Genomic DNA, 288,358 nt, shown 5'->3' on the forward strand with positions numbered 1-288,358 from the left:
GACATGATAGCTGAGTGGAATATGAGTGGCGTCAAGATGAAGTCCACAACCAGAAGTGATGATGGAAACTTCAGCTGGATTGATGCTAAGGTGATTTCATTAAACAAGATGGACACGGGTTGAGGGCGGGATTCCCAAATCGTATTCCTTGGAATGTCATTCCTTCAAAGATACTTTATACAAAAAAGGGAATTGAAATACATTTGAGAAATGCTGATCTTTTCCTCTAATGTAGATCCACAATGCAGAATATATTGAATGCCCCCATGAAACCGGTTCAACTTCGTTTACAAAAACAGCAAAATGATGTGAAGAAACTGTTCAATTTTTAATGCGTCTATTGTTTCTGTTTTTAATTACATCTTTTTTGCCCAACAATGAGTTCTTGCATGCCTACCGTAAGGTAGCAACTGACTGTTGAATTAACAGTGATTTGGGAGAAGGTTTTGGAGAAGGAAATGGCAACCCACTCCAGCATTCTTGTCTGGAAAATCCCATGGACGGAGAAGCGTGGTGGGCTACAGTCCATGGGGTCTCAAGAGTCGGACACAACTTAGCGACTAAACCAACACCACCAAAATCATTTTTAGATAAAAAAGGGCATAACTTGTTTTACTGTGCTTTTCAGATATTGCATTGTTTACAAATTGAAGTTTTGTAGCAACTCTGCATCAAACAAATCTATTGGCACCATTTTTCCAACAGCATTTGCTCACTTTGTGTCTGTGTGTTACATGTTGGAAATTCTTGGAATATTTCAAAATTTTCATTATTATCATGTTTGTTATTAAACAGATTATTAAGAAGCAGAGACATCACTTTGCTGACCAAGTTCCATACAGTCAAAGCTATAATTTTTCCAGTAGTCACGTGCAGATATGAGAGTTGGACCATAAAGATGGCTGACTGCCAAAGAATTGATGCTTTTGAATTGCACTGGAGAAGACTCTTAAGAGTCCCTGGACTGCAAGGACATCATACCAATCAATCCTAAAGGAAATCAACCCTGAATATTCACTGGAAAGACTGATGCAGAAGCTCCAATACTTTGGCCACTTGATGTGAAGAGCTGATTTACTGGAAAAGACCTTGATGCTGGGGAAGATTGAGGGCAGGAGGAGAAGGGGACAGAAGAGGACGAGATGGTTAGATAGCCTCTATAACTCAGTGGACATGAATTTGAGCAAACTCTGGGAGACAGTGGAGGACAGAGAAGCCTGGCATGATGCGGTGCATGGGGTTGCGAAGAGTCAGACGTGACTTAGTGACTGAACAACAACAAATGTTTGTTATGGTGATCTGTGATCAGAGATTTCTGAAGTTACTATTGTAATTGTTTTGGGGGCACCACAAACTGTGCCCATATGAGATGGCAAACTTAACAGATAAATGTTGTGTGTTTTGACTGGCCACTCTCCCACCTCTCTTCCTCTTTTCTGGTCTTGCTATTCCTTGAGACAACAGTATTGAAATTAGGCCAATTAATAACCCTATAATAGCCTATAAGTGTTCCAGTGAAAGGAAGTTGCATTTTTCTAACTTTAAATCAAAACCAAGAAATGACTATGCTTACTGAAGAAGGAATATCAAACGCTGAGACAAGTTGAAAACTAAGATTTTGTGTCAAACAGTTAGCCAAGTTGTGAATACAAAGGACAAATTCTTGAAGGAAATTAAAAGTGCTTCTCCAGTGAACCCGCGAATGATAAGAAAGTGAAAGAGCCTTATTGCGGATATGGTGACAGTTTTAATGGTCTGAACAGAAGATCAAACCAGTCAAAACTTTCCTTTAAGCCAAAGCCTAATCCAGAGTAAGGCCCTCACTGTCTTCAGTTCTATGAAGGCTGGAAGAGGTGAGGAAGATGCAGAAGGAAAGGCTGAAGTTAGCAGAGGCTGGTCCATGAGGTTTAAATAAAGAAACCATCTGTGAAACATAAAAGCGCAGGGTGAAGCAGCAGGTGCTGACATAGAAGCAAGTTATCCAGAAGATTTAGCTAAGATCATTAATGAAAGTGGCTATACTGAATAGCAGATTTTTAACTTTGTCTAGTTTCTATTTCATCTAATAGCCTTTTACTGGAAGGAGATGGCATGGAGGACTTTCATAACTAGAGGAGAAGTCAATGCTTACATTCAAGCTTCCAAAGGATGGCCTAGCTCTCTTGATATGGGCTAATGCAGGTGATGATCTGAAGTTGAAGCCAATGCTCAATTATCATTTTGAAAATCCTAGAGTCCTTAAGGATTATGCTAACTTTGTTCTGCCTGTGCTCTACAAATGCAAGCAGCAAAGCCTGGATGCCAGGACATCTGTTTACAATGTGGTTTATGAATATTTTAAGCCCACTGTTGAGATCTACTTTTCAGCAAAAACATTCCTTTCAAAGTATTACTGCTCATTGACAATGCACCTGATCACTGACAATCGCTGATGAAGATGTGCAACAGTATTAAGGCAGTTTTCATGCCTGCTAACACAACATCTATTCTGCAACACATGGATCAAGGAGGAATTTCAAGGGAACTAGACATGGAACCTGAAGATATGACTAAATTACTGCAATCTCATGATACTATTCAAATGGATGAGGAGGTGCTTGTTATGGATGAGCAAAGAAAGTGGTTTCTTGAGATGGAATCTGATCCTGATGAAGATGCTGTGAAGGTTGTTGATGTGACAGCAAAGAATTTAGAATATTGCATAAACTAATTTGATAAAGCAGCAACAGGATTTGAGAGGATTAACTCTAGTTTTGAAAGAAGTTCTACTGTGGGTAACATGCCATCCAATATAGCATTGCATACTACAGAAAAATCGCTCATGAAAGGAAAAGTCAACCAGTGCAGCAAACCTCATTTTAAGAAATTGTTGCAGCCACCCCATCCTTCAGCAACCACCACCCTGATCAATCAGCAGCCATCAACATCAAAGCAGGACTCTCCATCAGCAAAAAGATTATGACTCACTGAAGGTTCAAATGACAGTTAACTATTTTAGGAATAAAGTAATTTTTACTTAAAGTCTTTTTTTTTTTAGACATAATGCTTTTGCACACTTAATGGACTACTACAGTATAAACATAACTTTTCAAGAATTAAAAAATTAAAAAATTTTTTTTGTTATTGTGCCATGTAGCATGTGGAATCTTAGTTCCCCAACTAGGGATTGAACCCATGCCCCCTGCATTGGCAGTGTGAAGTCTTAAACCACTGGACCACCCGGGAAGTCCCCATACATTTTTTTTGTTCACTGGGAAATAAAAAAATTCTCATGACTTGCTTTATTGCATTGGTTTGGAACCAAACTCACAGTATCTCTGAGGTATGGCTATATGGGACTGGATTTTTGTTTTTGAATGAAAGCACAAAGTGTGTATGGCAAACAAATTAAAATGTCTTGAATATCTGCTAGAGAAACAGTGTACCACCTAGTGACAATTCCTAAAAGTGCAGGCCTATCCCATAGCTGGTTTTCCATCTGTTAGCTGAATAGAGTTAGTGACCCTCCTCACACAGAGATCCTTGAAAAGTAAATAAAGTTTGAGTGGGTCATGAATTTAAAAAGTTTTATTGCAAAAGTCATACATGCTTGTTGTAGAAGAAATAGAAGATCAAAATATGGAAAAAGAAAATAAAATCTATTTATGTATATATAGTATAAACAGGCATATTATAAATGTTTTATACTATGAATTGTATTATAATTGATAATTACCATACGTGTTCTCTTCTATCCATATTTTGCATAATAATAATTCACGTGTATCTATTTATGTCATCTAATATAACTCTAGATTATATTTTTGAATTATTGCATAATATTTCATGAGTACACCATAATAATTTATTTTCCCTATTGATGAACATTTAGGTTGTTTAAAATTTTTCATGCAATAAATGTCTTTTGTATTCATGACATTTATTTCTTCAAAATAATTTTTTAGAGAATGGAAATGCTGGCCCTAAAGATATGGACATTTAAATTTAAAAATTTTTTCTCAAAGAAGTCTATACCAATTTACATTCCCACCTGCAGTGGTTACAAATGTCTTTCTCCCCGTATCTTCACACACTGAATTGTATGCAATAAAACACTGAATTTCATATGTAAAACCAATGTGTCAGTTTGAAGTCAAAGATATTTTAACTTGCATTTCTTTATCTATGAAGTTAGAATCTTGTTTCTCCTTGTTTAATGCTGGCCATTTGGTTCCTTTTCTTTTGCACCTTGCTTTGCTCCTCTTTGTTTATTTTAACTATTGGGGTTTGGCTGCATTCCTGCTCATTTGCAGTCAGATTGCTTTGCAAATGTTTCATGTATTTGTTGTTTTTAACTTTTTATTTTGAACTAATTTTGTTTGGACTTATAAATTTATAAAAATAGTACAAAGAGTTCTTGTATACAGTTTACCTAACTTCCTCTAATGTGTTAATCTTATATAACCATAGCACAATCAACAAAACCAGGATATTGACGTTAGCACAATACTACTAAATTAACTGGGCTTCCCAAGTGGCAGAGTGGGAAAGAATCCACTTGCCAATGCAGGAGATGCAAGTTTGATCTCTGGGTCAGGAAGATCCCCTGCAGAAGGAAATGGCAATTCACTCCTACATTCATGCCTGAAAAATACCATAGACAGAGGAACCTGGCGGACTACAGTCCATGGGGTCACGAAGAGTCGGCCACGGTTGTTTGAGGAGGCCTTACAAATAACTGAGAAAAGAAGAGACCGGAAGGCAAAGGAGAAAAAGAAATGCATACCCATCTGAGTGCAGAGTTCCAAAGAACGGCAAGGAGAGATGAGAAAGCTTTCCTCAGTGATTGATGCAAAGAAATAGAGGAAAAACAATATAATGGGAAAGACTAGAGATCTCTTCAAGAAAATTAGAGATACCAAGGGAACATTTCATGCAAAGATGGGCACAATAAAGGACATGAATGGTATGGACCTAATAAAACAGATGATATTAAGAAGAGGTGGCAAGAACACACAGAAGAACTATACAAAAAAAGATCTTAATGACTCAGATAACCACGATGGTGTGATCACTCACCTAGAACCAGACATCCTGGAATGTGAAGTCAAGTGGGCCTTAGAAGGCATCACTATGAACAAAGCTAGTGGAGGTGATGGAATTCCAGCTAAGCTATTTCAAGTCCTAAAAGATGATGCTGTGAAAGTGCTACACTCAATATGCCAGCAAATTTGGAAAACTGAGCAGTGGCTACAGGACTGGAAAAGGTCAGTTTTCATTCCAGTCCCAAAGAAAGGCAATGCCAAAGAAGGTTCAAACTACCCTACAGTTGCACTCATCTCACACGCTAGCAAAGTATAATGCTCAAAATTCTCCAAGCGAGGCTCCAACAGCATGTGAACTGAGAACTTCCAGATGTTCAAGCTGGAAAAGGCAGAGGAACCAGAGATGAAATTGCAAATGTCCATTGGATCATCAAAAAAACAAGTGACCTCCAGAAAAATATCTACCTTTGTTTAATTGACTATGCCAAAGACTTTGACTGTGTGGATCACAACAAACTGTGGAAAATTCTTCAAGAGATGGGAATACCAGATCACCTGACCTGCCTCCTGAGAAATCTGTGTGCAGGTCAAGAAACAACTGTTAGAACCGGACATGAAACAACAGACTGGTTCCAAATTGGGAAAGGAATATGTCAAGGCTATATATTATCACCCTGCTTATTTAACTTATATGCAGAGTACATCATGCAAAATGCTGGGCTGGAGGAAGCACAAGCTGGAATCAAGATTGCCGGGAGAAATATCAATAACCTCAGATACGCAGATGCAGATACCCTTATGGCAGAAAGTGAAGAAGAACTAAAGAGCCTCTTGATGAAAGTGAAAGAGGAGAGTGAAAAAGCTGGCTTAAAACTCAACATTCAGAAAACTAAGATCATGGCATCCAGTCCCATTACTTCACGGGAAATAGATGGGAAACAATGGAAAAAAGACTTTATTTTTTTGGGCTCCAAAATCACTGCAGACGGTGACTGCAGCCATGAAATTAAAAAGTGCTTGCTCTTTGGAAGAAAAGCTATGACCAACCTAGACAGCACATTAAAAAACAGAGATATTACTTTGCCAACAAGTGTCTGCTAGTCAAAGCTATGGTTTTTCCAGTAGTCATGTATGGATGTGAGAGTTGGACTATAAAGAAAGCTGAGTGTCAAAAAATTGATGTTTTTGAACTGTTGTGTTGAAGAAGACTCTTGAGAGTCCCCTGGGCTGTGAGGAGATCCAACCAGTCCATCCTAAAGGAAATCAGTCGTGAATATTCATTGAAAGGACTGATGCTGAAGCTGAAACTCCAATAGTTTGGCCACCTGATGTGAAGAACTGGCTCATTGGAAAAGACTGTGATGCTGGGAAAGATTGAAGGCAGGAGGAGAAGGGGATGACAGATGATGAGATGGTTGGATGGCATCATTGACGTAATAGACATGAGTTTTAGTAAGCTCCGGGTGTTGGTGATGGACAGGGAAGCCTGGCGTGCTGCAGTCCATGGGGTCACAAAGAGTCGGGCACAACTGAGTGACTGACCTGAACTGAGCGTGCATGACTAACTACTAACAGATCTTGTTTGAATTTTATCAGTTTTCCCACTAATTTCCTTTTTTCTATTCCAGCATGCAATCCAGGATCCCACATTGCATTTAGCTGTTATTTCTCCTTAATCTTTTCCAATTTGTAACTGTTCCACAATCTTTTCTTGATTTTTGTGACCATGACACCTTTAAAGAGAATTGATCAATTATTTTGTAGAATACCCTTAGTTTGTGTTTGTTTCATGTTTCCTTATGATTGGAATAAGTGTATACATTTTGGGCAAAAATACTATAGAAGTGATATTCTGCCATTCTCAGTGCTTGATATCAAAGGGTTCATGATGTTGATACATTTCACTACTGGTGATGTTATCGCTTGGTTAAGGTAGTGACTGCATTTTTCCCTTTCTAGTCAATATATTTCATGGAGGAGATAGTTTGACATTAGGCAAATCCAGTTTCTACTCAAGTAATTAAGTTCTTGATTCAAACTGAATAAATTGAAATGGAAAATTGTACATGATAAGTTATATATGGGCCTGCTGTAAGGTAGACATTTAGGATGACAATCACTGGGCCCATTCCCAAATAAAAATCTTTGCACCTGTAAAAAATTGGTAAATAAATATTTTATATAACATCTAATATAAAATATTTAAACATTTATATGTTTTAACAAAATTAAATATTTTAAGTATTTATTATCTTTCAATGATTTCATGCTTCCACTGATTTCTTCAGTTAGCACCCTAATACTGGCTCTGATTACATTTGATAAGAAGGTTTCTACTATATAAGAAATTCTGTGTAGTATTGCTTGATTAAAATTTTAAATCTTGGAAGATATTTAAAGAAATATTAAATGCTGAAAGAATTTTGGATTTCTGTTTTTTATAATAGATCAAATAAAATTTTATGAGTGTTGACATTGCAATATTTTATTTTTTCCTATGTTCTATCCCTGACCAAACACAGTAACTTTAGAGAAATAGTTGCAAACAAAAATTAGATTGTGTTTGAATTCCAAGTTTCCTCTTATTAGCCATATGACCTTGGGCAGATCAAGTCCCCTCTCTAAGACAAGCCTTACCGGTCTTATAGGACTCTTGTAAAGATCAAGTGATAGAATATTGGCAAAAGAGGTTTGTAAACCATAAAGCAATAAACGCATGCAAGGGGTTATTAATACTATTATTATATTTTATTAGTGCTTACGGCCTTTCTCTGAGGTATAAATGTTGGTTATTGTAATGTCAATTTTGTTTCTGGGGAGAAAAGATTATTATGAAGTATATGGCATGTTCTATCATATATTTTGTTTCTGTAATATACAGTATTACATTTGATTCATTTCTATATTATTTTCCTGGTACAACTTCCTACCATAGTTTGACAAACAAGGAATGAGCTGCTTATCTATAAAGATTTATAGCAAAGGGATTCTATAGTCTTGGGAAGATGTCATTGGCAGTGCAAATATCAAGGTTAACATGGTTGTTTACGAAATAAATACAAACTTCAGTTAGTATTTCATCTTGAAAACCAGTTTAAGTGCTCCTTAGATAACCTCTTATAATTGAAGGACTTTTGTAAGCTTGGTCTTTATATTGAATTTTGTCAAATTCAAGGTCAGGCAGAAATTCTAACATTAATCGGTTCAAAATTGCAGCCATTGTCTTTTCATGAAACATACCAGTTGTTGCCTGCCTTTCTATCCTCCCTTTTTTTCTTATGTCTCATATGTGTAGTTTTTATTTTTTTAAATAATTTCATTAAGTTGAATTAGTCATGGTGGAACAGAAGTTCTTGCTTTTTGGTTTAGTGAATGCCTTCTGACTTATTGCACCCATAGTCAAAAGCAGTTCATTCTGATTTGATAAATGCATTGAAAGCATCTGAAATTGTTTCATCCTTTTTCTTTCTTGCCTTTTCATCTTTAGAGCAATCAAATGAAATATCCTCTAGGTTTCCTAATCGAAGTTGTCTGCTCTGCCCTGGTGTTAAAAATGTGTGTTTCATTAAGTGTTCCTGTGTGACAGTAAGTTTCCCAGTCTTAAAAGGATGTTATTTTAAAGTTTTAAAACAGAACACTCTAAATGAATTTTCAGAATGCTTTCGAGTTGTGCATCTATTATTAAATCAGTATAATATGTATATATTAAGCACATATATTTATAATACATTATATTTATTGCTACATATTTGTTAGAATGAGAGAGAAATATTATTTATTAGTTGTTTTGGTAGCTATGGAATAGATCATCCCTGATCACTTCTAATCTTGCATTTTTCTGTCTGTGATTTTAATGCTAGTACACAGTCATAGAATTATGGCTTAGGACATTATTATATTTAAAAAATGTATTGATTGATATATTTTTGGCTGTGCTGGGTCTTCATTGCCGTGCAGGCTTTTCTGTGGTTGTGGAGAGTGGTGGGGGCTGCTCTTCCTTGTAATGCACGGGCTCCAGGGCTCTCGGCTTCAGTAGTTGCGGCACATGGACTCAGCAGTTGTGTTCCTGGGCCCTAGAGCACAGGCTCAATAGTTATGGCCCACACGTTTACTTGCTTCCTGGTATGCGGGAGCTTTCCGGATCAGGGATCAAACCCATGTTTCTGCTTTGGCAAGCAGACTCTGCCACTGAGCCACCAGAGAAGCCCTGTGTGTGTGTGTTCGCCTCTCAGTCACGTCCGACTCTTTGCGACCCCATGGACTGTGGCCCACCAGGCTCCCCTGTCTATGGGCATTCTGCAGGCCAGAATACTGGAGTGAGCTGCCATGCCCTCCTCCAAGGGGATCTTCCCAACCCAGGGATCGAACTCTGGTCTCCCGCATTGCAGGCGGATTATTTACGGTCTAAGCCACCAGGGCTGCCCCTAGACATTATTTTTAAGATGTTTCACAGTCTATCAGTAATAGAATAAGAGCAATAACTTGACATTTCTTGCTTGCTATATAGATTTGTAGTTAATAATTAACTTGAAGGAGATGGATATTTAGAGTTTATACTTGACATAGAATTTTTACTTTGTGAAGCTGTACCGCCTGATGTAATCTTCAATGTACAATGCTGTCATTGTCATAATTACTTTTTTGTTTTGTTCTCAAGGAAATTTGCCTTCACATTTGCAATGATTTTTCTCTTTTTTCTTAAAATAAAAACTTCTTTTATCAAAATGTCATAGTGATCTCTTCTGTGATAACTTTTTTATATTGCAAGGAGAATCACACTTTGCCAAAATATATATAGAAGTACAAAATGCCACTTGGGCCCCCAAATAACTTGCTGAGAATGTGATGATGAGACGATGGTTGAAGTCATGTAGCAATTGATTCCATACTTTAACAAACATGAGAAAGAGCTGGCATAGAGGTGTGGTGGCACTTTGAGAAGACAAGCACCTGTCATCTTATGGTGGAGTGATGGACAGGCAGTGAGGAGCAGAAGTATCACCCAGGTACGCTGAGCCTCCCCTTGCATCACTTGATGCTGAAATTATATGAATTATGAATGTTAGTCAGGAGATCTTTACTAAAATCTTTGCTAAGGAATCAATAGGATGCACTACTGTAGCTTGGATTCATTTCAGGAGATTAATTCCAGAAGAAAGCATTGGCTGTTTGCTTATACTTTCTACTTGTACTCTCAGGTAATACTTATTCACAAATGATTGCATGGAAGATTTTTAAAAATTGTAAATTAAGCTTGACTTTAAAAAAATGTTTCAAAGTTTCTTTAAATTTTAAACTTGATAAATCTTGTCCTGTTATTCTATCACTGTTATTATCTGAATGTATGATTCAGTACAAATGATTATTAAAGTTTGATTTAAATGTAGCATCTGCTATGTATCAGATACTGTGCTGAATGCTGAAAATGCAGGGCTGGGTAAGACCTGGTTCTTGTATGATTCTTGTCCTTAAGAAATATAGTGTGTATAGGAGGTGGGAGAAAATTTTCTCCTGAAGTGGAGAAGCAAATGTGAGGGAACATCTCTATATGTATAATGTTGTTTTGCTTTCAAACTACTAGAATATAGACAATGGATTCTTCTCTTAAGCAATTAAAGCCTGTGCTTGCAAAAATGTAGCGTGGTTAAAATGGGTCTGTGGCAGTGATATTCTAAAACCCAACAAGATGGGAACATTTCCTGTGTTTCAAAAGGAAATAATGACTCATGCCATTTTGCTCATGAGACCAAAGAGTACTCTTTCACTACTTTTATGAGGCTCCTAAAACTGAATGTTCAGTATTTTGAAACATCCTGTGAACGGCTAAGAAAGAAGTACCAAGGAAGATAGCCATCTCCTCCATCCATCTTGAAATTTTATCACATCTTATTTTCTTGCCTGCTCTACACATCCCTTTCTCCCTCTTCCATCTTGCTAATTTCATTCATTCTTTGGCTCTCAGCGTAAGTACCACAGCTTCTAGTAAGCCCAAGCACCCAAGGTCTTCTGTTGTATGAGCAAAGAACACACTGGCTTTTCCTTCAGATCACTTATCACAATTGTTATTCAAATGATCATTTATGTTATTATTTGTTTAATGTTTGCTTTCACCTTTAGGCTCTAGTAATTGGCAATATTGGCAACTAGAGTTTTAGGAATTTATAGTTATTTCTTAGTAGAAAGATTTAAAGTTTGAATGAAATAAAAGGCAATGATTTTATCTTTTTATGAAAGATGTATGAAAATGTAGCACTAATGTTAATTTCATAGAATGGGAAATATGTTTATAGAGTAATGAAACAACTGTTTCAATAAAGAGATATATGGCTTCTTAATTTTAACTTTAGTTTTTCAGAGGCAATTGGAAAGATTAAACGCTTGAATTGTGAGGACTTCCCTAGTAGTACAGTGGTTAAGAATTCATGCTTCCACGGGATTCCATGTCTTGTAGGAAGCATGGGTTCAATTCCAGTTCTGGGAACTAAGATCCCTCATATCCTGCAGTGTATACAAGAACAAAACCAAAAACACTGTTGAATTGTGGATGGATCATTAGTTCTGGTTTTCAAAACTCTTGGAAAAGCTTTTTTTGTGAAAGGGAGCATGTCAAGGGAAGGCTGCCCACTCTAGGTACAGCTATTACAGGTCAGATTCTCTGGGAAGAAAATTCTGAGAAGATAAGCATGCAGAAAGTTTACCATTCTGGCATTAATAACTATAGGTCAGTGAAGAATGCAGGATGGTGCAGAGGAAAGAACTGATGTCATTTCAATGAAGATCTCAGCTGAACCATCAGGAGCTCTGTAGCTAAAATGGCACTGCATCAAGGGAACTGAGCCTTTCTATTCTATACTGACCAGTCACTGGATGCAAGTTACCCTGGGAAGGGAACATGACATGCAAAGAGAAGGCTCTCGTTAGCTGATACTCTGGGCAGCTGGGGGAATGAGTGCTTCAGGACTGCAGTGAAAAGGATGAGCTGGACAGCATACTTAAATGTCTACCAAAATCGCCTCCTTGCGCCATTGAAATCCATTTGCCTTGTACCAGTTCTAGGGACCACTCCTTTGGGGTTTTGGTGAACCTCTTTTCCTGGGGGAAAATTTTCAAGAGGAAGGTTAATAGGATGAATCACAGCCCCCACTGTTGCAGCTGGTTTTGAGGCTGGACAGAATCCAGCCCGTGGTGGGCAGAACTGACAGCATGGTTACCACTGTCCTGTAGTTGGGTACTGCCGTTTTACTGAGGCCCAGTAGCATGTCAAGAGCTCTGTGTTTTTGATAGGTGTCTAATTTTCCACTGCTGGTGGTGAGGTTTTAGTACAGAATTCTGGGATTCTTCATTGTGATTTTCTTATTAGTACTGTGTGCTTAGTCAAGTCCGACTCTTTGCAACTCCATGAAGAAGCCCACCAGGCTCCCCTGTCCATGGAATTTTCCAGGCAAGAATACTGGAGAGGATTGCCATTTCCTTCTCCATTTCATATTAGAGTTTGCCATAAACTCCACACTGTCTTTCCCTTCCTCAGATACCTGAAAACCCATCAGATCTGCTGTGTTTTCTGGCCCAAGTGGCAAGACTACCTATACCATGACCTGGACTTTAACAGCTCTGGATGCATCCAAAGCTGGCCACCTTTCCTGTTTCCTGGTATACAGGTCAGAATAATAGTCCAAGTGTGGAATATCCTTTTTCTAGGCCTCTGAAAGGCCTGCCAGACATTCTGGTTTCTTCTTTGAGGTAGGAGGTAGGAGATACAATATTTTCTTCTTTATTTTGAGAGGTGGTCCTGGCATGCTTCCAGACCACTGGACCTCCAACATTTTACTGATGTTGCAGACCTCTTATCTCTACCCACCAGAGTGTTATGTTTATTACTAAACCTTCCGGCATACTTGTTGCTTCTTGATATTTTGGCCCAATTTACTTATCATTGATATGGCAGACCAAATGTGATATTCTGCAGTGTACACAGATGACCCAGCTCCCTTTAGATCATTTGATGATATAACATGAGAGTTAGCATAGCCTTGAGGCAAGACTGAATATACACAGTTGTGAGAACTGTTTCTGATAGAAATGGAAAGAAATGCATAAACCTGGTCAATGGCTGCATACCATATACCCGAGTCTGTGCTAATCTGCTCCAGCAAAGTTGCACACCTAGAACAGTAGCTATAATCAAGGATTCTGCTTGGTTGAGGCTGTGGTGCTCATGATCATGCTTAGTCACTAAGTTGTGTCTGCTCTGCAACCCCACGGACTGTAACCCTCCAGGCTTCTTTGTCTGTGGGATTTTCCAGGTAAGAATGCTGGAGTGGATTGCCATTTTCTCCTCCAGGGGATCTTCCTGACCCAGGGATCGAACCCCCATCTCCTGCACTGGCAGGTGGATTCTTTACCACTGAGCCATCTGGGAAGCCCCTAGTTTACTCTTAATCCTTCAGAACTTAACTGATTTTTCAGGGACCAGACTGGCAAATTAAATGAAGAAATTATGGTGACCGCCAGCCCTAAGTCTTTAGATCTTTAAGGACGGCACCAATTTCTGCCAGTTCCCACAGGTTCTAGTATTGTTTTTGATTTGCAGTCTCAGTTGGCCAAGCCCATTTTGGAGTTGTACCAGCTACCAAGAAAGTCTCTTCTGGTTAGAGGACCCACTGGATCATTTGTGAGCTGCACTTTTGAAAATTTCCTGGTCTCCACATACCCCTGTTCTAATAAGCAGTTATGGATGATACTTCAGTTCTTTTAGTATGTCAGTATGGACATTGGATTCAATAAATCTTACAAATATTTGGTATTACCCTGTCTAAAGTATATGGTTACCTAAGCAAATGGCTGTTGGTCCCTTTGAGAGGAACTGGGGAATCATTACCATGCATGCCTGCATTGTGTTTCAGGAGCCTTTCTCCTGCGGACACAGTGAATTTTTCAGTCAATTAGTTTGGGTCTGACAACCAGCTCAGGCCCAGAAACTGGGCAAGGGATTGCAACTCTTTTTGCTTTCAGCTTCTCGATTATCTATGTTTGATTTTTTTTTGATTGAACAGATTGAGCAGTACCCTTCCTAGTTGCCCATATATCTTGCTGCTGTGGGCACCACTTCCTATTAATCACCTCTATAGCTCTCTGTGGGTCAGACTCTACAGGCTGACATTCCAATCTTGCTGCTGTGTTCACTTTAATGGTTATCTTTTACTACCTGACTTCTATTATTTGGGGGGTCTTATCATCCCATCTGCTATCAAGTGGTCTGAAATCTCTTACTGTCTCAGCTTCTCAGTGATGCTGGTGTCTCTCAGACAGTATATCTCTTATTGCTTTGGTAACTGAATGTCCTCTGGGCCTTCTAGAAGGCTGTAATCAGCTGGTGGCTTTTCTAGTTAGAGTTCGTGCTCTAGCATTCTAAGCCTTTTGATTCCTCTTCTATGGTCTGCCAGGACAATTGTGGCATTTCTATTAGACTTAGTAGGTACCATTGTTTTCTCCAAACAAAGGGTCATTCTAGTAGATTTGTTAGCATGAGTTTTTAGGATACTTGCCTGAATATGTAATCCTGAGTTGGGCTCCCAAATCAGTAAATTCTTCTTAATCCAAGTTTTTATACTACCTTTTTGGTCCAGCACACTCAGAATCTATCCCAAGTGAATTTTCTTGCCTCCTAAAGGTACCTGCTTTCCAGATCCTGTAGCTCCTTCCAGATATAGTCTCTTTTTCTTAGCAGGCTGAACTCAACTTCAAGAAGGTTTTGTTGTGACTTAATATTAGATTATGGCTATGTAACCAGGAAGAGAGGTTGGGGAATATTCTGAGGGAATCCATGTTGTTTTGAAAGGCAGAGGCCTCTACAGCATCTTTAAGTACGGAGGAGGGGAAGTGTTGGATCCTACCTGGGAGAAGTGGGTCATTTCTGTGATTCCAGAGAGTCCAAAGAACATGGTAATTCATGGTGTTTGAAGATTTGCCATTTCATATTTTAAGGTCTCACTTCTTCCCAATCAGAGTCCTGTCCTTGACAAAGCAGACTTGCTGTGGCCAAGAATTCAGCCTTTTCTGGACTTCTACTGCTTAAATAGTAAATCCTGATTGTGGTCCTTGGCCTTACCTGTCTTTTGGCTGTGGGAGACGAGTCTCCTTCTATGCTGCAAAGAGGGGCTCTAGCTTTGATAGCTAATTGCTGATTAACTCAGTTAATTGAGGATCCTCAGTGTTTAATCTTTTTTCTAAAAGCCCTGATTGTTTCTCAGAAAGAGCCTAATTCTATTATCTTTATATATACTATTTCTCCAATGTTTCTCCAGCATAGGAGCTATTACACCTTCCAGGATATTCCCTTCCACTTGGTTATCATTTCAGTTTTCCAGTAGTGGAAGTTTTAACAATATCACAGTAACAAATGTCATGGGCTATTCATGCTCCATCTACTACCTGTGAGGAGACCCTCAATGCCAGTGAGCTAATGGATGAATTCAGTCTCTCAGTCTCATGTATAAGTCTTCTTTCTTGTATGATGAGACTAACATTCATGACAGGAGGAAGCAGGGATGGGCTGCCAGTCTGTGGCAGGGGGGTGGGATGCTGGGATCATCTGCACAATTGACCTGATGGTAACTATGGAGCATAGACCAGCTATTGGATGTAGGCTGCCACTGGGGGAGGGAGCATGGCTTTGGGTGAAGTGACTCTTCATTCAGCTGAAGGCAATGTCTGGAGAGGTACTCAGCTCCAAGCTATTTGCCACAACATTTCCAGCATGTGGATCAGTGAAGGGGCTGTAGCATCTGGGGGTGCATTAGGGCGTTCATTACTACCTTTCATTGCGCCTGCAGTGTTCTCCACTCTCTACCTTTTACAATCAGGGTGGTTACAGGCATGAAGCAGATGACTCCCTTTTGGGAATTCTCCTGAAAGGTTAAAGATGTATCAGTCTAAATTGTTTCCTTGTAATGTAAATGTCCTATGTGCTTAAGAACAATTGCATCTGCCAACTGATTTTATATGCTTGACAAATGTGAGGTGCTAAAGAATTGTTCTGTAAATAAATGAACAAATGATTAAATGCCTACTCTCTACCTGTGGTCAATTATGCCTTTAACTACAGTGATTAACAAAAAATCAAAATTAGATTCAGAAATCACCCAAATGTAATTATTTGATTTTTGACTCTTCCCTGGATAGAATGGAAACATGGAAAGAGAACTGAATTTAGACTCAGTAGGCCTGGGTATATGCTTTGACTATGTTGCTCAAGAACTTTGGAACTGGGGCAAACCACTTAACCTCCATGAACTTTGGTCCTTTTATTTGTATATTATTGTATTTTATTTGCATATTTGTATATACAAATATTTGTTTTTATTTGTATATGTGTATATTATTGTATAATAACTATTCTATCTTCCTCACATGTAATTTTGAGAGTTAAGTGGATAGCTAAAATATTAGCTGTTAAAAACATTATGCAGACATGGGGCATGGGGATATTTATTATTATTATCATTATTACTAACATCAGTGGTTCTGTTGTCAGTCACCATAAGAAGCAGGATTGTGTCAGGGAACACTGAAATGGCTAAAAGTGGAAGAAGAATAAGGAGCTTGCCCAAGTAACTAAAAATTATGAATTATAAAAAAGTCAGCATGCAGATGTTTATTCTTATAGATGGTTGGAGACCGTTTGTTGTATCTTAGGCTCTGTACTAGGGATAAAATCATAGAATGACAAAATTCCTGATTATTTGGTTAAATGTATAAAGAAGAAAGAGAAGTCACTCAGTCATGTCCGACTCTTTGTGACACCATGGACTGTAGCCCCCCAGGCTTCTCCGTCAATGGGATTTTCCAGGCAAGAGTACTGGAGTGGGTCACCATTTCCTTTCCCAGAGGATCTTCCTGAACCAGGGATAGAACCCAGGTATAGCTTGTAATGCTTATTTCTGTAATAAATTGGAAATGTATATAGTATTTGTTTTTGTATTTTCTTTATCATTCACAATTTCTGTTTTTCTCAAGCATCATATCATGAGGACCACTGTTAAAAGAGTGTTTATCTGGTGTTGAGTTTTATCAGTCTAGTTAATTGTTCACAAATGAGGGTCCTATGCCTATGTTATGGTATGTTATTTCTCTAAAGCACACTATATTAAGGTTATGGATTTAGATATCACTGAACATAAAACACCTTCATTGGGGAAGAACTGTTTTATATCCTCACACAAAGACGTTATGCCATGCAGTCGCAAGTAACAGTAAAAGTCACTGTTCCAAAAATACTTTTTTGACACTGAAACATAGATGGTCATTGAATGGTCAGTATTCCAAATGCTTTTTTATTATCTTGTGAATGTTCAAATTCAACTTGTTTTAACTGTTAGTTGTGATGGAGCTTCCCTGGAGGCTCAGTTGTAAAGAATTTTCCTGCAATGCAGGAGATCCAGAATCGATCCCTGGGTTGGGAAGATCCCCTGCAGAAGGAAATGGCAACCCACTCCAGTATTCTTGCCTGGGAAATCTCATAGACAGAGGAGCCTGGAGGGCTACAGTCCATGGGGTTACAAGAGTCAGACATACTTAACAACTAAACAAGCACTATAAAACCACGTGTGTGTGTGTGTGTGTGTGTATTTCAAATCATTCATTGCCATGTATCTGGATTCCTAAAGGAAAATTTCTAGAGTCACCTTTTCTGTCCTTGCTCATCTTTCCCTGTCTTCTTCTGAAATCAGGTAACAGGACAGAGCCTGTTTAGTTCAGGTTCAAGTAGGCAAGCTCACTTCAATCACAGAAATACGTCAGCACCATGTGTATTTTTTTGGTTTGAATTCCTTTAACCTAAAACATTAATTGAAATAGGAATATGTTTAGCACAAGTTAGGTTCATCACCTACCATAAACACAGACTCCATGATACTCAAAAACAGGAATTAAATATTCTTATCCTCAGGATCTCAAAACCTAGTAAATGACTAATAAATAACTACAAAGGATGGGAGGGTGATGAGTGCTTCAGAGGGAGTTTCAATGAGTTGATGAGTTCATAGTGGAAGGAAATATTAATTTAAACTGCATGGTGTAGTATGGAGACATCTGGGAAAACTTTTTAAAGAGGTAGCTTGGGATAAACTCCGAGAGGCATCCTTGATGTTTTTTGTACTTATTGACCCAGTCTCAGAACAATATTTTGAAATATATGAAATATATATTATATATAATATTATGTTTATTTTATTATATATAAAATCAAGCACAAAAGATAATAAAATCCAATTCAATTGAACCACAGCTATTGAAATATCAAAAAGTTGTGAAATAATAAAAAGTACACTTCTTTATTATGGAATTAATTTAAAAATTCCAGTTGCAAATCTAATAGCTCTTGTAATATCAAAGTAGTGATGAACTCAAGTGATAATTCATGGTATTTGCAGTGACTGTAATGGGATATGGCTATATCTGATTTCTATTTGTGACAAAGTCACATGTACTTCTAATATATCTATAGTTCGTTGCCTATAGATTCACAATAGAAGGAAAGGCTACCCTTCAGTCAGAAGTTAGTGAAAATCAAGATGCAATTTTCTTTAATCCAAGTTCACAAATCCCCTTAATTTTACCTCTGGGCCCTGTATATTTGAGGAGTAGATAGGTATGGCTAAGGCCTTTATGAGTGTGTGTTTGAGTGTGTGTGTGTGTAGAATGTGCAGTGTGTGGAGCAGAATGAGAAAGATGAATGCATGGGAAGAGAAGCAATTGTGAGGGGTTTGACGTGTTAGAAAAAGGGATTGTATCAGTGGGGCACCATCAGGGATGTCTTTGAGCAGAGAACTGACACAAATACATCTTTGTTTTAGGAAAGGAATGTGCAGCGTAGTGGGAGGTGGGTTACAAGGGCTGGACGCAGGAAGCCTTTTAGTAGTTTATTGCATTTGGTCAGGAGAAATATATTGAGAGCTTAAAATAATTCAGTAGAAGTGGAAAAGAGAAGACCTAAGCCAGGGACAGTGAATGGGCAGATTAAAGGGGCATAGTGACTGACTGAACATGGTAGATGATGGAGAAGAGGGGCAAAAGCTGACTAAATGTTCACCTTGTAACACAGGGAAGATGTCATACAAGGAAAGTGAATTGAAACAGAGAACACAGCGAGATGGGTAACTTTGTGGCAAAGGAATTATAAGTTCTTTTGAGGTATGTTGAAATTTTGAAGACTTCCTGGGCTATTCATGTGAAAATTTTCAGTGGAAGCTGGCAATGTGAGTCTAGAACTTGGACAAAAGTTCAGGGCTGGAGATGTAGATTTGGCAATCAAAAGAGAAACAACTGAAATCAAGGGAGTAAAAAAAAAAATTGCCAAAAAAAGAGCCGGGGTGCTAAAGATGGAATCTTGTGTGACTTCTCAGGCTTTGCAAAATATGCTCCAAGAACTGCTTAGCAATGTTGCACATTTAGTCTGTTTCCTCAGTGCCACAAGTTGAAAAATGTGCTTGCTCTGTTTCAGATATTTAACTTCCTCAAAGATCAATAAGACATTGGCCCACTTTCAAGGAATTAATATTTCTAGTAGGGAAGCCAATCTGCAAACAAACAAATGCAGTTTAGTGCAAATGCTGTATCAGAAGTATGCACACAGAGAAGGGAGTGATTAACTACAACTGGGGTGATGGACAAGGAAGGCTTCTGAGAAGGTGACATCTGATCTGGGTTTTGAGGAGTGAGTAGTAGTTTGCCAAGTGGGAAAGCCATTTTAGGTAGTGGGAATGGGATGTCCAGAAGCCTGGTGTGTTCAAGGAACTGCTTTCCTACCATTGATTCTTATGATCAATCTTCTACTCATGTCAGGCAACAAGATTTGAATGTTTACAAGACTTGAAGTCCTATCTCTCTGTGACTAGCCCCTCTCTTCATCTTGATCTTTAAGGAAGGACTCTCAGATTCTACCATGACACTCCGCTTTATGCTTAGCCCAAGTCTTTTCTGCTGAAATTTCACTCCACTTTCTCTGGTTTTGTTCTTTTAAAATTAGAGATGATTCAGCAATCATCCTTTGTTAAAAAAAAAAAAAATGGCTTACAAAGTAGCCAATAAGGGTAAAGTTAAAAGTAATGTCATGCTCATGGAACATAATTCATCCAAAATCCTCTGTGCTCCAGCCTTTTTTTTTTTTTTTGTCTGTAGATTATATTCCTAATAATTTGTGTCCTTTCATGGAAATTAAGGCCATGTCCAAGCTTATGTTTGCAACTGAAGCATGTCAGCACTGTTCATGATACATCCCAGCTGGTTAAGCTTAGTTTCATAGTAGAGCCATATTTGTTAAATATGTTGAGCAGTATTTGTTAAATAGTTGAGTAATTTTTAAACATGAAAAATCCCATCATGAAATCATGAAAATTGCTTATTTTGTTACTTTATATCTTTATAATATTGTATGCAGACAGAATTTTCTCCACTTCTTTCTTGGGCCAAGTAAGGTTCTACTCATATTTTCTGGAGCCCTGGATCATACCCCCCCCCCTTTTTTTTTTAAAGAATTTATTTATTTATTTTTGGCTGTGTTGGGTCTTTGTTGCTGTGCGTGGGTTTTCTCTACTTGTGGTGCATGGCTGCTACTCTCTTGTTCTGTGCAGCCTCCTCATGGGGGTGGCTCCTCTTGTTCCGGAGCACAGGCTCCAGAGTGAAGGCTCGGAAGCTGTGGTGCATGGGCTTAGCTGCTCAGTGGCATGTGGAATCTTCCTGGACCAGGGACTGAACCTCTGTCCCTTGCAATGGCAGGCAGATTCTCAATTACTGGACCACTAGGGAAGTCCTGGCTCATACCTTCTAAGGATGACAGAAGAGATTTGAAAAAAACAAGCAGATTAGAAAGACTATCAGCAAAACAACAGAGTTCTAATTCCATATATGATCAAACAAAACATCTTTTTTGCATATTTAATTCTGAGCTCGGACTAGGAAAGATTATTTTCCTTCATCTTCTCAGTTATCCTGGAATTTGAAGAGCCACATGTAGCTCCAGTGGGGAGAATGCTAGTGAGAACCACTGCCTGAAAGCCTGTGTCCAAGGTTAAGGGGAAAGAGCTGGTGCACTGCTGAGGGACCAGGAATAAATGAAAAGTGAAGACAGAGACACCAGAGAGGAGGGGCTCAGTTACTGAATGATAAGGAGACTCAGGAGGAAAATGAGTTTTTCAGCAACTTCTGGACTTCATATATAGGCCTATCTAAAAAGACACGTAATTCATATACATGAGCATATTCAGGCATTTACCCGTTTAGGAGAGACCAATTCATATAAATGCCAATACTCCATGCATAGAAAGTCTACAGGAATGGAAAAATATCTGTTCAGGAGCAAAGATTCTGTTGCACTTGGTAGTGACTTATATGTAAAAGATGGAGTCTTATACAGATCATGGGGTTGGGGGAGGAGGAAACAGCCTTCTGTTATGAATCCTCTTTTAAGAGATGCAGGGATTGTCTAGACATGGACTTCAACTCCTTATTGAGTCCCAACTCTTGTTTGAAATTCTAAGGAGATGGTTCCCACATAACTGGAACCAGCTGAAGTTGGGTTTAGACTCCTATGATCTCCTGCCTTGAAGTGATTGATTAAATATTAAATGTTTGCTGAGTTATGCAGCATCTTTTGTGTCCCATGTCCTGGGTAGGGGCTGGGGGAATAAGGATGAGAATAAATGGAACCTTCCCTTGAGGAGCATGAACCGGTAAACAATGCCTACCCTGCTATTTACTGCAGAAAGAGAAAAGAGGCTATGAGGTCTTTAAGGGATGATGCTTTGTTGGTGGCTTTTTATTAGTGTGATGTGTAGCTAAAAAAGGCCCATATATGTAAAAAAAAAAAATCAATACAAGTCTTCCAGAGACCTATGTTTGGTTCATATCTGCTCTCTGCTTCCTTTTATTTTATTTTATTTTTTTATTATTATTTTTTTTATTAGTTGGAGGCTAATTACTTCACAACATTTCAGTGGGTTTTGTCATACATTGATATGAATCAGCCATAGAGTTACACGTATCCCCCATCCCGGTTCCTTTTATTTTAAACAAGCTTTTATTTGCCTCTCGGATTTACAATAGGCCCCTTTAGATCCCAGGTTTGTGCTGTTAGGAGTCTGATTTTTCTGGAAGACAATGACAGACACAAATTTAGCTTGAATCATTTATTTCCCCCTCTGCAGACCAATACCCCTAGAAAGCACTATGTTTACCCCCATTCTTTGGCAAGGATAGCACTGAACGTGACATTGACCATTACTTCTAGGCTCAGAGCGGGGCTTCCTACTTCCAGTTAGTCCTTTCTCTGATCTGCCCTATCCACTGCTATGGTCTTCTTGAAACTTAGATCTGCGATACATCACACGACATCCCCTGTACTTGGAATCTGAAAAGAAATGATATAGATGAACTTACAAAACAGAAAGGGATTCACAGACTTAAGAGAAGGACTTTAGAGAAGGCTTAAGAGAAGACTTGAGAGAAGGCAACTTAGTGGTTGCCGGGGGGAAGGGACAGTTAGGGAGTTTGGGAAGGTCATGTACACACCGCTATAGTTAAAGTGGGTAACCAACAAGGACTTACTGTATAGCTCAGGGAACCCTACTCAGTGTTATGTGGCAGCCTGGATGGGAGCGGGGTTTGGGGGAGAATGGATACATGTATATGTATGGCTGAGTCCCTTCACTGTTCACCTGAATCTATCTCCACATTGTTAATTGAATTTACCCCAATACAAAATAAAAAATTTAAAAGAAAAAAAATGTAAAGAACAAGCAAACAAACTTAGATCTGATTGGGCAATTCACAAGTCCCCTGGTGGGGAACAAGCTGAAATCCTTAGTGTGGCCTCTACTCCAGGCTCCTTACAGTCAATCTTTCCAGCTTCATCTCCTTGTCCAGTGGCCACTCTGGGTTTTCTGGACACGCTGAGCACTCCCATGAGCGCTTTGTTTATACTTTTGCTGTTCCCTCCACCTGGAATAGTCTTATCCTCTTAGGCTGTTAAACATGTCAGCCCATTAACATTTATTCATCCTTCAGGACCTGATTTAAATATTGCAAGTATTTTGGAAGAACCTTTGTGATTTCGTTTCTTGGTATTAGTAATTTCTTTCTCTAAGCTTTTTGTGTGTGTGTGTGTATGTGTGTGTGAGTATGTGTGTGTGCTCAATCCCTTGATCATGTCCAACTCTTTGCGACCCTGATGGACTGTAGCCTGCCAGGCTTCTCTGTCCATGGAATTTTCCAGGCAAGAATACTGGAGTGAGTTGTATTTCCTCCCTCAGGATATTTTCCTGACCCAGGGATTGAACCCACATCCCTCGCACCTCCTGACCTAGCAGGTAGATTCTTTACCACTATGCCACCTGGTGGCACAGTTGGTAAAGAATCCACCTGCAATGGAGGAGATGCAGAGAAATGGGTTCAATCCCTGGGTCAGGAAGATCTCCTGGAAGAGGAAATGCCAACCTACTCCAGTAATCTTGCCCAGAAAATCCCAGAGTTGGACACAACTGAGCAACTAAACAACAAACTTTTATAGCACTTTACTTCTATCTCCTACAGCATAAAGATTGTAGAAATTAAGCAGTATAAAATGCAGTATATGGCACAATAAAAGTACTCATTAGATATTAGCCATTAGTTTTACTTATCACACAATATCTGAGAGAAGCATTTCTCTATATGTATAGGTAATATGTAAAAAACTCCTCCAATAGTTTTACTTATCACACAATGTCTGAGAGAAGCGTTTCTCTATATGTATAGGTAATATGTAAAAAACTCCTCCAATAGTCTACCAGCTCTTTAAGAATAAGAAAAGACAATGATTTATTTATTTTAGTGCTTAGAATCTTAGAATAGTACCTTGTTAGTTAGGCTAAGTGCAAAAAGCATTGGTTGAAACATTGACTGAGCAAATCTGTTACTAGAATCTAGAGAAGAAAATACAGACTGGAAAGGCTTTTGACCCTGCTATGTGCCAAGGCATTCTGTGGGATTTTATGGGCTTTACCTCATTCAATCCTTAAAATCACCCTGTGAAACATACATTGATCTCACTTTACACAGGAGGAAATTGAGACTCATGGAATTTAAATAATGTGCCCTATGTTAACAGCCAGTAAGAAGAGAAGCTAGAATTTGAAGCTGTTCTATATTTGACACCAGCTACCAGACTATGGTTCCCATGCTTCCCTGACACTTAGTGACATCACATTGTCCCCAAGGAAGCTGAAATGTAGGCACCAAAATGACTTTTAATGAAGGTTACTGATACAGTTCAAGTGGAAGTGAAAGTCACTCAGTTGTGTCTGACTCTTTGCAACCCCATGGACCACAGAATTCTCCAGGCCAGAATACTGGAGTGAGTAGCCTTTCCCTTCTCCAAAGGATCTTCCCAACCCAGGGATCTAACCTAGGTCTCCCACATTGCAGGCGGATTCTTTACAAGCTGAGCCACAAGGGAAGTCCAACACAGTTCACAGGTAATTACAAAAAATTCGTCATTTCAAAGCAAAATTAGATTTCTAGGTTTTTTCAAGATGTCTCAAACCTCTTTGAGACATGCCTTTGGAATAGACCATAAAATATCATTTAAATCATAAATTCCCATGGGAACAAATCAAAGTTTTAGATGGTAATGTGAATGAACATGTTGTCAGAGAACCCTAGGTGTGTAAAGTCCTTTAATTGCCATTCCAGTGCTAATGTATATACTTTAATTAGACATGTGTAGTACACTTTGTTTAAAAAAAAACCAAACTGAACCATATGGATGCTGCCTCATTTTTATCTGAGCCCTTCCAGGGGCTGTAAACCTTAAAGTGATGTTGGAACCCAGCACTTTTCCATCTGCTAAGAAAGGTGAGAACAATAAGTCTTGGGGCAAAGGCTGAATATACATGAGACGAGTGTAGCCTTACACTACTCTTTGCTTCCACGTGCCTTGGACTAATTTACTTTGACTAATTATATAATCTTCAAAGTAAGAAAGCCAAGTGATTTTTATCTATCTTGCTGATTACATGGTTTGGAGTAGGAATGCTTTTGGTTTGAGGTAGCTTTTCTTCATTTACCTTAAATATGAAACAATAAGCAATAGGATTTTCTTGAGAGAGAAAGCTATCAAGTAGACCAGAGAGAGAGAGAGAAGAGGAATGGATTCTAGCATGGGGAAGCGGAACAGCTCAGGCTCTGAGTTTGAGTTTTGGTCTGTGACTTAACAGCTCTGTGGTTGGCTGTCAGCAAGCTTTGAACCTCTCTGAAGCTCAGTTTCCTCATTTACAAAATGAGATAATACCTTCATCCTTGCAAGGTGATCATGAGATTTAAACTGTCAAGTGTCTGGTGTTTAGGAGGCATGTGAGAAATACCTGATACAATTTTGGTAGTTTTTATTCTGATTGAAAGAGCTTATTTTCCAGCAGGGAAGCAGGGAAGTAAGGGCTTCCCTGTTGGCTCAGGTGGTAAAGGATCCGTCTGCAATGTGGGAGACCCAGGTTTGATCCCTGGGTTGGAAAGATCCCCTGGAGAAGGAAATGGCAACATGGTCAAGTAGTCTTGCCTGGAAAATTCCACAGATAGAGGAGCCTGGCAGGCTATAGTCCATGGGGTTGCAGAGTCTGACATGACTAAATGACTAACACCCACTGTAACAGCAGTGAAAGGTTCTAAAAAATATCAGGATTCAGGACAAATCTGGTTCATGTTGATGATAACTCTCAGTGCATTTTTCTTATTTCTTTGCCCTTCTCATGTCCCTGGCTTTCCTTGGGTTAAATTAATGTCCCAGACTCACTCTTATCAGACCCTCTTTTTTGTTTTTTCCTTTCATCCATTTAGACAAAAGAAACTGGCAGTGCTAATCAGACCAACTAGTTACAGACAGGCTTTGTCTCGAAGTCAAAAATCACTTCTCTTTCCTTTGCTCTGTCCAACTTCCTCCTCTGGTTGTCTCAATCTCTACATGTAGGTAATAAAATAAATTGTGAGATAGATCAACAAATGCATCACCTTGACACTTTGGTGAGTGAAGATGTAGATTTGAATAACAGACTTGGCCAAAGTATCATCCTGGTGGCATCCAGTTCTGTTATTTACGAAACAGTTTCTATACCAGAAAACAACTGGTAGCTACCTGCCTCAAACTGAGTATAATTCTTATAGATGTGGACAAAGGAAGCTATTTTCCTGAGGGATTCATTAAATTTTGATTAGCCTCCAATACATTTGCTCTGAACTACGTGGAGGATTTCCCCCAGGCCAGGCTGGGGTTGCCAGCTGTGACAGAGATGGACATTTAATTTGTTTCTGATTGGGTTGTCATGGCTGGACATTTGTCATTTGAGAGTTCTTCTTTACTCCTTTCCCCCAAATCTACTTCTAACAAGGGAAATCTTTTAAAAATAAGGTAGATTAAAAATTGATGATGTGGAATATGTACTGGGTTGCTTTCTATTTTACTTAGTGAAAATTACAATTTTAGGGGCCAGCAATTAAAATTCCTGACTCTGCTACAGAAAAAGCTCAGATCACTCACAAAACACCCCAGTAATCTCATCCTATGTTCTAGGGAAGATTTACTAGCAGGCCTGTTCAGTGAGGCACATACAAGTTCATTACCTTTATAAAACACTCTACGGGAATTTTACTAGTATCCAAGGCAGTGTTGCTAGTGGTTTCCAGCTATACGTTTTTACAAAAGATCAAAAAGCAACCTGTCCTGTGTCAGCCTTGTGTATGGTCTTTTTTGCTTCCTTGATAATGTTCTGAATTCAATCATTTATGCTAAATCCTATAATCATGTGTATTAGCTAGCAACCTGCTGCTACTGTTGGATCACACTGTCCTTGTGATAGGAATTGCTTTAATAATGCACTGTCTAAGCTAGAGTTTGCTCCCTTGCACTTCAGCTCAAACAACATTTCAGCAGAGATACAGGCACATATTCTGACTTTTGAGTTGCTGGACAGGTCAACTGGGGTTTGCGTGACTCAATTTCTCAATGGAAAATTGGGCAGGAGTGATGCAGAATGTTTATTTTAATGTTCTCCCTGGCCTTCAGCATGAGTCTTTGGTAATCTCATGTCAGACACTTGCTGAAATATGGCAGTTTTAATACTCATATTCTTTTCAGAGATTAGACTTCAAAGAACTTTTAAACCCATGATTCAGTTTGGAGCTCTTTTCGTGACCATAGTTTGATGGGGGTTCACCCATGTGCTTTGGAAACTTGAAATGGTCCCTCCCTCATAGCCCTCACTGACCAGGTGTCTGTCTGCCCTGGTCTTGAGCTCTGAGTTGAGACATTCTGATCTGTGATACTTCTCTTTCAGCTTTCAGGTTAGTTTGGTCTAGTTAGGACAGAGGTACTATATTAAATAAATTTTGGTCTTGTCTGTTTGAAGTGGGTGCTGTGTGATTATCCACATAGAATATAAATGACCAATATTTGGCTCGATCACCAACATCTGCATGCCCACAGGATCCCTGGGTTTGTACTATGAAGAATGCAGTTTGGTTCCAGATACACTCTTTGAGAAGAGAGGAGGTTGACTGAGTTAGGTACAGTGTGATACAATGTGAGCATGTGTCCCAAAGGACATCCATGCACACACTGAAGTGAGCACATGAATGGTGAGCCCTTGCATTTTGTTTAATGAGAAGTTACTGCTAATGATGTAATTGAAGGAGCTTTGTACCTGGAGAAGAAAGTTTCTAGTCCTGACTTTTCTGCTAGCTAGGTGTGACCTTATTTAAGTCATTTAATCTTTCTTAAGCTCAGGTAGGATGTCTGTCAATGGGTAAGTTTTACTGGATGATTTCAAAGGTTTCTTTTAGCTCTAAAAAAAGCTTTTGATTCTCATAAAGGGATGTTTTATTTGATTGTGACATTTCATTTGGCACCTAGTTCTGTACAGATGTCTTAACTCAAGAGTATTTTGGTTCTTGTAGATTTAATATGTGGAATTTATCATTCTATTAATGTTCCTTGGAGTAAAATGCATGTCTGTGTATCTACCTGCTCTCACATTCATAATATATATTACACCTTTTTAATGTACATCGTGAGAAATGCCAGTGGAACTAAATGAAATATTATTATTGTTGCATTCATTCTTACCAACTCTGTCAGGCTAGATGAATTAAATAAGGAATGACGTGTGCTGTTGAAACTACATTTACCATATACTCAAGTGCCTACATGCTGCATAAATATGGATATTGAAAATACTTTGGGTTTTCTTTACTTAGAGCCAGAAAATTTTCTAACTTGAAAATAAACTGAAAATAAATGGATGATTTGATTTTTTTAAACATGAGTCTGAGCTATTGTTACACACCCATATCCCTGGGTGGATAGCACAGCTGGGGGCCCCTCAGTGCCTTTTGTCCTACACCTGGTGATGGAGCAGCTGAGAAGGGCTGAGGTAGACATGAGAAACTCAGGTTATAAGATTATGAATAGTGGTAGATGATGAACTGAGGATCAAGAAGGCTGTGGGGACTCTTGAGAACAGAAAAGCCAGGGATATTTGATCTATTGCTCTCTATACCCTTCAGAACATTTTGCTTTTCCCCTTCTTTCTGTCCTATATTCTCAGCCAAATGTTTGAGCAACTTCTCATCTTACTTCCTCTCTATAAAGACACTATATTCTAATTTTTTGAAATCTCACTTTAGCATGAATATTTTTAGAGTTGAATAGTAGCTCCACACCAGAAAGAATTTTACCTTGACATTTTTATATTTGAAGAATATAAGAAAAGACTTGGGAGGCATGGGCTGGAAAGCAGGACATGGATCTCCGTTTTGGGAAATGGTAGTTTCCCAAACTCCAATGGGAGTTTCCAGGTGGCTCATTGGTAAAGAATCCACTTGCCAATGCAGGAGACAGAGGAGATGAGGGTTCGATCCCTGGGTTGGGAATATCCCATGGTGGAGGAAATGGCAACACACTCCGGTATTCTTGCCTGGAGAATTCAATGGACAGAGGAGCCTGGTGGGCTACAGTCCCTAGGGTTGCAATGAGCAGAACATGACTGAGCAAGCATTCATGCACGCACATGTTCTTAGAGTTTGTGTTCAGTTCAGTTTGTTCAGCTCAGTCGTGTCTGACTCTTTGCGACCCCATGAATCGCAGCACGCCAGGCCTCCCTGTCCATCACCAACTCCCGGAGTTTACTCAAACTCATGCATGCCCATCGAGTCGGTGATGCCATCCAGCCATCTCGTTCTCCGTCGGCCCCTTCTCCTCCTGCCCCCAATCCCTCCCAGCATCAGGGTCTTTTCCAATGAGTCAACCCTTCGCATGAGGTGGCCAAAGTATTGGAGTTTCAGCTCCAGTATCAGTCCTTCCTATGAACACCCAGGACTGATCTCCTTTAGGATGGACTGGCTGGATCTCCTTGCAGTCCAAGGGACTCTCAATAATTTTCTCCAACACCACAGTTCAAAAGCATCAATTCTTCGGCGCTCAGCTTTCTTCACAGTCCAACTCTCACATCCACACATGACCACTGGAAAAACCATAGCCTTGACTAGACGGACCTTTGTTGACAAAGTAATGTCTCTGCTTTTTAATATGCTATCTAGGTTGGTCATAACTTTCCTTCCTAGGAGTAAGCGTCTTTTAATTTCATGGCTGCAATAACCATCTGCAGTGATTTTGGAGCCCCCAAAAATAAAGTCAGCCACTATTTCCACTGTCTCTCCATCTATTTCCCATGAGGTGATGGGACCAGATGCCATGATCTTAGTTTTCTGAATGTTGAGCCTTAAGCCAACTTTTTCACTCTCCTCTTTCACTTTCATCAAGAGGCTTTTTAGTTCCTCTTCCCTTTCTGCCATAAGGGTGGTGTCATCTGCATATCTGAGGTTATTGATATTTCTCCTGGCAATCTTGATCCTGGCTTGTGCTTCTTCCAGACTAGCGTTGCTCATTATGTACTCTGCATATAAGTTAAATAAGCAGGGTGACAATATACAGGCTTGATGTACTCCTTTTCCTCTTTGGAACCAGTCTGTTGTTCCATGTCCAATTCTAACTGTTGCTTCCTGACCTGCATACAGGTTTCTCAAGAGGCAGGTCAGGTGGTCTGGTAATCCCATCTCTTGAAGAATTTTCCACAGTTTATTGTGATCCACACAGTCGAAGGCTTTGGCATAGTTAATAAAGCAGAAATAGATGTTTTTCTGGAACTCTCTTGCTTTTTCGATGATCCAGCAGATTTTGGCAATTTGATCTCTGGTTCCTCTGCCTTTTCTAAAACCAGCTTGAACATCTGGAAGTTCATGGTTCACGTATTGCTGAAGCCTGGCTTGGAAAATTTTGAGCATTACTTTACTAGCATGTGAGATGAGTGCAATTGTGTGGTAGTTTGAGCATTCTTTGGCATTGCCTTTCTTAGGGATTGGAATGAAAATGGAACTTTTCCAGTCCTGTGGCCACTGCTGAGTTTTCCAAATTTGCTGGCATATTAAGTGCAGCACTTTCACAGCATCATCTTGTAGGATATGAAATAGCTCAACTGGAATTCCATCACATCCACTAGCTTTGTTTGTAGTAATGCTTTCTAAGGCCCACTTGCCTTCACATTCCAGGATGTCTGGCTCTAGGTGAGTGATCACACCATTGTGATTATCTGGGTTGTGAAGATCTTTTTTGTACAGTTCTGTGTATTCTTGCCATCTCTTCTTAATAACTTTTGCTTCTGTTAGGTCCATACCATTTCTGTCCTTTATTGAATCCATCTTTGCGTGAAATATTCACTTGGTATCTCTAATTTTCCTGAAGAGATCTCTAGTCTTTCCCATTCTGTTGTTTTCCTCTATTTCTTTGCATTGATGGCTGAGGAAGGCTTTCTTATCTGTCCTTGCTATTCTTTGGAACTCTGCATTCAAATGGGTATATCTTTCCTTTTCTCCTTTTCTTTTCGCTTCTCTTTGTTTCACAGCTATTTGTAAGGCCTCCTCAGACAACCATTTTGCCTTTTTCATTTCTTTTCCATGGGGATGGTCCGACGGACTGCGCAGAAGCGTGGCCGTGAGGAGCGTTCAAGGTCAGGAGGGGCGGCCGTGAGAAGACACCCCTCGTCCAATTTAAGGAGCAGCGGCTGTGCTTCGCTGGAGCAGCTGTGAAGAGATGCCCCACGTCCAAGGTAAGAGAAACCCAAGTAAGACAGTAGGTGCTGCGAGAGGGCATCAGAGGGCAGACACACTAAAACCATAATCACAGAAAACTAGCCAACTTGATCACAGGACCACAGTCTTGTCTAACTCAATGAAACTAAGCCATGCCATGTGGGGCCACCCAAGACGGTCGGGTCATGGTGGAGAGGTCTGACAGAATGAGGTCCACTGAAGAAGGGAATGGCAAATCACTTCAGTATTCTTGCCTTGAGAACCCCATGAACAGTATGACAGGGCAAAATGATAGGATACTGAAACAGGAACTCCCCAGGTCAGTAGGCGCCCAATATGCTACTGGAGATCAGTGGAGAAATAACTCCAGAAAGAATGAAGGGATGGAGCCAAAGCAAAAACAATACCCCGTTGTGGATGGGACTGGTGATAGAAGCAAGGTCCAATGCTGTAAAGAGCAATATTGCATAGGAACCTGGAATGTTAGGTCCAGGAATCAAGGCAAATTGGAAGTGGTCAAACAGGAGATGGCAAGGGTGAATGTCGACATTCTAGGAATCAGTGAACTAAAATGGACTGGAATGGGTGAATTTAACTCAGATGACCATTATATCTACTACTGTGGGCAAGAATCCCTTAGAAGAAATGGAGTAGCCATCATAGTCAACAAAAGAGTCTGAAATGCAGTACTTGGATGCAATCTCAAAAACGACAGAATGATCTCTGTTCGTTTCCAAGGCAAACCATTCAATATCACGGTAATCCAAGCCTATGCCCCAACTAGTAACACTGAAGAAGCTGAAATTGAACGGTTCTATGAAGACCTACAAGACCTTTTAGAACTAATACCCAAAAAAGATGTCCTTTTCATTATAGGGGACTGGAATGCAAAAGTAGGAAGTCAAGAAACACCTGGAGTAACAGGCAAATTTGGCCTTGGAGTACAGAATGAAGCAGGGCAAAGGCTAACAGAGTTTTGCCAAGAGAACGCACTGGTCATAGCAAACACCCTCTTCCAATAACACAAGAGAAGACTCTACACATGGACATCACCAGATGGTCAACACCGAAATCAGATTGATTATATTCTTCGCAGCCAAAGATGGAGAAGCTCTATACAGTCAGCAAAAACAAGACTGGAAGTGAACTGTGGCTCAGATCATGAACTCCTTATTGCCAAATTCAGACTTAAACTGAAGAAATTAGGGATAACCACTAGACCATTCAGGTATGACCTAAATCAAATCCCTTATGACTATACAGTGGAAGTGAGAAATAGATTTAAGGGACTAGATCTGATAGAGTTTGCATTAGCAATTTTCATTTTAGGCAATCCCTTAAAAATGACTTAGTGATGTTAGAATGTATTTTCCTTTGATTTTTAACTTTTTGAAAATTGTGAAATAATTTATATAAAATAAAGTGTACAAATCTGAAGGGTACAGCTCTACACACACACACACACTCCTTGTTATGATCATTATCTAAAGATTTAGAATATCCTTAACATCACAGAAGGCTACTTTGTGACCCCTCTCAGTGTATAAATTCATCAATTTGTATTTTTTAATCTCTTGCAACATGTTTAATTCAGAGATACTGCTCAGAAAAATATATTCCAATAGCTTCATTTTAAGAAGCAAAAGCCAAGCCCTAGAAAACCTGTTTGGATAACATTGTGAGTGTGTGGTACAAGGTACTCACTATTTCAAGATAATTCCAAGGGAAACTATTGCTGTGACTTACAGGTATCTTTTTACTGAGGGTCATTGTAAGCCACAGTAGAATTCCAGCGGTCTCATTTGCAATCACACTCATCCTCAATAGCCATATTTGTGGCTTCCTGAGTAATGAGGTGATTTATCATGGTATGTCAGCCATAGAGAGTTCAATATAAATGAATTTAGTTTCTTTAAAAAAGGTATTTATATCTAAACACTTTCACAATAATCTGACATTGCCCTTTAAAGGTAAGCACATATTATGTGATTTGCATATGAAGGAACCAGGCATTACTCTTGCTTGACTGACTGTCAGCTTCAGCCCCTGCACCTGGTAGTCCCCAGGTCTGTCATTGTTTTCATGATAGAGCTCATTTTTCAAGGGTTAATAACATAGACCTTAACATTCACATTGGGTTGAAACTTGGCAACCACTATGAGTATACAGCCTAAGGAGCTGATTTTAAACAAAAATGGTTTAAATTGATTTACCCTTTTCAAATTAGAGTATGTCAAAATAATGGTACTTTGCTTCAGTTCTAATGCTTTACAGTTACTTAATGTAAAAATTTGTAAGCTACTATTCCCAGGTAGTAATTCGGGGAATGCCAACTATGGGACAAGGTAAACAGAGATTGGTTTCCATTGAGAATTCCAAAAGGAATTTGCAAACTTTGACCATTTTTCTTTTGCAATATCGCTTTAAAAGCAGAAATGTGATTGCCTTTACCTCTAATAGAAGGAAGCAGCTGTGGAAATAAACATAATTTGAAAAGTGGAAATAAAATGTTGGCAATCATGTTCGGTTGTATAGCCTTCTGATTTCAGGATGGGTTCCTTTCAGCTCAACACCTCTGAATGGTATTTGAACTGGGCTAAGCCCAGGTTTGTGTAATTGTTCATGGTCTTTCACATTTCAGTTTTAAAAACTCCACATAGAAAAAAAGAAGGTAATATTTGCATTTCTACTATAGTACAATTTTTTTGCTGCTCTGTTCAAATGTGCATTTCTATTTTATATACATTTATTAAAAATATAAACTCTTCCATCCTCCTTAATGAGCCAACAGAAGTTAACTCTTGACACTCATTTTTCTCTTTTTAAAGAGACTTAGATGTGAGCATATTTGTATATTTAATGTACAGCCACATTCTAAAGAAAAATGCTACTGGGAAATTTCTACACTGAAGCCATCTTCTCAATGAGAGAAGAACTGGACTAATGAGGACATCATACTGTCAGTTTTCAACTTTGATCAATTTTTGATTGAGCGTGATACCAGACAGAATTTTGGAAAGGGAGTTCTTACATCCATTAGACAGTGAGACTGAGTTATCACGTGTCAAAAGATGCAACTTTATTCTCGTATTGTTCAAAGACGTGGCTGAGGAATAAGAACAGCTGTAAAGTGGTTAGTATTACAGTGTGATCTGTAATAAATTAGCTGCTGAGATCTAATAATAATATAGTATCTTCCCCAGCATCTGTAATAAAATATGATGGGAAAGATAGAAGGCAGGAGGAGAAAGGGATGACAGAAGATGAAATGGTTGGATGGCATACCGACTCAATGGACTTGAGTTTGAGCAAGGTCTGGGAGATGGTGAAGGGCAGGGAAGCCTGTCATGCTGCAGTCCATGGGGTCACAAAGGGTCAGACGTGATTGAGTGACTGAACAACAACAGTATTACAGAGTGATCTGTAATAAATTAGAATTGTGAGACTGGAGGAATACAGTCTAGATAAAGCCAGGTACAGAGGAAATGACATTAGCCTTGGAGTCATGCATTTTTGGATTCAAATTGTTTTTACCATATATTAGGTTATTTGTGCAAACTTGAACATGCTAATTATCTTTGCTGATTCTCAGCAAGGTGTTAGTGGTTACTGTATTTCAGTGTTTTGTTTTTTTTTTTGTAAGAATTAAAAACAGTGTATGTAAAGCATTTGGTGCATAGTAGTTGCTCAATAAATGGTGAGTGTTATTATGATGATGTATTTATAAGCATTTAGAAAGTGAACTTATAAGTCATGGAGAGTCTCTTCCAGTTGTACTGCCTCCTGTTGAGCGGTCTCAGGGTGCACTTACATTCTCAGTTTTCTTGGTGGTGAATTCTTCAGAAATCTTCACGAGTTTTCTTCATGACCCTCACACTCAGGAAAGGACATGTCACTCAAAATGGGCTGTCCAAAGAAGTATGTATGGCATCTATACAGATAGCATCTGGCCAACCAATCAGAAGTTTAAATTCTAGTCACATAGAAAATAGGACTTCCCTGGTGGTGCAATGGATAGGAATCTTCCTGCCAATGCTGGGGACATGGGTTCGATACCTGGTTTGCGAACTATGGTTTGGGAAGATTCTACATGTTGCAGAGCAACTAATCCCATGTGCTGCAACTATTGAAGCCCACTTGCCTAGAGCCTGTGCTCTGAAACAAGGGGATCTACCATAATGAGAAGCCCTCGTGCTGCAAGGAAGAGTAGCCCCTGCTTGCCACAGCTAGAGAAAGTCCACATGTAGCAATGAAGACCCAGCGCAACCAAAAAGTAATTAAATAATTGTTTATTTATTTATTTAAGAAAATAAGGCGAGAGGGTGGTAAAAGCAGAACAATGTACAGAGAAAAGGCAATGAACATCATGGGTTAGAAAGAAGAGCAGAAAGAAGCCATAATATGGTGACAGTAAACAAATCATTTGTGCCCAAAGTAGGAAAGCAGAACTTCTATGAATAGTTGGGCCATGATAATGTAGGCCAATTAAGTCACGAGCAATAGACACATCTTTTGGACAGGAGACTCTGAGTAGCCCTAAAGGATTCCCTGCTCCCTGTGTCTAGAATGATTTCCATTTCTCCTGCAGGCCTGGCTCTATGATGTCTTTATATGAGCCTGTCTCTTACTTTGCCATTTATGTTACAACAAATTCCCTTTAACTGAAGTAACTTTAGCGTGTCATCTGAAAAAGCCCCGTGAATAATGTTGTTTGATCTATAGATCAAGGTAACTTAGGGAAAGAACCCTAGATATTTCCTCTAGGGTCCGAGTCATGGATATGTGAAGCGGCGTGGTATTTGGAGAAACTGTGAAAGATTTGGTATTTCTAGACCATAAAATACGAGTCATGGAAAAGTGGGAGATGAGCTGGAGAGGTCAGTAAGACAAGCTCATGGAAGCAAATTGCAAAATGTGGAGGTGCTTGGACAATATCTTATGACTGCAGGAGCCCTTAGAGGGTTTTTAAGAAGGGAAAGATATGGGTGGATTTTTTTAGGCAGATTGTTTTAACTAAAGGGAGACAGACATAGAGACTGTTAAGTAGATTGACTTCTGATCACCAGGGCTTTAAATAAGTGAGTAGCTGGAGAAATGGAAAAGAGGCTATGGTGTTCAATACAATTTTAATTGGCTAAGCCTGAAATATCTGACTAATGTAGAAAGTGAAAGGGGCAGTCGACGATGATCCCCAAATTTCTAATCTGAGTGCCTCAAGGGATTGGGGCGATATCATTGTTGAAAGAGAATACAGCTGGAAGAGATGGATTTGGGAGAAGATGAGAAATTCCGTTTTGGATATGCAGTTTATGATGTTGACAGGATGTCCAAGTAGAGTTGTTCAGGAAGCAGTTATGTGTATTAAGTGAAGTCTAGGGGAGAAGTCAGGGTAGGGGTAGAGAACACACTCACCTTTATGTGATAGCTGAAGTCTGAAGGATGGAAGAGATTATGTAAGAGCTGAGGAGGACTAGCACTCAGCTGGTCAAGAAACACCACTGAAAGAGGAGGCAGAGGAAGAGGAGCCCATGTCAAAAGAGAGAAGGGCTAGTCAGAGTGAAATGAAGAAAATCAAGAGAAGATGGTAAAATTGAAGTCAAGGGAGGATAGAGTTTTGCTGAGAAGAAAGTAATTCTTCAACATAATTCAATATAGCAGTGAAACACAGAAATGTGACTATTGAACCCAGGGCAGTTTCAGTAGAAAAAGGGTTAAGGAGATGTTGTAGTGGAGCTGTGAGTGAAAATGAATGAATACTGCTTTTTTGAAAAGTTTTAAAGGAGATATGATGGGGGAAGAGAGAGGCTGGGACACAGTTGAGGGAGATTTAGGGACAAGGGAGGTATGGAATCAGGAGAGCTTTTTTATTTTTTTCATATGATGGGAACAGCTTGACATTGTTTATAGGCTGAAGAGGAAACAGTAAGGAGAGAGGACGTTAACTTGAGATTAACTTGAGATATAAGTGAGAGAGCATTCAACTGATTAATGAAGTCCCAGAAGAGGGAGAGGAGTCTTCAAGGAAAACTTGTTTCATTCTCTGAGTCCGGAGGAAAAGGGTCAATGTGGGCGGCCATAGACAACTCATATTAATAGACTGTGGTGGCTACAGTGGAATGGAAAGCTAGAGGATGAGGTCACAACTATGAATTCAGTTTTCCCAGTGAGGAGGGAGGCAGTGTCAACTGCTGTGAGGGAGAGGTGCAGGATTGAGCCCTTGAGGAGACTGGAGGAGTCTGGAATTAGCGGTTACTTTCAGGAGTGGGAGAGAGAGCTGATTATAAGCAGATAAATTGCTTAACAGAGCTAGAGGGCAGAGAAATTCAGAGACCGTGACCGTGTGGGATGCCCTTCTGCAAAGTTATATGAAATTTTTGAGGGGCAATATTTAGCTAGTATCTTCAATCCACAGTCAAGTTTTTCATGTGTGGTCACTCAAGTACACAGTTTCCTCTTTGGATTCATTCCAAAGGCAATTTTGAAAGAACTGGGAGGCCTTCACACTGAGATGGTGACGTTTGGGCTGGGCACTGTGGAGTGATCCTTATTCCTGTCTCATGTATTGCTTGGTTTTCCAATTCACGCCATATTCTCCTGTGGAGGACATGCATTTGGTTTTTAAATAAAGCAAATTCAAATTTGGCGGGATATTTTAAAGAATTTATCACCACTTCTTGGGCACTTTGGATTTTCCAAGAACCAAAATCATTACTGCAGGTATTGCCATTTGTTTCTGGCAGAAAATATATTCATGCATTAGCTCAGGCACAAACACCTAAAACAAGGGAATTTACAGTATTTAACACTTGGGTACTGCTGATTTGCTGGCTGCATCATCCTATAATCAGTGTCAACTCCTAAAAAGAGAGAAGTAGTTTCATAGAAAAAAAATAAGGGTTTATCTGAAGTTTGCTCCCAGCTCTAACTGAATGCCACATTGCTTTTGAGTATGAAAATGCTAGCAGAAATTTTTTTTTTTTGTAAAAATGTATCGCTTTTGCTCTCTTTTTGCTCCTCTGACTTCTAGCTGGACCTGTAAAGAAACGTCAAACTAGCTGTCGAGTTTTGTCGCGGGCAGTAATGGCTCTTTTAACGGCAGAGAATAGAAAGATCTCAAAGTGAAGCCTATTGTTGGGAGGCTTGAGCCTGCCCTGGCCAGCTTCCAAGTTTGAGTTAGTTTGGATTAGACTTGGCTTGGGTAACATTTAATTCTGAAGGGAAGATTTAAATCAAATTGCTCACCTCTCAAAATTTAACCACCCAGGGGTGATAACAGTGCTAAATGCCTGATTCTCAGTAATAATCATAATAATACAACTTTTACTCTTTTCAAATTTCCTGTCTTTAAGCCTTTGCCTTAAACACTACTCAAAATTTTCACATGTGGCTATTTGGAAATAGAACCCTTTTTTTGCTGTTATTGTGTAATAACATAATCACGTGCATTATTTTTGGATACGCAGTTAGTTTGGCTCAAAAACATTTACCAAATAATTTGCCTCTAGATTTCAATTAGCAGAAGACTTACCTATATTAACGTTGCAAATGGAGTGGCCAAACTATATTATCAGAGTGCAAGGAATTATCTATGACACAAAGGCCACACCAAAACAGATAAGTGGCTTGTCATATAAACATTTATGAGCCAGTGGAATGACAGTCCTCATTTGAAAGCATACAGTATAAATTTGGCCCATACCACAGTGGGTGTGAAAATTGCAAGGTAAAATAAAACAGATGAGACCATTTAAGTTTGAAATGGAAGAACAGATCACTGGCAACAGCTATTTACTTTCACAGTCACTAAAATAGGGTGTTTTGTTGTGAAAACTATCAATACAGGGTGATGGATACCCTGCTTAAAGTGCCAATATGATGCCATTCTGAACTGCAAAATGATTTCATTACAAGTGTATGGGGAACCTTTAAACATGACATTACGATGCGACTATAATGTAGGATAACAATGGAAAAACAATTTCAGAGTAAGTGTAAGGAGACTATAACCATGCAGTTAGAAGGCCACTGGAATGTGAGATTATAATAGCTCAACATTAAAATGGTGAAAAGGAGATGGTCAATTGCTTTTTTTTTTAAACTGGGAATAACCTAGACAGCATTTATACTCATGAATAGTACAACCAGAGGATGTATTTTAGGGAGGAGGGAAGCTCAGTACAATATATCCAGTTCTTATCCCTATTCTGAAGTGTATCCCCACCTTTTTTCCCTTTTCTGAGGTTAAATTGGAGACACTTTTGTTTGACCTTATCATTCTCCTTTAACTTTACCGCTTTGAGACTCTGTTCCAGGTTCATAAACATTCTCTTTCTCACTCTTGTCTAGCCCTGCGACTTGACTCTATTAACCACCTATAGGGTAAAATCTGAGTTCCCTGAGGATGGTTTCCTATTGCCCATCTTAACCTCTCTGACCTCTAGTTATCCCAGGACTTCAGCTGAAATCTCATCATTATTCTTTTTGTTCTAAATGGAATTTTCATTTTCAAGAGTATCTGATAAATTGAAGTTGAAGAAACACTGATAAATTTATAAAATGTTATCCATTTGAAGGGTAATATATTAAACTTGAACAGTCTAAGAAGCCTAGACTTTGTCCTCAGAAAGACCTGAGTTCATATCCTGGCTCTTAAACTGAGTTGTATGTGAATCCAAAGTAAGGCTTTTTCTAAGCCTTACTTTCCTCATCTTCATAGTGGGACTATATCAACTCTTAATTCCCAGGTTATTTGCAAATTGAAAATGATACCATGTGTAAAATGCCTTTCATAGTACCTGGCCTATATAAGCTCTCTGTACAGATGTAGAAGAAGAAAAAGGAATGATCAGGATCCCAGGGAGTGAAGAAAAGTAGAGAGAAAGGAGTTTCGTGATAGTGTGAGGGAGAGGGCTTCTCTATAATTTTACTAATTTACAGTTTCTTTTTTTTTTTAGTTAAACTTTTTTTTGGACCTTACTGTGTGACATAGGGGATCTTAGTGACATGAGGGATTGAACCCACACCCTCTGCATTCCAAGTGCAGAGTCTTAACCACTGGACTGCTCTGGAAGTCCCTAAAATTTCTTTTTGAGTCACTTCAGTTTTAATTACAGTCTCTTAGTTTTGATTATCTAAGGCACTTGTATTTTCATATCTCTTCCTGATGTTCGACCTTTTTAGGTGGCTGTGTTTGTCCATAATTACCATCCCACATAGTGCTGCTGTTTCTAGGATGGTGGAAAGTCTGTCCTCAGGACATGACTATGGCCACAGCTTGACATGTCTGTCACTGGGCCTCTTTTCTCTAAGCTTCTGTTTTGCTGGGTGCTACCTTACATAAAGTTATTTCATCTCAGATCACCTGGGGCTGTTATTTTCTAGCTTTTGAGGTTATACAAAAAATGCAAACATGTATTTTATTACACCCTTGAGCCAGTTTTAAATCTATTTATCCATCTTACACTTAAAGGCAAATCCACCAATAAGATCAAACATGATTTTGTTAGTATAGGATAAAATTTTTTCTCCCCAGAGTTTTCTTCTGCTAAGGACCTTGATTTTAACTGTGGTATTAGTTTTAGTCCAAGGCCCTTATAACATTAACAGAATGTTCTCGTGAAGGAGTTACCTGGCTCTAAAAATATGTTCTTGGATGACTCAGGTTTAATGGCTTCATTCAGCATACCATTGGCTTATTTCCTTAAAAGTCCTTCCATAAGGATGAGTCATCAAAGGAATAACTCACTAAACTTGAACTCCTTGAGACCAGGGCTCATTATGAACATACATTTATGGTCCTAGGCGTTAGCAGTGCCAGACATTGAAGGTGATTAATGAATGATTTTTGGAATAGAGTTTATATAGACTGCAAACCAAGCCAAATTGTCTGAAGCAGTATTATCTGGGGTGATCTAGAATGCAATGCAACTGCTTTGTACTTAGCTCATAATGAACCCATAACTGAACTATAGGAAAGACATGAAGATAAATATTAAGGATATAACATGGAGCTGGGATTAGAAAAGAAACATATTTGTTATGTGTCTATTGTATGTTAGACTTCATACGCCTTACTTAGTTCACTTACTCTTTAAGATAACCCTAAGATGTAGGCATTGCCATCCATATTTGATAAAGAACAGAAGTCTAAAAGAGGTTGGGAGACTTGTTTGAGGTCACATACATGGAAGTGCTGGGCTTCCCTAGTGACTTAGTGGTAAAGAATCCACCTGTCAATGCAGGAGATTCGAGTTCGATCCCTGAGTCGGGAAGAACCCCTGCAAAAGGAAATGGCAACCCACTCCAGTATTCTTGCCTAGAAAATCCCATGGACAGAGGAGCCTGGTGGGCCCTGTCCGTGGGATCGCAAAAGAGTCAGACACGACTTAGCGACTAAACAACAGCACAACATGGAAGTGCTAGTAATTGGATGTAACTAGTTGTTCGGCTACACATTTGCTATTTTTACTCTATCACATTGCTGCCCCGTTGTGTGAATTTAATTACAATCCAATAGAGCAGAAGAGACAAGGTAATCTCTGATAAGTATCACACATGTGGGATGAAGCACACCAAAGGGTGTGGATGAGGAAAAGATTACTTCTGCCATTTATCTCTTTTCTGCTTCCATCTGCTCCTTTGGGGATGTTTTTTCTTCCCAACTGACTTGCCCTCTCTCTCCAGAAGCAAGAGTCACCATTGACATCATAACTTGCTTAAGCCAATGACGTGGCTAATAAGAAACCCTAGTCTCTAGGCCACTTTTTGTGTTCCAGATCCTCTCTCATGCCATTTCTTTCATAGCCTGGATGATCCTTCTCACTTCCCCAAGTGTTCAAAGTCTACTTATTTTATCAGGTTCAGGCCAATTCACTTTCTGGGAATACTCCACGATCAGAATTAGTACCACTTTTTCACATTTCTGCCAGCACATTGATCATATATCTCTTTGGTACTTGTTAATTACTGTCAAGCATAGGGGAGTATCCTATTGGCAAATCAAAGTGTGTTTCCCTTTGGGATTTGGACATTTCTGAGCATATGGGTCATACTAGTGAGATGGTCTTTTAGGAGTCCATTTATCTAAGAGTTGGAGAAGTCTCAGGAACAAGGGATAAGGTTGGGTAAATAAAAAATCAGAAACATATCCTTTGTGCAAAATAACATTACTTTTGTGGTAGGAGGATAGGTTTCCTTTATGAGTTCAGCATTCCTCCAGCCCTCATCTAGTTGAGCCTGAGGCAGAAAGTGGTGGGATGTAGAAGCTATAACTAAAATATCTGAAAATGGTTTTCATATGAACTCTCCTTGAGATTTTTGGGATAAAAAAATAGTGTTACTTGGAACTGAGATACAGAGTAACACTGTGTAGACACAGTATTATTCTAATGCCATAATTCAGCAAGTATATCAGAACTGCAGAGATCACTGTCTGGCTTTATTTCATCACAGGCTTTAGCAGAGGTTCACCTCATGCAAAGAGTTGACTCCCTGGAAGAGACCCTGATGCTGGGAGGGATTGGGGGCAGGAGGAGAAGGGGACGACAGAGGATGAGATGGTTGGATGGCATCATCGACTCGATGGACATGGGTTTGAGTGAACTCCGGGAGTTGGTGATGGACAGGGAGGCCTGGCATGCTTCGATTCATGGGGTCGCAGAGTCAGACATGACTGAGCGACTGAACTGACTGAAATGACTTGGTACCTGAAACCTGTTGATTCCTGGAAAAGGGGTTAAACTCCAAGGCAAGAGAACCGCAATTCCATCTGTATAAAATGTACTGCTGATGGGCAAAATAGTATGTCTTCCAAATGGATGCAATATTTCCTTTCAAATGTATGTAAAGACTTTGATGAATACATACACACTTATTAAAAGAATTACTAAATGCATAGTAACTTGTATCATTTTATATACCTGCAATGAACAGACACTAAAATGTACTTATTTTTTAATAAGTGCAAGTGAATATGAAGCTTTTTAGTGTTAGACAGGCATTCCTATTCTCACAGATGCTGTGAGGGGTGGAATTAGTGACATCTGGTGGTGGTAGCTCCCACGAGATGGATTAACTCCATGAAGACTAGTACTGGCTAATCTTTACCATTAAGTGCACAAACATTGGTACCTGGAATTTAGTAGGTCAGTACTGATGAATGAATGAGTGAATGAATAATATTCAGGCTGACAAATGTCTATTATTCTACCACTGCTTCTGACATGATGTATAAAATTCCAGGTATAAATTAGTCTACATGAAAACAAGCAAAAAGAGAAAAGAGAGAAGTCTATCAATTTTCAGTAAATTGGTACATAAATAAAATCCTTCTTTATGTTTTTTTTCAGTGGTACAATCATGTGGACCAGCCCGTATGTGGCCCAGTGTTCCCACCCAATGAGTCAGCTGAGATGGGAATAATAATTTCATTTTGTGCACATCGCTTGTGACTGTCAGAATAAAGTGCTGATGGGTGTTAGTTGCAAGAAAAAGATGCTCCATGTAGTTTGAACTTTTTTTCATGAACCCTAAAATGTGACTTGTAAAGAGATTTTTTAAAAATGGAAAAAACTCTTTGGTGAACTTTTCAAAGGGAGTAAATGATGTACTTGGGATGATTTTAATCAAATCATGTTCCATAAAGAGGTGTCAGGTTGTGCGTGACATGAACCAGGTCTCCTAATTGGCTTTCATCCACAGGCCAGAGATTTTGCTCCAAACTCCACGGATGAGAGCAGGACAGTTTCCAAGTTTCACTTTTTCCTTACTTCGGGACTGTCAACTCTCAGAAAATTGTAGCAGGCCCTAATTTATACCATTCAATCTACACTCATGCCATTGAAGTACCATGGGAGAGATAACAAGAGGAAGTGGAATCATGAAATTCAAGCAATCCTAAGTGGGTTCAAACTAAAAGGGAGCTTAGAGATCATCACAGTCCAGCCTGTTCATTTTATCGATGTAGCCCAAAATGTGAAGTGATTGGTATAAGATCGCATATCTAGTTAGTCCTAAAGTTCTGCCTATAAGCTTTTTCCCGCCTAAAAATCTCTAGTTAGCTGTAGTTTTCATTAAAAAAAAAAACCTAAACTCATCCTGGCAACCCACTCCAGTACTCTTGCCTGGAAAATTCCATGGATGGAGGAAGCTGGTTGGCTATAGTCCATGGGGTCGCTAAGAGTTGGACACGACTGAATGACTTCGCTTTCTTTCTTTCTGTAGTTCATTTTGGAGAAGGAAGTGGTGACCCACTCCAGTGTTCCTGCCTGGAGAATCCCATGGACAGAGGGGCCTGGTGGGCTGCAGTCTATGGGGCTGCAAAGAGTCAGACACGACTGAGCAACTAACACACACACAAACTCATCCAGGTTTTAGCTCCGTTGGTGGTTTTATATTTTCTTTCTTTATCCTTTTATTCTATTCTGAAAAAAAAAGTGAAAATAGTAAATGTCATTTCTGAATCTCAATTTTCTGAGTGTTGGTCATGTTCAAAAGATAGTAAAATGTGTTCAAAACATGATAAAATCTGGTTATTCAAGAGTACTTTTTTAGAGCATCATGAAACTTGTCTGACACTGACTGTAGGAAAAAACAATTCAGAAAGAAAAACTTGTTATATTCCCCACCAGAGGGAGACAATTTTTTTCCTTTGCCTTTCAAAACCTAAATTCTGATTAGCACAGATTTGAAGAGTATAATACAAGGTTTACTAGGGCTGATTAATACACAAGGGAAAAAAACAAACTTACAATCTAATTTGTTTACTTTTGTCTTTTAATATCAAATTATTTTCAAGATCTAAGTTCTGTTCTGCCAGCACAGCAAATGCTACTTAACATGCATGGAACTTTAAGAGCTACTTGTTATTTCAGTGTCAACTTTGTCTCTAATTATATTAGTATGGATTCAGATAGGACACTGATAATATAACAACATGGAATAATTTAGCATAATTATTTCCTGTAGTAAGATGTTTACAAATCAACCCTAAACTAATAGAGACAAGGGGCATGGTAGTGGAGGAGAAGAAAAAACTGGTAACAATATGTTGCTTTCTCTTGGCAAGACTGTAGATGTTGGAATAAGCTGAATCCAGTTAGTCAGTTTTTAATATGCTGCAATGCTTCAAAAATTTCTGAAAAGAAATTTACTTACAGCAGTTGCTGATTTAGGAAAAATGATACATGAGCAATAGCTCCTATCTCTGGCATATCTGTGCTTACAGTTATTAAACATTTTATCAAAAATATAGGAAACTGTCCAGAGATTTATAGTGTAAAACCTACTGTACTTTTAAAAAGTCCAATTTCATGCCCAATTTAATAGAGCGTTAGATCTACATGTCCAGTGTAATTACTTGGATGTTTCATTCTTCTCTGTGGTTCTTTTTGGAAACCAGTTCATATCTGACCTTGGGCAAATGTTTTTTAAATTACTCTGAAACATTTTACAAATCCAATTAGTGCATGCACAGTCAAATCTTGACTAACCTCAGCTGACACAGGGCGCTGGTGAGGTGGCCTTGTTGTTTATTGTGATTCTTATTTACTTTCTTTTTGTCACTTTCAGAAAATGAATACACACAGCTAAAATATGGAATGATACTCAGAAGCTCACATGCTAACATGGGTTCCTGTGGAGGCATCAGGTGAAATATTTGTGTGCTTAGGGACATGAGTTTCTCATCATCATACAGTGGAGGTAAATGGATGCTTTGGAAAAGCACAGAGTGTCACTTAAGTTTCACTTGCCTCAGGAATCATTTAATCAGCAAGCACAGTTAATAATTCTGCTTTTCCATTTGTCAAGATCTCAATATTTTTTCAATATGAGGTCTGCTCCAGTGTACTTTACATGACACTTTATAATTAGTGGTACTTGAGAATTTGGCAGTTTTAAAAATTCATACAACATTCTTAGTTACAATTTATAAATGATTTTAAAGTATAATTAACATTCATCTTTACAAGTTATATGCAAACAAATATGCAAATTTAGAAATAAATATGCAAACATATAAAATGTTTCTGAATTAAGTAGTCCTTAACATTTTTAATGAAATCAATATTTTATTCATATTTTGCACACAATTTTGAGTACTTACTGATTTGAGGGCTAGAGCATATAGGTTTTTGCATATTGCAACCTCTAGTAGCAACAGGAGGGAAATGAGAATGTGTTCCTTTTTGGTGAAAACTGAAAGGATGATCCAGCAGACAAATCTAAAGATGCTGTCTAGTGGATTATTGATGCAATCAATGGCCATTTTACTCCTTGAACTTTTAACTTTACAAGGAACCTCAACTTCCTTAGATGGCACAAACCTGTTTGGATTTCAGAAAGAGAAAGTGGAGAATATCAACAAAGCTCCTCTAACTTCTTGAGTTGGTGGCTAATACAGGATAATAAACCGAGTTGTGAACTATGAATTTTTAATGTACTGCAGTCTAAAAGGAGAAGAATGTCAGGTTCAGTATGAGATGAACAGATTATTGAGAAAATGCAGCTTTGAAGGAGAAGTTACTAATCAAGAAAACAGATTCATTAAGTTTACTCATAATTTTTAAAAAGTCTCTCCAAATGGTTAACTGATTCAAAATCTGCCTGTATGCTAAGTTGTTTCAGTCGTGTCTGACTCTGTGCGACCATATGGACTGCAGCCTGCCAGGCTACTTTGTCTAGGGGATTCTCCAGGCAAGAATACTGGAGTGGGTTGATGTGCCCTCCTCCAGGGGATCTTCCTGGTCTACATTTCTTGTGGCTCCTGCATTGACAGGGAGGTTCTTTACCACTAGTGCCACCTGTGAAAGTGAAAGTTGCTTAGTCGTCTAACTCTTTGTGAACCCATGTACTATATAGTCCACAGAATTCTCCAGGCCAGAATACTGGAGTGAATGGCTGTTCTCTTCTCCAGGGATTGAACCCAGTTCTCCCACATTGCAGGTGGATTCTTTATCAGCTGAGCCACCAAGGAAGTCCTCAAAATCTGCATTCATTCATTTAACAAACATTCATCTTTCAAGGGTTTCCTTGGTGGCTCAGATGATAGCATGTCTGGCTGAAATGCAGGAGAAACCCGGTTTTGATTCCTGGGTCAGGAAGATCCCCTGGAGAAGGGAATGCCTACCCACTCCAGAGTTCTTGCTTGGGAAATCTCATGGACAGAGGGCTTGGCAGGCTATAGTCCATGCTCAGCTTCAATTCCTCCTCTTCAAGAAAAACTTCTCACTACCGTTCTCTTTCTTATCTGAATTCATATTGCACTATAAGTCAATCAAGCAAAGGTTTTTATGTGCTTATTATGGGCAAAGACTATACCTAGTACTATGGGGGATACAAAGAAGTATGAATTAATCAATTGGCACCATGTGGTTTAGCACTAAAATGTTCTTCCATTTTTATAGGTATACATGCTTTATTATTTTTAAATGACAGATTTCTTGAGGTGAAAGAACACCATTTATACAAGAGATCATGAAGATTTATTCTAAGTAGCATCTCTGATGAATTCATGGTTGTTTACTAGAATGCTATGTAAAGAAGGATTCTGAGGTTGTGTTATTAACAGTCCCAACACAGCCATGTTGTTGTTATCTTTGCTCAACTTAGAATCTTTTTTCAGGAGTAGCATTTCTTTCATTAGAGAATGAGAGCTTTATGATCCATTTAATTTCCCTTTTAGTTGCTAGACACTCAGGGGAATTTTGTTGTATAATTTTCTTCTTTTCCTTTATTACTTGATTTTTTCTTTTATTTTGTGGACTGTTACTGTACTGTAATTTGTTTTAAAGAGCTAGTTGCTTTAAATCTTTTTGAAGGAAACAGATAATTACATATGCTTCTTTCTATAAATTTTATGGCACTTAGTATAGTTCTGGGGCCCTAAGGAGGCATAGAATACATGTTCTTTGATTGCATGGAGAACATTGAACTTGATGCTATGGGGGGTCTCCTATGTTAGATAAACAATGATGCCTGAATGAGTGAGTGAATGAATGAATGAGTTCAGAGGGAATTTAAACCATGACAAAGATCATGATGGGGTATGATTTACTTAGGAAAGCATCAGATTAGAGATGAATCTTGGCTAATGCCTTTAAAAAAGACATAGACTAAAGATTGAAACAGGAGGAAATGACTTGGAGGAGAATAAAGGTATAGCAAGGAGAATTAAAAATAACAGAAACCATAATGCAACAGTGGGCTTCCCTGGTGGCTGTGGTAAAGATTCCACCTGCAATGCGGGAGATCTGGGTTCGATCCCTGGGTTGGGAAGATCTCCTGGAGGTGGGCGTGGCAACCTACTCGAGTATTCTTTCCTGGAGAATCCCCATGGACACAGGAGCCTGGCAGACTACAGTCCATTGTGTTGCAAAAAGTTGGACATGACTGAGTGACTTAGCACAGCACCTAATGCAATACTATTTGACTCTTCTATGTGGACCTTCTATTGGCTGGAGTGGAAGGTAAGATTTTAGAGAGCAAGAATTTAAAAAAAAAATCCATACAGATTACATTAGTACAGCCTTCTGCAAGGTTTTTCCAGGGTGTTCTGTTGAGGTTGTTTGATGATGAAGATGATCTGGCTGCCTACATTTATTTCAGATTCAAAAAATAAAAGACACAGGATGTGATGATTTGAGCTTGCTGATCTAGGGTAAAAGAATTCATTTAGATGCATCACAAATTAATCTTCCTTCATAAAATCAGAATAAACAGTTGAAATTCTGTTTTGCTGCAAGCTGCTCCAGAATGTCTGTGGGGACTGGTTTTGTTTATTTGCTGCTATACAACAGTCTTAGGTAAACAACATATAGCTCTATCCATGTGCATCTGGGTAGGCTTCAACATTTTTATTACGCAACCTAAATATGAAAAAGCCTGATCCGCTGCCTTAGCAAAATAGCTAAATCTCATTAAGTATAAAACAAACTCCTACCACCTTCTTGTCAAGTAACCTTGGTCTTTAAAGACTGTCCTGGTACAATCAGTCACTTCCATATGCCTTTCATTCTTCCCTTATTCTAGGGTTTTTTTTTCTCAACGTTTTGTTTCTCTGGGCTGAATTTCATCTCAGTTGATTGCCCAATTCACTTTTCATTCAGTCATAATTGTTTTTTGAATTGTCTTAAATTCTCAAATGGATTATGACAATTTGAAAATTAACAATGGCTCCTTAATTGCCTGGGGCTGTGTGATCCACAAAACCCTGTTAGTTGATGCTCTTCCCTCCACCTGTAATTTTTTTTTAACCAAATGTGAAAAGGTAGAAATACACACATGAAAGCAGAAAATACACAAGGTTGTGATTTATAAAAATGCTTGCCTTTCCAATATGTTATAATTCAATCACTGATATGTACAAAATCATTTTAATACTGGAATTAATAAAAAATTCAATCAGGCTTTTTTTTTCTTTCAAACTTAATTTTTTTCTCTTGTGGAAGTAGGAACATATGCAAGCAGGACAATATTTTCCATACATGTATAGACATTAAAATTCAGGAAAATATCATTATTCTTTAGTTATCCGACTTCAGTGGGGCTTTCAATGCAGCCTGGCGATCCTCTTACTTGTCCCCGTTTGTCTTCCTCTAGAGTTTCTCATGAAGCATCTGTTCCAAACATTTGCTCAGTAGTACAGTCATGTCCAACTCTCTGCAACCCCATGGACTGTAGCCCTCCAGGCTCCTCTGTCCCTGGGATTTTCCAGGCAAGAATACTGGAATGGGTGGACATTTCCTCCTCTAGGGGCTCTCCCCAATTCGGGGGTCTAATCCGTGTCTCCTGCAGTGCAGGTGGATTCTTTACTGCTCAGCCACCAGGGAAACCATGTTCCAAACCTTTAAACCCGTGTCACTCATCCCCCTCATTGTCGGCCTTTAGTCCTATTTTATAATTTACAGACAATATATAACAGTTTTTGAGAAGTTCCATTGGATTTTCCTTGCTTCTACCTTCAGGCTCATCTACAGAAGCACACAGATTTTAACTTCTCTCTCAGTCTTGAAGGGAGAAAGTTTTACCTTCATTCTAAGACTAGCCTTTTGCAAGCCTTGGATTCTGTCTCCTCTGTCCTCTCCTCTAGACACGTCTCTTTCTTTCCCTCTCCTTTGGCTCCCTCTCAGCCTGCAGGCATGAACAAGTCTGTCCTTCACCATCTGCTATAACCTTAAACCACCCTCCCGCCCCAACCTGCCTTCTTGTCTTATCTACTCTTGGCCCTCTGGGTACAGCCAACTCTCTTTTCTACCTGCAATCCCCAGTACCTCATTCACTGTGTATTGGGTGTTAGGACATGTAGACCATACCTATTCCAGGCAATCACCTGGAAGCTCTTGCCACTTACTCATTTTTCTACCTCATTGTCCTTGTTCCCTCTTTCCTTATTCCTAACCCCACCTTTAGAGAGCTGTTTCTGGGTCCTCAGCTTTTGGTCTTGTGTGTTTCTCTGGTTGTAACTTTCATGAACCTCCCTATTTATCCTAATCTGACCTGATGGGCCAAAATTTGGCCCTTTTCACCAGGGAAGGGGGTGTCAGATATTTTCCTGAACTATGAAGCACTTTGAAACTTTTTTTTTAACTTCCTCAGCTTCCAGTCACCTCTTATCCCATTGAACTACCTGGTCTTGCTAAGGTCACTGATGACTTTCTAACTGCTAGATCCAATGGTCCATTTCAAATTTTCAGCGTTTCTCAATTTTTAACATTGTTGACTTTTTTTGACTTTTTGATGCTTTTCCTCCATTGGCTTCCAGATACCAGTCAATATACACATCTTTTTTTTTTTTTTTTAATATATACATCTTTACTGAATACTGATTGCTTTGATATTTGAGATAAAAAATGAGCAATACATGTTTTCTGCCTCCAAGTATATCACAATGTAGGGGAGAAGAAAGACAAATAAGTAGGCAAGTACAAGTCAGGAAATAAAGTCTACGAATAAAAGGTTATTCGCTTTTGAGCCCATAGCGCCAAAGAGGACTTGACTTCTTTCTACTGGGTGGGGCCATGGGTGAGAGTTCCAGGAAGAAGGATTGTTACACACTAAGGTACAAAGGAGAGTGAACACGAATGTTCGGATAGCTTCAAGAGCTCAGTGTGGTTGGAACAGAGGGTTTAGAGTATGTATTATGATAAATGGAGTTGAAGAGAGCAAGGGTCAGACCTTGGAAGGCTACATGAGCCATTTTAAAGAGTTTGGAAATTATGTAAAGACAGTGAGAAGTTGCTGAAAAATATTATACAGTGGAGTGACATGATCAAAATATATTTTAGAAATATTGCCCTGGTTGCTGAGTAGGTGATGAATTGGGTGATGGTAAGAGTGGTGGCAGGGAGATTGGTTAAAAGACTGTGGCAAAAATCTAGGCCAGGGGGTCCTGGCTCAATATGGGGGAAAGGTAATGTGGACAGAAACATGTGAAAAGAAGTGATGGATTTTAGCGATACTAAGGAGGAATAATGGAAAAGACTTGGTAATTTATTGAACTATCCCCTGTAACTGTCTTCAGTTGCTTGCTATCTTATCATGGCATTCTTACCTATAGAAATTACAGCATTTCTCACATCTTAGTTTTCTCTTACTTACTGGCTCTATTACTAAGACTCTGTCTGATTAATCTCCATCTCCATTGCTCAGCATAAGGCCTTGTGGATAGAAGATAAACAATAAGTCCTGGTTGACTGAGTGACTCAACTTCCTTGGGTAATATTGACTGTTAATTTTCAGCATAGTCTCTGCCAGATTATCAACTCCACCCCTGTCACCTGCCCATATATTATAAAACCACAGAGGGCTGCTTCACCTGTTGAAAACAGGTGTTGAAAACAAAGTTGCAAAACAAACTTTTTGTGTGTTTAAACCTTTTATAAATATTTTAAAAATAATTTAATTAGTTTCTTATTTTTGGACGTGCTGGGTCTTTGATGCTGCCCAGGCTTTCTCTAGGTGTGGAGAGCAGGGGCTGTTCTCTAAGGGCCGGCTTCTCTTTGCAGTGACTTCTCTTGTTGAGGAGCACAGGCTCTAGGGCACGTGGGCTTCTAGTAGTTACAGAACGGGGGCTTGGGAGTTGCAGCTCCTGGGCTTTAGAGCACAGGCTCGATAGCTGTGGTGCACAGGCTTAGTCATTTCAAGGGATGTGGGATCTTCCCAGATCAAGGATTGAACCTGTCTCCTGCATTGGCAGGCAGAGTCTTTACCACTGAGTCACAAGGGAAGCCCGTAAATATTATTTTTAATAACATGAAGGCAAACGCTTTATTGTCTTTTTATTACCTTTCTATTGCTGCTGTAAAAATTGCCACAAACGCAGAGACTTAAACAATACAGAGGTATTATCTCACGATTTCTATAGATTGGTAGTCAGGCAGGCCTAATGGGATTCCATGCTCTTGGAAGGGCTTACATGTACACTCTGGGGAGAATCTGCTTTCAAACTCGTTTGGGTTGTTGGTCAGGTCAGTTCTTTGTAGCTGGAAGACTGAAAGCTTGATTTCCCTTTTGGATGTCAGCCAGCAGCTGCTATTGGCAGCTAAAGCCACCTGCATTCCTTTTCACGTGGCCCCTTCATCTTCAAACCAGCAATGTCAGCAAGGGTGAGTCAACCTCCCCCACCTTTTTTTTGGCTTTCTTGAGATATAATTGACAAAAATTGTAAGATATTTAAAGTGTACAATATGATGATTTGCTATAAATATATATTGTAAAGAGATTCCCCCCTTGAGTTAATTAACACATTTATCACCTCACCTTTTTGCTGGAGAGGGGGAGGGTGAGAACACTTAAGTTCTACTCTTTTAGCAAATTTCAATTATACTGGACAATGTTATCAGCTGTAATCACCATGTTTTACTTTAGATCATCAGGCTTTATTCATCTTTGGCTGAAAGTTTATGCCCAACCACTTTTCTATTTTCTGTTTCTATGAGTTCTGCTTTTTTTTTTTTTTTTAGATCTACATCTAAGTGATGCTGTATAGTATTTGTCTTTTTCCTGTCTGATTTATTTCAGTTAGCATAATGCCTGCTAGGTTCATCTATGCTGTTGTAAGTGACAGGATTTTGGTCTTTTTTAGAGGCTGAATGACATTCCATTGTATCTATATCCCACATTCTGTTCATTTATTCATCCATCAGTGGACATTGAGGTTTTTTCCATACCTAGTCAGGTCCTTTTCATGCCTTGAATTTCTCTGACTTCCTCTTCTAATCCTGCTGTCAGCTTTTTAGGACTCATGTGATTACAATGGGTCCACCTGAATAATTCAGGATAATCTCCTTATTTTAAATTCATCAGCTTAGTAACCTTAATTACATCTGCAGAGGCCCTTTTGTTATGTAATAATAACATTCATGGGTGTCATATTTCACCATATTCACAGTCTGGAAATTAGGGTGAGACATCTTTGGAATTCCATTTTAGAAATTCTGTCTACATCTTATTTTAAATTGGAAAAAATTATATAATAAATAAGGATCATTATAATATCATATTGTGAATTAATAAATAGTGTTGGGCATAATTTTTTCTGAGTAAGTGTCCCATTTATTTGGGCATCAGAGGATGAGATGGCTGGATGGCACCACCGATTCAATGAACATGAACTTGAGCAAACTTCGGGAGATGGTGAGGACCAGGGAGGCCTGGTGTGCTGCAGTCCATGGGGTTGCAAAGAGTTGGACACGACTGGGTGACTGAACAAAAACAATATATCTCACTGTAATTTACTGAAAAATTTAGATTTACTTGTTGTTTAACCTACCTACCTAGTAGTTTTAAGAAAAGAAAAAGAAAGAAAGAAAGTGAAGTCACTCAGCCGTGTTCAACTCTTTGCAACCCCATGGACTGTAGCCTACCAGGCTCCTCCATCTATGAAATTTTCCAGGCAAGAGTACTGGAGTGGGTTGCCATTTCCTTCTCCAGGGGATCTTCCCGACCCAGGGATCAAACCCAGGTTTCCCACATTGCAGCCAGACGCTTTACCATCTGAGCCACCGGGGAAGCTAGTAGTTTGTTTAAACTACTCTGCAAAATGGGAAAAGGATCAGGTCTTCAGTAGTCAAGTCCAGCTAAAGAATGTCACTTGCCACCTGGCTTTCCAAGGACTGAGTCATTAGCCACTGCAGTCACTAACCTTTAAAACACCCTGAAAGGAATTCAGGGTGGAGGGCAGGAATGAAGCACTTTGTGCTCTGGAAAAACTAGCAGAACCAGCTTTCAGATTGATATTTTCAGGAGAAAACTATATAAACCTAATTTCTTGCATCATCCCATACTTAGAGAAGCACTAAAATTATTAAGTAAGATATAACTGTGTGGATCACAACAAATTGTGGAAAATTCTTGAAGAGATGGGAATACCAGACCACCTTACTTGCCTCCTGAGAAATCTGTATACAGGTCAAGAAGCAACAGTTAGAACCAGACATGAAACAATGGACTTAGAAAGGAAGTACTTCAAGTATATTGTCACCCTGCTTATTTAACTTATACGCAGAGTACATCATGCAAAATGCTGGGCTGGATGAATCACAAGCTGGAATCACAATTGCTGGGAGAAATATCAACAACCTCAGATATGCAGATGATACCACTCTAATGGCAGAAAGTGAAGAGGAATTAAAGAGCCTCTTGATGAGGGTGAAAGAGGAGACTGAAAAAGTTGGTTTAAGGTTCAACATTCATTAAACTAAGATCATGGCTTCTGGCCCCATCATTTCATGGCAAATAGGTGGGGAAACAAAGGAAACAATGACAGACTTTATTTTCTTGGTCTTCAAAATCACTGCAGATGTTGACTCCAGCCATGAAATTAAAAGACACTTGCTCCTTGGAAGAAAAGCTATAACAGATCTAGACAGTGTACTAAAAAGCAGAGATATCACTTTGCTAACAAAGGTCCATATAGTCAAAGCTATGATTTTTCCAAAAGCCATGTATGGATGTGAGATTTGGACTATAAAGAAGGCTGGGCACCAAAGAATTGATGCTTTCTAGTTGTTGTGCTGGAGAAGACTCTTGAGAGTCCCTTGAACAGCAAGGAGATCAAATCAGTCAATTCTAAAGGAAATCAACCCTGAATATTCATTGGGAAGACTGATGCTGAAGCTGAAGCTCCAATATTTTGGCCACATAATGGGCAGAGCAGGCTCACTGGAAAAGACTCTGATACTGGGAAAGATTGAAGGCAGGAGGAGAAGGGGGCGACAGAGGATGAGATGATTGGATGGCATCATTGACTCAAAGGACATGAATCTGAGCAAACTCTGGGAGACAGTGAAGGACAAAGAAGCCAGGCTTACTGCAGTCCACAGAGTCACAAAGAGTGAACGAGGCAGGACTGAGCGACTGAGCAACAGCAGCAAAGTGTCTGTGCCTTGACTATCACTAACATTCTTTCAAGACGTATGTTCGATTGCACACATCCCTTCTCCAAAATCCCGTGCATGCTGACCTCTTCCTTCACTGTGTCAGAGCACTTCCTCAAAGCTACCCAAGAGGCTACCTCTCAGGCTATTGTCTTCAGTAAGTCCCCATATAAAACTGAAATTTACAGCTCTTACCTTGTACATTTTATATTTTAGTCAACACCAAGATGCCTGGATAGTAATAACTCAGTGTTACAGAAAATCTGATTTTGTGACCTGAAACATTTATAAGGATGATTTTAGCTATGGGTCAAGGGAAGGGAGACGGTGTCAGCCTGATGTAACCAGATTAATTAATGATATTGTTATCTTGAGGAACAGGAGTGACAACTTTTTGGATATCAAAATTTCCTGATAACCACCTATTCAGATATGACTTTTTACTTATTCAATAAGTATTCAAGAGCATTCACCAGGTTCTCAGGCACTATCCTATGCACCAGAAATAAGAAATTATATAAGGCATGCTATATTCCTGTCTTCTCAGACCTTCCTCTTGTTGCCCTGTACTTCAGTGAATAAAGGAAGACAGAGGAAAGACAGGATGTCATCATCTCTACTCATATGGACCAAAATGCTCAGAGAGATGTCCATATCCATTTTCCTTTCTTCCTGAAAAGCAGCCTTGAATTCTGGAGGGCTCAAGGAGACACTCAAAGGACTGATGGCCTTGACCAGTTTGACTCAGAAGGAATAAAGCCCCACAGATAGGGTTGGAAAATTATTCTGATTAAACACTGATGAATTTTTTTTCAGAAGGTTGACATAAAGAAAGGGAGACATTACAAACAATAAGTGTAAGGAGAAAGTTTCAAGGATGACTTTAAAAATTCAACTGGCAAAGCTCCAGTTTGTTGTGTGGCAAGATGGGGACATATCTAGTATCAAATAAGCCATTAATAGTTCTTTGCTTTTGTGTTATCACTCTGTTTGGTATAACTGAGGCCCCTGATGAGTTCCCAAAGAACATCAAGGCATGAATACAAATTGCCAATCTTGAAAAATCAGTTTGACAATCAAATAAAGCAAATTTCTGAATTTGTCTTTCTTTCACACAATGCAAAGAACACCAATGCCATTGAGCTTGTTTGAGAATAAAGATGAGGAAATTGTCAGTCATTAGGTGTAGCAATAACAAATGAAAACAGTGCTTGAGAGGCCATTTATTACCAACTCATTTCAGCTTTATTTGTAGATACAAACATGTTATGAGTATTTCTTGATTTCTTTTTTCCTTCTTATCTTGCCTTTCTTTTAAAAAAACACAGAAGCACAAAGAAATCTACAACACCTAATGTTACAGGGAACAGAAAACAGTTATATCCATGAAGATACTGAGAAAAAGAAATGGATAAGTTCATATTTCTGGAACCAGGAATCTTTCTGATTACTGTAAGAAAGAGTAGACATATAAGCAAAACTAGCATGCTTCTTGATGAGCATTTAACCTTGGGTGCATATTACTCCCACATCTTGTAAGCACAAATCTGGAGACTAGTTTTCATGCAGGAGGAGCAGCTCTGCCACTTTTGCCTTCAATCGCTTTTGTGTGCATTTGAGTAAGTTTTTTACCCTCTCTGAAACCTTAATTTCTTTTTAAAAAATTACATGACTACAGTAATAAACACACTTCCTTGAATTGTTGCAAATATAAAATAATGTATTAAATACCTAGTATATTGCATATGGTGCTTGCAAGTGGTAAAGAATCTGCCTGCCAATGCAGGAGATACAAGAGACATGGGTTTGGTCCTTGGTCAGGAAGATACCCTGGACTAGGGAATGGAAACCCACTCCAGTATTCTTGCCTGGAAAATTCCATGTTCAGATGAGCCTGACAAGCTACAGTCCACAGGGCCACCAAGAGTCAGACATGACTGAGCGAATAAGCACACACAAAAATATTATGTGGCCCGTGGTCTGTGTTCAAAGAATGAAAACTATTACTGCTATTATTATTTTTGTACAAAATAGCACTCCTATTAACTTCTCAAATGCTCCTCTGAAAGCTCAAGACACTTTAGTACATTTATTATTAATGTTGATGCACAGACTGAGAAATTGGCAAAAACATGCAACACTGATCCTAAGTCACAGGATTAAGAAAGAAAATCCCAGGTGTCCAAATCTCTTACTATGTGATTTGCCCATTGAGATCCAGTCTGTCTCCTATGTGATGATGACCTTGAGGGGACTGCCTCAGAGCTTTGAGACTGTTCAATTTATAGCATGGTGTCTGTGAAGCTTCCTGATAGAGTTAGCACATCTGTCTTTGTACCAAGCAGAAGAGTCCTTTTACTCACCAGGACTATCCATGTGAGTCCTGGACTCACATGTGGTTCCAAGACTGTCCCTGCTCAGCAAAGGGCAGAAGACAGCAGAGAAAAAACTACTCTTTGGGGGTGAGGCTAATATCTCACAGGAGCAAACACTTCACATCTTCATAGCCCAATTTCTTGGACTCCCAGCCTCCCTTGGTTTGACTTTGTATTGTTGACTCTTTGCTTCCTGAAGCTGTCTGATTCACTGTGCCTTTGAAATCTGAAGTTCTTGGTGTATAACCAGCACAGGTCTTGGTTCCTGTTTCACAAGATATGCATCCCACAGCCCGTTGTCTTCTACTTGCTCATGATCCAGATGTCCAATTTCAGCCTTAAATACTGGCAGCAGACTTTTTCAGCTAACTTGCAAATTCACGTGGAAGGGAAAATAAAAGAACCATGGAGGCTCTTGGATGTTACTTCTCTCAAGGGAATAGAAGGGTATAGGTTGATACTCTTATTGAACCTCTCCTTCTTCATTCTACCATCATTATTAATCCACTGTCAGCTGGTGTTTGACAGTTGAACTCTTTGTTATCTTCCGAAAAGACTAAGTATAGTGTGGATAACTGAAAACCACATTCAGTTGTGTTATTTCAGCTGAAAAATTCAACCTTTTAAAAAAGATCTTACTGAGCCAATTGCACCAAGTCCTGCTGTAAAATAAACCATACAGGTGTGAGCATGTAGTGTAGCTGTGACACATTCATGGTATTTGACTTTTTGTTTCCTTCAGAAACTGGTAGAACATTTGTAAATCATATCAACTCATGTTTTGTAAAACTTGACAAATTACTGAGAAATCTCTCCTTCTCTCTTAATATGTACTCAAAACATCCTGAGAAATTCTGATGACCTTAGTGATGGATCTTACATTCATGTCAAGCATTTCATTGACATCAGGAGTCATGTACGGATGTGAGAGTTGAACCATAAAGAAGACTGAGCACTGAAGAATTGATGCCTTCTAATTGTGGTGTTGGAGAAGACTCTTGAGAGTCCTTTTGACTGCAAGCAGATCAAACCAGTCCATCCAAAGGAAATCGACCTTGAATATTCATTGGAAGGACTGATGCTGAAGCTGAATCTCCAAAACTTTGGCCACCTGATGCAAAGAGATGACTTATTGGAAAAGAGCCGGAAGCTGGGAAAGATTGAGGGCAGAAGGAGAAGGGGTCGACAGAGGATGAGATGGTTGGATGGCATCACCAACTCAATGGACATGACTCTGAGCAAACTCTGGGAGATAGTGAAGGACAGGGAAGCCTGGGGCACTGCAGTCCATGGAGTTGCAAAGAGTCAGAAATGACTTAGTGACTCAACAAAAAAACAACAACAAAGGAATTTGACTCTTGGAAAAGGTCCTGGATCAGGACCCCAGACACGAAGAGCAGACAAGAAGCATTCTAAAAGTGCCAGGAAATGAAAGTGTCCAGTAAGTGTACCCTTTGAGAGCAAACACCCCTGGTTACTCTTCGGCTGCAATAAACAGAGTGCAGTCAGCAGTGTGGTCTTTGACATGGGTTTGCAAAATAGGTTGCCAAACTTTTCCTGTTTCTGTATAAAAATATCAATGAAAGAAAAAAAGGAGGGGGGGAGGCTGGTGGTCCCATTAATGGATAATTGTATAATCTCGTACAATAGGGATGGGCCTTCTGATATTCAAGATAAGTGTAGTGCCCAGAGGCAGCCATTTGGCAGGGAAATCACCCACCTACTCAGCACTGGCTTAGACAAAGCCAGTCCTGTGACTTGTGGCCCCGTTTTGGAGTAAATAACCATGTAGATTACCATGTATATAGGTACAAGCATTTCTGATGGAAATTTAATTTAGTAAACTATAAAAACTCTCCTTGGGATGTATCTTATAAACTAGGGCATTGAGACTGTCTAAAGCATATTAATTCAATATCTCTCAATTGGTATTAAAAAAAAAGACTGTTTAAAACCAATGTCCTTTTATTCTTGTCTCAGCATTTAATTTCATTTGCATATGACTAAGACTGTTTCTTCTCGGTAAATTTAATTTGCTAGAGTTTGGCACCCAGCACAGAAAGAATGGCATCCTCTGAGATAGGACTGCCAACTACGGCAAGTAGCATTGCAAATAAATTTGATCTATAGACTTTTCAAACTTCTCAGATGTGATCCCTGACGTCTGGCCTGATGAAGGATGCCCTGGGGACTGGAAGAACACAAAGCATGCTACTGTACTGACATGCAAAATGTCTCATAATCTGTCTTTATCTTTCATGGCTGTAGTGGTCTGGATAAATTAGACCAAATTGGGCTAAACACTGTCCTTGGCTACACTCACGTAGCTGTTTTCAAAAGCTAATAGGAACTGTGTGTGCACATCCAAGGACAAAATTTGGCCCCTTTTGTCTTTGCACAAACAATTGCTTTAGTTGAGATGATTATTCCTGACTGTTTTATAAGCAGCATTTTGCCCAGTTTAAATCTCTTTTCACTTTATTCTTCAGAGTCAAGACATTTATGAATATGGAAACATGTAACTCAGGATCTTCAGTTTCCCGAAAAATAAAAATCTCCCCCATAAAATCTGTGAGTATTGCAAATGAACTGGGAAAGAGGTAAAGAAAGTCATGTTAATGGTGGCAAAAACAAAAGTAACACTGATAAAAAGTGTTAACACTCATTAATGGTAGCAATCTGATTAAAATTTTTGTAGCACATTGATCCTTGATCTTTCAAAAGAGAAATGTGTTGTTAAATAATATTTTCTAGGAAAATATAGACTATCAATACATTTATTTATTCAGATGCAAAAAAAGAAGTTGAAATTAACCCTTAATGCAACTCTTTCCTTTTCCCTCAGCATCATATTACATAAATCTCACCTTTTCCCCAAAGGCCAAACCTTTTGAAATAGGAGAGAACCAGTCTAATAGAAAAGCTTTTATTTTTGGAAATTGGGTCAACTTTGGAATTTCCTACTAGAAAAGTCATACATACAACTAGGGCCTTAAGGTTTTGGAAGGTCTTGCATAAATCAGTATAAGATATAAATAATATGAAAGACAATCTAGAATTTCTTGACTCTTTGAGGCACTTACAAGTTAACTCATTTCTTTTGTGCTTGGAGCAAGTCTCTTTATTTTTATGGTTTCTTATTTTCCTTTTCCTTAAGATGATCAATTTCAGAATGTATCTAGTTATATATTGTAATAGGGACAAAATTCAAAATTATATCTATTACCATGCATTTATCAATAATTGCAAGATAAATATTTTTACTTTTTGCAAGGTTAATAATTTATGCAAGAATAATCCCACTGGATTCTTTGGGTGGATGATAATTTGTCTAAAATAGTGTATATATATTTTTTTACCCTATCTGCCAAAGTGATCAAATTCCATGTCTTTGAGAACCATCATATCTCTGCTTGAAGCATTTTGAATACCATCTCCAAAAACCTGACATTAATAAAACATTAAAGTTCCAGCTTAAGCCCATAAAAGTCAAGAAATCCAGAGTTAAGATCGGCCCAGCTCTCTTAACTCTGTTCTCCTGCATGTATGCATGGGTGATGGGACAGCAGTGCAGGCTGTTGCTTAAATCAGTCTCTCTGCATAATCTAAAAATGTAATTGAATTAGTGTATAAAGTATTTACATACCCTGCAGTGGAGAGCCCCACGCACTATATTATCCACATCCTCTCTCCAGGCCCTCATTTTAACTCCTCACTGCAGTGTTCCTGCGAGGCTTCCTCCAACGTTCAGACATTGGACTTGCAAATACAATTTCCCTTCTTTTACGAGGCTTCAAGATGAGTGATGCACACTCAGTTTTCCTAGATGCCTTTCAGCTCCTGGCCAGACAAAGTTTAGGTAACATTCTCCCTTTTGGTTAACATCTTCAGAGTTTGCTAGATATTAGACAATGCCATTCTGTGGTTAGGGATTATTTTATGCTCTAATTCAATTGGATGCAGGACTGTTTGCCATATTAATATGAAAGTTAGGAACATAAAATTGAGTTTAGGAACATACAGTGATATAGCACGGTTTTCAGAGCACGGACTTTGGTTTCTGATAGACATGCTCCAACAGAGTACCTATTTTGCCACTTAACTGTCACTTAAACTTTCCATGCCTCGGTTTTCTCCTCTGTAAAATGGGGATAATAACAGTCCTGATCTTTAAGATTCAGTAAGATTGTGAGGACTAAAAGAGATGATGTATATAAAATGATTGATATGTAGGAAGCACAGCGATTGGCTGCTGCAACTACTATTACCTTTTTGGTAGGAAATAATAGCATATTGCTTCAGTTCATTCTTAATAGAGAGTGAGACAGTGGTTTCAAATAGAATTTGAATGTTCAGAAATGCTAAAGTAAAATTTAATAATAAGCATAAAATGATGTTCATCTTCAGTCATGATTTAAGAAATGAACAGTGATATCAGTTTCCAGATATCAAGTCATATTGCCAAAGACTTTTTTGAACGATAATATCCAGTGTTGGGTATGAGGAAATAGGCTTTTTCCGACATTGCTTTACTGGTATAAACTGGTATATCATTTTGACAGGCAGCCTGAAGATGTTTATAAAAAATTTAAAACATATCTTGTTTGACTCAGCAATTCTACTCCTAGAAATTTATCTGTGTTTTCAAAAATATGCCTGAAAGTTCTCCTGAAAAATTAGAAAAAAGCTAAATGTTAATATGAGACTGTTAAAATATAGTGCAATCATACAGTAGAATACTACAAAACCATTAAAAATGAATGAATTGTGCATATGTAATAGGTTTGATTAAGGAGTCATATTGATAGATGGCAAGGCAGATGTTTGAAATGTTTCCTTTTTTTTTTTTTTCCTAATAACTGTTACTCTGTGAAACCTCTCTTTCTGAGCAGTGGGTTCCCTTAGGTACTTCTCACTCTTTTTGTAGAACTTTCAATCACTGTTGAGACCCAAGGCTAACTTCACGGGCCTGTGACCTGTGCCATTGCAAAAGCCTGCTCTTCGAAGGGCCCTGAACACAGTTTAATACTCGGCTGTTGCTTTCTTGGAATTTTTAAGAACTTGTTTTGTACTTGCTTTTTGTGAGTGAAATATGTGTCTGCATTCTTTGCTGCCCCATCTGCACATAGCATTCTTGATGTCCTGAGCACTGAATTCCAGTGAGCCCAACATATGTGGGAGTCAGTGAGACTCACAGTAAATGCAAGGGATGGAAGTTCCAACTACAGCTGGGCGAGAGGGTCCCTGACAGCCCTTCAAAGGCCATGCTTTCCATTTAGACCAGAACTTGCTCTGAATGCAGAAAGCAGGCAATGGCATTCCAAGAAACATGAATGACCAACATCCTGTCATATCCTTTCATACGTCTGTTACTTCCGTGTGCTTGCCAGCCACTTATATAGAAGTAAAGGGAGAGAAGAGTAACACATATTGACTGGTCCTTTCAGTCTTTCCTAGCACCTTGGTAAGCTGAAGGTAGATAATGTTGTACGGGGTGCACATTCAAGAGGGGAAATTAAAATGGTTGAGTTCATTTTCATTGTTCTGATAAGAATGAAATACATACTCAGGTGTGAGCTACAAAATATGAGCTAAAAGCTTTATATTTGTATTTGAAACTGATATAGAGAAAATATACCATTTTTTTTTTTTTTTTAAAAAACTACTTTTTGAAGAAGGAGCCTGATATTTTCACTTTAAACTGAGCCTCACAAATCCGGCCCTGATTCCAATGGTGAAAGAAGCAAATGTATTGGGGGCATCTGTTACTTTTGTTTATCAGCATTCATTGGCTCTTTTGTCAATAGTCCCTCATTTTCTGGAACCCTGTCCCCGCTCACACACACACAGTTCATGTGTTTAGGAAGCAATTGATTTCATAGGTGGTTTCAGAGGTACATGTGAGACTCAACTTGCTCAATCAGAATACTTCATCTTCTTGGTCACATTAAATGGTTTAGAGATGAACATTTGAATCATGTTGACCCATACAAAACATAGGACTTATGTAAGAAAAAGCAGGAGGAAATGATCTGCCTTTTGTTGATAGAATTTACCCTGAGGTCAGGTGAACCTGGAGCTACTGGTAGGTAGCATCTGGAGTTCGAGAGTTAATACTAACATGGAGAAGAGCAAGGGTAAGGGATGGTTAGAAACCAAGTCCTGCTGATGACATTTGAGTCCCTGGATCAAGTTTTGCCTGAAACTAGCTGGAGTTTTTAAACCTGGTAGACTTTTTATGCTCAAGCTAGCATTAATTTGATTTTGTCACTTACAACAAAGTTCTGACATAGTATGTACAAATTGCTTTCATTAGTATCTGTGTTTCTAAATAGATATCTCTAAAGATAAACACCAAACTGATAACAGTGGATATCCCAGTCAGGGAAGATTATGATAAGGTCTTTCATTTACAATTTTGTACTCTTATTTGGGGTAAAGATCTTGCAAAATAGGTATTAATTTACTTTAAAATCAGAAAAATCCATAAAAATGTTTCCGTCTTGGGAAAAAAAGTCAGTGATGTTTTATGTTAATGTAATAATTTCTCATACTGACAAAAAAAGCAGATGTCTTTTAGTAGATCTTACATGGATTATTCAGTTACAGGAGCTGGTATTCCCAAGTCAGCTTCTCTACAGGAAGACATGGGCATGCAGGGCAGCCACAGAATCATTGCACAAGCCTTTAACCAGAAATTTCTCTGGTTGGTGCCACTTAATTATATTGCAGAAGACAGCAAATAGAAGTTTATCTAGCTTGGCTTTGGTAACTACTTAAAGGTGAGATGTTTAATTCTCAAATAGGCAATCTTTTGTTTTACTGTGTTCTAACCTGCTTAAGTGAATAGAAGGAGAAACTTTGATTTGTTGTTTTTCATTCGCTAAGTTATGTCCAACTCTTTGAAACCCCATGAGTTACAGCACACAGAGAGACTTCCTTGTCCTTTACTATTTCCCAAAGTTTGCTCAAATTTATGTCCATTGAGTTAGTGATGCTATCTAACCATCTCATCCTCTGCCGCCCCCTTCTCCTCTTGCCCTCTAGTTTTCCTAGCATCAGGGTCTTTTCCAGTGAGTTGGCTCTTCACATCAGGTGGCCAAAGTATTGGAGCTTTAGTTTCAGCATCAGTCCTTCCAATGAATATTCAGGGTTGATTTCCTTTGGGATTGACTGGTTTGATCTCCTTGCTATCCAAAGGACTCTCAAGTACCTTCTCCAGTACCACAGTTTGAAAGTGTCAGTTCTTGGCTGCTCAGTTTTCTTTATGGTCCAACTCTCACATCCATACATGACTACTGGAAAAACCATAGCTTTTACTAGATGGACCTTTGTGGGCAAAGTGATGTCCCTGCTTTTTAATATGCTGTCTATGTTTGTCATAGTTTGTTATAGGTTTGCCATAGCTTGGATTTGGGGCAGTATCAAAGTGGGCACATGAAAGTGCCCATGAAAAGGCACATGAAAAGTGCCTTTTCAATGGAAAAGGCAGAAAGTAGCAAAGTCAGGCAGCTAAGGAAGGTTAGGGCCATCTCATGGAGAGCATTCAAAGAAGCCCATAGAACGTATTTTCACCATCCAGGGTCCTGCTAGATGGAAGTGCTGCACCACTTTGAAGACACCCACAGTGGTGTTTTATGAGTATCAATGTCCGAGGGCTCTGGTAGATTCCAGAAAGGCCGAGTGCAAGGATCCTGTTTTCTCAGCATTCTGCCCAGAGGTGTGGTCGGTCAGCCTGGCTGGAGGCTGTTCTCCAGCACAGCAGCCCATTCAGTTGCTAATCCTTCTGCTTATGATCTCAACCCCGATTCCCCGATTCTCTTCCCTGTGGAGATATCCCTCTTCATTCCAAACCAGAACACACACAGACATCTTCCCCAACAGCTGAATCTAGGGGAATTTGTTTCCAGTGTTATCAAAATAAAGATTTGAAAGGTTCCTTTCTGTCTAATTTGGCTCTCTTATGTATATGTTGGAAAGCAAAATTGTTATCATTCATTTGTATTCAATAAATCAGATGGTGTCTTGGATACTATCTTTGATGGGGTAAAAATCTAAGGACATGGTGGGTGGGGGCAGGAAGAGGAATCAGGAGGAAAAGGAGTGAGGGGCTGGGCCCCTGGAGGGCGACCCTGGCTACTGTGTTATTTCGCTAGTGTGGATTTTAGGGATCAGTGTGGGTTGTCGCAGTGCTTAGAGGGGGCAAATATTATTTAGTCATTTGCTAAATACTCTTTAATGTAATATGAAAAGTGAAAAAGTGAAAGTGAATTTGCTCAGTCATGTCTGACTCTTTGTGACCCCAGAGACTCTAGCCCACCAGGCTCCTCTGGCCGTGGGATTTTCCAGGCAAGAGTACTGGAGTGGGTTGCCATTCCCGACCCAGGGATCGAACCCGGGTCTCCCGCATTGTAGGCAGATGCTTTTACTGTCTGAGCCACCAGGGAAGTAATATGAGCACCAGGTAAAATGTTCCAATGGAACAAAAGAGAACGCAGTGAAGAGTAGTTCTCCCTGTCACTGCCACCCCTCCACTTCTGTCCCCAGAGGCCGCCACAACTGGCTTGTGCATTCTTGTGGGCAGCTGTGCCCGTTTAAGCATGCTTGTCTTCTTCCTCCCTGTGGCTTGACCTTGACTTGGACCTGTTAAGCCAGGGCCTAAATTGCAATTTGAAGATGACATTCAGCTCTTCACTTTCTCATTCTCTGCTTAAGCAAAGTAATGAATAAAGAAACATATGCGAGAGCTTGCAAGCCCTCACTCTGGGTACATTATTAACTCCTGTACCTGTTTTTCACACCTTTTGTTGCACAAAGCTGAGCAGGTGACTGGTACATTCTCTCTTTCCACAGCATGCGATATTTCCAATTCACTGCAAAACAAAGTTCAAACTGCTAAAAAAGCTGGTTTTTAATTACCTTGAGATACAAGTTGCAAGGAGGCAGCCTGACAGGTCTCACTGATGTTCTCAGTAAGCTGTGAAGACATGTGGCTAGATATGACTGGTCATTAATATATACAGTGTGATCAGATGCCATCATAATTGTCATTATTACAGGATCATAAAGCTTCAGAGTAACAGAAAAAGCAAGTACCTTTGTTTGAAAGGTCAGCAAAAAAACAAAAAACAAAAAACAGACAATACTCATCAATAAAACAGGGATGAAAAGAAACATGAGAATTTGTAAGGAATTCTTCTGAAAATCAAGTGAGCAAAGACTTTTATAATAATGTTCAACTTAAATGAGGAAGTGGGCAAATGAGGTCCTGGTAAATTACTCTGCATTGAATTAAATATTGACATAAATAATAACAGTGATTTTCTAATGTCTGTAATTAGCACTGGCTAGCTGCATAAATTGACTTTCTCAGAGAACTCTGTGTATTTGACTAAATTTTCAAGATTGATGTTTTATACATTTAAGCAATGGGATGTGTATAATTGCAAGGTAACTAAAGAAATGAGTTGTCTACATAAAGCAATAGTGATGCATTTCCTTAAAAAAAAATGTGTGTGTGTGTGTGTACACTCTGCAGGCTTTGCCCACAGATCATCACAGAGTGGTCTTTGGAGAGGATCTTTTTCTTGCTCTAGTGTCAGATCTTAAAATAAGATTTAAGGGCTGGGAAGTCTGATTGAGTGGGGCTGAGATGTGATTTCTAGTAATACCGCTCACCAGAGCATGAAAACCAGAAAATGCTATTTCTGTGTGTTGGAGGTGAGACATTTTTGGACAGATATATTTTCATTCAGCCTTTTCTTTTGAAATCAAATATATGCTGGGGCTACCATGAGATATGTGGTTGCTTATTATAGTTAATAGATTGTTTATCCTCTCTGTCCTTGAGATAATCCTAAGTATGTGCATAAAACTGTGATCAGGTTGCCCATAAAAACCAATCAGCCTGGAGGTGGTCCACAGGTGGTGAACATTCCCTAGAGCAGATGGGAAAGATAATGTATAATCAAGAGCTGGAGGATTAGGTGGTACAACACAAGCCAAGAGAAAGGGATAATTTCATTTTGGGTGACCCTCTGTAATATTTCTCATACCCGAAGGCAGATTAGAGCAATCCCAGAGCCATGACTTCTGGCTACTGTCTCCCCATAGCTGACCCTGTAGACATGGTCAACCTTGGACTCTGCCTACATCACTGCCTGAATCTGTGAACAAGTCAAATGGTTGTTTCTCAGGTTTATGAAGATGTATGAAGTGAGTCATTCAGAAATGAATATACATGTGAGGAAATGACAGAATTCTGCTAAACATGTTTATATTTGAACAACTGATACATCTGAGCATGATTTAGAAAAGGATGTGTGTGAGTTTATAGAAATGACAGTTAGAAAGATAACTGTCACAATGTTTACTGATGAGGTTTCTATTTATCTTAATGTTTAGAAGTTAAATGAAAAGATGGATTGTGGATTACAGCCCTAGCGTTTTTGAACCTGAAGCTGATGTAACAACTTGTGACAAATGAGGGGAGCAGGAGGGTGGGGCCAACTAGCTGAGAGTCCTCCGTAGAGGTAAGGTGGTGAGGCTGTTGACAGCTGAAGTACAACCTCATTTATCTCTCACTGTGTTTACTGAAACAATTGAGCACTGGATGGAGAGGTGGATGAAGTCCCTGTTTGTGGCCTGCTGGGCTGGGTTGTGGTGTTCACTCAGAAGCTGCTGCGGCTTCAAGTTACAGCCGTGGGGCCAGGAGAACATCACTGCTCCTGCTTTGTCGTTTGCTCTAGGCCCTGGGCAGTGCTCTTTGCTCTTTTGCTTAGTTTACTGCAAACGTCGAGAAACACTTTTTGTTTTAGCTTCTCGCAGGCTCCACTTTAGTAGCCTGGAGGAAGTTGCCAAACAAATGTAGCCTCTTCTGTCCGCCTGGTGTCTCTTTACCTGTGTTTGCTGGCTGTTCGGCAGTGCACTTACACCCTGGAAATGTGCTCTGGGAGGTGTTAAACAGAACTGGGGAATATTTCAAACTGTGCCTCAAATAATAGAATTGAAATGTTGTGCTGCGGAAGTGGCCTGGGTTGGAAACTTCTGAGTGAAAAGTTAGATCCTGGTTTTTCTTAAAGATGAAATGGAGCCCTGGGGTATGTGGTTTTCAGGCTATCTCTATTTGTTAATTTTGGAAATGGACTTTTCACAGTTTTACTTCTCTTTTGTCTTAAGCCTTTGGTTTTACCTCTAAATGCAACTGATAGAAAACTTGAGATTGTGCTTTTTACTTTGATTCTAGTTAATTGGCCCAGGCGAAGCAACAATGGATACAGCCATCAAGAACCATAAATAAATATATTTGCTTTATGATATAATCAGTGTTCCTTGATATAATAACAAACATAAAAGGGCAGGGTACTGGACAAAGGCTTCTGCAGATTGTCAGATAGTCACAAACCCAGATCTCAATTAACTGGCCTAGTAAGAAAAAGATCAAGCTTCTTCCTTTTTTTAATATCCTAAATGGATTTTCTTTAAAGCAAAGAAATATAACTTTTAGAGAAGGACAAGCACACACATTCCCTGAAAGGAAAGGTTATTCAGATCTACTATTCAGATCTTTCTTTAAGGTCTCAAGAGAGTTTGTCCTAGTTATGCTGGCAAATGTCTCACCAGAAGACACCATGGCTTGTGATCTTTGAATAGAGGTACGCAAAAGAGGTCAAGCTTTAGAGTTTGAAGATACAGAAAAAATAGAATAATCTTAATTAATCTTATAGCAATAGATGTCTTTATTGTTATAGAACAATGTTTATTATTGCACGTCTCTGGCATTTGCCGTGACTGAGTACTTGTAGTGCTGTTATTAGTAATTTTCTTTAGATTGATTCAGAATGAAGGGCCCACATACTGGGGCTCTGAGGGCAGCCCACAAAGAGGACATGGTTACACTTTTTATTCTGGTCTAGAGTTAACAAGAGTTGCTTCATTTTATTCAAGGCATGGGGGAAGTGGTGGTCTTAGTGGACCTGCACCTGAATCTGGGAATTCTTACATATTCTCATTCCATATGTGGAGTTGCTCAGTCGTGTCCGACCCCATGGACTGTGGCCTACCAGGCTCCTCTGTCCATGGGATTTTCCAGGCAAGAATACTGGAGTGGGTTGCCATTTCATTCTCCAGGAGATCTTCCCGACCCAGGGGTTGAACCCAGGTCTCCCGCATTGTAGGCAGACACTTCACCATCTGAGTCACCAGGGAAGTCACTATTCCATACGAAGCAAGGACAACTCTTCTGTGAGCTGAGTGGCAAGAATTCCTTTTATATACTTCATCAGCTGTGAAATAGTTGCTCCAATTCAGTCTTCCCTGATGGGACCAAGGACTTAGGAAAAGTTTCCGTCAAATGGCATGAAGGAAAAGCTGTACAGCTCTATGTGCCAGAGGTAGGTGCTGTGCATTTAGCGGCACCCTTGTTATAACCTGAGCTAACTTTTAAACTGTCATCTTCCTTTTTTTTTTTTTTTTTGGATATTTTAAACAAAACACTATTGTCCAGTTTAATTTCCCAGCACCTGGTGTGATAGGCTTTACAATTCCAGCATTGAGTATCAGGACTAGTCATGGTGGTGGTGGTACTTAGTTGTGTCCGACTCTTTCTGACCCGTGGACTTCAACCCACCAGGCTCCTCAATCCAAGGGATTGTCCAGGCAAGAATAATGGATTGGGTTCCTATTTCCTCCTCCAAGGGATCTTCCCTACCCAGGGGTCGAGCTCATGTCTCCTGCATTGGCAGGCAGATTCCTTACCGCTGTACCACTTGGGCCTCTGATCAGTGTCTCTGAAAAGATTTTTTTTTCTCATATAGTCCAGCTTCCAATAGCCCAGGGTAAGAATTCCTTCTCCAGTGGTATGATCATCCTATATAGCCTCTTATTGAATGGTCTCGGTGACCGGGCACTTGCAAGTTCTTTCTAATATTTTTTGTTTCAGTGGCTCTACTTAAGAACATTTTTCCATAGAAAACTCAAATTCTGTCTCCTTGCCCCCTCACCCTTTTGCCTCAGTTCTGGAGCTACAAGTATGTGTCCACCCCTGTTAATTTAGAATTCAAAAATATTAAAGGGAATTTTCTTTTTCTCCCTAAATCTTTTTTTCAGGCAAAACTTACATCATTCATTCATTCAAAAAATGTTTACTGAATAGTATATGAGCAAACATTGGGTTAGAGATGCTGTGGATGATGTAAGGGTGATTCAGAGAACTATTTCTCATCGACTTTGCTTAGAGAACTGTCAATACACATGTCACCTTCTTCTGGGTAAACTATCCTATTGTTTGTTTCTAGATTGAGACCATCCTAAGGGCTGAGACCATGGCATTGCCTAAGTATTCCTGGAGCAGGCACATAAGTGGATATTCCATAAATGCTTTCTGACTTTCCTCCATTCCTCTGAAAATGAGGCCCCTAAACCTCATTCCCAGATGATGCCGTGGTAAAGAATCCAGCCACCAAGTCAAGTGATGTGGGTTTGACTGGGTTGGGAAACTCCCCTGCAGGAGGCAATGGCAACCCACTTCAGTATTCTTACCCGGAGAATTTCATGTACAGAGGAGCCTGGCAGCCTACATTCCATGGGATCCCAAAGAGTTGGATGTGACTGAGAACACACTTCAGCTTCAGCATACACATCATACTGCTTGATCTGATGCTGACATTTTATGTGGGCTTACAAGCCCTTGGTCCACATAGACTGCTGTAAGACTCTGTCTCGTTTGTTATTTCATTTAAAATGCTCAAGATGGCTGAGAGGTAGACACTGTTTTGTCCAGATTTTAGATGAGAAAACAGAGAGAGATATGATATTTAAAATAATGGAAATCACAGATGTGCTCTAATTGTGTTTGTGATTTTTTAAAATAGGGATCCTCGCTCCTGGTTTCCTGCCATTTTCTAATTTTGTACCTGAGTTTTGTAGAACTCTAGCCTATTATTATGAAATTATATCTGGTTAGTTTTGGCCTATACTTCTAGCCTGCTGAATCCTTCTGGATTCTTAATATGGTTATTTATCATTTTAGCTATTCCTTTCAGTTTGTGTACTTGTTACTAATATGCTAAGCATATTCTTTCATATAATTTATTGATGAGAAATGCTTGTAGTCAAAGATGGAAAACTGTGTCATCTGTGAGAAACCTTGCCCCAGGATGACATGCATCCACTCATCAATGTTTCTTGGGTACATTTGTTCAACTGCTCTATCATGTAGTCCATATTTTTCCATTTGACCATAAAGATAACATGAAAAGCTTTGCAAATTAAAGTGCATTTTGTTTTAAATCAGATGTTTTTCTACTTGAGTTGAATTGTTTCCCATATAGTAAGCATACAACAATTAGCTTTTAATTTGTTATTCCAGAGGCTATGGTTTGATTCATACTTTAGTTTAATGTATGTACTAATGAAAAAGCTTTATGTACACATGTAAGTTTTATCATCTATTTCTCCCTCATGATATTTTTCCTTTCTTTTCTGCCTCCAAATATTTCCATGTACTACCTGTTTTAAAATATGGGGGAAAAGTATATTTAAAAGAAAATGAAAGACCTGATGCAAAATAATATATTTTCCCGACAGAAACATTCTTTAATGCATACATGCAAAACTTTAACACCTGATTTAAAAATGTATGAAGAAACTCTGTCATGTGGAGGATGTTACTTAGGAGCTGAATTACAGGATTTGCATGTCTTTCTTTTTCTCTTGCCTTGGGCAATCTAGTCTAATTACAAAACTTGCCTTTCATTCTGTTTAGTGTTTCTCAGCTATGCATGAAAACAGTTAATCAAAAAATAAAATGAAAAACTGTGATGGCTAATCGAAGTCCCATAGATTTCTCGGCTGTTGGCTAGCTTGTCTTTGGGAATGATCTCCAAAATGCTACCTTTAATGCATCATTAGATGTACTGTGACTATTGGTCTCTTCTCCTTTTAAGGAAAGAGAAAAGATTCCTTAAATTTTAGGATTTGTTTCAAAATTAGAAAATGAAAAGAAAAACATGGCTTTTCCTATCTTCATTTGTCCCTTCTTCATTTATACCTTATCTATAATTGTTGGGATAATTGTTTGTAGCCATAGAGGACACTAGACCAACAATCTCAAAGATGGGTAACATCTCTGATTAGAGCAGATAGAGAAAAGCAATTTATACCCCTTGTTCTCTAGTGTGTTTTGTAGGAAAGAAAAATACCTTTTTTTCCTTCTGCCTATCTTAGGTTCATTGGCTGGGGCCCTGTAAATTAGACTGACAAAAGACAGATTAGTAAGAGAAAAATGTGCAGGTTCTTTAGTATGTTATTGTTTAGTTGTTTAGTCATGTCAGACTCTTTTGTGATCCCATGGACTGTAGCTTGCCAGGCTCCTGTCGATGGGATTTCCTAGGCAAGCATACTAGAGTGGGCTGCTATTTCCTTCTCCAGGGGATCTTCCTGACCCAGGGATTGAACCCATGTCTCCTGCATTGGCACGTGAATTCTTTACCACTGAGTCAGCAGGGAAGGCCTTATTAGCGTGTATATCATGCATTCACATAGAACAGTGATGAGTAACTCAAAAAGGTGGCAAGTATGTGGGCTTATACAGCATCTTAATAAAAGAACAAGACAGTTTTAGAGAAGTAATAACATATGGTTAGAAGGGCTTTGAGTTTCTAAGGTGGCAAATTGTAGGGGAATTAATAGAAGATAAGGCTAGAGAGTAAAGTTTGTTATGTGGATTCCTCTGATGCTTTTTCTGGGCTGACAAGGGTTCTAAAGGTGTCTTCGGTAAAGTCTGTTCTTCCTGGTAGAGAGGGGAGAGGAGACATACTAACAAATTTACATCAGGTTTTAGGCAAACAGGGGCAGGCAGAGCACTCTTCTTATATCTGTTTCTTCTAAATTGCTTTCTGCTCAAAATGGCTCTCATGCCACAGAGTTATATTTTGGGGTGGCATGTTCTTCTACCCTTCATTTTAGAAGGACGTTGGATTAAAAGGATGATGATTCTTGGCCTATCCCTTATCTGGCTCTCTTGTCTAGAGTATGGACCTAAATGTCTACCACTAGAACCAGTGGTTGTGCAGGTTTTTCCTCAAGGGCTAAGATGTCATCTTAGTTCATTTCAAATACTCTCCGTGACAAAACGGCTGCAAACCAAAAACAATCTGATAAAGTTAGTGCCTTTAATAAGTATCATTACTTAAACCTGGTAAAGTCATAGACCAGTCTCTTTGTTGTTTGGGAAGCAAAAGAAAAGGAGAGGGGTGGGAGATTGCTGAGAATATTTGAGAGTCTTGTTACTGATTTTTGTAATTAATATTTTTTATTTGGAGTAAAATTGCTTTACAATGTTTTGTTAGTTTCTATTGTACAACTACATGAATCAACTGTTTGTACTCATATATCCTCCCCCCACCCCTCTAGGTCATCACGGAACACCAAGCTGAGCTCCCTGGGCCGCACAGCAGCTACCAACTGGGTATCTAGTCTGCACGTGGTACTGTATATATGCCAATGCTGCTCTCTCAATTTGTCCCCTCTCCTTCCTCTGCCATGTCCACAAGTCTGTTTTCTACGTTTGTATCTCTATTCCTGTCCTGCAAATAGGTTCGTCAGTACCATTTTTCTAGATTCCATATCTGATACTGTTTTGAAGGGTTGGTGGCAGTTGCATTGTGTTGATGATGGACAAAAACAGCATGTTATAATGCAAGTTTGTGGCATTTTTAGCTGAGCCTGTCACACAAAAGATTTTTGGATGGTATGTATGCACTGGTCCTATGGCTTCAATAACCCTGCAATTCTCAGTTGTTTGAAGTGAGTGCTGTTGAGAAGCAACATATGCTTTTTCCCCTCCATGCAGAGACATGAAATTTGGAAAGATGCACTGAAAGAGAAAACATAGTTTCCTATGGCAGTTTATCTCCAAGAATGAACAGTTTCCTGAGATCGGGATAACGGTTACTAAAACCTCACTGAGAAAGATAATTCCAATGTCCAAATTTGGGCTTAGATCATGTTGCAGCTGGCTCAGTAGAGCGGCAAGGGCCCATCAGTCTGCTTTGGAGAGAAGTGTCATACTTGGGAATCGTGTGGACGTGGCCTCCCTTTACTGATACTGGATATGATGAAAGAGTCCTAGGGTCTTTCAGAGGCAGTATATCATTCACATAACACAGCATTGTGTAACTCTCATGAATTTTTTTTTCTATTTTTTAATGCTATTTAAACTTCCTTTCTGGAGAAGGCAATGGCACCCCACTCCAGTACTCTTGCCTGGAAAATCCCATGGATGGAGGAGCCTGGTAGCCTGCAGTCCATGGGGTTGCCAAGAGTCGGACGCGACTGAGCGACTTCACTTTCACTTTTCACTTTCATGCATTGGAGAAGGAAATGGCAACCCACTCCAGTGTTCTTGCCTGGAGAATCCCAGGGATGGGGGAGCCTAGTGGGCTGCCATTTATGGGGTCGCAGAGTCGGACACGACTGAAGCGACTTAGCAGTAGCAGCAAACTTCCTTTCATTACAACCTGCATAAAATGGCAAATACGTTAGAGTCTGTTGAGGAGGTTTGTGAATGCTTTATAAATAACAGCAATGTGACCAAAGTCATGTGCACTTAGGTTTTTTGTAAACATTGAAGGCCAGCTATGAATACTTCAAAGCATTAAAATCCTTCTGTTTTAATTTCCTGGCTGAGACAACTTTGGTATTCCAAGATTTAGCCAGCCATGGATTCAACAACTGAAAAGCCAGTTTTCCAGAAATTCCAGCTTTGATTTGATTATTTCAAGGGATAGCAATAATTAGAAACATCAGACCTTAGAGAAGAACCAACAGCACAGATTATAGTGTGGAGCTGTTGCACATGACACAAGTGGCTAAATCTGTGAATTCAGAATTAGTGAGTTGCCCAGGACTCCGGTAAGTTCTCTTGCTTTATTATTGTAAATTTTTGGACATATGAAATTAGGATCATGCTATGTTACAAAATCAACAGTTAAGTACATGATAAGATTACTGCCTCAGGAAGTCAGGAGACCTGAGTCTTAGTCCCAGGAAATAATTATTAATTATAATCTTCATTTGTGAGCAATTATTATCTTACTACATGTGGGGCATCTTTTCTAGCCTATGCAATAATTTAGTCTGGAAGATATTATACCATGTTCAATTTGGAGAAAGAATTGCAGAGAGATTAAATGACTTTTCCAAGGTCACTAAGTCAGTAAAGACAGAGTTAAAATTCAGACTCAAGAGTGTCCTCTGAGGCTGTATCTCGGCTGAATGCTCCATATTCTTTCCTTTATCTTTCCTCTGTCTGAGTGCTCTACGTTCTTTCCTTGCATCTTTGTCTTTCCTTCAGCTGTTTCTTTTTGCAATGAATACCCTTCTTGCTCATCTCAGTCTGTGTGACTTTTTGTTTTTTTTTTTTTGAAAGCTCATTTTTTAGGCCTGACTCCAGTCTAGTATTTTTAGGAAGATCTCCAGCGACATTCCCATCCATTGGTCTCTCCAAAGTATAACCTCCTGGCCCTTCCTACCATGCTGCTCACTTGGCACCTGCTCATATCTCTCGCGCAATCCTCATGGCTTTTGTTATCTCCCATCTATTGTGAGTCACATTTCAGTGTGATGCTTCTCCCTCTCTTCTGTCTCTCATTTATAAATTTGGAAGATACTGGGAAACAAAGCACAGGAAAAATACCAGTTATTCTACTACCTCGAATTAGCAAAATTTACCATTTAAAAATACTGGCTTCAAATACTTTTCTGTAAATAAAGAAATAGCACCTGACCAATCAACTGATGTTTACGTTATACATTTTCTAGTCCTATTCACCTCCTCCCTCTCCAGAGGTAAGCACTAATCTGAATTGGGTACCTAATCTCTAAGTCTAGATTTTTTATTTTTTGTTACACGTTCTTGTATTTGTTAACAATATATAAGGCCGTTTTGTAATATTTTGGTAAGAGAACATAGTGTAAGTACTGCATGAGTGTGTGCTTGGTCGTGTCCGACTCTGAGACCCCATGAACTGGAGACTGCGGGTCTCCTCCGTCCATGGGATTTTCCAGGCAGGAATACTGAAGTGGGTTGCCATTTTCTCCTCCAGGGGATCTTCTTGACCCAGAGATCAAATCTACATCTCCTGTGCTCCTGTGCTGGCAGGCAGATTCTTTTGCCACTGAGCCACCTGGGAAGCCCAATGAATGCATATGTCTTCTGAAAATCTGTGTTTTTAACTCAATATTTTTAAAAAAATGTCACATTAACACATTTAAATCTAGTTTATTCATTTAAATTGTAGCATTCCATTTAATAATCCTAAATGTCTTATTTATCTAGCCTTCTTTTTATATAGACACTAGGGTTCTGATGAAACTTTTAAGTTACAAAAGTTAGAAAACTTTTTTAGTGAATTGGTTTTTCCTTTTCTATTAGACTGAGGTCTCTGACTAAAGGACTGTAGATTATGCTTCTTAGTGTTTAGCACTGTAACTACAATTCAATAGACATTCAAATGAATGAATTTTGATGAAAATATCTGAGTTAACTGAAGGTATTCAACTTTGAGAAGTACTTAGAAATGCATTTAAATGTACTTGGCAAGTCAATGCTGACTTACGACTGGACAGCAAAAATTCTATATCCACTTCTTACTAGGTCATCTCTGTGATGTTCTTGAAGAAATCTAGCTGCCCTTGAATATTTGACCTTTAATGTGTCAACATAAACATTTTGTCAGCCTGGCTTCATGGAGATATGGCAACTGTGCTTGACAGAGATAATAGTTTTCTTTAGAAGTGTTAAAGGCCATGGTCTCCTTCTTCAGTCTTGTTATCTTCTCTTCTGACCCATTTGCTTTCTGAATGTCGTCTAGATGGATCACATCCAATAATTGGGAGAGAGGTGTGAGGTCGGGAGGTAGGGATTGTTGCAAAGAAGGAATGAATTTGTGCCTTGATATCTTAGAACAGTGTCTGCCACATTGTTAAGTTTAAATAGCTGTTACAGCAGAAAGGTGAGGTAGTTATTTTATAGGCTTTATCTTAAGTCACTCAGCATGGGTACAGAAATCTTCATGTCTCTTCAGCCCAAGATTCTAATTTATTCTGAGGATTCTGATTCTGACAGTCAAGGGTCTCCACAACAGGAAGTCGTGAACTCCAGAGACCCTCTATCCATCAGGGGCATCAAATGATCAAAAAGAGGCAGTAGGATTGAGCATTGATTGAATAATTAGAATGAGACTGTGTTAGGCTTATTATTTCATATGTTTCATTCATTCATTCATTCATATGTTTTATTATTTCATATATTTCAGAGGCTTTATTTTCATATTTCATATCCCAAGATGTTGGTTATAACCTGATTGTTATAGGAACAGTCCTACCTATTCATTTGTCCAGTGATCTACTGATTTGTCATGCATTTAATAAGCACTTGAAATATATCAATGAACAAACAGAAAAAGATTCCTGCTTTTCTGTGGTCTGCATTCTAGCATGGCAAGACAGAAAATAAGCACAAATATATTAAGTAAATTATATAGAACATTGGAAGGTGATAACTGTTGTGGAAAAAGAAAAGATACATCCAAGTAAGGGGGATTAGGAATGCTTTATCAAGTAGTATGGTCAAGGGGGGATTCTTTGAACAGGTGAGAACTGAGCAAAGACTTAAAGGAGGTGAGGGAATTGACCATGCAGATACCTGCAGGCAGAAGAAGAACCAGCACCAAGCCTATACCTGTTATGCTTGAGGTAAGAAGGCTTGTGTGACTGGAGTGGAGTGAGCAAGGGAGAAGGTTGTGGGAGATGAATTCAGAGGAGTGATGGGGAGCCAGACCGTGTTAGGCCTGTAGGCCATTGTGAAAACTTTAGTGATCTAATGAAGAGCTTGAGTTAGTGTTCCAAAAGGCCACTCTGACTTCCCTATTGAGAACAGATTCTAAGTGGCAAGGATAGAAGCAGAGAGAACTGTTAGAAAGTTACTGCAGTTCCAGGTCAGAGATGGCCATAGAGGTAAGAAGTAGTTCAATTCAGACATACTTTGATTCTAGAGCTAACATCCTAGAGTAGCAGTCCCCAACCTTTTTGGCACCAGGGACTGGTTTTATGTAAGGCACTTTTCCCACAGACTGGGGAGGAAGTGATGGTTTGGGGATGATTCAAACACACTGCATTTATTGTTCATTTTATTTCTGTTATTATTACATCAGCTCCACCTCAGATCATCAGGCATTAAATCCCAAGGTTGGAGACCCCTGTCCTAGAGGATTAGAAGTAGGGTGTGAGAGAAATAAAGGGGCCAAGAGTGCCCCAAAGACTTTTTTTTTTTTTTTTTTAACAGATGGAGCTTCTATAAGCTGGAATGGTTTGATTAGGTTTGGTTAAGAACATTAGAGATTTTTTTTTTAAGAGGTCTATTGGCCATCTGGAGATACAAGTTTTGAGTTCAGGAAACAGGCCTTGGCTGAAGATACAAATTGGTTCTTTTTTTGGCATATAGATGGAATTTAAAGCTATGAGATTGTATAAGATGACCAGAGGAGTGAGTGCACCAAGAAAAGAGGACCAATAACTCAGTGTTTGAGAGGCTCAACGTTAGGGGGTCTGGTGAAGAAAAAGAAAACATTGAGAGAGGCTGACCATGATGTAGGTGGAGAAATGCGTGAGTCGTGGATGCCCTGTGGAGATAAGTGTTAACCAGTGTGATAAAAATAAATCAGTGCTAATGACTGGCCAAGTAAGATGAGGAGTAACAGTTTACTGAGATCTAACTCTGAAAGTCCTTTGCTGAGCTTGATGAGAGCAGCCTGTGGGAGTGAAAGCCTGCTTGGAGTGGGTAAAGGAAGTCCATTGGAGACAGCAAGTAGACCGGTGGTCAAAACTAGGGGTGGTCTTAAATAGAATTTGACACCTTTCTTCCTAAGTATTCCTCTGTTGGCCCAATAATGTGCCCAAAGTACCAAAGTTAGAATTTCCTTACTTCCCTTTAGGAGTGTCTCTGTATTCAACCACTGAAAATGTAAATATCCTGAAATTGGTATCTCAGAATTATTAAACATTGTGGAATGCACCTGTCTGTTTGCACTGGATTCCTGCAGTGACAATGAAATTGTAGAATTTCAGAACTGGAAAGGATCTTAGATGTAGCATAGTCCAACCCTATTAACAAAGGTTTTAATATACATAGGGGAAGCGACTTGCTCAAGGTCACATACTTTGCAGATGACAGAGCTGAGGCTAGAATCCAGGGCTTCTGTTCTATTGCCTTTTCAACTGCATGATATTTTCTCTTGGATTTAATTCAACATGTACGCAGGACAAGAAAATACTTGAGGAGATGCTATGTAAATGCCTGTTAAGTGAAAGAAAGAAAGAGTGAATGAGCTAATAGATGAGCAAAGACAAGACAATGTTTGAAATGTACGGGAAAACCTGTTGAGAATCCAACAGGCTGATGATTGGAGATTTGCTCTCAGGTGCAAGAGAGGAAAGTCAGGGTGAGAAACTATGAAAACTGAAGGAGAAATAAGTGAGAACTGCAGATTGCATTGTGAGTAGTTTTTAACTTGAAAGCATCAGTGTTGTTTAAAAATTGTTTTAAAAGTCAATGCAAACTGTTAGTGAAGGTTAATGGAAGGGACTGAAGATGGAGAAGCTTTTTGCTAATGAGAGCTGGAATGATGACATTTTTTAATATCCTTGCTGACAACTACTGACTTGGTGGCAGCAGGTTTACAATTCCCTGAAAATAACCAGATATAAGAGGTTTCAACTTGCTGGAACTCTTATTATATGCTTGAATGACTCTTGGAACAAAAGAAAGCTGTGCATGATTGTTTAGCAAAGTATAGGATAAACAAAGCATATGTTTTCTAACATCTACTGACTGTAATCTGATAGTCTTGTTATATTGGTCTCTGCTCATTTTAAGGTTATGGGAGGAAGATGACTTTAGTGGTTCAGTACATAAATAAATGATGTTAAGACTCCACTTTAACTTATGCCCCTCCATTTTTCATACGTATTTGCTGCTTTTTTTTCAGGAAGGAAAATGCACATTACTTGTTCTCCTGGAAACCTTCCATGTCCTTTTTAAATGCTTTCCCTTTCTCTTTTGAAAGATCCCCCTCACACTGCATAAACAGAAATGTCCCTGAAATTCATTTGATTTCATGGATGGTAGCGTACTCATTTCAAATATCTTTGGGAGAACCAGATAAAATAGCTACACTAGCCTGCATTGCCTGATTTAGTGCTAGGGACTGTGGAGAACTGGATGGCTGGGGGAAATTGTAATGGGAAACTCAAGTTAGTTTTCACTTTAAGTTCAGCACCTTGAATCCAGTGGAGTTGAGGGTAGTCAAAAGTTATTACTATCTGATTTGACTGTTCACAGTTCCAAGTGAAATAAGTGAGTTGTGCCTCTGTTTTGTTGGTAGTAAGGGAAATGTTTCTATCACCTTGGTGCTAAATGGCAGTTCTTGAGCAGTATCAGCAGAGAACTGGCTGGAAAAGGTGACTTGTTCTCTCTTTCTTGCAGCCATTACTTTGTCAGGGAGAAGGCATATTGGTGAAACAGTTGGGACAATCTTACACTTCTGTTTATCAGGCTGCATCTATTCTTGGGAGACAAAGAAGCCATCCATTTCCAAAGCTGTCAATCTGGTAACCCCAGCCACCACTAAAAGCCACTTCAATTTATTTCTTTGCTTCTTTACACTTTGCAGAGAGTTTATTGAAAAGATATATTAACCAGTAAGATACCTTTACGATAAATTGCACCCCACTTTTGGGGAAGAGATGGCAACTTTTGTAAAGGTGCCAAGGGTTTTTTAAAAAATTATTATTTGCTTATTTGGCTACTCTGAGTCTTTGCTGCTGCGCATGAGCTTTCCCTAATTGCGGTATATGGGGTTCTCATTGCAGTGGTTTCTCTTGTGGAGCATGGGCTCTAGAGCATGGGCTCAGTAGTTGTGGCACATAGGCTTTGTTGCTCTGTGGCATCTTCCTGGACTAGGGGTTGAACCCATGTCCCCTGCATTGGAAGGCAGATTCTCAATCACTGCACACCAGGGAAGTTTGCCAGGGGTGTTTCAAGTAGGAGAAAAAAGTAGTGTTAACAATGAGTGAAGCATCATTGCCTGGATCTCCATCAGTCTTTTATTTCCATTCATATGAAGTTTTCATCTCATATTTACTCTCCTTCTGACCAGCTTCCTTCCTTTCATATCTAACTTTGTTTCTACTTATTTACTCTTTCTTTGCTTTAGAAAAGTATTTACCTTGGCTGCTTGGGTCTTAGTTGCAGCACACGGACTCTTTGTTGCAACATGTGAATCTTTCACTGCGCTGAACAGACTCTCTAGTTGCGGCGCTCGGGCTCAGTGGTTGTGGCACTAAGGCTTAGCTGCTTTCACTGCGTGCGCTTTTTATTTCCCTGATCAGGGATCCAACCCATCTTCCCTGCATTGCAAGGTGGATTCTTAACCACTGGACCACCTGGAAAGTTCCTGCTTTACTGGAACATTTTTTGTTTTGTTTCTGCTCCCCTGATTTTTCCCACCTACAAAGAAGCAGACATTCATATAATAATACTGGATCTTTCCCTCTGTGTTCCATCATAAGCCGGGTGGGCTAGCATTCCCAGTGCAAGGATGTAACCCTTGATCTTACTAGCTAGGATTAGTTGATTTCCCATGGTTTCAAGCTGTTTACATAGAGTTCCAAGGGAAGCTGAGTAGGGCCAGTTTCCCTTGGCAACCAACCTTAAGCTTGAGGCCAAGAGGAAAATGACAATGTTTGGTCCCTTTTTCTCTGCAAACACAGAAATCATTCACATTAAGTATTATAACTTAAGTTTAAATAAGCCTTTGACAGTGATTCTAGGCACAGACAATATGCTGAGGTCTGACTGAGCCATATCTCCAGCCTAGAGTATTACTAGTGTAGGAAATTCATGGATGAGAACCACTGAGAAAGTATGACTGTTCCTTAAGAACTATGGATAATGTGGTCAATAACCAATTTCTCCCTTTGCCAAGTGGAACAATGTAAAATTATAAAAACAAGGTCTTGTGTGCTTTGGCAAACACTTTTGAGTCTGCTACTTTAAAAATGATGGATAAATTTAAAAATGGCGCAAATATATTTAGGTGACTTTAACAGTTGAATGCTGAGCAGTAAATATATATCAAGCTTGGAATCACCAAACAGAAATACAGTCTTTTCTCTTATTTGTGTAGTCAGGTTTACTTGAAATTCTGAAGCATTTTACAAATTATTGGGAAATGGCTACATGTTTTACATAAGAGAACCTTAAAATGGGCCATATTAGACCTATTTAGCTTGATTTATTTTAGTTATCTAAATCCTTATTTAGATTTTATTTTGGTTCTTAGAAAAGTTCTGAAGAATTTTGTTTCTTCTATTAATTATTGCTTTCTCATGTCACTGAATACACTTACTAGACTTAGAAACTATCTAAGGGCCATATAACATGGTTGTGACATTGAAATCTATTCACTGTTTTATCCCTTGGGACTCCAAAGCACCATCTGGCAGAGATTAGTTTCTTTAATGCCCCCTAAATGAGTTTCAACCCTAGGATTAATGCCCCTGCATGGAAAGTTTTTAAACTTTGCTTCAACATTGACATCTTCTGGGCTGTAGGCCTCTATTTAATATTTGCTTTCTCCAGTTGCTCCAAAATTTGTATCCCCTATATTAATATTTGCAGTCATTAAGTTCTCATTTCAAGGACTATTGCCCCTAGCCCACCTTAATCTTCTCTCTCTCTTTTTTTTTTTAAATGAGTAATTACAACATTTCATTACCTTTTCATTTTCATAATCTTCATTACCCCTACCATAGTTTGATCTCAGGTCAAACAACAGCGAGGGAACACAGCCCTGCCCATTAACAGAAAATTGGATTAAAGAGTTACTGAGCATGGCCCCATCCATCAGAACAAGACCCAGTCTCCCCCATGTCAGTCTCTCCCATCAGGAAGCTTCCATATGCCTCTTATCCTTATCCATCGGAGGTTCAGACAAAATGAAAACCACAATCACAGAAAACTAATCAAACTGATCACATGGACCACAGCCTTGTCTAACTCAATGAAACTATGAGCCATGCTGTGTAGGGTCACCAAAAATGGACAGGTCATAGTGGAGAGTTCTGGCAAAATGTGACTCACTGGAGAAGGGAATGGCAAACCACTTCAGTATATTTGACTTGAGAACCCCATGAACAGTATGAAAAGGCAGAAAGATCGGACACTGAAAGATGAACTCCCCAGGTTGGTAACTGCCCAATATGCTACTGGAGAAGAGTGGAAAAATGGTTCCAGAAAGAATGAAGAAATGAAGCCAAAGAGAAAACAATGCCCAGTTGTGGATGTGCCTGGTGATAGAAGTAAAGTCCAATGCTGTAAAGAACAATATTGCATAGGAACCTAAAATGTTAGGTCCATGAATCAAGGTAAATTGGAAGTGGTCAACCAGGAGATGGCAAGAGTGAACGTCGACATTTTAGGAATCTGCTGCTGCTGCTGCTGCTAGGTCTCTTCAGTCGTGTCCGACTCTGTGTGACCCCATAGACAGCAGTCCACCAGGCTACCCCGTCCCTGGGATTCTCCAGGCAAGAACACTGGAGTGGGTTGCCATTTCCTTCTCCAATGCGTGAAAGTGAAAACTGAAAGTGAAGTTGCTCAGTCGTGTCTGACTCTTAGCGACCCCATGGACTGCAGCCTACCAGGCTCCTCCGTCCATGGGATTTGCCAGGCAAGAGTACTGGAGTGGGGTGCCATTGCCTTCTCCATTTTAGGAATCAGTGAACTAAAATTGACTGGAATGGGAGAATTTAATTCAGATGACCATTTTATCTACTACTGTAGGCAAGATTCCCCTAGAAGAAATGGAGTAGCCATTATAGTCAACAAAAGAGTCTGAGATGCAGTACTTGGATGCATTTTCAAAAACAACAGAATGATCTCTATTTGTTTCTAAAGAAAACCGTTCAATATTACTGTAATCCAGGTCTATACCCCAACCAGTAATGCTGAAGAAGCTGAAGTTGAATGGTTCTGTGAAGACCTACAAGACCTTCTAGAATTAGCACCCCAAAAGGATGTCCTTTTCATTATAGAGGACTGGAATGCAAAAGTAGGAAGTCAAGAAACACCTAGAGTAACAGGTAAATTTGGCCTTGGAGTACAGAATGAAGCAGGGAAAAGGCTAACAGCATTTTGCCAAGAGAACACACTGGTCATAGCAAAACACCCTCTTCCAACAACACATGAGATGACTTTACACATGGACATCACCAGATGGTCAATACTGAAATCAGATTGATTATATTCTTTGCAGCCAAAGATGGAGAAGCTCTATTCAGTCAGCAAAAATAAGACTGGGAGCTGACTGTGGCTCAGATCATGAACTCCTTATTGCCAAATTCAGACTTAAATTGAAGAAAGTAGGGGAAACCAGGAGATCATTCAAATATGACCTAAATTGAATCGCTTATGATCATACAGTGGAAGTGACAAATTGATTCAAGGGATTAAATCTGACAGATGAATGCCTGAAGAACTATGGATGGAGGTTTGTGACATTGTACAGGAGACAGGGATCAAGACTATCCCCAAGAAAAAGAAATGCAAAAAGGCAAAATGGTTGTCTGATGAAGACTTAAAAATAGATGAGAAAAGAAGAGAAGTGAAAGGCAAAGGAGGAAAGGAAAGATATACCCATTTGAATGCGGAGTTCCAAAGAATAGTAAAAAGAGACAAGGGAGCCTTCATCAGTGATCAGTGCAAAGAAATAGAGGAAAACAATAGAATGGGAAAGACTAGAGATCTCTTCAAGAAAATTAGAGATACTAAGGGATATTTAAAAGTATTTCTTAATACTTATATATAGTATCTCTTATATATTGAGAGATACTAAGGATATTTCATGCAAAGATGGCCACAATAAAGGACAGAAATGGTATGGACCTAACAGAAGCAGAAGATATTAAGAAGAGATGGCAACAATATACAGAAGAACTACACAAAAAAAATCTTCACTACCCAGATAACTATGATGGTGTGATCTCTCAACTATAGCCAGACATCCTAGAATGTGAAGTCAAGTGGACCTTAGGAAGCATCACTAGGAAGAAAGCTAGTGGAGGTGATGGAATTCCAGTTGAGCTATTTCAAATCCTAAAAGATGATGCTGTGAAAGTGCTGCACTCAATATGCCAGCAAATCTGGAAAACTCAGCAGTGGCCACAGGACTGGAAAAAGTCAGTTTTCATTCCAATCCCAAAGAAAGGCAATGCCAAGCTATCGCACAATGGCACTCATCTCACATGCTAGTAAAGTAATGCTCAAAATTCTTTAAGCCAGGCTTCAACAGTATGTGAGCCAAGAACTTCCAGATGTTCAAGCTGGTTTTAGAAAAGGCAGCCAGAGATCAAATTGCCAACATCTGCTGGATCATCAGAAAAGCAAGAGCGTTCCAGAGAGACATCTACTTTTGCTTTATTGACTACACCAAGTCTTTGACTATGTGGATCACAACGAACTGTGGAAAGTTCTGAAAGAGATGGGAATACCAGACCACTGGACTTGAGAAATGCAGGTCAAGAAACAACAGTTAGAACTGGACATGGAACAATGGACTGATTTCAAATCAGGAAAGGAGTACATCAAGGCTGTGAATCGTCACCCCGTTTATTTAAATTCTGTGCAGAGTACATCATGAAAAATGCCAGGCTGGATGAACCACAAGCTGGAATCAAGATTGCCAGGAGAAACATCAATATTCTCAGATATGCAGATGACAGCATCCTATGGCAGAGAGCAAAGAGGAACCAAAGAGCCTCTTGATGAAAGTGAAAGAGCAGAATGAAAAAGCTGGCCTAAAACTCAACATTCAAACAAGACAGGTCATGGCATCTGGTCCCATCACTTCATGGCAAATAGATGGGGAAACAGTGGAAACAGTGACAGACTATTTTCTTGGGCTCCAAAATCACTGCAGATGGTGACTGCAGCCATGAAATTAAAAGACGCTTACTCTTTGGAAGAAAAGCTATGACCAACCTAGATAGCATATTAGAAAGCAGAGACATTCCTTTGCCGACAAAGGTCCATCTAGTCAAAGCTGTGGATTTTTCCTGTAATTGTGTATGGATATGAGAGTTGGACTATAAAGAAAGGTGAGCGCTGAAAAATTGATGCTTTTGAACTATGGTGTTGGAGAAGACTCTTGAGAGTCCACCTTGGACTGCAAGGAGATCCAACCAGTCCATCCTAAAGGAAATCAGTCCTGAATATTCATTGGAAGGACTGATGCTGAAGCTGAAACTCCCATACTTTGGCCACATGATGTGAACTGCCTCATTGGAAAAGATCTTGATGCTGGGAAAGATTGAAGGCAGGAGGATAAAGGGACACCAGAGGATGAAATGGTTGGATGAACTGCATCACTGACTCAATGGACATGAGTTTGAGCAAGCTCCAGGAGTTGGTGATTGAAGGGAAGCCTGGCATGCTGCAGCCCGTGGGGTCTCAGAGTGGTACGTGACTGAGTGACTGAACTGAACTGGACTATGCTGTACTTCGTTGCTTCAGTCATGTCTGACTCTGTGACCCCATCGACTGCAGTTTGCCAGGCTCCTCTGTCCCTGGGGATTCTCCAGGCAAGAATTCTGGAGTGGGTCACTATGCCCTCCTCCAGGGGATCTTCCCAACCCAGTGATCCAACCCAGGTCTCCTGCACTGTAGGCAGATTCCCCACCAGCGGAGCCACCAGGGAAGTCCAACCATTAAATAAAATCACACATGTCCTTACATTTGTACTGAATAGTCATGTCCTCTATGATAAAAACAAAACAAAACAGACTCTCAGATGCCAAAACGGCATCATGTGAAATATTTGTCAGACACTCTACTCCATACTCAGCCTACCATAGTTCTGACTGCATGTTAATTTGTTCAGAGAACATTTAGTGAATCAGAGAATAAACTGGCCATCATTTTTTAAAACAAACCTCAGCTCAGAAATTTAATTTCTTCTAAATTTCTCCTAATTTTCCTGTAAATTTGACTCTTTTTTTTTCTATCCCCATCTCTTTTTTTGAAATATGATGTTAATTTTTGACCTATTATTGTGATTTGAGTAAGAATTCCAAAAGCATGAGAAGAAAGTATTGAACATCTTTTATTCATTTAGTGCAATATTTGATGCACTGGATTTTAAAAACTTCAGTGAATAAATGTAAATTCTATCTAAAAAAACAATCAAGAAATCAAAGACCATTTGCAGTGTTTCTGCCATGATTTAAGAATTTTAAAAAATGCTCATAATAACTTGGTTGGGCTTCCCAGGTAGCACTAGTGGCAAAGAACCTGCCCGCCGATGCAGAAGATGTAAAGTGCTGCGGGTTTGATCCCTAGATTGGAAAGATCGCCTGGAGGAGGGCATGGCAACCCACTCAAGTATTCTTGCCTGGAGAATCCCCTGGACAGATGAACCTGGCAGGCTATAGTCCATAGTGTCACAAAGAGTTGGGTATGACTGAAGCAACTTCACACACACACACACACACACACACACACACGGTTAGTAGTGCTGAAGTGAGAAAGCAGTAGAAGAAAAGCTGTGAAAGTAATTTTAATTTGGTGCAAAGAACACAAATTTTAGAAGGTTTTGGGGGAAAACGAATCATGTTTGAATATCTGTGGTATCGAAGCACTATATTAGGTATTTTACATCAGTGTATCAACCCTCTGATGACGATGGAATTAATCCTATATAGTAAAAATTAAACTGAAGCTTGTAGAGGTTAAATTGTTTGCCCAGGGTCGCACAGCTAATAAGTAGCAGGATTGAAATTTAAACCTAAGTTTGATTCCGATTGTTGTTGCTTAGTTGCTAAGTCATGTCTGACTCTTTTGCAACCCCATGGACTGTAACCTGCCAGGCTCCTCCATCCATGGGATTTCCTAGCAAGAATACTGGTGTGGGTTGCCATTTTCTTCTCCAGAGGATCTCCCTGACCCAGGGATCAAACCAATGTCTCCTGCGTTGCAGATGAATTCTTTACCACTGAGCTACCTGGGAAGCCCTTGATTCCAATACCCATGCTTATTTTACTGTATTTAACATATACAGTATATTTTCTGTATATAATCAGAACTATGTCATAATTTGCATGGGAATCAGCTAGACACAGGTTTACTCCAACCTTCCAAACCCACTTATATACCTGTTTAGCTTGATGAATTTCTCTATATATGGATACTGAGTGAAGAAGAATAGCTTTTAATAATAGATATTTAATATTCTGTATATTTTACCAACCCTGGAGACTGAAATGGCAATCTAGTATTCTTGCCTGGGAAATCTCACGGACAGAGGAGCCTGGCAGGCTATATAGCCTATAGGGTTGCAAAGAGTCAGACGCAACTGAAGTGACAGACCACGCATACACCAGAGGGAGCTCCTAAAAGATTTGGCTAGCATATGCCAGACTCAGAAAATTCCAGAAATTATACATTAGAATAATTCCCAATGGTCTCACCAAGAGCCAAAAACAAAATAAATGTCATATACAGTTCTACCCTTTCCTATATTGACTCTGCCTGGAGTTGACTCTCTTCTTCTGATTTCTGCCACCCAAAGTCATAATATGCTATGTAAGTGATAGGGAGGTCTGTGAGTGACCACCTTAGAGAATCTTTTTTTCTTCCATGAATGGCTGTGAACTCACAATGAGGTCATCATTAGTGAATAAAGTTGGTTGGCCAAAAAGTTAGTTTGGGTTTTCCTGTAAGATGTAACAGAAAAACCTGAACAAACTTTTTGGCCAGTCCAATGCACAGGCACCACACTTTACCAAGATCATGGAGCAGTATAAATTAAACTTGCTGCAAACATTGGAGGAATCAAGGTAGGGTTACAGTACAATGTCGGGAGCACTAGATAATCTCTGCTTGGGCTTGGCTAATGTTTGCTCACTTCCTGACTTTATATTTAATCTGACAAATTCTTGAGAATAAAGTTCTTAGCAGCTCCTTCTATGGGACTCTTCTCTGTGAAATCTAGGGATGTCAAAAAGAATATCACTTCTGTGGTTCTGGATACTTGAGATACCTGGTTGAGATTTTGATTTAGTCAAAATGTCAGTCTGTTTTGAGGTTCCATTTTTGTTTAGGATTTTAATCAGTTTTATGCAAAAACATATGTGCCATCGTGAACTTGGTTCTGAGATGTCCTACAGGGCGTGGTAAGGAATATACTTTTTTTCTGTTTTCCTGTTGATCTTCAGTTTCTTGTTTGCAAATAGAGGGATTTACACCACGTAAGTAGTTCTTAACCTTTTAAGGCCAGAAGCTCTTTTTTGAAACTGATGGAATCTATGGATACTCTTCTCAGAAAAATGTGCATACCTGCCATTTCAAGAGGTTGTTATGCCATCTAAAAGTTTCCTGGGAGCCCAAGAACCCCTGGTTGGAGAATCCCTGAATTAAATGATCTCTTGGTTTTTCACTTAAATATTCTATTATTTCACTTTTTTCCTGTGATGATTTGAGTGATTGTCATATTGCTAGTAAAAATAAGGTATGAGCTACTTAAGTAGATTTAACTTTTGTAGCTATAAATGACAAAATGTCATCTGATAGTTCTCCCCCTTCCCACCTTTTTAAAGTCTTTCTGAACCCTGTCTGTTCTTTAGAATCACTTGGGGAGTTTTTAAAAATTTCAGTGCCTGGCCACTCCCTAAATCACTTAAATCAGAATCTCTGGGGGTGAATTCCAGATATCAGTTTATTAAAGTTCCTCAGGTAGTTTCTTTGTGCAGCTAGAGTGAAAGTCAGTGCTATGATAGGACTAAAACATTTTCAGAAGTTTCAAATAACAGGAATATCAACCATCAGCTGAAAATGAAAGAACATTCCATTCTTTCTCTGCTTTCAAGGGTTTAGTATTGAATGCTATATTTCTAGTTCAGAATAAAGGTTTGAAAACTCTTATGTGTAATCATGCCTCCCAATGTGTTGTCCTCTTTGGTAAGCTGGCCAAGTGTTACTAATACTGAATGGCCTTCCTTGTACTGTTTATAGATGTGGGAAGAGTTCTATTGGTACATTCTCTGTTCTGCCACAAGCACACATTAGACAAAAAGCTGTTTTCAACATAAGAACAATTACCATTGTGATATTCCAAACTGCGTGCAAATTGTTTTATTATAAACTCACTGTTGGTCCCTATTTAACTGGGAAATCATTTGCTCTAAATTTATCTAATTCTCTCTGCATGGCATTGACATTTGCTGGCATGGCCAGACTTGCTTCACTTATAAGAAAAAATTCCATGGAGAACAGGCAATGCTCTCGTCTAACTGATTAATAATCTCTAGAGGATATTTGAAGCCTTCTCACATGTTAACTCTTCCTGCTCTCTTGCTAATTTTGGTTTTTCATTGAACTAAAAAACACAAACAATGGTTTTCATGAAATGTAGCAGGAAAACCTTTCTTCATCAGACCAGTTCTCCAGAAAAGGAATGCTCACTGCCAAAGCTTGTAGATGAGAAATGAGATGTGTAATGAAATGTTGTTTGTTTTCAAGAGTTTTACAAGTCAATTTGGGTTACTTAATCAGCCAAATTTTATCTCTGTACTAGGCAACAATTACATGTTTTCAGTTTGAAAAAAATGTCTGTCTTTGCTTTCCATAGCATCTGCACTATATTCAAGCCACTCTCCAATTTAATGCAGACAAAGACTTTCCAAATCACCTGGTCTGTTTAAGTAATAGGAGTCCATTTAGAATGAACAGAGACAGCCTGCATTATAGTGATTTCTCCCTTTATGGGTTTTGCAATTTTCCTACAAAGTGTTGGTGTTTGAAGATGATATTTTGAACACTGGATTTAGCTACCTGAAACCCTATGACACAGAATATTCAGCAGCCATTTGGTAGCCTGAAAGGACCTCTCTTAGTTGTGACTATATGCTTACTACTACTTTTTAGGATGAGGATATACTTCAGGAAGATGTCTTGCTTTACATTCTTTTGTTATTTTCCATATAAATGCTATTCAAATATGGAGCTAAGGGAAAAATCAGATATGAATTCTGAGTCATTAAGGGGAAAAATCTGAATGTAAATTTCATGGTACCATTGAAAACTACAGATCTTGATCATGACTCTTGCTAACACAAATATTGCCCCTGAGAAAAGAGCACCCATTAATAATTACTATTCTAAGCACACAGAAGCACCTGAGAAGTCTTTGCTTTAGCCATGGTATGTTTAACTACAAAGGGTGATGGCATACATATGTATGTGTAATAATTGCCTACATATATTGCTTTTAAAAACTGGCTAAAATTTATGTTGTCTAGTCTTGATAGGAACTAAGAATAATTAAGCAATTAAAACAAAAGGCAAACTAGCTTAATACTAGTGATTTGCCAAAGGGCTCACTTTTGAATAGTTATCATTCACCAGAAAACAAAACACTGGCTGTTATTTGGGCTTTGGTTCCAGCACAGTACTTAGTAGGCTCTTAATATTAGAAATGGGCAGAATAAAATGAGTGAATGAAAGTATCTGGAATGTTTATTTGAACATGTGAACCAAATTTTGAATAGATAATCATATGTGCTTTCTTTAAAAATCTGTAAAATTTATATCAAACCTCATACTTTATTAAAAGTTTTCATGATTAAATTATTGCCCCATCTACTCATGCTGCTTTTAATATTGCCTTTTCATGTAGCTATGGCAACCTCATTGGTATCTATACCTCAGGTCCTTATCTCTGTTTCCACAATGGTCACTTCCCTCTGCATCATTCATAACGGAAATCATCTGAAGGCTCAGACAGTCTTGGGATGGGATTATATTTTTAATGTCTTTTCTGTTATAGGCTGAGTTGCATAACTCTGAAACCCATATGTTGAAATCCTCACCTCCGGTACCTCAGTATGTGGCTGTATTTGGAGACAGGGTCTTAAAAGAGATGTGTGCTGTTTGGATATGCTAAGTAGCTTCAGTCATGTCCGACTCTTTGGGATGCTGTGGACTGTAGCCCACCAGGCTCCTCTGTCCATGGGGTTCTCCAGGCAAGAATATTGGAGTGGGTTGCCTGGCCCTCCTCCAGGGAATCTTCCCGACCCAGGGATCGAACCCATGACTCTTACCCAGATCCAATATGACTAGTATCCTTAAAGGAAGAGGAAATTCAGACACGGACACACACTGATGGAAGACCATGTGAAAACACAGGTCAAAAAATGGACACCTACAAGCTAAGGCGAGAGGTCTCAGAAGAAACCAACCCTTGATCTCGCACTTGCAGCCTTTGGAATTGTGAGAAAATAATTTTATGCTATTTAAGTTATCCAGCTTGTGGTATTTTGTTATGGCAACCTTAGCAAGGTAACACAACTCCCTTAATTTTCTAAATTGTTGCTCTTCCTTTCCAAATATCATTAGCCCTGAAAAGTTTTAGATACATCCTAAGCTTCACATTATATGCAAAGCTTCAAGTTTGTTTGCTTCCTCTGCACCTCTTAGATCACATAAATCTGACCATGTGATTTTTTTCCAGACTACCTCCTTCTCTGTTATTAACAGCTGTATATTTCCTAGTTTTTGCAGCACATCAAATAGGAGATCTTTCAGAAAACTCCTATAAATCAAAATGGTATTTATCCTAGTTTTAGCTGCATCATCTGAAGAAGATTTTCCACCTGTGGCATGTACCCGTAGTACCATTTAAAATGCAACTTGGGGAGAAAACACCAATAAATCTAGATTGATTTGCGCTGTGAATATGCATAGATTTACACATTATTTTTTTTTCTTCCTTATCAGCTTACCCATTCTGACACTCCATAGCAATGCAGAAATACTCAGATACTGAGACAGAAACGATTGAAACTTTGTATTTGGCATGAGACTGGAGTGTCCACTGAGATTTAGTTTTAGGGTGTGAGAAATCGGGTTCAGCTTAGTGGAGTAGCAGCCATCCAAATGCTAGGAAGAGCTGAGGAAGCCCAGGGAGGCCTCTTTGTCTTCCAAATTGCTCCTCAACTCACAGTCGGGACTAGAAAGACTATTGCTGGAGAATCTATGCTTTATGTCAAAAAAATTTTCAATCATTAAAAACTTTGAAAAAAGAAACACATTTTGCTTCGAGGAGCTGAGCAGCGTAGTGTGATGAAAGTGACTTTGTTTAAGGTTATCTTTAGTTTGACAAATTTGAAAAACAAAGGAAATAATCTTTTTCTTTGGATAATGTTAGCAGCTACTTGAGATCATTCCCTAATTAAAGATGAAAAGCAGTAGGTCTCTGGGAATTTGGATGATAAACTTGGACTTAATGTGCCACCAAGTTTAAAGGGGAAAATATGATGATGGACATGTCATGCTCTGTGCATTGAGTAAGTTATAAAGGCTTCATGTGAGGGCAATGTGCACTCTGCACCATACAATCATACTTAATGAGAAATCATACTTTAATGTACAATTGTGAATGACATGATTACTCAGATAGTCTTGGAAGTCTGCAATTTATCATGTTTCTACAGAAAGAATATGCATGTACAGATATATTCCTTGTCATCCCATTCATCATAAATCTCTGTTAATAGGCACTTCTGATGTATTGATAATGAAAGGATGACTAGTGTTTCTAATACTGACACCAAGGCATGACAAAATTCTTAAATGTTTTTGAATCTTCACAGAGAATAAACTGTATTTCTCATGACCCAAATTTATTTTAATCATAGTATAATTCTCTGGAAAGTGGTAATTTGTATATGATGTGATATATATGTTCAACACATTAAAAGAAAAATTAGAGACTTTGGAATCAAACCCCTTGATTTATGTCACAGCTCTTCATTTGCTAGCCCTGTGATTTCAGAAGGGTTATGTAATATCACTTATTCTTGGTCTTTGTACCTGAAAAATGGGTAAACAATACCTACCTAACAGTGAGGTAGGGACTAAATGATATAAAAATACATTGGACCATGCTCTCTATTCACAGTTGTTTGAAAATGTTTAATTCCAGTCCCCCTGGTACAATACATTAATCAAAACACCCTATCTGCTGACCATGTCAGATAAAGAATTTACCATGTATGTAAACAGATTTAAGGGCTTGAAGAAAAGATGATAATGAGAATCGTAGGAGAGTGTGTTCCTGGTGGGTGGTGTTGCCTTTTACCTAGGCTTGTTTTCAGGGTGCTGGCTGCTGTGGCTTTAATTTGCAGGCTTATTTTCTTCAGGATAATGAATTTTTATTTAAATTTGGTGAATTTCCTTTGAGCTCCTTTTAAGTCATCTGAACACAGGAAACACTTTTTCATGCTTTTAGAGTTTTTCTGATTGACTTTGTTCTCCAAAAAGGGCTGATTTTAATATTCTAAGTGATAGAAAGTGCCTTGACACGATTGAAGCAATTTAATTAGTAAATCCGGAAATTATAAAGGATTGGAAATCACACCCTCCATGCTTTTAATAAAACAGAATAGTGAAACCTCTGATAGGTGCATACCATTAGTTGAAAGAATTCTGTACCACCACATATGGAGAGAAATGAAGAAATTGAGAGAACTTTGCAAGAGTCCTACTAAGGGAATCACATGAATAGACATTTATATGATCAGTATATCTCATGGATCAAAACTTCTGAGGCCATCATAATTTATATAAAATAGATGTTGAGTATTTAATGATGCAAAGTAATTAAAACCACACATGGACATTCAACATTTTAACAGGAAAATAGGACTAGAATAATTGTGAAGTAGTCTAATTTTTTAATTAGTTGACCTCAGAGTATCTTAATACTGGAGTAAGTAATGTACAAAGGATCACTAAATGTTTCTAGCTAATAGGATTTTTAATGTCAGACTGTCCATCTCATAATAGCGTGTGAATTATTTCTAGTCAGTTTACTACGAGTACTCTGCTCTAGTATGTCATCACTAAACAGGGAACATTGCTATAACTGCTAGGCATAAACATAACAACATGTTCGACTGTAAAACTATCTACAGTGTATAAATACTGATGCTGTACTCAAAAGCACCATCATTTTTTATTGCTTTGGTAATAGAGTGTTCCAGAGAGACATGTATATGGATGATTAGTGATTGGTGGATTTTGTGCTGGTACCTTCAAGTGTTTAAGAGCAATCTTGATCACTAGCAGTTGGAGGAATCGAAGAGCAGCTGAATCCTCTTTAGAAAGCAAATTATAGGGTCAACCTCTGATAATGTTTTATCCTAAATCATAGATAGCAATAAGAATATCAAGTACCTTTCAGATATAGTAGATAAAATCAGGGCAGTATTATAGGAATTATTATGTAATTTATACTCATGATAGTTTACAAAAATTTTGTTATTGGATAATCTACATATTTTTTCAGTGTTATTTTAAATGGTACTTCAAGTTAGTAATGAGCTATAGTTGTTAATAACATTTTTGAAAATGTAACTGTGGCTGATTTCTAGGTAAGCTGAAGAGAAATCTGGCAATCTGGCTTTGTTTTCACATATGAAACAACACTTGGAAGCTAAAAGGTTTAACCAGAGGAAATTGAGCATATGAATGGGGTTGACAATCAGAAGAACATCATACTGATGAGGATACGATGTATTAGGTCTTGACTCAGTTCTCATCCGCTGTGGTATTTCCATAGTTTCATCTTTTGCACTAAATTGACTGTGCAAAATGTGAGTATTTGGGGATGGAGAATCTTTCAGAGAAAGTCTGAAGTGGGTGGATCAGTTCTAAGAGTTGAGCAAGACTTATGATTCACGATCCAACTCACTAGAATGTGGTGAGGTCAAGTAGACCTTTATGACATGCCTGCAGATAATCTTTTATGTTTCTGTTGTATGCTGATGAGGGCTGGTACATCATGATTTGCTCTTTCGAAGGGTCATTTTTAGTGTCATCTGAGCAGAAAATTCCTTTTAGCCATCATTTTTGTTCAGAGGTGCCACATTCTCTACCCAGTCTCATAATGTATGAAAATTATGACCCCATTACATTATTACTAATATTGGAAGAAGGCAGTTTTTGTCCTGTTACCAATGTTTCAAGCTTTGATATCTTTCTGGTAATCGCTAAAAATCTCAGTTGTTAAGACATATAGGCCAACTACTTTGACTGTTCTTTGTAGGTAGTGAAGTTTTCCAAAATTGGCAAAATAAAATGTGTCATTTTCCCAAATTTCAAAAAGAACATTGATTTTTTGGGGGCAGAGTAACAAATAATGCAGAAATCTTCTAAGCATATTGAGTATAAGGCCACTATAGAACCTACCTCTAAATCACTGTATAAATTTTGGGGAACTCATTTAGAATAAAGGGTTACAATCTGTGCATGCCATTATTAGAATCTTTGCTGTGAAATTAAATTCACTTTAATATATAGCTATAATTCCATTAATAAAGATTTGGGATGGCACATATGGTTTGCCTAGAGCTGGTTGTTTCATTTCTTTCTTTTTTATTTTTTTAAAGTTTGCAATGAGCCCTAAAGCCCTAATTTGCTTCAGCTGCTGTAAATTGGTTTTCAGTAATTTTCACATCTTCTTCAACTTGCATTGACATCTGTAAATATAAGGGCACATATTAAATCCTTAGTCATATATGTGGAGCTCACGATCTGCTAGGAAGTTTGTGTCAAAGATATTTCTGGCATTATGCAACAGAAAACAAGATCCAAGTGGGAATAAACACTGTCCATTTAGGAAGAGATCAGTTTCAGAGAAATAGACTCTATTTTATGCACTACAGTGCAATTATGAGACATACGATGTTCCATGAAATGTCTTTATGTTGTTTTCTAGAGGCCTGAGGGCACTAAAATGACATGTAGGAAAAGAGAAGAGCATAGCCTCTTTGTGAGAACTCAGGGGCAGAGTCAACCCTCAGCAAAGCTATGAAGTAAGATAGTATTTATTCTTGGCACCCTTTTACTTCTTTTTTTAGTGCCCCATTTCTCTTTCTAAGTGTTCTCTTTTCTGCTTTCAGCTCCAATCAGTTGAGGGCCACTAAGATTAGCTGAAAATGGTTTACATTGCCTTTTTGGAGGGGCATGTGCAATATGATTAAAGAGTTTTGATGACCAAAAATCTTCAAATAGAAAAAAGAATGAATTTCTAATGGTGGAATTTCAAACTTTATGCTGAACACTTAGGCAGAGAGGGAGAGAACTGTCAGATGAAATCACACTCCACTGGGCCCTACCCATGAGGAACCCAGCACGCATAGAATAGGCACAGCTACTGCGGGAATCAAAGAGTTTGCTTTTTCTGTGCTGATTGTGGTGGATCTCAGGTGGGGTGACTAGGTAATTTATCATACAATTTCTGAAAGCCTGGCCATCTTGGTGCACCTGGATTCAACTCTAAGGGCCAATTAAGACCCAGAGACCCCATGGAGGTTGGTTAGCCCTGCATCACAGGCTGACTTCTCTCTCTACCCACATGTGCTTCTGACCAGTCCTTTCACCATCTGGAACTCCTTAATAAACATCCTGCACACTAAACTCTGTCTCCAAATAGGCTTCCTGGAGAACTAAGCTGCCATGGACAAGAAATTGACCTGTCTACTCAGAAATTGTTATAAGTTTTCTCAAAGTTTGAGGTGGTAGCTGACAATGGGAGCACTCAGCATGGGGCAAGAAATGCTATGAAGACAGACTTTCAGCAGCTCAGATAGAGGGCTCAGGAGAAAAAGTGAGGATGCTGTGCAGTCCATTTAGAAAGCCAGTGTACATGCTCTGGAACCAGACTTTATAGATTAAAAAAACTGGCTCTGTCACTTATCTGGTTACTGGGTGAGTTATTTAGCTTCTCAGTGCCTCAATTTCCTCATTAGTACAATGGACATAATAATCATGATGATCTGAGATTTGAATTAATTAAAAGGGATTTATAATGGTCCCTGACATAGAGGAAGTGCTAAATAAAAGTCTGCCAATATTCAACATTGTTATTTCTTTCTAACGATTCAAACTAGGAAGCGTTCTACAGGAGAAGAGCAATTCCTAGGGGATAGTTGAGATTCCTGAGCTTTTTTTTTTTTTTCTTGTTGCTACAAATAAATCACTCACAAATTGCTATTTAAATCAGTAGATGTTGAAGACACCTTATGAGGATACAGTGCTGATAACCCTGATGCTTTGCTCAATAGCTACTTCTAGTTATTGATAGTGCTTTTGTGTTGACTTAACCACAAATCTGTGCTAGGAAAAGGAAAATCAATTAATGAAAATGCTTCATTTTACTTCTGGTTCTCTTAGGCTCATTTCAAAAGATTCAGGAAACTTGTGAATGCACGTTGTTTTTCTTTTTCTTTTTTTTTTAAAGCTGAAGTCCATCTTTTAATCAGATTCCCTCAAATTTTACCCAATGTCCTTTTTGCACTCTAGGATCCCATCCATTATACTACATGCATGTAGTCATTGTGTCTCCTTAGGTTCATCTTGACTGTGACTGACTGTTTCTCAGACTTCCTTGTTTTTGATGACCTTGACAGTTTTGAGGAGTGCTGATCAGGTATTTTGTAGATTGCCCCTTAACTGGGATTTGTCTAATGGTGTTCTCATGATTAGACTGAAGTTATGGGTTTTTAGGAAGAAGACCACAGAGGTAAAGTGCCATTTCAACACATCATTCCTCAGAGCGTTGTCTCAAAAGGGCATACTATCAGCCCAACTCATCATTCTTTATATTGACCTTGATTACCTGGCCTGGCAGAAGTGGTGCTTGTCAGATTTCTCCCTTGTCAAGTTACTCTTTGGTCCACTTCCCATACTTACTCTTTGGAAGGCAGAAGTGAGGAGACATGTTTCATCTCCTTGCAGAGAAAATATCCACATAGATTATTTAGAAATTTCTGCATGGAGATTTGTACCTTCTCCCCCATTTATTTATTGATTCAATCATTTATTCATATTGCTATAGACTCATGGATATCTGTTCTATATGTTGGATTACAATCCAATGCTACTTTATTTTTCTGCTTAAATTTGTTTTCGTCTTTGACTTTTGATTTATTTTTATTTATTTTTTAAATTTATTTTAATTGGAGGCTAATTACTTTACAATATTGTGGTGGTTTTGCCATACATTCACATGAATCAGCCATGAGTGTGCATGTATTCCCCATCCTGACCCTCCCTCCCACCTTCCTCCCCATCCCATCCCTCAAGGTCATCCCAGTGCATCAGCCCTGAGCACCCTGTCTCATGCATCAAACCTGGACTGCTGATCTGTTTCACATATGGTAATATATATGTTTCAATACTATTTTCTCAAATCATCCCACCCTCGCCTTCTCCCACAGAGTCCAAAAGTCTGTTCTTTACATCTGTGTCTCTTTTGCTGTCTCACATATAGGGTCATCATTACCATCTTTCTAAATTCCATATATATGCATTAATATACTGTATTGGTGTTTTTCTTTCTGACTTACTTTGCTATGTATAATAGGCTCCAGTTTCATCCACCTCATTAGAACTGATTCAAATGCATTATTTTTAATAGCTGAGTAATATTCCATTGTATATACGTACCACAGCTTTCTTATCCATTTGTCTGCCAGTGGACATCTAGGTTGCTTCCATGTCCTGGCTATTGCAAGCAGTGCTGTGATGAACTTTGGGGTACACATGTCTCTTTCAATTCTGGTTTCCTTGGTGTGTATGCCCAGCAGTGGGATTGCTGGGTCATATGGCAGTTCTATTTCCAGTTTTTTAAGGAATCGCCACACTGTTCTCCATAGTGGCTGTACTAGTTTGCACACCAACAGTGTAACAGGGTTCCTTTTTCTCCGCACCCTCTCCAGCATTTATTGCTTGTGGACTTTTGGATAGCAGCCATTCTGACTGGCGTGAGATGGTACCTCATTGTGGTTTTGATTTGCATTTCTCTGATAATGAGTGATGTTGAGCATCTTTTCATGTGTTTGTTAGCCATCTGTATATCTTCTTTGGAGAAATGTCTGTTTAGATCTTTGGCCCATTTTTTTGATTGGGTCGTTTATTTTTCTGGAATTGAGCTGCAGGAGTTGCTTGTATGTTTTTGAGATTAATTCTTTGTCAGTTGCTTCATTTGCTATTATTTTCTCCCATTCTGAAGGCTGTCTTTTCACCTTGCTTATAGTTTCCTTTGTTGTGCAAAAGTTTTTAATTTTAATTAGCTCCCATTTGTTTATTTTTGCTTTTATTTCCATTACTCTGGGAGGTGGGTCATAGAGGATCCTGCTGTGATTTATGTCAGAGAGTGTTTTGCCTATGTTTTCCTCTAGGAGTTTTATAGTTTCTGGTCTTACATTTAGATCTTTAATCCATTTTGAGTTTATTTTTGTGTATGGTGTTGGAAAGTGTTCTAGTTTCATTCTTTTACAAGTGGTTGACCAGTTTTCCTAGCACCACTTGGTAAAGAGATTGTCTTTTCTCCATTGTATATTCTTGCCTCCTTTGTCAAAGATAGGGTGTCCATAGGTTCGTGGATTTATCTCTGGGCTTTCTATTTTGTTCCATTGATCTATATTTCTGTCTTTGTGCCAGTACCATACTGTCTTGGTGACTGTTGCTACGTAGTATAGCCCGAAGTCAGGCAGGTTGATTCCTCCAGTTCCATTTTTCTTTTTCAAGATTGCTTTGGCTATTCAAGGTTTTTTGTATTTCCATACAAATTGTGAAATTATTTGTTCTAGTTCTCTGAAAAATACCATTGGTAGCTTGATAGGGATTGCATTGAATCTATAGATGCTTTGGGTAGTATACTCATTTTCACTATATTGAGTCTTCCAATCCATGAACACGGTATATTTCTCCATCTATTTGTGTCATCTTTGATTTCTTTCATGAGTGTTTTATAGTTTTCCATATATAGGTCTTTTGTTTCTTTGGGTAGATTTATTTCTAAGTATTTTATTCTTTTTCTTGCAATGGTGAATGAATTGTTTCCTTAATTTCTCTTTCTGTTTTCTCATTGTTAGTATATAGGAATGCAAGGGATTTCTTTGTGTTAATTTTATATCCTGAAACTTTACTATATTCATTGATTAGCTCTAGTAATTTTCTGGTGGAGTCTTTAGGGTTTTCTATGTAGAGGATCATGTCATCTGCAAACAGTGACAGTTTTACTTCTTCTTTTCCAATCTGGATTCCTTTCATTTCTTTTTCTTCTCTGATTGCTGTGGCTAAAACTTCCAAAGCTATGTTGAATAGTAGTGGTGAGAGTGGGAATCCTTGTCTTGTTCCTGACTTTAGGGGAAATGCTTTCAATTTTTCACCTTTGAGGATAATGTTTGCTGTGAGTTTATCATATATGGCTTTTATTATGTTGAGGTATGTTCACCCTATGCCTGCTTTCTGAAGGGTTTTTATCATAAATGGATGTTGAATTTTGTCAAAGGCTTTCTCTGCATCTATTGAGATACTCATATGGTCTTTATTTTTCGGTTTGTTAATGTGGTGTATCACACTGATTTGCAAATATTGAAGAATCCTTGCATCCCTGGCATAAAGCCCACTTGGTCATGATGTATGATCTTTTAAATATGTTGTTGGATTCTGTTTGCTAGAATTTTGTTAAGGATTTTTGCATCTATGTTCATCACTGATATTGGCCTGTAGTTTTCTTTTTTGTGGCATCTTTGTCTGGTTTTGGAATTAGGGTGATGGTGGTCTCATAGAATGAGTTTGGAAGTTTACCTTCCTCTGCAATTTTCTGGAAGAGTTTGAATAGGATAGGTGTTAGCTCTTCTCTAAATTCTTTGTAGAATTCAGCTGTGAAGCCATCTGGTCCTGAGCTTTTGTTTGTTGGAAGATTTCTGACTACAGTTTTGATTTCTGTACTTGTGATAGGTCTGTTAAGATTTTCTATTTCTTCCTGGTTCAGTTTTGGAAAGTTATACTTTTCTAAGAATTTGTCCCTTTCTTGTAAGTTGTCCATTTTATTGGCATAGAGCTGCTGATAGTAGTCTCTTATGATCCTTTGTATTTCTGTGTTGTCTGTTGTGATTTCTCCATTTTTATTTCTAATTTTGTTGATTTGATTCTTCTCCTTTTGTTTCTTGATGAGTCTGGCTAATGATTTGTCTGTTTTGTTTATCTTCTCAAAGAACCAGCTTTAGCTTTGTTGATTTTGGCTATGGTCTACTTTGTTTCTTTTGCATTTATTTCTGCCCTAATTTTTATGAATCTTTCCTTCTACTAACCTTGGGGTGCTTCATTTCTTCTTTTTCTAGTTGCTTTAGGTGTAGAGTTAGCTTATTTATTTGATTTCTCTCCTGTTTCTTGAGGTAGGCTTGTGTTGCTATGAACATTCCCCTTAGCACTGCTTTTACTGAATCCCATACATCTTGGATTATTGTGTTTTCATTTCCATTTGTTTCTATGCATATTTTGATTTCTTTTTTGATTTCTTCTGTGATTTTTTTGGTTATTCAGAAGTATGTTTTTTAACCTCCATATGTTTGTATTTTTAATATTTTTTTTCATGTAGTTGACATCTATTCTTACCACAGTGTGATCAGAAAAGATGCTTGAGATGATTTCAATTTTTTTGAGTTTACCAAGGCTAGATTTGTGGCCTAGGATGTGGTCTATCCTGGGGAAGGTTCTGTGAACACTTGAGAAAAAAGTGAAATTCATTGTTTTAGGGTGAAATTTCCTATAAATATCAATTAGGTCTAACTAATTGGTCCATTGTGTCATTTAAAGTTTGTGTTTCTTTGCTAATTTTCTGTTTAGTTGATCTATCCATAGGTGTGAGTGGGGTATTAAAGTCTCCCACAATTATTATGTTACTGTTAATGTCCCCTTTCATATTTGTTAGCATTTGCCTTACATTTTGCAGTGCTCCTATGTTGGCTGTGCATATATTTATAATTGTTATGTCTTCTTCTTGGATTAATCCTTTGATCATTATATAGTGTCCTTCTTTGCCTCTTTTCACAGCCTTTGTTTCAAAGTCTATTTTATCTGATATGAGTATTGCTACTCCTACTTTCTTTTGGTCTCCATTTGCATGATATATCTTTTTACAGCCCTTCACTTTCAGTCTATATGTGTCCCTAGGTTTGAGGTGGGTCTCTTGTAGACAGCATATATAGGGGTCTTGTTTTTGTATCTATTCAGCCAGTCTTTGTCTTTTGGTTGGGGCCCATTCAACTCATTTACCTTTAAGGTAATTATTGATAAGTATGACCCCACTGCCATTTACTTTGTTGCTTTGGGTTCGAGTTTATAAACTTTTTCTGTGTTTTCTGTCTAGAGAAGATCCTTTAGCATTTGTTGGAGAGCTGTTTTGGTGGTGCTGAATTCTCTCAGCTTTTGCTTGTCTGTAAAGCTTTTGAATTCTCCTTCATATTTGAATGAGATCCTTGCTGGGTACAGTAATCTGGGTTGTAGGTTTTTCTCTTTCATCACTTTAAGTATGTCCTGCCATTCTCTTCTGGCCTGAAGAGTTTGTATTGAAAGATCAGCTGTTATCCTTATGGGGATCCCCTTGTGAGTTATTTGTTGTTTTTCCCTTGTAGCTTTCAATATTTGTTCTTTGTGCTTGATCTTTGTTAATTTGATTAATATGTGTCTTGGGGTGTTTTGCCTTGAGTTTATCTGTTTGGGACTCTCTGGCTTTCTTGGACTTGGCTCACTATTTCCTTCTCCATTTTAGGGAACTTTTCAACTACTATCTCCTCAAGTATTTTCTCATGGCCTTTCTTTTTGTCTTATTCTTCTGGGACTCCTATGATTTGAATGCTGGGGCATTTAGTATTTTCCCAGAAGTCTCTGAGATTGTTCTCATTTCTTTTAATTACTTTTTCTTTTTTACTCTCTGCTTCATTTATTTCCACCATTCTATCTTTCACCTCACTTATCCTATCTTCTGCCTCCGTTATTCCACTGTTGTTTCCCTCCAGAGTGCTTTTGATCTCAGTTATTGCATTATTCATTATTGATTGACTCATTTTTATTTCTTCTAGGTCCTTGTTAAACTTTTCTTGCATCTTCTCAATCCTTGTCTGCAGACTATATATCTGTAACTCCATTTTGTTTTCAAGATTTTGGATCACTTTTACTATCATCTTTCTGAATTACTTTTCAGGTAGACTCCCTATCTCTTCCTCTTTTGTTTGGTTTGGTGGGCTTTTATCATGTTCCTTTCCCTGCTGAATATTTCTCTGCCTTTTCATCTTGTTTAGGTTGCTGTGTTTTGGGGTGGCCTTTCTATACGCTGGAAGTTTGTGGTTCCTCTTTATTGTGGAGGTTCCTCCCTGTGGGTGAGGTTGGATGAGTGGCTTGTCAAGGTTTCCTGGTTAGGGAAGCTTGTGTTGGCATTCTGGTGGGTGGAGCTGGATCTCTTCTCTCTGGAGTGCTATGAAGTGTCCAGTAGTGAGTTTTGAGGTATCTATGGGTTTGGTGTGACTTTTGGCTACCTGTATTTTTGTGCTCAGGGTTATGTTCCTGTGTTGTTGGAGAATTAGTGTGGTATGTCTTGCTCTGAAACTTGTTGGCTCTTGGATGGGGCTTGGTTTCAGTGTAGGTATGGAGGCTTTTGGGTGAGCTCTTGTCAATTAATGTTCCCTGGTCAGGAATTTTCTGGTGTTCTCAAGTTTTGGATTTAAGCCTCCTGCCTCTGGCTTTTAGTCTTATTCTTACAGTAGCATTAAGACATCTCCATCCATATAGCACTGATGATAAAACATCTAGGTTAATGTGAAAATATTTTCCACAGTGGGGGACATCCAGAGAGGTTCACAGAATTACATGGAGAAGAGAACAGGGAGGAGGGAGATAGTAGTGACCAGGAGGAGAAGAGGGGGAATCTAAAGAGGAGCGCGAAATCTAGCCAGTAATCAATTCCCTATTTGCTCTCCACAGTCTGGAACACTCACAGAGGTTCACAGAGTTCCACAGAGAAGAGAAGGGGGAGGGAGGAGATAGAGGTGACCTGGAGGAGAAAAAGGAGAGTCAAAAGGGGAGAGAGCAATCAAGCCAGTAATCACACTCCTAAGTAAAAATGGGTACTGAGGATTGGGTTCTTAAAGGTACAGAATTGATAACAAATATCAAAAAGCAAAGATTAAAAATCTAGAGTAGAGGTTAGACTCTCAAATATACAATATTAAAAAAAGAAAATTGCAGAAGTTATAAAAAATGTATATGAAATTTGCTTTAAAAATAGGGTCTTTTTAAAAAATAAGGTAATAGTAGGTTTTAAAATGAAAATTAAAGAGATAATAAAGAACTTAAAGGTAAAAAAATTTAAAAAAGGTTATAGTAAAATATAACTAGGAATTTCTCTGGAGCTGTTGAGGGCAGTGTGGGGTTAGTTCAGTTTCAGATAGTTCCTTGTTCCAGCTTATACTTCTTCTCAAGTTCTATAGGTCCCTTCCAATGTAGCCAATGCTAACTACAGGGTTTTAATCTGTTGCACCTGTCACTTCCAAAGCAGTTCCCTCCTCTTTGTTTATTTTGGCTTCCTCTGTTTGCAAGTCTCTTCAGTATCTAACTTCCGCCCTGACACAAGGGGGTGAAGGTGGTCATTTATTTAGGGTCACTTGTTCAATTGTGCTGTGGGGAGGGAGGAACTCTGCAGGCAAATATCACTGGCGTGTGTGGGGAGTGCTTGCAGTGTCTGGGCCACACGGGGTTTGCCCCTGCTCAGGGCATGTGTGCTTTCCTGGTCTACACTGCTCAGGCTCCAGGTTGCTCTGCAGGGGAACTGTCTGAGGCGGGCCCTGGGGTGCGTGCACTTCCCAGGTCTAAGCCGCTCAGGTTCAGGTTCTCGGGTACTCCTCAAAGGCGCAGACTCGGCTGGGCCTGTGTTTTGTGCCCTTCCCAGATCCGCGCAGCTCAGGCCAGCGGGTGCTTGGCAAGCACACTCCCCAGGTGGGCGGTGCATCTTATCACCTCCCCCGTTCCAGCCGCTCGGTTTCCTGGGGGGAAACAGTGGGAGTGCCGTCTCAGGTGTGCCATGTGTCTCCTCTGGGGAGCTGATCTCTGGCTGCGACCCTCCTGGTGGATGTCAACCATCCAGGATCCCAGGAAGACTGGGTTAGCAACTGGGAGCCTGCTCACAGTTTGGTAGAGGCTGCCGTCTCTGGGGCCGAGTTTGCCCCTTGCCTTCTGGCTCTGGTTGTCGCCCACCTGCTTCCCTGCCTCTGGCAGGGGATGGGCCGGTCCGCTGCCAGCTAGCTCTCCTCTGGTATTCGCTCAGTCCTTTGTTTGGTGAGCAGCCTGGTAATGCCTTAGGTTAGAGCTTTTCGTGGGAAAGTTCTCTCTCTCTCTGTCTCTTTCCTCTTTTTTTCTCTCTCCTTCTCTCTGGCTATCCCACAGTTTGGGTTGCTATCTCACATTAGCTCCCTCAGATTACCTTCAGGGCATTCAGGCCTGGTCCTTACCCTAAACAATTCAGCCCACGCCTCCCTGTTCAGCCCCCACTTGCTGGTGGCAGACATGAGCAATTGGGCTACTTCTCCTCTGGGAGTTGCAGTCAGGCACATAATATGTGGGTTTTATTTATTTATTTTTTCCTCCTGGTTATGTTGCCCTCTGAGATTCCAAAATTCCCCACAGACCTGCTGGTGAGAGGGTTTCCTGGTGTTTGGAAACTTCTCCTCTTTTACAACTCCCTCCCCTGGATGGTTCTCCATCCCTACCTCTTTTGTCTCTGTTTTTATCTTTTATCTTTTGTCCTACCTCCTTTCGAAGACAATGGGCTGCCTTTCTGGGTACTTGGTGTACTCCACCAGTGTTTAGAAGTTGTTTTGTGGTATTTGCTCAGCGTTCAAATGGTCTTTCAGTGAATTTGTGGGGGAGAAAGTGGTCTCCCAGTCCTATTTCTCTGCCATCTTACTTACTTACATATTATAGATCTGACTTTTGATTTTGAAATACAGACATTTAAGTGAAAATAAGATGATTTATTTTCTATATGACTTGTGGACCTCAAAACAAAACAAAACAGAGAGAGAAGGTAATGTTTGCTAGTATGTTTTCATTTTATCTCTAGACAACTAGCATTTTTTTTCTTATAAAATTTTTTATTGCAGTATAGTTGATTTACAGTGTTGTGTTAGAGCATTTTTAGATAAAGAAGATGGCTTCTTTTAATTAGTAATATTTCTTACTGAATTCGGAGAAGGCAATTGCACCCCACTCCAGTACTCTTGCCTGGAAAATCCCATGGACGGAGGAGCCTGATAGGCTGCAGGTTATGGGATCGCGAAGAGTCAGACAAGACTGAACGACTTCACTTTCACTTTTCACTTTCATGCATTGGAGAAGGAAATGGCAACCCACTGCAGTGTTCTTGCCTGGAGAATCCCAGGGACGGGGGAGCCTGGTGGGCTGCCATCTATGAGGTCGCACAGAGTTGGACATGACTGAAGTGACTTAGCAGCTGCAGCAGCTTACTGAATTAGAAACTATTGTTTTTTCTCTCCTATGACCCCAAGGTTTTGCCTATTTGATTTGAATTGTATTTGAATCTAGCTCCTTATTGCCAAATTCAGACTTAAATTGAAGAAAGTGGGGAAAACCACCAGACCATTCAGGTATGACCTAAATCAAATCCCTTATGATTATACAGTGGAAGTGAGAAATAGATTTAAGGAACTAGATCTGGTAGACAGAGTGCCTGATGAACTATGGACGGAGGTTCTTGACATTGTATAGGAGACAGGGATCAGACTATCCCCAAGAAGAAGAAATGCAAAAAGGCAAAACGGTTGTCTGAGGAGGCCTTACAAATAGTTGTGAAAAGAAGAGAAGTGAAAAGCGAAGGAGAAAAGGAAAGATATAAGCATCTGAATGCAGAGTTCCAAAGAATAGCAAGGAGAGATAAGAAAGCCTTCCTCAGAGATCAGTGCAAAGAAATAGAGGAAAACAACAGAATGGGAAAGACTAGAGATCTTGTCAAGAAAACTAGAGATAGCAAGGGAACATTTCATGCAAAGATGGGCACAATAAGGACAGAAATGATATGGACCTAAGAGAAGCAGATGATATTAAGAAGAGATGGCAACAATACACAGAAGACCTGTACAAAAAAGATCTTCACAACCCAGATAATCACGATGGTGTGATCACTCACCTAGAGCCAGACATCCTGGAATGTGAAGTCAAGTGGGCCTTAGAAAGCATTACTATGAACAAAGCTAGTGGAGGTGATGGAATTCCAGTTAAGCTATTTCAAATCCTGAAAGATGATGCTATGAAAGTGCTGTACTCAGTATGGCAGCAAATTTGGAAAATGCAGCAGTGGCCACAGGACTGGAAAAGGTCAGTTTTCATTCCAATCTCAAAGAAAGGCAATGCCAAAGAATGCTCAAACTACCTCACAATTGCACTCATCTCACACGCTAGCAAAGTAATGCTCAAAATTTTCCGAGCCAGGCTTCAGCAATACATGAACTGTGAACTTCCAGAAATTCAAGCTGGTTTTAGAAAAGGCAGAGGAACCAGAGATGAAATTGCTAACATCTGTTGGATCATCAAAAAAGCAAGAGAGTTCCAGAAAAATGTCTATTTCTGCCTTACTGACTACACCAAAGCCTTTGACTGTGTGGATCACCACATACTGTGGAAAATTTTTCAAGAAATGGGAATACCAGACCACCTGACCTGCCTCTTGAGAAATGTGTATGCAGGTCAGGAAGCAACAGTTAGAGCTGGACATAGAACAGCAGACTGGTTCCAAATAGGAAAAGGAGTATGTCAAGGCTATATAGTGCCACCCTACTTATTTAACTTCTATGCAGAGTACATCATGAGAAACGCTGGGCTGGAAGAAGCACAAGCTGGAATCAAGATTGCTGGGAGAAATATTAATAACCTCAGATATGCAGGTAACACCACCCTTATGGCAGAAAGTGAAGAGGAGCTAAAAAGCCTCTTGATGAAAGTGAGAGAGGAGAGTGAAAAAGTTGGCTTAAAGCTCAACATTCAGAAAACTAAGATCATGGCATCCAGTCCCATCACTTCATTGTAAATAGATGGGGAAACAGTGGAAACAGTGGCTAACTTTATTTTTCTGGGTTCCAAAATCACTGCAGATGGTGATTGCAGCCATGAAATTAAAAGACGCTTACTCCTTGGAAGGAAAGTTATGACCATCCTAGACAGCATATTAAAAAGCAGAGACATTACTTTGTTAACAAAGTCCATCTAGTCAAGGCTATGGTTTTTCCAGTAGTCATGTATGGATGTGAGATTTGGACTATAAAGAAAGCTGAATGCCAAAAAATTGATGCTTTTGAACTGTGGTGTTGGAGAAGACTCTTGAGTCCCTTGGACTGCAAGGAGATCCAACCAGTCCATCTTAAAGGAGATCAGTCCTGGGTGTTCATTGGAAGGACTGATGTGGAAGCTGAGACTCCAGTACTTTGGCCACCTGATGCGAAGAGCTGACTCATTTGAAAAGACCCTGATGCTGGGAAAGACTGAGGGCCAGAGGAGAAGGGGACGACAAAGGAGGAGATGGTTGGATGGCATCACCGACTCAATGGACATGAGTTTGGGTGAACTCTGGGAGTTGGTGATGGACATGGAGGCCTGGTGTGCTGCGGTTCCTGGGGTCACAAAAAGTTGGACACCACTGAGCGACTGAACTGAACTGAACTGTAGCTTTGTTGGTGTATGGATATTTTTATTATTTGGAAAATTAAGTAGTTTAGGCCTTAGTAAATATTAGGGCCATGATTATGAAGTAGTATGATTGAGTCAGTTATCACCTGGGGTGACTTAAAGTTAAATGTTAAGAGGGATGCTTGTGAATTGATTATGCTGAGCACAATTAACTGGTTTATGCTGCTACTTTAGAAGGTGTATTATGAACACTTAGTTCTAGTTACATCAGTTCAACAATTCTGACACAGTCTATACTTTTGAACATTTTTGTATTGATGATGCAGAGAATTTGCATATTTATAAATGACCCAGGTGGACACATTGCCACTTTATCAATATCAATTTTTACCGCAAATCTGCAAGATTTGTGGAGTACCTTTCAATGTTGGTTTTTGCTAAAATGTTTTGAACATGGCAGATGTATATTTCTGAGTATTTAAAATTAAATGCTATATTCACAGGCATTTGAAATCAAATATGAGTATCTGCTTCCACAAGGAGATAAAACAAAACTCAGTTTTGGCACTGTAGATAAAGATGGTCTGCTGGAATTTTTTGAAAGTTATCTATAATTCTGAGTTGTCTTTATAAATATTGAGTTACTCATAGGACTTCAGTGCCCCAAACATCAAATATAATTATAATAATAACATTTATTTATTTTGAGTATCTAAGTTGTACTTGGCACTGTTGAGGGACTGTGCAAACAAAATATCTGCAATAATCCTGTAAAATCAGCATGATTGTTATATCCATCTCATATCTGAAGATATTGTCACTCAGAGAAAGTAAGCCTTATATGTTTTCTTTGAACATACCAGACTTGTTCCAACTCAGGACCTTTGTCCTGTTCCTTTTGCTTTGAATAAATTGCCCCATCCTAGCCTTTGTGTGACTCGCCTTCATGTCATTGGACCTCAGCTGGGGTATTATCTGCTCCTGAGGTCTTCCCTAATGCATCATATCCCACTCCAAGCATCACTCTGCTCCCTCTTTACAGACTTAACATTATCTGATATTATTTTGTTCCTTTATTTGATTATTTTCTTCTCCCTACCTGAAGAATTTAACCTTTATGAAATAGGGACTTGGCCCACTGCCACTATAATCTGCAGCCCAGAGTAGCTGTACAAAAATGTATTTTTTGACTGAATTAATAGATAAATCCTATAGAGCTAATGAAGGGTAGACCTAAGATTTGAACTCAGGTTTGGCTTTCCACTCTATCATTTTGTTTTTCAGCTGGGTCTAGTGGTTAATATCTGGATAAATATCAAATAGCCCATCTTGAGCCATGATATTTAATCAGAAACACATTTCAGTTGTGGCAAATAGTTAATTCTACTAAAAATAAAAGAACTCTTGCACCAAAGATTCTATAATATTATGCTTCTCTTCGCTAGTGAGGATGTAACTCTAGTTAGCAGTCAATTGTCATGACAATGCTAAATATTTATTACATTTTTATAAACTTACCATATAATTCACAGATGCTAAGCACTTCAAAAAGTGATTCTTTGTTAGATTAACTTGAGTAGTTATGGATATATAAAAGCAGGGGAAAACCCTACTTTATATATGCTTTTTAAAAAAATCATTCACAATCTAGAGTTTTCACAAGTTTGGGTAATCCTCTTCAGCAGCTAGGTGGAATTAAATGAAGTTTCAAGAAATTTCTAAATTCTTTCTTCTCACCAACAGATTTGTACAAATGTCTCTTTGGGGGAAATGTAAACAATCATGATTTTAGGAAACTAGGCCACGGTTGAGACATTTGAAGGAAAACAAAGTGTCAAAGTAACAGCTGACAGTATAACTAAGATATCAATCATTGTCCAGGCTGTTTTATTGGCATAATTGGCAATGATTTATAGAATGATGGCAGGAGTCCAACTGGGCATGTGTATCCTTAATACAATTATAGCTCTCTGCCATGAAATCTTAGTTGAGAAGACATAATTAGGCTGAGGAAGAAGTTTTAGAGATACCTATTTAAATTCACTAATAAACGACAACAGAATATTTTCCATGAGTCTATTTTGTCTAATAGTGTAAAAATTTGTGAGATATTTTAATGAAATCTTGAAGCTAATTATACTCAATGTTAATAAGTCAGAAAATATCTAAGTGCTTACATAATATCTAGTGTTTCGCATGTTTCTAGTGTGTTATTACTTTATTAATCAATATTGCTATATAAAAAGTTGTGTACAGGGAATAGTTATATCTGTTGAGTGCTGAAGTTGTGGGAAGGGGCTTAGGGACAGCAAGTGTGCAATTGGCCAACTGATAGATTTGGTTCATTGAAAAGGAGTGATGTGAAATTTATCTACTGTGCTTTATCTTGTAACTTACGTATTACATTTATTCAGGAAAGATGGCTTTAGTGATTTTTCTGGAAACTAACTAGTGAGTTGTGAGAGATGATTAACAGAACTTCCTGTTTCTTCTCTTGGAACAGATGGATATTTTTGAAATGCAGAACACTGAGCTCAGTCTGAGGGTATGCATAGTTGAGTTGCTTTTATTTGTATAATGAGGTGCTACTTGCTTGTATTCCAGAGGTCTACAGCCTTTCATCTGTGGAGTCATACAACTGGTTTCCACGGAACTAAGCAGCTAAATACAACAGCCAACAGTAGTTTCAGAACTAGACTTTTAAGGATACTGCCCCCAAACAATTTTTTTTGTTTCTACCTGATAAGACACATCTTGTCTACCTTATTATCTCAGCTATATCAGTGCCAGCATTTAAAAATGGCCTCGCTGTCTGGGTAGAGCTTATTGAAAGGACAGATATGAAGCAAAGGTTCATTGGTGAAGTGCTGAGGAGCTAGAATATAGAATTAGTAAAATAGTTAGAAGACAGGGAGTGAGATATAGTGGAGAGACTATGAATAAAAATGTTCTTACTGATTGAATATTCAGATGAGAACTGCTCCCTGTGACAAGTCAAGGTTTTGGCAAATGTAGGTGACTATGGCAGAAAACAGAGGCCTTTAACATTCCTACATGTTTCTGACATATATTTTTATACCCAAATGACCAATGTAGGTGTAATTTTATTAACAACTCTTGAAAGTATGTTGCATGTTTATATATTTGCTCTTCACCAGAGGAGAATTTTACTATGAAACTAATTGAGCTTGGCCTTTTACTTGTAAAGACAAGTTCTTCCAAGTAGGAAATCTAGGAATCCATATGTATAATTTTATATTCTGTTTTCCTAAATAGTCCTCCTCCCTACCTCAAATGAGTGAACTCTGTTCACACAACTGAATCTGCTCATGTTTGTGAGAAGGAGGTAGAAAGGGCATTTTGGTTTTTAGAAGACAGATGATATTTATTTTTTTAACTTTGTTTTTTTATTTTTTGATTGGAGGAAAATTGCTTTACAATGTTGTGTTGGTTCTGCCATACAACAATGTGAATCAGTCATAACTGTGTATATACCCCCGCTCTCTGAGCCGCCTTCCCCCTCACATCCCATCCCTCTAGGCCATCACAGAGCACCAGACTGAGTTCTCTGTGTTATATAGCAGCTTTACACTAGTTATCTATTTTACACATGTAGTGTTATATATATATATATATGACATATATATAAAGATATATATGTCAATGCTACTTTCTCAACTTGCCCTGCCCTCTCCTTCTCTCACTGTGTCCACACATCCATTCTCTACATCTGTGTCTCCAACCTCTCCCTGCAGATAGGTTCATCAGTACTACTTTCTAGATTCCCCATATGTGCATTAATATATGATATTTATTTTTCTCTTTCTGACAAATTATGTTTTAATAGAAGGACTATGGGTTGACTTAAACCACTGCCTTTCATGTAACTTGATTACAAATGAGAAGCCCAGAGAAACAGATGGAGAAATGTAGAAAGAACCGTGGAGTTACCCAGAGATTTGGTACCCATTCAGCTTCATCATCATTGAATATTAACAGAGAGAAATATGTAACTTTAGACTGTAAGCTCCTTGAAGGCAAGTTGAATAAATGTTCAATTTGATTTTGGAGAGAATGCTGAGCAGGGATCAATATTCAAAATAAGCCATAGCAGCTCATTTAGATAATCCAGGTCTGTAAGTCACTAAAAGAGAAGCAAAGCTTAAATTGCTTCAAGCCAAGTGATATATTTCCTGACATGTCAGTATAATAAAGAGCAGGAATACACATTTGGGGTAAAACACACATAGAGTCAGGTCTTTTCCTTGGTCAAAAAGGCTTGAGTAGTATATTTATTAAAGTCCAAATGCTTACTATATTCGTCTGTAACCTAACATTTCCGTTTTTTTCTCTACACCCAGTGTTCCTGCTATATGTGTTCTCTTCTCAACAGAATATGCAGCAGCCCCAAATATTTTGACTTATTTTCACACTGATTCTTGAGGTTGAATGCCTTTACTTTCTACCTGCCAGGTATGGTATCTTGCACACAGTAAATCCATACTGAAAGTTTGTCATATTATTACTTCATCTGTAGGAAAAAATCCGAACTTGCTTGAAGACAGTGTCAAGGACTTGCACCCATTGAGCATAGTTCTCGCTGCTGGTTTCAGGAGAAAGTCCATCTTCTTTGATATAGTACATTGAAAATGTTTTTGAGTCTGGCCTCTGCTTTCTGCTTCATCTTCATTGCCTGCCATCTTTCTTTGTGTTTCATGACTAGTCCTGCCTCTTGGTGTTCACACATATTGTTTCAAACACATAAAATGTTCCACTTATCCTGTCTGTCTCAACTTCCTTCTGCTGGCTAATTTGTGCTGGTCCTTTGAGTTTCAGCTCAGGAGCCACCTTTCCAAGCACTCATCTTTCACTTAAACTTCCCATCTTTTACTATGGAATTCACTGTTCCATTTATACAATTTTATGGCCTCTTATTTTTACTCCACAGTAGCATTATCACATGTTCTGGAAATTTGCAACTTAGTTATTTGTATCAAATGGCAACCCACTCCAATATTCTTGCCTGGAAAATCTCATGGTCAGAGGAGCCTCCTGGGCTACAGTCCATGGGGTCGCAAAGAGTCAGACACAGCTTAGTGACTAAACAACAAAAACAACAAATCCCTTCATTAGACCTAATAACCCCTCAAGAAGAAACAATGAGCATGTTTACTGTGGTGTGAAAGTATTAGTCACTTAGTTGTGTCCAACTCTTTGCGACCCCATGGACTGTAGCCCACCAGGCTTCTCTGATGGAATTCTCCAGGTAAGAATACTGGAGTAGGTTGCCATTCCCTTCTCCAAGGGATCTTCCTGACCCAGGGGTCGAACCCAGGACTCCCGCATTGCATGCAGATTTTTACCGTCTGGGCCACCGGAGCAGCCCTCTTTACTGTGGTATCTATGGGAAAAATACAGTGCTCAGCACAAATATGTATTGATTAAATATACTTCAGCCATCTATAAACAGTTATGAAAGTTATAGATATACAGAAATATGTTTTGCTTACATAACCTTAAGTTCATTAGAAGCCCACTAAAGGGTGGAAATGTTACTGTAGCACTTATACTGCCAAGAGTATAAGTTAGATGTCAAGGAAATTCTCATACAAAGCGTAGGCACTCATTCTTTCCATCTCTCCTGAAGAAGAAAAAAATCTATCTCCTGCTGTTACAATTCTTATAGTAATACGTTAATATCACAGTGGGTAACACATCTAAAAGGAATCAGAAATGGTCCAAGGACACGAAAAATCTTTGCTGAAAATCATTTAAGCTTTTCTACAGAGAAGCTTTTAAGATATCACCTAAATTTAAAAAAATGTTTTAAAAGCAATATGAGTTCAAAGGCTACATTCTACATGGAAATGAAAAATAACAGAAGAAGAATAGCACTCTATTCATTGCTTTATTTTTTAAGAAAAGAAAACCTGGCTATATTTTGCCTTTCATATCCTATTTTACAATGACAAAATACTTAAATACTTAAACTTGTGATTTGGCATTACTTAAGTTGTCCAACATATTCTTGTATTTAAAAATAGCATTGCTGAGGAATTGGTGCAGCCGTTTTATTTCAACTCTGTCACCCAAGGTAAACTTTAAGTGTTCTGGCAAGATGGCAGACTGAATACAAAGATCTGAAAAGAAGAGAAAATATAGGAAGTACCAAGGAATCAAACGAAAGAGAGGGATGTCATTTGTGAGTGCTGTGTTTCGACAATTTGTGGAAGATGGAAGAATAGAAACCTGTTGATGGCTCTTGTTTTTTTTTTAATTGAGAAAATGCAATTCTGGAACACTGAAGCAGGGACTGCAACAATGGAAAGAACTAACTTGCCAGAAAAAACTCTACAGGAACTTTAACTGAGTTGACAGATACAGCGGATCCATCCAGATATTTAACCTTAACTAATAGATGTACCAGAAAGAACACAGGAAAGGACATGATCAAAACAATAGAAGAAAAATGTCCAGAGCAGAATAGAAAGACACACATCTTTCTTATTGGAAAAAATCCCACCCAGTGTTGAGATAAATAAGTGCAAGAAGACCTCCATATCTAAATGCAGCATCATGAAACTTCAGATCCAAAAATAAACAGTATGTCTGAGAAGCCTCCAGAGAGAAAATACAGGTCAAAAAAAGGGAGCAAGAATCAGCCAATAATTGGCAATCCCAAATGTATGGGATCTTGAAGACAATAAGGCAAAACAAAGCCTGAAAAATTCTATAAAAACGTTATAATCAATCCAACTATGAAGTGAAAAGCAGACTTTTTCCAGCCTATAAGCACTTGGGACATTTATTTGCAGGCATTCTTGTTTAGAAAATTATTTTATGGTGCACGCTGCAGCAATGAGGGTAAAATCCATGGAAGAGAAAAATGAGACACAACATAAACTATGGAATTTAGCCAGGAGTCCAAGAAAAAGACAACACGACAGGACATTTATCCTAAAAGCTTCTGAATCCCCCTTTAAGCATGACTCAAAGTAGAAGAAAGAAACAGATTCCAGAGATTAGGCAGAAGGGGTTAAAAGCTGATGTATGAATGACAGGTTGAAGCAGTTATGTTTCTTCTTTTTTAAAGAAAGCAGAAAAGAGAATTAGAAAAGGAGAAAAAAGCAAAAAACTGTACACGGATGTCACAATCCAAATAGAAAGCAAACTAAAAAGTAGCATGATTTTGAGCAATTACTGTCGAGACAGAAAACATAATGCATTTGACTTAGATGCTTAGAATATTTTCCTTTAAGTTTCCAGGAGTTATAACACTGGGGCCTGTAACACTTAAGATTTGGCTACACATAACATGTATCTCTGGGGCTATCCTGGTGGCTTAGTGGTAAAGAATCCACCTGCAATGCAGGAGACACGGATTCAATCCCTGGTCTGGAAAGATCCTCTGGAGAAGGAAATGGCAACCCACACCAGTAATCTTGCCTGGAAAATCCCATGGACAGAGGAGCCTGGCAGGCTACAGTCCATGGGGTTGCAAAAAAGTTGGACCCAACTTAGCGACTAAACAAGAGTATCTCCAAATAACAGAGGCTTCAGTTCAGTTCAGTCACCCAGTCGTGTCCGACTCTGCAACCGCATGGACTGCAGCATGCCAGGCTTTCCTGTCCATCACCAACTCCCAGAGCCTACTCAAACTCATGTCCATCGTGTTGGTGATGCCATCCAACAATCTCATCCTCTGTCATCCCCTTCTCCTCCAACCTTCAATCTTTCCCAGCACCAGGGTCTGTTCCAGTGAGGCAGTTCTTCACATCAGGTGGCCAAAACATTGGAGTTTCAGCTTCAACATCAGTCCTCCCAATGAATATTCAGGACTGATTTCCTTTTGGGTGGACTGGTTGGATCTCCTTGCAATCCAAGAGACTCTCAAGAGTCTTCTCCAACACCACAGTTCAAAAGCATCAATTCTTTGGCGTTCATATTTCTTTATAGTTCAACTCTCACATCCATATATGACCATTGGAAAAACCATAACCTTGACTAGATGAACCTTGTTGGTAAAGTAATGTCTCTGCTTTTCAACACGCTGTACAGGCTGATTATAGCCTTTCTTCCAAGGAGCAAGTGTCTTAATTTCATGGCTTCAGTCACCATCTGCAGTGATTTTGGAGACCCCCAAAATAAAGTCTCTCACTGTTTCCATTGTTTCCCCATCTGTTTGACATGAAGTGATGGGACCAGACGCCATGATCTTAGTTTTCTGAATGTTGAGCTTTAAGCCAACTTTTTCACTCCCCTCTTTCACTTTCATCAAGAGGCTCTTTAGTTCTTCTTTGCTTTCTGCCATATGAGTGATATCATCTGCATATCTGAGGTTGTTGATATTTCTCCCAGCAATCTTGATTCCAGCTTGTGCTTCTTCCAGCCTGGCATTTCACATGATGTGCTCTGCATACAAGTTAAATAAGCAGGGTGACAATATACAACCTTGACGTACTCCGTTCCCAATTTGGAACCAGTCTGTTGTTCCATGTCCAGTTCTAACTGTTGCTTCCTGACCTGCATACAGATTTCTCAGGAGGCAGGTCAGGTGGTCTGGTATTCCCATCTCTTGAAGAATTTTCCACAGTTTATTGTGATCCACACAGTCGAAGACTTTGGTGTTGTCAATAAAGCAGAAATAGATGTTTTTCTGGAACTCTCTTGCTTTTTCAATGATCCAGCAGATGTTGTCAATTTGATCTCTGGTTCCTCTGCTTTTTCTAAAACCAGCTTGAACATCTGGAAGCTCATGGTTCACTTACTGTTGAAGCTTGCCTTGGAGAATTTTGAGCATTACTTTGCTAGCGTGTGAGATGAGTGCAATTGTGTGGTAGTTTGAGCATTCTTTGGCATTGCCTTTCTTTGGGATTAGAATGAAAACTGACCTTTTCCAGTCCTGTGGCCACTGCTGAGTTTTCCAAATTTGCTGCCATACTGAGTGCAGCACTTTCATAGCATTGTCTTTTAGCATTTGAAATAGCTCAACTGGAATTCCATCACCTCTACTAACTTTGTTCATAGTGATGCTTCCTAAGGGCCACTTGACTTCACATTCCAGGATGTCTGGCTCTAGGTGAGTGATCACACCATTGTGGTTATCTGGGTCATGAAGATCTTTTTTGTATAGTTCTTCTGTGTATTTTTGCTACCTCTTCTTAATATCTTCTGCTTCTGTTAAGTCCATACCATTTCTGTCCTTTATTGTGCTCATCTTTGCATGAAATGTTCCCTTGGTATCACCCAGAAAGGCAGCCCACTCTCTATAAAAGGAGGTAGGACAAAATATAAAAGACAACAAGAGAGACAAAAGAGTTAGGGATGGAGACTTGACCTGAGGAGGGAGTCGTGAAGGAGAAGTTTCCACACAGTAGGAAACCCTCTCTCAGGCGGGTCTGTGGGGAGTTTTGGAATCTCAGAAGGCAACCTAACCAGGAAAAACAAAAAACAAAAAACAAACCCACAGAATACATGCCTAATAGCAACTGTGGAAAAGAGAACATTACTGTGAAAATCTCTAACCTAACAATCTATAGCACAGCCTAGCCCTCTCACAGAACTAAAGACTGGGTGAATATCAAAGGAGAGCTAGTAGGCTTCCTACTGGCCCCTCCCCACCCAGAGGCAGAGAGGCAGGCTTGCAACAGCCAGAGCTGGAAGGCAAGGGGCTGCTTGAGAACATAGAGAACATCTCAACCCCAGGGACAGTATCTTCCACCAAACTCTGAGCAGGCTCCTAGCTGCTAACCATATCTTTCTGAGATCTTGGATGGTTGACATCCACCAGGAGGGTCACAGCCTGAGATCAGTTCTCCGGAGGAGACATATGGCACACCTGAAATGGTGCTCTCACGGTGCACCCAGGAAACCAAGTGGCCGGGACCGGGGAGGTGATTAAGACATATGGCCCACCTGGGACAGTGCGCTCGCCAATCTCCTGGTTGTCTGAGCTTCTCAGACCTGGGAAGGGCACAAGATGCATGCCCAACCCACAGATACTGAGCCAGAACTGTGTCTGAGTGTCTCCTGTGGAGGTATGGGTCAGCAAGGGCAGGGGCTTTGGGTTCAGCAGACCTGGGTATGACATAAGCCCTCTTGGAGGAGGTCGCCATTAACCCTACCATAGAACTGCCAGAGTTTACACAGGACTGGGGAAACAGACACTTGGAGGGCACAAAAAAAACCTTGTGTGCAGCAGGACCCAGGAGAAAGGAGCAGTGATTGCACGAGAGACTGACCCCGACATGGCCATGAGTGACCAGGAGTCTCCAGTGGAGGCGTGAGTCCGCAGTGGCCTGCTGCAGCGTTGGGGGCACCGAGGGCAGCAGTGTGTACATGGGACCTTTTGAAGGAGGTCACCATTATTTTCCTTACCTCCACCTTAGTCAGGTCAAGCAACAGGGAGGGAACACAGACCCACTCATCAACAGAAAATTGGATTAAAGATTTACTGAATATGGCCCCATCCATCAGAACAAGACTCAGTTTCCCCCACAGTCAGTCTCTCCCATCAGGAAGCTTCCATAAGTCTCTTATCATTATCCACCAGAGGGCAGACAGAATGAAAACCATAATCACAGAAAACTAACTAAACTGATCACATGGACCACAGCCTTGTCTAGCTCAATGAAACTATGAGCCATGCTGTGTAGCGCCACCCAAGACGGATGGCTCATGGTGGAGAGTTCTGACAAAACATGGTCCACTAGAGAAGGGAATGCAAACCACTCCAGTATTCTGAAGTATTCGCCTTGAGAACCCCATGAATAGTATGAAAAGGCAAAAAGGTATGACACTGAAAGATGAACTCTCCAGGTCAGAAGTTGCCCAGTATGCTACTGGAGAAGAGTGGGGAAATAACTCCAGAAAGAATGAAGAGGTGGAGCCAAAGCAAAAACAACACCTAGTTGTGGATGTGACTGGTGATGGAAGTAAAGTCTGATGCTGTAAAGAGCAATGTTGCATAGGAACCTGGAATGTTAGGTCCATGAATCAAGGCAAATTGGAAGTGGTCAGGCAGGAGATGGCAAGAGTGAACATCAACATTTTAGGAATCAGTGAACTAAAATGGACTGAAATGGGCAAATTTAATTCAGATGATGATTATATCTACTACTGTAGGCAAGTATCCCTTAGAAGAAATGGAGTAGCCCTCATAATAAACAAGAGTCCAAAGTGCAGTACTGGGATGCAATCTCAAAAATGACAGGATGATCTCTGTTCGTTTCCAAGGCAAACCATTTAATATCACAGTGATCCAAATCTATGCCCCAACCAGTACTGCTGAAGAACAGAGGCTTAGGATAGATTTATTTTCTCCCACATGAAAGAAGGAACTTCAGGGCTGATAGAATGGCTTTGAGATCATTGAGGAACCTAGGATCTTTCCCTCTTTTGCTCTGTCAACCTCCACCTATGGCTTTCATATAATGATGAAAAGGAGGATTAAAAGAGGATGCTTCTGAAATTGGAGCTAGGATGCATGGGTTAGGGCAGCAATTATTTTTATTGTCAACTTTTTGGCTATACATATTTACCATATACAAGTATTATTTTGATTAAACATGATACAAAGGATGAAAGAAATTTTAAAGGGAAAAAGATTAATTTTGCATTCCTTTAGTTCAAATGTTACTTTCTCAAAGAAATCATGTTGATCACCTTTCTAAAATACCACAGTTACTCTTCTCAGCTGTAAGAAACTCTCTAGTTCATCTTGTTTTTATTTTTCATTAGCAGTTATCATTATCTGCAATCTTGATATTTATTTGTTTATGTGTAAATTGATACATCCTTTAAATGTAAGTTCTGTAAGGCAAGGGACATTTAAAAAAATTATTTATTCATTTTGTATTGAGGTATAGCTGATTTACAGTACTTCAGGTGTACAGCAAAGTGACTCAGATATACATACATATTCTTTTTCACATTCCTTTCCATTGTAAGTTATTACAAGATATCAAATACAGCTCCCTATGCTATACAATTCAGTTGCTCAGTCACATCCAGTTCTTTGTGACCCCATGGACTGCAGCACACCAGGCTTCCCTGTCCATCACCAACTCCTGGAACTTGCTCAAACTCATGTCCATTGAGTCGGCGATGCCATCCAACCATCTCATCCACTGTCATCTTGTCCTCCTGCTTTCAATCTTTCTCAGCATCAGGGTCTTTTCCAATGAGTCAGTTCTTCACATCAGGTGGCCAAAGTATTGGAGCTTCAGCTTCAGCATCAGTCTTTCCAATGAATATTCAGGGCTGATTTCCTTTAGGATTGACTAGTTTGATCTCCTTTCTATCCAAGGGACTCTCAAGAGTCTTCTCCAACATCACAGTTCGAAAGCATCAATTTTTTGACACTCAGCTTTCTTTATGGTCCAACTCTCAGTGGGTCCTTGCTTCTCAATTTTATGTATAGCAGTGTGTCTAGTAAACACAAATTCCCAGTTTCTCTTTCCACCCTTTTCTCTTTCTGGAAAATCTTGTGATTGGAGAGAAGAATATTGGGATAGAATTGCATGACTGGGTACATAAAAAAGACTTGTTGTCTCACATACCCAGAGAGCTATGCTATTATTTGCTTACTGCACTTGGAAGAGACCCTTAGAGTAGTATACTGGGCATATTAGACTCCATGTAATTTTTATCCTATTGTTGTTACATTGCTCAACTAGGAGCACATCAAGTAGAATTGAGGCTTTATAAAAGGACATGAAAAATGCTAAAACTTAGAAACATTTAACCATTTTGATAAACTGTATTTCTCCAAAATACTCACAGAGGCTTTATCCTATACCTATATTTATTCCCAGAGATATCAAATGAAGTTAATGTATTTTAAAATTATACATGTCTTTGATTTTAATTTTCTTAGCACATGCTTTTTTTTTTAAGCAATTGAAATAGGTGGTTACTTTCTAAACTCTGCCACAGTCTTGTTATTATGTCATACTAATCATAACCCCCAATCATTTGGTCATATTTTTATGGATATCTTTTTCTTAAATCATAATTATAGTATTAAGTACTTATTAAGTATTGCTTAAGGATTCTTCTAACTTCTAGGGTAAATTAGTTTTTTAACCTCACAGTTTAAAAACAGAAATCTTTAACCATTACAGTTAAATCTGGTTTATTAAAAAATCCACAAAGGCTTTATCCAATGACAGCAAACCTATTCTCATAGGCTCTCATGTTTACATTTTATGTTATTTTTAATTTATTTATTATCGGAGTGCAATTGCTTCACAGTGTCGTGTAGGTTTGTGCTGAACGACACGGTGAATCAGCCGTAAGTATACTTATATCCTCTGCCTCCTTGGCCTCCCTCCCGCCCCTTCATCCCACCCCTAGGTTATCACAGAGCCCTGAGCTGAGCTCCCGGGGCTACGCAGCAGCTTCCCACTGGCTATCCATTTACACATGGTAGCGTATAAATGTCAGCACTACTCTCTCCGTTAGTCCTCCCCTTTCCTCCCCTTGTGTCCACAAGTTTGTTCTCTATGCCTGTACCACTATTCCTGTACAGCAAATAGGTTCATCAGGACCATTTTTCTAGATTCCGTATGTATGTGTTAATATATGATATTTGTTTTTCTTACTTCACTCTGTTTAACAGGCTCTAGGTTCATCCACCTCACTAGAATTGACCTAAATTTGTTTCTTTTTATGGCTAAATTTTTACTCACTGATTTACGCAGCAGTGAAAAAAAAAAAAAAAGTAAAAATAAACAAGCGTTTCTTCTTTTTTCCCCTATGTGATAACTCACTAAAGACTCAGTAGTACCAGTTTCCTGGGGTTTCATATCAGAACATTGTGAACAAGGAAGAGCAGTTTGAATCTACAGTTAGGACTCATTCTAGACCAACCTTGAGTCAAATCTCTGAATTCTTGGGTCATTTCTCAATCTGATCAATGCATGTATACTAAAACATTTGCAATTCCCATTTTTTTTTTTTTTTTTTTTGGTTGGCCAACACTGGTTGACTCTCAGAGATTTAATATGATTCAGTGTAATAGAAGTAGAGTCTGAGGACCATCTTAATCAAATTTGTCCCTAGGGCATCCCAGTCTCACATGTCAGTTAGCTCCAGTTGGTATCTGCTCAGGTAGCATGCTTAACAGTTTCAGCAAGAAAGAAGTGGTAGAACTTGTTATGGCTTAAAAATGACACTTAATTTTCCAATTTTTGTAAGAAAAAAACAAGAGTGAGATGTATGCATTTGGTGGGTAGGGTGAAAATAGAAATCTAATGGTGTGACCAATTATCAGATCCTTGAACTGACAAACTTCACTTTTGACTGTTGTGCTGAAAAAAACAGTAACTTAACGAAATATCAAAGGGAAACTTTCCAAGGCCTCTTTGGTCTTTCTCCAGGTTAAAAAATATTTAAAAATCTGACTCAATTGATGACATTCTGCTTGAATGTCTATGGTGTGACAGAAATACTGCTGTGTGAATTCCTCCAAATTCACCTGCATTGCTGATATGTCTGCATGTAGACTTGATACCAGGTTACATGAAATATGAATGTTCTGTCACATTATTTAACTAAACTCAAGAGGAAAAGCATCTGAGGCATCAGTATTTTTGGTCAGCCTTTCTAAGTTTTGGTCACAAAAGAAAATCTTTCAAGATTCTCAATGAGTTACCATATACCTTCTAACTCCATGAAGACTTGCAAGATGAAGAGCAGAAAACAACCTCTCTTATTGTTGAACAAGAGGGTGGTATGACCAGATCTATTTTTGGGAGCAGCAAGAAAAACAAGTTGACCCTGAGAGAGATTTGAGCAAGGGGGTCAGTGTGGCAAATTATATTTTACAAAGATGAAAGCAACAGCATCTTCCCACCCAAATATCTTTTATGACTGTGCCACTCTCCCATCAAGAGGTGAAATGTGTGCCCTTTTCCCTAGAAACTGGATGGGTCTTGGTGACTATCTGGACCACCAGAGTTCAATGAAATGCCACTCTGTGAGTTTTAAGGATAGCATATGAAAATGTCACATACTTCCTCCATGAGACTCTTGCTCTTGGAATCCAGACATCATGGTGTGAAGAAGTCCAATAAACCCATGGAGAGGCCTCACAAGGAGAGGGACTGAGGATGGTGGCCCACAGTCCTGGCATAGCTCCAGCCAATAGTTAGCACTAACTTGCTAGCATGCGAGTTGTGCAAGTGGATGATCCAACCGCAGGTGAGCTGTTGCAGTTGATGCCTCGTGTAGCAGCAAGGAGCCATCCTCACTGAAGTTCTGACCAAATGACAGCTCATGAGCATAACAGATGATTACTATTGCTTTAAGTCACTATGTTTTAGAGTGATTTGTTACATAGCAATAGATAACTAAAATGGCTAATTTTATTCAGGCCTTACTTGAGGTACAGACATTACTATAAAAGGAGGAAACTGTGCATCCTCCTCGATACATTTCCCCCTTTGCTCTCTTTCCCTAGTTTAAACCATCGCGGTTCCCTTTGCCTTTCCTTCTGTCACTTACTTATTTTTCATTGTTTTGATTACTCTTCCCTAAATCCCCTCTCAGGTTTTAAGACCCCAAGCTAGACACATTATGTTAATAAAGGCTTGATTAAAGCTGAGAGTAATTAGAGGATTAAGTATAATTCCTACATTCTATTATCTTATTTATAGAACTTGATGGCAGACTCTAAATTTTAACAGCAAGTGCTGAATTTGGGACTTAAACTGACATTGAGTTCCTGCCAACTTCAACAGACGTTAACATTTTTTATTTAGATTAAATAATGGCAGCACCCAGAAAGTATAGAGGAGACTACAACAAACACCCACCCATCTCTCCTGTTAACTTTTACCAATCTTTTTTGCTCTAGATTTAAAAATTACAATATTAAATAGTAGATATAATTGACTAGCCCTCCTGATACTGTTCCATCCCCCAGAAAACACTATTAATGTCCTAAATTTGTTGTGCATTATTCTCATAGATGTCTTGTATTATCATGCATATATCTATCAATAAGTAATATATGATATGTTTTGTTTTAAGCTTTATATACATGGGATTCTTACTTATATTTCTGAATTTTATATATGTATATATATGTGTGTGTGTATATATATATATATAATATATATATATATATATATGCTGAGGTGCTCAGTCATGTCTGACTCTTCACAACCCTTTGGACAGTAGCCTGCCAGGCTCCTCTGTCCATGAGATTTTTCAGCAAGAATACTGGACTGGGTACCATTTCTACCTCCAGGGGAACTTCCCAACCCATGGATTGATCTGGAGCCTCCTCTGTCTCCTTCCCTGCAGGCAGATTCTTTATCTGCTGAGCCATCAGGAAAGCTGTATGTGTGTGTGCATGTGTGTATATATATGTAATTATAGCTTTTATATGATATTTTATTGTTACTGTTGTTTAGTTGCTCAGTCGTGTCTGACTTTTTGTAACTCCATGGGCTGCAGCATTCCAGGCTTCCCTGTCCTTCACCATCTCCCAGAGCTTGCTCAAACTCATGTCCATTGGGTCAGTGATGCCAACCAACCATCCCATCCTCTGTTGCCTGTTCTCCTCCTACCTTCTATCCTTCCCAACATCAGCGTCTTTTCCGATGAGTTGGCTCTTTGCATCAGGTGGCCAAAGTATTGGAGCTTCAGCTTCAGAATCAGTCCTTCCAATGAGTATTCAGGGTTGATTTCCTTTAGGATTGACTGGTTTGATCTCCTTGCTGTCCAAGAGACTTTCAAGAGTCTTCTCTAACAGCATAGTCCAAAAACATCAATTCTTCAATGCTCAGCTTTCTTTATGGTCCAACTCTCACATCCATACATGACACTGGAAAAACCATAGCTTTTACTAGATGGACCTTTGTTGGCAAAGTAGTGTCTCTGCTTTTTAATATGTTGTTTAGGTTTGTCATAGCTTTTCTTCCAAGGAGCAAGCATCTTTTAATTTTATGGCTGCAGTCACCATCCACAGTGATCTTGGAGCCCAAGAAAATAAAGTTTTTTACTGTTTCCATTGTTTCCCCATCTATATGTCATGAAGTGATGGGACCAGCTGCCATGATCTTAGTTTTTGAATGTTGAGTTTTAAGCCAACTTTTTCACTCTCCTCTTTCACTTTTGTTAAGAGGCTCTTTAGTTCCTCTTTACTTTCTGCCATAAGGGTGGTGTCATATGCATATCTGAGGTTATTGTGGCAATTAAATTAGTGAATAGTGAAAGTGAAGTCGCTCAGTCCTGTCTGACTCTTTGCGACCCCATGGACAGTAGCCTGCACCAGTCTCCTCCGTCCATGGGATTTTCTAGGCAAGAGTACGGGAGTGGGTTGCCATTTCCTTCTCCAGGGAATCTTCCCAACCCAGGGATCAAACCCAGGTCTCCCTCATTATAGACAGATGCTTTACCATCTGAGCCACCAGGGAAGTCCTAAATTAGTTAATATTATTAGTTAAAAATATATGGAAAGTACCTAGAACTATCCCTGGCCTAGAGTAAAAAATCAATGTGTTAACTAGTCAAATTACTTTTATCTAACTACTTTGCTGAACTCTATTATTGGTTTCAATAGTTTGTCTGCAGATTATTTTGAATATACTGTACAGATGATCATGGTGTGGAAAAGGCAATTTTGTTTTTTCTTTTTAAGTTTTATATATTTTATTTTTTATCTAATTATTGTAAGACTTCAATATATTATTGAACAAAAGCAGTGATAGGAAAATGGTGGGCATCTTGTTTGTTTGTGATTTAAATGGGAATTATCCTATAATTTTATCATTTAATATGATGATCACGTCTATGATGTTCTATGATGATGTCATTTCTCAGGTTAAGAATTCTAGTCTAATTTTTAAAGTACTTTAAAATTATATTTGGATGGGTTTTAAATACTTTCCCCCCTGCATTTCTTAAGATAATTGTGATTTTTCCTCCAGTATCAGGCCCCAAAGATAACCATCAGCACCAGTAGAAAGTTTAGGCTGTGAGTTAGGAGGTGAGTGGAAACTAGCTTGGAATCAGAATAGGTTGAGAACAAAGGAAGAAGCACAAATTACTTTTTTTTTTTTTCCCACAAATTACTTTTGAATGGCTATTTGCCATTATTGTTTTGCAGATGAAAACTATGTGGATGTGAAGGACTAGCTTAAAGTTGGGAATAAAGATAATAACAACAACACGATCACTAATAATTAACAATAACATTTCCCAACAAAATCCTTCCAACACTATAGAAATAAAAGGACATACATTTTCTTTTGTAGCTTATAAAATAACAATTATTTTATGAGCTTATATGAAGCACCAGCATATAAAAAAAAAGCTGAAATAATGAAGGGAAAACATGTGTGCCACAACAATGTGACATGGGAGACAGTATAAATCCAACTTCATGCTTAGTCACAAAATCCTACTAAACAGCTTGTTGGAATGCAATCTGTAATATGTTACAGATTCTCCAACGGATCAACCTATCCCCTTGTTGTTCAGGTTTTGTTTGAGTCCTTAAAGACTGGTCATTTTCTTGCCCTCTTTTTTCTTATGATCAAATAATTTTTATTGTTATTTGAAAGTCCCTGGCACTGGGATGGATCATCTTTTTGGGGTTATGGACAAGGTAAAAACCTGGCTCAAACCCATATAAAACATTCTGAAACCTGCTTTTGATGAATATTTGAAAAGGCTTTGGAGCTGATCCTCTCTTTAGATGACAGCTAGGTCCTGGCCTGAACCTTTGCACTCATCTTCTGTTTATACCATCTATGAGGAATCTCTTGTGTACACCTTACAAGTTGCTTCTTGACTCTAAATCTTCAGAGTGAGAAAGGCAAAGGGGAAGCAAGGAGCTTATGGTAACTGGATTCATTTCAGAGTTTCTCTGAAGTGAGGAAAACAGTGTTGCTCACTTTTTACTTCTGAGCTATCAGTCTTAGTTGTTGGCAGCAAGTTACTCATGATTGAAAGCTGTAAGAACAAAAATAAAAAGGCAGTTTGGGTGTGTTTCTGGTTAGGTTTGAGAGCTGCTTCAGAACATCCTATTGAAAAAAAAGATATTTCCACCTGCTCAACAACTTGTTTTTCGAGTTCTTAAATTTCCCTAAAAAAGTAAATGCTCAGTAAAAGTCATAAATTATAGTGGTGCTTTCTTCCTTCTGTCCTTTCCTCCCTTATTTTCTTGGCTTGTTCTTTTGTCTTCTTCTTTCCCACCAACACAGATTTACTGAGTGCCCATTATATATGCCAGAAACAGATGATATTATGTCTAGTATATAAAAAGTACATAGTAAGTTATTACTGTCCCTCACGAGATCAGTGCAAGTTTATCACAGGCAATGAGCATCTTAATGAGGGGAGCCTTTGTCTTGATGCTTTTTTTCTGGTTAGAAGGTGATCTTTGTGATGGCACAGTCCACTGGTTGGAAAAATGAGAAGGTTGACAATAATAACAACAAGGACTGTATGTGAAATTCAATTTCTTGTGACATTCTATAGGGTTGGTGAAATAAAATCTGTTCAAAAGCCTTGATTCAAGCTTTGGGCTGATGAGGAAATGTGGCAATAAATGATGTGAAGACTGTGTAAAAGGTTAATGGGTTACTATTTAAATAACATATGTAAAGAATTTTTTTCCAGGTTTAAGAACTGCTTGTTCTAAGTTCGCACACCAATTCCTTTTTATAATGGGTAGACTGCCTTTCTCAGCAGCACACTGTCATTCCTAAACAACCCTGGAGCTAAAAATTTTAAGTGCTGTCACCCAAAATTGCTAAACAGAAGTTACTCTTTAATTTGTCTGTCACTCTTTCTGTCACTCCCCTTGCACTTTATGGTGAGGCATTGGTTCAACTGTCATATCTCAAGTTCCTTTACAATAAAAAGAGAGGGCCTATTTTATCCTTGTGATGGCCAGAGAGGTCACCTACAGCTGCCCAGAGCTATTTTGACCTAAAACTCTGGGAGTGAATCCTGTTGATAAAGTGCAAGTAACAAATCCTGACTTTTTAAAAGATGCATGAACCTGCACCTAAAAACTATCAAGAAGTAGCAAAGATTGGAATATTGAGAAGCAAAGGATGCAGATAGATTTAAAAACTGGTCATCTTTCTATTATGACTGTACTTTAAGCAAGTGGCTTGCTATAGTGCCGTGCTCCTCAATGCTTCACAGAGGCAGGTAAGAATCTGCATTTGACTTTCTTAAGAGAAGATTGAAAGAACTTGCACAAATCACAGGGTAGGAGGGAACTATTAAATAGTCATTTACTCGACATAATTTTCACCTATTAAGTGCAGTTGTCTTCCTTATCCATGGCTTCATTTTCTGCAGTTTCATTTTCCTGTGGCCAATCATGGTCCCAGAATATTAAATCAAAAATTCCAGAAATAAACAATTCATAAATTTTAAATTGCACACTCTTCTGAGTAATGTAAAAATCTTGCATCCTCCTTTTCCCTTCTGGGACTGGGGACATAAATTATCCCTTTGTCTAGCACATCCATTGGTTGCCCTGAAACATATCCCTTGAAGATAAAGAGTACTACTGTACAGATAACTGAGGGAATATATTTGGAGGGGTATACCTTACTCTATTCACCAGTCTTTTTCCATCATGGAACTTCTGGGAGCCATGTATTGGTGTAACTGGGGATTCTGTTTGGACTCCACCTTTTAGGTTGAATGCTCAGTGAGGTGCACCTAAAGGATGCTATGTGTTCCAGAAGCAAAGGAGAGGATGCGGTGTTAATGCTCTGTGTCACTCAGTCAAGAGTGTGTAATAGGATTGCATGGAGAGTCAAAAAGTAAATTTCGATTCAGTACCTCCACTCCCCCTTCTCCACCTTGAAGAATCGGGAATCCTTTCAGATGATTGTAGGAAGTCCTTGGGTGGTAGTGGGTAGTAGAAGGAAGTGGATCTTCTACACTCCAACATTGTGACATCATCTCTTTCTGCTCTCAGAAAGAGGCTGGGAGGAGGCTGGGACACCACCACCACTTGAGATGTTGCCATAGCCACTCATCCATGCTAGTTCCTTGACCCTTGTCAAAGTGGAGACAGACCTCCCTCTCACTGTGTCAACCTTGGTTCTAGGCAATGAAATAGCTTGTGTGCTATTTCTTGCAGAGGCTTTAATAATGCACGGTTTTGTCCTTTGTATATATTCTTCGTTACAGGTTCTTATAGCTGTAGTTTTGGCTTTGGACCCAGGGGAAGGAGTGGGGTGCAAGTTGAGAACCATTCTGCTGCTCTTCACATGCTGTTCTAAAAACCCTCCTCTTCTCTAGCTCGGGCCCTAAGTCTGGAACCTAGCCTGACCCCTGCCTGATGCTTCATCTACACTCCTGCTTTCCACTGAGCTCACAGTCTACATTTCAGGGGAGGAGGGAACGATGAGGCTTATCTCCAATTCCAATGCCCATCAGATAGAGCCCCAGACAGGTTTGATTTTAGCTTTTTAAATGAACAACTTGATTTATAAAGCAAACTTATTCAAGAAAATAATATCAGGAAGAGTCCAGGGATATACAAACATTTTAAATGCTCCATTATTTTACTTTTTATTTTCTTAGCATGTGAGTTAATTTTTTAAAAAGTGAATAGACGGATGTTTTCTGGGTGTTTATCAACAGTTAGAGAATACGTACTGGCCTCTGTGAAAGTTATTTTCTGGGCAACTCTGTAGGCATTGGCTCTGCGAATTTTCTGTTGATCTTCTTGTGTAGGAATGTTCTCTAACAGCAGATGATTCCTGCAGCTCAGCTTATTTTTGCCTCCTGATGCAGGGCCCAAGCCATCCTCCACCCCTTTTCCCACGTGAGGAACTACTATTTTCAGACTGGCTTTATTTCTTTCCTTCTCCCTTAATTTTAAAGTTCATTTTGGGAACTTGTGCTTATAGCTTAAAAACTTTACTGATGAGAGGCTGTGCTCTAATATATAATTAATGAGTCAGAACTCTGTGTCCAAGATGCTTTGAAAGCACCAACAAAATGTTTTAATTTATATAATAGAGTCTTCATTTTGTTCTTAAACCTTTTGGACGTGTATGGTTCATTTATCTAGTATGATTTTGAAAGTTCTTACATGGGCAATGTGCAATGTGGGCTTAATAGATAACATTAATAAACTCACACTTAATAACAACACTAAAAGCCACTTCCATCTGGATTTACTGGCAATAGAAAGAGACATTACAGAACTTTGGGAATTTGATCAAGGCGCCAAATACTAATCTTAGATTACAAAACTGTGGAATCTAATTACTTGAGAAAACAAAGCAATCAAGGATAGGCTTTTCATAAAAGCTTTGGACTGGGGTTAATAATTAATGTGTTAAATGTACTTTGTAATAAACTATATCGTAATGGATTACTTTTGATAGCAAAATTGGCAATGATAACCCATGTTGGCTTCACTGACTCAGCCTTTCAATTTTGCTTGCTAGATTTATTGGGTTAAACTACAATGAACCTATTGCAAACCTATCTTAACTTGTTTAGAAATAACAATCTTGATGGAGACTGCAAAATTTATATGAAAATTAACAAACATATAAAAACAAATAAGACAAAGTCTTTAAGAGAGAAAGCAGAATTACCTACCTTTAAGGTAAATAAGCTGCATTCAGAAAGGAAAAGCATTTCAAAGGAACCAAATAATGTTTTTCATTTAAGAAAATATTGAAGTTAGTGCTATATGGTTATTATATGTGGGTAATAAAATATTCAGCAAGTTAGGTGATCTAAAAACAGTCAAATGTTTTAGAAACATGTAGCAAAAAATTATGACTTACATCAACTTTGAAGTCAGAAATTAGAAGTAGACATAAAAATTAAACATTCAGGAGATTGAGACAACAACCTCTTTTTGTGATTTTTTGAACCTAGAACTCTTAGCATTTCTTCAGAAATTGAATATAAATTCCACTAGAATCCCTCAGAACACATTGAGAATGACAAACCAGATAAAATATCTCTTAGAAAAGTGAACTTTATCTCCTCAATCTTTGCCTCAACCTTAAGGAAATTGCATTTATTTCTATTTTTATAGGGTACTTTATTTTCAGAGAGGTATATTTAAGGGTCATTGGAGTTAAGGTACAGGGTTACTGCAAAAATCTCTAATTCATCCCTTGTTTAGAGAGTCCCTTAATCCCTACTCCAAAGTAACAGCAGTGTCACAGACATGTAGAACTTTACAGGTTGCAAAGGGTTTTTGTTTTTCAATATTGTAATGCTGTTCACTATTAGAAAAGCTTATATTAAACAATACTATATTTTGTGAGTATATGTACACAAATTAAAAACGAAAAAAATGCACCATTGACTGATACACTGGTGACTTCTGTGAAAAGAATCAAGACTGGTGTATTTATCAAAGGAGACTTTAGCCTACAAAGCACTTTCACAGACACTATTTCATTTATCCTTAAAACAACCTTGTAAACACTTGCACACTGCAGCTTCTATAGGAGTTTCCCTACACTCATCTCACAATTAGTTGTGAATCCATTATATTTCAACTGCTTCGGATATATCAGTGACCAAATCTCTAACCTAATGAATAGATGAGTAGGGAATATGGACAATAAATACATAGATGTAAAAATAGCTAGATTATAAAAGATGTTAGAAGGTGATAATTGCTATGGAAAAAGAAACAAAAGAGAAGTTTTGAAGGCACTGAGGGGTTATTCATGGGGATAGCTGGGTGAAGAGCCTTCCAAGATGAAAGGTCAGTCAGTGCAAAGACCCCAAGGCAGGAACTGGGCTGGCCATTTGAGGAAATTGGAGGTGATAGTGTGGTTGGAGCAGTGAAGAGATAAAATCAGACAGGTAACACAGATTGTTGTAAGGTCTTTGGTTCCTTCTTGAAGGAAAATGGGGGAACCATTGCAGCATTTTGAGTTGACAAGTGAGACCATCTCACTTGGATTTTAAAAGTTCCACCTGCTGTGTTGAGATAGACTGTAAAGAGTGAGTGTATTCAGGAGTCCAGTCAGCAGGTGAAGGAAGTAATCCAGGATGTGTGGAGAAAGACTCCAAGGTTCCTTGGTCCGAGCACCTGGAAGAATGGAGTCGTCATCCACTGAAATGGAGCAAAGGTTGCAGGTGAAACAGGTTTGGGGGGAAGGTAAGGAATTCAGAGGTGGACATGTGGCATTTGATATGCTTAAATGTCTATTTAGGTCAACTGGAAGATCTCCTGGAGGAGGAAATGGCCACCCACTGCAGTATTCTTGCCTGGGAAGTCCCATGAGCAGAGGAGTCTGGGGAGCCACAGTCCATGGGTTGCAAAGAGTAGGACACAACAGCACACACACACATGTCAAAGTAGGAAATTTGAAGTATGTATCTGGAGTTTGGGAGAGAAGTCTGAATTGGATATATGCATTTGGGAATGGTCAGTATGTTGACAATATTTAAAGCCCTGGGATGGATGAGACTAAGGCGATGAGAGTGGAGGAAGCTGGGAGGACTGCAATGCCATTAAACATACACCTAGAGAAATACTTGTGTAATTGCAATCGTGATCAAGTGCCCTGAAAGAGAGCTTCACGGGGTTCTGAGGTATCAGCTGGTCTGGGCAAGCTTCCTGCAGAAAGTGGCACTTTCTAAAGGACCTGAAGGATGAGTCAGAAGGAATTGGCCTGAAAAAGGGAGGCGAGTTTGGGAGAAGAGAGCAGGGTAGAGTGCTAGCCTAAGCAAGTGACCTACGGGAGGAGGGGGCCTGGTGTGCTTGCAAAACACAGCATGAGAGAGTGTGGCAAGAGCTTTGTGCCAGGGGCAGGCATTGTGAGATGAGGTTGAAGGGAAAGGTAGGGGCCAGACTGAGCAAGGGGCTACCAACATTCTGAGGATTTTGAATTTAAGAGCAATGAGAAGCCATTTAAAATGCTAAGGAAAAAAAGTATTAAACAACATATTAGAAACCTTTAGCTGGAAAGAAGTTAATAATGAGTGTTTCAAGGGCAGTGTAATAGAAGTTTCTGCTTAACATGTATATGAGAGGCATGGGAGAAAGCAGGATGAATGGAAAATTTGCAAACCAAAACAAGGTAGGATTGTAATATTTAATATTGCCACTATTTTACTTAAAAAAGCATAAAAAGAAATACAAAAAACATAAAAAGAAACACAAAAGACTGAGGAGGAATAATAGAAACCAGGTATGGTGTGCCTGGTGGTGTGACCCTCAGACTGAGAGTTGCAAAAACCTTTTTAAATTGGAAAGAATAGAGGCAGGCGTGTAAAATAATGAATGATATGGAAAAGACTGGGTAGCTGGTCGTGTCTGTCCTGTGTTTTACTGTTAGAACAGGTCATGGTTAATGAGTGGTGACAAGCTGTTTTCTATCTACCCATAGAATCCTAAAAGAAAAAAAAAAAGCCTCCACTGAGAATTAAGGAGAGGTAGGCGGAAAAAAATTTTGACATTAGAATACATTACAATGACTTTGTGGGGTTGCCTTTTCTGAAAGTCTTTAGAAGCCAGACAGACTTAAAGTTGGCAACATTTAAACATAAGTGAATAAGGACAGTGAATCTTAAGTGTGTTTTGCCAGTTGGACTTGTTAATTGTAATTGGCCCAAAGTAGGAAACCATTCCGGGGCTGGGAGCAATGAGTGTTAGCGAAGTTAGCATTTAAGAGAGGTGTATGTGAGATGTGGAAGTTTACAGTATTTTGTAGAAAACATTACCTGGGCCCAAGGGGTAGCTGTAAAAACAACAGGGTATGACTGAGGGAGTTCTGCAAGCTCACCTCACACAGCATGATTTAAATCTGTGAGGAAGATTCTCATGTGTGGGTAGGTAAACAGAAGGGGAAGGGCATGATTCTTCTAGGCTGCTTTTGTGTGTGTGTGTGTGAATATAATGGACAGCTAATCCTGAATCAAAGGGAATATCTGGAAAACCTTTTTAGATATCTAAGATTTCTTGACAACTAGATACTAAATCATCTTATAGAAATGTCTTAAAGAAAAATCACATTAGCTTGGTCATCCCATTCCTTCAAAAAACTGGTAGTTGAGCCCCTTCTTGGTATAAGGAGCAGTGCTAAATTCTTGATTGGTCCCGTGAAGGTAACATGGCAGATGGGCAGGTGGAAGTAGTGCGTTGGGCAGGTGCAGCAGAAACATCTGAAGTCAGGGGTTCCGGGGAAGTTTCTCTGGGGAGGTTACATTTGACCTAAGACCTGAGAATGAAAGCTTATAGTCTGAGGTCATCACCAGTCACATGTCCTGTGTTAGGTCAAGTGGCTTCAACTTAATTCTTTTCTTTTCAAAAATCTTAGATGGTGAAGGCTTTATGTCAGTTTATGATAACTTTTAGAAAGCCTAACCATCCTGCCACTAAAGTTATAGATTCTACTTACTTATAGGCATAATATTTTATTGACATCAATTTGCAATAATTTTAATGCAACATAAGCTTGATACCTACACCACTAAAATTCCTAGTACAGGCTTAATAGGAAAAGAATCATTTGTGAAATAAAATGTTCATGAACAATTTGCACATTCAACTGTAGGGGGAGTGAATATTCATAATAAGAAAAATTCCACTGCATAAAGTGAATATAATAGTTACGAGGGACTTGGAAACTCAGAAATATCATCAAAATATAAATATTGGTATATTATCAAGATTGCATGTTATTCTGTATTATTAAATCATAAAAATCTCAACTTTTCCTGCAATCAGGTTTTGAGTGCTCAACATTTTCATGCCATTTAACTAGAACACATTTTTCTAGATACAAATGGATATATTCATTTCCATAAAAGTGTTATCTTTTTACAGTATATTTAATTCAGATCCAGTTTCTATTTCCACTGAAATAATTGCTTATAATACACAGACTCGATTTTATATGACTAATTAGAACAGTGTATGGGAAAAAATAGGTTTGCAGGTAATATTGAAATTAAATATGTTAATCTGTACCTCTGTGTACACATTTTATATGAGCTTTAATTTGCCAAATAAATTATAGTTCTATGTTTATAAGGTGCCCTTGAAAGAGTGTCCTATTTTTGAGCACTAATATCATGGGGAAACAAATATACAAAGCTCTTAGCTATAGGCTACACTTGCATAAATTAAAGCAGGAGCAGTTGATTGGTAAGTAGAGCTATGGTATCTTTAGCTTTTTAAACACTCTGAATTGTTAACACAATGTTTTTAGTGTGGTTATTACTAATATTAAGACAATAAATAATATTTAGTTTCAATATCGCACCCTTCAGCCAGGGCATAAATTCATTTTGAATGCTGTGTTGAATTAATGTATAATAAACGTACTGCAGTTTGCTATCAGGAATTCTCGATGAAATGCAGGAAGTCAGTTCTTTGCTCATGTATTAGCACTGCCAGTCTTGCTCTGTTTAATTTTAGCTATTTATAAAATTGCTCTACTGACAGTCCTCTTTATTTTAATGTGATTGTTTTAAGGTTAACCAGAAATGGTGTGGTGTGTTTCCTGAAACTAGTTAAAAGTACTGATGTAGGGATATGGGTCCTTAACAAAAATCCCTTTCACTGTTAGACACAGTCAGGGATATCCAAATGCCTAACTGGGTGAATTGTGGAGTTCCCTGTGGGACAGGGGCCTGCAAAGTCACTGTATAAAGCAGGAACTGTTGAGCATCTCAGAAGGGAGTTGAATCACAAAGGACTTGTAAAAACAATGTTGCTGATGGAAGTAGACACTAATAGCTGTTTCAGCAATTGCCACCTACTTCGCTGACACTAATGATGACTGTATTGAAAATGTTATTTTTTATTACTTATTTAACATTTTATTTTCTGGAGTGGATAGCCATTTCCTTCTCCAGTGAATCTTCCTGATCCCAGGGATTGAGCCCAGGTCTCTCACATTGCAGGCAGATTCTTTACTGTCTGAGCCACCAGGGGAAAATGTGATGTATTATTGTCTAATAGATTGGTTCCTTTTTGTGATATTTATTTAAATAGCAATTCACAGAACTTTTTTCTTAAAAGAGACTCTGGGTCTTGAATCCTGGTGAAGGAGTACAGTGAATTCCCCAATAGCACCCAGATTTGCAACTAAAAGAAGTATTAATAGCAAGAAAGTATTAAAAAGGAAAAAGCTGGTATCAGTCAGCTTGGGCTGCTAAATCAAAATATCATAAACTGGGTGGCTTAAACAACAGAAATGTATTTTCTCACAGTTCTAGAAGCTGGAAGTTTAAGATTATGGTGCCAGCATAGTCAAGTTCTGATGAGAACTTTCTTTCTGGTGTGTAGATGGCTGTTATCTCATGCCCTCACTAGGAGAGAGCTTGAATGAGCTCTGCGATCTCTTCTTACAAGGACACTAACACTATTGGCTCACCTCTCCTCCCTGATGACCTCATTTAACCTTAATTATTTCCTATAAAAGCCTTGTCTCCCAATATGTCATATTGAGGGTTAGTGTTTCACATGAATTTGAATTTGGGGGAGATATTAATAAATTCAATCTATAGCGTACTCTGAATTATTTAATATGGTTTTAGAATGTGGGTTCATAATGCTCTTTTGGAGCCAAAGACCCCTTTGGCAATTTGGTAAAGCCTATGGACCCCCTTTCAGAATAAAGTTTTTAAGTGTATAATGTAAATTATACAGCATTACAATGGAAACCAATTGTACGGAGAAGTGGTTAGCAAAATACTGAAACATTGTGATCTAGAAATACGTGTTTCTTTATTAATACATTAAATAACATGCTCTATTAGTTTGTCTAAGGACTGTAATTCTGATGTAGTGGAGCATAAAAATAATATTTTGAAATACCTGCAGTAACTGTAATGCAATTTTAAATGTTTGTGATTTTTATTGGTGACAAAATCACAAGTATTGCTAATACTATTGTGACTGGTTCTTGGCATCCATAATGAAAGAAAATGCAACATTTTAATTAGAGGTTATGAAAATAATAATACAACTTTTGTTCTTATCCAAATTCAGAGATTTTCTTAATTCTATGCATGGACCACATTAAGAAGCCCTAAATAGGTCATTTTAAAATATGTATTTGCAATTTTAAAATCTATTTTTATACTAGCAATGCTTGCAATTTTAAAAGATATGTCAGCTACTATTATATCTAATAACAAAGAATTATTCATAGTTTTTTAATAATAAAATTTGGTTTTAAAAAATATTTTAAAAGTTGTGGGTTCCAGATGGGCCTGAACGGACTCCTAATTGGTGTAAGGTAAATGTAAAATTGTCAAATAGTTTTAATAAGTAATTCTACTTATAAATGGATTATTATAAAATGAGAATCCATTTTTAAATTCACTTGCCAAATGCAGACACACTTCCTAAACTGACTGATTTAGGAAAGCTATATATTTTGTGGGGATTACTAAAATTTCTATCAAAGGAAAAATAAATCTGGGCTCACTCCATATGAAAAAGTGTATCCATAATTTTATCTCACAATAGTTTCTGAGGTTGGCCTTTCAGAAAGGGAAAATAAGTAATCAAAAAGCTGGAGACGAAAGACTGCTTCTTAAATAAGCTCACCTAAAAGAGGAGGCAATGGCACCCCACTCCAGTCCTCTCGCCTGGAAAGTCCCATGAACGGAGGAGCCTGGTGGGCTGCAGTCCATGGGGTCGCTAAGAGTCGGACAGGACTGAATGACTTCACTTTCACTTTTCACTTTCACGCATTGGAGAAGGAAATGGCAACCCACTCCAGTGTTCTTGCCTGGAGAATCCCAGGGATGGGGGAGCCTGGTGGGCTGCCGTCTATGGGGTTGCATAGAGTCGGACACGACTGAAGAGACTTAGCAGCAGCAGCAGCAGCAAAAGAGGAGGCAGATCTTCAGGAAGCATGGTTGCAGGGTTGAGAAGGTCTGCTTGAGTCAGAGCTCTAAGCTGCCTTTGGGAAGTTACCTCTGGACAAAGAATTTGGGGTGCATTTAAAAATGGTTACAGAGCCAGCCTGTCTTAAGGGGCAGAATGTCCCAAAACTGTTAGGAAATGCTGTAATCCCAGAGGCATACGGAGGCTGCTGTTTACTTCAGAACAAGTACCAGAAGGTGTATGTGACAAGGAAAGCGGGTGTGCACGCTAAGTGGCTTTGCTTCGGTTGTGTAAGACTCTTTGCAACCCTGTGGTCTGTAGCCCCCCAGGCTCCCCTGTCCATGGCATTCTCCAGGCAAGAATACTGGAGTGGGTTGCCATTTCCTCCTCCAGGGGATCTTCCCAGCCCAGGGATCAAATCCTCGTCTCTCTGTCTCCTGCATTGCAAGTGAATTCTTTACCACTGTGCCACCAGGGAAGCCGTTAATAAGAAAAGCCCCCAGGGCTTATTCAGGCCAAGTTTGAGGACATTGGGTCTTTTCAGTGAAATGGGCATTTAGCATTTGTGGTTTCCTATTTTGTGTTCCTGTCCCCAGAATACAAACACACACACACACACACACACACACACACACACACACACACACACACACACAATGAGTTGGCTTTCTTATTTGTATCTATCTTGATAGATATTTCATCATCAGCTACAAGAACCCATAGTTACAATAATGATAATTTGTATGGCACCAAAGACTTCTTAAGAAGTGTATCTTTAATGCATTTGCTGGTCAGATGATAAAATTGAGACTCTAGAGGTTTAGTGGCTTGTCCAAGACCACAGAACTGGGATGTTGCAGTGTTTGGCCAAGAACCTAAGTTATTTGTATCTGAATCCCATGTTCTCTTTGCTAGACTCTGTGGTCTTATTTAAAAACACCCTGAGGAGTGGGCAGTGTCTCACAAGAAATCATGTTTTAATAAATGCTCACTAAATCTATTTACTAAATAGTTAGTCAGTAAATATTAATCAAAAGGCCATAGCAGGACTGGTAAGATGCTAGACACTGATACTATAGAAGTGAATGAAACAGACATGGTGGTCCCTGTCATGTGAAGCTTATAGTCAAGTGCGGTAGGTGTGAGATAATGAAGAGGGACTTAAGTGCTATAGGAATATATAAGAGGGGCTGGAGAATTTTTAAAATGTAGGTCAGTATCAGAACATATCTAGTGGTGGCCTTCATCATATCCTTTACAGGCATGTACACACAGCCTTGTCATTTAGAATATGGGTTTTGGAGTTTTTCTGCCTGGGTTTGAATCTGTGCTCCCTCATGTACTTGTTGTGTGATCTTGGCTAAGATTCTTAACCACCTTGGCCCTCAGATTCTTCATTGGTAAGATGTGATAACAAACAGTATCTACCTCAAAATTTATTGTAGAGATGTGGGGAGATAATCTATCTAAAATGCATAGAATAGTCCCTCATACATGTTAAGTATTTAAAGTGCATGCTGCATGCTAAGTAGCTTCAGCCATGTCTGACTCTTAGCGACCCTATGGACTGTAGCCCACCAGGTTCCTCTGTCCATAGGATTCTCCAGACAAGAATATTGGAGTGGGTTACTGTGACCTCCTTCAGGGGATCTTCCTGACACAGGGATCAAACCCATGTCTCTTATGTCTCCTAAGTTGGCAAGCAGGTTCTATATATACCAGGAGCATCACCTGGGAAGCCCAATCATGATGGTACCTATTATGATGGTTGTTTATTCTTTCCTTAGAGTATGACAATCATTTCATTGAATTTGCTCCTACAGCTTGTCCCAGGTTACTGTCTACAGTTAATACCTGCTAACCCCAATGCCATTTACCACACTGTCCAAGCTCTGATGCTTTGACTTCAAAGTGAACTGTCTTTGAAAGTCTTATATCAATATGATCCGGTCCATTTCATAAAGTTCGGCCTAATATCCCAGTTAAGACTCAGTTTTTTACCTTTAGTTTTAAAGGAAGCAGAGATGGGGCTCATATCTTTGTTGAAATTCTGCAAAATGTAATTTGAAGTTAGATTGACCTTCAAGCTGACAAAGTAAAATAAACAGTTTTATAAATGAAAATTGCTAATCTGAAATAGATCACAGCTAAGAACTTCATTTTTTATTCATTCTCTTCATACAAGGTTGATATCTCACAAGTGAACATCTAATATTGTGCTTCATTGTGGGGCTCAGCAAGGATGCAGTTAGAGGAAATTAAGGACACAATGAGCTGGCAGAAACCAGAGAATATATCTGTAGTCCCTTATTTGAGAGTTATTGTATTTAAATGTATGTATGCCTAATTAAAAAATAGTTACTTAAATTTTACAGTTGGATTCTTTTTCTTTTGAATAGTTACTACAATTTTAACTGTTGGCTTCCTAGAAATCAACTTAAACTGACAGTTCTGTTTTTATATATGGCAGGGTGTCACATACTCAGGAAAATAGCAGAAAGGTGCATAATATTAGTTGCTTCAAATGCATATCTCTCAAAGAGAACTCTGTAGCAACTTCAGTTATTTTGGGAAAAGAACATCTATTAATTAAGAGCCCAAATATTTACCAGAGAAAATATAGTGAAAGAAAAAAAATACAATTTTGCAAGAGCATGGGAAATAAATCACAGGATCTAAACATCTCACACTTGCCTGGCAGCTAAGTCGAGTACCTTTGAACATAGGAGATACTTTAAGAGTCATCTAAGGGCTTGTTGTTGTGAGTTGCTGGACGATCTGGAAAACTAGCCCTTGTTCTGTTTCTGAATCTCAACTTCAAGGAAGGCTGTGGACCAGGCTATGTTAATGGGGAAAAGTGACGGTGATTAAGACTGTGCTCATGATTGACTGTACTGAACTGCACAGTCACATTTTACGTGGTATAACACCAAGACTGAGAGGCTAGAAGAGGTGATCTCTGTGCATTTCCAGAGCAACCATCCGTATGCCGAGCCCTACATGCACACACACGCACACACACCCACCCCATGTGATTGCGCTCAAGGCTGAGCTTGTTGGAGGGCAGTTGAACTTTCTCAGTTCTGATGAGACCCTCTCTCCCTCCTGTGTTATCATCTTGCTTCTGGATTTCGGGGTCCAGAAACTTGCAACTTGAGCTGTCTTGGTAATCACTGTTCTCTCTTTGTTCTAATTTTCTTCTATATATTTTAGAAAAGTAACTCTTCTTGTTTTACCCAAATAGTGCCCTGGTCTATTTGGGTAAATATTTCTATCTAGCTGAACATATCAACATACATATCAGATCAGTTCAGTTCAGTTGCTCAGTTGTGTCCGACTCTTTGAGACCCCATGAACTGCAGCACGCCCTTGATTAATAAAAATTTATAGATTTGAATTATACACAATCTGAGGCAAAGTATGTTGTGCTCAATAATGTACCATATAAATTTAGAAATGTTAAAAAGTATATCTAAACAAATTAAAATAAAAAAATGCATGGCAATTGAAAAAATGGGGGACATTGTAGAAACGGTGTCTAACATAGAGATATCTGATACAGGGTAACTAAATAGTTACTGACCTAAATTCATATCTAAAAGTCCTACCTTCTTATATATTCCTAGTTTTCTTGGAACTATGGGTTCCTGTGATGTGGTGTTATTTCCTTTCACTTTTTGTGTTAACTTTCCAAAAGGCAGACAACCAAAATATCATCGTTGATTTAAATCTCTCTGGAGACACCAAATACCAGTGATCGTCTCTTCCCTCTGATTCTCCTCTGCAGAAATTCAGTGTCCAGATGTTTCAGAAGCCAGATGGCCTATGAATCCTCTATCACCCAGAAAGGAAGAAAATGTGCATGAAAGTGGAACATTGACAAGAAAAAATAAATAATTTAGCGTTGGCATTGTAATGGCAACATACAGGACTGAAGGAAAAGCTTCTTTTTTTGAAAGCAGCAACTTAATAAAATGCATGTTATAGGCTCTATCAGCTAGCCAGATTTTCAGCCTTGCCTCTCCTTTCCATCACCATTCAGAGGCTTGCAGAGATCCACACTGTTTAAAGGGCAGACAGCATGGAAGAACTATCATGCACAATTTAAAGTAGCAGCTAAAATTGGAATGGTCACAAGAAAGCCTGTTTCTTTGCAATTAAATTGACAAGCTGTCTATGATTACCCTAGGGAACTTGGCAGCTGAGTGATAAAAAGACTGCAGAGTGCTGAAAGGTCTAACTCAACTTACTAGGTGGACAAAGACCACATCTGCTTAATATACTGATTGGAAGAGTTGTGGAATGTACTTGGCTAAATTAGCTGAGGAGGGATCGTAGTGATACTTTTTCCTAAGACCCTCTACTCAAAATCCATTTTAGAATCTATCCACAAATGTTTGGAAGCATGCATTGGAAAATAGTTTAGCACAATGCCTGATGTTTATTTAGCATGAAACTACCATTACAAAATGCTAGAGGAACTGAGCATTAATTGACAAAGTAATAATTAAAAAAAAAACAAAAAACCTTTCCATCAAATGTTTGTGAAAAAAAAAAAAGTTTGTGAAATTTATATATACTTGAGATAAAAACTGAGTGACCCAAGAGATTTATAGTGATAGCAACAACCTAAGTGTTAAAAGAACATGGGTGATTTAATGCAAAATATTAGACAAGAATTACACAGTATTTTCATTGTTTGGGGTTCCTTGAGTTGGGCAAAGCTGAAACTTAGGTAATAAAGGAGAAAACAATAATCATATTTTGGGTGGTAGGAATCTGTGAAGTCTAACACACCCATTGAGCAATGTCTTCATTTTAGTTAACGCATTCCTTAAAAAGGGAAAATGTACATAAAATGTGAAGGTTTCTTCTGAAACATTTAAAGGCTATTAGTAACATTCTACACTAAATAAGGGCTTCCCAGGTGGCTCAGAGGGTAAAGAATTCACTTGCAATGCAGAAAATGAGGGTTCAATCCCCAGGTCAGAAAGATCCCCTGGAGGAGGAAATGGGAACCCACTTTAGTATTCTTGCCTGGAGAATCCCATGAACAGAGTAACCTGGTGGATACAGAACAGAGGGTTGCAGAGTCGGACACAACTGAGGCAACTGAGCACATATGCCCACTAAATAAATAAATGATGATTGTATCTACTCATGGATCTGTTCTTTCTGAAGGCTCAAGAAACTTTATTTCAGCAAACCTGCAAAATGTTTTGTGACTATTTCCAAAGCAGGATTATGCGAAACACGATTTCTGAAACGGAAGTGCACGGTATCCTACCTTGGCATTCATTTCAATACCAGAGATTTTCTAATGAGCTGGTTGACACTGGCTGGTCTTTGAGGCTATGCGGTACTTCAACAAAATTATTTAAAGCTTTAAGTCTTTCAAATGCTCAGTGGCATCAACATTAGATAAAGATTCCCCAATAGTATGTTTGGATTAATGAGATGATAATATACCTTATATTAGTTTGGCCCCTTACATTTTACAGTGATTTTTGCAACCAAAATAACTTTTTTTCTTCCCCATCACAACTCTGCAGAGTGGAGTTTGTTGCCCCCATTTTAAAGATGAAGGAAGGGAAGCTCAGAAAGGTTAAGTGAGTAACTTGCTGAAGGTCACATCGTAATTGGCAGGGCTGTGTCTCTTTGCACTGCAATCAAAGGAAGACTAAGAGCAGGGTCTGATGTGGAGCATTGCATGAGATGTTTAAAAAAGTTCATTTGTAAAACCTAAGTCAGCACATTTGTGTAAACTGAACACTCAAACTTCCCTTTTGGGATAACTGGATGAGATGATACATGTTGGCTGATGCCTTCAACCAGACTCCTAAGAATCTGCATCTAATTATTGAGGAAAAAAATATGTGTACTTTTCCTTCCATAATGTTGAAGGTTATACACTTATATACTCATTACTTGCTTTTTCTAAGAAATGTTCATGTAGTAAGAGGGCTGCTATACCATTGCCTTTTTTCAAAAGACCCTACTGTACAATGCCTGGCATAAAAGTAGGGTGGGATAAATGATTTTTACACAAACTATGATTTCTGAAAGATAGCAACCAAATCTTGCTTCAAAATAATAGTTTTAGATTCATCCAACTCTTGCTTATCCGGACTAGGAATATCATGGATAATTGAAATCCACAAACACAAGCTTTATTTTACAAATAGCTTCAATCTCCTCTCTCAGCAAACCCCTAACTATAGCCAAAAACAAGGCTAATAACATAATCAGGTTGACTGATTTGAGGTTTGTCACTGTCCCCCAACTCTGAACTGCTACTCAGGTTGAGGTACTGCTGAGTGAATACAGAGTTTACAAAAAATAGGTAACAGGATAAATAAAATTGAGTTGATTGGAGTAAGACACCTTTCTGCTTTATTTTGACAACTATGATATGTGCATGTTGGTGCTTTTCATGACAAGGATATCCCATGATAAAAACACATTGTTCATTCTAGTCTTCCTTTTATATAACTGATTCAGATCCCAATTCCTGAGGCCATTCAGATACTTTCATACTTGTCTTGTGTATTAAAACATTACTTTATGTTATTCATGCATTTATGATAAGCCCACAAATAAACTTCCAGCAGCAAGGATGGAAAACCCTTTACAAATATAGCATAGTGTGGGATTAAGATTTAGCATGGAATATAGTATCTTTATAGTAATATTGGGTGTCTTGACAGCCTTTAAAAATGGTCAGACCACTTGATAACTTTACAAATACGCTAACTCTTTACCCAGGAGAAGTATGGGGATGCCATATCTCATAGGGAGATATGAACATTATTTGATATCTTTATTTTACAACAGTGCTACATGGCATATCAACACAGAATAGTTGTATGAATTAAGTGTTAGGGGCAACCAACACCTTCTAGAATTGCAAACCCTAATGAAGCAGTACTGGTTCTCTTTTTAGTATCAAGTTTTCCTTTTTAACTTACCAAGATAATTTGGATTTTCTTGGGACAGCTATGTGTTCAGTTAAAATTTCTCACCGCCCCCCCACCCCAACCAGATTCTTTTCCAGCTAAAGCCATGTGACCTAGACCTGCTTCTATCCAGTGATATGTAAACAGAACTCTCTACTGGGTGAGGCTTCTGGCAAACTTTTTTCTATAAAAAAAGGCCAAACTCAGCTGGTACATATCTTTTACTCTTCCCCCACCCTTTTTTTTTCTTGGAATAGACATCTTGGGGTAAAACATCTCTGTTTTACTTACCATAAGATGGTAAAGGGGCCATCTTGTGACCACAACAACAACAACAAAAAAAGATAAAAAGCATGTTAAGGATGATAGACAGGAAAGAGAGGAAACTGAGTCTCTTGTGGAATTGTAGGGCTGCTGAACTAGTCCTGCCTAGTCTCCCAGTAAGTGAAAAGCAAAGGACTATTTAGTTAAGCTAGCTGAGTAGGGTTACTGTTCCAAACAGGTGAAAGCAACAGAGTCTGATACAATAGTTTTGTTATAGTTTCTGAGAATACAGATTCCCAGTACTCTGCTTTGGTAGTCACTCTTATGTTTTTTTCATATCCCCTGAAGTCATGACACATTGTAGTCAAAGTTTCTTCTGGCTATTGGTCATACATTTGTTGGCTAATCCTCTCAGGCTACAGTGATGTTTATAATGCCATTTATAAAGTCCAATAACTTCTACTAGTTCCTAATTGTCTAATAATTCTTACATTTGGTTTCTTAGACCAATTTCTTAATGGTGTCTCAAGTCACCATAAAACTTGTAATTTAATATCCAGAATGAAACATGTATATATTCAGGTATACACATACACATATTTAAAACAGGTCTTATATATACAGCACTCTAACAAATCAATGTCATACAGTTCAGTGCTGAACAAAGTATGCCTGGGATTCTTTTTTCAAACTTAAGCCCTCTGAAAAAATGTGTTCATGGGATCATGTAGAACTAAACTGTGATTGCCAATAGCCCATTGGAATTATGAATAAGTGACTTTTCTAATACCTATTGGAGATGGGGAATATTACAAGGTGATGTCTGTGGTTGGAAAGGGACCATCATGCAGTTAACAAGCAGATCATGAATTAAGCTATCAAACAATTTCCCCCATTTTTTTTTTTTTAACTTCTTCTTAAGAAAACATCCCAGAGTTCTGAAACTGGGCTAAGGGCTTATAGTACTTATTACACTATTGTTGTTGTGCTGTCATGTCCGACTCCATGATCCCATGGAGTGTAGCCCGCCAGGCTCCTCTATCCGCTGGATTCTCCAGGCAAGAATACTGGAGTGGGTTGCCATGCCCACCTCCAGGCGATCTTCCCCATCCAGGCATCGAACCCACGTCTCTTGCGTCTCCTACATTAGCAGGCAGATTCCTTATCACTAGCGCCACCTGGGAAGCCCTACAAGTACATTATCTGTGTACATGTAGTATCCCCTGGGTGGCAGGTTGGTCGGCTGGGATCATAGATATTCACCTGCTTGCTCGGCATCTGTCATGTGGTGGGTGCACAGCACATCCTGATTGAATCAAATATAGTGAGGAAGGAAAAGAGTGTCAATAAGGAATTTTGAATTGCATGCTTTTTTCTTCTAATTCCTTTTCATTATGGCTTTATGGCTTCCAGAGAGAAGGGTAGAGTGCGTAGAAATAGGGCAGATGTAGGGGTTTTGGTATTTGTTTTTAGTGGATTGTAAATCCTAGAAAATCTTGGTCAAACCAGGAAAGATAAATAACTTGTGCTTTTTACCTTTGGAGGAACACAGATGGCAAAGCTATCCTTAAAAAAATTTAATAACCAGGGATGGAAGATCCCTGATTGTTTAAAATATCTATGTAATCATAAACAGTGCTTTACATACCTTATGGATCGCCTACTTAAATACTGCTTTTTTTAGTCCATATGCTAACTTTATATAATTTCTATTTTAATAAAATGTTCTGTTTTTGTAGGGAAATTTTAATTGAATGGGGGAAACAAAGACATCATTATTCATTAGAGATGAATTATTTGTGAGGAAATGGTAACTCACAATTGTGTGCAGGTTGTCTATGAACAGACAGTAAACATCACAGGGTATGAATATTTTCACTTGTCAGATTAGCAGCAATTTCTGTCTATTGCTCTGTGTAACGGAGGCTGGCATCTCTGGCAATAACCTTTGAAGTTTCTAAGAATTAGACACTGGTTTATATTGTATGTGGTCATCATCAGTTAACCAGGGTAACCAGGCAAACAGTACTGTGTGGGTACATTTTCTGCCCGTGCAGAACTCAGATTCCTGGCCTCTTAAGGATGAATGGCTCTCGAAGGAGATGAAGTGCCATAAAGTATCCCAGAACCCAGGGTTTCAGACACACAGCTGCACAGTTTACTTGCTTAGAGCATTAGACTCTTGCTCAAACTGGTTAGTCTTATTATTTTTTTAGGACAGGAAAAAAACCAAAGAATTTTGGCTGTAAAATCTTACCTGCTTTTCCATCTCTTGAGTGTGAGCCAGGAGTAATTAGAATAAAGTATGACTGGTCACTGCACTTTCCATACTGACCAAATGAAATAAATTTTGTTTATTAGTTTGGAGTGGCCCAGACATTTCTAAAATGTGGATGTTTTCAAGTGACAACAAGAGACATTCATTTCTTATACAAGAGCTAATAAATGGAAGAACCCTATAGAATACATTTTTAATTTATACATCAGGGTAATGTGAAACAGGAAAAAGCAAAGAATTCTGAGGGCATCTTTTCAGAACCCCACCTAACTGAACAAATCCAAATCATAAGAAAGAGAAGCGGCATCACTGGAGAGTGCACCCATAGAGATCAGAAAGCCTGAATTTTTCTATGCCAGGCATGGAGCTGCTGGGTGGCCCTGGACAGTGTGCTTCTTCATCTAAGGATTGGTGGGTTTTAGGACACTCTCCATGTCTGAGCAGACAAAGTACCCTTGATGTGGGTCAAGCCCTGGCATTCCTATCTTGCTCCTTGAATGAAACTCTTCACCTTGACTGTGTCACTGTCTGGCCATTCTGTGTCTCTGGCCTCTTTACTAGTTCATTCTCATGAACCAGTATGTCAGCCTTTCTTCCTTAAAAGCACCGCAGAAGGAAATCTTTTGGACGCCAATTCACGTATCCCCTCCATCTGCCTGTCTACAAACATCCCATGGACTTTTCCTTTCTTCTCTTGTTCTAACTTTGGTCCCATGTTTTATACATTGTATAAACCACTTACTTTCTCGCCACAGTCCTTAGTTTTCCAGATTATTTTTTATACAACCTCTGCCCTTCACATAGCTTCTCTATTACCATGTGGCTCCTGATTCTTTGAGAACTTATTTTATCATCAGGATTTATTTTTCGAACCCTTCCCACATCCCATGAATTCTGTCACTGCATTCCCTTGGTTTCCCTGTGGTTCCTGAAACATTGCTTTGGAGTCCTTTCCCAGTTTCTTTCCCTTGATCTGTACAAGAGGTTAGGGGTGGAGAGAGACCACTGGCCTGGGAGTAGGGAAACCTGGAGTGTGGAGGGTGAGACCATTTCTTACCAAGTAAAGTAAGGAGGTTGCCTCTGGCTCACAATTCCATGATATTAGGATTTCTTTGTACTTAGAGGAATTAGGGAAAATTACAATCTGATTATTGCACCAGAAAAATTAACCGCCACTGTATGAGCTATTCATTTAGCAAAAACAAGGTAATCACAGGTTTACCTGACACTGTGAAAGATGGGATTTGGGCCTCAGGGTGGCATACTGGCTTTTTCTGAAGCAGAAGCAAGCTAGTGGTTTATTAGATTGGATTAAAACTGGTCCAGTTAAAGTCAACTGCACTTTACAAGTGAAGTAAACATGAGCTCCTCTCTACTTTTCCCAACTGGATTTTTAAGATATGTTAGACATCTAGGATCGAAGTTTCCATTCTGTAATAATGGAAAATAATCACGGCTTTTATTTCAAACAAAAGCCATTGCAGAGGTGGATCCAGGATGTGAACAAAAATAACGCATTATTACATAGCTGACATGGTACATTTGAGGTATAAAACCCAGCACACACTATAAACAAATGAAAAGCCCGAGTCAGTTCTGTTAGGCCCAGCTATGACCGATTGCAAACGGAGAGTTGTAAAATAAGGAACAGTCTGGAACGATGGTTTATCAACAGTTTTTCTTTTTCTGAGACAACTTTATCCTAGAAAGCTGGAAAAGTGCGGCGCCGTGATTGGGAGAGGATCCTGTGATTTTCGAAGCATTTTCAGTTTCCTCGTCTAGGGTTTGTACTTAGCAAAGTTGCTTTCACAAACTCCCTCACAGCATGTATTTGAGTACTGCAGCTCTCAGAGATTTTATTAGCCCCTTGTGTTGGCCCTGAGAAAAAAAGCACACGAAAATGTAAGTCGCAAGCTGGAAAATGTTATTTTGATTCTTCAACAAACAAATAAATAAAGCAAAACTCACAAAACCTGAAAATGCTCAGCTTACCTTTGTGGGTTGCTTTCTCTTTCTTTTCTTCAAGGGAAGGGAATTGGTGGGGTGGGAAGCATTTTTTTCCCCCCTCTCCTGATCTCTTCTGAATAGTCGTTTAAAAGGGAATAATAAACTCATCTCTTTCAAGGCCCGTTCTTTTTGTGCGTGATGGGGAGCTGGGTGGAACAGGGCCCGCGCATCTCACAGCGCCATTCCTGGTTTCTTCGAAAGCGGCTGCCCTCGCGGGCCACCGGGCACCTCTCATCTTCTCTCCTAATAAGAAATTCCCAACTGCCGGGACTCCCAGCCCCATTCGAGGGCGGGGGTACACAGCCCACCGGCCTTGGAGAAGCCCACCACCGTCCCACCCGGCTAGCTAATTGTTTCCCAGTTTATTCTGCATCGGGAGAGTGAGCGGGGGCAGCGGGGACGTCGGCGCCTCCGAGGCCTCCCCCTGCCAAGGCGCAGGCGGGAAGCTCCCGGAGCGGAGGTGCGAGGGGACCGCGGGGCAGGCGGCCATCACCCCGCACGCAGCCGCGACAAAAGGCAGCGGCGCAGCGGCCGAGGCGCGAACCCCGGGCGGCGGGCGGGCGGCGGAGGCGCGCCCGGGCGAGCGGCTCCCGGGGCGGCCCCGGCGGCAGCTGCGGCGAGAGGCGCGCGGGCGGCGCGGGGAGCGGGCAGGACGCGCCCAGAGACACGCGGAGAAAGGGCAGCGCCGCCGCCTGCTGCCGGCCTCGGTGCGGTTAATCACGCGCTCCCCTCTCGCTGCTGATTTGCAAGAGCAGATTAATCAGAGCGCGCGGCTTGATGAAATTTGCTGTTATTGTGCCCATTTTTAGCAACATCTTTTATTATCTTCATTATTCATTTACAGGGGACCGGCATCAATTATGCAAATGAGTTCACAGACTTTGCAGATTACTTCATTTGCCGCTATTGTTTGTGGAAATTTAATTATTAAATATTATTAAGCTTGCGTTTTCTTCAATTTTCCAAGGCTTAGTTTCATTTGATTTTTCCTCCAGCTGCTCTTCTTTCCTTTCAGTGCCAAAACAGCTCCTCATCAAAGCGGCTCTGGCATGTGAAGACCAAATAAAATCTCCTCAATTTAATAATTTTGATGTTAGTCCCTTGTTCTCAGCTGCTTGCTCAAAGCAATGCAGAGAGGAACGCAGAGCACATTCAATTTAATGAGCAGAAATTGAATTCAAGTTTGTTCGGAATTGACTTCAATTAAGCAGAGTCTTAATGATAAATTAATCTCTTTTCTTTATTCCCTAGAATTTGTTTTTCAAAGTAGGAAATTGGACTACATTGAAAGACCAAATAAAGAATACCAATTTTAACTAGATCGTGGAACTGATAGCAAAATTTAATTCTTTATAGCAACGTACTTGGACAAATAGCATTTTTTCTATGGCATGTATTATAATTTATATTCATTGTTACCACTTACACTTCCATGGCATGGATAAAATGGCAGTTGAATTAAATATGTGCTTGTAATAGACTTCAGAGTTTTAATCTTTATTAAGAAACTCTAATTGAATGCATAATTAGCTTTTCAGGCTTTAGGAAATTCAGTTTAATATCTATGTGAACTGAAAACATTGATCAGAATTTTAAAGCAATTTTTATGAATGTATTTTTGAGGAGAAATTATCAGGCTGTCTATAAAATGGCATTTTAAATTGAATAACAAGAATCTGAGGCGAGGAATTAGGTTCATCCTGTGTTGTTGTAGAGAGGGAGCTGGGGCCAGCACTGGTAATTCTAAGTTCCTTTTATTAAAACTTCTAATGTTCCTCCAGGCCACGAAATCCATTATTCGTGTCCAGACTTGCTGAAAATCAAACTCGAAGCTACTTGGGGATTTTAATGAGGGCGTCCATATTGATTGTATGGTTATAGTGCTTGGGTTTGCTGCCACTGTCAAAAATGTACCTGACATTTTTTTTCACCTGAATCATGGATCATCTTTTCTGGAACATGCAGAGTATAATTGTCCATGCTCCACTTTGCAGAGAACTCTATCTACATATGCCAAATGTTATTATTGTGGTTCCTTCAGGAGTGACCTTAGACGAGACGATGTTTGTTCCAAAGAACTTCAAGCTGTTCACTGTGGTATATTCATAGTCACAAATTTAAAATACATCAGTGTGAGAAAATACATTTAGGCTGTGTACTGTCTCACAGAGTGCATGGGTCTGCTTCCCCATGCTTCCTGCTCTTTCCATAGATGCATTTATTATTCTTACCCTCTCAGATGTAGTGCGTGCCAACTTGACTTGGTCGTGAATTTTAAAATGAATTGCCTGTGATGGAGATTATCTTCTTTGTGTGACAGGACAGCATTGTCATTTCTAGCACTTTTCAGGGTCCACCTGCTATATGTTAGAATTAAAGATTTATACAATAATAGAATTTTAAAACTGACAGGGAGCTTAAAAATCAACTGGTCCAACTCCTATGTTTTATAGGTGAGGAAACAGGTCCATAAATGTTATGTAATTTTCCCAAGTCTACAGAGGCAGAGTCAGGACTAAAACTTGCAAGGGTACTAACTTCTTCAAGGAATCTGTTTTTTCACTCTTCAAGGCTACTTCCAAGTTGGGTAGTGACATCTTTGAGGAAGTGGAAACTAGTTTAAAAAAGACAGGAATTAATTTATTGTCTTGTTCAAACTGGGAAATATATTGATTAAAGTGCATAAAAGCACACACAAACTCGGTGAGCCCATTTATCTGGAACTTAGACAGTTGGGAAGCCTAAATAATGGGATTGCTTTGTGCTCTTCTTTAGTGAGAAAGGAACAAATGAAAAGTTAATAAGCTGGTATCAGGAATTTTTTAAACAAAAAGCCCAGGAAACTTTATAGTGCTATTGGCTCTGTGCATATTAAGTCCTATATTCTACAGTGGAGGTTGACAACATTTTAAATGAGTATTTCCAGCATTAAAAAATTCCACCCTCCTTGAAACACTGTATCCCAAACCTCCTTCATTTCCTTGCAATCTTTCATTTGTTCAGCCTTAATGAGCTGTGAGTCCTGAGCAATTTGCTAGACGTTGAAAATATGAAGACTGATAAGGCTGTAAGGAGGTTACAGTCTAGCTAGTGGGAAAAACAGAGAAAGGAACCAATAATTATCGTATGAAATAGTAAGTGTCCTAAAGCACCTAGAGTGCCAGGGATGTGTGGAGGAGGGGCATCTAAAGTGGACTGGGAAGCCTGGGAGAGCTTCTCCCTGCAGTATTTATTTGAGCCCTCCTCCAAGGGCAGTCATTGAGGTGAAGGTGATTGTGGTATGGGGTGGGGTGGGATGGGTGCAAGTTAGGTTTTACCAGGTAGAAGAAAAAGCATGTGGGATGCCAAGACAACATGAGATGAAATGAAAGCTGGCTGTAGGTTTGTGCTCAGGAGCACTGGATACTGAACTACAAAACCAGGGGTCAGACCAGTAAGTGCTTTTTGTATTAAATTAAGCATAAGTCTTCCCTGGTGGCTCAGTCGGTAAAGAATCCTCTCGCCAAATGCAGGAGACACAAGAGACTCTGGTTCGATCCCTGGGTTGGGAAGATACCCTGGAGAAAGAAACAACAACCTACTCCAGTTTTCTTGCCTGGGAAATCCCATGGACAGAGGAGCATAGCGAGCTACAGTCCATGGGGTTGTGAGAATCTGACACATCTTTGCGACTAAACCACCACGAAGCGTAAGTCATTTCTTCATTTGTCTCAGGCATGGGTGGAAGAGGAGGGGGTGTTGGAGACACCTGTTTAAGCAGCTTCCTTGAAAGGACAAATACATATTCCTGGATCGTGGCAATTTCATCCTCATCCCTAACTAATATCTATGTTAGCAATGATCAGCTGTAACATAAAACAAGTTAGGTGTTTCCCAGGAGGCTCAGTGGTAAAGAATCTGCCTGCCAAGCAGGAGACTCCAATTTGATCCTGGGTTGGGAAGATCCCCTGGAGAAGGAAATGGCAACCCACTCCCGTATTCTTGCCTGGGAAATCCCATGGACAGAGGAGTCTGGTGGGCTACAGTCCATGAGGTCGCAAAAGAGTCAGATATGACTTAGCGACTAAACCACCACCACAACAAAAGCAAGTTAGAAGAATTTGGGGGATGGAATAGAGACAGGAAATGGGAGGAAGAAAGCAGACAAATAGAACGGAGTGTTGATGAGGGCAGAAAGGAGGTACTTGAAATGAACTATTCACAGCTTGTCTAGGGCCCAGCTCGGTCTCTTCCAACAATGCCATTAAAATAATCCACGTACCTTCTGTTCATGGATAATGGCTAGAATCTTATAACTTCTACCCTGGTCACACTGTATAATGAGGATTTGTAATGATTTTAATGTTTGTAATGATGACTTTCTAAGAACTCATGACCCCAGTGAGGTTAAGACAGATTTATAAACTTTTATTAAGTCTTGCTAGAATATTGCCCAAATTTTGAGAATCAGTCTCTTTCTTACGGTGAATAGGAATAGTTCATTTAACTTAGAGTTAACCAAAATACAACATTTCCCCACCATTCTAAATAAATTACCTTACTAAATCAATGTTTTATTTTGCAGACCTAGAAAATTGAATTTTCAATCTTCAGTGCTAGAAAACTAAGCATACACAAAGGCGTCAGTCAGTTCAGTCGCTCAGTCGTGTCTGACTCTTTGCGGCCCCATGAATTGCAGCACGCCAGGCTTCCCTGTCCATCACAAACTCCCGGAGTTTACTCAAACTCATGCCCATCGAGTCGGTGATGCCATCCAGCCATCTCATCTTCTGTCATCCCCTTCTCCTCCTGCCCCCAATCCCTCCCAGCATCAGGGTCTTTTCCAATGAGTCAACCCTTCGCATGAGGTGGCCAAAGTATTGGAGTTTCAGCTTCAGTATCAGTCCTTCCAATGAACACCCAGGACTGATCTCCTTTAGGATGGACTGGTTGGATCTCCTTGCAGTCCAAGGGACTCTCAAGAGTCTTCTCCAACACCACAGTTCAAAAGCATCAATTCTTCGGCGCTCAGCTTTCTTCACAGTCCAACTCTCACATCCACACATGACCACTGGAAAAACCATAGCCTTGACTAGACGGACCTTTGCTGAAAGAGTAATGTCTCTGCTTTTTAATATGCTATCTAGGTTGGTCGTAACTTTCCAAGGAGTAAGCGTCTTTTAATTTCATGGCCGCAGTCACCATCTGCAGTGATTTGGGAGCCCAAAAAATAAAGTCTGACACTGTTTCCACTGTTTCTCCATCTATTTCCCATGAAGTGATGGGACCAGATGCCATGATCTTAGTTTTCTGAATGTTGAGCTTTAAGCCAACTTTTTCACTCTCCTCTTCCACTTTCTTCAATAGGCTCTTTAGTTCTTCTTCACTTTCTGCCATAAGGATGGTGTCACCTGCATATCTGAGGTTGTTGATATTTCTCCCGGCAATCTTGATTCCAGCTTGTGCTTCTTCCAGACCAGCGTTTCTCATGATGTACTCTACATAGAAGTTAAATAAGCAGGGTGACAATATATAGCCTTGATGTACTCCTTTTCCTATTTGGAACCAGTCTGTTGTTCCATGTCCAGTTCTAACTGTTGCTTCCTGACCTGCATACAGGTTTCTCAAGAGCTGGGTCAGGTGGACTGGTATTCCCATCTCTTTCAGAATTTTCCACAGTTTATTGTGATCTACACAGTCAAAGGCTTTAGCCTAGTTAATAAAGCAGAAGTAGATGTTTTTCTGGAACTCTCTTGCTTTTTTGATGGTCCAATGGATGGTGGGAATTTGGTCTGTGTTTCCTTTGCCTTTTCTAAAACCAGCTTGAACATCTGGAAGTTCACGGTTCACGTATTGCTGAAGACTGGCTTGGAGAATTTTGAGCATTATTTTACTAGCAAGCGAGATGAGTGCAATTGTGCAGTAGTTTGAGCATTCTTTGGGATTGCCTTTCTTTGGGTTGGAATGAAAACTGAGCTTTTCCAGTCCTGTGGCCACTGCTGAGTTTTCCAAATTTGCTGACATATTGAGTGCAGCACTTTCACAGCATCATCTTTCAGGATTTGAAATAGCTCAACTGGAATTCCATCACCTCCACTAGCTTTGTTCATAGTAATGCTTTCTAAGGCCCACCTGACTTCACATTCCAGGATGTCTGGCTCTAGGTGAGTGATCACACCATCGTGATTATCTTGGTCGTGAAGATCTTTTTTGTACAGTTCTTCTGTGTATTCTTGCCACCTCTTCTTAATATCTTCTGCTTCTGTTAGGTCCATATCATTTCTGTCCTTTATTGAACCTATCTTTGCATGAAATATTCCCTTGGTATCTCTAATTTTCTTGAAGAGACCTCTAGTCTTTCCCATTCTGTTGTTTTCCTCTATTTCTTTGCATTGATCCCTGAGGAAGGCTTTCTTATCTCTCCTTGCTATTCTTTGGAACTCTGCATTCAAATGGGAATATCTTTCCTTTTCTCCTTTGCTTTTTGCTTCTCTTCTTTTCACAGCTATTTGTAAGGACTCCTCAGACAACCATTTTGCCTTTTTGCATTATTTTCCATGGGGATGGTCTTGATCCCTGTCTCCTGTACAATGTCACGAACCTCCGTCCATAGTTCATCAGGCACTCTGTCTATCAGATCTAGTCCCTTAAATCTATTTCTCACTTCCACTCTATAGTCATAAGGGATTTGATTTAGGTCATACGTGAATGGTCTAGTGGTTTTCCCCACTTTCTTCAATTTAAGTCTGAATTTGGCAATAAGGACTTCATGATCTGAGCCACAGTCAGCTCCCAATCTTGTTTTTGCTGCCTGCATAGGGCTTCTCCATCTTTGGCTGCAAAGGATATAATCAATCTGATTTCGGTGTTAACCATCTGGTGGTACAAAAGTGTAGCACACACAAAAACATAGCATATACAAAAGCATTTTATATACAAATAAGTGACATTTTCTTCCAAATTTAAATTAAAAAATCTAGGCAGAATTTCATAATTTCAATAATAAAAGTTCATCATGTGTTGAAAAAAATTTGAGAAATATTTTAAAGTAGTAAGAATCCATGCAAAAGCCATAAGACAAGTGATGTCACTTCATAGTGAAGGTTGTATTTATTATCTATGGTTGATACAATTCAAAGAGAGGTTTACTTAAAGATCTTCTCAAACTTCAGTTAAAGATGGGAGGGTGGTAACTTACCTCTATATCTGTTAGTTTAAGCTGAATTAAAACTTCAGCTAATATCATTCACTATAGCCAAGATATGGAAACAACGTAAGTATCCAGCAACAGATGAATAAAGATGTGACTTTGTGTGTGTGTGTGTGTATGTATATATATATATATATATATATGCATATTTTAGCTTTAAAAAATAAAGGAATCTTGCTTTTGCAATAACATGGATGTACCTTGAAGGCATTATGCTAAGTGAAATAATCCAAAGACAAACACTGCATAGTCACTTACACATAGAATCTAAAAAATGTCAAACTTACAGAAACATAGAGTAGAAAAGTAGTTGCTAGGGGCTGAGAGGGTGGGGGAAATAGGGAGAGGTTGGTAAAAGGGTTCAAACTTTCAACTCTAAGATGAATAACATCTGAGCATTTAAAGTAAAACATGATGACTATAGCAGTTAACACTGTATTATATAATTGAAATTTGCTAAGAGACAGAATTAAATGTTCTCAATTCCCCCAAATATAAGTGTGACGTGATGGATCTTTTCACAGCGTAAATGTATATCAAGTCACCATAATGTATACTTTAAGTATCTTACAATATTATTCGTCAATTATATCTCAATAAAGCTGAACAAAAATACTGGCTAAGAAAAATTCTGTCTAAGGGTGGGTATAAGATTATATGTTCTCTAGGTAACCAGTTAATTGGGTATAACATTAGAACTGTAACCTAACTAGGTTTTTTTTGCCCAAGCCAAGCAAGCCCAAAACACTGACATGCTGAAATTTGCAGCCGAGAGGGGATATTCACAAGGCAGTCAAGCAAGGAGATTAGAGAACCATTCTCAAATCTGCCTCCTCAAGAAAGGGGCTGAGGTATTTTTGTGATAGTGAATAAGGAAGCTGAGCAGCCCAGGGTGTGGGGGGCGTCAGGAGGGTGGGGAAAAGTGTTTGGAAAAAGGTGTGGTAACTGCCATCCTGCAGGTGTGACTAGACTATGGGCATCTTCTGAGGGTGGAGTTTTTGGCCCTCTTAGGTCAAAAGGTCACCCTGTGGACACATGCGCATGCCCAGTTGAAGGGTTGGGGGCGGGGAGGTCTCAATGCGACTCAGGGGACTCTCTGCTCAGCTGAAATCTGATGGCACTGATTGCTAGGTCCCGGAAGGTAACTGGAGTTTGCATCCTGTTTTTCAGGCCACGTGCCAAATTTGAGGACAAGTAAGTCTTAAAACAACCTTAATTAGTGAAGGCAGGTGATGCTGATTTAACCCATGGTTTCAGAGCCCCAACTACTAGAGGTTATTTTGGAATCACTGATGAGAGAACATGTCTTTTCTACCTCTCTCCTCAGTAAGTTAGTCCTTATCTTGTTAGGCTTGCCCAAACACATTTTCTGTCTTATTTATCAGCTTTATAACCCCGAATCCACCCATCGGGTTCTCTGGTTCTCGTCCTTCAGTCTCTCACGGGTTCCCCTTGAAAAATTGTGTTTCCTGAGCTGCCCGTCCATCTGAAGCAGTAGAAGTGCTATTTCAGATTTAGTGCCTCTTTTCTTTCTGTGGTTATCATATTGCTTTACCGTTTATTCATTTATTGAGAATAACATAGGTTTTGTAAACCCAATGTGCTTTACCGTATTTTGGTGTTCCACTTAATTTGATGCGACTGACATTTATTGAACCCCTGAGTCTAAGGTGCTGCATGGAGGGTCTGGGAGCCTCAAAGGTGAACAGGATGGCTACTCTGCCTTGAAGTAGTGCAAAAGTGAGTGGTCAAAGTAACCCGAGGAGTAAAGAATTGTCAACAATGTTCCGTGTAACAGAGACGGTGTCAGGGGCCTGAGGCAAGAGAGGGAAGGATCAGTTTAGTAGCAAGGAAACTTATCTGAGTGTTAAAGTCAGAGCTGGTGTTTGTTAAGGTAGAGAAGTGGCAGTGAACTAGAGTCAGTCTCATAGTCGGATAACTGAGTTAGAACCTGCCACATACCTGCTGAACCACATGTTTCAATCACCTCCTTGAAACTCAACGTTCAAGAATGCTAATATCCACCTTGCAGGCAGGTGGTCATATATACCTGTCAGAGTACCACCAACAAACTACACGTCTGAACTTTTTGCCCAGAGTTCTTTAGATGGGTGAAGGAAGGAATTTGGCCTCTGGTTACTGCTTTCTCTCCCATTTTTTTTCTTCGGTGTGCCTGGAAGAAAGGTCAGGTCTCAGGGTGAGGTCTACAGGGAGGGTGGGGCTGGGGAAAGGAGGCAAGCAGAGGTTCCTGCTCTAGATCTAGGTGGGGATGGGTGTGGGTGTGCTTGTGGGTGTGGTTGTGGGGGTTTGTTTCTGACCTTTTCTTTCTTTCTGCCCTGGTTTCCTCACAAAGAAAAGGAATACACTTGGGAGAAAAAAGTAGAAAAACCGTTCTCCTTTCCTTATAATCCTTCTACCAACTTATTGTTTGTATGCCTAAACTTCCTGGCAAGCATTAAGTACTCAATAAATTTATGATGAGTAAATGTTAAAAAAAAAAAAAAAGCTGGGAAACAAGACAGATGGGATAAAAGGGATCTAGTTTGAAGAGTTCCTTAGAGGTTTGGTTTTTTTTTTTTTTTTTTGAGGATAAGGATTGTATGTTCTGTTCCTCACCTCTTTCCTCTCCCCATTTTGGGTGAATGATTTTCAAGTAAAGAGACATATCATATAAAAATCAAAAGCATCTTAACTCGGTTTCCTTTTGGGCAGAGAAAGAGTGGTATAAAAATGTTAACTTTGATGGATTAAAAAGATAACAACAGGGAACCAAAATGTGCTTACAATGAACTTCCATGCAATATTGTAACATGTCACTGTGGTGAGTAAATGACATGTGGAAATAAAAAAAAAAAAGGAAAATCAAAGCTTGAAAGATGGGGATACAGAGGCAGAGGGAATAGGGAGAGAGAAAAATAAACTGGAAAAATGAACACAGAATGGAAGAAAGAAGGAAAAAGAATGGAAGAGGTGGATAGAAGAGAAAAGATCATGAAAGAAAAAGGAGAGAAAACTTAGAATCTGCCATATAGGACACTTTTTTTTTTTTTCATACTGAGGGATTTATTTCTGCAGTGAGTTTCACAGCATTGTCATCTCATCATATTTCATCAGAATTCTCATAAGCCACTGTTTATAGCTGTTTAACTGCTACTTACCTTTGGATTTTTGAGGAATTGACTCATAATAGTATAGATAATCATAGTAGCCCTTCCCAGGCAAATAATGTTTCTCTTGGCATCTGATCTCTGGCACATATCTGGGCCCTTAGAAAGGATTTCCATGTTCCTACATTGAGAAGTTGGAAGGTTTTTTGAGGTTGCCTCCTCTCAAGAGCAGACTTTGATTTACCCACCTCCGCATGTTACTATTCTATCTCATAACTAGGTAAGCATCATTTTCTCTAAGTCAGATGCACTTTTGAAAGGATAAATCTTGTTTAGCATTGTGTTTCCTTCTGGAAAAAGCTGTTCTTAAGTCACAGGAAGGCAGGATAGCCACCAGCTGAGAGCACTCTATAAATGAGAGCCAGGGGCAGGGGACTTGGCAGGAAAGGTATACATGGGAAGTTACCAGGTTTTCCTATTCAGAAAGTATTATTCTGTTAAGATAGTGGGTAAACTAAAGCTGAATTGAGAAAGGAAGATAATACTGAAAAAGCAATAGTCTGAACTTCCTGTTTTATGGCAATTTCGTAAAGTTTTAGGAACCATCTTGCAATGAGAGGAACTGTGACTTTAATGCAGCTTTGAAATGTAGGATAAAACCTGAAAGATTTTTTGTTTGTTCTTCTTCTTGTTTCTGTTTCCACGAATAGCTGTCTGCTTTGGGGACATTCTCCCATTACAGCTTGCTGTGCTGTTTTAGTTTGGTTTTTGAATATCGATAACCAAAGAAGTTTACTGTCCTTTAGAGAAAAAAAAAAAAAAAAAATGTGTTTATTTCTTAGGTGGGGAGGGGAGGGCAGCCAATATACAGTTTTGAAGTCTGTATTTAAAAAAAGTCACCCTTCTTATTTAGCATTGTCCTTCATAATACAAATTGTAAATAAGGCAGCGTGCCAGTGCAGAAAAGTAATTTCAATTAAAATTCCCAGGGCTTTTCAGGGGCGACACAGGAGTCAGTCTTAACACATTGTCCTTGAGTCTGGGCACAGCTTACCTGGAAAGCTTTAAAGAGGGAAAAGTAATTTTACTGTCACCTCTTTTGTCCCTCTTGTCTACCCCCACACCCCCAAGCCATAAACAAAGCAACAACTGTCCTTTCACAAAAATGGAGGTTTGATGATTGCTTGTCTGGAAAAGCTGGTAATGGACTATTAAATAGTGGTTTGTGGAATCATTGCATAGTACAGTGTTTACTTGTTTCTGAGGAAGTACTTCTGTTTATCCAGTTCTGGATAAAAAGCAGATCATTTGACAAGGTCCCAGAGTAAACTGTCCTGACAGATATTCCCTTCTGTCTTCTGTCCAGGTCTCTGATATTCTGTTGTTCTGCAAAGGAGGCAGGGGGTGTATGGATACACAGTGGGAATCACAGCCAGTGGGCTGGTCTGGATGGTGGACTATCTGGTACTAAAGGTTGGAATAGCCTGTCCTAAGGGACCCTTTGCTCTCGCTCCGAAGTATCGCCCCCAGCACTTTGTCATGGTGTTTAAAAATCATACAACTCTGCTCTCCTTTATGTTAAGGCTCCTGGTAAAATTGGGAGTTGCTTTGGAGGAATGACATTAAGCTGATGTCTCTTATTAACATTTTAGATCAAATAATACTACTTACATTTATTAAGTGTTTATTTATGAGCCAGGCACTGTGCCAGAGAGTTTATCCTTATTATTTACCTTCACAGGAGTGCTATGAAACTGATACTGTTATGAGCTTCAGGTATGATGAGGAGGAGGCTAAGGCACATGGGGTTAAATTATTTGCCAAAGTCTCAGTTCACAAGCATAAGACCTAGGTTTGAATTTAGATTCTTTGATTCCTGAACTTGTGTGTTCTTCCTATGTGGTGTTGACAGCAAATGGGGTCCATAATAAAAGAGGTACAGGAAAATTAAACTTTGATGTGGTGAGCTGGGGAGGGTGTTGTCCAGCAGATGAGGGAGTATGCATGAAGGGAAGACTAAGAAGAGAGAAGGTGGATATTTTATGCTCATGATCATCACTTGGGGCTTGGAAGGCAAGGGCTGTGGAAATAATCATGAAAAAGGGGAGGAGTGAAGGGGGCAGAACATTGATTTCACCGATTTGCTTGTGGTTGACCTGATGGAATCATTTTCTCAGCTGTCTCCTTGATCCTGAAATTAAAGGACTTCTGCCCTTCCTATCTGTCATTAAATGGTTTACAAGTAATTCTGTGGTCTTCACAGGCATTTTAATTCCCTTTTGCCGCTGAGGAACCTGAGAGGCCGGGGACTGGTGACGAAACCAAGATTAGAACTCACAGTTGTTTGTTCTGAGCCCAGGGCTCTCCAACACACCCTGGGCAGCCTCCTGTGTGTTGGGCTGTATCACCCTGCAGGCCACTCTTCTGTCCTCTCACAACTGCTGCTGCTGCTGCTGCTAAGTCACTTCAGTCGTGTCCGACTCTGTGCGACCCCATAGACGGCAGCTCACGAGGCTCCCCCGTCCCTGGGATTCTCCAGGCAAGAACACTGGAGTGGGGTGCCATTTCCTTCTCCAATGCATGAAAGTGAAAAGTGAAAGTGAAGTCGCTCAGTCTTGTCTGACTCTTAGTGATCCCATGGACTGCAGCCTACCAGGCGCCTCCGTCCATTGGATTTTCCAGGCAAGAGTACTGGAGTGGGGTGCCATTGCCTTCTCTGCCTCTCACAACAAGCCCTTTCATTTTGATCTGCTCTTGTTTCCACCTCTTTCATTTCTACTAGATGATACAAATTATACTCACCACTCCAATCTTCATCTGATATTTGGGTGCTGTTGATTCATTGTTATGTGGAGAATGCTTTCAGTAAAACACAACAAGCTGCAGAAAATATAATTCTCCCTTAATGTATATTTACTAAGTGTATTTATTATTCATCAGGATGTGCATTTTAAAATGTGAGTCTAGATTCCCTCACTTTTAATCCCAAACAAATGCTAAAAGATTTATTTTTATAATAATCCCAGAATGAGAGCTACGTAAGCCTCCCTACACGCAGCTTGCCAAGTGGTGGATGTTAGCTCCGTATCCACACTAGCTGCTTGCTTGTTGCCTCTTAGTGTTTCTAGTGGGGATGTACAGAAGTGTTTGAGACTCCAGGGCTGGTGAATGGTTGCAATTTGTTGGCACTGACTCTGGGGAAGGAGAACTGCAAGGGAAAATGTTTAAGTCCCCTTTCTTTGCAAGAAATAGATATAGTAGGAGAAATAAAGGCAGATGGATGAAGAAAAGGAAATATGTAGTCCAAGAGAGGGAAAAAATGCACAATAATAAATTTAAAAGACCTCAAGGTGCTATTAACTTGCAAATGTTTGATTAGTATATGAAGAATTACACATGAATGCATTCAGCTCCCAGAATGAAAAATTTCTACTTTTTCATGTTGCAAGAAAAAGAGACTCTAGGGTGCAAGTGCCAGTGTGAGGTTCATTCAGTGGAGGATTCTCAGTCGAAGACCAGCCTCCGTGGTAATACAACAGTGTGTGATAGCCAGCCCTCTCTAGCCAGTCAGGGATCTATTTGAAGGGTCTTCCCTCATCAGTGATCTTTGTTGCAATTCAAAGTGGCATCTCTTTTACACATTCTCCAAGTTCCTCGGGGCTTCCCAGGTGGTGTAGCAGTAAAAAAAAATCCGCCTCCCAATGCAAGAGATGCAAGAGACTGGAATTCAATCCCTGGGTGGGGGAAGATTCCCCTGGAGTAGGAAATGGTAACTCACTCCATTATTCTTGCCTGGAAAATTCCATAGACGGAGAAGCCTGAAGGACTACAGTCCATAAGGTTGCAAATGCAAAGAGTTGGACACAACTGAGCAGGTGTGCATGCACATGCAAGTTCCTGGAATGTAGAAGTTTTCTGGTTATCAGTTTGAGAATTTTTTATTTGTAAAAACTAGTGAAGAGCTTCATTTCTGCCCAAATAATGTTATTTTTTGAGTAGATTTGTAACACTCATGATACATTAAGCAGTTAATGTTGAAATGTGAGTGAAAAATAGTTTAGTTTAAAAAACAGTTCAATTTAGGATGTCATTGAACACAAATTTAGAATACTTTCTTCTTTGAGTTTGAGCATTCTTATATCTAAAATGCCAGTATTGCCAGTTTTTTCCAGCTACAGTTATAAACTGTATAAACAGTATGAATGAAAGTTAATAAGAGAGTGGTACTACAGTTTTATCCAACAATCGTTTTTGTCCTCTATTGGATGGAGTGAATGAAACTAAAGCAGGTGCTGAGCCCTGTGGTTTTGAATATTCTCTCCTATGAGTGGAGGCAAAGATGGTGGATAAGGAAATTTGTTGCCTAACAGATAGATGCAGAGTCCTATAAACTCCATTTTGTGATGATAAATTCTTCAGGTAAAATTTCAATGGAGAAAAATAATTTGGGGGCAATATTTGTGTTGCATTAAAGCTTTATGGTGTGCAGTAATGGGAGAAAAATTGAACATGGTTTCCACCTGCATTTCAAATTTAATCCCACTGTGTGTATAATAGTACACTCATTAGATAATAATTGAGGTTGAAGAATCAGATTTATCCGAAGAATCACTTTTACCCATGTAATTTAACAATCTGAAAAAAAATAAACTAATGCAGTTTTAAAGAAATAATGGAAAACAGCCACCTTCTGAAATTAAAAGAAAAAAATGACAGCAAATCAAATCAACTGTTTGTACTGTGGTTACTCTTTGACCCTTGTCCAAAGCATCTCTGTTCAGAGCCACCATTTCTTCTTCTCTGAAAGATTTCCTGTTGACCATGGTCTTCCAAGTTAGCTCATCTGACTGACAACAAAACTGTCCTTCCTCTTTACTGTGAGATACTAAGTGACATGACCTCTAAATTCTTGCCATAGACCTTAGCATTTGATAAATGAATTAAATGGAAATAATTGGGTATCTTTTGCTGAACTTGACACCTGTAATAAATGTCACTGGTGTCATACAAAACAAATTATAAATTATTTTGAAAAGAATTGTTTCAACTATAGAGCAGGCAGTGAAAGAGACAAATGGGAAGGATTTGCAAGATGGCATTTCTATAATGACATCATAGGAGCCAAAAGGACTTCAGTTGCAAATCTAGACGTGCCAAGGAGAGCAAAAAACAAAACAGCAGGCATAGTATTTCTATGATTTTTTTAAACTCTATTTTCTTTGCTTAAAAATATCCTTTCTTAGGTGATTGCAAAAAATAAAAGGAGTGGTGTTGCACAGAGTACAAATCAGCTTTAGAATTAATTTACTTGTGTGAATTTATGTTATCTGTCTATTAAGTTTCATGAAACCCCAGTGCAAACCAAAACAACGGTCAGGGACAAGATTATTTAGATGTTAAGATCCTTTGTTTCAAAATAGTGCAGATGTGAAAATAACAGTGGTGAGCATGGCATGCTACACCAAACAGGTTTTACATTTTTAGTAAAATATCCAAATGAGCACTGTATCACTGAAATGTTGTCAAAGGTTATGTTTAGTTCATGAGAGAGGCTCAAAACCATGAAGTTTTGCTCTCATACACATTCTCAAGATGAGAAAAATTTTAAAAAGCAAATTAAGTAGAGAGAAGTAAATGAGACATTATTTCTCCAAAGTTGTTTTATTGCCTGCCAGGAAAATATCTTCAGGAGATGGACTGAAAAGGAAAAGACTTTTGTAGTGAGCATCTGAGCCACAGCAGATTTGTGGGCATTATTGGCTTTTTCAGACATCAAAAGCAAACTGTGTGAAAGATGATGGAGGTGCTCAAACAAGAATGGGGAATGAAAATGAGCAAATAGAAGATCATGCTCAATAAAAACACAAAATGATAATCAGAATAAATGAGACTATCAGTGCACAAGTAGAAGAAAATCAGCTAGGAACATCTGTTCAGGTGAGGCTGAAATTAAGAGAATAATCAGGCTTTGGTCGTGTGCATTTGGAAAAAGTATATGAAAGATATGATGAGTAGAATCTCATCCTTCGCCCATGTGGAATGATCATATACTATCTCTGTACTTTCATTAAAATTGAGTTTGTGGTTGTGCATGTTATACCTTCCAAGAAACATAGGTTTGCATCAAAAATGCAATTCGATGTGCATTGCAGATTAAGAAAATTGTAATGGTACAATGAAAATTTTTGAGAGAAATATGTAAAGATATAGTAGTTATGAAAAACATTTTTAAGTGAGCCTCCAAATGAATGAAATCTCAATAGTATCAGGGCACAAAAATTTTTTGAGAAATGAAATACATAAAATATATAGAATGTTAGAATTAAATACATTGATTTCTGGTTCTGGAAAAAATAGGATGCATGCCCTTCTCCCTATTCCTCCTGTTAAATACTGTTAAGCACTCTTGGAAATTACATATGAAACAAGTGTAAGAAAATTCTGAAAGGACAGAAGGCAGCCCAGTTAACCCTGGGGTCTGAGGAATAACATGGTGAGGAGATCCCTGGGTTTTATCTTTGCCACGTGTATCCCAAACTGGTGCTGGAGAAGCTAGGAACCAAGAAATGCCAACATTACAGACCAGAAGAAGTTCAGTAAAAGTCTGATCTCTTTAGCAAAAGTCCCAGGAAGCATCTACCTAGTAAGAAGGAAAACTTCTAGAAAATAAGGTCCTTGCTCTGGCCAAACACTGTGGGGAAAAACTTGTGGTCTTCCTTCCACCCCTGCCTGCAGAAGCAGAGTGGGGAGCCAGGACTTCCACTCACATGGAGGCAATGAGGCATTTCTCCCACTCCTCTCTAGGATTGTGCCTGAAAGGCTGAGGGAATCTGAGGCTTGCTCCTTCCTCCAGAGGTCGTGAGCCACTGTGCATGAGCTGAGGTGTTAGTGGATGCCATGTGTGGAACAGTGACAAAGCACCTTGTCTTTTTCCAGCTGGGGTGATGTCAGGAAGGTGTCGTAGGGAGACTGAACTTCATTCCTACCTGGAAGAAATGAGGCAGCCCTCCCTCTCTCAGCTGGGGCTGTGTCAGCAGAAGCCTGCTAAGACAGACGACTTCTTCCATCCAAAATTCTCAGGACTGAATACCCACAGTGTTCAGAATTAAATAAAAAGTCACGTGTCTATCAAAGGCCATGAAAATCTCAGCTGGAATGAGAAAATACAATGAACCGAAGCCAGGCAGCCTCAAGGCGGCATGTGCATGCATGTGTGCTAGGTCTCTCAGTTGTGTCCCACCCTTTGTAACCCCATGGACTGTAGTCCACCAGGCTCCTCTGTCCATGGAATTCTCTAGGCAAGAATACTGCAGTGGGTTGGCATGCCCGCCTCCAGGGCATCTTCCCAACCTAGGGATTGAACCTGCATCCCTTATGTCTCCTGAATTGGCAGGCAGGTTCTTTACCACTAGTGCTACCTGGGAAGCCCACCAAAGTGGCATAGATACTGGAATTATCTGACAAGAGTTTTAAAGCAACCCATCATAAAAATGCCTCAATCAGCAACTGTTAACACGCTTGAAACAAATGATAAAATGAAAGTATCAACAAAGAAATAGAAGATATTCAAGAGGGAGGGGACATATGTATTCTTATGGCTGATTTGCCTTGTTGTATGGCAGAAACCAGTACAACATTGTGAAGCAGTTATCCCTCAATGAAAAATAAATTAAAAAAATAAAGGAGGAAATCCCATAATTCCGCCTGACAGAAGTCCCCACCATGACTATTGCAGCCTATGTCTTTGGTTACATGCTGCTGCTGCTAAGTCACTTCAGTTGTGTCTGACTCTGTGCGACCCCATAGTCGGCAGCCCACCAGGCTCCTCTGTCCCTGGGATTCTCCGGGCAAGAATACTGGAGTGGGTTGCCATTTCCTTCTCCAGTGCTTGAAAGTGAAGTCGCTCAGTAGTGTCCGACTCTTCGCAACCCCATGGACTGTAGCCTAACAGGCTCCTCCGTCCACGGGATTTTCCAGGCAAGAGTACTGGTGGGTTGCCATTGTCTTCTCCCTTTGGTTACATATGTCTGTATAATTTGTTGTAATTAGCAAAGCACAATAAATTGAGTGAGAGCTAATTACAAAAAAGAAAAAGAAATAGAAGATATGAACAAGAACCAAATGGAAGTGTTAGAATGGAAAAATACAGTAACCAAAACTGAAAACTGACTGAATAGGCTCAGTGATGTAATACACAGAACAGAGGAAAGAATATGAACTTGAAATCAGAGTCATAGCAATTACCCAATTTGAAAAACCGAGAAAACAGATTAAAGAATAATGAACAGAGCTTCAGGGACCTATGGAACCATAACAAAAGATCTGACAGTCATTTAAACCAAGTCTCAGAAAGCACGGAGGAGAAGTGTGGGGCTGAAAAAAGTATTCAAAGAAATAATGGCTGAAAGTGAAAGTTGCTCAGTTGTATCTGACTCTTTGTGACACCCATGGACTAGTCCATGGAATTCTTCAGGCCAGAATACTGGAGTGGGTAGCCCCTCCCTTCTCCTGGGATCTTACCAACCCAGGGAAGATCGAACCCTGACCTCCTGCATTGCAGGTGGATTCTTTACCAGCTGAGCCACAAGGGAAGCCCAATGGTTGAAAAAAACCCTCAAATCAAAATTTTTTATAGTCCTATTATATAGGACGAGGCATTGTGATTGCTCCTACCTGAAGGTTCAGTCTGTCATTTTGGGGGAATGTGTAATCTCTCCAAGTCAAATGTGAATAATAGTGTGGTTTTATACTAGAAGCCTTATGTAGTGAAGAACAAGGAAGGAGTAGACAGACAGTGTTAAGAGAGAGATCGCAGTTTCAAGCTTTGCCTAACTGTTGTGACTGAGAAGTTTGGCTTAATATGATCGCTGCAGGAAATTCTATGTGAAAAAATAAAAACTAGTACACAAGTCTCTGAAAAAAATCATTTCTAAATTTCATAGTAGGTATACAATAAATATTTGATGAATGAATACATAAAGAGAAGGATATATAGCACACTTAAACCTAAGGATTTAATTTTCTTTTTGACAATACAGTTGTAAAAAACAGACTTGCCTAATGCTGAGTACTTATTAATCTTGTGTCTTATATTTAAGGCTATGTATGAATTTTAAGAAAGTTTTTCCTATCCCAAAGTCATAGACATCTTTTATATTTTCCTTTAGTTGAGTATTTTCATTGCATACTTGCCCAGTTTCAGAATAAATCTTAACTGGCAACCTTTGAAAACTTCACATAGACCTTTCAGAGCCCCATGCATGGATTACATCTTTTAGTGACCTCTTCAATCAAGGTGGTTTTCTCAAGCCAGTGTGGTGAATAATAACTGTGACGATGTTAACTTGCATTGCAGAGTGCAGTGTTTTCTAAGCCCTGTTCTGAAAAACAGTTATGTGGGGTATTAATAGATGTTACTTGTTGTTTTAGTCTCTAAGTCATGTCTGACTCTTGCGACCCCATGGATAGTGGCCTGCCAGTCTCCTCTATCCTTGGGATTTCCCAGGCAAGAATACTGGAGTGGATTGCCATTTCCTTCTCAAGGGGATCTTTCTGACCCAGGGATTGAACCCACGTCTCCTGCATTAGCAGGCAGATTCTTTACTGTTGCACCATCAGGGAAGCCCAGATATTACTTATAATAGTGTGTTAAATAGCAAGATTAAAAATCCATCTTGTATATTAATGGAGAAATTCTTACCTTTAATAGAGAAGTTTTAAACGCTCTGACATGCCCCTATTTCAGAATCTCTGAGATACTTTTAAAAAACAGATTTAAAAAAATGTGTTTAACAAAACAGAAACAGATTCAAAAGATGTAGAGAACAAACTAGTGGTTACCCGTGGGGAGAGGGCAGTGGGGAGGGACAAGATAGGGGTATGGGATGAAGAGATGCAAACTATTCTGTATAAAATAGATAAGCAACAAGAATATATTATACAGCACAGGGAAAAATATAGCCATTATTTTGTGATCATCTTAAACGGAGTATAGTCTATAAAATATTGAATTGCTATGTTGTACACCTGAAGCTAATATAATACTGTAAATAAATTATACTTTAATCAAAAAAAGATTTATTTCCTTCACCCCAAAGTGCATCCTCACCTCGAGGTTGCTGGGTTGTTGGGTGTGTGGGGGTGGGAGAATGAGATTTTATGTTGATTCTGGTGATGTCCTCCCGATGTCCTCTCCACTCGCCTCCTCAACCATCTTGAGAATCACAGGTTTAGTGTGTTAATGTGCCAGTAACTTGCCATTGGGAAAATAGTTTCCCAAGCTCCTATGAGCACAGAATCCTACTTTCATGTGTTTTATGTGGGGCTCGGGCTCGTTGATGATAAACATTTGGGAGATTCTAATCTGGATCTCCTTCAACAGTCAAAAGCTCAGATTGAGCTAGGCTATTAGCACAAAATTTGTTATGGAAGAATCAATAGCACTAAAGAGATTGGAAATTGACCTCTTCAGTATTTTCATAGAGTTACAACTCCATGTGTTCTATGGAGAAAAATGATATAAAAGATATAAAGTTTAGTTTAAGTAATATGAAGCTCTAGGTCAACATGAACTCTATAAAAATTCATAGTTCTCTTCTCAATAATTTAAATCTGTTTTTGAAAGTTCATATTTATATAAAAATGGAGAAGAACACTAAAGCTGGCGTAATACTGTCAGCTGTTAGCCATATGGAAAAATTTAAATTGTCATAAAAGCTGGCCAGTTATAAAATGTTTTAGATAGATTTTTTTTTAAATGACATTTTAAGCATTTGAGCAATATGCTCAAAAATACATTCACGAATTGCATTAGCAATTGCTTTGGCTATAATTTCACATGGTTCTTCCATATGTAATTAAGTGTTCTTTGAACTGACCCTGTGTAACAAATGAAAGATATTTTTGATGAGTATAAAGATGTTAAAAAGGAAAGTTAAAAAAATACATTTCTTAATCTTCATCTGTAGATGTCCATGTGTAGTATTACCTGCATGTATTTCATATTAGCTGTCTTTATTGAGTGTTTGGTATGTGCAGGACCCTAAATCAAGCCTTGCAATGTAGATGGCATTATATACATAAAGGGACAGGGTAAGAACATTTTGCCTAAGTCTAATTTTAAACCTAGTTTCAAGCTTTTTTTTGTATTGATGTTTTGCTTTTAAATTAATATCGTCAAAATCATCTAACCTCAAAATCAATGTTTTCTCATTGTATAAAATTTGGAAACTATTGAAAAAATGATAACAAAATATTAAAAATGCTTATCACCTGTAGCCCACCACCAAGAAATAACCACCATGAATATTTTGAAGTTTTTTCCATTCTTTGTGTGCCTAGTCGCTCAGTCGTGTCCGACTCTTTGTGACCACATGGACTGAAGCCTGCTAGGCTCCTCTGTCCTTGGGGATTCTTCAGGTAAGACTATTGGAGTGGGTTGTCATGCCCGCCTCCAAGGGATCTTCCCAACCCGGGGATTGAACCCAGCTCTCCTGCATTACTGGCGGATTCTTTACCATCTAAACCACAAGGGAAGCCCTTTTCATTCTCTAAGAATATGCCTATTAACTTTATTTTAAAAGAGATCATACTATTTTCTGACTTTTTAAGTTAACAAAATTTCTAGAGCTGTTTTTGGTGTTATTGAATACTTTGACTGTCTTTAATAGCTGCATATTATTCCATTCTACAGGTATTCCATAACTTTATTGACTGCTCCATTACTTTTGGTTTTTTATTTTATGTGATTTTTATTGATGTATTAGTTGATTTACAATATTAATATCAGGTGTACAACATAGTGATTCAGTATCTTTATAGATTGTAGTCCATTAAAAGTTATTACAAAATAATGGCTATAATTCCCTGTGCTGTGTAATATATCCTTGTTGCATATCAAATTTATATATAGTAGTTTGTTTCTCTTAGTCCTATGCGCCTATCCTGCCTCTTCTCCCTCTCCACACTGGTAGCCGCTAGTTTGTTCTCTAGATCTGTGTGTCTGTTTTTCAATATACATTTTGTTTTAATCTTTTAGCTTTCTCATATAAGTAATATCACACAGTATTTGTCTTTATCTGACTTATTTCACTAAGCATAATATTCTCTAGGTCTACCTACATGCTGAAATGGCAGAATTTTATTATTTTTATAGTGAGCAATATTCCATTGCATATACAGATATATATGTTTGTGTGTGTGCTAAGTTGCTTCAGTCATGTCTGGCTCCTCCGCCATGGGATTCTCCAGGCAGGAATACTGGAGTGGGTTGCCATGCCCTCCTCCAGGGGATCTTCCCGACCCAGGGATCAATGGAACCTGTGTCTCATGTCTCCTGCATTGGCAAGTGGGTTCTTTACCAACAGCGCCACCTGGGAAGCCTATGTATGTATACCACATCTTCTTTATCCATTTGTCTATTGATGAACACTTGAGTTGCTTCTATATCTTTCATACCTTGGATTGCTTATTATAAATAGTGCTGCTCTGAATATTGGAGTGCATGTATCTTTTCAAATTAGTGTTTTCATTTTTTTCTGAATATATACCCAGGAGTAGAATTGCTGGATTATATGGCAGTTCTTATTTTAGGTTTTTGAGAAACTTTCATACTGTTTTCCCTAGTGACTGCATCAATTTACATTCTTAGCAACAGTGTATAAGTGTTCCCTTTTCTCCACATCTCACCATCATTTGTTATTTGTAGACTCTTTGATGATAGCCATTCTGCAGGTGTGAAGTGATATCCCATTGCTGTCTTGATTTGCATTTCTCTACTAATTTAGTGATGCTGAACATCTTTTCATGTGCTTGTTAGCCATATGTATGTCTTTTTTGGGAAAATGTCTGTTTAGGCCTTCTACTCATTTTTTAATTTTTATTTTTGATATTGAGTTATATGAGCTGTCTATGTATTTCAGATATTAACCCTTATTGATAGTTATATCATTGGCAAGTATTTTCTCCCATTCAATAATTTGTCTTTTCATTTTGTCAGTGGTCATCTTTGCTATGCAAAAGTTTTTATATTTAATGAGGTCCCATTTATTTATTTTGCTTTCAGAGACAGATCCAAAAAGATATTGCTATGACTTATGTCAGAGTGTTCTGCCTATGTTCTCTTCTAGGAGTTTTATGCCTTCAGGTCTTATATTTAGGTCTTTAATAAATTTTGAGTATATTTTTGTATATGGTGTGAGAAAATGCTCTAATCTCATTGTTTTACATGTGGTTGTACAGTTTTCCAGGTATCACTTGTTTTAGAGATTATCTTTTCCCCATGGTATATTCTTGCCTTCTTTGTCATAAATTAATTGACTAAGTGTGTGGGTTTATTTCTAGGCTCTCTATTCTGTTCCACTGATATGCTTTTGTGTCAGTACCATACTGTTTTGATTACCGTGGCTTTGTAGTATAGTCCAAAGTCAGGAAGGGTGATAACTCTAGCTTTGTTCTTAAAATTGTTTTGGCAATTTGGTTTTTTTGTAGTCCATATGAATTTTAGGAATATTTTCCTCATTCTATGAAGAAGGTCATGGGTATTTTGACATAGGAATTGCATTACATCTGCAGATTACAACTCTGTTACTTTTAGATGAATAAATTATTTCAACTTTTCATTCTTATAAATAACCCTTTTATCATTGTCAGTAAACCTTTTTGCCTATCTATGATCATTGTCTTCAGACAAACTTGTAAAAATAGTTTCTGGATGTAAAGCTTATAATGTATATTATACATTGTCATCCAAAAAAGTATTAGTTTACATCTGTATAAACAGTAGATGATAGTAAAAATGTAGAAAAATGAAAGAAGAGCTAACAAGGGATATTAAATTTTTTTAAACTCATAGTTGTTCTATGGTACCTCTCTATGCATTCAAATTTCAGGTGTTTACATGAAGCATTTTAGATGCAGTTATAAATCATCATCAGTTTCATTAATTTATTAATTTCACTAACAAGTTATTTATTTAGTGCATATGTAATGACTCCATGGTATGTGCCAGACTCCATCTTAGGTGTTGGGCATAAAGTGGTGAATGAGACAAAGGTTCTGCCTTATGGGTAGTACGTTCTAACAGGCTTTGCTACTTTTGAGGAAGAATCATCACTGGTAATAGAAGACAGTGGATATTTTATATTTTGGTAAATCCTTGCCACATAAATTACTGGTTTTGCTTTAGTTAGTGTCTTGCTGGGTTTCCCTCATAGCTCAGGCAGTAAAGAATCTGCCTGCAATGCAGGAGACCCAGGCTTGGTTCTTGGGCAGGAAGATCCCCTGGAGAAGGAAATGGCAACCCACTCCAGTGTTCTTGCCTGGAGAATCCCATGGACAGAGGAGCCTGGCAGGCTACAGTCAATGGAGTTGCAAGAGTCAAATACAATTTAGTGACTAAAGAGAGAGAGAGAGAGAGAGAGAGTCTTGCTAAGCAGAGAGAGTCATAGCCAACATCAAAGATATATGAATGCATAAAACTAGTGTGATAATTAGTTTTGCTTTGAGCTTATTATTATGAAATGACAACTCATATCAGAAACAAATTTCATATATGTTTGGTGGCTTCATAACATGACACTCAGTGTTACTGCTTGTCTAGTTCATTAAGAATGCAAGTTTAGTTAAAAATATATGAAATTAAAAGGAAACTTTAGGCTCTGGCAAAAAGACAGCTTTGGGGAATGAAAAGGAAATACACTTAGTGTCTTAGGAAAAAAGAAAGGATTCATGAACTTTATGATCCCCTAGTGCTACCCTCAGAAAGTCTATTAGTGGGTCAAACCATTTATTATGAATAGCACCCTGGGCATGAGAAGAAATCAGGGTATAAGAATGCCATGGTGTTAGGCTAATGTTGTCTGTCTTACAGCAATATTTCAAATTCTGCTTTTGAAATATCTTTGTGACTGAAATCACAAAGCCAAATGGGACAGTGATAGGGTGAATATGTTTCATTTTGTCCTAGTAAGCAAAAAAGAAATGATCAAAGACCTCTCTTATAATTTTCTTGTCATTTTCAAGAAATTACTCACCTTTTTTAAAGAATGAGAATTAGTTTATTTTAAACAAAGATATCTAACTTTAAGAAAATGCCCTGATGTATCTACTACCATAAAATGTAAAACATGTTTCGCACTGTTTTCCTACTTTCCTGTACATGTTTGATAAATGCTAGATGGTAAAGTGATGTATTAACTTGGGACTGTGTTTTCTATCCCAATGATTTGGCTTCACTCACCAAACATACTGTACACCAGATTTTACAAACCACAGGAAAACTGGCACAAATTTTGAGTATTTTGCTTTATAAAATGAGACACTGTATTTACTAAAGTTTAAAAAATGTTTTTTTGATATTGTTTCAATAAATCTCTGGCCTTGAAACAAATGCAAATATAATGTTTAAGCTTGAAGCATTTGCTATAAGGAAAATTTGATATGCTTTTCAAATAATCAGGGAGAATATGGAGTTAGAATTCAATTAAAGCCCAGTATGACTTTAAAATTTCCAATGCAAAAACTGTAGTGGTCGTGTTTGGATTTAGAAAACGTTCTTGAAGTGTTTGGTTTATAGATAGCAGTCATGAAACGATAAGATAAAATTCTGGTGTTACATTTATGTTTTGAAGACATATCTAATCTATAGTGGCATGAGAAATGTAGGAGAGGTACATGTTGCTGAAAATCACTGTAGCGTTACACTTAAACACTTAGAAACCAAGGCACTTAATATAATTTATATTTACATAAATGAAATTATATCCATACTAGAGACTTTTTGGATAGAAACCCTTTTACCCAGTATTTTAATCAAGTATGTTATCATCTCTGCTCCATTCGATGCATGCAGCACACAAATTTGCTGATATGTGTTTCACTTAATGGATGTAATATGTGTAATGTGCTATTAATGTCTATTAAAAATACATATAATAGAGGGAAGGCATTTTAATCAGAAACAGTTGCTATTTCTTGAAATCAGAAAGATTAGGATAACAGTGAGGTAGGTTTGTTCTATTTTTTAAAGTGACAGTGTTCTTTGCTCTGAATAGTTACTAACACACTCATATTCTTATTTTGCATAAATTTGCATGACAAATTTCCAAAGATCTAATTTGCGGTAAAAGGATGCAATCTTTTATGACTATATGCATGCCCTGATATTTAGAGAAAGCACACTTAAAAGATTTTAAAGAATTAATTTGATTACCTTTCAGGTGAAGGAGCAAGGGCATAAAGATAGGAAAAGAATAGGTGAGAGCAGGAGTAAGAGCAGCAAAAACATTTATCTGTGTGTGTGTGTTTGTGTGTAACAGCTTTATTGAGGTATAATTCACATATCATAAAATTCACCCCTTTAAAAGGGTACAGTTTAATGGCTTTTAGTTTGTTCACAGACTTATGTGACCATCACACTACCCAATTTTAGAGCATTTTTATCACCATACCCATTTGCAGTCACTCCATTGCTTCTTCCTCCCAAATTCCAGCAACTATTAATCTATTTTCTGTCTCTATTAATGTTAACATATTTTCAGGACAATATCCAATTTTTTTTTCACTTCATCAAAATTGTATCTAAATTGTTTATGGGTTGTGTTTAGTGATTGCATCAATCTTGTATGTATTTTAGAAATTCAGTGTTGAGAAGAATCCCAATTTTCTGATGTTTTGGAACTAAAATAATTTCAAATAAGCATATCAAATCACTAATAATTATGTTGAAAGGGTTAACTGTATTATTTCTTTATTTGATTAAATAGGATGGTGTTCAGTTCAAGTAGTTGGTTTTGCTATTTCTACTCCTGGTTTCACCTGAATCTAGGAAATGACATTACAGAGAAAAAAAAGAAAAGCCCAAATTTTCAAATTTTCCATGGTGTAGATTAAAATGTTAATGGAAATTTGTAGCTGTGATTTTGTCAAGCAATCACAAATTAGCATCCCTGGCCTCCCTCCAAGGGCCCAACCCCCCATCCCTGTAACCATGCTAAAGTTCTGGAGGAGAGGATGATTAGGTTCTCAGGATTTTACTGTCTAGGTGACTCTGACTTTACTTTCATTCTTTAAGCATATTTTCATGAGAATTAAACAATCTTTTATAAATTCTATTGCTCTGAATCTCCTCAGCATTTATTTCTATTTATACCTGTGACCAACTCAGGGAGAAAGATGTTGCTTCTCTATTCTTAGTTGTCTGTATTCTTAAAAACTGCATTTATATTTTAGAAAGCTTTTATTGTAAAGTAAAATGCAAGTATAGGAAATCACACCAAAATATAAAACTAGTAAATTGTTTTAAGGTAAAAACCATTGCAATCACCATCTGGGACCAAAAAAAAAAAAAAAAATTGAACTTTTGAGCCATCCCAGTACCTCGTCACAGTCTTTTCCTCCTTTCAAAAGTAGCTAATATTCTGATTGCTGTAGCTGTCACTTCTATGAACTTCTTTATGGCTTCATCACTTCCCTAGACACTCTAGTTTAGTCTTACATGTTAGAAATGTGAAATTCTTTTAAGTATCTTTTAATCTACAATTAACGTTTTTATAATTTGTCATTCTTTTATTTATAACATATGTATCAGCAAACCTAGCATCTGACTTGTAAAATTGTCCACATTCTGGATTTTCCTGACTATATACTCAAGAAGCAGTTCTGCATGTCCCCCCACCCCCTTTTTTTTTTTAATTACTTGTTTACTTTTAATTGGAGGATAATTGCTTTACAATGTTGTGCTGGTTTCTGCTGTTCCAATCATATAACTTATAATCTACCCTCTTCCTCTTGAGGCTCCCTCCCCACTCCCATCCTTTCTTCTGTATTTCCTGTAAGTTGGCTGCTGATCCAGAGGCAGCATGTGATTTAGGTTTGATCCTTTGGCAATATTATAGGTAGTAGTATGTTTTTTTCATCAGGAAGCACATGATATCCAGTTTTTGCTCTTTTTATAGTTGTTTTTTACCGCCACTGATGCTCAATACCTAGAAGCATTAATTCCTTGAGGGTTGTAAAATGGTGATGTTCTAATTCTACCAAGTTGTTTTTATTTACTAGCAGTAATAATTTTGTAAGGAGATACTTCCTCTCACCTATTATTTTCAATAGTCTATTATTAGTACAAATCACATAGGTAGACAGGATTAAATATTGGTATTTTCTTTTTATTTGTTCAGTTTTCAAGATAATGAATTTATGCCTTGTCATTCTCAGAAGATAATCAAAATTTTTTGTTCATAGATACTATAAACTCACAAATTTAAGCATAATTAATGGATTTCAATCCATTGCAATCTTATCCTTGTGTGCATGCTAATTCACTTCAGTAGTGTCTGGCTCATTGAGACCCTATGGATTATAGCTTGCCAGGCTCCTCTGTCCTTGGGATTCTCCAGGCAAGAATACTGGAGGAGGTTGCCATGCCCTTCTGCAAATCTTTTCCTTATCAAAGGTCAGATTTTTCCTGTCTTTAGGCCATTGGATTCTTCTTTCAAGTTGTCTTCTAAGTTTATATATATGTACATATATGTATACTCACTTACACATATATATGTATATACATGTTTGTATCTATCTGTTGATAAATATCTTTATATCTTTCTCTCTCCATATCTCACCCTTGTAGTCTTTGATAATTTTATTATCTGGTATATGAAGATGTTCTGGGCCAACCTTATACATTTACTGTTCCTCACCTGAAATTAGCCATTAGTCTAAACAATCATGGTTCATCTACTAGGGAAATGGTACATTGTGGATCGTATGGGCTTTAATGGTGTTCACTGATTCTGGGTTAGTCATTTTTTTAGACCTTTTGAGTAGACAGATCTAGGAAATGTGTGTGCATGTGTCCTTAAATTTTAAATATCTCTTGAACTAAGGATTTTTACTTACACTCTTTGTTTATTTCTGTTTCTTTTGCACTGAGAATCTGATTCTTTAGGACACAGGAAATTGTCAAGTTAGAATATTCCATAATTACTAAAATATGCCTAATGTTGATTTTTCTAAGTTTATATGCTCAAATATGAGTGCTTGTTCAATATATAGTTTCAAATTTTTTTTTAATTTTAGAAAATTTTTGAGTTACAGTTTTTAAAATTTGTTCTATTTTTTTGTTTTGGTTTTATTCTTTAGGGACTTAAATGGATACTTGATCTTCTTTGACTATCCTTTATATTTCTCACTCACTCTTGCATCCTTTTAATGTTTATAAATTAAAAGTGTTTCTCTTTTTAAAGTGATCCTTTTTAAAAAACTAAGGCCTTGCATATATCATTTAGTCACAAAAATTCAGCTTTGGGGGTGGATTGGGCATTACTTGGATAGGAATATTTTACTACATATACAATTCACTAATTTGACATCCTGGAGTGTGAAGGCAAGTGGGCCTTAGTAAACATTACTATGAACAAATTTGATGAAGGTGATGGAATTCCAGCTGAGCTATTTCAAATTCTAAAAGATGATGCTGTGAAAGTGCTGCGATCATTATGCCAGAAAATTTGGAAAACTCAGCAGTGGTCATAGGACTGGAAAAGGTCTGTTTTCATTCCAATCCCAAAGAAAGGCAATGCCAAAGAATGTTCATACTACTGTACAATTGCACTCATCTTACATGCTAGCAAAGTAACACTCAAAATTCTCCAAGCTAAGCTTCAGTGTACGTGGACTGAGAACTTGCAGATGTACAAGCTGGTTTTATAAAAGGCAGAGGAACCAGAGATCAAATTGCCAACATACACTAGATCATAGAAAAAGCAAGGAATACCAAAGAAAAATCTGTTTCATTGACTACTCTAAAGCCTTTGCCTGTATAGATCATAATAAACAGTGGAATATTCTTAAAGATATGGGAATTCCAGACCACATTACCTTCCTCCTGAGAAATCTGTATGCAGGACAAGAAGTTAACAGTTAGAACTGGACATGGAACAACAAACTGGTTCCACATTGGGAAAGGAATATGTCAAGGCTGTATACTGTCACCCTGCTTATTTAACTTATATGCAGAGTATATCATATGAAATGTTGGGCTGGATGATGCACAAGCTGGAATCAAAATTACTGGGAGAAATATCAACAACCTCAGATATGGAGATGACACCACCCTTATGGCAGAAAGCAAAGAGGAACTAAAGAGCCTCTTGATGAAGGTGAAAGAGAAGAGTGAAAAAGCTGGCTTAAAACTCAGCATTCAAAAGACAAAGATCATGGCATCTGTCCCATCATTTCAGGGCAAATAGATGGGGAAAAGATGGAAACTGTCAGATTTCATGTTCATGGGCTACAAAATCATTGCAGATGTTGACTGCAGCCATGAAATAAAAGACGCTTGCTCCTTTGAAGAATAGCTATGACCAACCTAGATAATATATTAAAAAGCAGAGACATCACTTTGCCAACAAAAGTCGGTCTAGTCAAAGCTATGGTTTTTCCAGTAGTCATGTGTGGATGGTAGAGTTGGACCAGAAAGAGGGCTGAGCACTGAAGAGTTGATGCTTTTGAACTGTGGTACTGGAGAAGACTTTTGAAAGTCCCTTGGACTGAAAGGACATCAAACCAGTCAATCCTAAAAGAAATCAATCCTGAGTATTCATTGGAAGGACTGATGCTGAAGCTGAAGCTCCAGTACTTTGGCCACCTGATGTGAAGAGCTGACTCACTGGAAAAGACTCTGCTGCAGGAAAGATTGAGGGCAAGAGGAGAAGGGGGCAACAGAGAACAGATGATTGGATGGCATCACTGACTCAATGTACATGAGTTTGAGCAAACTCAGGGAGATAGTGAAGGACAGGGAAGCCTGGTGTGCTGCAGTTCATGGGGTCACAAAGTGTTGGACACAACTTAGTGATTGAACAGCAAAAAATTTGAGAAATGTTTATAGAGAACCCAAAATTCCAGGCAATGTGCTAAATCAGTTATAAACATGACAGACTGAAAATACACTCTTTCTAAGGAAGGAGACAGACATTGACCAAATAATTAGTGTAATGATTTTTTTTAGCTAAACATGTCCCATGAGGATTTATAATAAAGGGATGGATTCCTTTTATGTTGCTGCTATAAAAATTTAATACAAACATCATGGCTTAAAACAACACAGCTTTATTGCCTACAGTTCTGGAAGTCAAAAGTCTAACATGGGTCTCACTGGGCTATCATCAGTGTGTTTAGATGCTCTAGGAAAGGATCTATTTCCTTGCTTATTCCAGTTTCTAGAGGCTACCTGCATCCTTTTGCTTGTGGATCCCTTTCTACATCTTCCACGCTTGCAGTGGTGGATTGAGTCCTTTTTCACATTTACTCTGATCACCTCTTTGATCCTTTTTCCATATTAAGAATGGTGTATTACAGTAGACCCATCTGAATAATCTAGGTTACTTTTCCTATTTTAAAGTCAGCTGATTAGCAACATTAGTTCTATCTGCAATCTTAATTCTCCATTTACCATGTAATCTAACAAATTCAGCAAACACTGCAATTTCTAGGGATTAGGACATCATTGAAGGGCCATTATTCTGCCTATAATGTGATCTTAATCTACCTAGAGAAAGAGTGTCTGAGTAAGCTTTCATTTTTATATTAATTGACGTTTACGTTGAAGCCTGAGGAATAGATGTAAATATGCCAGGTAAAAAGAAGAAAAAACAGGGATATAGGTGAGGATGCAGGACAGCAAGTTCAAGACTATTGCAATAGTTCAGATTGTCAATAAGCCTGACTTAGGCAAAAAGGGTGACAGTAAAATTAGAGAGAAATAAATATATTCAAGATAGTAATGGTCCATTTTCAAGCCCTGAAATGTGACCTTATTATCTTCAGTTAGTTGTGTTTTTGTTTTGTTGTTGTCACAGCATTCAATTTTCTATCTTTATTTCCTAAGAATGCTTATAAAATATTTTTGTTTTATAGATTCTGAGAACTGACCCTGGAAGAATCAAGCAGGATCTTCTCCAACAGAGTTACTGCAGACACTTCTAGATGTAGGTAAGGTACAAATTTTGAAAAATCAAATTTTGCTTAAGGTATTTATCTGTGCGAGCACAGTTTAACTTCTGATGCTAAAGGATTTAGGAAGGTTTGGCTCTGTCAGTTGAATTCTCCACCTAGTAGTTTGGTTTTCTTTGGTCAATCTGTAATGATGTCTGTATGAAGCATTTACATGGCTCCATCTTTATGAAGGCCCAGTTGTTAGCTTATTTGCCAGTTAGTACATCTTGAGTCTAAAATTGTTTAAAAAATGAATACCTGGGACTTACAGAGTGAGATAGTTTTCTAATCCATTGGTATTTTTTAAAGTATTTATTTATTTGACTGTACCAGGTCTTAGTTACAGCACACGGGATCTTTGACGTTCTTTGCGGCATGCAGGATCTTTGTGGCATGTGGTTTCTAGTTCCCTGACTAGTGATTGAACCTGGGCCCCCTGCGTGGGAACATGGTCTTAGCCCTGGACCACCAGAGAGTCCTTCCATTGGTATTTTGATTAGATATTTCTTAGCACATTAATTTCTGTATATTTTATTATTTTCAAAGCACTGTTGGTATCATCATTGACTTTCTTCCATATCTTGGCCTGTGTGAAACACTGGTAGGGCCTTTTGCACTTAGTGTTTATTTATATGAGTTGATTTATTTAAAGAACAGAGATACACAAGATAACTTTTGTTGAAAGTGCAGTAGGGCAAAGGGAATGGGGAGCCTGAGGAAGACTGCACACTGTTCTCTTAGGAGAAAGGAGTAGCTCAGTCTTCTAGAGAGGATCTCTTATTAGCTCTGAAGGTAGAGGTAGTGCTCTTTGGGGGCCCATATGATAGAATAATGGAGGGATACATTCTGTTCATTTCTACGAAAACCTAGAGAGGCTTCAGTGTAGTTGGGAACACAGCCTAACTTCAACACTTTGGCACTGGTAGTTTTGGGTACCCTGGGGACGGCATCCTAGGCAGGGGACCTTTGTTTTTAAAAGGGATGATACTGGTAGTAATGCAGGTGAAAAATTGTCTTCAAGTGAATTTCTGAGCAATAGAAATCTAGAAGCAGGGGGTGGGTGGGGGAAAGAAGAGACACACGGTAAATACAGGACATTGTCATTTCTGAGAACTTGTGAGAAAACTCCCAGCCCTCCATACATAGCTTGAGGGAAGTGACTGGAGGCTGAGTTCCAGCATTATACAAAGGTAACTGAAATTTGGGTTGTTTCTCTTTGGGTAACCTCATTGCTTTCAGCATTTTGGAGAGGATTGGGAAGATTTTGGATTATAACTCCTATTACAATTCAGAACAAAGTATCTACTATTCTACCGAATGAGTCATGGCTGGAGACGCTTTGGAGAACAATTTGCACTGTTAGTTTGACGGCTAACACAGCTAAGATAACTTTCATATTTGAGGAGCTGTGTTCTTAAATTCAGAAGTTGTTGGCACAGTCACAGCTTGAGACCTCAGTTGTTTTGGAAAGCAGAAGGGTAGCAATTCTGATCCTCGAAGGAATCTAGATGAAACATGTTATCAAAATAATAGTGCCATGCTCAGGTTATATTTTGAAGCTGAACTAGCCATGCCAAACTAAGCTAAGATCTATAGTCTAGAAGGTAATAGGAGCTGTTTATATATTATCTTTTTAATTTATACACAACTTCAGAATAGGTGTTCTCATTTTTAAAAATGACTATACTATTTAAGAAGAAGAACTTTATTTATAATTACAAATAATTTTTTCCTGTTATGAGAGCTTTTAAAATCTGTTCTCTTGGCAAGTTTCAAATATATAATTCAGTATTATTAATTACTGCTGTCATGCTGTACTTACAACCCAATGATTTATTTATTTTATAGCTAAAAGTTCATAGCTTGTTTTCATTTCTTCATCTATTTTTGCTCATCCTCAACCCCTGCCTTTGGCAACCATCAGTGTATTCTTTGGATATATAAGCTTTTAAAAAAAATTCCAAATGTAAGTGAGATTATACAGTATTTGTCTTTCTTTATCTGACTGATTCCACTTAGCATAATGCCCTCACGTTCCATCCATGTTGTCACAAATGACAAGCTGTCCTTATTTTTTATGGCTGGATAGTATTTCATTGCATGTATATACATACCACATCTTCTTTATCCATTCATTCATCCATCAATGAACACTTACGTTGTTTCCATATCTTGGCTATTGTAAATAATGCTGCAATGAACATCAGGGGGTGCATATATCTTTTCAAATCAGTGTTTCTGTTTTCTTTGGATAAATACCCAGAATTGGAGTTGCTGAATCATATAGTAGTTTTTTTTTTATTTTTAATTTTTTGAGGAACTTTCACACTGATTTCCATGGTGGGTGCACCAGTTTACATTCATATAAACATTATACAAGGATTCCCTTTTCTCCACATCCTTGACAACACTTGTTTTTGGTAATAGCCATTCTAACAGGTGTGAGGTGTTACCGCATTGTGGTTTTAATTACAGATATTGAGCATCTTTTCATGTATTTGTGTGTCATCTATATTTCTTAGAAAAATGTCTAGTTAGATCCTCTGGCCATTTTTTAAATTGGATATTTTATGTTATTGAATTGTATTAATATGGATTCTTTACATATTTAGGATATAGCTCCTTATCAGATACATGATTTGTAAATATTTTCTCCCATTCAGTAGGTTGACTTTTCATTTTGTTGATAATTTTCATTTGCCATGCAGAATTTTTCTCTTTAATGTAGTCCCACTTGTATATTTTTGCTTTTGTTGCCTTTGCTTTTGGAGTCAGATTCAAAAAATCATTGCCAAGACTGATGTTAAGGAATTTACTGCCATGGTTTCTTCTTGGAGTTTTGTGGTTTTAGTTCAGGTCTTAGATTCAAGTCTTTAATCCATTTTGAATTAATTTTTGTGTATGGTGTGAGATAATAGTCTATTTTCCTTCTTTTGCATGTGGTTGTTCAGTTTTCCTGACATCATTTATTAAAGAGACTTTCCTTTCCTCATTGTATATTCTTGACTCCTTTGTCATAAATTAATTGACCATATACATGTGGTTTATTTCTGGGTTTTCTATTCTGTTACATTGATCTCTGTGTTTGTTTTTATGTCCATTCTATGCTATTTGATTGCTGTTGTTAGATGTGGAAACTTAAGCTCAGAAATATTCCAAAAGCTTGCTAAATGCTCCATAACTATTAAGAAAGAATTCAAACAGGTCTCTGATTTCCTCCATGACTCCCTGTTGCTTATCTTTAAGGTAGTCCCAATAGTGAGAGAACAGTGAAGAAAAGAAGCTGCTAATATGAGTATCTAAAATTAAATAGCAATCCTTACATGTTTGGCAACATGACATTTATTTTCTCTTAGTTTCAGTTATGTTCAGTCAAGTTTTCACATTAGTATATAAGTTTCATAATCTACTTTCCCTTGTCTGGTTTCAATATTATGTGATGTTATGTGTGTATTGTGGGCTTCCCTGGTGGCTTGGTGATAGAGAATGATCCTGCCAATGCAGGAGAAGCAAGAGATGCAGGTTCAATCCCTGGATTGGGAAGATCCCCTGGAGGAGGAAATGGCAACCAACTCCAATATTCTTGCCTGGAGAATCCCATGGACAGAGGAATCTGGCAAGCTGCAGTCTATGGGGTTGCAAAGAGTCGGACACGACTGAGCATGCACACATTGTATGAACTGTATTAAAAAACAAATAGAACTTAAAAATCTCTCTCTCTCTTGACTTTGTCAGAGTTATTTCTTCTCCTTGGTGGAGTTGCTATCTTCATTTCACATTGAAACAAACACTTTTAGCCCAATTGTTGGTAATGGTTTGGAAGTAGTGGTTTCTTTGACCTTTGAATGCATCCATGAGATTACACACTTTTTAATAGAACAGCTACTGAAGTTTTGGACCTTGTTTGTTATAGCAACTAACATTATACTAATTTATATGCCTCTCATTTAATAATGCATTTGACTTTGGTTCTTTTAAGTATAAAAAACAGATGCCTACCAAGTTTGCCTGAAGAAGAGGAAGATTTTTTCTTGTGTGGATTCGCATTGTAAAGGAAGCCCAGGGATCTCTTCTGTGACATCTCTGCTCCACCGAGCGACTGTGCTATTCCTGTTGGACCAGTGGCTTGCCTCACCTTGTCAGCCAGTCAGTCAGTCAGTTCAGTCACTCAGTCATGTCCGACTCATTGCGACTCCACGAACCACAGCACGCCAGGCCTCCCTGTCCATCACCAACTCCCGGAGTTTACCCAAACTCATGTCCATTGAGTCAGTGATGCCATCCAGCCATCTCATCCTCTGTCATCCCCTTCTCCTCCTGCCTTCAATCTTTCCCAGCATCAGGGTCTTTTCAAATGAGTCAGCTCTTCGCATCAGGTGGCCAAAATACTGGAGTTTCAGCTTTAACATCAGTCCTTCCAATGAACACCCAGGACTGATCTGTTTTAGGATGGACTGGTTGGATCTCCTTGCAGTCCAAGGGACTCTCAAGAGTCTTCTCCAATATGACAGTTCAAAAGCATCAACTCTTCTGCACTCAACCATCTTTATAGTTCAACTCTCACATCCGTACATGACTGCGGGAAAAACCACAGCATTGACTAGATGGACCTTTGTTGACAAAATAATTTCTCTGCTTTTTAATATGCTGTCTAGGTTGGTCTTAATTTTCCTTCCAAGGAGTAAATGTCTTTTAATTTCATGGCTGCAATCACCATCTGCAGTGATTTTGGAGCGCCCCCTCCCCCCAACAAATAAAGTCAGCCACTGTTTCCACCATTTCCCCATCTATTTGCCATGAAGTGGTGGGACTGGATGCCATGATCTTAGTTTTCTGAATGTTGAGCTTTAAGCCGGCTTTTTCACTCTCCTCTTTCACTTTCATCAAGAGGCTCTTTAGTTCTTCTTCACTTTCTGCCATATCTGAGGTTATCGATATTTCTCCTGGCAGTCTTGATTCCAGCTTGTGCTTTATCCAGCCCAGCATTTCTCATGATGTACTCTGCGTATAAGTCAAATAAGCAGGGTGACAATATACAGCCTTGACGTACTCCTTTTCCTATTTGGAACCAGTCTGTTGTTCCATATCCAGTTCTAACTGTTGCTTCCTGACCTGCATACAGGTTTCTCAAGAGGCAGGTCAGGTGGTCTGGTATTCCCATCTCTTTCAGAATTTTCCACAGTTTATTGTGATCCACACAGTCAAAGGCTTTGGCATAGACAATAAAGCAGAAATAGATGTTTTTCTGGAACTCTCTTGCTTTTTCAATGATCCGGAGAATGTTGGCAATTTGATCTCTGGTTCCTCTGCCTTTTCTAAGACCAGCTTGAACGTCTGGGAGTTCATGGTTCACGTATTGCTGAAGCCTGGCTTGGAGAATTTTGAGCATTACTTTACTAGCATGTGAGATGAGTGCAATTGTGTGGTAGTTTGAGCACTCTTTGGCATTTCCTTTCTTTGGGATTGGAATGAAAATTGACCTTTTCCAGTCCTTGTACTCTGTGTCTTTTCTGTTCTTTCATATCTTTAGCTTCTTAATAGCTTTGGCCTGCTACAGCTCTTACTCAATCTTACGAATATTTTCACATGCAGCTTCATTTCTAACTAATCATGTTTGCTTTTCCAGTTTTGTTCAAAATAAAATGTCATTTGCCAGGTTTATTTTTTAACTTAACATTGCCTATAATTTTATTGTCCAATGTAAATTACAGTGCCAGATTATTAACTGTAAAATCAGGGATTTTTCATCGTTATTTATTCCTTTGTGTTCTTATCATGTGTACTTCTTCTTGCATGCTTATGTATTACTAAAAACCTTGCCTAAAGTATCTGAGGAATCAAAAAGTGACTTCCATAATCAGTATTGGTAGGTCCAGATTTCTTTCATAATTCATATATGATAATGATCGATAATGATTTTTATGCATTGTTTGGAAACATCCATGTATATACATCTTATTTTTACATTCCTCCTGCACTTTTACTTTTTTTTTTTGGTCTTTCTGGCCTTTCACTTTTAGCTTAAAATTCCCTTTGACAGTAAGGCCAGATCTTGCAAAAACACACTGACATATACACACTGCTATACATAAGGTGAAGTGAAGTGAAGTGGCTCAGTCGTGTACGATTCTTTGCGACCCCATGGACTGTAGCCTACCAGGCTCCTCCATCCATTGGGATTTTCCAGGCAGGAATACTGGAGTGGGTTGCCACTGCCTTCTCCAGGAGAATTTCCTGACCCAGGGATTGAACCCAGGTCTCCTGCATTGTAGGCAGACGCTTTACCATCTGAGCCACCAGGGAAGATATACATAAAACAGACAAGCAATAAGAACCCCCTTCATGGCACAGGGAACTCCCTTAGGACTCTGTAATGGCCCATGTGGGAAAAGAATACAAATAAGAAAGAGTGGGTATGTTCATTTGTGGGCTCCCTGGTGGCGCAGATGATATAGAATCTGCCTGCAATGTGGGCGACCCCAGGTACAATCCCTAAATCAGGAAGATTCCCTGGAGAAGGGGATGGCTACCCATTCCAGTATTCTTGCCTGGAGAATCCCACGGACAGAGGAGCCTGGTGGTCTATAGTCCATGAGGTTGTAAAGAGTCGGACACGACTGAGCAGCTAAAACCTTCACATTTATGTGCATAACTGACCCAATCCGCTGCAGGCCTGAAAACAACACAGCGCTGCAAATCACATACATCCCAATAAAAAACAAACAAACAAACAAAAAACTGGCAGGTGTTTTCCAGTTAAAGTAAAAACACTGAAGGATTGATATAGAGTCTTTTTTTTTTTTTTTAACTAATTTTTATTGGACTACAGCTGTTTCACAGTGCCATGCTAGATTCTGCCGCACAGCAAAGTGAACCAGCCACATGCACACATAAACCCTCTCTCTTCTGAAGTTCCTTCCCATCCAGGTCAGCACAGAGCACCGAGCAGAGGTCCCTATGCCACACAGCAGGCTGTCACCGGCCATCTACTGTATACATAGCAGTGTATACGTGTCAATTCCAATCTCCCAGTTTATCTGACCCTCTCTTCCCCTCCTAGAATCTGTACATCTGCTTTCTAGGTATGTGTCTCTGTTTCTGCTTTGCGAATAAGTTCATCTGTATCATTTTTCTAACTTCCACATATAAGTGATATTATATATTTATTTTTCTCTTCCTGAATTACTTCACCCTGTATAACAGTCCTAGGTTCACCCATGTCTCTGCAAATTGCACAGAATGAAACTGTTATACAGGATGAAGTATATATATATATATATATATATATATATATATATCGCATCTTCTTTGTCCACTCTTCTGCTGATGGACACTTAGGTTGCATCTATATCCTGGCTGTTGTAAATAGTGCTGCAGTGAACATTGAGGTGCATATATCTTTATGAATTATGGTTTTTTTCTGAGTATATGTCCAGGAGTGGGATTGCTAAGTCATATGGTGGTTCTATTTTTAGTTTTCAAATTCCATACTGTTCTCCATAGTGGCTGTATCAATTCACACTCCCACCAACAGTGTGACAGGGTTCCTTTTTCTCCACATCCTCTCCAGCATTTATTGTGTGTAGATTTTTTTTTTGTGATGATGTCCATTATGACCATTTTAAGGTGATACTGCTTGTAGCTTTTTTTATTTGCATTTCTCTAGGTGTGAACTAGCCCCACTCCAGTACTCTTGCCTGGAAAATCCCATGGATGGAGGAGCCTGGTGGGCTGCCGTCTATGGGGTCGCACAGAGTCGGACACGACTGAAGCGACTTAGCAGCAGCAGCAACAGGTGTGAACTATGGACAGAGATTCAACACATTGTACAGGAGATAGGAATCAAGACCATCCCCAAGAAAAAGAAATACAAAAAAGCAAAATGGCTGTCTGAGGAGGCCTTACAAATAGCTGTGAAAAGAAGAGAAGTCAAAAGCAAAGGAGAAAAGGAAACATATACCCATTTGAATGCAGAGTTCCAAAGAATAGCAAGAAGAGATAAGAAAGCCTTCTTCAGTGATCAATGCAAAGAAATAGTGGAAAACAACAGAATGGGAAAGACTAGAAATCTCTTCAAGAAAATTAGAGATACCAAGGAAACATTTCATGCAAAGATGGGCTCAATAAAAGACAGAAATGGTATGGACCTAACAGAAGCAAAAGATATTAAGAAGAGGTGACAAGAATACACAGAACTGTACAAAAAAGATCTTCACGACCAAGATAATCATGATGGCCTGATCACTCACTTAGAGCCAGACATCCTGGAATGTGAAGTCAAGTGGGACTTAGGAAGCATTACTACAAACAAAGCTAGTGGAGGTGATGGGATTTCAGTTGAGCTATTTCAAATCCTGAAAGATGATGCTGTGAAAGTGCTGCACTCAATATGCCAGCAAATTTGGAAAACTCAGCAGTGGTCACAGGACTGGAAAAGGTCAGTTTTCATTCCAATCCCTAAGAAAGGCAATGCCAAAGAGTGCTCAAACTACTGCACAATTGCACTCATCTCCCACGCTAGTAAAATAATGCTCAAAATTCTCCAAGCCAGGCTTCAGCAATATGTGAAATTCCAGATGTTCAAGCTGGTTTTAGAAAAGGCAGAGGAACCAGAGATCAAATTGCCAAAATCTGCTGGATCATCGAAAAAGCAAGAGAGTTCCAGAAAAACATCTATTTCTGCTTTATTAACTATGCCAAAGCCTTCGACTGTGTGGATCACAATAAACTGTGGAAAATTCTTCAAGAGATGGGATTACCAGACCACCTGACCTGCCTCTTGAGAAACCTGTATGCAGGTCAGGAAGCAACAGCTAGAACTGGATATGGAACAACAGACTGGTTCCAAATAGGAAAAGGAGTACGTCAAGGCTGTATATTGTCACCCTGCTTATTTAACTCATATGCTGAGTACATCATGAGAAATGCTGGGCTGGATGAAGCACAAGCTGGAATCAAGACTGCCAGGAGAAATATCGATAACCTCAGATATGGCAGAAAGTGAAGAAGAACTAAAGAGCCTCTTGATGAAAGTGAAAGAGGAGAGTGAAAAAGCCGGCTTAAAGCTCAACATTCAGAAAACTAAGATCATGGCATCCAGTCCCACCACTTCATGGCAAATAGATGGGGAAACATTTGAAACAGTGGCTAACTTTATTTTTCTGGGTTCCAAAATCACTGCAGGTGGTGATTGCATCCATGAGATTAAAAGATGCTTACTCCTTGGAAGGAAATTTATGACCAACCTAGACAGCATATTAAAAAACAGAGACATTACTTTGTCAGCAACAGTCCATCTAGTCTAGGCTATGGTTTTTCCAGTAGTCATGTATGGATGTGAGAGTTGGACTATAAAGAAAGCTGAACGCCAAAGAATTGATGCTTTTGAACTGTCATATTGGAGAAGACTCTTGAGAATCCCTTGTACTGCAAGGAGATCCAACCAGTCCACCCTAAAAGAGATCAGTCCTGGGTGTTCATTGGTAGGACTGATGTTGAAGCTAAAACTCCAGTACTTTGGCCACCTGATGTGAAGAGCTGACTCATTTGAAAAGACCCTGATGCTGGGAAAGATTGAAGGCAGGAGGAGAAGGGGACGACAGAGGATGAGATGGTTGGATGGCATCACCGACTTAGTGGATGTGGGTTTGGGTGGAATCCGGGAGTTTGTGATGGACAGGGAGGCCTGGCGCACTGCGGTTCATGGAGTTGCATGACTGAGCGACTAAACTGAACTGAACTGAGTTAATTAGTGATATTGGTCATTTTTTCATGTTCTTGTTGGTGATCTATTAAGATGATCATATGGTTTTTATTCTTCTTTTTGTTAATATGGTGCATCACATTGGTTTATTTGTATATATTGAAGAATCCTTGTATCCCTGGGCTAAATCCCACTTGATTATGGCATATGATCCTTTAATGTGTCATTGGATTCTGTTTGTTAGTATTTTGTTGAGAATTTTTTGCTTCTATGTTCATCAGTGATATTGGCCTATAATTTTTTTTTATGATATCTTTATCTGATTTTGGTATCAGTGTGATGATAACCTCATAGAATGAGTGGGAGAGTGTTCCTCTCTCTACAAGTTTTTGGAAGAGTTCGAGAAATATAGTTGTTAGCTTTTCTCTAAATATTTGATAGAATTTGCCTGTGAAGCCATCTGGTCTTGGACTTTTGTTTGCTGGAAAATTTTAAATCAGTTTCAATTTCATTACTTGTGATTGGTCTGTTCCTATTTTCTATTTCTTCCTGGTTCAGCCTTGGAAGGTTTTCTATGAATTTGTCTTTCTAAGAATTTGTCTACTTCTTCCAGGTTCTTTGAGTAGTCTCTGGGAGTTGGTGATTGACAGGGAAGCCTGGCGTGCTGCAGTTCACGGGGTCGCAAAGAGTTGGACACGACTGACCGACTGAACTGAGCTGAACTGAGGACTTTGTCCACTTCTTCCAGGTTGTCCATTTTTTTGGCATGTGGTTGCTTTTAGTAGTCTGTCATGACTCTTTGTATTTCTGCAGTGTCTATTGTAACTTCTTTCTTTAAATTTTTAATTTTAGTGATTTGGGTTCTCTCTCTTTTTGTCTTGATGAATATGGCTAAAGGTTTATCAATTTTATTTATCTTCTTAAGGAAGCAACTTTTAGTTCTGTTGATCTTTGCTACAGTTTTCTTCGATTTCACTTCCTTCATTTTTGCTCTAATCTTTATGATTTATTTCCTTCTACTAACTTTGGGTTTTGCTGTTCTTCCTCTAGTTGCTTTAGGTGTAAGGTTAGGTTGTTTGTTTGAGATTTTTCTTGTTTCTTAAGGTAGGATTTTATTGCTGTCAATAAATGGCTGTCAGTTCCCTCTCAGAACTGCTTCTGCTGCATCCTGTAGTCTTTGGGGTTGTGTTTTTGTTGTCATTTGTTTCTAGGTATTTTTTTATTTCTGCAGTTAACCATTAGTCTTTTCAGTTCAGTTCAGTCGCTCAGTTGTGTCTGACTCTTTGCGACCCCATGAATCGCAGCACACCAGGACTCCCTGTCCATCACCAACTCCTGGAGTTTACCCAAACTAATGTCCATTGAGTCGGTGATGCCATCTAACCATCTCATCCTCTGTCATCACCTTCTCCTCCTGCCTTCAATCTTTCCCAACATCAGGGTCTTTTCAAATGAGTCAGCTCTTTGTATTAGGTGGCCAAAATATTGGCATTTCAGCTTCAACATCAGTCCTTCCAATGAACACCCAGGACTGATTTCCTTTAGGATGGACTGGTTGGATCTCCTGGTAGTCCAAGGGATTCTCAAGAGTCTTCTCCAAACCACAGTTCAAAAGCATCAATTCTGCACTCAGCTTTCTTTATAGTCAGCTTTCTTTATTAGTCATTTAGTAGCATATTATTTAGCCTCCATGTATTTGTGTTCTTTAGAGTGTTATTTCTATAATTAATTTCTAATCTCATAGTGTTGTGGTCAGAAAAGATGCTTGATGTAATTTCAGTTTTATTAAATTTACTGTGGCTTGATTTGTGACCCAAGATGCAGTCTATCCTGGAGAATGTTTTGTGTACACTTGAGAAGAAAGTGTATTCTGCTGTTTTGGATGAAATGTCTTATAAATATCAATTAAGTCTATCTAGTCTCATGTTCATTTAAGGTTTGTTTTTCCATATTAATTTTCTGTCTGGATGATCTGTCTGTTGGTGTAAGTAAAATGTTAAAGTCCCCTACTATTGCCTAGTTTGTTTTCATTTTTTTTGGTCAGTCTGTATTGGTCGCTAGTCCTTGGCTAACTTATGAATATTTTTTAACCCTTGATTAATGCTTTTTGCTAACTTAAAATGAGGATAGCAGGACTTATAAACATTTTAAGAGGAGTGAACAACAATAGGAATTGTGGTGGCTCCACTATATACTACCAATAAATAACAATTTGTAAAAGCTTATTATGCCTTATGTTTAAATGCTCTAAAATGGCCATATAGATTCTTTGCAATATTTTTGTTTTTTATTCAGTCGCTAAGTGGTGTCTAACTCTTTTGAGACCCCATGGACTATAGTCCACCAGATTCCTCTGTCCTTGGGATTTTCTAGGCAAGAGTACTGGAGTGGATTGCCATTTCCTTCTCCAGGGGATTTTTGCTATCCCAGGGATTGAAGCCGCATCTTCTGCATTGCAGGCAGATTCTTTACTGCTGAGCTACCAGGGAAGCCCTATTTCTAGTATATGATATTTGGAACTGCTGAAAGAAGACTCTTTTATGATTCAAATAGTATATATTTTAAGTGGAGGTGGCTGTTGGAGATGAGAAAGATACAATCTGGATGTACCAGGTTTGGTCAAGTGTGGAATCTCTGATGTTTAAATATGGTTCACAATTAAATGGACTGTGGTTTTAACAGGGTCTACTGATGGATTAAATTGAAAAATACTTACCAAGTTATTTCCTATATCCTTATAAAGTTGTTAAGTTAGGTGAAGAATGGATTAACAGCAAAGTTACATGTTTAAATCGTTCAATCAACTAATGTTTATTAAGCAACACTATGTTCTGATTAGGAGTTGGGTTGAAGTGATAAATTATAGATAGACCTTGTCTTATGAGTGATCAGGAGTGAAAAGAGGGAAACACATTCTGGACATTTATAATGGTGCAGTATTTTACCTGAAATAGAAATAGTGGTGTTTAGCAGATATAACAAGAAATAGCTAAGATAGATTGGGTGGTCAAGAATAACTTTTCAGAGCATTTTAGTACCAAGTTGAGTGGTGAAGTGTGAATAGTTTAATCAGATGAATGGGGAGTTGGAGAAGAACATGAATTAGCATGAGTATTTCTGTGTATGTACTTTGTATTACTGAGCTCAAGTCTTATGACTGTATTTTCACCTTACCAGTCAACAATTAAAAAAAAGAAGAGTAATATGGTGTCTATAAAGATGTCTAGTAAAATCCTAGTTTAAAAAAGTAAGGTCTGCTAGTATAAGTGTTTTTCTTATCTCTAGTGTAAATGCCATATTTCATATCCACATATACTATAAGTGACAAATGTAACTGTGTCTTGTTGACTCTGAGAAGATTTTGCATACACTTGAAAAAATATCCAAAGGACCTCTATATCTTTCACATTTATTTATTTGTATTTTCTACTTTTAGTGTTCACTTTCTTTCATGACTATTTTACTGATTTTTTAAAATGGTTATGTAGTTTTAATAAAGTTTCCCAAGTACTCTTGAGTTTCAAATGGACTTGAATTCATTTTACTTTATGGGCTGCTGGTCTTTAATCTCTTATCACAGAATCAGAAATGTACCTGTTACATACTGGTAAATTAGTTATCAATCCCTTGGGCAGTATATTTTAATATCAGTATTATAGGGAAGATGATATAAATCTTGTGTATGGTATTATTAGCTTAGGCAGCTGCTGACTTAAAAAGGCCAGTTTAACAAGTCACCACTGTATTATGTTTAATTAGGTACAGTTTATATAATGAGGTGTTCAGTTCTAATGGAAAGACATGCTGTGAGTTGCACATCTGCAGGAATAACTATTACAATCAGCATTGCAGAGACCCATGGAACTGCAAATTAGACTTACTTATCTAGAAATAAATTACATCCCAATGCCTTCATAAAGCTCATTAATTAATTCCACTGGCATAAAGGTCTTTTTCTTAATTTCATGTTCCATTAGCATAATAAACACAATTTGAGTTACAACAGTATGATCAGTTTAATGGATGCTATTTATTTTAGTTTTTTATTTAAAGTCCCGGTAATGTAGAATTAACATCAATATGCTGCTTGGTCCTTTATTAAAAATTCCCATAGGATAACCAACACAGATGTTCAATACAGCATCATATATTTGTTGCATTTTACGACTCTACTAATTGGCCATATGGAAAGGTGTTGCTTGGGTGTAATTTTTTTTTAAAAATCTGCTAAATTACATGGATTGTAATAATGAAAATTAGTTTATATGTAAAGTTGGATAGGTTAATACATGTTGCTTATTGCAGACAAAATAAAAGTAAACAAACTTGGTGCCGTGTTTCCAGTAAATACAAGTTCGTTTAAAAGAAATTCTGACAATATTTTAAATTCTTGTTGAAATGATAAAAAAGAGTAACTTTGTTTACATTCTGAAATTATATGACATGGTCTCAGTTTGTGAAGTGTGCCTTTTTAGATAACTGTAGCCTTTTAAAAATTGATTCTGTATACTTTGTTAGTATGTATGGTGTTGACATGTTTATAATGTTTGTACCATGAAATTCTGGGTTAATTGTACCAGTTAATGTCTGTTATATAACTATTGTATTTGATTTTTTGAGTGATATGAAATGGCAACCCACTCCTGTATTCTTGCCTGGAGAATCCCATGGACAGAGCAGCCTGGCAGGCTACAGTCCATAGGATCGCAGAGAGTCAGACATGACTGAAGCGACTTAACAGCAGATATGTAGTGTCTTATTAATGTCCTGTGTTGTATCCTGTTACTGAAATAAAATGCTTTGCAAAACACATGTAAGTTTTCCTGTTGAGTCACAGTATCTTTCCTCCTACCATATTTTCGTTTTTTCTTGATGAACCTTCTCTGCTACAAAATAGAATCTATATTTTTTAAATTACAAGTTTACTTTTCACTTATTGTCCATTTTTCAACACTTAATTAATCTTATATTTATGTATAGGCTACTTTGACTGTGTAAAAAATTATTCCAAAACTTAGATGCTCAAAACAACAATTACTTATTATATCTCTTGTTTCCTGTGAGTTTGAAATTTGAGAAGGGCTCAGCTGAGTAGTTCTCACTTGGGATTTTGTTTGCAACTGCAGTTGGTTGTTGGGCTGTAGGCATCTGAAGGTTTGACTGGAGCCAGAAGATCTACTTTCAAGGTGGTTCGCTCACTGTTACTGACAGCTGGCTACAAGCCATAGTTATCGCCACAGGGCTGCTTGTGTATCCTCATAAGATGGCAACTGGCTTCATCCAGAGGGAGAGATTCAAGAGGTTAAGGCAGAAACCAAAATACTTTTCATGGCCTAGCTTTGGAAGTCAAATTCCATCACTTCTGTCATATTCTATTGATCATCTAGGCCAGCCTTCATTCAATATGAGAGAATAATAAACAGGACATTAACCCTAGGCGGCAAGGATCTTGGAGGCTGATTATCACAGTACTCTGTCCAGTCTCTGATACTTCATATTCCTCCCAAACGCAAAATATGCCTCTCCCTCTTAAGGCTCTAAAAGCACATCTATTACAGCTTTGGCTCAAGCTCTAGGTCTGGGATCTTGTCATCAAACTCAGGTCTAGCTATGAATAAGCTTCCCCAACTAACACTTCTTCAGTATAGTTCTTGATTTAAAAACTTTGAATTGAAGCAACATATTATCTGATTCCCCACCCAACCAATGTACAATGGCGTTCTAGATCCAACGCGTTCTGGAGCCCAAGCAGGAACATGCTGCCAGTCCTTTGATTAAGGCTCAGTTCTACTGCCTGGAAATAGCTCCCTTTGGCCTTTTGGCTCTGGGTTCTGCCTCTTGAATTGCCCATCTTTTTCAATAAAAAAAGGTCTTCAGATGACTAAATCTCTACCAAACAACTGACTGAAATCACATGAGAAACCCAAAACAATAACTTTCTAGCTGACACCTTTCTGAAATTCATGATCCACAGAAATCACAAGAAATAATAAATGATTATTGTGCCACTAAACCATGTTTTAGGAAAATTTATCATACAGCCATAATAGCTGATACAGATTTTGGGACCAGAAGTGGGGTGTTGTTAAAAAGAAACAGTATGTGTGGCAGTTGATTTGGGACTGGGTGGGGAATGGAAATTAGAAAGACCCTGAAGAAATTATTGGTGGAAGCCCTTGAGGAGGTTATTCCTGAGAGCTTTAAGAGATTGAGTAACATGTTATATAGTAGGCTGGAGAAAAGGTCATTATTGTTATATATTTATGGAAAGTGCAGTGCCATCATTTGTGGTTACATTGAAAATGGAAAATGTATTTAATAAATTGGATGATATAGCTAAGGATATTTTCAGGCAGCATGTTGAAATTGCCACCTTGTCATTTTCTTTTGTTTAGAGTAAAATGCAAGAGGAGCAAGATAAATTCAAAAAAGTTCCATTAAATACGTAGGAGCTGAGTTAAAAAAATTGTTTCTCCAGTCCAGACTCTCTAGATAATAAACAATGCTGAAAATAAGAAAATGCATCTGGGTAAATATTAAATCCAGGCACTGTTAGGAAGACATAGTCTAAGGATGAAGGTGAAACTCTTTGTGGAAAAATTCAGAAAAATTTAAGGTACTGCCTTTAACAGAAAAATAGCCCTGTACAGATTTTAAGAGTATTTTTCACAAAGCATTTGTAGTTTTACAATAGTTTCTAAGAATCTTTAGGATGTTTTCTATAGCAGCATTATGGGAAACTTAACATAAATAAGGATTTATTGAAACAAAATTTGTGGGTGTGGCTTTTCTCTAATGAGTAAATTTTAATAAGATTTGTAGAAGATCCACAAAAATTTTAAGAGAATTATACTGATGGAACCACTGCCAACTTGGTCTATAAAGGACAGAGACAATTCAAAACAAAAAAGGTCTTTGGACCCCCTATTACATATAAGAAAGAGAGTGAGAAAACTTTGTTGCAAAGACTATTGAGTATCATCCTGAGAGTGATTTTTGTGAGTATATATATTATCTTTGCAATATTTGTGCTGTGATATTCCATATTAGTTGTACCTGCTAATGTCGAATATATAGTTATCAGCTGAACTTATTTTTTATCTCAAATGCTATGTCATTAAAGTTTCATATTACAACTTGCTGCAGAAATAAAATGACAGTGCAGAACATATTCATACATTTTTACTGCTTTGAAATCACTAGTCATAACATCTTTCCTTCTGTTTTCTTTCTTTTTCTCACTTCCCCTCCCCTGATATGAAATGCAGACTTTTAGTGTTATGTTTGAACTTCTCCTTAATACTGTTTAAATTACCTACATTCAATATTTAGTTGATCTTGTATTTTTCAATACATTCCCCAATCACAAGAGTCACTCACTTTACCTCTTATTCCATAATATGTACTACTCTGTTACCTTATTTCATGGCTTAGAGGTCTCTAATCTACCACAGAATCACATGTATGTATTATGATGCACTGTTAAATTAATAACTAACCTCCAAGTCAATAAGACTTGCCGCTGAGGACTTTCCACAAATACAGTGGCCATTTGAATTTTCCTTAAAAATGGAGTCAACATTCTTACTCTACTTTCTCCTTCCCTTAATCATGAGTCCTTGAATGTGTACAGATGACACATGACAGAAATGGTGTTTTTACTGTAGCCTATCTGATTCCTCTTCTTTTCCTTTGGTCTTTTGTACCCTGCAATTGCATGTGGTGGGATTATAAAACTATTTATTATGTGACATGAAGATGGGTAAAAATGAAGTCATTGGAGTTCATGAGCATGTCACTTTCCTAGAATTATCAGATATATTGAATATCTTTTTGCTTCCCAAGTGGTGCTAGTGGTAAAGAATCTGCCTGTCAATGCAGGAGACACAGGTTCAATCCCTGGGCCAGGAAGATCCCTTAAGACTTTTTTTGTATAGTTTTGGTATTCTTGTCACCTCTTCTTAATCCTTTCTGCTTCTGTTAGGTCCTTACCATTTCTCTTCTTTATTGTGTTCATCCTTGCTTGAAATGCACCCTTGATGTCTCCAATTTTGTTGAAGAGATCTCAAGTGTGTTTTCCATCCTATTGCTTTCCTCTATTTCTTTGCACTAGTCACTTAAGAAGCCTTTCTTATCTCTCCTTGCTATTCTTTGGAACTCTGTGTTCAGAAAAAGCTAGCTTAAAACTCAACATTAAAAAAACTAAGATCATGGTGTCTGGTCCCATCATTTCACAGCAAATAGAAGGGGAGAAAGTAGAAACAGTGACAGATTTTATTTTCTTGAGCTTCAAAATCACCATGGATGGTGACTGAAATCTTGAAATTAAAAGACACTTGCTCCTTTTAAGGAAAGCTGACAAACCTAGACAGTGTTTTAAAAAGCAGAGACATCACTTTGCTGACAAAGGTCTGTATAATCAAAGCTATGGTTTTTCCAGTTGTCATGTATGGATGTGAGAGTTGGACCACGAAGAAGGTTGAGCGCTGAAGAATCGATGCTTTTGAATCGTGGTGCTGGAGAAGACTCTTGAGAGTCCCTTGGACTGCAAGGAGATCAAACCAGTCAATTCTAAAGGAAATCAGCTCTGAATATTCATTTGAAGGATGTATGCTGAAACTCCTGTATTTTGGCCACCTGATGCAAAGAGCCAACTTATTGAAAAAGACCCTGATGCTGGGAAAGATTGAAGGCAGGATAAGGGGGTGACAGAGGATGAGACGGTTGGATGGCATCACTGACTCAATGGGCATACATTTGAGCAAACTCCAGGAGATAGCGAAGGACAGGAAAGCGTGGTGTGCTGCAGTCCATGGGGTCACAAAGAGTGGGACACGACTTAATGACTGAACAATAACAAGGTTCCAGATAATGTGTTAAGTACTTTTGTTTTATCTCATGTATCTCTTGCAATAAATTAATGTATTATTAACTTTATGTGTGAAGAAACTGAGTTTTGGAAATCCTGAATGACTACTTTAGGATCATATAACTAAAAAGTAGGAGATTTTGGATTTGAATCTAGGCCTTCTTTTAAATTCCATGTACTTTCTAGTATGTTATAAAGTCTGACATTCAGTCTTTATTTTAACGAAGTTTTTGTTTTCCTGAGCAGCTAACTATATATAATACAAAATGTGTTTTCTGTCACGTGGAGTTACTTTCTTCTCAATATTGTTAGGAGTAAAACAGTCTGTAGCCAGATCTCAATTGCCTGGAGAATTTAATCATACAAGTCCTTAAGTTGTGCACTTTACTTTGCGGTTTAAACCATTTTCTCCACTAAACCTTTTATCAGAGTAGTTAAGAGATAGCAAGAATCAATAGAATTGAATGTCACCTCCTTTGATTTTTTCCCAATAAGGCTCTGGTGAATATGTTAATGCCCAGGAATGTGGGAAGGAAGAGAAAAAAAATGAACAATGGTGGGTGTTCATGGATGTAGTTAGTTGGGTGAACTTTTGTTTCCTTGGTATCAAAAATATCCTCATGCTCCTTTTACTATGTTTTGTATTTCAGAAATTAAAAAAAAAAAAAAAAAGGAATGTTGCTTACACTTTTAGAAATAAAGATTATTAAATGGCATTTAACCGAGTTTTCTGATTTATTCATTCTTAAATCAAACATACTATTGCTATATTATTTTGAATATCTGTGAAACTTAATTTTTTCTAGGAAGCAATTCACAATTTATTATGCTTTTAGTCATTCAAAATGTTTAAAATGAATTTGCTAAAACAAAATAATGATTTCTAAGTAGATCCTGAAGTTGGCAAAACATGTTCAGTTTGGTTAGTTTATACTTGATACAATAGCTTTTTAACTAGAAACTGCTTAGATGAGCAGGAAGAAAATAAGATTTAGCTTTCAGTGTTCTATAGATTCTGTTTTGGAGGTTGCTTGTTTTTCAGTGTTATCTGTACCCCCAAATGTGTTTGCTCTTTAAATTTTGTAGGCAATGAAGTGAGAATATGGATAAGTGGAGTTCAAATGATGTTTACAAGTTGGCAGAAACTCCGAATATGACAAGAATCACAATTTTCAAATGTCTAAACATTGCAGCTTTCTATATACAAATGTCTGAAGGGTTATTTTTTTTGTCTTGAGTGGCCAAGTTAACATTACGATCCAACTTGTATTGTTCTCACTGTATAGTAACTAATGAAGTACTTCCCTGCACCACACGACTACAATGCTGTAAAGCTGGAAGCAAAGTCATAATATGTATAATCATAGGGTCAGAATGAAACAAGGCAATTCCATTATTTACTGCAAATAAACACCATTTAAAACTTCCAAACTCAGTATGCCTTCTGGTTTAGCTAATGCCAAAGAATCATATTGAGTTTAGTCAACTCCTCAGGCTGCTGGACTTGATTATATAATTGAAGTCTTAGCATGAATTCTACTCATTCCTGGTGAATAGCTTTGGATAAGTTATGTAAACTCTCTGAGTTTTGGTATCCTTATTTGCAAGTTGTGGATAATATTTACCAGCCTCATAGAATGGCAAAAAAGCGAGATGAGATGATGTAAGTGAAGGGTTTATCGCTTAGACAAGAATGTAGTAGATGAGCAACAGAGATTCTTTTCTGTTCTTCCTTCTTTCAAACTTCATTTATACGTCTCATATGGTTTAGGCCAGAAAAAAATTAAGGTGAATTAAAAATCTATAAGTTAGTCTTTATAAAACTCTTGGATAGAACTTTTGGAGGAGAATGTTGATACTACTGGCTAAAGTGAGGTCTGGGAATTATCTCTGAGTTTTGTTAATTTAAATTATTCCTTCCTTCTATTTCTGTCGATAATTTGGAATTAATTATAGTAATTGAATCATACAACTTCATATTAAGTAGCTTAAAAAGTCTTTCTGGCTCCTTATACCAAGCAGCTTACTCAATTGATTTGATATTAATTCAGAGGTCATATCCTCTGTGTAATTCATAAACTATTAAGCAATACAATTTTAAAAGAAAAGTCAGTTTCAAATGTCAGAGCTCCAGCCATTATTGAGTAAATAGTTTCAAAATATTTTATAGGGAACTTTGTGCCACAAAAATAAAGAAAACTTAAAGTAAGCCATTGCTCAGCATGTCAGACAAGGTATTAATATTACATTTTATTTGTGCCTTACTAGCACATCCATATAGATAAAAGGTTGTTTAAAAATCTTGCAGAAAACTACAGGTGTCACTTTTCCTAATAAAAACTGCATTTTCCCTGTAGTTTATGCCTTTGATCCCTACAAACTCAGGAAAAATAAGTGAAAATTTCTTTGCTTTCATTTGCAATGATATGATCTTAAGGAAACAATATCCACTGGTACATTGAAGCCCTGGGCCTCAAGGCACCTATTGGGGAAGGTAGCTTTCTGCGTGTTTCTTCTCTATGTTTGTTACTTAGAAAAATAGGTGACTAGAAGATAGAAACAAATCATCAGATGATAACACACCAGGAAACCAAGCAATAGCATGAATATGTTGATCTACAGGTTTGGTGACCTTCTGTGTTTGTTTAAACAGCTTGTTTTAATTAGTAATGGATATCACTTACTCTCATGAACATTATTGACAATTGAAAACAGCACCTTATAAGCTTAGAAACTGGAGAAATTTATTATGAGTGTTTGAGTTCAGTTTCTTTGGGGGGTTGCTTTGTTCTTGTCATAATGCTTGAAATTAATGGACAACTAAAATGGAATGGCTTCATGTGTCATATACTGAGTGAGGACGACTGACAAAAAGCCATTAGTGTCCAGGGAAGAAAGACAAAGGCAGAAATTGTATCTTTTCCAGATGAGTCCTTGTGATTCCCCAAACTCTTTATTAGCTTGACAGGCAAAAAGCAAGACTATTAATGCAAAGGTCAGATAGTGCAATTTTAGCCAGATTTTTTTGTATTGAAAAGAGAGTAGAAAATTATCTGGAATGCTAGAATTATGGGATCTAAAAGATGATCCTTTAAGAAAATAAATTCTATGGTTTGATGTTCCAAAGTTTCAATTTTACCTGCTGTACTGAAAGGAAAGACTATAACTTTCCTTGCCATATAAGGTTAAGCAGTTACTAGGAAGAAAACTTGGATTATGCTTATTTTAGAGGTACTTTGAGACTTCAAAATAATTCTGTAACTTTTCAGTTTCTTCTCACTCTCAAAGGTGCAATATTCTATAATAAAATCTGATAAAAACATCATCATTATCAATCCAGTGCAACATCAGGACCAGCAACTTGGTTCTTGTAAAATTATTCTGATGTATATAGCAGTGTCATCATCTGTCCTGGATCAAAATATTTGAAAGTAGCTCTAAGAATTACTTTTATTGATTTGGAAAGTCATTTCTGGTTTGAGACATATCTGTTCCTTGTTTTTTGCTCTGATCGTAGAGTATGTTCTAGATAGGTGCTTGGGAGATGCGGTTGTTGTTGTTTTATTATTTGTTTCCATAGCTAGTGCTTGTTTGGAAAGAATGGTAGTTGAAAACAGTGTCTTCTTCCTTAGTAAATTCAGCCATCCTTATCCCTTTGGTATTGGCAACCCTGAGACCCACCCCCCATTTTTATAAAAGCAAGTTTTGGATTCGTATTTAGAGCTGTCTCTCCTGGTACTCCTTGTGGCTCAGTTCAGTTCAGTCGCTCAGTCGTGTCTGACTCTTTGTGACCCCATGGACTGCAGCACGCCAGGCTTCCCTGTCCATCACCAACTCCTGGAGCTGACTCAAACTTGTGGCTCAGCTGGTAAAGAATCCACCTGCAATGTGGGAGACCTGGGTTCAATCCCTGGGTTGTGAATATCCCCTGGAGAAGGGAAAGACTACCCACTCCAGTATTCTGGCCTGGAGAATTCCATGGACTATAGTTCATGGGGTCGCAAACAGTTGGACATGACTGAGCAACTTTCTCTCCTGGCACTCACCATTCTTTGTTATTGAAAAAAAGTGTTAAGAGACGAAACGTACCGTGACCTGAATACATCATCTAGTCATTAGATGACTGGGTGTGAATTTTAGTTTGACTTGACTATCATTTCCTCTTTCACAGTGATTGAAACTCTAGGTATACCTCTGTTTGTGTTATTTACCACATAGGAAAAAATAAACCCTAAGCAAATCTAAAATAAACAAGCCGAGTAGCAAGCAAACAAAATACTCAACCTGCAGGTACTTAATAAACACATGGCTACCATATTGAACAGTGCAGATATAGACCATTTCCATCAAAACAGGAAGTACTAATGGTCAGAATTGAGCTGTACTGTTGAGAACGAATGCTTGTAGAGGCACATACACCCCCCTGAGTATGCACGTACATGCTCATACATACATATAAACACATATATACACATATGTAAGGGAAGGAAATTTAATGGATCCAAGTACATAAATTGTATTGTGACTCTCTACAAATATTTATTCTATGATTGGCTAAATGATACGTTGGTTTGATGAGAAATTATGAAAGTTCATGGGGAAGTGGTGAACATTATCACTAGAAAGTGTGATTAAGGATGGACCAGACATAAGTATAACTACAGATGCTACTCTTTTTTCTAATTATTCTTTATCTCTCCTTAGACTGTCTATCTTATTTTGTTTTCTAAAAAAAAAAAAAAAAAGGCAACTCAAAGTAAGCACTTGACTATTTATGAGCCTACTGATACGTGAGAATGAAATTGTCCTTCATCAGTTGAGCAATTCCTATGTTGGATATTATTCCTCCTTTCCATCAAGGCTGTCCAGGTGGTGGTAGCACCAAATTCCTCCCTTTTCAGTAGAAGAGAAGCAATGAAGGTGTAGAATGTTTTGTCAGTGTATGGATGGGAGCACTGACCCGTCCCAGATGAAAAGTTGTTCTACATGATCCTGACATTTTCCATCCTCTTTCCCACCATCACCCTGATTCTTGCCCTTCATGTTATGAATTTGATCTTTGGTTTTGTGGTGGCATACACTGCTTTGCTGAGTGGAATCTATACTGTGTTACTTGTTAATGGGCCACAGGTTCTCTGCCAAGGCTGAGCTGTACAACTTCCAGAATAAAGATTGCTTTTCTGTTTTGCATCATGGTCTTTAGGGTTTCATCTAACTTAGAAAAATAAGGAAGTAGATGAAAGTGTGTGGTGTCCAAGTTACATGGACTTCTCAAATAACCTAAGCAATGTGGGGTTTCTTTCCCATTTAAGTTAATCCTCAGTTTTATTTCCAGGAGTTGGAAACTCACAAGGGGAAAAAAATGGGATGGTTGATTTAGTTCCTTGCCACCCTGCACTGCAGTAATTAGGACTATATAAAACTTCTAGGTGTCTGGATAGCTGGCAGTTTTCTCGTGATGTAAAAGCAGTATCTAGTGTTTTACAGGGCTTACATATTATGTAACTGTCAGGGAAACAAGATCCAAACTCTTTCTTCTTAGATTATTTACTGACTTAGGAGATCTAGCTGTCAGTAAGTGGGTATGAAAATGAATGTCTAGGAATTATAAAACTTTCAAACAGAAGTCACAATTTGGCTTTTCCTCCAGCTTTTTCCTCTGATTTAAAAGAAAGCATGTCTCCTTCAATGGAGTGATATGAAGATGAAATCAAAGAGCAGGGTCCTGCACCTCAAATTTTACATCAGAGCTTTCCACAAAGCAACCTAAAAGCTCATTTATTTTTATTCTTATTTTTTCCTCAGAAAACTGACAAGCTCTTTGGAAGTTCCTGCTGCCTAGAATCCCTATCTAATGGGGGATCTGGGGTCTGATTTCAGTAATTCTTGAAAGGTCTTCAACTTGTTTTGAGGAGCTAGTAGGCAATTTTGTAATAGGAAGAAGCCTCTGACATTTCAAATCCTGCCCCCAAATGTGCAGACAATAGAAGAGGAAAAGCTGCACCCTCCCTTGGGTTTCTGCTGTGCTAATTACAGAATGTAAGGCCCAGCTGTGGTCATACCAGCTCATCAAGGAGAGATGTGTTAGACGAAGAAAGCAAAGGAAGGACTGAAATGTTTTTCATTTTTATTCCTTGCATATTGTCTGTTAGAGCATTTCAGCTCAGTTCAGTTCAGTTGCTCAGTTGTGTCTGACTCTTTGCGACCCTATGAATCGCAGCAGGCCAGGCCTCCCTGTCCATCACAAACTCCTGGAGTTTACTCAAACCCATGTCCATTGAGCCGGTGATGCCATCCAACCATCTCATCCTCTGTCATCCCCTTCTCCTCCTGCCCTCAATCTTTCCCAGCATCAGGGTCTTTTCCAATGAGTCAACTCTTCGCATGAGGTGGCCAAAGTATTGAAGTTTCAGCTTCAGCGTCAGTCCTTCCAATGAACACCCAGGACTGATCTCCTTTAGGATGGACTGGTTGGATCTCCTTGCAGTCCAAGGGACTCTCAAGAGTCTTCTCCAACACCACAGTTCAAAAGCATCAATTTTTTGGCACTCAGCTTTTAGCTCCACTTAATTACAAACTATTTTCTTCCGTCTATAAACATGTTCTTTTCTTTTGCATTTAAAGTGAATGAAGCTGCTTTAGGGCTAGAGTGTGGCTATGAGATTGGAGTTCAGCTCAAAGGCTGAGTTAAGATTTCTTTAACATTTCTATATACAAATTAATATCAATTTATAAGTTTAATCTGTTTAAAATTGAAGGTTTTTGTCTCTTGTTCCAAATCCTTGATGACCCTCATCTACCCTAAAACAAAATCAACAAAACCAAACCAAGGAGAGGAAACAAGCAAGTTTTATCTTTCCAAAGAAATTCCAATTTTATTTCAACAAGGGAAACCTAATGTAAATTAAATATATTTTGCTTCCTCTTGATATTTCTTCTGTGCTTGCTTTCCTTGGGAATCCGAGTCCAGATCTGAACTACAAGGGTAACTTTGTTGTAGTTATTTGCTTGTTTTTTGTTAATATAAGATACCTGAGAAGAGTTGAACAGTAAAAAGAAAAACTTGAGTGGCATTAAGAAGTGTGTTACTTAATGCAAACATTTTGGACTGATTAGAAATTTTACCAGGCTCAAAAATATTGAAAAGTGTCTTGAAAATGATTTTGAAGCTTTTGCTGTTTGCCCTTCTCATTTAGAGGGCTTCCCATGTGGCTCTAGTGGTAAGGAACCTGCCTGCCAATGAAGGAGACATCCAGAGACATGAGTTCAATCCCTGGGTCAGGAGAACCCCTGGAGAAGGGCATGGCAACCCATTCCGGTATTGTTGCTTGGAGACTCCCATGGGCAGAGGAGCCTCGCAGTCCATAGAGTTGCAAAGAGTTGGACATGACTGAATCAACTTAGTATGCATGCTTCTCATTTAGAAATGTAAAAACATTTATACAGTGCAACTTTGCTACAGTGATGCTATGTTATTGTCTAGGAAACAAAATATCAATGTTCTAGACTTTTTGTATCAATAGCCCTGTAGGCTGGGCATTGTATATATATTAATAATAGACATTTACTGCAATTGTACTAAATGCTATAAGTGGCAAAGTAAAATCTCATTTACTTATGAGGAAGGGGTCATCACCTCATGGTTATGAACTGCATAAACTGTAGGAATTATCATTTACATTGGTGGTTATTGTAGATTTGTATATATACATGCACAGCTGACTTCTGAGCAACATGGATTTGAATTCTGTGGGTCCACTTACATACATTTTTTTAAAATAGTAAATATTATATAGCACTACTGGGCTTGCCTAGTGGCTTGGTGGTAAAGAATCCACCTGTCAGCACAGGAAATGAGGATTTGATCCTTATATCAGGAAGATTCCCTAGGGAAAGAAATGGCTACTCACTCCAGGTTTATTGCCAAGAAATCCCATGGATGAAGGAGCCTCATGGGCTGCAGTCCATGGGATCACTAAAGAGTCAGACATGACTCAGCAACTAATAACAACAAATCTGAATTCAAGAAGAGAGGAATATCATATAATAGAATTTTATTGTATTTGAAAGACTTCTGAATACTCCTCTGACACAAAACCTCTGAAGATCTACCAGCAGAAGATATATCTGAAGAATATATCCCGCTTTGGCCAAAGTGATTATCAGGCATTCATGTTCATTTGTTAGGTCAGTGGTTCTCAGCTGGTGGTTAGTATACTACTGGTGGAAGCATGGACTTCCCTAGGTAGAACCTAGTGTTTACATAACCGCTACAGAAATTTGCAATACTACAGCCACATTAATTAAATATAAAATTTGAATTTAGTTTTTAAATGTTTTAAAACATAGTTTTAATATTACTCAGAGTGGGACCAGTATTTATGAGAAACTGATACACAAAATCGGGACATTGAGAAAATGGTCAGAAAGGGGGTTGTTTATATTCTATACAGCTCTTTTCCCTATTTGCAAAGCTTTATTTACCCAGTTGGCCAATTGACACTTTTGAGTTTTATAGAAATAAGATTCTAGAGAAACAGACAACCAAGGAAAGGAGAGGGCTTTGGGTTAAATGAGGTAATAAGCTCTTGGGTGTCAGAGGGACAGCTTGAGGTCATTAAACAGACTGTGGGTCTTAGAGAAAACTAGGCTTGCTTCACAAATTTGAAATGTGTCTCATGAAGAAGAAACCTTTCATGTGACAGGGTGCCTGAAGAACTATGGATGGAGGTTCGTGACAGGAGGCAGTGATCAAGACCATCCCCAAGAAAAAGAAATGCAAAAAGGTGAAAGGGTTGTTTGACAAGGCCTTACAAATAGCTGAGAAAAGAAGAGAAGCTAAAGGCAAAGGAGAAAAGGAAAGATATACCCAAAATGCAGAGTTCCAAAGAATAGCAAGGAGAGAAAAGAAAGCCCTCCTCAGCGATCAATGCAAAGAAATAGAGGAAAACAATAGAATGGGAAAGACTAGAGATCTCTTCAAGAAAATTACATACCAAGGGAACATTTCATGGAAAGATGAGCACAATAAAGGACAGAAATGGTATGGTTCTAACAGAAGCAGAAGATATTAAGAAGAGGTGGCAAGAATATACAGAAGTATACAAAACAGATCTTCATGACCCAGATAACCACAATGGTGTGATCACTCACCTAGAGCCAGGCACTGTGGAATGCAGTCAAGTGGGCCTTAGGAAGCATGACTAGGAACAAAGCTAGTGGAGGTAATGGTATTCCAGTTGAGCTATTTCAAATCTTAAAAGATGATGCTATGAAAATGTTGCACTCATTATGGAAGCAAATATGGAAAACTCAGCAGTGGCCATGGGACTGGAAAAGATCTGTTTTCATTTCAATCCCAAAGGAAGGCAATGCCAAAGAATGTTCAAATTACCACATAATTGCACTCATCTCACATGTGAGCAAAGTAATGCTCAAAATTCTCCAAGCCAGGCTTCAACAGTACTTGAATTGTGAACTTCCAGTTGTTCAAGCTGGTCTTAGAAAAGGTAGAGGTCCAGAGATCAAACTGCCAACATCTGTTGGATCATCAAAAAAGCAAGAGAGTTCCAGAAAAACATATACTTTTGCTTTATTGACTACGCCAAAGCCTTTGACTTTATGGAGCACCACAAACTGTGGAAAATTTTTCAAGAAATGGGAATACCAGACCACCTGACCTGCCTCCTGAGAAATCTGTGTGCAGGTCAAGAAGCAACAGTTAGAACTGGACATGGAAAACAGACTGGTTGCAAATAGGGAAAGGAGTGCCTCAAGGCTGTGTATTGTCACCATGCTTATTTAACTTATAATCAGAGTACATCATGAAAGATGCCGGGCTGGATGAAGCATAAGCTGGAATCAAGATTGCTGGGAGAAATATCAATAATCTCAGATAGGCAGATAACACCACCCTTGTGGCAGAAAACGAAGAGTCTCTTGATGAAAGTGAAAGAGTAGAGTGAAAAAGATGGCTTAAAACCTAACATTCAGAAAACTAAGATCATGGCATCTGGTCCCATCACTTCATGGCAAATAGTTGGGGAAACAATGGAAACCATGACAGACTTTATTTTTTTGGGCTCCAAAATCTCTGCAGATGGTGACTGCAACCATGAAATTAAAAGATGCTTGCTCCTTGGAAGAAAAGCTGTGAGCAACCTAGACAGCATATTAAAAAGCAGAGACATTACTTTACCAACAAGTTCCATCTAGTCAAAGCTATGGTTTTTCCAGTAGTCATGTATGGATGTCAGAGTTGGACTATAAGGAAAGCTGAGTGCTGAAGAATTGATGCTTTTGAACTGTGGTGTTGGAGAAGACTCTTGAGAGTCGCTTGGACTGCATGGAGATCCAACTAGTCCATCCTAAAGGAAATCAGTCCTGAATATTCATTGGAAGGACTGATGTTGAAGCTGAAACTCCAATACTTTGGCCACCTGATGTGAAGAACTGACTCATTGGAAAAGACTCTGATGCTGGGAAAGATTGAAGGCAGGAGGAGAAGGGGACACCAGAGGATGAGATAGTTGGATGGCCTCAACTACGCAATGGACATTAGTTTGAGTAGGCCCTGGGAGTTTGTGATAGACCGGGAGGCCTGGTATGCTGTAGTCCATGAGGTTGCAAAGAGTTGGACACAAGTGAGTGACTGAACTGAACTGAAGATTAATTCACTATTTCAGTTGGGTGTGCTCCATTTGACAAGAGACTTCCCTGGTGGCTCAGATGGTAAAGAAGCCACCCGTAGTGCAGGAGACCTGGGTTCAAGCACTGTGTTGGGAAGATCCCCTGCAGAAGGAAATGGAAATCCACCCCAGCATTCTTGCCTGGGAAATCCCACGGACAGAGGAGCCTGGCGGGCTACAGTCCATAGTGTCGCAGAGTTGAACACGACTGAGTGACTAACACATACACATTCAAGAAGAAGGTTATTAAGTGCTCTGAGTGTTCAAAAAACTGTGTTTCACCCTGTGGCATACATAGATATGCAACAATAGTCATCAGTATTTGTTTAGTGATCTAAGAATTTACATTTACTTATCAGACATCTTATCATTTAAAACTTTGAGAAGAATCTGTTATGGCTATCCTCATTTAAAGAGGAGAAAACTGAGTCCCAGTGACTTGTTTAAGTTTTATTACATATAAAGGGTCATATATGAGGTTCAAAGTCAAGTCTTTCAACTTTGGAATCCATCTTATTTCCATTACACCAGATTCTCTGCCCTAAATAACCTTTCACTTTAAAGTGACAGAAATATACACAGCCACAAGTGTGGCAAGAGTGTAATTGAAAAATAAAATGTCATAGTAGCATGGTGTACCAAAATATTATACCAGTAAATACTAGATTACACTCCCAAATGGGGTCACAAGTTCAGATAGTGTGGCTTTTATATTTTAGGATCAGTATATTTTTCCTTTTTAAAGTCTTGATTCTTGTTTTTTTTTTTTTTTTTCCATATGTTTTCAGAAACTGTAGTATTAATATGTTAGCCATATATACTTGTGAACTAGGCCTCTTCTTCTTTCTCAGGAACAGAAATAGACAGGATAGACAGCTTTCCACTCAACACTTAAAAAAAGCCAGCAGTAAATTCTTTTTGACCTTTTCAATCTTTGTCCATGGATCCTCTCATTGATAGCATATTTGATTTTTTGCCCGTCTGCAGTTTAATATAAGCTTGGTTGATTGTTTTAAGTATATAGAGCTTGTTGAAAAAGGCATAATTGATACATGTAAAGTCATAAACATGAATGATCTTTGGGGAACCAGTGACAATAGCTCTTAAGTTTGAGAGAAGATTCTGAGCAGATACCAAGCCTGCTCTGATTCAAATATGTCTTACAAGTTAGCACTGTAGTGGTAAAGATTTAAGCAATTTCATCTCCAAATGGAGACTAAAATTACTTGAGCTGGTAGAATTCCATAACCCCCCTGCTGCCTTTGAAAGATTGAGAACATTTTTTTTTTTTTTTGCAGATACTTTTATTTTCAGTTAAATTTTTCTTACAAGTGTTTCCTCCTTGACTCTCTGTGATATACATATTTTTGATGCATTACAAGTCAGTGTAACTTAGTTACATTTTACTACTTCATAAATCAATGAGTTTTCTTAATCAAAAGGATGTGTAGGAGAAGAAGGATGGATTAGAAAATTTGAAGTCATCATACAACACTTGGGTAGCTTTTTATGAATAGTGTCTTATGATTTTCTATTGGGAACCCTTCTCATGTGTATGTAAAAAAGTACCTGAGAATGGAAAAATCAGAAGAAATACCATTGCCTATAACATTTGTTGGAAAAGCAGTCCTATATCATATGACCTGTTGCCTGTCCTAGGATTCCCAATCAGTGCCCTGGGTCTGGAGCTTTCTCTTATATGGAGGCCAGGTTCCAAGCTTTCACTTGACCCTAGATTCTTCTTACTTATTAGGAGAAATATTTTCTTGTCCTGGGTGTGCAGTGAACTTTTATGTTGCTCAAGCATGTGGTCATGTAGCACCTGGCTAGTCCTGCTCTCCTCTCTTCTGCAGCCTGAGAGGGGTATATGCAGTTTATTGTTCTAAGAAAGCTCTATGGAGAGACTTTTTGGCCATTAGAGACCAGAGCACACTAGAGATGAGGATATTGTTGTATCTCTTCTCCTTTCTGTGAGTTAAGCATTGTTCCAACTAGTGTCTTGTGTGTTGACACAAGACAACTCTGAACCCATAGAAGATACAACGGGCCAAGCTGTATGGGTCCTACCGCTGGTTGTTGGCATTGTTATACTCATTGGCATCCTCTACACAGTGGGAATCTTCACCTGGAATTGGTAGTTGGATTTTCCAGTTCCACAAAAATGAAACCTAATTTTTTGATTTAAAAAATTTCAGTCTAATATTTTTTGAAATAGTTATGAACACGTAGCAGTAATGCAAAATGCACTTGAAAGTGTCTCCTCACAAGTGTGAAACATATTACTGAGAGATTTGAGATTAATCTGACCTATATTAACACCAATTTTAATATAATTTATACATTTAGTTTGTATTTGGGATAGGGATAAAGATGCCGTGTGTATGGTATGATGATTGTCCCATTTATACATGATTCTTTTGACCTTTAATAAATTGTCATCATTACAATGGTCACCAGTTCCTCTTTTAGAAACTCAAATATACACACAGTCACTAGCTAGCTTCTCCAAAATATATTGTGAATCTGTTCATTTTCTTCCATCTCCACTTCTGTGATTCTGGTCTAAGGCACCATTATCTCTCACCTGGATTACTGCAATAGCCCCTGATAATTCCTCTCTATCTCACAGTTGAGTTTGTCTCTTTAAAATATTAATTGAATTTTGTAATCCTCTTGGTCAAACTCCTCCAATGCTTTCCCATCACACTTGGAATATACCCCAAAGTCTCTTTCTTTGTTTATAAGGCATATACTCTTATCTTACACAAGTTGTTCTAGAAAATAGCAAAAGAGGAAGAGTTGCCAAAGTCATTTTATGAGGTAAGTAAAACCTTTTACCAACACTTGAAGTTTAAGTTTTGGAAAATTATTGTTAAGAAAGAAAGACTCATAGGCCAATATCATTCATGGATACAGATGCAAAAATCTATGCATATAAAATATTGGCTAATCGAATCTTCCATATGCATGCTGTTGCTTCAGTCATATCTGACTCTTTGTGACCCTGTGGACTGTAACCTGGCAAGCTCTTCTGTCCATGGTATTCTCCAGTCAAGAATAGTGGAGTTGGTTGCTGTACCTTCCTCCAGGGCATCTTCCCAACCTAAGGATTGAACCCACGTCTCTTACCTTTAACCTGCATTGGCAGGCTCTTTATCACTAACACCACTTGGGAAGCCCAATTGAATCTTAGATTGTATTAAAACTAATATGTCATGGCTGAGTACTTTTTAATCCCAAGAATGATATGATTGTTCAAAATCAGAAAGTCCATTCATTTAAGTCATCACATTGAAAAGCTTTTAGGTCTTTAATAGTATATGACTTCCACAGCTTTCTATATTTAGTTCAGGTGTTTCCTCTGACATAGAGACTTTCTATATCTGCCTGCCTAATTGACATTTCATTCGGATATTCTATAAGCATTCTTAAAATTAGCACACCTAAAACTGAGCTATTATTTATTCCAAAACCTGCTCCTCTCTCAGTTTCCCTCAACTCAGTAAATGGTTGCTTCTTTTCTCTATTCCATCCCAAAGCTGACCATTTCTCAGCACCTACTACTGAAGTCCTAGTTGCCTTCATCTTATCTAAAATATCCTACTGGCTGGTATTACTGTTGTCAATTTTTTCTCCCCTATAGTCTATTTTAACAGAGTAATTCGGTTAAAACAAGTTAGATCATATCATTCCTAAGCTCAAAACCCTTCAATAACTTTCCTGACTCCCTAAGAGTAAAATCCAGCTATACAATGGCATGGCATCCAGGGACTTCCCTGACACCAGTGATTAAGACTCCGTGCTTCCAAGAAAGAAAAAAAACAAAACAAAACCATGCTATCTATGATCCCTATAGTCTGTCTTCTTTCCTCTTGGCTTCATTTCCTGCCACTCTTCCTCCTCTCTCTTGGCTCCAGCTCGCACTTGACTTTTATCAGCTTGGATTGCTTTGCTGTTCTCCCAGGCATTCATGTGACAAACTCTTCTTTTGGTGTTTATTTAAATGTTACCTTTTAGTGAAGCCATCCCTGAATGTCTTATTTGAAATTGCCAGTCTTTCACCTCTTGCCCATGTGTTTGTTCCGTATGTTAATATCTTTCTTTCTTTCAACATATTTTTCAGTTTTGAAATCTTGGTGTGTCTTTTCTAATATTCTTCTTAATGATATCCATATTGAATAGTTGTGCTCCTTTCTGGGCCTGTGAGTTCATTTTCCCCTGGGAATCTCACCAGTGCTGTTAGGTAAACTAAACAGAGGAAGCCCAGACCCTTGTCAAAGTCAGCTCCAAAGATTTTAGTGTGCATGGTCTTAAGAGTGTGTGTGTGTGTGTGTGTGTGTGTGTGTGTGTGTGAGAGAGAGAGCGAGAGAGAGAGCGTGAAAGAGAGAGCACAAGTGAGCTTGGGTGAAGACAGTGGGTACCAGAAAACCATAATCTACTAAATAATTCCTTAGATCAAATCTTCACACTTTGCACCCCAAGGCCCAAGGAGAAGCAGCTGTAGAATGAGACATACATAGATTATAAGTCACCAGGCCCGGGTCCTTGGAGGATAAGGGTGAGATGCTACTTGTCTGCAGTTAGTTCTTCCCTGTTTCTCTCAGCAGCTTACAAGTACAGGACTTTGTCTTGTTTTGATTTAACTTCTGAAAACACTTGAACCAGAAGTGTGAGTTATACAGGTATGGGTGTGTTGTAGCCACGCGTTCCAGGAAGCAAACTCGCTCAGAAGGACAATGCAGATAGTGAAGTGCAGTTTATTACACCAGTGGGTCCAATGCAGAGTCTCCTCTCAGCCAAGGACCCCAACCAGTTTTTGTGAGAACCTTATATACCCTGAGCGTATGTGCTCAAACCCACCTCCCCAAATTCCCTGAAACTAGTCTGAACAAAAGAAAAAGAAAGATACAGTCAAAGTCAACCTGTGATTCATATGCCTTAAACCTAGGTAGTTAACAGTGGACAATTATTAATAGGCTTGTGGTCGTTCCCCAACAAGCATAATAGAATGTATGATTCTACTCGGTCACACAGATAATTAGGGCATTCTTTAAGGTGATGGAGAGCCCTGGGGCTCTTCCTTCTGGGGGCCTGGTTTTCCAGTTGGTATGTCGTTTCCATAGATACTGGGCGTATAGCTCAAAGTCCACAGTCCGGCCCAAGATGGAGCTCTGCTTTCAAGATGGAGCCTGTTCTGTTTCCTTCTTCAGGTGCAGTGAGGATGAGAGGAGCAAAGGGGAAGGGGATGCAAGGGCAGAACCCCCAACAGTGGTATTGAGAGGGTAACAGGCAGGAAGGCCAGGGGTCTCCAAACAGAGGAAATAGGCTGCAAGTGTTAGACATTTTTTCTCTCTCTCTTCAGCGCAGGAGGAAACAAACTAGTGAGATATATATATTTTTTTCACTTCTCTATACAAATTTAAAAAGAGGTTTCTCTTAAAATACTTTGTTGCCATAATGACACCCAGTTCCACCTGAACTTAACTATTCTCAAACCTTGAGCTAACCAATGCATTTTTCTTATGGAAGTGTTTGTCTTAAGCTATGTTAATGTACTATGCATTTACCCCAGACTCTGTCTTCAAGTTGGTTCGCCTAAAGGCTTAGAACTGACTTGATAAAGCAGTATGTTATACTCACACATTGTTCTCTTAATCTATGTTAATGAAACTATATATTTGTATGGGAATCTGCCTTTCTTCAAGATTCATGTCAATCATTTTATGGCCTGGATGACTCACCTGGTGCCATTCTCTGAGTTTTGAGACATTTCCTTCCTTTAATTAGCAGACTGCTAGTAGCTATATAACATCCAGCTAAAGACCAGCAGGGGGGTATTCTTTCTGCCCCTTCTGATATCTATGTCAGAAGCTTTCTCTGTCTCCTTTACACTTTAATAAAACTTTATTACACAAAAGCTCTGAACGATCAAGCCTCCTCTCTGGCCCTGGATTGAATTCTCCTCCGGAGGCCAAGAATCCCGGCATCTTTTCATGGTTCAGCAACAACCTTTTGGTATCCTTTCTCTTGGCCTCAGGCCAATGTTACTATTCCACATACACCAGTTAGTTCAACCATTTTCTATGAATGCTCAGGGATTTTCTCCAAGTTTTCTCAACATCTTGATTTTTTAAAGTTCTTGGGAGGGATCCAGAAGTTGTGGTGGTTCATCTTGATCTAGTGTGTGTTACTGTGTAACTTCTCACTTAGATTATGGGTTTTTTCTCTACTATTTTTTTTCCTACTTTAAGTGTGGAGGTTTTTTTCTTTTTTGTTCACTATTGTTTCTGCAGATTCTAGAACAGTAACTCTTATACAGTCAGTCTCAATACTTGTGGAATAAGGATACAGCCAAAGATTGGGAGGAGTTTTTGCAATACCTAAAACCATCAAAGAAATCTGGATTATATAAGAAACTCCTGCAAATGAATATCACAAACAGAGCACAAGGAAAAATAAAGAATATAAACAACATTCAAAAAAAGGGGGAATTAAAAAAAGACCAAAATTATATGAAATTATGTTCAACCTATATTGTAACTATGAGATATAATTTTATATCCATTGTATTGGCAAAGGTTAGAAAATGCATAATATAAAGTGTTGACAGGGATGTGGGCAAGTGAGAACTTCTAGGAACTATAGATGGAAGTATAAATTAGTGCAGCTGCTTTGAAGGGAAATCTGGCAGTGCTCAGTGAAAGATATAGATAAAGTCTCCAAAGGGAGATGTGTGAGGATATCCACTGCAGGATTATTTGTGGTGGTGAGGATTCAGAGGTATTAAGAAAGTGAATAAGTGGAACTTCCCTGGTTATACAGTGGTTAAGTCTCCACGCTTCCAATGCAGGGGTGCCAGTTAGATCTTTGGCCTGGAAACTAATATTCCCACATACTGCACAGCCAAAAAAAGAAAACAAAAAAGACAAAACTATAACAAAAAAACAAAATAAATTTAAAAATTAAAAAAAGAAGGTGGATAAATAAATTGTGCATATATGCATATGATGGGATGCAGAAGTCAGAAACCATGAATTATATTCATCTCTGTTTTTTTTGGGCTCCAAAATCACTGCAGATAGTGACTGGAACCATGAAATTAAAAGATACTTAGTCCTGGAAAGAAAAGTTATGACCAACCTAGACAGCATATTAAAAAGCAGAGACATTACTTTACCAACAAAGTTCCGTCTAGTCAAGGCTGTGGTTTTTCCAGTAGTCATGTGTGGATATGAGAGTTGGACTATAAAGAAAGCTGAGCACCGAAGAATTGATTCTTTTGAACTGTGGTGTTGGAGAAGACTCTTGAGAGTCTCTTGGATTGCAAGGAGATCCAACCAGTCCATCCTAAAGGAAATCAGTCCTTAATGTTCATTGGAGTTTCAGCTTCAACATCAGTGGAAGGACTGATATTGAAGCTGAAACTCCAATATTTGGCCACCTGATGCAAAGAGCTGACTCATTGGAAAAGGCCCTGATGTTGGGAAAGATTGAAGGCAGGAGAAGGGGATGACAGAGGATGAGACAGTTGGATGACATCACCAACTCAATGGACATGAGTTTGAGTAAACTCCGGGAGTTGGTGATAGATAGGGAGGCCTGGTGTGCTGCAGTCCATGGGGTTGCAAAGAGACATGACTGAGCGACTGAACTGAACTGAACTGGCAAAATGAGCAGAACTCAAAAACATAATGTTTAGGGGACACATAGGAAACAACATGTGATTATTAGTGATTAATGATTAGATATTAATGTATATATGCAATAAGATTATACCTTAAACTATGAAACATGATACTTTTTTTTTTTAACTTTTTATTTTGTATTGGGGTATAGCCAGTTAACAAACAATGTTGTGATAATTTCAGGTGAATAGTGAAGGGACTCAGCCATACATGTACATGTATTCATTCTCCCCCAAACTCTCTTCTAATCCAGGTTGTCACATAACAGTGAGCTGAGTTCCATGGGCTATACAGTAGGTTTGTGTTGGTTATCCACTTTAAATATAGCAGTGTGCATCTGTCCATCCCTAACTATCCCTTCACTGAATCCTTCCACGCTGGCAACCATAAGCCATTTTCTGTCTGTGAGTCTGAAACGTGCTACTTTTCAAGGAAATCTGCATGTTTAAGGAAAAATATATCAAACATAGTGGGTGAAAACAAAATGTGTGTTTTTTTGGTACAGACAGATGACAGCAGTGTGTCATAAACTGGAGTGTATGATAACTAAATTTTGCACATCAAGGGTTTAAAAATAGTAGGAATATGGGGATGGGGTTGACAGCTTAGGTCTTTGAGGCAAGAGCGTGGTTCCCAAAAGTTCTGCTCCCAAACTGCAACACTGGACTCTATATTCAACAGAAATAGAGGTTTTCTAGGATTCAATTTGCTATAAACTACTATTTCCTAATGCTAATAGTTGTTGTAGTAGTTGTAGACAAGGGAGCAGCCGATCTGCTAGATAGATTGTTTCATGGCCAGTTTTTCATGTGAATTCTGCTCCACTGAACTGCTATATTCTATCCAATCATTAGGACTGAACAAACCTTCACATGGGAAGCTTAGGTTGAAAACATGCTGCCTAGAGAGATTCATGCCAGGAATGGTGCTAGCCACTGGATGTGAAAAATTGAGAAAGAATCTGTCTTCAAGAAACTCACAGTCTACTGGGGCAGACAGAAATATAAATGTATAAATAATTAAAATGACATGGTATATGTAATCATAGATATCAGTTGGAATTAAAAAACAACATTGATATTTATAATTCAAACTTCCCATATCTTTCCTTGGCTGATACAGAGTGTCTCATTGACATCCATGTTCATGGACCTAAGAGGTACCCACAGGTGAAGAAGGTTTCTTTTTTTTAATGTAAAGCCAATATTTCCCAGATGTTGTAAAAGAATAGCCTTATACATGATAAGAAAAGTTTATGTCTCAAATGCACTAGCCTAGGAGGCAAATCTTGGCAGAGTTTTGCACTTAAACTGTATAATATGCAAATCACTTTCCTGGATGGTTATTTATTTGAAGGTATGTAGATTTAATTTTTAAAAAGTTAGCTTCATTGAAACATGTGTATTATCATATGTGAAAGAGATTGCCACAGTCCAGGTTCGATGCATGAGACAGGGTGCTCAGGGCTGGTGCACTGGGACAACCCTGAGGGATGGGATGGGGAGGGAGGTGGGAGAGAGGTTCAGGATGGGGAACACATGTACACCCATGGCTGATTCATGTGAATATATAGCAAAACCAGCCACAATATTGTAAGGTAATTAGCCTCCAATTAAAAAAAAAAGGGAAGCAGCAGATATGAGGACCCTAGTATAATGTATACTAGGACCCTAGTATAATAATATAGGACCTAGGACCCTATAATATGATTAACTATCCATAACTAATATAAACAGTGTCTCTATTGAAAAAAAATAAAAAGCCAGCTTCAGCTCCGTATTACTCTGTATACTGTAGTGGCAAGGCTAAACTATTAGGATGGGTATTGGGTAAAACTTTTAGAGTTGTTTTGTTTTGCATGTCAGTTAAATTATTTCCATAGTTAACAGCATTTTAAAAACAGAAGTAAATTTTCTTAAAGTGTTATCAATAGAATCAGTGCTGGACAGGCAATACTTTCCTCCCCTTTTGGCTCTGATTCATGTCAGTGTCTAAAAAGATAGGCCCTTCATCTGCAAGCTAAGGCTCATTTATATTTGTAGGCATTACTCTTTGTTGGCCTTCCCAGGTGGTGCTAGTGGAAAAGAACCCACCTGCCAATGGAGGAGATGTCAGAGACACGGGTTTGATCCCTCAGTTGTGAAGATCTCTTGGAAGAGGGCATCACAACCTGCTTCAGTATTGCCTGAGAATTCCCATGGACAGGAGGAGCCTGGCAGGCTACAGTCCATAGGGTCGCAGTGTCAGACACGACAGACATGACTTACTATGCACTCACTCTTGCTTGCAGATGGGAAAAAAAAAGCTGTCACTATCTTTGGAAGATAGGGGAAATTAGTGTGAAAGGTACTGAGGTGTCCTGAACTTGGAAAGACTATATTCAACCAAAAGAAAAAGCAAAGTCTTTGCTTTTAAGATTGTGGTTTGATAGAATTAGCTCTGTAAGGAATAAAGCACTATTAAATTAAGTCTCTACCTAAGAGTTATGTTTTATTTTAATTTTTAAATACTATCCACTGATCCCTCCCATCTCGATCATTTGCTCTCACACACCCATACATTCAACTCTGTCATGTTAAAGTAGGTTTCTTCTCATCTTCTCCAGAAGAGGCCAGAGGACCTATCTTTCACCACTACTGCAAGGGATAAATTTGTGAGGGGAGCCCAGCATTCTTGGTGTCTGTGGTCACTTTTTCTGAGGAGGGATCTTAGTTCCCTGGCCAGGGATCAAGCCTAGGCCTTCAGCAGTGAAAGTATGGAGTTCTAACCTCTAGACTGCCAAGAAATTCCCTCTGGTCACTTTTTCTTTGTGAGTCAGAAATTATATTGGGAAGTGATGCCACTGAATTGGACAACTAAATGCAGTGTAGACAACTGAATCTCAGAGTAACAGGGCCATGTTCCAAGGTGGGTGTGGTTACCATAGTAGACAACAGAGTCAAAGCAGTAATCAGAATAGTCTTGACTTTTACAGACCTATAACCTTGACTAGTTGATCATGGTGTCCCTAGCAGTGAAATAGATGGGCAGTCTACTAAATTTTTACTTAACCTGTTTATCTGGGTGAGTTCAAGGTCAAGTGAATAGAAGTCTAACTGGAATCATTAAAATAGAGTCATGATCCCTCAATCAATTATCAGACTTGAGCCAGTTTAGAGACCCAGAACCCCATGAATGAAAGAGAGGTCAGGTCTCCCTCCTTGAGGAAGAACCTTGCTACAGGGCCAAAATTTATACTGTTAGCCTTTCCCCCAGTCTCCCCTCAAAGGAATCTATGGCCTTTAAACAAGGTTAATGTGTACTGAAAAAAAAGAAAAATAATCACATTTTTTTCTGAAATATTTTTTAATATATATTGCTGTGGAAATTGAATTAATTCCAGGAAACCAAGGATGTCACTGTGGTCTACCAGCTAGAGTTGAAGCTTTAAGGAGGTCAGGTGATTGATGAAATTTTAGCCAAGGACCATCTCACAGTAGGTTTAGTGTGTTCTTGAATGGCTATTGACTGAATGTTCTCAAAATTTATATACTGACACCTGATGTCTTGTGTGTTGGTATTAGGACTTGGATCCTTTGGGAGGTAAGCGTGGAGCCCTCAAGATTAGTGCGCTTATAAAAGAATTCCTGCAGAGCTCCCTAGCCTGTTTCATCACAGAGGACACAGTGAGCAGGTGACATCTCTAAATCATAAAGAGGGTTCTCACCAGACACTGGATCTTTCAGAGCCTTGATCTTGAACTTCCCAACTTCCAGGACAGTGAGAAACATATGTTTGTTATTTATAACCCACCTAGGTTTTGATATTCTTGTTATAATATCCTGACTAAGACATAAACCCATCTTGTGGTTGTTTGCTCAGTTCTGGAATGAATAATTGAAATAGACATACTCAGCCTAACTCTGGCCTTTAAAATTCATATCTTGATCTACTCAAGCTGCCATAACAAAATAACTTAGCCTGGGTGGCTTAGACAACAGAAATGTATTTTCTCACAATTTTGGGGGTTACATCGATGTGCCAGCATGAGCAGGTTTGTTAGGGGCTCTCTTTGTGGCTTGCAGATGGCCTCTTTTTAACTATGTTCTCAGGTGGCCTTTCCTAAGGGTGTGCATGCTGAGAGAATACAAACCAGAACTCTCCCTGCCACCTTGTCATTCATTCACTCAGTTGTGTCCAGTTCTTTGTGATCCCAAGGACTGCAGCACTCCAGGCTTCCCTGTCCTTCACTCTCTCTCTGAGTTTGCTCAAACTCATGTCCACTGAGTCAGTGATACCATCCAACCATCTCCTCCTCTGTCATCCCTTTTTCTTCCTGCCCTCAGTCTTTCCCAGCATCAGGGTCTTTCCCAATGAGTCAGCTCTTTGCATTAGGTAGCCGAAGTATTGGAGCTTCAGCTTCTGTATCAGACCTTCCAGTGAATATTCTTGGTTGATCTCCTTTAAGAGCACTAATACCATCTTGAGGGCCCTACATATATAACATATATGACCTATTTAAACTTAATTATCTTTCAAAGGCCATGTCTCTATAAACCATCATGTTTAGGTGAAGTCTTTAACATATGAATTTAGGGAGCAAATATTCAGTCCGTAATATTCTACCCTTGGAGCTCTAAAATTAATGTTCTTCTTGAATGAAAAATTAGTTCATTCCATACCAGCAACTTCTAAGTCTTAACTTGTTTTACATTAGCTATAAAGTCTAAAATCTCAACCCATTATCATCTAAGTCAGATATGAGTGAGCTTTGAGGTACAGTTTGTCTTGAGGCAAAATTCCCCTCCAGCTGTGAACCTGTGAAACTATACAAGTTATGTGCTTCAAGAATACAATGATGGGACAGTCATAAGATAGACATCCCCATTCTAAAAGGAATAATAAGAAAGAAGGAAGGGGTGATGGAACTCGGGCAAGTGCAAAGCCTAGTAAGGCAAATTCCATCAGATATTAAACCTTCAGAATAATCTTCTTTGTTTTGATGCTTAATAGAATGGGAAAGACTAGAGATCTCTTCAAGAAAATTAGAGATACCAAGGGAACACTTCATGCAAAGATGGGCACAATAAAGGACAGAAATGGTAACAGAAGCAGAAGATATTAAGAAGAGGTGGCAAGAATACACAAAAGTGTACAAAAAAGATCTTCACAACCCAGATAATCATGATGGTGTGATCACTCACCTAGAGTGTTTCACTCACCAGATTCACATCCTGGAATGTAAAGTCAAGTGGGCCTTAGGAAGCATCACTACAAACAAAGCTAGTAGAGGTGATGGAATTCCAGTTGAGCTATTTCAAATCCTGAAAGATGATGCTGTGAAGGTGCTGCACTCAATATGCCAGCAAATTTGGAAAACTCAGCAGTGGACACAGGACTGGAAAAGGTCCGTTTTCATTCCAATCCCTAAGAAAGGCAATCCCAAAGAATGCTCAAACTACCGCACAATTGCACTCATCTCACACACTAGCAAAGTAATTCTCAAAATTCTCCAAGCCAGGCTTCAGCAATACATGAACCGAGAACTTCCAGATGTTCAAGCTGGTTTTAGAAAAGGCAGAGGAACCAGAGATCAAATTGCCAACATCAGTTGGATCATCGAAAAAGCAAGAGAGTTCCAGAAAAGCATCTATTTCTGCTTTATTGACTATGCCAAAGCCTTTGACTGTGTGGATTACAATAAACTGTGGAAAATTCTGAAAGAGATGGGAATACCAGACCACCTGACCTGCCTCTTGAGAAACCTGTATTCAGGTCAGGAAGCAACAGTTAGAACTGGACATGGAACAACAAACTGGTTCCAAATAGGAAAAGGAGTACATCAAGCCTGCATATTGTCACCCTGCTTATTTAACTTATATGCAGAGTACATCATGAGAAACGCTGGGCTGGAGGAAGCATAAGCCGGGATCAAGATTGCCGGGAGAAATGTCAATAACCTCAGATAGGCCGATGAAACCACCCTTATGGCAGAAAGTAAAAAAGAACTAAAGAACCTCACGATGAAAGTGAAAGAAGAGAGTGAAAAAGTTGGCTTATAACTCAACATTCAGAAAACTAAGATCATGGCATCCAGTCCCATCACTTCATGGCAAATAGATGGGGTAACAGAGGAAACAGTGGCTGACTTTTTCTGGGCTCAAAATCACTGCAGATGGTGATTGCAGTCATGAAATTAAAAGACACTTGTTCCTTGGAAGGAAAGTTATGACCAACCTAGACAGCATATTAAAAAGCAGAGTCATTACTTTGTCAACAAGGTCTGTTTAGTCAAGGCTATGATTTTTCCAGTAGTCATGTATGGATGTGATAGTTGGACTATAAAGAAAGCTGAGCACAGAAGAATTGATGCATTTGAACTGTGGTGTTGGAGAAGACTCTTGAGAGTCCCTTGGACTGCAAGGAGATCCAACCAGTCCTTCCTAAAGTAGATCAGTCCTGGGTGTTCATTGGAAGGACTGATGTTGAAGCTGAAACTGCAATACTTTGGTCACCTGGTGCGAAGAGCTGACTCATTGGAAAAGACCCGATGCTGGGAAAGATTGAGGGCAGGAGGAGAAGGGGATGACAGAGGATGAGATGTTTGGATGGCATCACCGACTCAATGGAGATAAGTTTGAGTAAACTCCGGGAGTTGGTGATGGACAGGGAGGCCTGGCATGCTGCAGTCCATGGTGTTGCAAGAAGTCGGACACGACTGAGTGACTGAACTGAACTGATCTTTCAAAGCTCTGCCCATGGGGACAGAAGCACCACTCCTTCTGGGTCCAAGTGGGAGTCCCAAGCCCTGACTCCACAGGATGACCTCAACTCCAAGGCTGTGCCCTGTTCAGAGGTAGTGCCTCTGATAATTTCTTTTTAAAAAAATTATTTTTAATTGAAGAATAATTGCTTTACAGTATTTTGTTGGTGTTTTCTACCAAACATCAACATGAATCAGTCACAGGGTTACCCATGTCCCCTCCCACTTTGAACATCCTTCCCACCTCCCTTCCCATGGTTATGATAATTTCTAAATTACGTTTGAGATTCTTCTCTTTACAAACTTGAAGGATAGTGCATGTGTGCTGCTCAACAGCTCTGTTGTCCAGTCCTGCAGGATCTAAGAAGTCTGTCAGCTTTCTTTATTTCATCCTGTCTCCATCCCCTTCAGTTCAAAATGATAGTGCTTTTGTTCTTATAATACAATGAACTCTTTTATCAAGTGACAGTCCAGTTATACTTTTAGTGTTCTTTTCTGAATATAATTTCTTAGGTTTTTGCCGTATGAACAGGCTGAGAATTTTCCTAATCCTTAGGATCAGGTTACTTTTTGCTTAACATTATTTTTTCAGTTCATCTTTTTCTTCTCACATTTTACTATAAGCAGTCAAGAAGAACAGAACCCCACTTTGTATATTTTGCTTAGATGTCTCCTCAGCTAAATATCCAATTTCATCACTTGAAATTTCTACCTTTCACAAAACACTAGAACACAATACAACCCAGCCAAGTTCAATATCACTTTATGACAAGGATTGCCTTTCCTCCAGTTTCCAATAACATGTTCCTCATTTCCATCTGAGACCTCACTAGAACTGCCCTTAATGTTCGTATTTCTAGCAGATACCTTGAAACCTTCTCAGTATATACTCAGTTCCAAAGTCACTTCCACACATTTAGGTACTTATTACAGCAGCAAGCCCCTATCTTGGAACCAAAATCTGTGTTAGTCTGGGTTCTTCAGAAAAACAAAAGCTCTGTGTGGAGGTATAATATAATTTATTTTTATATGATAAATGTATATAAACATGAAAGATATGTCTTAGAGAAAGAGACACATTTTTATTTATTATAAGGAATTAGCTCATATGATTGAATTTAGAGGCTGAGAAACCCAAGATCTGCATTTGGCAACCTGGAGATTCAAGAGAGCTGATGGCTTAGTTTCAGGAAGACAGCCAGACAGCAAAAGTTTTTTCTTAGCCTTTTACTTTCTCCAGGTCCTCAACAGGTTAGATGAAGCCTACCCACACTGGGGAGGGCAATCTGCTTTACTCTGATTGAAATGTTAATCTCATCCAGAAACACCCTCATGGACACACTCAGATATAACATTAACCAAATATTTGGATACCACATGGTCCAGTCAAGTTGGCATATAAATTAACCATCACCAGTCCACCCCTTGTCAACTTGGCACCAATATGTATTAACTTAAACCATACTAAATCTCCAAATAAAAATAGTAGCAAGGTCATAATTCTATCCAGCATTATACAATTATCGTGTGCACAACTGGAAATGCACTAATTCCTTCCCCAGAAAATAAGGTAAAATCCTTGAAAAATATTTACTCTTCTCTTTGATAGCCTGTAACTTAAATATGATGATGTAAAATCCACAATCTTTAAATACTAGGATATAAAGTCAATACATCTTAAGTTACAATAGAATATCATTTATTTATACTTTATTAAATGCAATGCAGACAGGGTGATGAATATAAAAAACTGGAGGAGGGAAAATGATACTCAAGACACTGGTTGAGCCATAAGTTCCACCCAAGGACTGATTAGTGCAATAGGATAAATTTTTGTTGCTTATTTATAGTATACTTTCATCCAGAAAGCAATTCTTGTACCTATAAGGGTGTGTAAAATACAACAAAGTGGCAAAATAGAAAAAAGGTTGAGGTTGAATGAGGCTAGTTATAAGGTTCTACTTGATAACATGACAGACCAAAGGGACAGGGTGGGCAAGCACAAATTTATTTCTAAGCTTTCTACAACAAAAGCTGGCTCACAGTTTTCATGAAATGGGCATTCTTGGCATTGAATCAGATAAGAGTTTCTTCTGAGCAAAAAATGAGTTAAAATAAGTTAAATTGGTTGTTTGATGGTCTAACTAATTTGATCAAATCTTTCACTTTTAAACCAATTTTTCTGATGTTCTGGTGTAGTAGGAAAAAAGCCTGGATTCTGGAACCAAATCTGTTTTGAAATTCTGGCTCTTTCAAAAATTGTTTTTGGTTGTGTGACATTGGGCGGGCTACTTAATCTTTCTGGGTCTTACTTTCCTCATTTGTAATGTGGATGCAGTAATATTTCTCTCATGAGGTGGTTGTAAGGATAAAATGTATATAAAGATCTTTGTACTATACTTAATCCCCCTTTCCTTTCCTCTTAGAAAATGTGGTATTTAGTCATTATGCAAACAAATTTATTCTCTGTGAAAACCCGTAAGTGGGGCACAGATTGCAGAATTGTTGGTACAGGTAATATTAACAGCAGCTGACTTTTGCTGAATACATGCTTAGCATAAAATAACTACTTTAAAAATACACACACTCAAACCAAGACCAAAAATGTGCACTTGTATGTGCATGCATGCATGTGTGTGCACACACACACACACACACACAGAGCCAGGCCACAATATCTTATGTGAAGTTTGGTCTCATGTATTTGACTCTTTAACATTCTTCAGGCATTCCTGCTTTCTGAAGTATGAGTCTTTAGATGCATATATCTTAGGCATTGTAGTCTCAAGAAAGTAACTGTGCAGCATTGCAATTAGATAGAGAACATTCTGTGGTACATTTGTGACCAGTAAGTCAAGCTTCAGAGTCCTTCCTCTAGAATTATGATGAAATGATTTTCACATGGAGTTTAAAATTAATAGGTTATTCATTTAAAAAGGTTTATCTGTTTGTAAGACCCGAGTAAAATTTACTGTATCTCTTCACATTCAACCCTTCATCTTCCTTCACATATTATTCCAGGTGAAATCAGGTCCAAATTAACATCCTGAGGACATCTTTGGGGCAAGGAGTCACAAAAGCATTTACATAGATGCTCTTGACATGGTGGTGGGGGAATTAAGTGTTATCTGATTACATGAATAAAATATTGAAATCTCTTCCAGTCTAAAATGATGGAACTCCATCTTTCCACCATTATCATGCTCTTTCTGAGAACCTGCCCTTCCCCTTGGGGATAATTGGCTTAATTTGGTCTATCGTGAGAATGACCCCGTGACTGTTATAGTATGCACCTACTACAGTCAAGTTGAACACCTATAGTTTGTTGCACTCTGTTCATTGACAGAATATCTTAAATTAAGCCTGCTCTGATTATTCTGTGATATTTGAGCTCATGTTTTGGCTTATTTTTCTCTAGATTTCAAAACACTCTGACATTGATGTATTGCCTCAAAAAGGTAAAAAGGAATATCAGGTGCTGTGTTAAAGGTATCAGTTTGAAAATATCACAATATTCCCATATTTTATAAAAATCAACAGAAGAGCAAACTACAAAAGAAGTGATTCAAAAAAATGTCTTTTAATAAAAGTTTAAAGTCTTCAAAATATATTTGCCCCTGGAGCAAACTTTTTTCATTTAATATTATGTCTGTTAATTAGTGCTTCAAATTTGCAAATTCTTTATTGGTTTATATCAATGTAATACCCAAAGCTCATCTCATTGCCAGATTTGAATGAAATATGATCCTGTTTATTCTATTAAAATGAAGGCTTGAAATTGTTACCCAAATGCCACAGGAATTCTTGCCATTTTCTCATCAAATTCCTCATCAGATTTTTTGTTAAAGTCACATTGTTTTAGATTTTGTGCCTTGGCATTTAAATGAAATTCAATGTGCCCCACTGGAGGAAACATCTGTAGGGACATATTATGTACAATATCCATTCTAATCAAGCAGAAGTGTACTGAGAGCCTGAATGAGGAGCTTATTCTTGCTTTGCTCTCCTCTGATGTGGCTATTGAGAAGATCTATAAGAGGGGGAACATTTGTAAAAATTAAACCAGCAGTGAAGCACAGTATTTTAAATGCTCAAATCAAATACTTTTTAAAGGCACAATATCAGTTTCAGTGAATGGATTCCTGCCTCTTTCTTTTGATGTAATGGACGTTATATATATAGATCCAGACTTTAGACAGCTTTGAGAGGCATCCGATGATGAGGATTTTCAAGGTCCGTGAGCCCCAGTAAGCTCTTGTTTACTTGATTTTAACAATCTACCATGTCCTTCAACAGTCAACCTCAGTTCATACACTCTATGTAACCTTTGATATTTGCAATCGGACACAAAACCCTTACAACTAGCGCCGTGTGTGCCAGAGTGGCCATGGGATGAGAACAATCCCTGCCCTATTTTAGAGCCATGCCTAGTGGAAATTGTCCAAAATGGTTCTTGGGAAATGACTGGAGTATGATGGCTAGGTCTCATATAAGATGGAGATAATCATTAAGCTGACCCTATAGGGCTTTAAGATACATGGAGATCAAATAAATAATGTATGCAAAACACTTAGACCAGGGCACATGGTAAATGCCTAGCGAATATTAACTATTACTTTTATTGTCAGGGATGACTTCACAGAAGAGGTGGGATTAGTTTTGGGTGGTTTTTCGTTAGCTTCTGAATAGGGGGTTCACATAGCAGGAACAGCTTGCACAATGGTGTGAATGTAACAAAGCAGAAAGTGTGCTGAGAGAGGGTCACTAGATCAGGTTAGTTGTTCCTGATTGCTCATGGTTATTGTCAACATCAAGTACACAGAGAGCCTATTAATGTATAAGGCAGTGAGCAACTTGCCAGAATACAAAGAGAGCCATGTAGTATCAATCTAGAAGCTCTCCTAGGCATGTTGTTCATAAAAGAGATATTTCATTTCTAGGTACTTCAGTGTATAATTAAGTAACTGAAACACTGTATCATAAACAACATGAACCATTCAGCATTATTCTGTCAAAATGCACTTAGCTTCCTGTTGGAAGACAAAGTTGCTTTTAAAAGAAATAACTCAATCTTCCAATTCATACCAAAGTGAATCATTCTCTCATTTTTTCATTGCTCTGCCCTCTGCTTACTTTTGCTGTGGTTAATGATGTGTATCGTGGCATGAACATGAAATTATGTCTTTACAAGTAAGAGAAAGACAATGTGAGACATTATAAAATATAAATTACAATTCTAATTTCTTTCCTGTTTTCAAAATTTTGTTCAAATCCAAGAACTTGCTTTTCAGAGCTAAATTTCATTTACTCAACTCAAAAAACTATTGTTTGGTAAAGTTTGGACAATACTGGTTCATAAAATTATACAGGTTTCCTAACTTTAGGACCTTTAAAAAGTGAATGAGAATTTTAAATATACAAGAATAGTATGAGTATGCATGGTTTCTGACACTTATTTGGCATGGAAACCCTTTTCTATATAATATGACAAATCTGCTGCTTTTTGGGATACCTTTGAGATATTATGCTCAGTCTCATGGTTTTAGAGTCGAAGGGATATTTATATAATGATGGATGGTAGTACAGACTAGAGATGAACAATAGTTTTAAAAAAGTGTTTCAAATTAGTAGGAGTATAATATTTTACTTTCATATAGCTTGATTCATCCAAGAAAGTTAAAGCATTTCCTTATATTTGTGAACTCCTTAAACATAGTGTCATTTTTAACTCCTTTTTGGAACATCAATACCATGCATGATCACTCTTTCCACTGAAAATGCTAAGTGTATACGATATGGATAGTCAGCAGCCATTTTTATTTCTATTTTTCTAATAGAAAAATCTTATCTGAGAGGAAGAGGAGGAAGAAGAGGAAAAGGAAATAGAGAGGAAGGACTTTGATTACACTGTTTCAGCTCCTGGATTTAGCTGTACCTGAAGCCAGAATGCCCCAGAATTTTAATTTATGTGAACTTATTAAATTTCCTTTTACACTTAAGCTTCTTTGAAATGAGTTCTTTCATTTATAACTAATAGCGTCCTTACATATCAGAATTGCAGTCAACAGATTCCCAACTTTGGAACTGGTTAAGCAGAGGTAAGATACATCAATGTAAGGATTCTCCCATGCATGACTAATTTCAGGGCGGCAGACGGAGAGTTGACAACCCAATTCTACTCTTGCTTTTATTACTATCATAACCCAAATTATTTTTCTAGGTGGCAAAGTGCCCAGCTGAAAAACACATTTCCCAGACTTCTTTGCTGATTGGGATTGGCAAGATGCTGCAGTTTTGGACGATGAGATGTAAACAAAAGTCTTAGCACAAGACTCTCAGGGACGTTCCTTAGATGACAGCCATGCCCGTCTGGCATATGCCTTTCACCTTGTCCTCCCCCCTTTGTTCTGTCTGTGCCAGAAACATAGTGTATGAGACTATGCAAACAGTCCACACCCCAGGCGTGTGGTGAAACAGGGATAGAAGGTGCGTTACCAATGACATTTTGTTACTGCAGCATCAGCATGGGACTTTCTTTTTTTTCTTAAACTTTTTATTTTGTATTGGGGTATAGCTGATTAACAAACAATGTTATGATAGTTTCAGACATACAGCAAAGGGATTCAGCCATACATATACAAATATCCATTCTCCCCCAGACTCCCTTCCCATCCACGTTGCCATGTAACATTGAGTAGAGTTCCATATACTATACAGTGGATCAGCTGGCAACTTTCAATTTGATCTCTTATTGTGTGAAAACCAACCAACTAATTTCTATTTCGTTAAGTCATCATGAGTTCAATTTTCTGCTGTGTGTAGCTGAACCTGCTTGTGAAATGACATAGGAAGATAGCTGCTTAAATTGTTGGCAGTGTGTCTTGGGACTCCATCCAAAACCTAGCACACCTGAGGCATGAGAGGAAGGATGTGTAGTCCATGTCTGTGTACTGGGAGGTGTTGATGACTTCTTGCAGTCTCCAGGAAGTCCTTTAAGAGGGAATGAGTATCAGTCCTTCAGTTCTCAAGCTGATCTTCATAGATAACACTGATCAGAAAAAGTAAGATAATTATGTGTCTTGTGGATGAAATCCAACGATGCATGCAATTAATTCAATGCCAGCCCACCACAAAAATTATTTGGATGAAAAATTAACATTTACAGTGAGCACTAAAGACAAATTTCGGTGAGTTCAGAAAACTCAATTGACTCAGCCTTGGGCTTATAAATAAGGTGTTTTAATATGTTACATTGATTAAATAGCTCTGTCACAATATTGCTCAATTATATGTTCATTTTTGAGTCTATTATTTGATACCATTTAAAAATAATTTCTATTATTTTTGTCATTTTTTGACGGTATGATTGTTTAAAAATTCTATTCATAATGTAATGGTAAATAGCAGATTCTGAAGAGAAACTCCTTGATTTTGAATCTTAGTTTTTCCACTTAGTGTTTGGTCTTGATCAAATTACTAACTTCTGTGCACCTCAGTTTCTGCATCTCTAGGATGAAAATCATAGTTGTACCAATTTCATGAAGTCATCATGAGGATTTAAAGTGTTAATGCATGTAAAACACATGGTGCCCAACTTTAGTAAGGACAAAGTGTTAGCTATTATTTTATGTTTATTACTATAATAGTTGTAAAAGTTTTTAGACTATGTTGAATTTTAAATACAAAATTATAATTTACAAAGTAATATGGTTTTATATTTGGAATACCCGATGAGGCTGTTCCTAGGGAGGGTGGACCAGGAAAAAAATGTTCAAAGGGGCTTAAATTGTAAATGTGTCCTACTTAGGGGATTTAGCCCCTTGTGTATGTACAAGGTAAATTCTGTACAAGGACTTTGTAGGTGATAGTTTTCACAGAGCAAGAAATAGAGAGACTGTGTTCGTTTCTTTCACCCATTTTATTTCAAGGCATGCTAATTAAATCTATTTCCTGGATGGAAGAAGCTGGGAGGTTTGGGATTTGCAAGTTTCTGTTTAAGTAGATCCAGGCTTCTTCTTGTTCTTTAGTCACTAAGTCGCATCCAACTCTTTGTGACCCTCTGGACTGTAGCCTGCCAGGCTCCTTTGTCCATGGGATTTCCCAGGCAAGAATACTAGTGTGTTGCCATTTCCTTTTCCAGGGGATCTTCCCAATCCAAGGATCCCATGTATCCTGCATTGGCAGGCGGAAGATTCAGGGTTACCTCTATACTTATCCAAGCTTACCTCTATACTTATGTGAACCTATCTCTACATGCCAACACCTACAGGGTGTGCATTGAGTGAAAGACTGCCTTTGGCTGCCATAGTGAGCTCTTTCCAGTTAAAGGTGGCCCCTACTTAAGAAGTACTCTGACCAGTAACAGAAAACCATCTGGATAAACATGTTCCAGGACTGATGAGGGTTAGAGATGAGAAATCCACTGGTTTTCCTATGACAAACCCCTTAAGTTTCCATATCCCCTCCTGCTCAAAGTTGTATTAAAATTAAATCCAGTGGGTTTTTTTTTTTTTTTTTTTTTTTTTTGCCCCTTGGTAGTCTGGATGGAGGGGGTTTAGACATTTTTTGTGTCTGCTAAGAGTTATCTTTCTTCATCTAAGAATAATAATATACCTATCAGGATTAATCAATTTCCAGTCATGGAGTAGTGATGCAAAGAGACTACTGAACTTAGGTTCCCTTTGGACTAGAGTGCTAAGATTTCCTATATGTGTGTATTAGTTGCTCAGTCATGTTGGACTCTTCACAACCCCATGGACTGTCACCCACCAGGATCCTCTGTCCATGGAATTCTCCAGGCAAGAATACTGGAGTGGGTAGCCATTCTTTTCTCCAAGGGATCTTCCTGACCAAGGGATTGAACTTGGGTCTTCTGCATTGCAAGCAGCTTCTTTACTGTCTGAGCTACCAGGGAAGCCCAAGATTTCGTATGTGTGCTGAGTGTAGAACTGCCTATTTTCCTTACCTACCTATTGAGTTTACACTATTTAGATTTTCTGGGGCAGAATAGCCAAATAGATCTTAAAAGTTGGTCTCTAAAATACTCAGGTAATGCTGACCAGGGCCTTCCCTGGTGGCTCAGATGGTGAAGAATCTGCCTGCAATGTGGGAGACCTGGGTTCAATTCCTGGATCAGGAAGATCCCCTTGAGAAAGGTCTGATTACCCATTGCAGTATTCTTTCCAGGAGAATTCCATGGACAGAGGAGCCTGGTGGGCTACTAACCATGGGGTCAAAAAACTGGACACAACTTAGTGACTGACATAACAATGTTGACCAAAAATTAGTAGTCAGAATGGTACTGAAGTATTACTTAAATGTACATGCATGCATACATACATGTGTACATATTTGAATGATTATTACTGAAATTAGCTCTACCTTTGACACTTCTTGTGGCAGCACAGACGGTGGCCTGGGTCATCACACATCAGGGGTAAGTTCCCAGAACTGTATCTGCAGGCAGGACAGCTCTCATCTCTGGGCTGGACATTCTTCTAGTTGAGCCCTATGAAGTACCTGCTAACGGCTTCGTTAGATGGTGACAGATATTTGGGAAAAATAACCTCTTTTGTAACCCCTAGATGATATAAAGATATCACCATAACTAAAAATATGATCAGGATGAAAACTCAAACAGTGAAGATCATTTTATAGTAGGGGTAAGGTGGCATTAGTCCTTGTTGACTGTGAGATCGTGGTTTTTATAACGTCTGGCATCTTTTTTTTTGATGAAGATTCTCTGTCTGATGTGGGTTTCAAAATATTTCCAACTTTGAAGATTAGTAACTTTAGAGGCATGAGACTTTTTTTTTTTTTAAGGAAGCACAGGTACTGCTATCTTCTTAGACACAGTTTTCCAGATCAAAAATATTTCCTACTCTATTGTCTCTTAGTGTGGAAAATAATAATTTAAACAGCATCAACCAGTGAATACAGATCAAGGATAAAAAAGCCTATAGCATTTGAGTAGGCTTAAATCCATTTATGCAAAAATCAAGTATGGCTAGGCTGTTTTTTTTTAAAATGTCTGTCTTTGTTTTGTTCTTTTTCTTCTCCTGGAAACAATTGATAACATCACTTCAAAAGAAATTAATACAAAGAATTAATTAGCAGAATCTAATATCCAATAAATGTAGTCTGGAAAAAAATTTCATGGATGGGTGATTGTAACATTAAATGCAGGCAGAGGTAAAGGAACAAATAATGTTTCTGAATCAGTTTTTTTCTCCTCCTTTTATTCATATACTCATTGAAAGAGCAATCGAGAGAGAGCCATGAACTAGAAAGACTTAGATCCTCATGAGAAACAAATCGGAGCCTTTAGGTAACATCATAAAATAGCCATTTAGTACATTGACCTCATGTATTTAAAGATTATGAGATTTTACAGTAGTTGGGTTATAAAATATCAATTTGGAGCAACAGCAAATTTCCTGATATTCATTTCAGTTTATAGGCAATTCCTGTTCTGACACAAATGTATAGACCTGGATGACCAAGTTCTCTGGGCCAGTGCTGAATTTTCCTTTGGGGTGGGAGTGTGGGGGAAGTCTCAGTGACTTTTACCCAGAAAATCTGTGGGCTAAAGTCTCCTTCTTGTTAGGCCATTTGTATTACGGGAGGCTTTAAAACAGTCCTATAAATTATTGGAGCTCTCACAGTTTTTCCCTTTTCAGCTTCTGGGCCAGCAAGGTAAAGGGAGATTGTCAGGGATGTGTGGTGTACATGATCCTACTTTAAGGAGTTTATACAGCCTCTGAATCCTGTACCTCACTAATTGTGATAACTAAAAATAAAGTATGACTTAAAAGAATACTGCCATTATGAACTACTTGCTATGTTATTATTCAGATGAAGAGTCTTTTTAGTTTGTACTTCATTGCAAAATTAGAGTGGGCTTTTTTCGTTCCTTAAAGATGTATGCTTATTGAATGTATTTAAATTACTAGCTAATTTTTTCAGGGGGAAAAAACCCTGAGGCATGTGTAAAACTAGTAGCTACAGAAAGCTGGAGAATCAGATGTCTGCTGGGCAAATTGACAGAACTCATTAATCTTCAATGCAGTGTGCTATAGAGTCTGTCCTTTCATGCACCTGCCCAAGCCGAAAGTAATTACACGATGGCACTATTAATACTGAAGAGCTTGAGTGGGGAGAGGGTTATCCTCTCTTCTTAGTAATTGATTGCCAGCTGATTAGTGGACAACATTTTTCTTGCAGCATAATTGCCTTTGTGCTATCGTAGCCTCTCTGACCTGGGTTTAGGCCACTGCACTGATTTTGAGGCCCTGACAATAGCATCGCAGCCCTGAAAGTAATGAACTGGAACTCAATCACCGCAAATTCCCCAAACAGTAGATGCCTAGTTAAATGTATTTCAATGATATACTGGATAACAGCAATCATACCAAAGAGCACATTTCTTTCCTTTCTAGGAAAATCATAGAATTCCATTTGGAAAGGTGTGTATTTGGTAGGAATAAACAGATACCATGGTATATGCCATTTGACTTTAATGGCTGTGATGAACCTATGAGAAGCTCCTTCTGTGGGATTTTTAAGGAGCTCAAGCAGAGAGTTAGAAGACTTTGATACCATTTTATTGTGTGATAGCCACAAATATCAAATAATAATCTCTTTCTTACCATAAAAATGTTTTATGACATGCCTTTATGCCCTGTATCAGGTGCTGCGCTAAGAAGGGGAAAAGTAGGAAGTATATGTTTTAAATCTACGAGCTTAATAGTTCACCAGATTGGAAGTAAATGACTAGAGCAGGTTTCCATCTAAATGTCAATGATGCCAACAGGGTTTCCTTGAGTTCCCATGGGCAACCTTCCCATTTATACTGATGGAAATAAGACTATTACAATCCACTGCCTAACTTTAAGAGCATTAAGCAGCAAATCTCTAAAATTTCAAGGGAGAAAATGCAACTGTGTGAAAGAGAATTTACTGATCATTAAAACAAATTCTATCTCCTCAGATTAGGAGGTTAAGATTTTCCTCATGTAAAAACTGAGATACAAAGATGATCCTGGTAATGCCACTGTCTCCATTTTTATAAGCCAAATATTCTAATACTTTTAGGAACATATTTAGCAATATTTATAGGAATGGCTACCCACTCCAGTATTCTTGCTTGTAGAATCCCATGGACAGAGGAGCCTGGCAGGCTACAGTCCACGGGGTCTCAAAGAGATGGATACAACTGAGCAACTAACACTTTCACTTTTTTTTCCACCCATATTTCTAATTGAGACCACTGGCCAAGAGAAGCAATATTACTAAATTAGTAAGTAATTTAGTCTCATTGCTTGCCTTTCAAGGCCCAAAGAGGTGTGTGCATGTGTGATAGTCGCTCAAGCGTGTGTGACTCTTTGTGACCCTGTAGTCTGCCAGGCTCCTCTGTCCACGGGATTCACTAGGTAAGAATACTGGAGTGGGTTGCCATGCCCTTCTACAGGGGATCTTCCCAACCCAGGGACTGAACACAGTTCTCTCTCATTGCAGGCAGATTCTTTACCATCTGAGCCACCAGGAAAGCCCCTCAGAGAGGTATAAGTTGTACCAATTTTTGAGCAAGAAAACTACGTGCTAGAGCACACTATTGTTAAACCAACAGATGTGATACTGGTACAAGCAGCTGACTTAGTCATCATCATTTGTGTGTGCTTACTTGTTGACTGTGCTCTAGTTTAGTTTTAAGGAATTATAGGAGTATTATTAATCCCAACATAATAGTAATGTTGCAAATGCTAGTCAGGAGAAGGACAGATTATGATGCAAACAGAAATGAGATAATTTAAAAAATGGAAAAGGATGAGACAATGATAAGTAAGTACCATAATTTTGTGAACTAGTCATTTGACAGGGAGAAAATTCTGAAATACAGAATGAGTCAGCCATAATGTGAGAAGTACAACATATATATATTTAACTATAATTAACAAGAGGTGAAAAATATGATTGATGGAGAATTTTCTGAGTGTGGCTAGAGGATCAAAGTAAATTCTCAGTGCACATTAGCTTAATATAAATTCAGTGGAAGGTTAAGAATTTGAGAACCTAAAAGCTAATCATAGTGTACCACTGATGAAACTTTCATCAAGTACCAGATGGAACTTATTCTAATCTGTGCAGCATCAAAGTGAGTGGTCAGGACATTGAAGGTGAAACTGTAACTACTGAAGAGTTCACTATTACTCTTGCTGTGATTATCACAAAGAGGGTTATTTACTTTAATGGATTGTCAACAGAGATGAAACTCATCTATTTTAGAAACAGATGCCTCATAATATGATGTAGACAAGGTTTAAGACTATGATAGACCAACTCACACACCTATTTGATGGAAATGATCTGAAACACACACCTATTTGATGGAAATGAAGCTGAAACTCTTCATGCTTTTTGTGCAGAACCTCCAAGACCTCTTCAGAATATTGCCAAAGATCTATCTGTTGCTTAAAAACATAACCCAGGAGTTTAAATTATATTGTGTCTTTGAAGATATTTTTTTCATCACATCTCTCCTGATTAAAAATATTGTAACCTGAACATGCTGCATTTTAAGATCTTCTTCACCATGGTAATGCCCATGGGCATTGACTTTACCCCCACTTTTCACTTAATCACCATCATTCTGATGTCTGAATTGTTTACCCATATCGAAATTCTTCCTCAATTCCATAACCCATTGACTAGCGTTTTATTAATTTTGATTCAGGAAAGATTATCTGAGATTCATGGTTAAAAATGATAAATAAAATCATTTTTTCCTGCTTCTTTACCTCAAAATTAACAAATCAAAACAGTAAAAATCTTAACTAGAAAAAGAAACACTCCATAAAAAAATTATCAGCTACAGTGGAACACTTTTATAAATAAGGATACTTACCTAGTGTGACATCTGAATGGAAGTTGACAAGGAGGCTGCCCATAAATGCCATCTTGAAACCAGGGCAGAACCTATACTTCCCTAAAAATATCTTTTATCTAAAAGGATATTATCTAAGAGTTTTTTCATTAAAGGTAAAATCTACGGATGTGAGTGGGCCCAGAAAGCCGTGGGAAGTAGCTCTGTAGAAACTTAGATACTACAGAACTGTAAGCTGGTACTGAAGGAGGCAACATGTCAACAAATCATCTTACTCTTTTATTTTAAAATCATCTATCCTAAGGAAACACTGCTGTAGGTGAAAGAGAGGTGATATGGTACGGATTGTGGTAAAGGGGATGCTTTGAAGTTTAAAGGGTCAGCACATTTTGAGCATTGACATTTCAATTGTACAATGAACAGACCAACCGTAATATCTTTACATTATAGGCATCATTTCAATATATTCCTTAAGACATTGTTGAAAATGTGCTTTATTTTTTGAAAATGTATTCAGGAGCAGCAAGGATTTCCTTTGCTTATCTCTAGCCATACCATTTTCCCCAGATGATAATAGATTTCTTAAGAGAGTGTTTAAAACACATATCCCGTAGAAGTTATTGACTGCTTTGACTTAACCCTCTTTTCATCTCTTCATACTTCCATAAATAGCTGGATACATTTCAAGATAAGTAATAATCATGGCAGAATTAGCATGAGGCCTATAAGCATAAACTATAAAAGAGAACAATAACATAACCAGAAGACAAATGAAAAAAATATTGCAGGAATAATTAAGTAGGAAAAGGCAAAATTTTCAGCCTTAAGAAAATTCAGGCCACTGATCTCTCTTTAAAAGGGGTTCAAGGAAAATATGCTAATCTTCAAAGAAAAAATAATAAACTTAAGGAAGTAAAGAGAGAATTTGCAGTGATTGGAAAAGAAATGGAAAATAAAATGAATACGCTGCAAGGAGGAGTAAATGAGTAAGCATAACTGAAAATACAACTGTAGTTATTGAAGGAAAGCCTATAAAAAAATTGAACAGGGGGAAAAAACTGGAAAAATTATGTAATAGCAAGTAAATACTCTGAAAAAAATATGAATATATAAAGGTTTATCCCATCCTAGAAAACAATTGATATAAAACTATCCACAAAAATATATTTCCTAGAGGATGGCAGGGGTAAAGAAAGATTACTTTTCTATCAGGAGAAGAAAAATTAAAAAAACAAAAATATACATGAGTGTAACATTAGGCTAGCCTCAGTCTTTCTATAACAACGTCCAATGCCAGAGAAGAGTAGGGCAAGAGCTAAAAATTTCTGAAGGAAATGAATTTAATCAAAGTTTTTTATACCCAGCTACATTATCCTTCAAGTTTAAAGTATTCCTCATATGTAAGAATTCAGAACACAGTATTCATGAATCATTCTTGAAAGCATATTAGGCAATTTCAGCCACCCAAAAGATGAATAAAAATTAAAAACTCCTGAATAAAAAATCCATGGTAAAAAGGACTAGTTTTAAGCACTGAAACTAGAAATAGTAACTCAAAATTATTGGAATTATTGATTAGAGAACAAAGTGTAAATATTATTAACTTTGATATAGTAAAATCAATAGTAAAAGCAATAACATTTGGTGATATGGGAGAGGAATGGGAAGAAGTGGGAATAGACTAACTTATTTTTATAGCAAAGATGATAGATATTGCCTAAATCAGACACATAGTTTTTTAAAAAGCTCATTCCATTTCCAAATTTTCACAATTTTTCATAATTTTTAAATATTAGATGAATTTATTTTTTAGAAACACATCTCATGGTAAGAAAAAGTTTTTATTTTAATTTTTGCTTTATTTTAAATGCACATATAACTTAATAAAGTTTTTTATTCTAAAATGGGATATATAGAATGATTTGTTTTTGGAAAGTCCTACATATACCTATATGTATTAATTGTGTTAAATTTCTTTTGTCACCAGAACCACAGTTCTATGTGTCAGAAGTCTAACATGGATCTCACTGGGCTAAAATAAAGATGATTCTTTCTATATGCTCTAGTGGAGAATCTTTTTCCTGCTCTTTTGAGTTGTTGATAGAATTAAGATTTTTTAATTTATAGGACTGAGGTTCTTGTTTTCTTGCTGGCTATAGTCTGGCCATTCTCAGCTTCCAGAGGCCACTCCATTCTTGGCTCATGCCCTTCTTTCTTCATTGTCAGTACCAGAAATGGCAAACTGGATTCTCATGCTTCATCTCTTTGATTCTTCTTCTGACTACAACCTGAAAAAGTTCTCTGCTTTTAAAGACTTGTAATTAAATTTGGGTTTCTCAGATGATACACAATAGTCTCCCCACATGTGTGTATGTATGTGTGTGTGTGTGCTCAGTTGCTCAGTCATGTCTGACCCTTTATGATGCCATGGACTGTAGCACACCAGGCTTCTCTGATCATGGAATTTTTCAGTCAAGAATACTGGATCAGGTTGCCATTTCCTCCTCCAGGGGATCTTCCTGACCCAGGGGTGGAAGCTGCGTCCCCTGCATCTTCTGAATTGGCAGGCAGATTCTTTACCACTGCACCACCTTGGAAGCCCAGTCTCCCCCATATCAAGGTCCATAACCTTAATTATAAGTCCCTTTGCTATGTAAGGTAACATGGCAATGAGGATTAATATGTGGACACCTTTCAGGAGTCATTATTTTGCCTATGACACTATCCATCAATCCATATATTTTAGGAATATTAAGGATAATTATTACTAAGTGGTAGATATCAAGTGAGTTTTAAAATTTTAAAAAGTTCCGTATTGCTTAAAAGTTTACATAATGAGTTTGTATTATTTCTGCAGAAATAATACATTTAATATTCTTTAAATATGTTATTTGAGAAGATGTTTAAATCAAGTGACAAGTGAGAGTAGCAGAATAGAGATAGTTTTAAAAGGATTGATATCTACAAAGTAAAAAAATACCTTGATTTTTTGTGTGTGTGTGAGATTACAAACACAAATAAGAATATTGTGTAGAGCTTGTTTCCTAAGTTCATAAATGACTATCATTGTTTTGAGGAGTTTAAAGATAAGACTAATCCTAAAGTGCTTTCTGGAACAAAGCAAGGAAGTTGAACTTGATCCATAGGAAAATAATTTAGTAAGATTGATTGAATCTATTTTGTAACTGACAGTGGTGTTGATGGAACTAAAATCATAAAGGCTTAGGGAATAACAGGCTGAAGAACCCTAAAGATGTTGATATTTCATTAGTGCCTGTGTTTCACGATTTTGTATTAATTTCTTTATGATTGATTGCTTTAATGCCATTTAATTTGCTAATACTAGATACTTTCCAATAACAGTAAGCATGTGAAAGTGGAAGGCCATGTCTTTTGGTTCTTGAGTAAATATTTGCTTTGTCAATATTTATGGTGTACAAAACACAGAGTAAAACACTGTATTCAAACTCAAAGTTGTATACTGAGCCTCTCGGTCCTTTGTAACTTAGGATTCAGCCAACACCTCAAATGAAGTGAGAACTGGAATTTGTCAGTAAACGTTTTTAAGCAATATTGTGATATGATCACATTTGTGCTTTAAAACTTTTATTCAAAAGTAGTAGGTAGGATATGTGGAAGAAGAGTGAGAGAATGGAGATGACAAATATTTGCTTAGTATAGAGCATGGGTCAGCAAATTATGGCTTGTAGGCCAAGTCCAACAGTATGGTTTTGTAAATAAAGTTTTATTACAACACAACCATATCAGTTAGTGTAATTGCTGACTATGGCTGTCTCTAAGCAGCAACATCAGTGTTGGTTAGTCCTTATAGAGATAGGACAGTCTGTTAAGCCTAAACTAATTGTTTGGCTCTTTATAGAGGAAAGTTTATCAACATCAGCATCGAGGAGTAAGACTGATGATAGACATATGATACACACTTGTTTAAAACACACATCTCTTGTTCCAAATATGACTTTTGTAATCCTTCTTTGGAATTGCCTATAGAGTCACACAGGAAAACTGGTAGTTTCATGTAGTCTTGTATTGTTTTAAAGATTTTTTTACCTATTTATTTTTAAAATTTTCATTGGAGTATAATTGATTTACAATGGGTTAGTTTCAGGTACACAACAAAGTGAATAATTTATACCTATACATATCCCCTTATCCTCTGGTAACCGTAGGCTTGTTTTCTACATCCATGATTCTACTTCTGTTTTGTAAATAAGTTCATTTATACCCCCTTTTTAGATGCCACATATAAGCTACATCCTATGATATTTGTTTTCTGTGACTGACTTACTTCAATCAGTATGACAATCAATTATGACAATCAGTCCATCCATGTTGCAGCAAATGGCATTTTTTTGTTGGCTGAATAATATTCCATTGTATATATGTATCAGTTAGTACAATATGGAGGTTCTTTAAAAAACTAAAAGTAGAGCTGCCATATGGCCCACTCCTGGGCATATATCTGGAGAAAAACATAATTCAAAAATATACATGCACTCCAATATTCATTGTAGCACTATTTGCAATAGCAGGACATGGAAGCAACCTAAATGTCCATCGATAGAGGAATGAATAGAGATGTATGTATTTTATTTTTTAAAAACTAAATGTTTTGAAATCAATGTCTTTAGCTTGACTGTCTTTCTTATTTGTCCTCACACATATATCTAACTGAGATTTAGTTGTTTTAAAACTACATATATATCCTAAGAACAAAATCTTGTCAGCCTTGAGAATATTCAAATGAAATTATTTTAGGGGAGTTGTGGGCAAAAGTTAGATAATCTTTAAGACCATAAATAATCATTCTTTTTCTCATTCAATCATTCTTCTTCTCATTCAATCATTCTTCTTAAAGATAATCTTTAAGAGCATAGATAATCATTCTTTCTCTTCTTCTGCCCTTTTGAAAGGTGAAGTTGAATTAATGCTTTAACTATTGTTTTTCAAGAGCAAAGCCCCAATGCTATGATAACTATTTTTTCATAATTATTAAGCACCAGGTAATTTCTTTAAATTAGTTTTATTTCCTATATAGCAAGCACTTATTTTGTCTTTCTAATACATCTATCACAGAATCCCACTCCTTGGAATCACATTTCTCTTATATTTTTTAAAAAAAAGATTTGTCTATTTATTGGCTTTGCTGGGTCTTTGTTGCAGAGCACAAGCTTTCTCTAGTTGTGACAAGTAGGGGTTACTCTTCATTGGAGTGCACAAGCTTCTCATTGTGGTGGCTTTTCTTGTCGCAGAGCAATTGCTCTAGGGCATGCGGGCTTTAGTAGTTGTGGCACATGGGCTATGTAGTTGTGACTGGCAGGATCTGGAGCACGGGTTCAGTAGTTGTGGCTCATGGGCTCAGTTGCTCTGTGACATGTGGGATCCTCTTGGACCAGGGATCAAACCCATGTCTCCTGCATTGGTAGGTGGATTCTTAACCACTGAATCACCAGGGAACTCCATACTTCTCTTCATTTAAGAATTTCTTTCCTCTATTCTAACCACACCTTTCCAGTAGGAGCTGCCTGTTCTCGCATGAATTTGTGTTCCTTACAACAGTTGATTGGTCAGTGGGAGTAGGGGTATACAGCTCAACCAGTCCAGTTGTAGTATTTCCTGATCATAACTAATTCGTCCAGAGCTGGGCATCTTACCCAAGGTCAGCCAGTAAGTTCTTCTCTAGGAGCTTTAAAACTTGAGCTGGCAAAGTCTCTCTCCGATGGTAAAGTTGGATGCTGTGAGGACTGAGAGCTTTCTGCTGTCATGCTTGCCCCTATTTGCGGATGATTCTAGTCTTCAGTGAGGGAGGTAAAGTTGGTATGCAGAAAAGGATGATGATGGAGATAGGTAATCCTGGCAGTGCTGAGTTTCCAGGTCCCATTAAAAATTTTTTTAGGTTGTACCATGCTGTATGCGGGATCTTAGTTCCCTGACCAAGGATCAAACCCAGACCTCTGCATTGGGAGTGCAGAGTCTTAACCACTGGATCACCAGAGAAGTCCCCTGGTTCCATTTTTCTGAGGCCTTACTCCTGCAGTTTGGTCATTTAACTATTCCTGGAGTCCTGGAGGCACTATTTCTTCTTTTTCTTGTTAGCCAGTTTGAATGTAGTTTCTGTTACTTGCAATCAAAAGAGTTTGGATTGATTTATGCTAGTGAAAAAATATTCTATCGTCATTTAAAGCACCAAGACACTGCCTCTTTAAAAATTGTGTCACGCCATCACATTCATAATCACATTCTATTAAATGTGAAAGGAAGAGGTGCAGAATGTTAGAAAAAGTCAGGGAAGTTGCAGTGACATTACAGGTTTCCCAATTAGAAGTGGTTTCTGAGTCAAAGAAGAGAGTTGAGAGTAGACCCTAAAGAGCTGTGGAGCGAGAAGGTGTACGCAGACCAAGGGAAGGGTAGAAGCAAAGGCGGGCTATCTTGGGAGAGAGTGAGAGTTCTACTCCTCAAAACACACACCTCTCCGAAAGCGGAAACAGAGACACAGAGGTAGAGAACAAAGATACGGACACTCAGGGGGCTGGGGGAAGGGGACCGAGATGAATTGGGTGATCGGGATTGACATACATACACCACTGTGTATATAACAGATGACTAATGAGAACCTACTGTATAGCACAGGGAACTCTGCTCAGCGCTCTATGGTGACCTAAACTGCAAGGAAATCCAGAAAAGAGGGGATATATGTATACGTATAGCTTATTCATTTTGTTATACAGCAGTAACTAACATATCATAAAGCAACAAGAAAAATTAATTAAAAAAATACACACCTCTCTTCCTCTGCAATTTAACACTTGTATTCATTTTTAAATTACTTGTATCAAATATATACATCTGACAATAAATAATACAAATATTTCTTCAAATGACTAGAGAGTGTATTTTTGCTTCTGTTTCAGAATCCATATGCTTGGCAATATCTATTAGCTCTTTGAAATGAAAGATGATCTGTTTCATTTATACTACCTCACTTCTTCCAAATACATGACATTTATATAATTTTTAGTTCTTACATTGTTTATCTTTGTAGCTTTAAATAATATCCTTAAACATTATTTCTTGTTTCATCAATTTCCTTTATTATCTCTTGACTTCCAAATTTGTAACAAGAAAATATTATTATTCCTATCCTTGTCCCCTTCTTCCTCCTTCCACATAACGTTCTCTGTCAGCTTCACTTTTATTTTTACATTAAGATTGTTAATGACATATTCTTCTTACATTTATGAACAAATATTCCACTCTTTGTTGAAAAGGAGTGAATAGTATTTGCATGACTATGCCCATTGTTTAATTTTGGTTCAATTAGGGTGTTAAATTTCCTTCTTTAGAATACCAAGTGAATATGAGAAATACCTGGGCCACGAGAGAATGTTTTCTTGCGTTAATTATAAATTGAATCTTTTTTTTGAGTACTGTTGATTGAGTACTGTTGTTTGTTTCGTATTTGGAAGGCTACTTGTTGACAGATATCCTGAATTGTTATATTATTTCTTTTCATTCTTAGTTTCATTTTTCTCCTACAGTCCCCTTAAATTAATCTCTCTCTCTCCTGTCAAGCTTCCTTCTTTTTCTAAGATACTTTACAGGGTTTTCTGTCTTTTTTTAGGCTGGATGGGTTCATGTGTAGGCATCATTCTCAGACTCATTTTGCCTGCTTTCCTTGGTTGGAACTGTTTTTTTCTTGATTTCCTGTTTTTTGTATATTTCTTCATTTTTCTTGGATATATCCTTAAGTAATTTTCTTGAAAAGGAACATATGAGACAGACGAAATTTCTGAATGCTTATACATTGAGAAGTGTCTTTATTCTTATTTCAAATTTGAAAATAGCTTACTTGAGTTATAGAATTTAAAATTGAAAATATTTTTTTCCCAGAATTTGTTTTTTATACCTATTCAGGGGGCTTTTTCAATCTGAAGACATTTTTCTTCAATTCTAGTATTATAAACTAAAAGAAGCTTTACAAATGACCTAAAAGAAGTTAAAAATAATTTACTTTAATAGCAGTATAAGCCCTTTGTGTTTAAGTTTGTTCAGCAAACACTTTCAGTTTAAAGTTTTAGCAAGAATGTCAAGTTAATATTTATATAAATAATCCTGTAAGTTTATATTTAATACAAGCATAAGAATGCTATACATTGAAATTTCATATCAACCAGATCAAAATAGCAGATATAAGAGAAGAGTGCAAAAAACTGGTTTAAAACTCAACATTCAGAAAACTAAAATCATGGCATCCGGTCCCATCAATTCACAGCAAATAGAAGGGGAAAAAGTGGAAACTGACATATTTTATTTTCTTGAGCTCTAAAATCACTGTGGACAGTAACTGCAGCCATGAAATTAAAAGACACTTTGCTCCTTAGAAGGAAAGCTATGACAAACCTAGACAGTGTTTTAAAAAGCAAAGACATCACTTTACTGACAAAGATCTGTATAGTCAAAGTTATGGTTTTTCCAGTAATCGATATGAGAGTTGGACCATAAAGAAGCCTGAGTGCTGAAGAATTGATGCTTTTGAATTCTGCTGCTAGAGAAGACTCTTGAGAGTCCCTTGTACTGCAAGGAGATCAAAACAGTCAATCCTAAAGGAAATCAATCCTCAATATTCATTGGAAGAAGTGATGCTGAAGTTGAAGCTCCAGTACTTTGGCCACCTGATGTGAAGAGCTGACTCATTGGAAAAGACCTTGATCCTGGGAAAAGTTGAAGGCAAAAGAAGAAAGGGCAGACAGAGGATGAGATGGTTGGATGGCATCACTGACTCAATGGACATGCGTTTGAGCAAACTCAGGGAGAGAGTGAAGGACAGGGAAGTCTTGTGTGCTGCAGTCCATGGGGTCGTAAAGAGTCAGTTATGGCTTAGTGACTGAGCAACAATAGCAAAGTAAAGGGAATATAATATTTTATTTTAATGTAGGTAGAATTCATAAATCTAATGGTTAAACTTTCTTCAGCAACACAAAGGTAATAAGGTACTTAGATATCAGACCATGGATATATACATTTGAAATGTGCATTTATTTTGTATCATTCTCCCCTACTGACAAATGCTGGCCATGGAGTATGCACTGAAATTTGAAAGTTCTCATGACGTTCCAACTAGTCAAATGAAGATTTCCCTGAGGATTGGTTCTTTTGCTTCTTTGTTGGGACAGGGAAGGAAAGATATTCTTTCATATCTATATTCTTTCCATTTATTAAACCACAAAGAAAGTTTACCTTAATTTAATTTAACTAATTAAATTTATTAAATTTCTCAGTCTTCACAGCTTTTCTGCATTTTGCAAACTATTAGGTAACTTTTCTCCTTTATAGTTGTCATGGAAACGATGAATCTCAAGAGGGCAAATTTACATGATTTCAAGATGAAGGCTTGACATTCCTGGATTCTCATGGTGTTTCTCTCCAGTTGACGTCAGGAGTAGGCTTTATTAGGGATATTGAGTGGAATTTTGATTCTTAAATTTTATTGCTCACTTCTAATCTGCTCCGATGACAAGTAGGTTCTGACATTATGGTAGCATCCAATAGGGAAATGAGATACATTTTTATTAATAGCTAGAGTGTGCGTAGTCACATCCAAGGGCAGAACTTCTCCGGTAAATGAAGCTGCAGTAGGACTCTTAGAGCTGTTCTTCGTGGAATCTAGAATGGAAGATCAGAACCCTACTGTCTCAGACTGTGTTCACCAGGAAGCAGCATCTCAGTCAAAGTTCAGTGTGCAGAAATATTTCTTAACAAATGCCTGTGGATCCACACCGTGGAAGGGAAATCTAGAAAGCAGGCTTGCAGAGAGGACAAAGTTGAGCTGTGATGCAGGTACAAGGACAGTCTAGGCTGACTCCTTGGGAGTTCTGGAACTAGAATGAACCTTCAGAGTTTTCCTGAGGTGGGCTGAGATGACCAGGCTTTTACAGTGCTCCATTAATAAGTTATCTAATGTGGGCTGCCCTGGGAAGATGAGTGACCTTGGGGGGAGAGGGTGGTGGCTCTCTAAGACTAAGTAGGCTTCAGAAGAGCTAACAGTGATCCCAGAAGTTGATGTAACAAGTCCTTCCTGCAAGGAGCATCTGGGTGATTCATCATGGTGTCTACCATACCAACCAGATGCTCTTACCAACAGTCCCCATGGCAAAGCTGCTGTTCTTCCCCTTAGGAACTGCACTGACAACCTGGAAGTTACCTGCAGAGACATCCTATGGACTGGGTACATGAAGAGGAAAGAGGGCGTGGAGTCTGACTCCACCTGTAAATGCCACCACAATCATAACCACTAACGAAATGCGGCTGATCTTTACCCCAAATCATGAACAATGTGATAGCCATTTTTGCACTGTCAAGAGGAGCTTGTAGAGACTGAACAGATTAGCCACCAGGTATTCAGCTTCAGGTTTCTTCTCTTATGAACTGAGGCATCTGATGGGCAGAGAGAAGAAAATACCCTGTTCTACAATCCTGCCTGCCCACCTGACTGAAAATCTGTTATTTTAAAACTTCAAATGGGTTTTGTACACAAATAGTTTGTGGGTTGTCCTGAATAAGGCATCCAGAGAATGACAGTATTTTAATGGGTGGCATCCAATTTTAGTAAATTTAGATTGGGATTACAATGGAGTTCTCGGCTCAGGCTTACTATAAGATTTGTTGTTGTTGTTTTCCATTATTGTTTTATTTGTTTCTAACTTTTATGTCTTTTAGTTAGTGAATATCCCAACTCTGGTGCTAAAAAACATGACATCTCAGTTTTTGAGTAATGAATGCAAGCAGCAAAAATAGAGGCCACCACCTTCTTTTTAGAGTTAGCAGTTGTCCTTTGTTACAAGGATTATTAAGTTTCCATTTAAGCAGACTCTGCAATAATGGAAAAAGATATTGAAAGAATTTTAAAGGTATCTTTATATGCATCCAGCCAAATATAGCCTTCAAATACTACCCCCTGGGATGTGGGCTTTACTGTCTTCAGACAGAATCTGGCCTATTGAGTGTCCTTAAGAGTAATTGTGCAAAAAAGCAAAAGCTTTTCTTTTTTCAAATGTGCTACAGTTCTGATATTTGTTGGCACTGGTATAAGTAACCATCAAGTACTTAAAAGCTACTTTGATTCTCAGCAACTATTAATGATATAATAAAATGTCATTGTAATATATATACACACATATATAATCTTTCTATACAGTATATAAATATATAATCTATAAACGTCTGTACATATCATTTTTGTAATTGTTAAAGAGCTTTGACTTGGTCAGGTTGTCCTTTTCTGTCACGATTCAAATGTTGAATCTTGAACAACGAGTTTGGGAATAACAAACTGAGCTTGTCATTAGTAGATTAGTTGCTGCTACAAAGCCTTGTGTTCAGGATGAGTTCTTTTTTACTTGCCTGAAAAGTGTCTCTCTTGGAGAGCAATTACATCTGATTGACATGTTTTCATGTGCCTGCAGCCCTGATGCATTTTTTCTTTGGTACACTAAACAGGTCTAGATCAAGGACTGTTATTTTATATTTTTGCTCTTGTTGTTGTTTTCTGCTATTAACTAAAATCAGGATACCAAAGAAAAACTTAGACACCTTGTAAAGTACAACTTAAAACAAATTATAAAATATGTATAAAGAGATGTGCATTTTGTTGTAGGGGGTCACTAGACTATAGCTGAGCTAGAATTGCTAAAAGTCAATTGAAAGACAAGAGCGTACATAGTTGGGCACGTTAATATTAGAAGCAATCTGTATTTTCCGGTATAAACGTAATACCTTACTTCTCTTAAAGACAGCTCAGTGTGGTGTTAGTAGAAAAACAAAGGGGCTGAAAACTTATGTTTTTGTCTAAGATTTGTTGCTTTGTTATGGGTAATTTTGAACAATGCACTTAGCTGTTATGGAATTTCTTTTTTAATATGTAAAAAAAGAGAGTAACTACATGACTTCTGCTTCCCAGGTGGCTCAGTGGTAAAGAGTCCACTTGCTAATGCAGGAGACGCAGGTTCGATCCCTGGGTCAGGAAGATCTCCTGGAGAAGGAAATGGTAACCCACTCCAGTATTTTTGCTTGGAGAATTCCACGATCAGAGGAGCCTGGTATGCTACAGACCATGGGATCACAGAGAGTTGGACACGACTTAGCGGCTGAGCATGCACGCACATGACTGCTATGGATTCTTCAAACCATAACACTTCATGACTGTATGAAGTGTTTGTTGTTTTTCTGACATGACCTTCTAACACAGAGATGTAGAGAAACAAATGTGGATAGTACTTTATAAATACCTCCAAGTCAGCAACTCTATATGTAACTGGCTAACATGAGGATCTGATACTCCAGTTATGTCTATCTTTTCTCCTCCTTCAGACTGTAGGCTTTTGGGGATAGCAACCATATTTTATGTTCTCAGTGATGACTCAGCTTTCTACACTATCGACTCTCAAAAACATTTTATAAATGAATGATTGAACAATGTCTATACAAATGATTATCGCTCCCCAAAATGAGCCAATTCCTACCTTGAATGATTGTATTTAAGGATGATTTATTGCATTCAGTCAATATCTTAGCATAAATAACTTGGATATTTTTGTGGCCCTGGGTGATTCTAGTATTCACTATGAAATATCTGTGGTGTATCAGTTTTAATCTTTCACTGATGATCTGTAAATAGACCCTAGCCTGAGTCTATTTACAGGTCTAGACCTGTTTAGACCTATTTACTGTCTTTCTCACTGTTTGATTAGATCCTCTGTCTTCTCTCTTCCACTCATTTTCTATATTTTATACTGGGAGTTATAAGCAGAATGCAGATGATTTAAAAGTCAAACAATGAAAACATGGTAATGTTGGCATTGTGCTGTGCACTCAGTCATGTCCTATTCTTTGCAATCCCAAGGACTGGAGCCTGCCAGGCTCCTCTGTCCATGGAATTTTCCAGTCAAGAATACTGGAGTTCATGATCTGAGGTGGGGAAACAATGGAAACAGTGACAGACTTTATTTTCTTGGGCTCCAAAATCACTGCAGTTGGTGACTTCAGCTAAGAAATTAAAAGACGCTTGCTTCTTGGAAGAAAAGCTATTATAAACCTAGACAGCATATTAAAAAGCAGAGACATTACTTTGCTGACAAAGGTCCATCTAGTCAAAGCTGCAGTTTTTCCAGTATTCATGTATAGATGTGAGAGTTGGATCATAAAAGAGGCTGAACACCGAAGAATTGATACCTTTGAAGTGTGGTGTTGGAGAAGACTCTTGAGAGTCCGTTGGACTTCAAGGAGATCAAACCAGTCAATCTTAAAGGAAATCAATCCTGAATATTCATTGGAAGGACTGATGATGAAGCTGAAGCTCCAATACTTCGGCCACCTGATGTGAAGAACTGACTTGTTAGAAAAGACCCTGATGTTGGGAAGGATTGACAACAGGAGGAGAAGAGCTCGACAGAGGATGAGATGGTTTAATGGCATCACCAACTCAGTGGACATGAGTTTGAGCAAGCTCTGGGGGATGGTGAAAGACAGGGAAGCCTGGCGTGCTGCAGTCCATGGTCACAAAGAGTCAGACATGACTGAGTGACTCAATGACAACAACAACAACACTGGAGTGGGTTGCCCTTTCCTTCTTCAGGGGATCTTCCTGACCCAGGGATCGAACCCACATCTTTTGAGACTCCTGCAGGTTTCTTTACCTCTGCGCCACCTGGGAAGACCAAATGTTGGTGTTGCATAATCTCAAATGCAAAGTGTTCATATTACATTTTATATGATGAAATACAATACATTTTCAGTGATAGAACCTTCACTGCACACCCATCAAATGCAAGTCATTGTCCAAGGCACTAAAAGATACATCTTCCTTGTCTTCTCACTTTCAGAGAGCTTTTGGTCCATAGAGGAGGATAGACCCAGAGAGAGTCACATAACTCCCCCTTACAAAATATGCTAGGGAACCCTAAGCCAGAGTGGCACTAAATACATTCTAAATTCTGCCTCTTATTTCCTATCTTGATAATGAACACTTCCCTTTTTTTCTAGGCAAAACTGTGGACCTCAGCCATGGCGATTCAGGATAACCCTGTGATAGAAATCTCTTGTGACCTGATACCAAGAAGAAATGAATTTGCAGTTTTTTTAAGCAGACATGACTAATATACTTGTGTTTTAGGTGTAGTTACTGCACAGAACTCCAGATGTTGAAACGAATTTGTGTTGTGTTTCTATGCTAATATGTCTCTGATAATTTAAGAATACTGACTTCTTTCTCTGTTGCTCAAATTAACTGTAAGAGTGATTAGCAGATATCTGGATTGATTAATGTTTCAGTGTTTTGTCACTTTTAGGGAAAGCAGAATGCAGCAGTGTGGCATTAAGTACTGGGGAATTGTGATGAATAGTTTTGACTTCTAAATAACTTAAAAAATTTCCCCACAGAAAGTTTAAGACTTCGTTGTCATGGTGGTCTTTTGTAACAGGATAGTTCACCTCTCAGGATAGAATATACTGAATGTCTATTATATGTGCATGCATGCTAAGTCGCTTCAGTAATGGCTGACTCTTTGCCACCGCATAGACCATAGCCCACCAGGTTCCTCTGCCCATGGAATTCTCCAGGCAAGAATACTGGATGGGGTTGCCATTTCCTCCTCCAGGGGATCTTCTCCACCTAAGGACTGAACCTGTGTCTCTTATGTCTCCTGCACTGGCAGGTGGATTCTTTACCACTAGCACCACCTGGGAAGCCCAAATGTCTATTTTATACCCAAACAATTTACAAACCCTGAAATTGTAGGGAGAGAAAGGTATGCACAACTACAGAAGCTGCTTTTATGGGGAGACACATTCATTCTTGCTAGGGGCTTAGAGTCCGGCAAGGGAAGTAAACAACCTCTCATTACTCTAACAATTATAAATATGAACACATTAAGAGCCGTGACACAGGAGCCAAGTGCTGCGGGAAGGTGGAGTATAAGCTCCATGAAGGCAGAAATGATTCTCTTTTTTGCTGCTATAGTTCCTACTGCCTGACGCTGTGCAGGTACTCAACAGATGTGTTGATTTTATGCTTAATTCTGCCTTGGGTTTTACAGTGGAGTAATGTTTGAACTAAGCTTTAAAGAGTAAATAAGATTTTCTTTATCAACAATAGAGAACATTCCAGGAGGAAGCAACAGCAGGAACAGAAGAATGCAAATGCTTGGGTAACTGCATGTAGTTCGGGATCGCTACAGTGGAGGACTGCTGATGGCTGGGCAGAGGGTAGACCCCACAGTGAGATGCTGAGCCCGTGAGTATTAGAAATAAACGGCACGACGCTGCTTTAACTGCTGCTTGCTTTCTGGAAGTTTCTTATGTCCTGAAGAGTCCCTATGTGGATGACAGCCATATGACTAACTCACAGTCAATACTAATCGTGTTTATTTACTAATAGTATTTTCTCATTCATTGTCTATTCATGCCCGTTAGTGACTGTAAACTGGTGGGTTACATGGCATGTAGCTCACTATGCATGTTCTGTTTTGTCAGCATATTGTTGATACTTTTTGCCAGCATTTAAAAAGATCTAAATTTTTGGTTTCTCCTGAAAAAAAGCAGATCTGGGGATACAGGTTCACATTCCACTCCAGCATGAGAACGCTCTGCGTAGAATGCCCCCGTCACCTCCAGTCTCCCCGTTCGTTGCTCATACGCTCTTTTCCTGGTTGCCTGCCCTCTTCACTTGCCTCCTCTATTCACCTGGGACCCTTTCAGCATTTGAATTTAGCCTCAGCAATGTGGCACCTATCTAGCTTAAGGGATGTGTATTACTTCATATGAACTTTATGTGAAATAAAGATGGTATCCCTTTGAACTGATGCGTTCTCTACAAATCTTTTCTCCTAACATTTGCTTATCTTTTAATCCTGATTTAAAATTTTCTGGTACTGTTTTTACTTTTTATATAGTCAAATCTTTTCTTTTACTTTGCTATAATTTTTCTTTCTTTCTCTTCCTCCTTCTTTTTAAATAATTCTTTTAAAGTTTAGAAAACTTTCTGTTGCTTTTTTCCTCTCCCTTCTGTTCCTTTCCTCTCTTCTAATTGATTTTGGGTTAGGAATTCCTTCTCTTTTGAGAGACTTAAAATAGACTAAATTATAAATTTATAGACAAATTATAATTATTTTTGGTTGAAATCTTATCTCTCTTCTGTTTTGTCATATAGGTCTATGCAAATACTGAGTACATATGAGTAATGCAGTGTATTTTGAGTGGTCTATTCTTTTCTACTCATTTTCCTTTTTCTTATACTTGCCATTAAGTTGTAGTTAGTTTTATGTGTTTTAATATTTTTTAAAAGTAATCCCTCCCTCTTTAAAGCAATTATTACTTTTCTGTTTATACTTTCAGTTTAAATTTATTTATTTATTTTACAATATTGTGTTGATTTCTGCCATATATCATGAATCAGCCATAAGTATATGTACGTCTGCTCCCTCTTGAACGTCCCTCCCATCTCATCGCATTCCTCTAGGTTGTAACAGAGCACCAGATTTGAGCTCTCTGTGTATACAGCAAATTTCTAGTGGCTATCTAACTTTACATATGGTAATACGTGTGTTTCAAGGCTACTCAGTTTGTCCCACCCTCTCCTCCCCCCACCCTCCGAATCCACTAGTCTGTTTATACTTTCAAATCAATTTTAGAATTATTTGGTCAAATTCCAGAAAAATCCTATTGGGATGTGATGTAGAATTTTAATGAATGCACTAGACATTTTAATAGAAACTTTTATTATGTAAAAATTGGTCTTCCTATTTAGAATCACATTAGACCTCCTTCTTCCTTTATTCAGCTTTTTTGTCTTTTATATCTGTTCATAAAACATTGATCTTATTGTCACATAAGACATTATTTTCTGTTAATTCAAATTTTGCTTTGTGACTATAAATGGGATCTTTTCAGTTTATGTTTTTTCTATTAAATTGTATTTGGCATATGAGAATATTTATATCTTCTCTGGCTATTATGCCCATTTTTAATTTAATTCCAATAGCTTTTCATTTGATTTCTTTCTATTTTTCTGTTCTAAAATCATCACAGTAAATAACCACATTTTGTCTCTTCCCTCGAATGTTTGTAGGGTTGTTTGTTTTATATCTTAAGAACGTTTGAAATGATACTAAATAAATAACATGTATGTATATCCTTTAGCAAGTGTCTGACATATAAGAACTCAAGTGTCAGATGATATTAGTAACAATAATATCAAATAATAACAGTGACTTATTTATCTGTATTTTAATGAGAATTATTTAATTATTTCACTGTTAACTAAAATGTTGGCTGATGGTTTGAACTGGACATCTGAAAGATAGTTTAGGAAGGTATACTATTATTAAAATGTTTTTGATTTGAATTTAAATCTACTAATGTGGTATATAAATAGGTTTTCTAGTTTCAGACTATTTGTGGATTCCAATAATAAATACTATTTGGCTATAAGTAAAAGACTCCTTTTTCTATATTACTGAAGTTTGGTTTCTATCATTTTATTTAAGTTTAAAAATATCTTTATTAAATGACATGTAGCTATATTTTTTTCTGGAATTTGTTGGAATTGTAAAAACTAGGATATGTTTTTTCTTAAAATGATCTGAAATACTTTTAATCTTTTTCTATTCTCTGAAATAGCTTATATAATGTGGCAAAGATTTGTCGCTTCAAAGTCTGAAGGAATTTTCTTCAATGTAAATGTGTTATGACACAGAGTTCCCTTTCTAGGGTTCAGATGTGGCTTTCAGATGACTTTTTCAATTTATTTTAATTTTTAATGAATTGTGCTATTAATAATTTTGATATAGTTCACATAAAGCATTCTGTTTTAATTTACATAAAGCAGAATAATGCATCAATATTTTTCTTTCCATTTATTAACATCTTATTCGCTAGTTTCAGAATCTTCCCAAATATTCAGGTATACTGGTTATTTTGGAATGAAATTAACTCATTCCTATTAGCACTCCCTTTGTATTTCTTAACTGACAATCTCACCACAGATCCACAAATGTAACCCAATCAAATTTTTATGACACCATTAGCCTGTAATTCTCTAATTCTTATGACTAATGTGTAGGCCTACACCTCATAAAACTCCATATTTTAATTCATCTTAAGACACCTTCTCTAACAAGCATTTGGTATGCCTTAAGATATGTTTCCTAATAAGCATGTGCTTTTGGATGTTATTCTCATCCTTTAAAAGGCAATGAGTGCAACAGTTAATTAACTTGTTATAATGTCATAAATCCCAGCTCTAGCCATGACCACTGGCTCCTCCCCCAGTTTTACCAAGAGCATTTTCATTTATGATAAATTATCCCCTGGGTATTCAATGCAGAGTTGGTTGACCATGCAGAACTCAGGGTCAGGCACAATAACACAGTCTATACTGCGGGGCAATGACAAGCCTTCTACTCCTACTACTTCCCCTTCTGTGCTTGGCTGCCTTTATGCTTCACTGAAATCAGCAGACATTGATGACAGAATGAGGGGGCTTCTCTCTTCCAGATTTCAATTCTCTGGGAAGTAATCTTCAGGATGATTTGCATGTGGGGAGATGTATAGAGTTAGATCCCTGTCTCACATGGTAATTAAACTGCTTATTTAAATTTAACACTGAAGTCTAGTAACCTTTACAGAGTTTTTTTTTTTTTTTTTTGTGGTGCTTTTTACATAGAGTGAATACAGTTAGGAGCTGCTCTGGGTGCCTTTTAAAGTAATCTTATTTTCTTCTTAACCTTGCCTCTATTGGCTTTTAAATGGTTATTTTTGATGAACAATGGCTTCTGACAGAAGTTTGGACCTCTACATATTTTTCTTATGATTCTTCTTATAAAATTGCTAAAGAAATGCATTTTAGTATTAATTGAACCACGTCATCAGACACAGCTTGTATAGTGTTGACCTATTCTCTGTACCTCTCTAAACATCTGTTCTTCATCCTTAAAATAGGGATACTGTTTATATATCAGAATAAAGAGATAATGTTTATAATGTGCTTAATAGAAAACAACAACTTGATCTTTTTCCAACTACCCAATTTTCAAAGCCTTTATTTAATGAAATATAATGGAGGCAAGGTTGCTTCTCAAATCCCCTTCTATACCAAAATAGCTCTTATTTAGAATTTTAGTGTTACACTATATATGATCAAGTTTGAGTATAAAATTAGTCACATGAGTGGGGCAAATATTATTATTATCTTTTTAAAGATGAGGTAATTGGAGCTGTCAGTAACAAGAGTAAATAAATCATTTTTTCAGGCCATAGTGTTAAGTGTTGAGCCAGAATTCATACACTTGATTTCCAATTCCAAACTTTCTCACTCTCTCCTGTTCAGCATCATAGAATGCTTAAAGTGGCAGGGCCCTTCTGTGTCTCAGCATCAAATATAAGTGACTTTTCAATTATTCAAACTTCATGTCTTTATTATCCAGAGTTTAGTATAGTTCACCAGAATCATTATTTTTGAGTTCTCTGATTTGATTATTTGGAGAAAATTAAACCAGTTGCATATTTCTTTCTAAAATTATTAATAAAAAATTCATAACATAAGCATTTGTTGAGCATCTATTATATCCCCAACACTATTCCAGTCACTGAGGATATAGTAGTGAAGTATAAGTAAATTTTTATTGTATAAATAATAATAAAACAAGTGCTACACATATATTTGTCACATTTTAAAATAATTAAAAGTAAGAATTTCCTAAATATCTTGCTTTCATTTCTGTTTCTGAGTGAGAATATTGTTTATTCATTTTTTTTCCAGTTTATCATTTGTATTTTTTAAATTTCAGAAATATGTATTTTTATCATGTCTTCCTTCACTATCTGTATTTTGACTGTAGCTCACTAGGCTCCTTTCTCTGTGGAGTTTTCCAGACAAGAATAGTGGACTGAGTTGCCGTTTCTTACTCCAGGGGATCTTCCCGACCCAGGGATCAAACCTGTGTCTTCTGTGTCTCCTGCATTGGCAGGCAGATTCTTTACTGCTAGTGCAACCTGGGAAGCCCAATTGTATTACAGCTATGCCTTAAGAACTGGTGGGTCTTGTATATGAGCTGTAAGAGAGCTGGGATAGATCCAGTTTAAGGTTTGAATATACTTCTGTCTTTGTAGACTATAACTGGTCTCTGAAGAGTTGATGTTAATGCTGTCTGACAAATCTGATCTCATTTTCTGACTTTCTACAATTACCACAGTTTTACACAACCATTGTTGGGTTATGAATGTGTCTTTCGCAACATGATCATTCAATTTGATCATTCCCTCATTCAGACTGTCCTTTTTCCTTTCTGAGTCTTCACAATGCCTGTGCCTTTAATGACTACTTTTTAAAAATTCAGTTCTCTTACCACGTTGCAGTTGGACCTGTAATTCCAAAATCATGACTATTATCTTGCAAGTAGAATACAATTTTCTTTCTAATCTTCTTGCAGTGCTACTCAGACATTTAGGGACACTTAAGTAAATTGACCTCAAATGTTCCTAGCCTGGGTGAAGATGACCATGAAAGATACATATACATATTTATGATCTGAAGAGTCAGAGACACAGAAACAAAAGAAAAATGAGTAAGCCTTACTTGGTAAGTATACTTACCAATAAAATTAACTTTCTTAAAATTTTTTGCTTTTTCTGATTGTAAAAATAATACATGTACATTGTAAAAAACACTATATGTGTATATCTTAAAAATTTTTGCTTTTTCTGATTGTAAAAATAATACATGTACATTGTAAAAAACACTATATGTGTATATATTATTTTATATATATGTATATAATATATATATATATAAAACAAGGAAGTAAACATTTTCTATGATCACACCATCCTGAAATAACCATTACTAAAATATAAGAAAGTCTTCCTCAGTGATCAATGGAAATAAATAGAGAAAAACAATAGAATGGGAAAGACTAGAAATCTTGTCAAGAAAATTAGAGATACCAAGGGAATATTTCATGCAAAGATGGGCACAATAAAGGATAGAAATGATATGGACCTAACAGAAGCAGAAGATACTAAGAAGAGGTGGCAAGAATACACAGAAGAACTATACAAAAAAGATCTTCATGACCCAGATAATCATGATGGTGTGATCACTCACCGAGAGTCAGACATCCTGGAATGTGAAGTCAACCAGGCCTTAGTGGAGGTGATGGAATTCCAATTGAGCTATTTCAAACCCTAAAAGATGATGTTGTGAAAGTGCTGCACTCAATATGCCAGCAAATTTAGAAAACTCAACAGTGGCCACAGGACTGGAAAAGCTCAGTTTTCATTCCAACCCAAAGAAAGGCAATCCCAAAGAATGCTCAAACTACCACACAATTACACTCATCTCACACACTAGCAAAGTAATGCTCAAAATTCTCCAAGCCAGGCTTCAGCAATACGTGAACCGTGAACTTCCAGATGTTCAAGCTGGTCTTAGAAAAGGCAGAGGATCCAGAGATCAAATTGCCAACATCTGTTGGATCATCAAAAAAGCAAGAGAGTTCCAGAAAAGCATCTACTTCTGCTTCATTGACTACACCAAAGCCTTTGACTGTGTGGATCACAGCAAGCTGTGGAAAATGCTGAAAGAGATGGGAATACCAGACCACCTGACCTGCCTCTTGAGAAATCTGTATGCAGGTCAAGAAGCAACAGTTAGAACTGGACTTGGAACAACAGACTGGTTCCAAATCAGGAAAAAAGTATCTCAAGGCTGTATGTTGTCACCGTGCTTATTTAACTTATATGCAGAGTACATCATGCAAAGTGCCGGGCTGGATGAAGCACAAGCTGGAATCAAGATTGCTGGGAGAAATATCAATAACCTTAGATATGCAGATGACACCACCCTTATGGTAGAAAGCGAAGAACTAAAGAGCCTCTTGATGAAAGTGAAAAAGGAGAGTGAAAAAGTTGGCTTAAAGCTCAACATTCAGAAAACTAAGATCATGACATCCGGTCCCATCACTTCATGGAAAATAGATGAGGAAATAGTGGAAACAGTGGCAGACTTTATTTTTTCGGTTCCAAAAGCACTGCAGATGGTGACTGCAGCCATGAAATGAAAAGACACTTGCTCCTTGGAAGGAAAGTTATGACCAACCTAGATAGCATATTAAAAAGCAGAGACATTACTTTGCCAACAAAGGTCCATCTAGTCAAAGCTGTGGTTTTCCCAATAGTCATGTATGGATGTGAGAGTTGGACTGTGAAGAAAGCTGAGCGCCGAAGAATTGATGCTTGTGAACTGTGGTGTTGGAGAAGACTCTTGAGAGTCCCTTGAACTGCAGGGAGATCCAGCCAGTTCATCCTAATCAGTCCTGAGTATTCATTGGAAGGACTGATGATGAAGCAGAAACTCCAATACTTTGGCCACCTGATGTGAAGAATTGCCTTGTTGGAAAAGACTCTGATGCTGAGAATGATTGAAGGCAGGAGGAGAAAGAGACAACAGAGGATGAGATGGTTGGATGGCGTCACTGACTCAATGGACATGAGTTTGAGTAAACTCCGGGAATTGGTGATGGGCAGGGAGGTCTGGCGTGCTGCGATCCATGGGGTCGCAAAGAGTTGGACACGACTGAGCAACTGAAGTGAACTGAACTGACCATTTTGGTATTTCTTCTTCCAGATTCTTTTCTATGCATATATCACCTAAAACAAAACAACAAAACAAAAATGAGACCATGCTCTGCATATTTTGTAGCCTTGTTTTCCCCCTTAATGTAGTGTGTATATTTTCTCATATCAATAAATAAAGATCTTCATCATCATTTTTAGCAGGTACATTTTATGGGTGGACCATCATTCATTTAACTTTCAAATCCCTTTAATGTTCATTTATGTTACTTAGACTTTTAAATATTGTAATAAATTTTGTGATAAACATTCCTAAACAAATGTCTTTATACACTTGTCTAATATTAAAAATAAATGTTTAAAAGTATAACAACTGTGTCTAAGGGACCTTTTCCTGCATATCTACAAGGTTTTTCAAAGCCTAGTCTTAGCCTATTACTCTGCTAGAATTACATCATTACCCCAAAACGAACACTACATTGATTCACATTTTCTAAAAAGCCAATGTACTTTTACATTTTAATTCTTACTTCCTACTGTTCTTTCTATCTGAAATGTTTGCCTCCACATTTTCCTGTTCTATTAAATTTCTAATTATCCTTTTAAGGTCCACTCAAATGTTAGTTCTTGTCTGTATCTTTTTCTAATTCCTCATAAGTAAATTAATTTTCCTTCGTCTGTCCTCCTTTACATTTATAATGTTGGATTGTAGTGTTTCTTGATTTCTTTCCCTCCATCAGTTAGTCACCAAATCCTTACTAAGCATCTACTTACTAAGTGCCAGGCTTTGTGTTAGATGAGCAGAACAGGCTCATCATCTTACCTTATGCAGCTTATATTCTTGTAAATTTTAGTAACATTATTTTTTTACTGCCAAGTTGCTTATAAGGGTAAGAAAACTAGGAGGTATTATTTGTTTCACAGAGAATTCATTAGCTAAATTATGACCCATTCCTATGATAGTACAATTTTCAGTCTTTACCACTAGAGAGTATGAGCAATGGAAGTTGGCATGACACTAGATTGGACCAGAGTGACAGTCACAAATTAGAAACTTCCATCTCATTGGTCAATAATAATAAATTATTAGGGGCCACTTGGAGTGTGTGTGGAGAATGGTTATTAAATACATTCTGCATAGAGTCTTTTATGGCCCTGGGAGTAAAGGATTTCCTTATACCTGGGCTTAAAGGAAGTGTCTGCTACAATTGCTTAGGGTTTGGATGCCTAAGAGGGGATGAGGAGACTGGATGGGGAGAAAAGATGGGGATGGGGAAGGGCTGGCAGAGAGAACCTCAGGGCCTTGAAGAGTGTGCTTAGCAGGCTGAATTCTCCCATGTTAGGGAAGACGACAGCAGTATCCTCTTCTCTCTTCTTTGTGGGCCATTGTTTCTAAGCATTTCATCAACACCCTCTATTAGACTTAGGAGCGACCCCATGGACTGTAGCCCACCAGGCTCCTCTGCCCATGGGATTTTCCCAGTAAGAATGCTGGAGTGGGTTGCCATTTCCTTCTCCAGGGCATCTTCCCAACCCAGGGATCAAACCCACATATCTTGTGTCTCCAACATTGGCAGGCTGATTCTTTAACATTGCGCCACTTTGGAAGCCTTTAGATTGGATGACTGTATTTCCTGTTTTGCTGAGGACAGTCCTAGTTTAATTAAGCCTGTAGTCCTGACATACTGATTAATAGAACCCTCTTTCATCCTGACATAGAAGTTTCATTTGCCCACAGTCTAAATTTTTAATGATAATAACTGGAGATATATGGGAGTAGGGAGCTTTTTCAGATTGGCTTGAATAAGAGAAAAAGAACAAAACCTCTCCAATATAACCTTTAAGTTAAAAGGAATAGTAAAATAATTGGCATAGGTTGGGAATTAGGCTTTTATTCCAGGGTAGAGAGGGGGAGCTATGGAACAGGAGGGAATAGCAAGTATTTTTAATATGGAAATACTTCTTATTAAAACAGCATATTTAATCATTTAAATTAAATCATACTATACAATAATGGCACAGTAACTACTTTGTTCTTTGGAGAAATACTCAGTATTGATTCAAGATTATTAAAAAGAAAGACTAGGAAGCTCATGAATGTTTTTGACGTTCCCTGTCATATATTAGCATAAAACAATAATTACCAAATTATGTGATATTTTCAGGAAAAACTCTTAAGAGCCTTGGAGTCAAAATAACTCCATCAGTATCAGTAGATTCAATGTGTGGCTTAGCTTTAATTGCACTTAGGAGAACCTATTTGTTTTTAGCATTTGAAAGCAAGTCTAAATTGTGTCCAGTGGGGGCACTTAGACTAGCAGGCTTTGGCACCTGCCTCAGGTAAGGAAAGTTTTTGTTTATTTCATTAGCGCTTGATGCTTTGACAGACTATGGCTTTCCACTTGCTGCAAGAAGAGCTGCCAGCCATTCCTGCTGGGAGAAGCTAGTATGGGACTAGCAATGAACTTTTGAAAGAAGTTATTATGCCTTATATGGTTGATCTCCCATGCAAATAAAAGAAGCATTTCACACTGTAGCTAAATGGAATTGGTATTTCATCCAATGTAAATGTATGCCAGCATGCTTTCTGACTTTTATCAAACACCGCATCTCTCTCCAAAGTAGATTCCAAGTTCATCCATCTATAGGGCGTCTGCAAGGTAGGACCCATACAATTTAGACCTATGGATCTATATAGAAATAAAAAGGAATCAATCAGCTTGGCATGTGTTTACCAATAATACCTGAGTGCAGATTCCGGGGATCTGACCTCAAGATTCTATAGACCCGACATGGGGGTTACTCTTTTTAAACAAATGCTGTCATTCTGATACAGAGTCAATAATTTATTATAAGAAACACCGGCTCTACTCTCCATTTAGCAGTGAACCAAGCCTTATAACGGATGAAAAGAAGTTATAGATACGGTCTCTACTGTAAAAGGAGCTTGTTGTTGTTCAGTGGCTAAGTTGTGTCCGACTCTTTGTGATCCCAAGGACTGCAGCATGCCAGGTTTCCCTGTCCTTCACTATCTCCCTGAGTTTGTTCAAACTCATGTCCATTGAGTCAGTGTCTGCATCCATCATCTCATCCCCTGCTTCTCCTCTTGCCCTCAATTTTTCCCATCATCAGGGTCTTCTCCAATGAGTTGGCTTTTTGCATCAGGTGACCAAAATATTGGATCTTTGGTTTTAGCATCAGTCCTTCCAATGGATATTCAGAGTTGATTCTTTTAGGATTGACTGACTGGAGCTGCTTGCTGTCCAGGAGACTCATAAGAGTCTTCTCCAACACCATAATTCAAAGCATCAATTCTTCATCACCCAGCCTTCTTTATGGTCCCACTCTTACATCCATACATGACTACTGGAAAAACCATAGCTTTGACTGGATGGACCTTTGCTGGCAAAGTGATGTCTCTACTTTTTAATACATTGTCTAGATTTGTCATAGTTTTTCTTCCAAGGAGCAAGCGTCTTTTAATTTCGTGGTTGCAGTCACTATCTTCAGTAAGTTTGGAGCCTAAGAAAAGACATTCTGTCACTGCTTCCACTTTCCACCCATCTATTTGCCATCATGGAGTTTAGGAATGCAAATATAACCAAAATAATAATAGCTAATGGTGGTGATGGTTTAGTCGCCAAGTCGTGTCTGACTCTTAGGACTCCATGGACAGTATTCTACCAGGCTCCTCTGTCTGTGGGGTTTCCCAGGCAAGAATATTGGAGTTGGTTGCCAGTGCCTTCTCCAGGAGTTCTTCTTGACCCAGGAATTGAGCCTGGATCTCCTGCATTGCAGGCAGATTCTTTACCAACTGGGCTGCCAGATAATACTTATTGTGCTATTTTTAAAACACATCATAAATCAAATGTGCTCTGCATCAGATCTTTTGTACTTTCTCTTTCCTCTGCACAAACCTCTCTTCCTCCAGAGATTTTTTGGCCCACTCCTTCATCTCCTTTAGGTCTGCTCTAAGATGTCACCTTCTTAGTAAAGCCTCCTCTTTCTACACTCACGGTTACCATGTCAGTGTTTTTTTTTTTATGTTTCTGTCTTAATTTTTTTCTAAAGCACTTAACCCATTTGGTATATCATTTGAATACTTTATGTCTTACTCATTGGTCTATTGTCTGAAATGGACCCTAAGAAAGCAGAAAATTTCATCTGTTTCACTCACTGCTAAGTCTCCAGTGCCTATACAATGTTTAAAACATAGTGTGCACTCAATAAGTATCTGTCCACTGAATAAATAATGACTAACATTTAGTGAACACTTCATACTTGCTGTTCTAGGGGTTTTGCATGCACTAATTCATTTAATTCTTCCCAGAAGTCTATGGGGTAGGAACTACAATTATGTCCATTATAGATAAAAAGCTAAAGCAGGGCTTCTCTAATGGTCCAGTGGTAAAGAATCCACCTGCCAATTCAGGAGAGACCAGTTCTATCCTTGGTCTGGGAAGATCCCACATGCCGCGGAGCAACTAAACCTGTGTGCCACAACTGTTGACCCTGTGCTCTGGAGCCTGGGAATCACAGCTACTGAGCCCATGTGCCCTAGAGCCCATGCTCCACAATGAGAGAAGCCACCACAGTGAGAAGCCCTCAAACCACAATAAAGAGTAGCCCCAGCTTGCCGCAACTAGAGAAGAGCCTGCATGCAGAAACAAAGACCCGGCACAGCTGAAAATAAATAAATAAAATTATATATATAAAAAAAAGCTGAAACAAGACATTGCAAGTGATCATTCATCTAAGCAGTACATGGTGGAACCAGAATTTGAATGTTGAGTGATGTGATTTCAGATTTCAATCTCTTAATCATATGCTCTACTAACATGTATAATATCTTTCATGTTCTTTGTGGAAAATTTAGAGGCAAAGCTTTTATGTTGGAACATGTACAAAAAGCTGAAGGCAAAGGTTAATGAAGGAAATACTGCAGAACCTCCCTCCTTTGTTTTCTGTCCTTTTCTTCTCAACAGGCTAGTATTGTTTTTAAAGAGCCTTGCTTTTTAGAGAAAAGTTACGCTGACATTTGTATACACAGGGCTCACCAGGCTCTTGATGGGCTTGGGAGTGTTATGAGTGGCGGTGGTAAGGAGAGCTCTTCATCACCCATTCTCAACCCAAACTGACCCTGAACCTTAAGGATAACAGGATGGATCCATCCATTTGAGCCCTGTGGGACAAGATTGGGTCACTGGCTTGGATAACTGTACAGGTAGATTTAGCTCGTCTAGGCTGATGCCAACCTAATCTTTTACCACCTGATGTGTCACTCCCAAAGCAGAGTGTTTAATGAAAGAGAACTTTACCTCTGGTTTTTGACTCTCATAAATATTTTAGACTTACCTGAGTTCTGACCAAAACATTATCTCAAGGGTCCTAGAAAAATCAAATACTTATTGGAATATATGCTGTGCTTAGTCACTCAATATACATTGGGAGAAATATACTGAGTGTTGATGATAATTCTTCCAAATTTCTGCCACAAGTGAACAATAATGTACTAACCTAGCATTCCCGAATTGTCTGTATTGTTGATTGATACTTAACATATGGCCCTTGATCCATATTGTTTTGAATCATTAAAGAATTTGTAATTGGTTATTGAATAATGAAATCCATTCTAGTTTTAAAATTTATTATTCTGCTCAAATTCATTCAGAGACCATAAAGCTGTTCTGATTTCACCTTGACTGAAAACCAGGTGGTGTGACCGACCTGTGCTAGAATATCCAATAGGAAATGAAGAACATGGGTCTTGAGATTTTAAATGCCTAACCCAGAGTCCAATATGTCAGCTTCAAATATTGCCTAAAATTTCTAACAGCTACCTAACACAGAAAGAAACCTTTGGAAACTTTGTCCTCCACTGAGCAACACTGCATTTGTAAAGATAATATTAATACAAGATTTTAATGCTCTGTGAATCATTACCTGGCAGCAGACCAACAGCAGAGTATAAAACATTAACAACTAAAAGGGGGTTCAGAGTCCTTTAATTGTTGTTCATTACAAAAACCACCAAAATCATCCTTAGCCAATTCATGGAGAATTAAATAGATTTGGTTTAATAATATCTTCAGGTCTCTGAATAAATTATGAATGCATCTTGACTGTTAGAAGGATACATTGATATTAGGAAATGGAAAATACCCCTTCTCCATATCATCCCATTTGAAACAGATTAAAAGCTGATGAAGTTTAAATTTTTTTCATGGGTAGATATGCAACAAGTCATGAGTTGTGGACTTTAATAATATATTTTCTTCACAAGCAATAGCACAGCAATTAGGAGATGCTCATTGAGGTAGAAATAATGGTAACTGCTGTGCAGATTAGGTTTGCTAAAGGGAGCTCTCAGACATACACTAAAACAACATATTCCAGGTTCTTGTTGGTGTGTAATTTCTACTTTATTTACTTATCATCTCACTTAAAGAGGACTCCTGGCAGTAATGAGGCTACATAGAATAGTTTAAGATGCTACAAATTATATAAAAGATAAATCTAATGATTACCTATTCTAATGACAGTGCAATCTTGTCTTTCCTCATGGGGAAATTGTATGGTTGTAAGAAGCTCATAGCTGAGAAGAGTGCCAAGGTACAAATGTATTCATTATTTTTCTGCCTGCTTTGCTTCTGCATGGCTGTTTGTGAAAGCCAGGTAATTCATTCGAGCAGGAACCACTTACTGAATGGTTCACAAACCTTTCACTGGTGCTGCAGTGCCTGTGAGCAACCTGGCAAATACATAAAAATGATATGCTGGAAAACAGGAAGGAAAATTTTCAGCAAGGGGAGAATGACCTACAATAGTGTTACCAAAATAAGGGAAAAGAGGGTTGGTGGAAAATAGCCTATTGCCACCTCATTTCTATTTACTATAATTGCCTCAAAAGTAAACACTCATGGAAGATACATAATGAAACTTCAGAACAGACCATATTTTTGAGGATTTCTGCATTCACTCGGGGAGAAACCATGAGAAAACATTGAAGACACAAGCAGAGTTTTGAGATCCATGGTTTGTTTGAGCAAAAACTTCAAGTTGAAAGAGACATAAAGATAATTTCTTTTTCTTTTTCTTAATTGCATCTTTTTCCCAATCAAATGGAATTTTTTTCATGAGAATCTTTCTTCGAGACTCTGCCAAATAAACACTGAAAAGCTTAGGAAAGTAAATAATAAGAACAGTAATGATAAACACCCTTTCTGCTTATGAGGGAAGGCCATTGAGAAGTCTCTGCCTATGTAGCAAGTAAGTAGCTTGGGTAAACCATGTGAATGGTTGGAATGCAGCTGTCAGTTTTCATGAAACAAAAATGCAATCAAATTTCTAGTATGAAGCCTAGTATATCTTAAGGGGTGAAATTCTGTTTATGGGGTCTTTTTTATTTTAATTTTTCAATTCTCTGAGTTAAACAGCTCCCCTTGCCTCCCCTGCCCCAACTCCAAATCATTTGAAATTGGTATTTAGGATATACTTCTGGTTGTATTAATCAGTAGCAGCATATTTAAGTATGTGGCTCAGACTGAAAACTTTCCCTTTCATATCCTTAGAGGTAGAGCAGGTGTTCTCATTATTCAGATTGTCTCTCAGAGGTGTGCATGGCGAAATCCTTGATTGTCTTACCTCTCCCCATTCCTGAGCCCATGGTAGGTGTTGCTAACTGGCCTGCTGCTACTTCTTTGGATACTGGAGATGGCCACACTGCCCACATGAGATGAAACCCATCATCACCTGTGCTCTAAGGCTACTCTGCCTGGAAGTCAGGGTGATGCTCTCTTGGCTCCAGATTTGCTCCTGACTCATTATTCCTTCTCAAGAAGGGGAACAGTTCTGGATTTAGATTAAAAAAAACGAAGTTACTCTTTTTTCTTAGTCATGATAAATTAATTGCTGTAAAAACTACCACATCTTAGTGACTTGATACAAAAAGCAAGAAGCAAACGTTTCTCATGTGGGTCCTAGATCGACGGTGTACGGCAGTATGGATGTGCTCTATGCCTCTCTACCCTCTCTTCCATCCAGTGGTTCAGGCTTCCCTGAAGCCTTGGAATCCTCTGTCACCTCCTCTGCATTCAGCCCCAGGATAAGCATGAGAGAAATCCTGGATTGTGAGAGGAGTTTCAGGGAAATGTAGTTTAGTTGTATGTCTAGTACAGGGACAGTGTACTTTTTCCTGTAAAGGGCCAGATAGTAAATATTTTAGAATCTCTGTTTCGCCTACTCAACTCTGCTACAGTAGAACAAAAGCAGTCCCTAACAATATGTAAATAAATAGGTGTGGCTGCTTTTCAACAAAACTTTATTTATGGAAATAAGCTGGATTTGGCGCTTCCCAGGTAGTTCAGCTGGTAAGGAATCTGCCTGCAATGCAGGCGACCCCAGTTAGATTCCTGAGTCAGGAAGATCTGCTGGAGAAGGGATAGGCTACCCACTCCAGTATTCTTGGGCTTCCCTGGTGGCTCAGCTGGTAAAGAATCTGCCTGCAATGCGGGACCCCTGGGTTTGATCCCTGGGTTGGGAAGATCCTCCAGAGAAGGGAAAGGCTACCCACTCCAATATTATGGCTTAGAGAATTCTGTGGACTGTATAGTCTATGGGGTCGCAAAGAGTTGGATGCCACTGAGTGACTTTCACTTTCACTTCACATTCAAGCTGGATTTGGTGAATGAGCTGCACTTTGCTAACCATTGGTCTAGGAGATAAAAAGAATTGGTTTGGTCAGCCCATAGCAGAGTCTTTTCTATAGTGATCCTACTAGCTGTGTGACTGTTGGGAAGTAACTTATCCTCTCTGAGCTTTTGCTTTCTTATCAGTTAAAAGAAAAAATAAGAATATACCATCTGCCTTGATTTATCTCAGTGTTGTTTTAAAGATCAAATAAGAGAATAGTCTATCAGTACTTTGTAAGCTATAAGACAGTGTACACATATATTCTTTTAAGAGTATACAGAAACGCTCATTGAATACAGCTGTGACCCTCTGCTTCTCAAAGACATAAGACCTCCCGCATGTTGGAATGAAAGAAGTTAAAAATACTTTCTGTTTTAAGACATTTGAGTATTAGTGAAAATTATTCCTGAGTATCCAATGGGTTTAAAATATTCCAATTCTTGATTTATTCTTTCAGTGAAAACCCTAGCTTGGATCTACTTTGACTGTGCACTATAGTTAGAAAAATAAATCAATGATTGATTATACCAGCCAAGCCAAAAAAAAAACAAAAACAAAAACAAAACAAAACCTTGTATTTAAAGGACTTGCTTAAGATATAACCAGAATTTCTCTGGAAAGGAGTCTTGTAATAATAAAGCAAGTTTGACACTATATGAAAAGTTTTCTGGGCTGCCATAACAAAGCACCACAGACTTAAACAACAGAAATTTATTTCCTCACAGTTCTTGAGTCTAGGAGTCCAAAGTCAGGTATCGGCATGGCTAGCTTCCATGGCCTCTCTCCTTGGTTAGTAGGTGGCTGTCTTCTGTGTCATGTGTCATGATTAGTGCTTACCCATGTGAGCTCTCTTTACCTTATTTGCAAGTTTAAAGGCTCTGTCTCCAAATACAGTCACATTTTGAGGTACTGGGGATTAGGACTTAAATGTGAATTTTTGGGGAACACAACTCGGTCCTCACTAAAGATCTGGCTTCCACCCTAAAAAGATGAGGATATATCTTAGGATCCTAAGGAGGTCTTTTTCTCTTAGAGATATGTCCTCAAGTTGCTCTTTTCCTTAAATATCAGTGTTTATTGCATCACCCTTTCATATTAGCGGTTGTATTATAAGCCCACGTGTCTTCCAAAAATGGAGTTTGGATCAAGAAAGAACAAAGAGAATATTTGGTCCTCTGCCCCATTTTCACTTTCCTCCAGAGTTTCTCTTGTTGAGTTCAGTAGTTTGCATCTAGAGGGAACATTTCTTTAGGAAATGAAAAGATTAAAAATAGATATTAACTGGTGATAAAATCAAATATGTTTGTATCTTAGTACTATAGAGAAGAAGCTATCCTATAGGTATGTGTGTGTGTATGTGTATGTGTGTGTGTTTCCTGCCTTAACTGTTTTATGCCGGAATAAGTAGGGATGCAATAAAAGATCTAAAAGTAGCATTATGAGTATTAATTAATGATTGAAAAGCAGTTTAATGATGAAAAACCATTCTATAAACAAGCACAAGGCAATATTACTATTGCCATGCTACCAAAAAAAAAAGCACCACTATGGCATTCTGGTCCTTATCAACTCTACCTGAAGCTTCACTCTTGATGTATTATCATGCTCAAATATCACTGTTAAAAGTTCTACATTATCAAAAGTTTATTAATAAAAACATTTTAAGTCCAAACATAACACTCTTGTAAATTAGATCTGAGTGAAAGTGAGTGAAGTCACTCAGTCACATACAACTCTTTGTGACCCCATAGACTGTAGCCTACTGGGCTCCTCCATCCATGGGATTTTTCAGGCAAGAGTACTGGAGTGGGTTGCCATTTCCTTCTCCAGGGGATCTTCCCCACTCAGGACTCGAACCCAGGTCTCCTGCATTGGCAGGGGGAGTCTTTACTGACTGAGCTATGAGGGAAGCACAAATTAGACCTATGTGTGGCCTATTAAGCCCAGTTTCTATATTACAACTTTCAGATAAACACAGTGTCATGCTACGAATATTGCACTTGATAATAACTTTGAGTTTGTTATTTTAAACCTTCTACAGACTCTTCATATCTCCAAATGTTTCTCCTCTTTCATTCAGTATATATTTACTTCTAGGAATTGTGAGAGGTCCTGGGGATATAACTGTGGGGAAAACAGATGTGACAGAATGAGAGATTATATTAGTGACCACATATCTGATAAGGATCTGGCATTCAGAATGTATAAAGAACTCATATAACTCAGCAACAAACAACCCAATTTAAAAATGAACAAAATATTGAATATACATTTCTTCAAAGAAGTTATAAAAATGACCAGCAAACATGTGAAAAGATACTCAACACCATTAGCCATTAGGAAAATGCAAGTCAAAACCACAGTGAGATGACACTTCATACCCAATAGGATAACAATAATTTTTTAAGGGGAAATAACAAGAATTGATAAGGTTATGGAAAACCTGGAATGCTTATGTAGTGTTGGTAGGAAAGTAAAAATGGTGTAACTACTGTGGAAGACAATTTGCCAGTTCCTCAAAAGGTTAAACACAGAGTTACCATCAGTTCAGTTCAGTTGCTCAGTCGTGTCCGACTCTTTGTGACCCCATGAACCGCATCACACCAGGCCTCCCTGTACATCACCAACTTCTGGAGTCCACCCAAATCCATGTCCTTTGAGTCGGTGATGCCATCCAACCATCTCATCCTCTGTCGTCCCCTTCTCCTCCTGCCCTCAATCTTTCCCAGCATCCGGGTCTTTTCAAATGAGTCAGCTCTTTGCATAAGGTGGCCAAAGTATTGGAGTTTCAGCTTCAACATCAGTCCTTCCAATGAACACCCAGGACTGATCTCCTTTAGGATGGACTGGTTGGATCTTCTTGCAGCCCAAAGGACTCTCAATAGTCTTCTCCAACACACAGCTCAAAAGCATCAATTCTTTGGTGCTCAGCTTTCTTTATAATCCAACTCTCACATCCATACATGACCACTGGAAAAACCATAGCCTTGACTAGATGAACCTTTGTTGACAAAGTAATGTCTCTGCTTTTTAATATGCTAACTAGATTGGTCATAACTTTCCTTCCAAGGAGTAAGCGTCTTTTAATTTCATGGCTGCAATCACCATCTGCAGTGATTTTGGAGCCCCCAAAAATAAAGTCAGCCACTGTTTCCACTGTTTCCCCATCTATTTGCCATGCAGTGATGGGACTGGATGCCATGATCTTAGTTTTCTGAATGTTGAGCTTTAAGCCAGGTTTTTCACTCTCTTTTTTCACTTTCATCAAGAGACTCTTTAGTTCCTCTTCACTTTCTGCCATAAGAGTGGTGTCATCTGCATATCTGAGGTTATTGATATTTCTCCTGGCAACCTTGATACCAGCTTGTGCTTCCTCCAGTCCAGCATTTCTCATGATGTACTCTGCATATAAGAAATAAGCAGGAAAAAAAAAAAAAAAAAAGAAATAAGCAGGGTGAGAATATACAGCCTTGACGTACTCCTTTTCCTATTTGGAACCAGTCTGTTGTTCCATGTCTGGTTCTAACTGTTGCTTCCTGACTTGCATACAGATTTCTCAAGAGGCAGGTCAGGTGTTCTGGTATTTCCATCTCTTAGAATTTTCCACAGTTTATTGTGATCCACACAGTCAAAGGCTTTGGCATAGTCAATAAAGCAGAAATATATGTTTTTCTGAAACTCTCTTGCTTTTTTGATGATCCAGCAGATGTTGGCAATTCGATCTCTGGTTCCTCTGCCTTTTCTAAAACCAGTTTGAACATCTGGAAGTTCATGGTTCTTGTATTGCTGAAGCCTGGCTTGGAGAATTTTGAGCATTACTTTCCTAGTGTGTGACTTGAGTGCAATTGTGTGGTAGTTTGAGCATTCTTTGGCATTGCCTTTCTTTGAAATTGGAATGAAAACTGACCATTCCTTTGGCCACTGCTGAGTTTTCAAAATTTGCTGACATATTGAGTGCAGCACTTTCACAGCATCATCTGGAATTCCATCACCTCCTCTAGCTTTGTTTGTAGTGATGCTTCCTAAGGCCCACTTTACTTCACATTCTAGGATGTCTGGCTCTAGGTGAGTGTGAGTGATCACACCATCGTGATTATCTGGGTCGTGAAGATCTTTTTTGTACAGTTCTTCTGTGTATTCTTGCCACCTCTTCTTAATATCTTCTGCTTCTGTTAGGTCCCTACCATTTCTGTCCTTTATTGAGCCCATCTTTGCATGAAATGTTCCCTTGGTATCTCTAATTTTCTTGAAGAGCTACCATATTACCCAGCAATTCCATAGTCAGAACTGGACATAGAATGATGGATTGGTTCAAAATTGGGAAAGGAGTATGTCAAGGCTGTATATTGTCACCCTGATTATTTAACTATATAGAGAGTACATCATGTGATGTACTGGATGAATCACAGGAAGAAATACCAATAACCTTATATATGCAGATGATACCACTCTAATGGCCGAAAGTGAAGAGAACTAAAGAGCCTCTTGATGAGGGTGAAAGAGGAGAGTGAAAAAGCTGGCTTAAAACAAAATTCAGAAAACAAAGATAATGGCCTCTGGTCCCATCACTTCATGGCAAATAGAAGGGGAAAGAATGGAAACCGTGACAGATTTTATTTTCTTAGGCTCTAAAATCACTGCAGATGGTAATTGCAGCCATGAAATAAAAAGACACTTGCTCCTTGAAAGAAAAACTATGACAAATCTAGACAGCATATTAAAAAGCAGAGACATCACTTTGCTAGCAAAGGTCATATAGTCAAAGCTGTGGTTTTTCCAGTAGTCAGGTATTGATGTGAGAGTTGGACTATAAAGAAAGCTGAGCACCGAAGAATTGATGCTTTTGAACTGTGGTGCTGGAGAAGACTCTTGAGGGTCCCTTGGATTCCAAGGAGATCCAGCCAGTCAATTCTAAAAGAAATCAGTCCTGAATATTCATTGGAAGGACTGATGCTGGAGCTGAAGTTCCAATACTTTGGCCACCAGATGCAAGGAATTTACACATTGGAAAAAGCCCTAATGCTGGGACAGATTGAGCACAGGAGGAGAAGGGGGCAGCATTGGATGAGATGGTTGTATGGCATCACCAACTCAATGTATGTGAATCTGAGCAAACTCTGCGAGATAGTGAAGGACAGAGAAGTCTGGGGCACTGCAGTCCACGGGATTGCAAAGAGTTGGACATGACTTAGTGACTGAATAACAACAAAAACATACATACTAAAAGAATGAAAAACAAGTACTCATATATCTGTACATTAATGTCAATAAAGCTACCATTCACAATAGCTAAAAATGTGGAAACAATCAAAATACCCACTGACTGATGAGTGGCTAAACAAAATGTGTTACTTTCATACAATGGAATAGTATTTAGTCAGAAAAAGTAATGAATCACTGATACATGCTTCTACATGGATGAACTTGAATATACTATGCTAAGTGAAAGATATCAGACATAAAAGTTACTTATTATACAATTCCATTTTTGTGAAATATCTAGAATAGATACATCCATAGAAATAGAAAGCAGATTAGTGGTTTCCAGGAGCCCAGGGGAGGGGACATGGGGAGTGACTGATCAGTGGATCTAGTAGGGAGACAAATATTAATGGATATCAGTGAAATTATTCTATAAACAAATAATGTTTTGTGTCAACTTGGCTGGGCCAAGGTGTCCAGATATTTGGTGAAACAGTATTCCGCATGCTTATGTGCAAGTATTTTTTAACTAAATTAACATATAAATTAGTGTACTTTAAGTAAAGCAAATTGTCCTCTTTGATGTAGATGGCCCGCATTCAGTCATTGAAGGCCTTGGTAGAACAAAGACTGATATCCCCCGACCAAGAAGTGATTCTGCCAGGAGACTGTCCTTGGCCTCTAATTGCAACTCTTCCCCGAGTCTCCAGCCTGTTGACCTAACCCCAACAGATTTTGGACTCACTAAGGAAGAAGTGCATGCTCAGTCATGTCCGACTCTTTGCAACCCCATGGACTATAGCTTCCCAGGCTCCTCTGTCCATGGAATTCTCCAGGCAAGAATACTGGAGTGGGTTTCCATTTCCTTCTCTAGGGGATCTTCCAGATCTAGGGATTGAACCCACGTCTCTTGCATCTCCTGCATTGTCAGGCAGATTCTTTACCAACTACAACACCTGGGAAGCCCTTTGCGCTCACTAGTCCTCTGCAATTACATGAGCCAATTCTTGAAAATAAATAAGTCCCCCCACCCTCTGTCTATATACACACATCTTGTTGGTTCTGTTTCTCTGGAAAATCCTGCTTATACTGGAACCTTCACCTAACTCAAAGTCTGGCTTAATATCTCTTTCCACAGCATCTTGTGCAGTTTTGTCATAACTCTCACTGTGGTGTGTAGTAAATACCTGTTTACTTGCTGGTGTCCCCTACTACACCTTATGCATCTTAAATACAAGGGGATCAGCTCCACAGTTCTGAAATTTAAGGTAAGTTATAGAAAATTCTCTTTTCAGGAAAAGTTTGAGACATTTTTATTGGCTCATCTATGATTTGGTTGTATATGGTTCTTTGAAAATGAAATTCTAATCTAAGTTCCAAATATTTTTCAAGATGGTCTCAGTAACACTGAGATTAGGGGAAGCCAAGGGTAACAGAGATGTGGTATTGCCCAAGGAAACCTACCTTAATTCTATCTCAAGTCTGAGAACTATCTCAGGACAAACTCTGAGAACTATCTGTAGTCTGAATATTTCCATGAATACTTTTTTCCCCTTAATTCAAGAATGGTATATAATTTATAGATTACCCTGTCTTGTGGTGGCCATCAGCTATCTTTATAAGAATCTGCCTTCTCCCATAGCTTTACAGAATCCCCCTACTAGGGCCACCTGTGTGCGTGTGTGATTGCTCTCTCTGTGTCTGAAGAATAACAATTTTTTTCATTGTCCCTATTAATAACATATTTGATTGTGTCACCAGCATCTCTCTTTCTAAGACTGGGGCACCAAACAGAGGAACTGCTCTCATGACAAACCAAGAAACTACTTGATGACCTTGTAGTAACATTACCCTAGAGCAGAATTCAGTTTTTGTTAGTTTCAAGAGAGAGTTCTCCCTTCTGATCACTTCTATATCAGAAGGATCTCTTGTTATTAGGCAGCTCTCCTATGAGATGGTTTCCTGACTTCCCTTAGGACAGTACCACTCTTTATTTCTGAAAATCAAATGAGAAATCTGACTGCCTTCTAGTTTTTTACAATTGGCCACTTACCGTAAAAATGTTGACTTCCTGTTGTCCACAGTTTCAGTCTGTCTGAGCTCAGGAAGTTAACATTCAGGAAAGAAACATCAACATTCTTTTAGCTTCTTGCTGACTACAAATGATGGAAAGTAGTTTACAATGGAGAGAAGGCTGCTGGTGTGGCTATGAGTCATTCCTGCCCAGATCTCCTGTGACTCATTTTCCTTCATTAAACTGAGCAGAGTCAATAGCCCTTCAGTTTTCTGAACAGTAGATATAACTGCACTAATGACCGGCTGCTGAACAAGTTCAGCTATGTTCTAATTTATTTATTAAGCAACAGTAAAACAAGTATAAAGTACCCATCAACGGATAATGGGAGGACATTAGTGTTTTTGCTTACAAATTAAATCTAAAACACAGCTTCTTTTAGATGAAAATGGAAAAGGCTTGCTAGCCCCTGTCAGCCTAAGAAAAATTAGTTTTTGAGGCTATCCTCCCTTTCATTTTTAGAACTTGTTCTAAGCTGGTAGCTCTCTGAAAAGCCCCAGGGCCTCTCTTCCTCAGCCTGGGTTCTACATGATGTCTGATGTCTGTCCCACCCCACTGTTTTCCTGACATGGCCTCACCTCTGTACGCCCTCTTCCTTTTTCTCATTCCTTTTTCCCCACCTAAATACTTTGTCTGTTGGTCTCCTTTCTTCTCACCCAACCTTCTACTGTGTCTCCCGCATTGTAGGCAGATTCTTTATCCACTGAGCCACCTGGGAAGCCCAATGTCTTGATGCAGGGCTCTAACGTATTAGACTTTAATCTGATGTACTTGTCCTTAACAACATTTGAAAATTAATTTTTATTGGAGTGTAGTTGCTTTGCAATATTGTGTTAGCTTCTACTGTACAGCAAAGTGAATCACCATGTATACATACGTATCCCTTCCCTTTCGGACTTCCTTCCCACTCAGGTCTCCAAAGAGCATTAAATAGAGATCTGTGGGCTATCTGTTGTCTATTGTATACATAGTATCAATAGTTTATATGTGTTAATCCCAATCTCCTAATTCCTGCCACCCCACCCCACCCCTTTCCTGCTTGGTATCTATACACTTAGTCTCTGTATCTGTGTTTCTATTTCTGCTTTGCAAATAAGATTATGTATTACCATTTTTCTTGATTTCACATATATTTCTAATAACATTTAAAAACAGTTTTAAACATGATTTTTTTTGGTAATGATGCTGCATTTGTCATCTCTCACAAGACATAATTTAATGTGGGACTGTAGAAGAGGGATTTGAGAGCAGAGTTTGGAGTTAGATTTTGGGTTGAATCTGCCCTTTGTTCCCTACGTGACTTTGGGCAAGGTATTTAACTTTTCTAGGCTTCACATTTTCTCATCTGGAAAATAGGAGTGACAATAAGGATTTGTAGATAAATAATGTATGTACAAAGAGTATTTTTTGAGATGAGTAATAAAATTTTCTATCATGATTATATGACCTCCAGGTATCCTTTTTTTTTTGTCAAAGAGCAGTTGGGGTATTTCTTAGTCACTACCCAGATGGCGCTGGTGGTAAAGAACCCACCTGCCAGTGCAGGAGATGTCAGAGACCCAGGTTCAATCCCTGGATTGGGAAGATCCCCTGGAGGACGGCATGGCAACTCACTTCAGTATTCTTGCCTGGAGAATCCCATGGACAGAGGAGCCTGGCAGGCTACAGTCCATAGAGTTGCAAAGAGTTGGACGCAACTTGAAGTGATTTTACATGCATGCACACAATATTTGGTGGCTTTAAAACAAGTATTAATTTTTTTGCACAGAAGCTGGAAGCCAATTGGGAGAGAAATGGAACTGGTTGCTGTGAGTAGGATTCATTTATAGCCATTAATGGCTGAAGAGAGGGGGCATTTATGTAACATCTAACCTCCTTTCCCATGGACAGAGGAACCTGGTGGGCTGCAGTCCATGTGGTTTCAAAGAGTCAGACACAGCTACGTGTTAAGATATTAACCTCCTTTCTTCAGTGCCTGGAACCTAGACACTCAGTGTACAGCTTTAGTTAATATTATCGTTATGGCAGGTGGGAGGAAAACTTTAGGGGGGTAATTTAATTTTAATTGGCCTTCATCATTCATTAAAAGGATATTTATTAGTACTATTCATAAGTAATACCTTACTATTGTAGTAATAGTGGTTTTTACTTACCCCTATATTTTCTCTTTAGTTCTGAAAATAGCTCTGATATTATTTCTGTTTTAACATTGTTTTTCATTTATAAAGAACTGAGACTCAAGACAGGGTTACTATATAATTTCTTGCCCAAACTTGGATTCCTTGGGAATGAAAGGGGCACTAAATTGGGATTGTACTGGGTAGGCCTGGATGTACCTTAGAGCTTATGATTGCTCCTAAACCATTTGACTTGATAGTGACAGATTTGAGACAAGAAGGCAAATTTTCTAATGAATCTATGTTAAACTCTATGAGAATTTTTAGGGGATAGTGTGATGTAGGAAATTAGTCCCTTTGGGTCTGTGTGATCATGACCATGAAAAAGTATAGATAAATTTGTCACATGAAGTAGATGCTAACCTAGTCTGCTGATGCTCTGGACTGGCCATGAGGACAAGGGATTGCAACTGATGAGATTCTCCACTCTTCTTAATTAACTGATTAATTTATTCATTCATCTTACAAACCTATAATATTGAATGCTCAGAATTATTGATATGTGACAAAACACATCAAAAATCAATGACCTAGGACAATAATTTTATTTACTTATATTTATGTGAGTCTGCAGTTTGACTGGGCTCAGCCAGATGGTCATCTGCTGGTCTCTCCTGGGCTTAGTCGTGTGGTTGCTGTCATATATGGCAGCCCAGCAAGGATTTGGACAGCCTCAGATGACCTTGCTCACATGGTTAGCAAGTGGTGTTCTGTCCAGTGGTTGGTGGAAGGAGCCTCAGCCAGAATGGTGTATCTTGACTCCATGTAGCCTCTCATTCTGGAAGAGGTCAGTCCAGGCTTCTTCATAAGGTGACAGCATCCCTTGAAGAACCTGAAAACAGAACTTTATCGCTTCTGGAGGCCTTGGCTTGGACCTGGCACTCTGTAATTCTGCCTTATTCTATTGGTCAGGATAAACTATGAGGTCAACCTGAGTTAAAGGTATAAGAAAAATCAGGTCTACCTTTGGCTGGTAGGAACAGCCTAGTGCCCTTGCAAAGAGGTACATACATGGATGGAAGACACTTAAGTGTCTTCCCAGTTTATTATAATCATCATATATTGGGTCCCATCCTAGGCTGTGCAGACATAAAATTTGATAATGAGCACTCATTTGCATGAAAGAGATAGGCAAGGACAGCAATAACAATGGAAAATGAAAAATCCGACAGAAATGTTCAGTTGGTGTGGTAACACAGGAGAAGAATTAGTAGTTAAGTCAAACTGGCAAATAACTACCAGGAAAATGGTCCTTTGGGCTTGCAGGTTTATTTTGATCACACTCATCTTATCCAAAGCTCAGGGTTCAGATGTGAAGGTCCTTGACTAGGTCTTTGACCTGACCATTTTCTCCATCCACTACTTAAAAGACTGAGATTGAATTGGTAAGAGAATAAGGAGAAGGTATTATGGAATAAATGTTTGTGTCTCCTCCCCAAAATTCAAATGTTGAAACTCTACTGTGCTCAGTAAGAGGGTTTTAGGAGCTGGGGCCTTTGGGGAGTAATTGGGATTCAGTGAGATCATGAAGGTGGAGCCCTCATGAAGGGGACTGGTGCCCTTATAATAGGAGAGCATTTGCTTCCTCTCTTTGCTCCCTGCCACGTGAGGATATAGCAAGTCAGCAGTCTGCCGCCAGAGCTTGACCATGCTGGCACCCTGATTTCAGACTTCTACCTTTCACAACTGTGAGAAATGAATGTCTGTCATTTATAACCTACCCTGTCAGTGGTAACTGGTTATAGCTACTCAAACTGACCAAGACAGAAAGTGAAGAGACCAGTGGAGGAGGGAAAGTGTATGTTTAGATGTTTTTCACCCACTTAAAAATGGGAACATGAAAATAAAGCTTTGAATAGAAATGAAGGAAGGGTCCTTTTTGCTACCATTGTCTTCAAATCTAACCTCCACTTTGAAGGAATCCTGGGGAATTCTGAATTCAGTTTGCCCATATAACACTAGAATATTCAAATCCTGTAAGCCTCTTTTCAAGCCGACCAAATCTAAATAGTCAATAAGCTGAAAGTTTGACACTTGACCTATGTACCTTCAATTCAATGTCAAAAAAGTAAGACTGAGTTTGAGATGTTTGGTGAGTGGCTTCATCTCTAGCTAGTAGACATTAGATTGAAGGAGTTAAAAAAAAAAAAAACTTGCTGGATAATAAAGCCAGTTAGATTTATCGTATATATGACAGTAGGGAATTCCTTTAATCATATATTCTTGAGTGCCTTTGGGAACTTGGATATTAATAAAGTGTATGCTGAGAGGAATCAGTGGCAGTATTCTCCAGAAGGAGAAAAAAATGATACTGAAACTCATCATTCCAGTGTTCCTTGAGGTGACCCAGAGGAGCAAACCTCACAGCTGCCTGCACTCTGGATAAGTGAGATGCCGGACTGGTACCCGCTTAGGAAAATGTGATGATCCCTGGCTAGTTCTGTCTTGGAGAAGTCCATTTTGTTCTCATTCATTTAACAGTGTAAGGAAGCAGAAGGGACACAGAGGAGAAAGCTGAATTGGACTTCTCCACCTGAATCAGGCAGGTCATTATGAGCCACACCTTCATCTCTGGGTGACTTTGTGGTCTGTGTCCTAGTCCTAGCAAGCGGGGACCAGACTGAGGTCAGAGGGAGTTCCAGATGGTTGGGTGCAAACTACATCATTTAGTGGCCCAGATGGCTCTAGTAATGAAACAAAATGCTGGGCTATCAATCAATGAGCGTATAGTTAGCATCTATTATGTGCTCGACATTGTGAGGATACAAAGGAAATATAAGACCAATTTCTCCTCTCCTTTGAGTCTGCAGTCTAATTATGAGATAGAAGACTGCCAGAGGACAGATGATAAAAGTCAACTTTTATTTTCGTTTCTGTGAAGTTGTGTAACATCAAATATGTGAGGGAAATGATGCATGGGTTAATAAAAGTATTCCTTAAAAATCTTTCCTTTATGTGGAGTGTGTGTGCTTAGTCGCTCAGTCATGTCTGACTTTTTGCAACCCAATGGACTGCAGCCTGCCAAACTCCTCTGTCCATGGGATTTTCCAGGTAAGGCTTCTAGAACAAGTTGCTGTTTCCTTCTCCAGGGGATCCTCCCAACCCAGGGATCAAGCTTGTGTCTCTTGCATTGGCAGGTGGATTCTTTACCACTGAGCCACCTGGAAAAATCTTTATATGTGATATATCAGGCAATTGTCGAGAAGGTATTAAATTATGATTGAATAATTTCCATTGATGAAGAGATGGAGTCTTGAGATATCTAACTCAAGCAGGATTAAATTCAGGATAAAATTGGGGTCTCATTTGTTACTGTTTCCTTCATTAAGATTAGCCAAAGATGACAGGTGGCCTACGGTGGGTACTATGTACTTGGCACTCTTCTAAGTACTTTATGTTCATTATTTAATTGAATCCTATTATAACCTAATATATTCACTGTCACTATTCCTGGAACCTGGGAACAAGTAGCATGCCCAAGGTCACATAGCCAGTAAGTATTATAAAGTTGGGTCAATAAAGATTTTGGGTGACAGTCACATAGGCAATTGGCTCTGTTCTTGTACTAATCAGGGTTTTTGGTTGCAAGTAAGGGAAACCAATTCCAGTAAACTGAAGCAGGAAAGAAATCTACTGGAAGGATATCAAGGATTTCATAGAATAGCCAGGAAATTCTTAAGAACCAGGCTCAAAAATAGGCAGGAGCCAAAGGATACTTGGCAGCAAATTCTGTAGAAAATGCCACAGAAATCATCAACTTGGGAAGCTACTATTGAAATTGATGCCAGTGGCTACTTGCCCTTGGACCTCTGGACGATCTACCGACAGCCACAGCCAACCATCACTCTCAGCCCCTTCATCTCCATGTCAAGCCTGGGTCACATGCCTACAATCCAGAGCCTGAGAGGAGAGGAAAGGAATTAACTGTCTCCCTTTACCCTGATTTCCACGTATTTATTTATTTATTTATTTTTGGCTGCGCTGGGTCTTCATTGCTGCATGCTGACTTCCTCTAGCTGCAGCGAGTGAGGGCTACTCTTCATTGAGACGTGCAGGCTTCTACGTGTGGTGGCTTCTCTTATTGCAGCTTGTGGGCTCTGGAGCACAGGCTCAGTAGTTGTGGCACATGGCTTTAGTTGCACCTCAGCATATGGAATCTTCCTGGACCAAGGATTGAACACATGTACCCTGCATTGGCAGGCAGATTCTTAACCACTGGGACTGTGAAGAAAGTCTGATTCCACCTTCTTTTGAAGCTTCTTTCAAATGGGAAGGCTTTGCATGCTGGGCAGGTCAACATATATACCTGACAAAAGTCCAGTTCAGCTCTCCCCTCTATATGACTGTAGGCTATCAGAGTGCATTTGCCAACTCTTTCCATGGTCCCTGATGGTAAAATTTCCTACTTTTCAGTGACAGTTTCTGTTTCCTATCTTAGCATCCCTCATCACATAACTATGCCTGTGTCCTTGCTCTGATTCTCAGCCTCTGTGTGCATTCCAATCCTCTTGCTGCTGTTACAGGAGCTGTTTTATAATTATAAAAAAAAGTTTTTCCTTCCTGAGAATTATGTTTATTTATTATGTTTATTTATTTATTCAATCAATCTTAGATGGTTAGGCTTTAAGACTCCTTAGCTAAGAGATTGGAAGGTGAACATTTGAGAATTCTCAGTTTCAAAAGTATTCAAAAGTGTAAGTAATTTAGTTAAGTTCAACAAACAGTATAGAACATCTCCAAGTGTCAGCATCTTGTTAGTAACTGGGAATTCAGAGACAAATATATGCAAGTCCTAATGTCAGGGACTTCACGGTTGAGTTATGAGAACAAATATATACTTATAATATCTTTCCTTAAAATCTTATTTTCTCTCCAATCCCTCTTAGTTTAAAGGATTCTATCATAAAGCAAATGCATTCTGGAAAAGTAGTAACACATGTTAATGAGTAGTTACTGAAAGTCAGACAATATGTTAAATGCTTTGTGTTTATTAACTGATTTAATCATTGCAACAGCTTTTCGAGATATTGTCATCATTATTATCGTCATCATCATCATAATCCCCATTTTACAGATGAAGAAGCTGAAACACAGAGAGATTAAGGAATGTGTTAAAGAACTCCACAGCTGGGTGGTGGTGGAGCTAAGTTTCGGGCTCTAGTACCCTTGCTCCTAATTATGATGCTATATCATCTGTCTCTCTAGTGGCAACCATCTTAAAACAGAGTTCTTTCTGATGAGAAGAAAAAAGAAAAACAATATTCTAGGTGTTCCTTTTCATTCTTCCAGCCTCATTCTTTTGTTTTCTAAATCGTCTATTAACCAGAAAGTGTTAATCACTCAGTCATGTCCAAATCATTGTGACCCCATGGACTCTAGCCTGCCAAGCTCGTCTGTCCATGGAATTCTCCAGGCTAGAACTGGAATGGGTAGCCATTTTCTTCTCCAATTAACCAGAATACATATTTAAAAATTATTTTTAGATCTATTAATTTGAATTGATATATGTTAAAACATCTCTAAATAAAGAGATGCCAGTTTCTCGAATCATCAGCAATTGGCCTCATTAAAACAACAGTGTTCTGTATTATGATTCCCTCCATCCAATGATGCTCAGTAGAGCACTGAATACAAAGTAGATACTCAATAAAAGCTTTTTGAGCCAGTGATTGCATATGTAGGAGCATGCAGGTAATAAATCCTATGAAGCCAGGTCTGTCCTCAGCTCCTTAGGAACTGAAAAGTACAAGAGTTGCTAACCAGGATAAAGTGAAAGAAGTAGCCTGAATGTGA

Source organism: Cervus canadensis, chromosome 2 (assembly GCF_019320065.1).
Source record: "Cervus canadensis isolate Bull #8, Minnesota chromosome 2, ASM1932006v1, whole genome shotgun sequence".
NCBI lineage: Eukaryota > Metazoa > Chordata > Mammalia > Artiodactyla > Cervidae > Cervus > Cervus canadensis.